The sequence below is a fragment of the Homo sapiens genome, chromosome 8 (genome assembly GCF_000001405.40).
Source record: "Homo sapiens chromosome 8, GRCh38.p14 Primary Assembly".
Lineage (NCBI taxonomy): Eukaryota > Metazoa > Chordata > Mammalia > Primates > Hominidae > Homo > Homo sapiens.
The window spans coordinates 29621679-29910036 of record NC_000008.11 but is presented as its reverse complement, the minus strand read 5'-3'; the positions used below and the strand labels follow the sequence as shown (position 1 = coordinate 29910036).

Genomic DNA, 288358 nt, shown 5'->3' with positions numbered 1-288358 from the left:
AAGCTCCCTTCAAGCAAGCAGCATGGGCAAGAAGCTGTGGGGAGTGCAATCCACTCACGTCTCAGTCTCAACAGCAGCCTGCAGCAGGGCAGTAGGGACCCTTCCAGGGGTGCATGGAAGTGCCTGGTCTCCCCTGTCTCTCCTTGGAGCAATGCAATGGCAGCAGCCATGTCTGTAGATCTCTGGTATCTAGGTCTCAAAATGGCACCAAGGTGAGGCTGTGTGGATGACTGTGAGATTCCATGTGGGTTCCCTTTATGGAGCAACATCTCTGTGCAATTGTTAGGCAGCTCTATATGTCAAACACAAGGGCTTAGTGGGTCAAGGGTTTTCTCCATAGCCAAGATTGTAAAAGCCAAGACCTGGGAGTTTCTCTTTTACTGTTTCCCTGAATCCAGGAGCCTCTCCTGACTCTCAATCAGTCCCCAGTTGGGAAAGCTGTCTCAAACCCTCTCCTTACTTACTTCTGGTGCTTCTTGTCTCTTCTCTGGTGAACCCTAGATGATCTCTTCGAAATGTCAGTATCTTCTGGTTCCTCTCCATGGAAGAGGCACATGCTACCTGTTAATAGTGAGCCATTTGGATATCTCTCTCTACTTCACCTTGCTGAGACTTGTAACAGGGAGAAAAATAATAAGGGCTACCTGAACAAAACATGTAAAACAAATAGCAAAGTAAATCCTCTCTGGGTTAATGTCATGGAAAACTGGGAAAATATTTCAGACTCTCTCCACTACATCTCAAAGCCTGTAGGCATTATTGGGCAGCACTGAAAAAACAGAATGAGAAATTTCATTTAGTAAGAAACCAGTGTGCCCTTCCTAGAGTGCTGGTGGGATGGTCTCCTATGGAGGCCACTGGCAGCTTTCCCTCAGCTTTAAGAACTGTGAGAAGCCAGGTAAATGAACACCTTGAATAGAAAGCAGGCAGGCATCTTGCATATTGTTTTAATTTGCCATTCAACAATGTTCCTGGACAGAATTGTTTGTTCCCTTCTGGATTCAGGGGTGGGTGTTTGATTTCACTGTGTCTGTGTTTCATGACAGATTCTGAGTCCCCAGAACCAGCATCTAAACTGGACTCTGGACTCTGCAGACTTTGGATCTGCTGGCCTCCACAACTGTGTGATCCAATTCCTTAAAATCAATCAATCTTTCTTTCTTTCTTTCTTTCTTTCTTTCTTTCTTTCTTTCTTTCTTTCTTTCTTTTCTTTCTTTCTCTTTCTCTTTTCTTTTCCTTCCTTCCTTCCTTCCTGTCTCTCTCTCTCCCTCCCTTCCTTCCTTCTCTCTCTTCCTTCCCTCTCTCTCTTTCTCTCTTTCCTTTCTTTCTTTCTTTCTTTCTTTCTTTCTTTCTTTTCTTTCTTTTCCTTCCTTCCTTCCTTCCTTCCTTCCTTCCTTCCTTCCTTCCTTCCCGAAGCAGGAGAATTGCTTGAACCCAGGAGGCAGAGGTTGCAGTGAGCTGAGGTTGCGTCACTGTACTCCAGCCTGGCAACAGAGCGAGACTCTGTCTCAAAAAAAAAAAAAAAAAAAAAATTCAGAATTAACTTTCCAGAGACAGGATTGTAGTAGAAAGAGGGCATATGTAAGTGGTAAAAATATTAATGGCTTTTATGATGGTGATAATAATTGTATTACTTAGGCAAAAAAAGTAAGAATTTTGGGATGTACCATGCTTTAATAAGAGTCTTTGAGACAGACCTACGTGAATCTTTCTGAGCAAAGAATTACAATAAAATAAAACAAACATCCCTATTTTCTGAGTGAAAGGAAAAGAGAAAAGGCTGAATTAGCTTCTCATTGCATCCAAGTACCCCTTAAGCAGTTTTTGTCAAGCATCTGCAAGTTGACATAAGGTTGATCCGTTCAATCTGGTTCTAAATTGTTCTGTTAAATGCTAGACAACTTTTGTCACAGAAGCTGCCCCCACCTCCTTCAGGATGATTGTCTATAATTAAGGAGGAAACCAGAAAATAATGATAGGGTTCTCTTTTGCCTTTCTAATGGCTTTCTTATTAAGCATGTCTGAAAAAGCTACTGAGATGTTGATTTCCTACATAACCAAAAGAAGTCAGCCATTATATAATTACTTCTTTTTAAAAACTACAAAGGGAAATGTGTCACAAATGCTTTCAATGGGCTAAAGACACCATGAAGCACAATGAAAAAAAAATTCTCCCCAAGAACAAAAAAGCAGCGAATAAATTAGTCATTAAAGAAATGTTTTTGGGAACTCTTCTGAGGTGCCACTTGCATATCACCCATGGGGTGATCTTTGAGATTTGATTGTGGCAGGAAAAGCAAAACAGGAAGCAGGGAATGTGGAAGAGGGCAGTGGGGCTGTGGGTGGTATAATGCTATTTGTGCCTTTTAATGGTAAAAATAGTCCTCACATTTTCTTTATTGGAGGAGATTAAGTTCCTCATAGACTGAGACTTGATGTGGATCCCTGGTGTCATTGCTTGGAAAGTGGCAAGGTCCATGTTCCCAGTGCCCCTTGACTACCAGCTTAATTCCTACACTGAGCACTCAAGGGACAGTGACAAATACCTGGTAGGAGGGATTCTCTTCTCCCTTTGCTGCCTTCTTTGCTCTCCCTTTTTCTTCCCCCCAGACAGAATAAAGAGAGAGACTGTTAGGATAATTAGCCATCAAAGTCGCTCAGTGAAAGCGGGCCAATATTAGAAGAACATGGTTTGTCTGTCTTATGGAAGTTTATTCTGTAGTGTGGAGAGGCCTATAGAATCCACAGGTTATTTTAGGCCAACGCCACACACTATAAATGGCTGGGGATTCATCTCCAAATTCTGCTGTAATTTCCTCTCTGGTGACCTGGGCTTCTCTTCAAGTCTTCTTCCTCTAGAATCCCACTGAGTGCTTTCAGGTTGGGGCTGACTCCATGCTAAGTAAAGGAGAGGTGATCAAGAACAGCTTTTGTGCTGACCCAATATACACATCACCCTTTTATATAGCAGCTCCATTTTGTTCTTGGAGTTCGTTTTATGCTTTACTTGTAATGAGCTGCTCCTCTTTGAAGGTGGGCTGATGAACAGGTGAAAATAAGCTTGGAATGGTATCAAGAAGTGAGAGTGTGTGGCTAGTGATTGTCTTGAAACATCTTGTTAGCATCTCAGATCACAATGTCATGGAAAGAGCCTGGACTGAGAGACCTGGATTTTAGTCCTAGGACAAGCCATTAAACCCCCTCGAATCTCAATTTCTTCATCCATGAAATGAGAGGGGGGAGGATTAAATTTTTTAATATTTTAAATTTCTTGCAATTAAAAGTAGTTTGCATGAATTACCTGTGTCAATTATATAATAATAGGATATTAGAATCAGAATAACATGTAGAGGTGACTAGAGATCCTAATGTCCTGTGCAATAAAGTTATTTTCTTTGCAATATCCCTAATAGGTGATCATCCAACATTAATTTGAATATTCCTGGTACAAAGAGCACATTGCCTCAGAAGTGAGCCATTTCAATTTTTTAAACAACCCAATTATATGGCAAAATATGCATCCTTGTCATATTTAGTCATTGGTCTAATTCTTGCTGTTCTAGGGGCCCTGTTTGTGATGGTTAATTTTATATATGAACTTGACTAGGCCAGGTACCCAGATATTTGGTCAAACACCACTCTAGATGTTGCTGTGAAGGTATTTTTAGAAGAGATCAACACTTACATCAGTAGATTTTGAGTAATGCAGGTTACCCCCTCATAATGTGGGTGGGCCTCATCCAAACAGTTGAAGGCCTTAGGAAAATACAGACAGATCCCTCAAGGAACAGGGAACTCTGCCTTAAGACAGTCCTCAGACTCTAGCTGTAAAGTTAACTCTTCCCTGGGTCTCCGGCTCACTGGCCTACCCTGAAAACTTTAGACTTTTGGCCTCTATAATTGTGTGATTCAATTCCTGAAAAATAAATCTGTATGTATGTATGTATCTATCTATCTCTCTATGACTATCATCTCCTACTGGCTGTGTTTCTCTGGAAAACCCTGATTAAAGCACCTACTATAATACTACAATACTACCTACTGCAATACAATACTACGATACATCAGGCCTTCAAATATTTGAAGAAAGTATTCATATCAGCCCATGTGAAGTTGGGTCCTGAGAATAGGTGGTTTAATGGAGCTTTTTCTAGGCAAAGAAAAGCAAAACTTACCTCTGGATTCGTGGGTCGTGGGGATACGGGCAACAACAAAATGCCAAGAGATAAATGAGAAAATAAAGAATGCAAAGTGCTGAAGGTGTTAGCAGAAAGCTTTGCACCTACCAGATCCTCCTTTAATGAGAGCTGTTACAATGAATAAAGACATGCCAAGGCCAGGACAGAAAAACAGTCATCCCCACCTGTGTCCTCTAACATTTGTAGAGTTTGTTGGGCTATCACAATATTTGCTTTCACGCTTGGGAGATAATTGGCACTTAGCTGTTACAGCAGCAGCAGTAAGGGGAAAAAACACACACACATGGGGAAGGGGGTAGGTCTGGTTTTCATCTGCTGGATCCGGCACATGCCTATGTGAATGAAAAATAACAGCTATGGATGGCTCAGTGCCTGGACATCTGTCGTCACCCTGTCTGTTAGCTGCGCTTTCTTCCTTAACCATGAATGAGGTGACTGTGGAGGGAATGGAAAATCTTTGCAATGTGGGAGCCAAGGACAGTGTTCCTGAGGCAGCGCTGAAATTTGCTGCAGTCTGATTCTTTGCGTGGGAGCTTACTGTTGAATGCTTGTACTAGGAAGGAGAGCTGTGGCTGCTTTTCCTCGGGCTCCCGTGATGGGCTTCTCTGGCCCCAGTTGAATCTGCGGTACCAACACTCTGAGAATCTTACAGAAACAGAATGGAAATAAACATCTTACGGGCCCACCAACCAAGCATAACTGTTTTTAGTTTTTTTTTTTTTCAGTTTTCACCCACCTGCCAACATCCTTCAGCGTAATTATAATCAGTGTGTGAATAGAATTTTTGTATAATATATATTGTTTTCACTTAAAATTTTATGATAAACATGTTCTTACATTGTTTCTCTTCATCAGCACTATTTTATAGTTGTGGTATTATTTCAGAGCGGATGTACCGTGGTTAAGTTCACCCTCCCTCATTGTTAAACATTTCCAATACTTGTTATAAAAAACCCAACAATGAATAACTTTTTGGGTATAGCTTCTTTCCTCTTTTGAATAACTTCCTTCAGCATTTCCAGAGAATGAGTCAAGGGATGTGAGTATTTTTATGTCTTGATATAGATCACTGTATTGTTTCCCAAAAGGGTTTGTATTGGTATAAATTACCAAAAACAAGGTGCAAATAAGTCACTCTGCCAGAATGTTCCCAGATTGGGTATTAATTATAGTGAATATAAAATGATATGATAGTGTAGTTTTATTTTCATTTTTTAAAAAATTAACAAAGGTAATCTTTTTTTGTGTATTATTTCCCAATTACATTTCTTCTTGTGTGTATTGTTTGTGCCTGCTATGGTCTATTGGGGTACTGATTTTTACAAATTAATTTGAATGAGCTTTTCCCATGTTAGAATCAATAGAAATATTTTTCAAATCTATTATTTTAATTTTTAGTTTTATTATTTCTTTTTGTGTAAAGGGTGAATTTTTTATCTTAATGGGCTTTCCAATTGTTTTCATTGTCTTACTAAGAAAAACCCTTTAATCAACCCTGTGTTATCTTGTTTTTTGTTTTCATCTGTGACTTGAACTTGGTAGAATATTGCCTAATTTCTGAGAACATTTTGATATTCAAGTTTAGTTCTGGTTCAAAATGGTTCTGGTTCCTCCAAACACAGTCAACCAACAACAAAAAATTCAAAAATAAGCTTTGGCTCATTTTATTATTCAGAATATGCAATTAATAGTTCCATTTCTGCATGGAAGTATGGTTCATTCCTATTTTTTTGTTAAAGTCCTTGAATAGCTTTAGTATCTTTCATATGTGCTCCATATGTATTCTCTACTGGGGGAAAAAGCCTTTGAAGGCAGGGTTTATGTACTCAATTTACTTGGTATGATGCCCTCTCCTCAGTCGGAGTAATTTTTAGCTTGTATGTCTTCCTGGCTGTGTTGCCTGGGATGCCCTTTACCCTGGTTACCATCTGGATCAAGGCCTGTCATGAGCAACCATTGGTGTAAGGCTTATATTCTGACCAGTTGGTTTGTGGCTTGCCTGCCTCCCTCCCACATAGCAGCTGTGAGGTTGGACAGGAACTCTGTCGTCATTTGGTGGGCTTGCATATGGCTCTCCTCTGCTCTCTCTTCTGGGTTAAGGCCAAGACCCTGCCATTCATAGGAGAGGCTGTGGTTAATTTGCAAGTGGGATCCAGAACGGGAGGCTGAGAAACTGTCCTATGGTGAACTGGCTCACCATAGCTCTTTAATAAGTGGTGTTTGATCATTTATTGACAATCTGGAGATTCTTTTATGGCTTAGCCTGGAGGCTGCCTGAGAATGGAAGCCATCCTCATGGGGTTAACAGGAATTCTGGACAGACACAGAATTATCATTAAGCATTAATTAGTCTGCACTTTGACCCACTTCCTTGTAACCAAAAGTCACTAGATACTGACTGTTTGCATCCCCATTGTTCCTATAGATAGGATCACTGATGTTAGCATCATAAGACTTTGGTTTAAGAATTGATTAAGATGTTTTTCAGTTCTTGAATTCCAGGGAGACAACTGATGTCAATCAATTTGAAGACCCCCACAGGGGAACGAATGGAATCAGCATGAGAATACAGTTTCTTCTTTTCTCTCTCTTGACTTCACCATGCACTCTTTGACCAATCAATGATCTCCAAGCTTCAGCCCATTCCAGACCCCTCACAAACCCTAGCCCAAAACTCCTCAGGGAGATGAATTTGAGGTTCCCTGCCATATCCTCATTTGGTGGTCCTGTGAGTAAACCTTTTCCTCTGCTGTCCCAGTGTCTCAACATATTGACTTGCTGCAGACATTGGGCAACAGACCTCTTATCGTAACAGAACCCAACAGTACAAGGATAGAGCAAGGCAGAAGGAGCTGTAGCTCAGACTGAGAACAGGTTCCCCAGATAGTTCAGCAGGTCAGGTTAAAGTGTCCAGAGACTGTAGCCAGCAAGGGCCCAGCCCAGGCTGGAGGTTGTACCCAACACCTGGTGGGTGAAGACAAAGTCTCTGGGTTCTTTGGTGTAAAATTACATCTTTGACAGACAAGTTACTGACTTATGGTTCTTGGCTCTGGGAAATGAGGACAAAGAACATCTAGATGAAGGATGATTCAAGGTACTGTAATCGTCTGACAGGGTTGATTTTCTCGTGGAGTATCTTAATGGTGTTCTCTGTATTTCCTGAATTTCCATGTTGGCCTGTCTTGCTAGGTTGGGGAAGTTCTCCTGGATAATATCCTGAAGTGTGTTTTCCATCTTATTTCCACTTTTCCCGTCGCCTTCTACTCCAATCAATCGTAGGTTCGGTCTTTTTATGAAGTCCTGTATTTCTTGGAGGCTTTGTTTATTCCTTTTCATTCTTTTTTCTCTATTCTTGTCTGCATGTCTTATTTCAGTAAGGTGGTCTTCAGACTCTGATATCCTTCTGCTTGGTCGATTTGGCTGTTGATACTTGTGTATGCAAGTTCTTGTGCTGTGTTTTTCAGCTCCATCAGGTCATTTATGTTCCTCTCTAAACTGGCTATTGTAGTTAGCAATTCCTCTGATCTTTTATCAAGGTTCGTAGCTTCTTTGCATTGGGTTAGAACATGCTCCTTTAGCTCATCGTAGTTTTTTTATTACCCATCTTCTGAAGCCTACCTCTGTCAGTTCATCCATCTGATCCTCTGTCCAGTCCTGCACCCTTGATGGAGAGACGTTGTGATCATTTGGAGGAGAAGAGGCACTCTAGCCTTTTGGGTTTTCAGCATTTTTTCATTGATTCTTTCTCATCTTCGTGAGTTGGTCTAGTTTCGGTCTTTGAGGCTGCTGACCTTTGGATGGGGTTTTTGTGGGGGCTTTGTTGTTGTTGTTGATGCTGTTGTTGTCACTTTCTGATTGTTTTTCTTTCAATAGTCAGGTCCCTCTTCTGTAGGGATGCTGCAGTTTGCTGGGGCTTTACTTCAGGCCCTATTCATTTGTTTTGCTCTCATGCCTTGAGATGTCATTTAAGGAGTCACCTCCCTTGGCTGTGGGGAGGGGCTTCCCCTTCCCTGCGTGGCTCTCAGGTGGGCCACCACACCACACTGTTCTTCCTTCTGGGTCATGCCAGCCTTCTAGTCAATTTTGATGACAGAACCTGGATAACTTGGTTGCTGGTGAATGATTTACACACTTATTGTGGTTTTTTTGATGGGAACCTCCAATCACTGCTGCTTCTTGTTGGCCATCTTGGTCTCGCCCCCTACAGTATTTGTTTTATAGTAGCAGGAACAGAATGAGATGGGGTCTTGCCCTGCTTCTCTGCCATGGAGTCTGTCTTGCTCATCTGCTCAGTAGAACTTTTTTTTTTTTTTTTTTTTTTTTTTTAGCAGAGACTGTGACTCACTCCTGGGGAAACATTTCAGCTCTGGGCTTCCTAGAGGAGGCTTCAAGACCTGCTCTTTTTCCTAGACTGGATTTTATGTACCTTCTATTACTCACACAATATTCTGCATATTTTTTGCTTTCTTTCTTTCTTTTTTTTTTTGTTTTTAGACAGAGTCCTGCTATGTCACTCATGCTGGGCTGCAGGGACACAGTCTTGGCTCACTGCAACCTTTGCCTCCTAGGCTCAAGCCATCCTCCCACCTCAACCTCTTGAGTAGCTGGGACCACAGATGTGTGCCACCATGCCTGGCTAATGTTTTTGTATTTTTGGTAGAGATGAGGTTTCACCATGTTGTCCAGGTTGGTCTCGAACTCCTGAGCACAAATGATCCACCTGCCTCGGCCTCCCAAAGTGCTGGGATTACAGGTGTGAGCCACTATGCCCAGCCCTTTGCAGATTTCTAACATCATTCTTAACACAGTTCTTATCATCATCATGATCATCATCATGATCTAGTTTTCAGAGCAATGTTTATATACTATTTCTAATATACAAGAAAAGCAGAAAAATAATATATCATATACCAATGTACTTGCCATTTAGATTTTCCAAATGTTAATATTCTTTTTATTAGGATTTATAAAGGAATAAAACATTACAAATACAGCTGAAGTCCCGCCTTTCCATCACATTCTCCTCCCTCTGTCTTTGGGCAGAAGTAAGCTAATAATAATTCAGGATGTTAATCTCTGGAGTGTGTGTTCTTGGAGTGCAGCACTATATCTTATTCATCTGGAATTTTTAGCTAATAGCAGTGCCTGACCCTAGAAGAGATAAATAAATATTCAGACAATTAAAGAATAAATGAATGAAAGGGATTGTTTTTATAATAATAATAAAAATTGTTATCCTTTGCCATATCTAATAGGGGCTCTGTAAATGTTTGATGAGTTTGGGAATTAATAAAAAAGTTTTGGTCTCTTACTGAGAATAATTTGCCCTTAGCTCTTAAAAAAAACTCATGTTTTGGCATCTTTAGACTTTGTGTACAATGTAATTTTTAGGCTTCATATGCAAAATATGCAATATAGAAACATGATCTACCTTAAGAAACTTACAAGGCATGTAGAATTAATTTCAGACGCAAGAAAGAAAAGATGTGTGATTGCATGAGATGTATTAAGAAAGAAGTCAACTAAATTAATGTCACTAGAAACTCTTCACATTTGATTTGAGTGGAAAATATTCTAGATCACCAGTTCACAGAAGCTGTTGTCAGGAAATGCCAGCCCCAATAACCTGATGCACATGGAGGTAACACACACACACACACACACACACACACACACACCCTCTGTTCATTTGTGTCTCTTCTTCACTGTGCAGGTCCATGAAATCTCCTGGGGACTGTGAAGAACTGGGATGGCTAGTGTGAAAAACAGCAGTCCCCAACAATTTTGGTACCAGGGACTGGTTTCATGGAAGACAATTTTTCCATGGACCTAGGCACGGGGTGGGGGTGTGGGGATGGATTGGGGATGATTCAAGTGCATTACATTTATTGTGCACTTTATTTCTATTATTGCATTGTAATATATGATGAAATAATTATACAACTCATCATAATGTAGAATCAGTGGAAGCCCTGAGCTTGTTTTCCTGCAACTAGATGGTCCCATCTGAGGGTGATGAGAGATAGTGATAGATTATCAGGCATTAGATTCTCATAAGGAGTGCACAATCTAGATCCCTCATATACACAGTTCACAATAGGGTTTGTGCTCCTATGAGAATTTAATGCAACCATTGATCTGACAGGAGGTAGAGCTCAGGTGATAAAGCAAGTGATGGGAGCAGCTGTAAATACAGATGAAGTTTTGCCCCCTTTCCTGCCATTCACCTCCTGCTGTGCTGCCTAGTTCCTAACAGGCCACAGACTGGTACTGGTTTGTGGCCTGGGGGTTGAAGACCCCTGGTGTAGAAGAACTAGAATTTTAGCTCTTGTTATAAGAAGCTTCTCATGGTAAGTTAATACAACCAACCACCCAGCAGGCACATTTTTTTTTTTTCCTGTGGGACACTAGCAATCTCTTCCATGTTTCCATGTCTTCTTAACCACCTGTTTCCTTGATGGAAGGATATTGATGTTTCCACACAGATTTGGAGTAAAAAGCTTGGTTTTATTCATTTTCCCCTCTGAATTAGGGAAGCTTTTCAAAATGAACATACTGAACAGCAAATTATCATCCCATTAAGCGCTTAAAATTATAGGCAGCTGAGCCAAACCTGCTACCAGCCCCCGCCACCCCTTCCCTGGATACAGTCTAACAAGCCAGCTACAAATTCCAGATGATCAATTTGCTTAGCTGTGATGGTAATTTAGAAACCCAGTGTTTTGCTTCAAAGTCATTGAGAGGCAATCTCGAATGATAGGCTGTGCTTCATGCACTCTTTGGCAAGAAATTTACTTGGGCTCTCGTGTGCTTCTTGGTTGGGTGTCCAGCAGTTCTGGGCATCAGAAAGGAGCCCTGCACCATTGGTTACTGCTGCACCATGGAATGACTTTCTGGTTCTCCTGCTGCTTGCACCACCACCACATTTTCCCTAGATATAGTTTCTCCATATGAACTGCAATTGTTTTCCAGTACTTTTTTGCACAAGTCAAGTGGCCATGACAAGTAGGGTGCGTGCTCATATCTGTTAACTCCTTAATTTAATTAATCCATTCAATGCTTGCTGAGCACCTTGTATGTTTTGGGCATTGTGCTGAGTGCTGAGGATTAAAAGTTGGGTCAGAAACAGTCACTGCCCGCAAGGAGCCCACAGTCTAGCAAGAAAGAGAGACATATAATGAAAGGATGGCAATGCACTGGCCTATCCTGGAAACAGAGACAAGGTGCCACCATGAGATCTGTATTGATCAAGTATGTTCTAAAGAACATAAGGCACTTTTCCAAGAGTCATATTTCTTCTATCCTCCCCAGTTGGTAGGGCTGTGTAATTGTTGTCTGCAAAGGTTAAATGAAAGCCCATTGATATAGTTTCGCTGTGTCCCCACCAAATCTCATCTTGAATTGTAGTTCCCACAATTCCCACATGCCATGGGAGGGACCTAGTGGGAGGTAATTGAATCATGGGAGCAGGTCTTTCCCATGCTGTTCTCATGATGGTGAATAAGTCTCATGAGATCTGATGGTTTTATAAAGAGGAGTTCCCCTGCACAAGCTGTCTCTTGCCTGCTGCCATGTAAGACATGCCTTTTGCCTTCCACCATGATTGTGAGACCTTCCCAGCCACGTGGAACTATGATTCCATTAAACCTTTTATTCTTTATAAATTACCCAGTCTCAGGTATGTCTTTATCAGCAGCGTGAGAATGGACTAATGCAGCCATACATGATAGAATGAGTCTCCAGAAATTCCAATTTCCCAGTATTCTCTGTATGCTCCCCTACATAGTAGACTCCAAATGAATTGGATTCACTCACCATCCCCCAAAGACACATTGCCCTGCCTTTCTTCTGTTCATGCTCTTGTCTCTGCCTGGAATGCCTCCTTCCTGTTGCTGTGTTTAGAAATCTTGGCAGTACTTCAAGGCCAGGCCCACTTTGCTCCAAGTTCCTGGAGTACTTGGTGCTATTTAGAGTAAGGAGCATGGAGCACGTGGCCGTGCCTGAGTGCTTTAGGTTCAGCTGAGTCCCCATTGTGGACTGTGAACATCACAGGGGCTCACAGTCCCTTGGAGAACATAAAGTGCCCCCATACAATTTTCAGTAACCACTTGTTCACTGAATAGGAACGTTTCAATATCAAGGATAGAAAACTCAGCTTTGATTTTCCTGGCTGAGCTGTTACCAGGAAATTCCCTAGACTCACAGTTTGAATCTCATCACCCCTAAAGTGAGGAGTATTTACAAGCCTAATGACAGAGTTTCATTATCTGGAGACAAGACCTGGAGGGAGATAAAAAAGCTTTGTTTCTATGTTCTGTTTTCTTAGGGTAGAAACATTCCAAATAATTTTATGCCAGGCCAGAAAAGAAAGCTTTGTATTAAATATGGAGGACCTGCCTCCAAACAGAGGTGTTGACTCTGATCTAAAGTCACAGACATTGCTGTGGAAATTTTCTTGTTACCAGCTTTGTGCAGCCGTGGTTGGAGGGTCATTCTATCAGCCCAAGGGGGTTCCAGTCCCGCAGCTTGTCAGGAGATGCTGGTGAGTGGAAACAGAATCCTTCATCCTACAAATCACAGATGTGATCTTGACGGTCACGTTGGTTGGAGTCTTGAGATGCAGGTCCTCAATACCTATTAACCTCACCAGGATATGGTAACCTTTGTCTTCTTTGTCATTTTCATAGTTAACGTGGTAACAATGTTTGATAAATGACAATGAGGAGTTAATTCCATTGTGGCATTGAAAGGGAATACACATGGTTTTTAGCTTGAGAGTCCTACAACTTAACAGAAAAAGACAAGAAAAGCGCACATTCCAAAGGCATGAAGACAAAGAACAGACACCCCTAATTCCATATGGTTTGGATGCTCTGCATTTTGCTCCTGGCTATGCCAGGTAGTCACTCAGGTTGGTGGGGTCTCGGTGCCTGGGACACCCACCAATAACCATTTCTGTCTGGTCCTATGATGGTGTTAGATTCTGCAGATAGTCCTGGTTCTGAGAATACCAAAGGGATCAAAACACAGTAAGTAGTCCAAGCCAGTATTGTTGATTCCAAGAAATCACTTGGTTAATTGTATTGGCATTTATAGGACATATCGAAGAGCTGGAAGTAATGTAAGTGACGTGGATATCTGGGTGATGGCAAGTATGATGGGTGGGGATATTGACTATGTTAGGTTGGATGATCTCATAGCCTGATTTTAGGATGATGGTCCTGGTTCATGTGGAAGATATATGAAAGGTTAGAGCAAAAGTCTACTGAAGGCCAGGGGCAGTAGCTCATGCCTGTAATCCCAGCACTTTGGGAGGCCGAGGTGGGTGGACCACCTGAGGTCAGGATTTCGAGACCAGCCTGGCCAACATGGTGAAACCCATCTCTACTAAAAATACAAAAATTGGCCAGGCATGGTGGTTGGCGCCTGTAATCCCAGCTACTCAGGAGGCTGAGGCAGGAGAATCGCTTGAACTCGGGAGGCAGAGGTTGCAGTGAGCAGAGATCATGCCATTGCACTCCACCCTGGGCAATAGAGCAAAACTCCATCTCAAAAAAAAAAAAGTCCTCTGATGTAAGGCTCAAAGCATGAGGTCCAGGATTCTAGGCAAGGAGGTTAGGAGTCAGCTTCTGGGTCGATGACTAGAGAGATTCTTCTCAGGTTTCACTGAGGCAGTGAACTTCAGCAGGGTTTTGGAAGAGAAAGGAGCACTTCTTTATTGAGAGGATGAATGTATGTGAAACAAGGGAAGATGGTGAATGATTTCTATCTGCTAACTGAGCAGACTGGTCCAGGACGCTACTCTGTCCTTCTGGGGAAAATCTGAAACATAACCCTTGGTGTCTTACAAACCCTGGAGAAGTCAATGTGTAGGGTGGCACTGTCAACCTAAGAAATGGGCAGTTGCCTCTCATTTTAAAACCACCATCAGGATTATTTATTTGGCTTCCTTGGCAGTCAGAGAGAGTTGGCAGCTAACTCCCTTGGCTTGGCAGAGTCATGAGGCAGTCTTGAAAATCTGTTGCATTTTAAAAATTGTATTGGAAATTCTGAGATATTTTAATCAGTTTAGAATCAATCCACCTCAGAAAAAGAGGATGCAAGTTTGAAAACCATGCCAGTGTAGCTTTTTAATAGCTAATTATGCTATAGGCAGGGAAATGGTCAGGCAGTGACTCTTAGAATGAATAATGACATTAGATGAAATACAAAACAAATCCATACAGGTTTTATTGGATTGGAAGTAAGAGACAGAGAGAGGCTGAAAATTTACCCAAATCTGATTAGGGAAATAAAACCTCAGACAGAAAAATGATGGATGGTGTGAGCTGTTTAATTTGGGTCCCTTAGAGAGGTAATGTCCTCAGAGAATACACCACAGAGTTTCAGAGCTGAAGGGAGTTCAGGCATTTAATCCAGATGCTCATTTTTACAGAAGAGAAAACTGAGGCTTAAAGGAACAAACAACGTGACCAAGGTCTTACCAGCTGATAAGGGACAGAGTTTAATTTTTTTTTTCTTTTTTTTTTTTGAGACAGGGTTACACTCTGTCACCCAGGCTGGAGTGCAGTGGTGCCATCTCGGCTCACTACAACCTCTGCCTCCTGGTTTCAAGTGATTCTCATGCCTCAGCCTCCCGAGCAGCTGGGATTACAGGTGCCTGCCACCAAACCCGGCTAATTTTTGTATTTTTAGTGGAGACAGCGTTTCACCGTGTTGGTCAGGCTGGTCTTGAATTCCTGACCTCAAATGATCCACCCACTTCAGCCTCCCAAAGTGCTGGGATTATGGGTGTGAGCCACCATGCTTGGCCAGAGTTTAAATTTGAATCCAGATCTTTTTTTTTTTGAGACAGGCTCTCACTCTGAGGCTCAGGCTAGAGTACAGTGGCATGATCATTGCTTACTGCAGCCTCGACCTCTTAGGCTCAAGTGATCCTCCCCCCTCAGCCTCCTGAATAGTTGGGAGAATAAGCATGCACCACCATGCCTGGATAATGTTTTTTATCTTTTATTTTTTTTTAGAGAGAGGGTCTCACTATGTTGCCCAGGCTGATCTTGAACTCCTGGGCTCAAGTGATCCTCCCACCTTGGTCTCCCAAAGTGCTAGGATTACAGGTGTGAGCCGCTGCTCCCGGCTGAATCTAGATCTTCTGACTATTGAAAAGTTTGAGGCCATTTGATGAATCACAGTGCTCAGCCCATTGACAGACCTACCGGTGAAACATGCTCAATAAATATTTATCAGGGTCCATGAGTCAGTTTTCTTTGTCATCCAAGCCCCTGTGTCACCTGTCAGGCACTCGGGGATCCCAGTAGCTGAGTAGCTAATACCATGCAATGTACCATCTTGTGTCTTTTAGTCTTTTCAGTGGACAGCAGGACACTGGTCTGGATCCTGGTTCCCTTGGTTCTCAGATGAGGCTCTCAATGTCTAGGCTGACTGATTTGACTCTGTTCCACGTGCGTCTCCCTTGCAGACCCCTTAGCACACCCGAAATGCTGTCAGCTCAGCTCCCCCGATCAGCGTCATCACTTTCCCACAGCCACAAGCCAGAGAGCCTGCAGAAATGTTTGTCTTCCTGTGCCCTTTATTTCAAACATGGAATCAGTCCTAAATTCAGGCTCGTCTTAAACTGTGCATTCAGCGTTGTCTTTACTATTTTTGAGGCCACGGTCATAGACCAGGAATTCATTGTTTTTCCAGCTACCTCTTTTGCACTCTTTTTTCTCTGCTATGGATCTGACCAGAGCATATTTTTTCATTAGGTCTGAATGTGAGTTTCCATTCCCTTTTGGATCAAGTCTAAGATTTCATTGTGCACCTTTTCTTATCTTTTCATCTTTTATATTGTATTTCAATATCTTTCCACCTCAAAGAATAATAAGTCTATGGAGGCATCTTGGAAACCCAGGGAGTAAAATGTGGTGTGTTTATGTACAAACTGGTCCTACCACAGTGACTGGAAGATTTCTTGTCTAGTTCAAGAGACAATCATGTATCTTTCCTGACATTTCTCAAAAGGGACCTTTAGAAAATGACAAGCAGTTAAGCTTCCATTTATGGTACTTTATCATCTTTGTTTTGATAAAAATGACTTATTTTAAAAAGGTTCAAAGTAGCATTCTATTTTCCATGCAGTCTGTTTTTGTGGTTGAAGATGGTTTTAGATTTTTGAAAGCTTTTAAGTCCTCATAAAGGTATGTTGGAATGTAACATGGCCATAGTTTTCCCAAGATGCCACTCCTTTAATCATAATGATCAAACAAGAATTCTGAGGTCTTGGCTTCTGGTTGAAGATCAAGGAATGGATGAAGATCTGTTAGAAGTTGGGCATGTAGAAGGTGGGCAGTGACTGGAGGTGAGGAAACCCACAATACTGTGTATGACATGCTCAGGGGAGATCTGGGATGCCACAAAGCCCTGACCTGAATTTTGCTTTCCCTTCTCAAATCTCTCAAATGCTTTCTCATTATTTAATTCGGACAATATTGATTAAGGATTAGCTGAATTTCAGGTGCTATATTAGGTGCTAGGGATTCAAACTTGAATAACATCCTATTTATATTGCAAGCACAAATCAATTCCAGATGGATTTCAACTTTAATTATAAAAGGTAAATGAATAAAACTTTTAGAATATAGGTGACCATTTTATGAACTTGGAATAGGCAAATATTTTTTATTTTAAAAAAGCAGGACCTGGCTGGGCATGGTGGCTCACCCTTGTAATCCCAGATTTTTGGGAAGCTGAGGTGGACAGATCACTTGAAGACAGGAGTTTGAGACCAGCCTGGCCAACTGAGCGAAACCTGTCTCTAATAAAAACACAAAAAATTAGCCAGGTGTGATGTCACGCACCTGTAATCCCAGCTACTTGGGAGGCTGAGGCAGGAGAAATGCGTGAACCCAGGAGGCAGAGGTTGCGGTGAGCTGAGATTGCCCACTGCACTCCAGCCTGGATGACAGAGAGACTCTGACTCAAAAAAAAAAAAAAAAAAAGAATTAAAATTTTTTTAAAAGAGCAGGATCTAAAAAGGAATGGATAAGGGAAAAAAATTGACTACATTAATTTTAAGTTTTTTGTTTATCAAAAGATATCATAGAGAGTGAAGATACAGGTGAAGAAAACAGGAAAAGATTTGCCATACGTATGAATCCTTTCCACAAAGCACTCATGTTCAGAACATATAAAGAACTCTTACAATCAATAAGAAAAAGAAACACAATAGAAAAATGGGCAAAATACTTGACTAGGCACTTCTCAAAAGCACTTATCTAAGTGGCCAATAAATGTGAAAATTTGCTCAACTTCGTACTCAGGGAAATGCCAATTAAAACCACAGTGAAATGCTAGTACCTATACACCAGAAGTGCTAAAAGGAAACAGACCAAAAATACCAAAGGTTGGTGAGGATGCAGAGCAACTAGTTCTCTCATGCAGTGTTTGTGGGATTATACATTTGTAATTTGGAAACCACTTTGGAAAACTGTTTGGCCTTATATACTAAAGTGGAAAAAATGCTGAATTCTGACCAATAAATGTCAGTCCTAGGCAGATATACATGCCCAAGTAAAAGTGTACATATGATCCATTGCAGTGGGTTGAATGGAGAGTAACTAGGGAGAAAAGAAATAGAGACACAAGGTATGCATTATTCTTTTGAGACATTTGGCTGTCCAGGGTGGGAGAGATGGGGATGCAAGAGGGAAACTCTAGGTTGAAGGAGGGCTTTTGTAAGAGAGATATGCTCAAAAGATAAAGGTTCAAAATATAGGAGAGGCCAGGTGTGGTGGCTCACACCTGTAATCCCAGCACTTTGGGAGGCTGAGGCTGGCAGATCACTTGAGCTCAGGAGTTCAAGACCAGCCTGGGTAACATGGTGAAACCCTGTCTCTACTAAAAATACAAAAATTAGCTGGTCGTGATGGTGCACACTTGTAATCCCAGATACTCAGGAGGCTGAGGTAGGAGGAAGCCCTGAGCCTGGGAGGTTGCAATGAGCCAAGATTGCGTCATTGTACTCCAGCCTGAGTGATGGGAGTGAAACCCTGTCTCAAAAAAAAAAAAAAAAGAGGGACTAGAATTGACTTATGGGATAAATTCCCAGATGAGAAGAGGTTCTAAGTTAAAAAACAAAGGTGTTTGAGTGAATTGATGGAAGAACATGTCACCCGGCAGATTAGGAAGAAAGGAGAATTAATATAGGTATGCAAACGTTCTATGTGTAGAGGGAATTTTCTGTGGATAGCATCTATTTTGGTGAAGTAAGATGTCAGCTGATTTGCAAAGTGAAATAGACAAATATTATGTTAGGGACTGAAAAAAGTTGTGATGTTTTGGAATAGCCATTATGTGAGAATGGGAGAGATAAGTGATCTAGGAAGGTAAGATATTTGAGTGTCCTACAGGATACAGTTGCGGTGGGAGAGCCTGTGTTTGCAGTGGCACCAACTTAGACTCTGACATGCTTTCCTTTAGGAAACATGCCAAGAACATGCTGAAGCACTGCACTGCCAACTGTGGGGGATCCACAGAAGGTGGAAAGTTGTGTCGGTCCAAGGTTAAGGGTTTGTAGTGAGGGTGCTACAGAAGGTCGGGAGGAGTTCATGTGAGTTGAATATTTTGGGAAAAGAAAGAGATGCTTTTGGTAATTGGGTTGGATAAGAAAGGATCCAGCGAACAGGCAACCTACAGAGTGGGAGAAAAGTTTTGCAATTTATCCATTTGACAAAGGTCTAATATCGAGGTCTATAAGGAACTTAAAACAAATTTACAAGAAAAAAAAACCATTAAAAAGTGGGCAAAGGGACATGAACAGACACTTCTCAAAAGAAGACATTTGTGCAGCAAACAAACATACAAAAAAAAAAAAAAGCTCAACATCACTGATCATTAGAGAAATGCAAATCAAAACCACAGTGAGATACCATCTCATACCAGTCAGAAAGGTGATTATTGAAAAGTAAAGAAAAAACAGATGCTGGTGAAGTTGCAGAGAAATAGGAATGTTTTACACTGTTGGTGGGAATGTAAATTAGTTCAATCATTGTGGAAGATGGTGGGGCAATTCCTCAAAGACCTAGAACCAGAAATACCATTTGACCTAGCAATCCCATTACTGGGTATATACCCAAAGGAATATAAATCATTTTATTACAAAGATACATGTATATGTATGTTCATTTCAGTGCTATTCACAATAGCAAAGACATGAAATCAACCCAAATGCCCATCAGTGATAGACTGGATAAAGAAAATGAAGTAAAATTCCACATTGGAAAAAAAAAATTCCACATACACCATGGAATACTATGCAGCCATAAAAAGGAACACAATCATGTCCTTTACAGTAACATGGATGGAGCTGGAAGCTATTATCCTCAGCAAACTAACACAGGAACAGAAAGCCAAACACCACATGTTCTCACTTATAAGTGGGAACTGAACAATGAGAACACATGGGCACAGGGAGGGGAACAACACACACTAGGGCCTGTTGGGGGATTGGGGACCTAATGTGGGGAGATCATTAGGAAGGATAGCTAATGCATGCTGGGCCTAGTACCTAGGTGATGGGTTGATAGGTGCAGCAAACCACCATGGCACATGTTTACCTATGTAACAAACCTGCACATCCTGCACATGTACCCTGGAACTTAAAATGAAAATAAAAATAAATAATAAAAAAAAGATTCATAGTAATGCAAAAGACGATGAATAAATGGCAAAGAGACTAGCTGAAAAACTGAAGGTTTGATGGGATGTCATGACAAGAAAGTAGACTGGACCTGAGGGAATGAGCTGGTCAGAAGGAATAGGGGCTTTGGTCAGAAGTGGGCATTTTGGCCTTTGCTTTCACATGATGATAAGGTCCAGGGTATGGCTGTGAGAATGGGTGAGAGTGGTGATTCTCCCTGAGCTCAAGAGGATAAGGAGCTTTGCAGCCACTGTTGGCCAGGTCATCTTTTGGACACGGAGGCTGGCAGGATGATGACGGGAGCAGGACAGGAGAGAAAGACCAGGAGAAAGAGACTGAACTTCTCAGTTGAGTTAGGGGCAGTGACCAGGTGCTCGGTTACAAGAGTGCAAGGAAAATCAAAGGTGACAGGACTGGGATGCGGGAGTTTCAGAGGAAGGAGTGTTTTCACCTGCAGGTACCAGGGGCGAGGGCTTGAAGAGCTGTAGGCAAGAGGAGTGATGTACGGCCTAATGCCAGATCATGTGGAATGAAGGGGTTCAGAAGAAAGGAGAGTTTCTGAACTTAAGAGGGTCCTTGTGCCCAGGATTTCTCCAAGGCTAGTCCATAATCATGCTGACATTCAGCACAAGAAGAAGGCATGTGACTTCTGAGAACAGGTGACTGCTCTGCAGTTCACACAGCAGTAGGCAAGAAAAAAAGTATTCCAGAGAAGAATCACACTTGGGGTAAGATCCTGGAACATCACCACTTTTTTCAATCCCCAACCTAATCTTTGTCCATTTCACTTTGCAAATCAACTCACATCTTACTTCACCAAAATAGATGCTATTTTCCACATATAGAATGTATGCATATCTGCATTAATTCTCATTTCTTCCTAAATCTGCCAGGGTGACATGTTCTTCCATCGATTCAGTCAAACATCTCTGTTTTTTTGTTTTGTTTTTTGTTTGTTTGTTTGTTTTTGATGGAATCTCACTGTGTCGCACAGGCTGGAGTGCAATGGTGTAACCCTGGCTCACTGCAACCTCCGCCTCCCAGGTTCAAGTGATTATCCTGCCTCAGCCTCCCGAGTAGCTGGGATTACAGGTGCCCGCCACCACGCCTGGCTGATTTTTATATTTTTAGTAGAGACGGAGTTACACCGTCTTGGCCAGGCTGGCCTTGAACTCCTGACCTCAAGCGATCTTCCTGCCTTGTCCTCCCAAAGTGGTGGGATTACAGGCATGAGCCACTGTGCCCGGCCCGTCTCTGTTTTTTAGCTTAGAATTTCTTCTCATCTTGTGCCTTAGCTGCTGTGCTCTACTGCAGCGCTTAGCACCGACCATTCTTCCAAAGGGCTTCTTCTCCTTCTTATTCTAATGAAATGTACTGTATATACAGTACAGTAATGTAATGTATGTACCGGGTGCACACCCACGTGTGTGTGTGCATCTGTGTATATGTATATACATATGTGCGTATACATGTATGTATTTTCACACATGTATTGGTATTATATATGTATGTATATATACACATATATATGATCTCATTGAGTTTCTTAACATTACATAAGTCAACCAAGTATTGTACCCACTTTAGAGGTATGGAAGATGAGGCTTAACTAGGTATCTTGTATGAGAGTGGAGTGGGTGATGGGGCCATGGTTTGCACCTGGGCCTTCTGGTTCATCCAGGCTAAGTCACTAAAAAACATTAAATGCATGTATGTTGCTTCAGTGGGTTATATTTTATGTGAAACAGAGCCTTGATTGTTATGACCATGCACTGCAATATATGTTAAAGTAGTCCTAAAATGAAAAGAACAAACCAACACAAAACCAAATCCATTGGCCCATGTCCTTTTCTCTTTCTGGTATCTCTGGATATCTGCACTTGACTGGGAGGAAGCGAGAGAAATCAGTTTTCCCTCTGATCAGCAATAATTTATTGACCTGAATATGCAGTGAACTGGTGTGAACACTTAATCCATACTATGCATCATTACACATTAATAGGACCACTTTGCCACTTTCTGACATGCAAAAGTGGCTCGATTTGAATGAATTACAGTGATTTTAAAAGCAAAGGTTCTGCAGGGTGGCCTCTTTTGAACGTATCCTACATAAATGGCTTCGGTTTTAAGGGAAATAAAATCCACTTTGAGAACCTGGAGTAGTATGGTCGTTCAGTTCTGAATATATTGTGAAATGGTTTACAAGCTGATGGAGCAGGGATACCTGGAGCTGTGTTCACTTACATTCCAATTCAATCCCTTTCCTGAATCTGCTGGAGATTTTATTACCACTTAGAAACCCTGACATTCTGCAAATTGCATGGTGAACCCTTAATGATTTCTCAAACAAGAGTGAGGTAATCTTCACAGTAATTTTAAATATTTCAGAGGTCAAGGGGGGCATTTATGGTTTCCTTTATCATGGAGCAAAATGACTTTTTCAGTCAATCATTTAAGCCACGAGTTATGTACACTATGCATATTATCACATAGGAATCTGCTCTTTGTGCTCCTTTTTGTAGGTGCGTTGGGTATTTGTCAGGAAGACAGGAAAGTCAGACCAGATGGCATGGGTTATTATTGGAAACAGATCTACTGATTCATGTGTGCCTTTCTTCTTTTTTCCTTCCTCCACTCTGTCTTTGGTTCTATCTGCGAAAACAGTAATTGGCTATCTGGAAAAAAAAAAAAAGGAGGAAATTGATTCTCTTGGAATGGCTGACTGAGTAAATGAAAAGGTGCTTCTCCTCTGTGAGATGACCAGATGTGCGCTTTGTTCTAGGTTCATATTGAACATATTAGCTTTTGTGCATATTGTGATGGGGTGCTGATACCGAGAAGGGAAATTTGAATGCACTTTGGTGACTTAGAATTTCCATGTAAGTGTCTCCAAGGGGGAGGCTTAGAGAGATTAGGTGTCTTCTTTTTTCCCTTTTTCCTTTTTTTGGAAAACCTCTTTATGAATAGAAAGTGTTCATTAGGTCATTTTGTAAAATTTTGGAAAGCACAAGTAAGGTACATGTTTGTACCTTACTCATCCAGTGCCTCCATGTGATAAGATGCTTTTGGATAATAATGATATTGATAAAACAATCATTTGTAGCACCTTTTGAGCACTAATATGATTGTGAGAGGAGCTTGGATTTTTCAGATTATTGTCAAGACAAGAAAGTGGCGTTGCTCCATGAGGCAGAATTCCATTGTCCACCTACGCCAGATGGTGGCTGAATTTGTAGCTTTAGGAGTTGCTCTCAGAATCCCATCTCCACACACTTCCAACATCTTTATTTACAATAGTCATAAGGGGAGGGTCAGAGCAAGGCCAGCAAAGCTGGGGACCTGAGCTTGCCTGCAGGTACAAAAGCTACTACCTTAGGGTACTTCTTGCCAAGGTTTTTTGGCCAGAGCCAGGAAGGAGGAGTGTGGTGGGATGGCTTCTTAACACCATCTAAACATTTCCTAAATACTTTCTCTGCCAGGAAACATTCAAGAAATCAAACCCCCATTTCCCTGGGGTCTGAATATAATTTGAATAAGAGGGGAGAGGGAATTGAGGTAGCGTAGTTGGGGGAGGACAATATTGTAGAAAAATACCTCTGCAATTGTTTTATCTCTGTCTATCTTAACAGAAAGCTGACCTGTGAGGGCTTCTTTAGGGTCCTCTCTGATTTGTATCCCATCTCACCTCCCCAGCCCCAGGTTCTTTTTGAACTTTGAACCATCTATGTGTATACAAGCTACTGTGTCATCTTGAGTCAGTGGTGGCAAACCAAGCTTTCCTGCCTTCAATCAGAAGACACTTCCTATTTGAACAACTCTGCAGGATCTCACGCTGTTTTCCTCCCTGGGTGGTACCATTTGCTATAATGGGGGCAGGCACACAATGGATCTTGGCCACTCTCAGTAGAATCGGGCAACTCCCCGTATTAGAATGAGGTTTTATCTCCCTGGAGAATCTGCCTATGTTGGGGCAGCCATATGTGTGTTTTTGAATCGAGGAGGCCTGAGCCACTCATTCACATTTGTTTAATCCAAATGCAGGCCTCTCTGAGTAGGCGGTGGCTGCGGGGGAGATATTTGCATTTCTGACCTGCTGCATGCCTTTGCTGAATGAAATTCATATAATTACTACACACCATGACTTCCTCTAGAGTTGTATCCGTTCTGGTTGGCTTTTTTTCTTCCTCCACTTCATCATCATCCAATTAATTAACAGTTGCCATGGTGACTGTTGCCATGGCAGCATACAATTCTCCCAAAGGGCTTCTCATTCATATTCTAATGAAATACATACACATGGCTGGGTGGCTGGAAAAAGTGGTCAGGAGAATTCAAGAAGAATGGAAGACGAAATAAAAGACGGTTGCTTTGTTCTTTTGCCCTGCCCTATCTAGCTTTGTCTTTAGCCTACTTTATCTTAGGAAGAGGATGCTTTTCTTTATTGTTTTTCTTATAGAAATGCCTGGCTGTTCTCAGGGTGTGTCATATTTTTAGTAAAGTAGTCTTTTTCTGCCTTAGGGCCGTGCTCTTCTCTCATTTTTTTTTCTTCCTTTATAAGGTGAGGGACACATTGATTTTCCTCTGCTGTTCAGTCTGACAGGCTTGCTGGTGAGATTTCTAATGGATTCTCTGTAGGCCAAGTAAAGGAACCAAAGCTTTGTCATTTACAACAATTGGCAGCTTCCACCTCTCAAAGGAAGATCATATCTGTCACCTGTCCACATGTGACTTCCCAGGAAGCAATGGTTCTAATAAGATTCTTAACTACCCTTACAAATCTCTTCATGGATTGTGTTATAGAGCCGAACCAGGTGTCCGCTCACCCGGTGCAGCAAGGCCAAACACTGACATCGGGATTGCAGCAAGAAAAAGTGAAGCATTTAGTTGCCAGTTGCCAAGCAAGGAGGACCAGGCAGCTAATGCCTAAGTCCTGACCTCGCTGATAGCTTGCAGATAAGGGATTTTAAAGGCAGGGCTAAATTTCAGAAAAGCAGAAGTTACAGGCAAAGTCATAAATCAATACACGGAGGTTATATATTGGTTTTGGCCTAAAAGGGCCGGTTATCTTGAGCAGGAGAGCTTATAGATCATAGATAGATTTCAAAGATTCTGATTTGGTTAAGGAAGAGAAGATTTGTTTAAAAATTTGGGGTCAACAGAAAAGAATGTTAGCTCTGGCTCCTGGGTGTGACTTTCTCCAGGCCCCTCAGGAAGAGATTTTGAACCAAGAACTGTGGTCAAAGTTTACTTTTTAGTTCCCCATTATCTGAGGTCTACTTGCCAGCAGATCTCCTTGCTGGGGGTCTGGGTTTCCGAAAAACAATTCGGGGATATATATTAAGATGTTATCTTTAGTTTCCATAGAGAATCAAACCTCCCGTGATTCTAGCTTCCTTGGGTATTGTTTTAAGCTACTGTTACCTTCTTGCTTATCCAGTTGCTTATTTAGTTCTCAAGGCCAGCTAGGTGCCTGGAATTTCCCTTGAAGGAACTCAAGATTTTCTTTTATTTTCATGCTTGGAGGCCCAGCAGGCCCCTAAGAAGGGGTACTGGTTTTGTCTCAATTACTTATGCATGTGAGACAGCCAAGTGGAAAGGGGTCCCCAGGGAAACTCCAGCCAGCCCGCGCACTGCGTTGCAGTCGCAGAAGTCTGCGCCATTTGCAGTGGGGAGGAGCTTGGCCCTTCCTCTTCCTGGGTGGAACCTGGAATTTAATCTGTGAGGCAGGAAGCACACTATCAGGACTCTGGCTTTGTGGAGAGTCCCTGTTTTCCCTTTTTTTTTTTTTCTCCTTTTTGTCCAATAAGTACCATTTTTATCATCCTTCAAAGTATCTGTGAGCCTAATATTTCATGGCCATGCGACAAGGACCTCATCCTTAGCTGAACTAAGGGAAAAGTCCTACGACACTTGTTTAATGTCTTGCCATACTCATTCGCTTTCTCAGTTCCTCCAGAAAGAATGAAAAATTTCCAGGACTCTTCTTCCATCCACATATCCCTGGCATGTTGACCTGACTAAGGTGACCTTAGCCCAGGACCGCTGTTAGATTGGAATGCCTTCATTTTGGCCTGCCTCCCCGCTCCGACTCTCTGCTGCAGTTCCGTTCTGGTCTGCTTCCCTCTGCTTCTCTTCCTGCCTCCAGGCCCTACCCCTGTGCAGGCATCTTCCACAAAGCTGACAGAAGTTGACAATTCAACATGAGATTTGGGTGGGGACAAACATCCAAACTATATCAGCTTCTTTCCAAAAGAAATGCAATTGTCTTAAATGCCCTCCTTAGATAGCTCATCAAGTAACCAGGAAAGATCAACCACCAGAAAAGAGAAGAGACTGGGAGTTGTCCTGTCCACGGACAGAATTTTTATCTATTCTTCTGAGGGCGACTCCAGGAGATTGTTTGGGGGACTTTATTTGCATCATAACACAACTTTTGTTCCTGTGTAGCTCTGCCCTTCCTCTGCTGGCTGCCTCTTGCCTCTTGGACCTATGCACCTCTCCCCTGTGAAGAGAGTTGTAAGCATCAACCATCTGGCCCCTCTCTGAGTTCATGTTTTCTATGACTCTCTATTTTTTCTCCTATTAATCTGCGTTTTGTCATTTGATTTTCAGTGAACCTTCAGAGGGCAAAAGGAAAGTTTTCTCCCTCAGCCCCTATGTAGATAATCCAGGGGCTCCGTTTTGGGAAATACTGGCCCAAAAGGAAGCCCAAATTCTTAGCATGGAATGCAAAGTCCATTGCAATCTGATTCCAATCTGTTTTTGCCTTTTTAACTTCTAGTAATGATTCCTCCTCAGATTTTTCACCTCAGTGCCTGCCTTGTGTTCTAATTCTACCAAATTTTTCATTATTCCTCTCACCATACTGCACACAACTCAAACTCCAAGCCTTTGCTCAAACTCTTCTTTTGTCTGAATGACCCCACTCTCTCTGATCCTGGTCAGACTTCTCAGTTCAATGCCACCTCCTTCCTGAAGCCTCCCAATCTTTCTCAGGTAGGACCATTCCTTCCCTGTGTCCCATAGCACTTTTAAGGCCGATGCTTGTCCTTACCACATTTTATTTTAATTCTCTCTTTTAGGATCTGTATTCCTTGCCCTTTGAAGATTCAGGGCTGGGGAAAGAAAAGTAGCAATTATTTAGCACCTACTAAGTATTGTTTATGGTGACAGTGAACTATTCTCCTCATCATAAACTTCTTTTTTATTAACAGCAACAACACTGACAACAAAATAACTGAAATGAGTCCTTCATTCCAGGTAGTGTGCCAAGAAATTTACATGCATATTCTCAATATTCATAGCAATCTTATAAAACTGCCATTATAATATACCTTTCCTTACAGAAAATGAAGGAGCTTAATGTACTTAAAGTTGATACTTAGTAAATGGTGCAGTTGGAATTTATCCAAAATTGTCTGACTCTAGAGCCTTCTTGGGTGATCCTGCCTCTCATTGTTACTGAATTTTAAGGTGGAGAAACTTGCTTGAGGGTACCCAGCAACAGACAGCCAGGGCTGCTGGATTCCCAGGCCTGGGGAAAGATACTCTTCAAACTTAGAACCTGCAGCTCCTCCTGTAATTCCTGACATATGGTTCATTGAATTGAAGTAGACCTGTTGAGTATTAACATGACTCTCATTTTGATTCAGAGAAGTGACTTATCCAAGGTAATGTAGTTAGAAAAGGTCTTGGCTGAGACTCCAACAGAGATGTTTTTACGATCAAGTAAAATTCTCACCTTGTCAAAGATGCCTCCTCAATGCTATGGACAATTGGATATGTATTTGAGATTCTGGCCACCATTTACAGCATTGTTTCAAGGGAAAAAATATATCCTGAGGTAGTTTTCAAGACTGTTAGAGTCAACTCTTAGAACTTGGGCTAAGTCAGAGACTGTGAAATAGGCATGCCATAGCTCTGTTCTCACCAGCAGTAGCATTTGTATCCAGATCCACGTAGGTATCTGCAAAATATTTATGGTCTTAGAATGGAGTTTCAGTTACATGTTTGGTACTTTGTCCAAAAGACAATATTTGGAAGTGGATTCTATAGCACCAGGCAGCTGATGAAGGAAGGAGATGTTTTCTCACCTAATTTTCACAGATGGTTTCTGGAACCTCACCTTCAAACCCCTTGACAAACACAGTTCTGCCTGCACTCTCAGAGGATCTGAAAAAAAAATCATGCAATTAACCCCATATGTTCAGCTTTGGAGAGCACCTGGGTAACAGCTCCTAGCCAGAGCTTAGTATGCCAGGCACTCTCTGATGAGGGGTCTGACCATTTTCTTTTCCTAGGAATTGAATAAGTCAGTGATCCATCTGTCTATCAAGTGTCTGAAGTCAGCAGAACCCCTGATAGTTAGTGCCCAAGCCTTCTTTTTACCCTCTGTCCCATTGCAAAGCAACTAACCCCATCCTGGGATAGCTGTGAGCTGTGGCTGCAGCTTTGCTGTGCCTGGTCTTCTGCGGGATGAATGGCTGGTGGCTCTGTCCCAGGGTGAAGCTTGTGCTGGGGGCGGGTCACAGGGTGCTGAGGAGAGAGAAACCCCCTGTGCGTATAGTGGAGTTCCATTGATTTCACCTCATTCATCACTCCAGTGAGCCTGCCACTGGCTGCAACGTGAAAGTGTACCCTGCTCAGGTGTGAGGGGACAGTGTTGTGAAAAATTCATCTCTCGGGTTATGCATTGGACCCCTGCTTGCTGATGCACTCCTGCACTCCTCACCCCACACGTTTATCGGCAGGAATATCAAGGTATCAGGTTTTAAAGAGGTGGAAGTCAGAGAGCAAAATTATTAACCTCCATGTCAATTCTAATTAATGCAGCAAGCCACCTGGATACTTAGGGACTGGAAATGAAATCAGTTTGAGTTTTCAAATTTAATTTACATACAGCTGGTATGATAAATCAGTAACACATTGCTAGGTAATTCACTTCTCTGTAGTTCAGGGGAAGGATTTCTGTCCTCATTGCTATCTGGGTATTTTACAAATCCTGACATTAATCCAGAGCTTTGGCCTTCCAAGGAAGGGCATGCTGGTTATAACAGCTTCGAAAAATTTAACTTCTGCTGCAGCTTGGCCACAAAGAGAAAATGTCATTTCTATATTTTTTTAATTGCCACTTTAGTTTAATTTATGATTTCCCATCCCCATCCCCACTCCCACCCCTACCACCAGTGAAAATAAAAAGCTAAATTTCTAGTTTGGTTTGAGTGAATGTCTGACCTGATCATTTAGACAGGGTCTTCGAGGGATGCTCAGTCTTTTTAGGAAAAAATGGTTTCACTCTTAGATTACCTCCACTCTGTGACTGCTTCTTTTCCTAAAATGGCATCTAGAGTATGGAGACAACTGGTTTGGAAGGGAGTGAGGGCTGTGGCTCCTGGACTTCATGTGGAGGGGAGGAGTGTCCTCTCGTGTGGGGACTGTGGCTTCAGGTCCATGTCTCTTTGTACTGGTTCCTGCCCCAAGACCATGGCTGGTGTCACTTGGGCCTGGTCAGGGGCTTCTCCTCTGGCTGACCTCCAGACCCTATGGCCACTGCCCATCCCAGCAGGCCCCTGGCTCTCACCATCAGTGCCCAGCAGTCAGAAGGTGGCTTTGGCAAAGTGAAACCTCAGAGCCTCCCTCTGTCCCTCCTGCTGCCTTGCCAACTCGATGCGGCCTGGCTCTAGGCTGGTGTAAGGCAGTCAGAGAGAGTTCTTTTTGCAGAAGTCCATGCAGGGAGCAGAGGCTGTGCCTCCTCCTACTCTCTTAGGTTCACTTATTCCATGCCAAACACAGACAGGGGACATGGGGACATGCCTCGAAGAGCCTTGCTCTCCTCTCTTCAGCTTTTCCACCATCCTTCAGGCTGGAAAAGGATGGGTCTTTCTTTTACCCTCCTGTGTAATAGTGTCCTTCTTCTACAGGAGTGGCAAACATTCTGGCCTTCCTGCCCTGGTGGAGAGTGCATATATTCTAAGTGGCAGTGGTATTTTTATGCATTAGTGTCATCTAGCCTTGGTCCTTAATGATTTAAAGCAGGGTGGGTGTGTCTTGAGGGAGTGAAGGTAGAAGTGGGAAAAACTGTTTTCAGGTCAATACCCTGGCTTCAGGGTGAATGCTTTGCTGTTTAAGCCAGTTTCTGAACGCAGTAAATTGAAAATTACTCTTGCTGTTCTTTCTGCATTCTTTTGGTAAAAATCCTCCTTTTCTAACAGATGGGAGTTTCTGGGTGCCTTTGGCAATGTGGGGTGATGGCGACATACTCAGAAATCCAGAAGAAAAACACATGAACAATTCTCAATACAATTTTACTTTCATTAAATCAATAATATGTGAGGCTTTGCCACACGTTCTCTGTCCAGACACACCTGGCTGTAGTTCACAGGATGTGATCCCTTAGTCAACAACTTATTTATTTATTTTTTTTAAGATGGAGTTTCACTCTTGTTGCCCAGGCTGGAGTGCAATGGCGCGATCTCGGCTTGCTGCAACCTCTGCCTCCTGGGTTCAAGCGATTCTCCTGCCTCAAGTAGCTGGGATTACAGGCATGCGCCACCACACCCGGCTAATTTTTGCATTTTTAGTAGAGATGGGGTTTCACCATGTTGGCCAGGCTGGATGGTCTAGAACTCCTGACCTCGAGTGATCCACCTACCTCGGCCTCCCAAAGTGCTGTGATTACAGGCATGAGCCACTGGGCCTGGCCTAGTCAACTTTTAAGAAGTGACAGTAGCAACTTGCGCGTGTGCATGCGTATTTGTGTGTGTGTGTGTGTCTGAGGGAGAGGGAGAAAGAGAGGGAATGCAGTGTGTTAGATTATGGGCTGAGTAGTGTGGAGAAGGATATCAAAGGTGTGAAAAATTTGGGATTAAACCTGTAGCTAGAACCCAAAAATTAGAATGTTTGAAGGCCACAAATAAGTGAGTGCAACTAATATAGCCCCAACTTACTACAGGATTTCTGAGGGACCACAGAACAAAGAAGTGATTATAATTAGACATTTTTAACCAGAAAAGACTTCCTAAAAGAGGTGATTTTGGGATTAGACTTGCAGGCAAGGTTATTTGTACCTATACAAATCAAAAGGAACAGGAGCAGATGGATTAGCTGACAGGAGCTGAGGCTGGCTGTGAAGGAAATAGGGTTGGCGAGATAGGAGGGGACCACTGTGAGTAACGGGCATGGTTTTGTGGGACTAGTTTTTGCTTAGAAATCAAGAGATGCTCTAAGCTGTTACTGGTGAGCTATGTGACCTGGTAAGCCCCCTGGCCTCAGTTCCTCATTGGTTAGAAGAGGGATGAGGAGGTCTCTCAGGCCCCTTCCAGTTGCAGCCGGCTCTGATTCAATGGCAAGAGGAATCCTGGTCGAGGTTTTGAGAGTGGAGGGGTGTGGTGAAAATGACGTGGACATGGGATTCTTCCAGCCGTGGTATAGTATAAATTGGAGCCCAGGAGAGCAGAGGCACAGGCATGAAATGATGTAGGGATAATGTCCTGGGGGTGAATAGTGGCCTCCAAAATGATATGTATAAGTTCTAATCCTTGGAACCGATGAATGGTACTTTAAATGGCAAAAGGGGACTTTGCAGATATGATTAAGTTAAGGGTTCTGAGATGAAGAGATTATCCTCGATTATCTGGGTTGGCCCTAAATGCCATCACAAGTATCCCTCTAAAAGAGAGACAGAAGGAGTTTTGAGACAGACAAGGGGGAGACAGTGTGGTCACAGAGATTGGAGTGAGGTGGCCACAAGCTAAGGGATGCTTGGAGCCCCCAGAAGCTGGAAGAGGCAAGGAAGGAGGCTAGCGCCTCCCGAGGGAGTGTGACCCTGCTGATACCTTGATTTTGAACTTTCCATCCCCAGAACTGTGAGGAAATAAATTTCTGTTGTCTGAAGTGCCCGGTTTGTGGTAATTTGTTACAGCAGTCACAAGAAATTAATACAAGAAATTTGTAGCTGAAATAGGGAAAGAAAGTGAAGGTTTGTGAGATACTGGGCTTTCTCTCAGTTACCTTCTCAGGGAGCAACTGTGGGAGAGAAGGAAAGCAATTAGAAATGGCTCTAACATGAGCCATGAGACTGTGGTGTTCCTAAGAATGCATATTTTTGACAGGGATTGCTTTGTAGACATATTCTCCTTTCATCACCTATGTGGCACATCTTTTTGTCTCCAATTTTAAAAGTAAATAATGTGTCTCAAAGTCACACACACATATGGAGGAAAACAGTCATAGAATTAAAAAGCTTAGGATGAAAAACTTCAGTTCCCTCCCTTCCCCTTCCAGCCTCCAGTTTCACTTCAGAGACAGTTGCTTTCATCTCTGGGGCTTGTTTTTCTTGGCATTCACCTTCATCTATGATGATTTCTTGATTTATCAATCTTAGACCATGTCTATTAATTTCCTCTTCTGACCATTATAGATTTCCTTCTCTTCTGACCTCTCCTCTGTTGGCTTCCCCTCCCTCCAGCCTTCAGTATAGTTTAGGTGATGGAATGTTAACTTCGATGTTTGGATCAAGTCACCATGATGTAGTAGCCTTTCAAAGGAAGTGACTGAACACTGGATAGTTGATTCTGAAGCCCATAAAAAGACAGAATAAAAAGGACAGAAAGTTGAGAGTGTGAAGATGATATGGTTTGTCTCTGTGTCCCCACCCAAATCTCATGTTGAATTGTGATCTTCAGTGTTGGAGGAGGGGCCTGGTGAGAGGTGATTTGATCATGGAGGTGAATTTCCCCCTTGCTGTTCTCATGGTAGTTGAGTTCTCATGAGATCTGGTTGTTTAAAGTATGTAGCACCTCCCCCTTCACTCTTTCTTTCCTGTCACCATGTGAATATGTGCCTGCTTCCCCTTTGCCTTCTGCCATAATTGTAAGTTTCCTAAGGCCTTCCCAGCCATGCTTCTGGGCAGCCTGCAGAATTGTGAGTTGATTAAACCTCTTTTCTTCATAAATTACCCAGTCTCACGTAGTTCTTTATAGCTGTGTGAGAATGGACTAATACAGAGAACATCTTGTGAGGAGATTTTCTTCAGGGAAAGCTGTGCTGAGTCCCTGTCAGGGCTGTCTACCCATCACTTCAAGCCTGTGAGGGTTTCTGCCAGGATTACAAGGAAGGCATACCCTTCAATGAGGACCTGTTGTGACTTCCCCAGGATATCGGAAGGGTGAGAAACAGGCTCACTGCTTTGGTGGTAGAGGCAGGAGGACTGCTTCTGTTTGGGAGGGGCCTGCCCCCTTGGAGTCTGCCAGGAACAAAGACAAACAGTGTCATCTCGCCGGTCATGGGAGCAGCTGTCTGAAGGGCCCAGTAGGGAGGTCTCCGAAGAACAGATGAAAACACCATTGAGAAAGAGGAGGAACCTTCAGAAAACCATCCCATCAAGTGTGAACTTTCTGCATTTTTTTTCCCCTGTCCTTTTTCCCATTTGCAAAGAGGAGGAGGTGAGTGAAAGGTGTGGCTGAACACACCTCCCACCTGAGTGTAAAGTGGCCATCGTCAACTGGCCCTACCTGAGGAAAGAGAGAATATTCAGCTCTAAATTAGTTTTGGAGACTTGATTGTTATTAATACATAGGAGTGGGCATTCTAATGATTAAATCGAGGCTCTGTCTCCTGAAATAATGACTCTAGGACTAAAGTGGGAAAATCTTGGGACCTACCAGCGTTTTAATCTAGCCAAAAGGTGAACATTTCCTCATTGAATACATTTTTCAAACTTAAAAAAAATCAAAACTTTTATTTCAAGATAATCATAGATTTCCATGCAATTGTAAGAAATCATATAGGGAGACCCTGTGTGTTTCCCCAAGAGTAATATCTTGCAAAATGATGGCATGTTATCACAACCAGGATGTCGACATCAATACAGTCAAGATGCAGAACACTCCATTAACACAAGGGTCCCTCCTGCTGACCTTTTTAACCACAGCCCCCTCCCTCCTTAACCATTGGCAACCACTAATCTCCTCTCCATTTCTATAATGTTGCCTTCTTAATAATTCTATATAAATGGAAGTATATGTATGGTATATAATTTTGGAGGATTAACCTTTTTCTTTCTACTCAGCCTAATTCTGGAGATTCATCCAAGTTGTTGTGTGTATTAATAGTTTTTTGTATGTTTGTTTGTTTGTTTGTTTGTTTGAGACAGAGTCTCCTTTTGTCACCCAGTGGCGTGCAGTGACATGATCATGGCTGACTGCAGCCTTGATCTCCTGGGCTCAAGCAATCCTCCAGCCTCAGCCTCCAGGTAGTTGGACTTACAGGCACATACCACCATGCCTGCTAAATTTTGTTTTTTGTAGTAGTCGGGGTTTCTTATGTTGCCCAGGCTGGTCTTGAACTCCTGGGCTCAAGCAATCCTCCTGCCTTGGCTTGCCAAAGTGCTGGGATTACAGGCATGAGCCACAGTAGCTGGTCCATTTTCTTTTTTATTATTCAGTAGTATTCCATGGTATGGATAAGCCAGTTTGTTTAACCATTCACCCATTTAAGGACTGGGCTATTTCCTTTTTTTTTTTTTTTTTTTTTTTTTTTTTTTTTTTGCTATTATGAGTAAAGCAGCTGTGAATGTTTGTGTTCATGTTTTTGTGTGAGCTCATCTACATTTCTCTGGGAATAAATGCCCAGGGGGCGTGTAATGGCTAAGAGGTATAATAGTTGTAAGTTTATTTTTTTAAGATGCTGCCAAGCTTTCCCCAGAGTGGCTGTACCATTTTACACTTGCATCAACAATATACCAGTGATCCAGTTTCTCTATGAATGTATTTTAAAGCCATCATCAGAGATAAAAATAAAGTTACAGATGACATCCCCTAGGTGGTACCACTCTGGCCTCTGTAAATAGCAAGTTTGATCTGCCTGACCCATTCAAAAGTGGCAGGGTCTGCAGAGCTGGGAGCGGGCCTGGCTTGGTCTCTGGGCAGTGGTGCAGTACCGGGAACTGTCCAGAGAGGCACCCTAAGGCTTGACAACCGCTTACTGAGAGGCCTTTTAGTTAGCCCTGTTCAGGGCTCTTCCACATTCATTGGTCAGGGCTATGGCAGCGTCCTTGGATTGGAGCTACTTTTCCCGTTACGGAAACAACAATCTTTTTCATCAGAGCGCAGTAGTTACTATTAAAAGCTGCAGTCGCATGGCAGGCTGGAAGTGGCGATTTAGAGAAACTTTTGTCTTCCCACTTCCCAGAGTGGTGCCAGATGGAGGGGTTTTGCTGGGACTGGAGAGGGAAGAGTGGGGCTAGGATCAAAGCCAGAAAGGGGAATGCTTCCTAAAGAAAGCCGCATGCAGAGGCCAGTGTAACTCCTCAGTTGCAGAGGGGGCTGTGGTGCCTTCTCTCAGAGCTCAGAGGCTACTAAAAGCTCAGCTCTGAGTCTGAAAGGCTTATATGATCCGGCTCTGGAGCTAAATGCCTCCAGAAATCCCAGCTCGATCACTTACTGCCTGTGTAGCGACAGTCAAGTTATTTTAACCTCTTTAAGTCTCAGACGTCTGATCCATAATATAAGGATATGAATAGCACCTCTTGGGTTTATTATGAGGACTATATGGGACAATATTTATATAAAGTCCATAGCACAGTCATTTCAACTTGACTGCACATTAGAATTACTCAGAGATCTTTAAGGAACACTGATGACTGGGTCCCATTGCCAGATTCTGGGATCATTACAACTGTCCTGGCGTGTGAGTTCTAAAAACTCCTTAAGTGGGCCAGGCGCGGTGGTTCACGCCTGTAATCCCAGCACTTTGGGAAGCTGAGGCGGGTGGATTACCTGAGGTTGGGAGTTTGAGACCAGCCTGACCAACATGGAGAAACCCCATCTCTACTAAAAATACAAAAATTAGCTGGGCGTGGTGGAGCATGCCTGTAATCCTAGCTACGCGGGAGGCTGAGACAGGAAAGTTGCTTGAACTCGGGAGGCAGAGGTTGTGGTGAGCCGAGATCATGCCATTGCACTTTAGCCTGGGCAACAAGAGCAAAACTCCGTCTAAATAAATAAATAAATAAAAACTCCTTAAGTGATGTGCTATGTTTAATTGCCCCCACTGTGATCTCCCCCACCAAGTTCATGTCCTTTCTGGAACTTCAGAATGTGGTTTTATTTGGAAATAGATTCATTGTGGGTGTAGTTAGTTAAGATGAGGTCATATTGGAATAGGGTGGGCCTTTAATCCAATAGGACTGGTGTCCCTATTAGGAGAGGAGAAGAGACACAAAACAGACAGGTACAGAGACAAAACAATGTGAAGAGACACAAGGAGAATGCTGTGCAACAGAGGAGGCAAAGATTGGAACGATGCATCTATAAGCCAAGGAATGCCAGAAATTACCAACAACTCCCAGGAGCTAGGAGAGAGGCAGGGAATGAGCTTTCCTGCAGAACCTTTCAGAAGGACACCTTGATTTTGGACTTCAGGCCTCCAGAGCTGTGAGAAAATACATTTCTCTTGTTTTTAGCCACCCAGTTCCTGGTATTTTGTGACAGCAGCCCTAGAAAGCTAATGTGGATTGTCATAATATACAGCCAACGTTGTCAGTCACAGCCATAGATGGTAGAATGTGGCAGAACATGGCTCAGAGAGCATCAGCTATTTTCATTATCTCAAAGCAGATAGCTTTAGCCATATTTAAGTGTCTACTGAGTCTCAGAAAAGCATATTGGATAGTAGTTGGTGCTGTTTGAGAGGAAAGAGTCCTAAGGAGCCCTGTTCTCTCAGGATGGGCCACCCTAGTCAATCACGGGGAAACAGTAGGTGTGATCACTGTCACGGGAATCCAGCCCATTCATAATAGTCTGAGAAAGCAGGTGCTCCATGTCAGTCTGGGTCTCAGAAGTTTGGGACACGCTGCATTCCATATTCCCTCTGTATTAGTCCGTTCTCATGCTGCTATGAAGAAATATCCAAGACTAGGTAATTTATAAGGAAAGAGGTTTAATTGACTCACAGTTCTGCATGGCTAGGAAGGCCTCAGGAAACTTACAATCATGGTGGAAGGCGCCTCTTCACAAGGTGGCAGGGAAGACAATGACTGCCGAGCAAAGAGGAAGCCCCTTATAAAACCATCAGATCTCATGAGAACTCACTCACTATCATGAGAACAGCATTGGGAAAACTGCCACCATGATTCAATTATCTCTACCTGGTCCCACCCTTGATACATGGGGATTATTACAATTCAAGGTGAGATTTGGGTGGGGTCACAGAGCCAAACCATATCACCCTTCTTTGAAGAAAACAGCATACGTTAGCATGTTCAAGGTTCTCCTGGAGTAAAGAAACCCCTTTGATTTTACTTATACCAGAATTTCCCAAGCCAGTCTGACTATGTCAAGCTCAACTTTTTCCATAACATGTATTATCCCAGCAGAACCAGTGCTCTGGAACCTGAATTAGGAAATCCTGACTAAAGTCACACCACCACAGGTGGGTACACACCTATCCAGAGGGAAAACTTAAAGGAAAAGGCTGGGCACGGTGGGTCACACCTGTAATCCCAGCACTTTGGGAGGCTGAGGCGGGTGGATCACTTGAGGTCAAGAGTTCAAGACCAGCCTGGCCAACATGGCGAAATCCTGTCTCTACTAAAGAATACAAAAATTAGCCGGGCGTGGTAGCATGCACCTGTAATCCCAGCTACTCAGGAGGCTGGGGCAGGAGAATTGCTTGAACCCAGGAGGCAGAGGTTGCAGTGAACTGAGATCATGCCACTGCCCTCCAGCCTGGGCAACAGAGATAGATGCTATCTAAATAACAACAACAACAACAACAATGAAAGACCAAAAAACCAAAAAACAAAACCTTAAAGGAAAGTGATTCCCTTGTTTTGTCATCAGGAGGAGCTCAGCATGGGCAGCACTGAGAGATTTGGAAACTCCAAGATGTTTTCCAGTTCAAGAGCACAGGAGCAGGTTGCACATGGAAGTTGGCTATGTACACTGCATAGATTCTCTAGAATAAAAAAAAATCTTCCTGGACATGAAAGTGTTCTGGGTCAAGTTTTAGAGCAGGGATGCCAGTGTCCATTGAGTTTGTCACCCTTGAATGCACTGGACAAATGCAAGCTTGGTGGTGAAGGGTGGTTTTTAAAGAGCAGCATTGTTTGGTCTTCAGAAGTTTGAGGGAAGATGTAACAGCTGTTGGAGGGTGTAGGGGGTCATAACAGCTGTTCTTCCTCTTCATGGAGAGTGGAATGAGAGAAAATGAAGCAGAGAAGTCTTCTGAGCTGTGAGAGAGCATTTCCCAATAATTCACAAAACTTTAGAGTGATAGAGTCAGAACTCAAAGCCAAGTCTCAGATTCTGAATCCTGTGTTTTTTTCACACCAAGGAATGCTGCGTAGAGGGTGAATCTGAGTTTATAGACTCAGTTATGCAAAGAATGAAACTGTCTTTCTCTATAACGTAACAACTGTTTCAGACCTCCATTGTGACAGAGTGGCAGAAATGTAATTTTAGTCAATTACTTTTGGGGTTGCTATTACCTTTGGGATGGTACCCAGTTCCAGGGGCTTACATGGGGACCATATGAGAGGGGGTGGGCAGCGCTGTGGTCCCTGATGTCTTGCCTCTGCAGGTGTCCTCTGGAGTATCCACTTCTTGTCTGGTTCTTGGTCATCTGTTCATGAAGACTGTCTCTGTCTCTGTCACCACAGCTACTTTGGTTCTGGTGGCTCTACTTGTGAGCCAGGTTAAAGCATGGAGGTCTCTGACAGGCTGTCTGTGCTCTTGTTGGTCTAGGTAACCTATATAGTCATTTTCTCTCTGGCATCTGGCTGCCCCCCTGAGACTCAGCTCGAGTCAGGGTACAGGGCTTTGCTTTCTTTTTCCTCTGAGGCATCAGCTTTTTGAAAAACAAACGAGGAAGATCACTTTACTTCCTTGTGTTCCATTCAATCATATCATCTCCTCTTCAAATGAAACAGAAGAACCAGGGGAGGATGATGATGAGAAAAAACCACAAGACCCTCAGAACTTCTGAACTACTGAAAAGAAAAAAAAACCCGTCACCTAATGTAATACTTCAGTAGTAGTAGTATTCCAGAAACTTCTCCCATTGCAGTGGGCCCTGGAGGAAGGGTGTAGTCTTTTCTTCCCCTGACTCATGTAGATGGATAAGTTCTGGGGCTCTGGGGCTCTACAGTATGTATGTACTGGGGCTGGCCTGTTGCCTAATATCTTGACCTCCAGCTCTTAGTGTGACAGAACCAGCCCAAGCTAGGAAGATCAATGTTCCGGGTTTGCCTGAGTCTAAGAGGTTTCACAGGACGTGTGACTTTCATTGCTAAAATTGGTACAGCCCAAGGCAAACTGGATGGATTGGTCAGTTGGTGAAGATCCTTTGATTGTTTTCCTCTGGGGCTAACTTTCTGAGCCTCTGTGTAGACTCACCCCCAGACTTCTCCAGTCCTGCATGTGTCTTCTCTTCACTGGGTTAAAGGAGTAGAGACTCATGCATGAATCAAGAGCCTGCTAACAGTCAGGCATTTTATTTTCCAGATGAATCTCCAAGGATTATTCACCTTGGAGGGTGAGTATCATGGTTCTCGAGCCTGTCTGCTGAGAGCCTTGGAGGTCCCCGCTTTATCATGGCTCCATCTGACCAGCTTGCTATCAGCACCTCATTTGCTTTTTCTCAGATAATTATGAATTTCTGCATCTTATACTCATGCTAGTGGATGCCTTTTCAATTAACCACTGACGATGGGAAAGAGACAGATTTCTGTATCCATGAATTAACTGTCAGTACTGACAGGTAGCGGGGAACTTGTGAAGAGTACAGTGTGAGTGTGTGTGCGCGCTCACAAGCAAGTGCACAATTGGATAGGTGGGCGGTGAGTGTAGGAAAGAGAGAAAGGAAGGTGGGAGTGCAGCAGAGAAGACCATCTGTTCTTTGCAGCCAATTTTAACTCTTTCCCCCCTTCTCCTAGTGTTTCGCTACTTCCCTAGTTACCATTATCTGAAGACAAACTTTCAGCGCTAGATATTTTTGATTTACTGAGCTATCAGAAGTGAAAGGTGACTTCTGTTCCCAGTCCTTCACCCTTCAAGATACCCAAACAACAGCTGGAACAGTAGAAGCCCCATCATTGAAGGAAATCTGGATTCTGTTTCATCTTTACACTAACTTCCTATTCTCCATTCCCATTGATTTTCTCCCTAGCTTTGAGAAAATCAGTTAACTTCTCTGGTCATCTCTTGCTTTGTAATAAAATGAAAGTGAAGGCTCAGAGTCCCAGATATAGTGACATATTTTTAAAATGTGATGTTGGTGATGCTGACTGTGGAATCTTTTTATTATACCATTTCTCTGCTCAAAGGCCTAAAACATGGGCTAAGAAAGCCCCACAGCCTATGGAATAAAATCTAAACTCCTAAATAGGCCAGTCCTTGACCTCCACAATCTGGATTCCAAAAGCTTGAGCTGTTAATCATCTGTTGCTTCATTTGGCCCTCAAGCATATATTAAAGTGTACTTTAGTTACTTTTAATAATTATCTGTCTTATTTTTAAATTTATTTAAAAGTTCCTTGACAAGCAGACTGCTTTTTATCCTTTAAAAAAAATCCCCAACACCTCACAGCTGTTTTGCACCTAGTAAGTGCACAATAAATGTTATTCAATTCAATTAATAAATTAATAAATTAATGAAACTTTTTTGGGTGGGATACACAGATCCTTTTTAAAACACAAGCAGCTTATGAATCTTTAAATTTATTCTGTACTTATTCCCAACCGTAAAAGAAACATTCAATATTTAATCAGTAACTATGATTTTGGCTGTGAGTTTTTCATAGATGCCCTTGATCAGAATAAGAAATTTCCTCCTGCTCTCAGTTTGCTGACAGTTTTTATTAGGAATGAATGTTGGATTTTGTCAAGTGCTTTTTCTGGACTGATTGAGATAATCATATAATTTCCTCCTTTATTCTGTTAATGTAGTGAATAACTACATTGATTTTCGATTGTTGAACCAGTCTTGCATTTCTGGGATTGTATTTTATCATTTTTCTATTATCCTTAGATATATACATTTCTATGGATAATGAATGGGATTCGCCTGTAAATTTTCTTTTCTGTAATGTCCTTTTCAGGTTTTGGGATTAGGCTTATCCTAGCTTCATACAATGAATTGGAAAGGATAGCTTTAGATTTATATGAAAGTTGCAAGGATGTAACAGAGAATACCCATATACTCTTGTACCCAGTTTCCTCTATTGTAAAGAACTTACTTTCCTATGGTACCTTTGTCACAACTAATGAATCAATATATGTACATTATTATTTATTTGTTTATTTTTGAGACATAGTTTCACTCTTGTTACCCAGGCTGGAGTGCAGTGGCGCGATCTCAGCTCACAGCAACCTCCGCCTCCCAGGTTCAAGAAATTCTCCTGCCTCAGCCTCCCAAGTAGCTGGGATTATAGGCATATGCCACCACACCCAGCTAATTTTGTATTTTTAGTATAGACGAGGGTTCTTCATGTTGGTCAGGCTGGTCTCGATCTCCTGACCTCAGGTGATCCACCTGCCTTGGCCTCCTAAAGTGCTGGGATTACAGGCATGAGCCACTGCGACCGGCTGTGTATGTTATTATTTTTAACTAATGTCCATACTTTATTCACATTTGCTAGTATATAAGAAAGCAATAGACTTTTGCATATTAACTTTGTATCTTGCAACTTTGCTGTAATCACTTATTAGTTCCATGAGTTTTTTTGGTTTGGAGATTTTCTATATAGATGATCATGTCATCTGTGAACAAAGATGGTTTTATTTCTTACTTACCAATATGTCATATATTGGGAAGTAAATGTCTTTTATTTATTTTCCTAGTCTTCTTGAATTAGCTAGGATTTTTATTTTTTTATTTATTTTTTATTTATTTATTTTTTTTTGCGTGGAAGATAGGCTCTTGATCTATCACCCAGGCCGGAGTGCAGTGGCATGATCATAGTTCACTGTAACCTCAGCATCCCGGGTTCAGGTGATCCTCTTGCCTCAGCCTCCTAAGTAGCTAAGATTGCAGGCATGCACCACCATGCCTGGCTAATTTTAAAAATTTTTTGTGGAGATGAGGTCTTGCTATGTTGCCCAGGCTGGTCTTGAAGTCCTGGCCTCAAGCAATCCTCCTGCTTCAGCCTTCCAAAGTGCTGGGATTACAGGTGTGAGCCACTGCACCCAGTCTTTATTTTGATATTGACTAGGTGAGAGTGGACATTCTTGCCTTGTTCTTGATCTTAGAAAAGCATCTATTTCTCACCATTAAGTATGATGTTATTTGTAGTTTTCTTATGGATGTTCTTTATCAAGTTGAGGGAGTTTTTATCTACTTCTAGTTTGTTGAGAGTTTTTATGATGAATGGGAGTTGGATATTGTCAAATGCTTTTTCTGCATGTATTTATATGATTATGTGATTATTGTTCTTCAGACTAATGATGTGACAGATCGCATCAACTGACCTTGGAATGAGGAGCCAGCCTTGCATATCTGAAATAAATCCCACTTGGTCATTGTATATAATTATTTGTATACATTGTTGGATTCAATATGCTAAAATTTTGTTGAGGATTTTTGCATTTATGCTCATAAGAGATATTGGTTTATAGTTTTTCTTTCTTGTAATGTCTTCAGTTTTGGTATTAGGCGTAGTACTAACCTCATAGAATGAATTAGCAAGTATTTCCTCTGCTTCTATGTTCTGGAGGTGATTGTAGAGAATTGATGTAATTTCTTCCTTAATTATTATCATTAAATGTTTGATAAAATTCACCAGGGTACTCATCTGGGTCTGGTAATTTCTGTTTTGAAGGATTATTAGTTATTAATTCTACTTTTTAATAGATATGTGCCTATTCAGATTATCTACTTATCATTGTGTGAGTTTTGGTAGATTTGGCTTTCAAGGTTCACCTCACTGAGGTTACTAAATCTGTCAGCATAGAGTTGTTAAAAATATTTATTATCTTAATGTCCAGAAGATCTGTAGTGATGGCTCCTCTTTCAACTTTGAAATTAGTTATTTGTGCCTGCTCTTTTTTTTCTTAGCAAACCTGGCTAGAAGCTTATCAATATAATTGATACATTCAAGGAAAGTGTTTTGGTTTTGGTGATTTTTTCTAACGACTTCTTGTTTTCAATTTCATAGACTTCTGCTCTAATTTTTATTTTTTTCTTGCTTACTTTGAATTTAATAGGCTCTTTTTTCTAGTCTCTTTTTTCTAGTTTCTTTTTTGCATTTATATTCTTTATTATTTTATGAAGTACATTTACTTGCTTTTCCAGTTTTGTAAGGTGGAAGTTTAGATGATTGATTTTAGATGTTTTAAATCTTTCTTTTTTAATATATGCATTTGATGCTATACATTTCTCTAAGCCATGCTTTCACTGCATTTGCCCTAATTTTGATAAGTTGTATTTTCATTTTTATTTACTTCAAACTATTTTCAAATTTATTTTGATACTCTCCTTTGGTGCATGTGTTATTTGGAAGTATATTGTTTCATTACAAAGTGCTTTGGGATTTTCCAAAGTTTGTGGTCTGAGGGCATTCTTTGCGTAATTTTTATTCTTTTAAATTTGTGAGAGTGTGTTTTATGGCTCAGAATGTGGCTTTCCTTGATGACTGTTTTTTGTGAGCTTCAGAAGAAGGTGTATTCTGTTGTTAGATGAAGTTTTGTGTAGGTGTCAATCATATTTAGTTGATTGATGATGCTACTGAGTTCAGTTATGTCCTTACTGATTTTCTGCCTGCTGAATCTATAAATTTCCAATAATGGGGTGTTGAAGTCCAACTAGAATAATGGTTTCATCTATTTCTCCTTGCAGTTCTATGGGTTTTTGCCTCACACATTTTGATTCTCTGTTCTTAGGTGCATGCATTGAAGATTATTATGTTTTCTTGGATAATTGACCATTTAATCATTAATATAATGCCTCTCTTTATCTCTGATAATTTCCCTTGCTCTGAAGTCTTCTCTATCTGAAATTAATATAGTAAGTACTCCATCCTTCTTTTGAATACTATTAGCATGCTATGCCTTTCTCCGTTTCTTTACCTTTGATCGGTGTCTTTACATTTAAAGTGAGTTTCTCATAGACCACATAAATATTTGGGTCTTGTTTTGTGTTTCACTCTGGCAACTTCTGTCTTTTAATTGGTTTATCCAGATCATTGACGTTTAAAGTGATTATTGATATAGTTTGATTAATATATATCATGTCTGTTGTTGTTTTCTAGTTATTTCTCTTGACATTTTTGTTAAATCTTCTCCTTTTCTGTCTTCCCTCATTTTTATTAAACATTTCATGTGATTCTATTTCTCTTCTCTTCCAATTATATTTAAAAAAATGTTTTTTAGTGAATGCTCTTGAGTTTGCAATATACATTTACAATTAATCAAAGTCCTCTTTCATATAACAATGCCATGTCAAGTGTAGTGCAAGTACCTCATAACAGAGCATTCTCACATCCTCCTTTTCATCTCATATTGACATTGCTCTCATTCATTTCACTTATCCGTAAGCTATCATCACTGAATATATTTGTTGCTATTATTATTTTCAATGAATTTTATCTGCTAGATCAACTAAGAATAACAAAGAAAAAGATTTTTATCTTACCTTTATTTGTTTATTCTCTTCCACTTTTCCATTATTTATGTAGATTTAAGTTTATGACCTATATTAATTTTCTTCTCTCTGTAGAATTTTTTTAAACATTTCGTGCAAAGCAGGTTTACTGGTGAGAAATTTTCTGAATTTTTTTTGTCTGGGAAAGTCTTTATTTCTCTTTCACTTTTGAAGGATAATTTTGCTGGACATAGAATTTTAGGTTGGTGGTTTTCTTTTTTTTTCTTACTACTTCAAATATTTTACCCCACTGTCTTCCTGCTTGCAAGGTGTCCACCTCCTCCTCCTCAGCTTCTTTCAAGGTTTTCTCTTTGTCTTTGTTTTGAATATGAAAAAAATCTAGGGGTAGTTTTCCATATTCCTATGATTAGGTTTTAATTTTTCAGTGAGCATGTGCCCCTGAGCTGTAACCTTCACAGGTGCTTCTTAGTTTTGTGGCCCTTCCTTTAGGTGAGGCAGGAAGGCTAAAGTGAGCTACAGTTGGGTATTTCTCTTCTACCTCATGTAAGTCTAGAGCTGGCTGAAGTTGGGTATTTTTCCCCCCATTGGTTGGTTAGGTTTCAGTGGAACTTCTGTTGGCTAGGCTCTGGTAAAATAATTTTTGTTGAGGGCAGGCCTTATTAAGAATAACAGAGTGCCCTGAGCATATTTCAATAAAAGGGGGCTACTTTCCCCCCTACCCTCTGCCAAAAACATGAGGGGATTGAATTTTTCTCTAATGTTCATTGTGAGATCCTAGTAGGGCTCCAGGAGATAAAATGCACACAACTGCAGTGACCCCCACTAAGACTGTCTGCACTTACCTCCCAGAGTTTTTAACTCTCAGATTTGTCCACACTGAGCCTCCAGCAATTTGTCAATTACATTTTAGAATTTCTTTCTTCAGTACTGGTTCCCATGGAGACTTCTGTTTCCTGGCTTCTGCTTCATTGAGTTCTGATTCTATGTATCTACCTGTCTGTCTTTTCAATTTTGCGGGGAATCAGTGACTTCAATTTCCTGGTGGATATGGAAAGAGTTGTTGATTTACAGTTTGGTCAGACTTTTTCTTGTGTGAGAATGGGAGTGATAACTTCTGAGCTCCTTACATGCTGGACAAGACTTCAAACAGCAATCTTTTGAAACAACATTTTGCCTCAGAGTTTCTAATTGTTTTTGGTACAATGATTAGTTGATTCAAGGTATTACATCATTACCAGTAACAAATTGCTTTCAGTATTATTTTTTAATGATAGAATTTCATCATAATGTTCCATTAGTTATTTTAATCAGTGTCTTGTTATTGAACATTCTGGTTGGCTCCATTTTTACTGTTATAAATACTGCTTAATATCTTTATATATAATGTTTAATTTAAAAAATCGTTTCTTAGGATAAATTCCTGAAAGAGGAATTGCTAGGCCAAATAATAGATATATTTTAAGGCTTCTGGAATGTTGCAAATGAGACGGAGCATGGACCCCTCCTAGGGATCTGTTGGACAACCCCCACAAACATGGAAATAAAGGAAAATCTTGAGTTCCTTAAAGGGAAATTACAGCTAGCCCTGAGAAGTAAAGGAACAACTTGATAAGCAAGAAGGTAATAGTAGCTTAAAGCAATAGCCAAGGAAGTTAGAGTCACAAGATGTTTGGTTTTCTATGGAAACTAAAGACAACATCTTAACATATATCCCTGAATTGTTTTTTAAAAAACCCAGACCCCCATCAAATGGGTTTGCTGGCACATAGACCATAGATAAGGGGGAACCAGGAGTGATCTCTGACTGCCCACTATTCTTTGTCTAAATTTGTTCATAAGGGGTCTGGAGGAGGTCATGCCCATGAGAGCCAGAGCTAACATTCTTTTTTTTTTTTTTTTTTTTTTTTAATAAACAGAGTCTCACTCTGTTGCCCAGGCTGGAGTGCAGTGATGTGATCTTGGCTCACTGCAACCTCCGTCTCCCAGATTCAAGTGATTCCTGTGCCTCAGCCACTGGAGTAGCAAGGATTACAGGCACATGCCACCATGCCTGGCTAATTTTTTTTGTATTAATATTTTGTAGTAGAGATGGGATTTCAGCATGTTAGCTAGGTTGGTCTCAAACGCCTGTCCTCAAGTGATCTGCCCGCTTCAGCCTCCCAAAGTGCTGGGATTACAGGCGTGAGTTGCTGTGCCTGGCTGAGCTAACATTCTTTTCTGCTGATCTCAAATTTTTAGACAAAGCTTTGCTTTCTTAACCAGTTGCAAATCAGAAAATCTTTAAATTCACCTATGACCTGTAAGCCCCCATTTCAAGATGTCCCAGCTTTTTAGATCAAACCAATGTATAGCCTCCATGAATTGATTTATGATTTATAACTTCTGCCTTTAAAAACCCTTACCTATAAGCCATGGGGACTCAGGTGTTAAGCACGAGCTACCTGATTCTCCTTGCTGGTGCCCGGCAATAAGTGCCTCACTTTCTCTCACTGCAATCCCAATATCAGTGCTTGCTTTGCTGCACTGGGTGGGTGGACCCAAATTCAGTTTGGTAACACTAATTCTCTTCCCAAAAGCTTATACCAACTTACATTCCCAAAAGCAGTAAATGAAAATGCCTACTTTCCCATACTTTGGCCAATAGTAGATTTTTTTTTTTATATTTGATAGTTAAGAAAATACCATATCATATGTGCATTCCTTGATTACTATTGAGGGTAAATATATGTATCTATATTTGGTGTGTGTAACTTTTCCTTTTTTTAATTTAAGATCATTTGTTGAAATGTACACTTTGCTTGTTTCTTCACTAAGTTGTTCAATTGAAATTATTTTAACTAAAAATTCAAATCTAATTAATTGAGTTTTATATGAAGACTTCTTACTTAGGCTAGGGAGAAAAAGATATGCAACAATGCAGTTTGGATGCAGACCTGTAGGCTGCTTCGCCTGGTGGGTAGTTAATTAATCTCTGCTGGATCTCATGCAGTTTGACTTTGGAAACTCATGCTCCATGAAGAGTAGCGATGGAATATAAAATTTTGGCTGAAGTGTTGCTTCTCCTGAGCCAAATAATCAGGCTATGAAGTTCCTTCAAGTTCTCTGCATCCTTCCTGTGATAAGATTAACACTTCAGATCTTCTGCGAAGGAAGAATCTGGAATATTCACTTCCAAACAACCCCTTTTGTTGTGTCAGCCTGAGGCCCATCACTTGCCCTTTTCAGCAAAGCGTTTAAATATTTTAATGAATTCCAGGGCGGTTAACTTTGTAAGACTGTGGCAGGAAACCTACCTATGGGGTGAGCATAATTTTGGGGATAGTCCTGGCAACATAAGGATTGTTACCCCTCAGATTTATTTTCTGTGCACTACAAGGAACAAATTCACCTGGCTCAGTCAATCTTAGATGTCGACACTGATAAATGACAGTGAGAAATGTCTCATCCTCAAAGATGAATTTAAAAGATGCTTCTTCCAGAAAATGCACTGAAGCTTGCTTCCTCGTTTGAGTGACTGTGAACGAGGAAGGACTCATCACTCCCTCTAGGGTAGAAGGAGGTATAATCCTGAGAAACAAGCAAACAGGAAGAAGTTACAGATTAAAGCTTCTACGGGCAGGGAAAGCTTAAGAACAAAAAATATGAGTGACGCTGGCATATGCATGGGGATCTCCAGAGAAATCTTCCTTTTTGGTTGAACTTCCCACATTGGTACAAATATGTAACTCAAGAGTTGTGATCAATGTAGGGAGACTTCGTACGCCCACATGTTCTTCAGATCAGTCCTCCCTCCCAACTTCCCCTTCCGCATCCCAGGCCCCATGCCCAAATGATTCCCCCAAAAACCTTTCTGTGGAGTTCCTGGGTCAGGCCTCATTGTCAGGGAGAAGGCTGTGACCCACCCTAGGTTTCGAAGTTCTTCTTACCCTAATAGGTTACTGAGAACTCTTAAGACCAGTTCCCATCTCAGGTTAATAAATGTAATCTCAGACTCCCAGGAGGTCAAAGGCAAGCCAGCTGAGGTGGCCTGAATTAACAGTATTCTAAGGTGGATATAAATCATTTTGGCATCATGATTCATTTGACATTTTAAGGCTGAGTCAATTCTGTTTGGCTTTGCCCTGAAGCTACTATGATGGAGAGGGAGGCTGCTGGTTGATCAGTCATTTACCTTCAAAGATGGTAAAGGATGTGCAGGGAACTCTAGACTTGATGAGTTATAAATGAAGGTGAAGACATGATACCTTCCCCTTAGTCGTTTATAATCCACTGGATGAGTAGGACAAAGATAAATAATAACAGCAAAAATAAAACCAACAACAGTATTAGCTGACCTTTACTGTATGTATACTTGCTATGAAGCAGTCATTCTATTTAGGTGTCTTTTCTTTATTATGGTAGATGCCTTGCCATAGATTAAACCATGGGTCCCACTTCTTTAGTGAAAGAGATGCCAAAGAGTCACCTTTGTCACCCAAAGTTCTGGGCCTGAGACAGAAGGCAGAGAAAGAACACACACAGAGTCTGGTCTATAGGTTGCTAGTGTTCAAAGCATCCTCATCCCATGGGCCTAGCAGTCTGTGGTCTGAAGCAGTGCTGCCCAATAGAAATAGAATGCACAGAACTAGAACATGAGCTGCAAATATAAGCCAAGTATATGCTTTAAAATATTCTAGTAGCCACATCAAGTAAAGGAAAAATAAGCGGGTACAATTAATTTTAATAAAATATTTTATTTAACCCATGTATCTAAAATATTATTTCAAAACATAATATAAAAATTATTTATGAGATATTTTACATTCCTTTCTTTCAGCTAAGACTAAATCTGGTGTATATATGTATTTTTTAATTTTTTTATTTTTTTGTATTTTTAGTAGAGACAGGGTTTCACCGTGTTAGCCAGGATGGTCTTGATCTCCTGACCTCGTGATCCACCTGCCTCGGCCTCCCAAAGTGCTGGGATTACAGGCAATCTGGTGTATATTTTACACTTACAGCACAATCCAATTTGGACTGGCACCATTTTATTTTTTTCTTTTTTTCTTTTCTAAGTTCTGCCTCAGGATCTAAAGGACTGGCACCATTTTAAGTGCTTGAGAGCCACATGTGACCACTGGCTACCAAATTGGACGGCAGACCTAGAAAGTGTTTGTGCCTATTCATTTGCATATCTATGCATATTCATTTGACATCCATTTCACAGATGTTTATTGGGCGACTACTCTGCCAACTACTGTTCTAGGTATTTGGATACATTGGTTCAGTCCCAGAATTTATATTTTACTGGGGGAGAGAGAGAGACAAAAATCATAAACAAATAAGATATCAAAGAGTGATAATGATACAAAGAGAATAAAGCAGGGTAAGAGGAAGTCAGTGATGGGATGGGAAGCCTGCTATTCCAGATGGAGTGGTCATAAGGGACTTCTTGGAAGAGGTGACATTTGGGGTGAGAACTGAATATCATGAAGAAGTGTGTCATGCAGCAACGGAGGGCAATACACTCTAAGCTGATGGGAGAGTATATGGACATATACTATAGTATATATGTGTGTATATATGTACATTTATACACATGCATACATCCAGGGGATGGAGATGAGCTCAGCATTTCAAGGACAAGAACGAAGACCAGTGAGATGGGAGAGGAGAAAAGTGCAGGGCCTGACTTGGGTAAGGTCTTCTAGGCCACAATACAGAGCTTGGATTTTATTCTAAGAGCCTCCAGTGGACCGGCAAAGATTTCTTCTTTTTTTTCTTGTTGTGCAATGGCCTGATCTCGGCTCACCACAATCTCTGCCTCCCAGGTTCAAGCGATTCTCCTGCCTCAGCCTCCCGAGTAGCTGGGATTACAGGCATGCGCCATCAGGCAAAGATTTTAAGCAGGCAAAGACATGACTTGATGAGTCAGTTCCCCCAGAACTGGGAGAATGGTCAGGAGGTGACTGCTGCAGTGCAAAGAGATTCCTTGCAGGGACAGGGCAGCAGAGGTGGAAGTGGTGAGAATCTGTTAGTCCTGCAGGGACAACAGAACCAGGACTGTAAATGGGCTGTGGGGGAAAGGGAAGAATCAGGGACGGCTCCAGTGCTGGGAACTGAGCATCTGGATGAATGAAGCCGTCACCTGAGACAGGGAAGAAAGTGTATCCTGGTTTTAGGGGGAACATCAGAAGTGGGAGTGATCAGGGTGAGAATTGCTGAGAAAGACACCAACCAGGGGTTAAATGAAAAAGAGAATAGAAACCAGCACAGAAGTTCAGGCCAGGACTTGTTTTTGGCCAGGCCTCTCCCAGGTAGAGTTGCCACATGAAATACAGGATGCTCAGTTACATTTGAATGTCAGATAAACAGTGAATCATTTTTTAGTATATATCCCATGCAATATTTGGGGCATACTTCACACTAAAAATTACTTATCTGAAATTTAGATGTAACTAGGCATCCTGTATTTCTACTTGCTAAATCTGGTAACTCTACTCCCAGGCCTGTTTTGCTAAATGCTTTGGAGTCTGGGGTGTGGTGAGAGTAGGCACCTTTTGTACTGGGGCATATCTGTGCACCATGAGCTGAGGACAGTGGGAGAGACCAATCCTGTGTGTCTCTTTTGTACAGAACTTACAGTTTAAAAAGTGCTTTTATTTTCACCACCTCTTTTGATCCTTCTGTGGGCAGACATCACTCTACTTTTTAAATTTCAATGCAAAAGTCAAAGGGGTCAAATGACTTGCTCAAGATCATGTAACTAGCAAGGTACAGAGCCAGGACTAGCACACTGGAAACTTTATGTACCCAGTGTTCATGATACAATTTCTCTTTCCTATCAGAACCTTAGCTTAGCGAGCTCTACTCATGAACTACTCTCAGCTCAAAAGGAGAAAAGTGAGAAGTCTAAGCCAATCTCATAGGGTATTGCCCTGGTGACTGTTACTGGTCAAGGTGGACTCATGACCTAAATCAGCTCAGTCAGCCTGAAAGGAAGGATGTAGCCCATCGTCAGTGGAGACATTTCCCTGTTGTACTCTCCATCCAGACCTAAGTGAGGACATATGTAAATCTCATTTGGACTGGTAACTATCACAATCAATCAAGAAACCAGCCTAGGGTGAAGTTGACTCTGAGGAAAGCTCAGCAGAGAAATGAAAAGAATTTGGGTCCATGATAATCTCTTTGTTTTTGTTTTTTTTTTTTTTTTTTTTTGAGACAGAGTCTCGCTCTGTCACCCAGGCTGGAGTGCAGTGGGGCGATCTTGGATCGCTGCAACCTCCGCCTCCTGGGTTAAAGTGATTCGCCTGCCTCAGCCTCCTGCCTGAGTGGCTTGGATTATAGGTGCACATGGCACCATCACGCATGGCTAAATTTTTGCATTTTTAGTGAAGATGGGGTTTCAACATGTTGACCAGGCTGGTCTTGAACTCCTGACCTTAGGTGATCAGCCAGCCACCTCTGCCTCTCAAAGTGCTGGGATTACAGGCATGAGCCACTGAGCCTAGCCCATGATAATATCTTAAAATTTTTATTTTATTTTATTTTATTTTTTAAAGGTAACAGAGTCTTACTCTGTTACCTAGGCTGGAATGTAGTGGGGCAGTCATAGCTCACTGCAGCCTTGAACTCCTGGGCTCAAACAATCCTCTTGCCTCAGCCTCCCAAGTAGCTAGGACTACAGACACATACCACCATACCCAGTTAATTATTATATTTTGTTTTTGTAGAGACAGGGTCTTGCCATATTGCCCAGGCTGGTCTTGAACCCCTGACCTCAAGTGAGGCTCCTGCTTCGGCCTCCCAAGGAACTGGGATTACAGGCATGGGTCACTGTGCCTGGCTTCCACGATGACATCTTGAGCAGCTGATTTTTACCTGGCTTGCCGCCACTCACTTCTGAGCTCCCGGTTGTGTGAGCTAATACATTGCTTAGTGGTTAAGCCATTTTGACCCAGAATTTTCTGTTCTTTGCCACCCAAATCATCTTGACTGCTGCAATGAACACCTAGCTCTCTTGCCTCCAGGATTTTCCCCATTGTAGTCCATGGCCACTATACCCAGAGACAAAGGCTGAGGTTTTGCCACAGAGCTATTCAGAACAGGTTTCAAATACCAGCACCCTTTAAAGAAGAGTTTTTGAGGTAGGAGGAGACAGTGGCAATACGTGGGCTGATGAGCCTTTGTAGCTGCTCACAGGCAACAGCCAGGAGTGGCAGGAGGGTGATGTTCATGTGATTGCAGAGCCTCCTGCTTAGGAGTTGAAATTGACTTGAGGCCACCAGGGAACCTGGAGAAAAGATGTGATAGGATAGAAAAAAGGTGCAGGAAATGATCCTGGCTCATATATTTTAGGAAGAGCAAACTTGCTTTATCCTTTCAGATGTGTATGAATGAAGCTTTTGAAAAGCAAATAGAGAGTGGGTGTTCTTGAGATCATTCCTTTTTTTTTTTTTTTTTTTTTTTTTTTTTTTTTTTTATTGAGACAGAGTCTCACTCTGTCACCCAGGCTGGAGAGCAGCGGTGTGATCATAGCTCATTGTGGCCTCAACCTCCTGGGCTCAAGCTCTCCTCCCACCTCAGCCTCCCAAGTATCTAGGACTATAGGCACACGCCACCACGCCCAGCTAATTACTGTTTTTTGTTTTCTGTTGAAATGGAGTCTTGCTGTGTTGCTCAGGTCGGTTTCGAACTCTTGGCCTCAAGTGACCCTCCCACCTTGGTCTCCCAAAGTGTTGGGATTGCAGGTATGAGCCACCGTACCCAACCTTGAGATAATTACTTAATAGTTGGTGTTTGCTCAAGTAATTGCCTGGAAGGAATCAGTCCTCTCTCAATTTGCAGTGAGCTATGCTCTGCGGCTCTCCCCGTTTATGCAGAGGAATGGTTTGATTATGTCAAACATCCATGCAGACTCTTTGTCTCCTTCAGGGGCCCTTGAACTTTTGCTCAGCCTACAATTTGGGCTGATCTCTCTCAGAAAAGCCAATGGTTTTTGTTTGTTGGGTTTCACTTGCTCATGGGGAAGGCAAGGCAGATGAGGCTGAGGTCTAAGGGCTTGACCCTATTCCTTTCTAAAGCTACTGTGGTCCTGATGTCATGGTATGGGATGGTATAGTTTATCATTATAAGCAACAGAGCTGGATTTCAAGGCTCTCATATTGATTGTCTAGGGCTACTGTAACAAATTACCATAAAGTTGGTGGCTTGAAATTACAGAAAAGCATTCTCTCACAGTCCTGGAGGCCAGAAGTGTGAAATCAAGGTGTTGGCAGGGCCGTGCTCCCTCTGGAGGCTCTGGGAGATTCTGTCTGTCTTGCCTCTTCCAGCTTCTGGTGGCTCCAGGTGTCCCTTGACTTATGGCCACATCACTCTAGTCTCTGCCTCCTTCTTCACACAGCCTTTTCTTTTGTCTGCATAATCTCCCTCTGCCTCACTCTTATAAGGGCCTCATCACTGGATTTAGGGCCCACCTGCATAACTCAGAATGCTCTCACCGTGAGATCCTTAATTTAATTACATCTGCAAAGACACGTCTTCCAAAAAAGCCACATTCACAGGTTCTGAGACAGGGACGTATGTATTTTGGGAGACCACCATTTACTCACTACACAGCTCTCTTTTGCAACTATCAAGTTATGCCATTGAAACTCTTTGAGTCTCACTGCTGTCATCTACATTTTCATGGGTATATAGCAACTGACTTTCTCATTTCACAGCTTGTGGAGATCCACACCTTCCCCTAAGTGGCTGAAGAGGCATGGGAGGGTGGGGAGGGCTGGAGCTGGGGAGTGGTCTCTGTTATTTGGGTAGGCATGTGGGGAGGCAAGAGGCGTGGGGGAAGGGAGAATGTGCTGTGTACTCTGCCCCACTGAGGGAAGGGAAACCATGGAAGAAGTAGCTGAAGCAGGAACTGTGGGCGGATGTGAGCAGCCCCCACATAGACACACACTACATGTGCTTGCCTGGGTCCTCAACTGGGAACACCAGCCCTGTTCATTTAAAAGCAGATGAAAAATCAAGAAAAACCGATGAGTCAGGGAGGAGGGCAAGGAGGATGAGAAAGGGAAAACAAGAAATAAAATACTGTTAGGTTCTGTCTTAGTCCATTTGTGTTGCTATAAAGGAATACCTAAGGCTGGGTAATTTATAAAGAAAAGAGGTTTATTTGGTTCACAGTTCTGCAGGCTATAGGAAGCATGGTGCTGACATCTGTATCTGGTTAAGGCTTCAGCCTGCTTCCACTCATGGTGGAAGGTTGAGGGAGCTGGCATATGCAGAGATCACATAGAGAGAGTAAGCAAGAGAGAGATGGTGGGGAGGGGCCAGGCTCTTTTTAACAACCAGCTCTCACCGGAACTAATTGAGCGAGAACTCACTTATGACCATAGGACATCACCAAGCTATTCATGAGGAATCTGCTTCCATGACCCAAACACCCCCATCAGGCCTTACCTCCAACATTGGGGATCAGATTTCACTATGAGGTTTGGAGGCATCAAATACTCAAACCATAGCAAGTCTTTCTCTGGTTATGTGTGAAGATAAAACAGAAAACCTCTGTTCTTCTTTAGAATTGTTTTTTTTAAACCCACAAGAAGAAAAAGAGGAGCCAGGACCCTGAGAGCTGCAGTGATCTGAGAGGAGAGTGTTCAGGGACACTCAGATGTCCTGGGCAGGAGGAGCCTCAGAAAGGAGTCCTTGGATAGGATGCTCTGCAGTTTAAAGTGTAGAAGGATTGCACCAGGGACAAAGTCCAGGGGAGCCCAAATTCTGGGTTCTTCTGAGATTTCCCTTCTGGTGTGGTTTGGCTGTGTTTCCACCCAAATTTCATCTTGAATTGTACTTCCCATAATCCCCATGTGTCGTGGGAGGGTCCTGGTGGGAGGTCATTGAACCATGGGGGCAGTTACCCTCATGCTGTTCTCGTGATAGTGAGTGAGTTCTCACAAGATCTGATGGTTTTATAAAGGGCTTTTCCCCCTTTTGCTTGGCACTTCTTCCTGCCGTCAAAGGATATGTTTGCTTCCCCTTCTGCCATGATTGTAAGTTTCCTGAGGCCTCCTGAGCCATGCGGAACTGTGAGTCAATTAAACCTCTTTCCTTTATAAATCATCCAGTCTTGGGCAGTCCTTTATAGCAGCATGAGAACAGGCTAATACACCTTCCCTCAGTGGGGCAGAGCACACTGCACATTCTCCCTTTCCCCCAAGCTTCTTGCCTCCCCCCATGCCTATGCAAATAACAGTGACCACTCCCTCACCCTAGTCCATTTGAATTCCAAGAAAGAAGGGAAAGCACTGTTGATGAATTGTTCACCCTGTGTGAGGACATGTGATCTTGCCTTGTGATGACCCCAGAAAAGGATTATTTAAATAGATGAGGAAACTTCAGCTCAGAGAAATCCAGTGATTTGCCTGAGGTCGCGCGGAGAAATTGATCTGCTTCAGGATTGAAACTCTAGTCTGTCTGGCTTCAAAGTTTCTGTTCTGTCTGCTCTCACTGGCTGCCCTTGAGGCTTCAAAGGAAGTAGCCCCTAACTGGTGCTTACATACGGCAGTTCTTTACTTCTGGTCTCAACTTTTGTTATTTCTCATTTAAAAAGCAAGTGGTGATCATTTGTGTTTCATAAAAGTATGTTATTTAATTGTAATCCTGTATTTCATTGCAAAAGGGTGACTGGTGCACGGTGTGTGCTCACATTCATATTACGACAAGTGTGTAAAATCACTGTGGGTGGCTTCCCAGACATGGTGCCTTTGGGGTTATGTAGCTTGATGGAAGAGCACGCCTTGAAGATTCAACTCCATTACACATTTGCAAATCTCGTAACTAGGGAAACTCTAGCCTAGTTTTCTATCTCTTCGAAATTTTGTCATTGAGGGTAGGGCCAAGATCAAAACACACAATTTTGCATCAAGGATGAATAGTAGCACTGTAGAAACACTGCTGCCAAATAGAGATGTCAAGAATGATTTTCTTCAAACCCACTTTTCCACAACAGTGACGTGTTTCAAGGAAGTGAGTTATCTACCTGAGGGAAGGACAAAAATGTCTTTTCCTTCAGGCCCAGGAAGATCAGATGGCTGAGTCACACCGACAGACAGTCTGTCAAAGTGCAGGCCCTTAAGTGGTTTCACATTTTAATCTTCTCATTGGAATTTCAAAGGTTTAGTTCTTTCAGAACCTCAGCCTCCCTGCTCTTTAAGTTTGCGTCAGAGCAAAGGGAGGAGTTCTGCAATTAGGCGCAAGTAACACATCTGGAATTTGAATGGATAGGTCCTGATTCCAGCCTCCGAAAGGTTTGAGATGAGAACAAAGTAAGCCAATGAGGAGAGATCCCCCAGGGATGAGGTTATGCCCCTGCCATTAACATTTACCGAACTGGAGAAGAAAAAAAGCAATAGCAGCAGTAATGGTGACAGATTCCATGTTTGTTGAGGTGCCAGGCTGTGGCATATCCTGTATGTGAGTCACCTCAGTCCTTTCCTAAAACTCAACATTCAGGTGATATGGGACCTGAAGGGGTTAGGAGCAGCCCCCGGAGACAGACTGCTGGGCTCAAACCCAAGCTTGGAAGAAGAGGGTACGTAGGGTCACGTATGTGAAGCACTTATAGGGCGTCTGGTACATTCTAAGTCCTGTACAAGTATTGGTGCTTATTATCCTCCTTCCTGTTTCTGAGGCTGGTGGAGCCTTAATGACCTCTCCAGGTTGAGAACTGACAGGAACTTTCCCACAGGGTTCCATCTCTCCACCTACAGTTTCTCCTGGCCACAGGCAATTCTTCATTTTGAGGAAGTGACCAGAGAAGGAAGGTTCTGGGAAAATGACTTGATTTTTATTCAGTGGTCTCGGAGGAGGACATTTATTCTGCCTACTAAATATGACACGATTCTGAGCTAGTCTCTCCCAGGCCCTCAGGCTTTTCTGGCCTGAACAGCCCTTGCAGTTGCCCAGCAAGAGTTGAGCTGCCCACCTGAGCTCAGGCCCTTCTCTGGCTCACAGAAGCCAAAGTCTCTTAATTAATTCACTCATTTTCCCTGAGTCTCTTCAGGAACTCTGTGATGTTTAACTACATCATCAATAAGCTCCCTTGTAGCTCTAAAATGCTGTAATTCTAATACCAATTAATATTTGGATGAACTCTGGGACTCCATATAAATCACCAGCATTTTACTTCTGCTGGGACTCTGTCAAGCTCAGCAAAGTACTTGTCTCTGAGGTTCCTGCCTTATTGGTTAAGTGTGGGTGAGGCCTGGGGCTTGTGTGTTTGTCTGGTGGGGGCACCATTCTGATGAGTCCAGAGCAGAAGGATCCGTCTCTAGTGGATGCTGTTAATGGTCACAGACTTAACTTTTAACACTGCAGAGAAAGTGTTACAAACAGAACAGGGAGAGAGTGTGGACAGATTAGAGAGAACCCCGTCCAATTGATTCATGAATCACTCAGAGAGTTGTGGGCAGTCAGGCCATTTCCTATTTTAAGCATGAATTAATTTACACTTCTGACTAGTAATGAGAATGTTGAAGGCAAAAAAAGCCATAGCCTTTTACATCTGGATGTGAACTCGACTAAAAACAAACATGGTCTTACTGAAGAACCCCAGGATTTTTTGGATTGCATTTTGTTTAAGGGATAAGTAAAGATGAAACAGGCCTGGATGTTAGTGTAGCAGTGACAGTGACCTAGAGGCAGACATCAATGTGGTCACGGACTCCCTGCAACATCATGAAGGAAGTCTCTAGAAGAAATATTATCCAGAACTTGCCCTGTTCCTTTGAAATGCATACCTACCAAGACACAGGGTTAACCATGGGCTGTTGCTTTGTCAGATGTTATTTCCAAACTCTATGCCAAAATCCTTCTTGATAAATTGGATAGGACAAAATGTTATGGTTATTTATATGTTGTCTTGGCTTTTTTTTTCATTCCCAGCTAATTTTTAAATTATTTTAAAAGAGATAAGGTCTTGCTGTACTGCCAAGGCTGGTCTCAAACTCCTGGCCTCAAATAATCCTCCTGTCTCAGCCTCCTGAGTAGCTGATATTATAGGCATTATAGGCATGAGGCACTGTACTTAGCAAGTTTCTGCTTCTCAAAATGAGCAGATCCTGCAACTGGGATCTTTGTTATGTGAGTCTGGACAAGGAGTTATGTGAGTTTGTAGGATGCAATTGAAAAAAAGCGTGAGATAGGAGGCCCAGAGGAGGATTTTTGGAGCTGAAACACTGGAATCTTGAGGATGAGAGCTGCAAGAGAAAATGAGAGACCCCTTGATGAAAGGCTGGGGAGAAATCAAATATTACATGAAGATTCAGAGCATTCACTGTGGTATATGTGATGAAAAAAAAAAGTTTCTCTAACTTTCTTATGAAATTTTCATCGATGTAAGTTGGACTATTGTTCAGATGGGAATAGATTCTTTCCAGAAAGTGGGAAGTTTTGCTGAGCCTTGCATTAAGGCAGGCAGAGAAAGCCAACGTGGGAATTATGGGTAGATCCCTGTGGGTCACAATTGCTACTCAACCTGGTGGATCTTCTTCAGTGTGCATGCACACACACACACATATACACACACACACAGAGCTACATACTACAGGGTGTAGTGCGAGTGCATTTGGGATACTAACCTCAGTTAATGCACACACACAATTGCATGGGCCCCTACGGTCATGTGTTTGCTGTGCTCACTTTGCTCTCTGGCTTTGTCCCATAGTGTTTACCTTTATTGTGCTCTCTTCCCTGTTTTATTATTTATCTGGAATAAATAATATTATTTATCTGGAAGTTCTTATTATTTATCTGGAAGTTCACAGTGCATTTTAGAACCTGTCTCTAATCTTATTTGGATGGAGCTTGTATAACTAAGTGCATACTATTCAATTTCAATCATATTCTGCAGATGCAAGAACCAATGTCATCGTGGACGATTACCCTGTCAACATGGTTACTCAGACTGCTAAAATCACTTTCCTTTCAGCTTTATTGTAATTGGGAAAAGAGGGGGATTAAAAATACACATTAGCCAAAGGACTGTGATAATGACCATGTCCTGATGTCCTGGCTGCATGATGCTGGATGCCCCTTTATGTCTATGTTCCACTGTCATGAGGGGTGTTCCCCATGGGCAATGCTGTCTGTGGTCTTAAGCATCCTGAAGCCAGGGCCTCCCTAATTTCCTTTAACTGGAACTCAGGCACCTTGATCAGAGAAAAGCTATTTTTTGCCCCAGCTCTGCTGAGCTAGATTCCATCTCAGATTATATTAAGGGAACTGCCTTTATCTGTGGTTGCTAAGGAATAGCTTTTCCTCTCCAATTAATTGTTTTTCCTTCAAGAAGCCCCAACCTACACAACACTTGGTAGTAATTTAAAATGAGCCAAAGAGCTGCAGCTTCTATTAGAGGCATAAAGGAACCCGCTAAGAGTTATTAGGGGTCACCAGGGCCTGTCTTTAACTAAACACCGAATTGCTATTTTAGAACAAAGGAGACTTCTCTTTGGAAAACACTGATCTACTGCTTGATTTTTCCAATTATAGGCTGAACTCCCCCCTGCCCACGAGCCTGCTAGTCAGACTTTCATTAATCTTGCTATCTCATGCGCAGGGCTCCTGGCTGAATGCAGGCGTCACAGAGAGAGGGGGGCATGCTTTCAGTGGAAGTCCGCTTCCCACCCTGATCTATGAGTCAAGAATTAGATTGCGCTGCTCACCTGCTGTGGAACAAAATGCGTTAAGCACCTGCCCCTCCAGATCTGGGGTGTGTGTGTGTGTGTGTGCGCGCGCGGCGTTCCCAGACCTGGATGGGCAGGTCTGTGGCAGGAAGCTGGGTTGCAGAACCAGTGTGGAGCAGGTAACCCGGGCTGCAAATGCTGCTCTCACACTGGCTGTCAGTGGGTTGTTCCTGCCCTACTTCTCCCAGGAAGGCTGGATTCCACACCTACGGCTGTCATCATCTTGTGTGGTTCTGGGGATCAGAGTGGGGCTAGTTTTGGTACAAATCTAATTCACAAAATTCTAGTGTCACTAAAAGAGCTTGTTAAATGTGAGCTGGGCTTTAGGAAGTGGCATGTTGGTAGACATGCATCTCTTTTTGGTAGGGCACATTGCCTGGTACTTACTCAATGATCAGGCACTAAGGAAACTTTTTCTGATCTCTCCATTTTGTATAGGCTCCTCCTGTCCTGTCTGTTGTCTTAGCAAGCTCTGCTTCCCTTGTTCACAGCATCCCCATCACAATGGTGGTCACTGGACCCCTATGGTCTGGGTAAGTTTTCAGGAGCAAAGGTCAGATCTCAATCATCTCCACATCCCCTGGCTCTCAGGAAGGAGTTACCCAAGCTTTGCTGGATGTTTGGTGAAGACGGGGAGAGAATGAAAGATGTCAAAACTAATTTTCCAATTAAGCTATTGAGACAAGTTTATTCAAATATTTACGTACTTTCTGATGTTTTATTTCTCCCATAAATAACCTAGTTCTTTCTTCACGGACTCCAGGACTTTCTTCTTCTTTGTCCAGAACCCTGGGGGGAGCCCTGGGGTTCCCTACCCTGTCCCCTCCAAAGCTCACTCTTGCTCCCAGGGCTCTGGGCACTTGTAGGGAAAGTCCAGCTTCCATAGATGGGGCATCAGGACCCTGGTGGGGGGGAGGGGCTGGGAGATGTGCTAAGGTATCTCAAACTGGAAATGGGATTCCAACTGGAGGGAGCTCTTCCGTGGAGCTACCTACAAATGGTGCCTAGCAGGTTGCATGACTAAGTTACATATATATATTTTTAACTGAGTCAGTTTTGATTCAAAACACATATTTTTAATCAATTCTTTTCTCCTATATCGTATAAGAAACTGGCATTTGCCAAAGAATTAAAACATAGGAAACATCTCGAGAGTGCTTCAACTTGCAGAAAATACTAGATCCTTCCAGTTATTTTCCAAAGACCAGCTAAGCTGGAGTTTTTACAAAAATAAAAATAAAAATAAGAGATTTTCTTTACAGTATCCTGAACATTATAGTGGCACATTATATCGACTAACTTCAGCTGACGCAAGGAAAGAAAGAAAAAAAGAAGTGGTGATGGGTGACTCATCGGCTCTCAGCAGAGCAATTACGCAGGGCACAAAGCGTGCGAGAACAGCCCTGCCACAGAGGAGGGAGTGAAAGGATGGAAACAAAGAACAGGACGCTTCAGTGCAGAGGGTTTGTGTCTATGTGGCCAAATGGCCCTGCGTAGGACACTCATCGTGAAAGCTCGGCTGATGGAAACCTGAGTCCTTTGCAGTTTCTTTTTTTTAGAAGTGATTTCAGTGATAGAGCAGCTCCTATTTTAACAGTGTCCTTGGTGCAACCAGCTCTAAGATTTTGAAATCCTGATAAGTAGGAACTAGAAAAATGGTTTAAAAGCTGCTAGCCATTTTTGTGAAGGCATCAATTTACTTTTGGGGGAGACATCATTGTTTTCTAAAAGCCTCTGCATGGGCTCTTGGATTAAACCTGTGTGGAGGCAGGTAGCCCGGGTCTGAGGGTCGAACTGGGAGGCAATTTAACTGGGAGGCATATGTCTTAGACTGAGATATGGTGATCTGCTGGGTGATGTTTATTTTGGGATAGGATTGAGGGACATCTGGGTCTCTGAGTGTGGCTTTTTGGTAGGGGATGAAGGGAGAGGAAGCATAGCTCACCCTCTGTCTTTGGGGGACCATAGAAGACTGGAAACTGAGCAGGAAGGCTGGTCTGACCCCCTCTCGTTGCAGTTGTATTCCAAGTGTCTATGTTATATTTCTCTCCTGTTAGCCCCAATACCATCAGTTAAGTCTTGTCCACAATTTCAAAATCTGGTCTCAGCAATTGCTGCAGGGAATTAAGGGAAGGGTCTTGGTCCATTTACAAGACAGTGAGTGAAGGGAGGAGCTTAGCTGCTGTAGGATGAGGTGACCTGCAGCAGAAGACTGGTGTCCCAGGGCCAGAGAGGAGGTGGCTTCTGAAGCTGGGCAGCCCACCTTGGGGACCAGCCACACCAAGACTCATTGGCAGGCTATCTGAGAACTCTTGCTGGGGATGGAGGGTGTTCCAGAAACATGTGGGAAGGGAAGCCTGAGTGGATTTTGGGAGCCAGTGAAGGGTGTGGTATCCACAGCTCAATTGACCATGACCGTCCCAAGGATTCTGGGGCCCAAGATTGGTTAACTAAGACCATCACAGTCACAGAGCGAGGTAACTCCATTCTTTTCTCACCTTTTGAACTTGCTCTGAGTCTGCTAGCCATGGGCTTTGCATCAGGACTTGGTCTGGCTGTCTTGATGTATTGAAGCATTTCTCCTAGGTCTATTCAAACCAGTGACTGACAGAATAGAGTGTGACCACTGCATGGCATGGCAATTCTTTAGCTCGGTGGCACATGATGTATTCTATGCCTCCTACCCCTAAGAAGCTCCGCATAGGCTTAGCATTACAACGTGACTGTTTCGGTCCCTGAGTCATCCTGGAGAGCAAAGTTCCTAACCATGGAGACTCATTCCCAGCCATTGCCTCTGCCAAAATCACCACATCAGAGTGGGAAGGTGGACTGTTACAGATGCTATATAACCACCTAATGTAAAATCATCCTGTGAAAAACAGCACATGTATATTGAACTACTTCAGGGTGGGATTTGGGCCAAGCAACTTAAAAAGCTTGCTCTCGCTTAGTCCTTACAAAACTATTGGATTGAGACTATGTTATCATGGAAAAACAATGAGGCTAAGGAGATTTGGGTACTTTTGCTCAAGATCACATAGGTCATAGGTGGCAGAGCTGGGACTCAAGCCTGGGGTTGCTGAAAGCTGGACTTGAGAATAATGGGAGGTCCTTGTGTCTGGCCAGTGGCAAGTGGGAAGGACGTAGCATTGGCTCAGCATCTGGGAAGTCAGCAGAGGATGTTAGAAATCACACAGCCACCCTGGAAGCTGGAGAGGCGGCCAACGGCAGCAGCACAATTAGAAAGACTACAAAGGAAGAGACACAGAACTTGCTAAAATACAGGTCTGAGTCAGCCACTCATTTCTGCCATGTTCAGATGGAATTACAGTCTGATCCACACCTCGCAAGCACAGGATGTGACAAAGTTGGAACATGACACAAGTTCACAAATTTCACTGTTTTTGGCTGGTTGCTTCCTTTCAATGAGCCCCTCACCTTTTTCAAATCCAACAGTTCAGGGTCTCCATGTCCCCATGGTGAATCCCAGGAGTCTCTTTTCCATTCTACCTTGGCCTCTGCCCCATTTTCCAGTAGAAGGTACCTACCTGCAGCACTTCTCAGGAACGAGGTGCACCCCCAAGGGACTTGGTGAGGAGGAGGGATTCAGAAGTTCAGGACCACTATCCAGGTTCTTAGAGTGAGGGGGAGAGGAACGTTCCAGGATGAGCAAAACATTCTCCATCCAAGGCCAAGGCCCCCCGTCATGTACTGGCAAGTTCAGGGACCTGAGACTGAAGCATCTCACGTCATTGCTTTGTATTTTCCCAGAAAGGGGTAGAAGATGAATATTATATATCTACCATATGGGAAGGTACAAATGACTCTGCAACATGTTGTTTGTTAAAAAATATTAATGTTTAGCACCCAAATACTTACTGCAGGAGTCCCAGAGAAGAAAGTGACAGAGAAGTGTGATATAAGTGTAAACAACAAAAGCATTAGCTTCTTAGCATTCTGTTGGGTTATGGGGCACTAGATTTTTTAGGGCTCTCAGGGACTGGAAAAATGAAGTGTAAAAACCAGACCCAGGATGGAAATTACTCATATTGATTACACGTACACACTTGTGTGCACACGCATATGCACACTTATACATCTCAATTTAATTCTTGGGGAGTATATTGATAATGAATGATACCTGTAACTGTAACTGCAATGTTTGGGACTCATGGGCTGATTTAATTTTACCCGTCATCATTGGTCCTGTAGAGTCCTCTTGGGATGTTCTCTCAAAAGCCACAGGAACTGGAGGGTTGAAAATTTCTTACCTTCAGAGACCAGGGCCCTACAGGGTCTGATAGGAAGTCAGTTTTAAAAGTCTGTGGTTTCAGAGATGTCTAGTGACATTCATATTTACCTTCCAGGGCTGCAGTGGCACCTGCTATATGAGGCTGAGAGGAGAGGCTGCTCAGACGCAGAGAGCCCAGTTGAAATCTACCCACACTTGCTATTAAATCACAAGCCGTCCACACAAAGAACAAAATCCAACCAACAGCTACGGGGTAAGTAGAAAAGTTAAATGATCAGTACTTTGATCAATTCAAAGTAGCAGGAGATTCACACATCCCAATGTGGCCTGATCAAAAGGATCAACGAGTGATTCTTGTTTCCTCACCTGCTTTTGAAAATATTTTCAATTTTTTAAAAGTATTTTCAGCCTACATCGTGTTTCGATCCTCTCCTGCTTTCGCGGTTGTCGTTGGCCCTAGCCAGCTTTGTGTCACTCTCAGCTTGTGCTGGACCTCATGGTTGACAGGTTTTGTTCTGTTTTGTTTTGTTTTGTTTTGTTTTTAGGTCTATTCTCATTTCAGAAAGAAAAATGCCCTCTGTGATTAGCTCCACCCCCACGTTCACTAGGAAACCTTTTTGGCCTTTTGGGCAATCAGTGCTGTCCTCTCAGAAGTCTCCCTTATGGGGAGTTTTCATTATTTAGCTCTGAGTCTCCCTCAATCTCTCCTGGACTGTGGGCTCCTCAAGGGCAAGGCTAAGTTTCACCTTTGAATCCCTAGCACACAGCACTTGATCTGGAACATAAGAGCCTTTTAGGAAACATTTCTGGAAAAAATAATGGGTAATAATGAATAATGAATATCTCTGCCTCTGTTAAAATTATACAAAACTAACAGGCTTTTGAAAGGGTTCTATTTTGGGCCAGGTGTGATGGCTCACACCAGTAATCCCAGCACTTTCAGAGGCCAAGGCGGGAAGACTGCTTCAGCCCAGGAGTTCAAGACCAGCCTTGGCAACATAGTGAGACCCTGACTCTACAAAATAAAAATTTTTAAAAATGTAAAAAAAATTTTGAAAGAAAGTGCTATATTTCTTTTATTCTGAACCTGCTACATTCTATCTGTCTAAAGACACCACAAATATTTAGCAGGTATGTTCTGCTACAGAGTCATTTCCAGAATCAGCCTTAGGCCCTGTTCAGTTAGAATGGATGTGACCTTCCTCTGAGACAGAAACAACTGAATTTATTTCAACTGGTGTGGGAGTAGGAAGAGGAGAATGAATCTATGCAGTGTAAACCAATGAATTAAAATAAAAGATGGATTTACACCTACTCTTACGGCCCTTTAGAAGAAAGTTTCAATGCTGATTCAAGTTGCTTTTGGCATTAACTAAAAAGCACTGAAATTGACCTTTGTAAGCTTGAGTTGTCACTTTGTTCTCTGTCAGCAGCATCCTTTGGAACATCCTTCGATTATAGATTCACTTTACAGACCTCAGTTTAACGAACCACCTGAGATAATTGGTCTGAAACCAAATCTTTAGACTCCTTCCTTAAATTTTACTTAGTGGGAAACAAAACCCAAGACAAAAAAAGAAGAAACACTTAGGGATTCTCAGTGAGAGAAAAACATCGAGTCAGAATTTACAATGACAGAGGTTAGAAATACCTCACGTCTAAACTGTCAGGATCTAGCTAACAAGTTTAGAAATAATCCCTGCTTCGTGCTTCACTTTTTCATATTCACAGAGGAGGGAAAGGAGACATAGATGTACCCGGATGGTTTATGTTTGTTTTCAACCTCTGCCTGCTCACACCCTACATGGAGACTCTTCACTCCTTGAGCTGCATATTTGCAGATCTCATCGCTTCACGTGGGCAGAGCTAGAAGCAGTATGCAACCCCTCAGCTTGATGTCTGGAGGAAGCTATGGGTGTCTGCCCCTATCCTCCTATTGGATTCCTGCCCTGGTTCCTGGCATCTCAGTCTTGCCTTAATTGTGGAGTCACGCCGGGCACAGTGGCTCACGCCTGTAATCCCAGCACTTTGGGAGGCTAAGGCAGGTGGATCACCTGAGGTCAGGAGTTCAAGACAAGCCTGACCAACGTGGAGAAACCCCATCTCTACTAAAAACACAAAAAATTAGCCGGGCGTGGTGGTGCATGCCTGTAATCCCAGCTACTCAGGAGGCTGAGGCAGGAGAATCACTTGAACCCAGGAGACGGAGGTTGTGGTGAGCCAAGGTCGTGCCATTGCACTCCAGCCTGTGCAACAAGAGCAAAACTCTGTCTCAAAAAAAAAAAAAAATTGTGGAGTCAAGTGTAATGCACTTGCCAAGACCTTGCCATTCTGCTCATCCTAGAGGTCTAGACCTGACTCTGTACCTCTTTCCACTGCTTGGGGAGTCCTGCCTCAAAAGGGATGGACCCCCAACTTGGTACCCAGAACTTGCTGTCAATTTGGCAGCAAGATCTTTTTCTTTTTTTTTTGAGGGGGGACAGAGCTTGCTCTGTCACCCAGGCTACAGTGTAGTGGTGCTATCTTGGCTTACTGCAACCTCTACCTCCCAGGTTCAAGCGGTTCTCATGCCTCAGCCTCCCAAGTAGCTGGGATTACAGGTGTGAGCCACCACGCCTGGCTAATTTTGGTAGTTTTAGTAGAGACAGGGTTTCACCATGTTGGCCAGGCTGGTCTCGAACTCCTTACCTCAAGTGATCCGCCCACCTTGGCCTCCCAAAGTGCTGGAATTATAGGTGTGAGCCACCACACCCAACCAATTTGGCAGCAAGTTCTGTGTACCAAGCTTAGACACCAAGCTCTGGGTACCCAAGAAGAGATTTTGGGTAGTAGCACTGCCCAGAATCTCCAATCACAGGGAGAATTTCTATTTGCCTGGATGATATCCAAGTTGTCCCATTACCTTGAATGTTGTAACTAGGTTTGAGGGGGAGGATCACCCTTCTCAGGGGTCAGCCATAACTTTGGGTCAGACCCTTATGCAAGCCCACACAATTGTGTTTCTTCTGGGTCGGTTTTCCCAGTGGGCCCTGAAGTCATGTCAGTGTGTGTCATGATAATTGTTCTCTGAGTTGGGAGAAACCAGCGATTAAATGAGATATTTTGATTATGTACTTATCTCAGTGAGCTATACCCTTTACATCTCATTTTTCTTGTCAGTATGGAGAACTTTTGTGGTTGTTGTTAATTGTTTTGCTCAAGATGCTGCAAAGAAGGGCAAAGGAATCTGTTGTTCTGCTCTCAAATTGCCTGGAACGTGAAATCAAAGTCAAGTTTGCTGGTCTTTTCTTGGTAAAGTTTAATTCTTGTGCTTTTGTCATGGCCCCAAACAAAGGATCCACCTGAAACAAAGAACGGCTGGAAGTCCAGGACGCAGGAGGGGAGTGGGGGATGGAGGTCAAACGTGTTGCCAATACTAGACTTAATTTGCCCCACAGGAGAGCTGTGGCTGTGGGTGATGTGGGTTGGATGATTTTTTAAAAGGAAGCAAACAATTGGAGCCACACAATTTGGGAGATTGAATTGTGTTTTGTTTGTTTTGTGTGCAAAATGAGATTGTGGGGGAAACAGAGACATTATCCATGAAGAATTCTCAGGCAATTTCTGCTGCTTCCTTCCATCAATTACCTTCTGTGAACTCGGGATGGAATTGAATTCCATTGAGTTACAGTCTATGCACTGCCAGTCTCCGCAGGGATAACTCTCTGGAGTAATTTCATAACCTGCACTGATGAAGATATAATTCATACTGTGCTGCCTTTTATAGGGGCCTTAAAAAAATCATGTACCATTTCACAGTTGTGGTTGTATTTTTTTAAAGTTTGACCAAAAAAAAAAAAAAAAAAAGGAAACATACTTTTTTTCTTCTTACTAAATCGTAAAACCAATAGACTTAAGGGGAAAAGGCAAAATCAGGCATCCTAGTCTTGCAGAAAAAGTCTTGAACCATGGATATCATAGTTTTCTCATCTGGAAAATGGCAGGACTGAACTCAATCATTTCCAAGTTCCATTTCCACATCCGGAAAGTCTCAGAATCTCTGGCTCTAGGTTTTTGTTTTTTTTTTTCCTAGAAATGTGACTGTTGAAGGAAAATAAAGTTCCTCCAGAGGCTTTTCTTTAGATGAGAATTCCTCCATTGAGGATGGCTTCCATTGTGCCTGGCTAGCTGACTTCCTCTGTGTGGCTGGCAGGAGAGAGGGAGGTGAGGTTGAAGGAAAGGTACCACTGAAGGAAGGCTTGGGCTTAGCAAAGGACTCCCCTGGCAGCAGGGAGGAGGCGAGAAGGTCAAGAATCAGAGAAGAGCTAACAGTTTTACGTGACTGACAGCTGAGGCCAGAGTGCGGGCATCAGTGAGATCAAACAACGGGAAAACATCCCCAAATAATAGAGAGGTGGAAGGGTCAGCCTAGCTGGCAGAAACCAGATCCTATGGGCAAGGAGGCCGACAGGGCAGGCCGGGCCCAGACACTGAACTGCCTGGAAATAACGTTGATAAGGGAGGCAGCATGCTGGTCGGCCTTGGCTGCACCAAGTCTGCATGACACAACCAACGGCCAACCAGGAGGTTGTGCATGAAATTGGTTACTTGTTTAGTTTACAATTGGCCGTGATTTCTCGGTAATCAGCTGGCAGACTTGGGAATTCTTATGCAGTGAGATAATTAAATCTAACACACAAATTATTTTCAGAGGTCATAACACGTTATGGATTATAAATGTAATAATAAAGGAAATTGAGATAGTGTTATTTTACTTAATATTTACCAATTTGTTTTCTAAAGAAATAGTATTTCTTTAGTATTCTGGGGTCAATTTTTTTTTGCAGGCTGCAGAGCTTATCAATGTTCTTTACCCAAAGCCCTCCAGGAACACACCTGTATTTAAAGTAGTTGGATTTATTACTTGTTTCAGCAAGGGATAATATATACCATGGAAACCATGGGGCATCTCAATAAGAGGGTGTGATAGAAGACCTGTCATGGCGTTTGGGCTTGTGTTGGGTGTCAGGTGATTTGAGAGAGAGTTTGGAGAAGTGAGGCTTTGCTCTGGATTGGATGCTGTCAGGAAGTGATTGGGTATCTCCACAAACCTTATCTGGAAAGAGAGTATACTAATGGAGGCTAAACCTGTGATTGATAAAGCAGCCCTGTTCACTGACTTTAGTGAGAATAGGGGGTGGTGGGCGTGTTTGGTATGTTTCAGCTTGGACAAGTTCATGCTTTGTTTGTGTTTTGCCATGATTACCAAGGGGTCTTGTCTTGATCCAATGTTGTTACGCAATGGACAATATCTGAAGTTGGTTTTCTGTGAAATTGTGTTCAGCAAGAGAACACCAAGGCTTAGCTGATAGCACCAGGCCGGCTCCTGGATGTCAAGGGTGCATTTTTCTTTTTCAAGTGAAAAACCTTTTGCAGATCTCAAGTGTTTCTGTGGGTCTCTGGAAAGTTTCTAGGCTATAGGAATTGAGCTCTTCATGTCTATGGAATAAAACAACTTTGTCTCCAGCACAGGCTTTAAGAAGGCCCTTCGTGTTGAAGCCATCCGTCACTCATGCCTCCCGTCACCCTTTGTGCGGGTGAGGAGGATACGGATCCAGTGGGGAGAAGTGGGAGGCCCAGGGATGCCCTGCTTTGGCTCACCCAGAAGCGGGCAGGAAGAAGTAAGAGTTGGTGGTATTTTGCGTGCAGAGGGAGAGGTGTAGGCCTGGTACATCCGGTGGCAGTAGGAGGTAGTTTAATGAAAGCTAGGATACGGCTAAGCTCTTTATAACACCAGGACAAACTTTTTCCTGTGTAACTCTCTTTTATTTTTAAAGAGCGCAAGGTGCACCACAAAGTAAGGCAAGAACAGCATTAAAAGCCTGATCTCCAGTTCTCAGTTTTCATTCATTTCTCCCCCACTTAAGAACTCCTACAAACTTTATTGTTTGCACTTTTTCTCATTTTTTTCTCCTCTCCTTTGCTGTTTATTTGGAAACTTTTTAAGCCTCCAGAATGGTTGAAAGAATGAACCCAGCATACCCTTCACCCAGATTTCATCAAATGCTAATGTTTTGCTACCTTCTCTCTCTCTCTCTGTCAAATCATTTGAAGTAAATTTTTGCCCCTAAATACTTCACCATGTAATCTCCCAAGAGCACAGTTATATTTTCCTACATAATCATAATACTATGTATGTAGGGGTGTGTGTGTGTGTGTGTGTGTGTGTGTGTATACAGTACAAAGACATTTCTTCTGAGCCACTTGAAAATAAGTTGTCAACATGATGCCCTTCACACCTGTAATCCTTGCACTTTGGGAGGCCGAGGCGGGTGGATTGCCTGAAGTCAGGAGTTGGAGACCAGCCTGGGCAACATGGTGAAACCCCATCTCTACTAAAATAGAAAAAAACTAGCCGAGCATGGTGGTGTGTGCATGTAGTCCCAGCTACTCAGGAGGCTGAGGCAGGGGAATTGCTTGAATCTAGGAGGTGGAGGTTACAATGAACCAAGATCACACCACTGCACTCCAGCCTGGGTGACAGAGCAAGATTCTGTCTTAAAAACAAACAAACAAACAAAAAACATGATGTCCTATACTCCTGGATATTTTAGTGTGAATTTCCTACAGATAAGTGTCCACTACAGAACCACAATTCAATCAAGATGAGGAAATTAACAGTGATGTATTGCTACCATCTGATATTCAGATTTCCTTCAAATTTTGCTAGTTGTCCCAAGTATGTGCTTATAGTAAAATGACCTAGTCTAGAACTACCTTTACATTCAGTTTTCACATATTTTCAGTTTCTTTCAATGTGCAACAGTTCCTTGTGCTTTCCTTCACTTTCATAACTTTGACACATTGAAGATTACAGGCAGGTAATTTCATAGAATGTCCCTCAATGGGATTGTCTGCTGTTCCCTCACAATAAGATTTGGGCTATGTCTTTGGCAGTAACATCACAGAGGTGATGTAGGACTTGTCTCATTGGATGCTGTGAGATGGGGCATCATTTCAATTTATTTCATTACTGATGACATTTACTTTGATCATTTGATTAGATGAGTGTTTGCCAGGCTTCTCAAATTAGGTGTACTATTTTCTTCTTTGTAATATTTCTCTCTCTATATATATTTGTAGGGAGATACGAGATACTTTGAGGCCATTTAAATATCCTATTCTTTATCAAAATTTCCATTTCTTCACTTCTTTATTTGTTCATTTTTATCAGTATGAACTTATGGATTCTTATTTTGTTCAATAGGATATAATCCGTTGCTATTCTCACTTATTTGATGCACAAATTGCCCAATATGTGGCCAGTGGAAGCCCCTTAAAGCTGTTTTCTGGACCTTTTTGAAGTGTCCCAATCATTCTTTTAGCCCTTCTTGTCACTCTGGCACAGCAAGCTGTCCATGTGCTACATTACCTGCCCCAGCCCTGGAATCAGACATTTTTTCCCAGAGCCCTTGCTGCTTTTTGGCAAATAACGGCATTTAGAAATCACAATCTGGGTGCTCTGTGTGCTAAATGCTCTTGGTAAGTCCCTGCTTCTAGGCCCTCTCAGTGGGCAGAGCTGGGATACAACTATGCATGTATAATATATAAAAATACATACATTCATATTACTGTATTTCTATATCTACATGTATATATATGTGTGTGTGTGTATATATGTGTATATACAGTGTGTGTATGTATACAGAAATATATACATACACACATATATGTTTAAATCATACATACACATTTAATACATAAATATATATATATTTATATATAAATACATATATGTATGTATATATGTGTGCATATGTATATACACACATATCTACACATACACACACACATATATTTAAAAAACACAAATTCACACAGTTATCTCACTCAACCCAAAACCACATGATTCATTCTTGTTTTCTTTTTTACCATAATTGTAAGTCTCTTTACTGACCATGAGAAACTTGCTCTAATTAAAAAACAAAAGTTTCCTATTTTATGCAGCCACATTGTAACTAATCTGCTACACTGCTATTGCCATTTGCCCCTTTTGGGATGCCCTCTTCACCCAGATTAGGCTCTGGCACCTCGTGTTGAGCTGCTCTACCACTGGGATGCCTCTTCCCTTTGCTTGTGGACCATGCAGAAGCCATGATGTGCCCGTTCCTATGTGGATGACCTCACCCTGCCCAGACCGTCTCCCTGCACTGGGCTGTCCGTAGCCTCAGATGCCCTTCTCACCTTGCTTGGGTGCAGATACCTTGTGCCAGAATATCCTCCCCACCTTCCTTGGGCTCCTGCATCAAGTCTTACCCACACCTCTTGGATGCCTTCCTCATTCTGCTTGGCTTCTGAACCCTGCACCAGGCTTCCCTCTGCAAAAATGCCTTCCTCCTCATACTTAGACTCCAGCACCTCCTGCCTGACTCCCTGTTCACTCTGATTAGGCTCCAACACCCTGCTCTGTGCCGCCCTCCCACTGGTAATCTCTCCTTACCCTTTTTGGTCTCCCATACCCTGGCCTGGGATACTCCCTTCACCCTACTTGGGGTCTGCCCATGCTGGGCAGCTGGAGGTATATTCTCTTGATAGTTTCTTCCTGCACAGACAAAGTCAATCCACCAAGACCATAGCCTTGTAGTAAAGTAAATTGACATGAGGTTGGCCACGCAGGACACAGAATTATTACTCAGATCAGTCTCCCAAGGCTTGGAGATAAGGATTTTTATGGAAACTTGGTGGGCAGGGGCCTAGGGAATGAGTGCTGCTGACTGATTGAGGATGAAATCGTAGGGTGTGGAAACCGGTCCTTGTAGGCTGAATCCACCTCTGGGTGGGGCCACAGAACCAGTTGAATCAGGAGTCAGGAGACTGGGTCGGGTCAGTTGGAAAAAACCTCAAAAAACCAATCTTAGGTTCTACAGTAGTGCTGTTATCTATAGGAGCAATTGGGAAAGTCACAGATCTTGTGACCTCTGGCCACATAACTGCTGAGTAATAAGGGGTTATAGAAGGCATGCTTATGTTGTAGCAGAACTCAAGCCACTCCCCATAATCCTAATCTTGTGGCCTTTCATTCATCTTACAAAGGCAGTTTCAGCCCCCAAACAAGGAGGGAGCAGTTTTAAGGAGGGACTATTATTATCCTTGCTTCGAAGTTAAACTATAAACTAAATTCTTCCCATGTTTAGCTTGACCTATGGTGAGGAATGATCAGAGAGAGCCAGCCTGTGAGGCTAGAGGCAGGATGGAGTCAGCCATGCAAGACTTCTCTCACTGTCATAATCTTTGCAAAGGCAGCTTCAGAGGGAGTAGAGGGGAGACACACTATGGCACAGCATATTAATGGGCCGAAGTCAATGCGATTAAAAAAAAAATCAGTGACTGGATACTGTCCAACACACTAATGGTACAGCCCAGAATTTGTAGTGAAAACTGAACAGGACAGCAGTAATGGGGCGCAGTGACACTCTGCATCTTCTGATATGATGCCATGGGAAGTGCCCAGCATCACCTGGTGGTACTCATGCCAAAAAAGAGCTAACCCAGACTGAATCATGAGGAAACAATCAGAAAAACCCAGGTTATGGACTTTATACCTGACTACTGGTTTCTACTTTTAAAAAATGTTAAGGTCATGAATGACAAAGGCAGGGAAGGGGACTGTCCTAGTCTAAAGGAGGCTGAAGAGCTATGACTACCAACTCAATGTGGGGTTCTTGATTGGATCTTGGATTGGAAAAACAAAAACAAAACAGCTAAGCAAGACATTTTTAGGATAATTGGGGAATTTCAAATATGAGTGGAATATTTAGGTAATATTATGGTATCGTAAGCTATAATTGCTTTCTTGGTGTGAAAATTGTATTGCGTTATGTTTTCTCATTTCCTTCTTGAACAGCTCAGTCAAAAAGCCACTGGGTGGGGCCTGGGAGGTTAGCATCCCAGATAGGGGAGCCATGTGACTCAGAGTGAGGTGATGGGCCCTGGGCTAAGTGAAGAGGACACACGGGTAGCGGAACAGCCCAGCCCAGCACAGGGGATGGTGTGGGGAGGAGGGCAGGTAGGTCTGGGTTATTAGGGCCTGAGAAGAGTGAGGATAATGTCTATGTGGGGGGCAAGCTGACATGGGTTGTGCTCTTCCAGGTTTGAGAAATAAGGGTCATTGCCTGGCCCTGGGGTGTTGGGGAGCCTGGTTGTGCCGTCTTGGCTGGAGTGGGAGAGGGTGGCTAAAGTGCATTCCATTGAAAGTCAAAAGACCTTCCAAATCTGGCCCCCATCTCCCTCTACTGTAACATGGCTCTCTCCCCTCTTTTCACCCAACTCCTGCCCAGTTTACATCTCATGTTCTTGAACAATCTACTGGCTGCCTAGATTAGGGATCATCCAACTGTAGCCTAGATTGCAGTGTTGTCCCCTGGTTTTGTAAATAAAGGTTCATTGGAACATAGCCATGCCTATTGTTAATTGTCTATGGCTGTTTCTGCATTGCAACAGCAGAATTGAGCGGTTGCAACAGAGATGAAGTGGTCTGCAAAGCCTGAAATATTTATTTGTTGGCCCTTTATAGAAAAAGTTTATGTGCATCTGGCATAGATTAAAAGTTATGCCTTCTTAATCTGTGCTGTTCTCATTGTAGCCTGTCGCCTATTGTAACAATGCATCTGCCCTCATTACAATATAGGCTCCGTGAGGCAGTGGACACCAGTGCTGCAACCCTCATGCCCCGAAATGCACCTGACATATGGTAGGTACTCAAAAAATATTTATTTAATGAATGGGACTTCTGCCTTATGCCCACTAGGGGATTTTGGTGAGGAACTCATGACAGTGACCTCCGGAAGGTATTCCAAGGAGGCCACTAAGCACAGGGGTCAGGGGTATGTCACCTCCTCATGTTGAGGCCTTGGGAAGCTAGCTGTTCCCTTGGTTTTACTTAAATCCTCTTTTCAGAAATGAGTCATCAATCATCTGCTGCTCAGTCAGCTATTAAGAGTAGAAGATTTTTTTTTAAACTATAAGATAAGAATAATTCCAGATCATAGAATTATTCCAGCACTATTCACAATAGCAAAGACCTGAAACCAACCCAAATGCCCATCAATGATAGATTGGATAAAGAAAATGTGGTACATATATACCGTGGAATACTATGCAGCCATAAAAATGAATATCATGTCCTTTGCAGGGACATGGATGGAGCTGGAAGCCACGATCCTCAGCAAACTAACACAGGAATACAAAACAAAACACCACATGTCTCATAAGTGGGAGCTGAATAATAAGAACACATGGACACAGGTAGGGGAACAACACACAGGGGAACAGGGCCTGTTGAGGGGGTGGGAAGAGGGAGAGCATCAGGACAAATAGCTAATGCGCACAGGGCTTAATACCTAGGTGATGGATTGATAGGTGCAGCAAACCACCATGGCACACGTTTACCTATGTACAAACCTGCACGTTCTGTACACGTATTCCAGAACCTAAAACAAAATTAAATTAAAAAAAAAGAATTAGAATTGGAAGGAAACAAAGTTCATCTAAAACAACCTCTTAGTTTATCAACTAAGAAATTGAAGCTTGGAATAGCGGAAAGCAATTGTGTGCTGGTAAATGTATAGCAATTAGCTCTTCAGGAAAAACATAAATTTTATTGATGTAACGGCTATATAGCACACAACTTAACAAATCAAAATAAAATATGTAATACACTTTATTTGAAATTCCTTACAGCTATTGATTTTCATAGAATGCTTTTGTTGATTTTTACCAAATTCCTGTGTTCATACCTAACTTCTGGTTGCAAATGATGAACTAGTAGAGTTCCAACATGAAGATATTTTTGTTTACATTAGGAGTAAACAAAAGTGAAACAAGCAAGACCTCTATGGGACCTTGTTCATTAATGATGCAAGTGACTTATTGGCTGTATCAGATAATAGTTTTTAAATACTAGAAGAATGCTTTGTCATTTTTTGGTGCTGTTCATGATGTAATGGTTATAGATCTTTTTGTACAAGCTTTTAAGTTTTATCTGCAGTATTAATATTTTTTTCCATCTTATCTTGATTTATGGTGTTTGCTGATTTCCATGGTCTAAATATATTCACTTCAAGTCACCAGTATGACTTGCGAACATGTCATTAGAAAGGGATGCCTGGTAGTTAGATGCCTAAATACACTATATAAGTGTTTCCATCATCCAGACACGATAGATGTAAATAGCTTCAAGAGTGTAGGCAGTGGTAAGATGTAGTAAAATAATTTAATTATAATAAAATAATAAAATAAGTTGGCAGTACCAAGTTTTGAGCACTTACTAAATTTGTTTGAATATAACTAATTTAATTGCTAGTTTATATGATTCAATTTTTCAAAATGGCTATGTTTAACATCCAGCTCATGACATTCCTGGAAATTTAACAACAGGCTCTCACAAGCCAAGTCTAGCCCACCACTGGTACAAAATTAACCAACCATCAAATCATGGGAAATGGCTGAGGCAGAGTGCCTAGAGCAGAGTTATTTCATGGGAGGTTTCAGTACAAAGTGATCCCAGGGCAAATTGAGAAAGCAGACAGACAAAGGGAGCAGGGAGGAAACACCCAAGAGTTAGGAGTTGTGGGATCCATCCAGTTCCCCACTTTGTGCCCAAGGACGCTGACCTCATTGTTTACTGTAAGGGCTGCAGTAGTGTGTGCTTGAATTAGGCTGAAGTTCCTTGAAGTCTTGCTAGCATCTTAATGCATAAATAAATATCACAGCCCCCTAAATATGTAATATTATAGAACAGCGAAGAGGCTCCTTTGATGAAATTTTGTTCTTCAGAGGCTTATGGACTGGAGAGTAAAAACACACATGTATTAGCCATGTGTTTTTAATGCTCTGGCATCTGCTGACCCTGGAGAAACTGCCCCTGCTTGCTGGTCAATTCCTAGAGGTAGTGAAGGACTGGCCTGTGGCATGCATTTCATATGCAAACCAGCCAACCCAAAGACCACACCCCACCACCTCCTCTACAGGGCTTTCACACTTAGGGCAAAGATTCCCTTGCTTTAATCACCCAGGACCAGGTAACAGGCAACCAGAGACAGTTTGTATTCCCTAAAACCTGCTAAAGTTACTCAAATTAGCCGATTCTAAGCCTGCTTGCCTTGCCTTTCCCATTCCTTCCAGTGGAAACCACAATAAAGGGTGTTGCCTGCATTTTCCTCATCATTCCCTCTGCCTCCTGACTGACCCTGGTGCGTGACCAGTGGAAACCCCCACTCCTGGCACTTTATGCCGTCCCAGTCTTGGGAACTGTGAGTAACAAACTCTCATCAATGGCATTGCCTTCTCATCTGTTGACCTCACCATACCTGAATAATAAAACCTACATTTTAAAACAACATGCCCTCCATCAAACCCATGAAGGAAATGATATGAAAAAGAAATACATCTATAAACAGATATTCATTTAAATTGGGTATTTCAGCAATTTCAGAAAACTGTCCTAACTGGTTGCTATACAACAATTTTGTTTTTAGTTTTGTTTTGTTTTAAATGAGAATATTCATCAACTTTGACAAGCATGCATGCAAATAAATGAACATTTATATCTTGCCTGACTCACTTGTTGATGGGACTGTTGAGCTCACATACTACTGTGGTGGGCTGACTCCTATGACACTTTCTCTGAAACAGGTATCATCTGTCATGGTGTTATTTCATTAATAAGCAATGAAACACATAAATGTCTCTCTTGTTTGACATGGTACCACGACTGACCTACATTTATCACTCTGTGAAACTTATACCAAGATTGGAAATTCAGATAAAAGGGGAATATAGAAAAGTAGACATATAGAAGAGAGATTTTACAATGAATTTAGCTAAGCAATTGCTAAAATTCTGTGTATAGCCTGTGATTCCTTGTCTAAGCCAGCCTGGGATAAGCCCAAGATTACAATAATCACCAGCAAACAGGCTTTCTTTGACTTTGCTCACTCCTATTCTACCTGAAAGATTCCCTCAAGGTCCTACTCCATTTTTCTGGCATTTCATGAGGCTTGGAGGACCTAGTTACCCGTAGCATCTGCCATCTTCTCTGTCTTTGCTCTGCTTGGAGATTTCTCCTGCATCTGCTGTGAACTGCAAGGGTCCTACCTCTGGGGATCCTGACACCTGAGGATTTCATCCCATGTCAGTGTTAAAGTTGCTGCGAAAGTTGTTGGCAATAGTGATGCTGTTCCCTTGTACTCTTGAAGTCTGAGAGAGATGGTAGCATGAGAAAGATTTCACTTTGCTCATCCTCTTTTACTGTAGTTCCCTTCTCTTGAGGGCTGCCCAGGAAGACAATCTGTGGGACAGACACTGGGAATGCTGGATCATCTTTTCCTTCTGAGGCTGCTCCACTGTCCTTGAATCAAACTCTGGGGTCAAACTCTTTATTCCCTTGGATGAGTTGTTTCCAAGAGCTCATTTTTAGGTAATGTGGAAGTAAATGAAGATCAATCAAATGAAAACAAGCACAGACTATTTATTTAGAGCTTACTATATCAAGAGAAACAACCATCATCATTTGCTTTTGACAGAGACTCAAAGGCAGGCCACGGAGTGGGAAATCATTTATAGTGGATAAAAGGCAAGGCTTCAGGTGTGCCCTGATTGGAGGCTGTTAGCATGGAAAAGCTGTGGACAGGCCATCTCATAGTGTGACAATCTATATAATTGGTTAGGGGAGCATACTGGGCTCTCTGGTTGGTCCTGAGTTGGAAGTGGGGACAATTATTAGGGAAGCTGTCAGATATAAACCAAGTCTTGGCTGTTTGGGGCCAATTGTTACAGGGATTATTGTCTGGCTTCCTGGGATGGTTTCTAGAGATAGTGGTCTAATCTGTTACAATCTGACTTATAGATAGCAAGCTGTCTTCCTGGGCTGGTTATTGTAGATAATGGATTAGGTTTCTGGAATAGTTGCTGTAGACTGGGTTAGGGTTCTATTTTGATATATAGTCTGGCTGTTGTCTATTTGTATATTCAGTTTCTCAGCAAATTGACAGCCAGTGAGTCTATCATTCACTCTCCCTCTGCCTCCATATTAGGGCTCTCCAAGAAACAGAACCAATAGGAAATTGGTTCTGTTATATGTGTAGAAAGAGATTTATTATAAGGAATTGGATAACATGATTATGGAGGCTGGCAAGTCCAAATTCTGCTGGGTGCAGATATGGGAGAGCCAACATTCCAGTTCCAGTCTGAAAGCAGTCTACTATAGAATCAGGAAGAACTCATATTGCAGATGGAGTCTGAAGGCAGTCCGCTGGAAAATTCCCTCTTGCTTGGGGACACTAGTGTTTTTGTTCTATTCAGGCATTCAGCTGATTGGATGAGGACCACCCACAACTGCTTTACTCAAAGTCCACCAATTTAGATGGGAATCTCATCTAAAACACCCTCACAGAAACACCCACTGTAATGTTTGACCTGACATCTGGGCACCACGTGGCCCAGCAAGTTGATCCATAAAATTAACTATCACATCCCCAAACCCTCACTCATGAATCTCAAGGTGAGCCAGTGACTTTTACTTCCTCTCAAGTTGGACCCTTGCTCCATGGTTACACATCAAGGTGGTAGAAAGTCTCTATTCTCCTTAGCATCTCTAGAAGCTAATGCAGAGCCATCTCTGTGTTTATGGCAGGACTTGTGAGTAGAAATGCCTTCTGGAGCACCCTCATTCCAATTGGATGTGAGAAGAGGAAAACTCATTCAGGCATACAGAAGGACAAAGCTCTCAAATTGGAGGGGCTGTGGCATTCCACATGCCACCCCTTGAAAAGAGTTTTAGTATGGTCTTCCAAACCACTCTATTGCCTCATTTCATCTCTCCAGGAGGGTCTGGGCCCATCTTGACAGTAGCAAGGTAGGTGTTTGGAAACCTGTCAGGATCCCTCAGATTCCTTCAATAGGGGAGTCTCCCAGCACCCCGAGGGATCAAAGTGGTGAGCAAAATTGCACAGTTCTTTTCTATCCTGCTTCACTGGAACGGACAAGCAAAGGACTGAGAATCTTCAAGCAGGCAGGCAGCTAAGGTTGCAGGGTAGCATATTATCTACAACAAGATCATCTCATTTTAAATTCGTTCTTTGACTCTTTTACCAGGTTTTTTTTAATTTTTCTTGTCAGTAAAGCCCATAAAATGTAGAGTCTTATCAATAGTATTCAAAGCAGATTTAAAATGTAATTACCCTTTTCTCCCTGCTAGTACAACCCAGCCTGAATCATCTCATCTGATTTAAGAAATAATCTTGTTAAGCTGAAAAATGAAACTCTCCCAGTTTTTTCCTCCTCCCTTTGTCCCTTTTTTCATTTTTCCTTCCCTTTTCTATTTATTCACTCTGAGCTCTCTATCCAAAAGGCATTTGTTAAGCACTATGCCAATAATTGGTGGTATAAAGATGAATGAGAACCATCCTTGCTTTTGAGATGATCACTGTCTAGTGGGGGAGGTAGAAATAAAAACAAATCTTTATAAAGCATCATGGTAAAAATGGATTCAAACTAAATAGTTCTGGGGAAATTGAGGCAGGGATCTCAAGAAAGGTCACATTCTGCAGGTTCTTGAAAGATGAGTTGGAGTCTTCTAAGCATACACAGGGCTCTAGGTGGGGAAAGTGTCCAGGGAGTGAGACAATATGAGGATGATAAGAATAGGACTTCGAGGTGAATCCAAGACAATGTCTACCCGGGTCCATGCTGTTGGACTCCTTTATTGCATCCATTTCCTACACAATCAAGCGAGAATTTTTATTCTCTTTTTCTATATTCTCAGAAATCCACCCCCACTGCCTTCCATTGCTTGCCCAACACTTGGGCTGATGTCTTTGTCCTCTGAAGCATCTTTCCGATGCATGGCAGCCTCTCTCCTTGGGCATGGCTGACCTTGGCCTCATCCAGCTCTCCATCCTAGCTCGGGGCTGAGGGCCATGAGCAATTCTCTGATGAATTCGTATGACCCAGAAAGAGCTGCAGCAGGAGCCAGCTCCGTGTCTGAGGTTTAAGTGAAATATCGAGCTGTGATTCACCATTACTCAGAACCTCGTCAGTTCATAAATTTAAAGCAACTCCATTTCCTTTGCTTTTGAACAATCCAAACTAGATGGTGGATATACATTGGAACAATCAGGTAGGATAACAAGCTTAGACCTGGGCAGGTTTGTTTCCCATTAGGCTGATAAAGGAAAGCTTATGCTTTTGTATACCTATGTAAAATAGGCATGCTGACGTCCTTTGGGAGAAGTAGGAGTGAAAATGTGGCTGCACTGCCGATAATATGGGAGGAGGATGAAAATAGCAGATGTGAATTGTGATTATGGCCAACAGAAATAGGAAACTGCAGCCAGGTCATCTGCCTGTTAACCAGGACTGGCCTATTAGCTGTCATTAGCCCTTCTCCAGGAAACAATTTGCATCCTTTGAAATCCTTTTAAAATTGGATTTCTGCCCACAGCCCTATCACGCTGCTTTTTGTCATCGATTAAAGAGAAAGTGGCCTGTGAACTAGTTCTCTTTGTGGGCAGAGAGTGCTATGGCCTGGGTGACAATGGGCAGGGTCACTTGTCCTAGCAACAGTATGGCAATGGGCTCATATTATCACAGGGTTGAAGTCTCAAGAGGGCATCCTGTCCTGTATGCCCCGCAGCAGATTTCACCATCCCTCAAAGCTGTAGACTTTCTGCCAGAATTAGACAATCTCCCAAAGAATTCCTTTCCAGGGACGGAGTAATCTTCAAGTGTAGAATTTCTTTGTATGATTCCTTTGGTTGTTTTCAGTCTTGAAGATGGCTCTGAGGAATATATAATTGGACATTCTGAGGATTAAGCTTCAAGACTTGAGCCTCCTAGCCAAGGAGTATTAGCCATTAGAGGCAGGTCACCATGCTGGGTGTCCCTGTCCTAAAGCCCCTGGCTTCTGTCTGCTGGGTCACTCCGAATCCACTTCCTTCTGCTCAGATTGTGTGAATTTATTTATTTATTTATTTTAGAGACATGTTCTTACTCTGTCACCCAGGTTAGATTGCAGTGGCGCAATCATAGCTCCCTGCAGCCTTGAATTCCTAGGCTCGAGTGATCCTCCTGCCTCAGCCTCCTGAATAGCTGGGGCTACAGGTGTGCACCACCTTGCCCAGCTAATTCTTATTTTTATTTTTTGTAGGGACAGGGGTCTTGCTTTATTTCCTAGGCTGGTCTCAAGCTTTTGGCCTCAAGCGATCTTCCTGCCTTGGCCTCTCAAAGTGTGGGATTACAAGTGTGAGCTACCAAGCCCAGCTTGAATTTTGATTTTTCCTTTTTCAAGAGTAGTCAGGCCCATTGCAAGAAACACAAGATCTGAGGCCAGAATGCCTGAGTCAGGGCTGTGCTCTTATGGAAGGTGTACCCAGGCCAGCTTCCCTAACATCTCTGAGCTCCAGGTTCTCTCTCGTTTCTTCCCTTCTTTATGGAGTTATTATGAACCTATAAAAACCTATAAGGAATGCTGAGAACTTTTACAAGTGGACCATGAAAGACATTTAAAGAGCTTTTCTTGACCTTCTGCAGTAAGGGTTAAAACTCAAGAAGGTGTCTCTTTTCTTCAACTCTGTCTGACACAGGAATCTCTAGATGCCTTCATTTAAACATTTCAGACAAAATCTTTATGATGTTTTACCACCTTCCCCTTCCACCACTGCATTTCTGCTCAGCTTTTAAGATCGACTCCCTCAAATAAGGCCTGCCTTTCATGTTGAACCTGCAGAAATCTATATCCTTCCTGATCAACACTACTAGAATGCCATCGTCCTTAGCACATATTTTAGGACCTGGTTGTTTCTGCTTGTGTTACTCAATAGTTCTCTCAGATTTTTAGTTTTCTCTCCTCTATCAGAGAGTGCATCACCAGAGTTCACCTTTACAAAAGCACTTATGGTGTGATGGGGAACTTTCATATTTGGGCTCTATTTCCTCACTAGCATACAGGTGCCTTGAGGGAAGGCATGGATGGGTCATATTCATTTTTGTGTTTCTGGTGCCTGGTACACAGTAGGTGCCAACAAATATTTGTTGAAATTAACTTGTAAACTTCATTTTGATCTTGCAAATTACTTTACAACCCTGAAGACAGATGTGAGAACGATTTCATTGCAAGATATCCTGTTGCCTTTGCATTGTGTAAATGAGCTGGGGTGGGCAGTTTGGATGAAAATTCAGGAACTAGCACAGCCATAGAAAACACTGCCCCAAATGCCATATATTTTGATAGCATCCAGATTAAGAGTCAGCCAGCTGGGAGTGCAGGAATGCATTACCCAGGAAGACAATCTATATACAGGTGGTAGAAGCTAAATGTGTATGTTGATTTAAATAAAATTATGCACAAGCCTGATAAGGTGGCCCATGCCTGTTATCCAACCACTTTGGGAGGCTGAGGTAGGAGGACCACTTGAGCCCAGGAGTTTGAGGCTGCAGGGAGCTATGATCACACCACTGCATTTCAGCCTGAGTAACAGAGTGAGACCCTGTCTCTGAAAAAACATTAGGCACATTCTCTTTTGAACTTTGAATTATCTTGCACATGCAAGTGTGGCAGTTGCAGTCACTGTCCCTGGAGACTCCTACAGTGTCTGCTTCTGCTGTGATTCTCATGTCCCCTGCCCCACCCTCACCCATGATCTCATAGACTCAGAATGGTACAACTGAGAAGGTCTGTGGCCAACAATCCTAGGTGGCCCCAGTATTCAATCTCTTCTTCTTATTTGGTAATAGAGTTTTTATCTGGTCACATAGTCTCCCAGACACCTGGGAGGCAATTGTAGCCATGTGTCCAAGTTCCGAGGCACTAGTATAATTTCCCTAAAAAGACAGAGTGTGGCTTCTGCTTCCTTTTTCCCCATTCCAGAGGACAAGACCAAACCTCTTGGTCTCAGATGACAATTCCCCACTCCAGAGGACAAGACCAAACCTCTAGGATGACAGAGCAAAATAACAGGTGCCTGATACCTGAGCCCCACCGAGACATCATGGAGCAGAGCCATTAAACCCAGCTTCAGCTTTTGTGTGTGAGACAATGGTCAAGCATTGTCGTCTTGGGTCTATTTCAGCAGCCAGACTTATTTTTAACCTAATGCAGGGGCCATGGAGATGGTTTAGGCTTATCTGTTGCTTTAAAGATGAAGAACTGAGATCCTAAGTGGCCAGCCTGTTTTCACAGTGCGGTGGGGGGGTACCTGAGACTAAAAGTCCAGGTCCAGGGTCCAATCATAGCTGTGAGCAGCTCACACTCAGGTGTGAACCACACGGTTTCTCCACCAGTGAGGATAAGGGAAGAAGGGGCTCTAAAAGATTTTGCAAAGTACTTTACAACCCCAAAGACAGATGTGAGAATGATTTCATTGCGAAATATCCTGTTGCCTTTGCATTGTGTAAATGAGCTGGGGTAGGCATTTTGGATGGAAATCCAGGAACTCGTATAGCCATAGAAAACACAGCCCCAAATGCTATATATTTTGATAGGGTCCAGATTAAAAGCCAGCCAGCTGGGAGTGCAGGAATGCATTACCCAGGAAGACAATCTGTATACAGGCCAGACGTTCTTAGAGAGAAGGGAAATAGATAATACGTCTTCTCCTAAGAGGAAAATAGGATTTTGAATGGCATTTAAGTTTGGGAGGTAATTTAGCACAGAGGCTACATGGGGCAGAGTTTTTGCTATTAAAGAGAGGATGGTGGAGAGGGTAAGAGAGAAGGAATCTACTTAGGATGAGGTCTAGCACCCGGGTGAGGCCAGGCCCACCAGTAGCTCCATCCTACAAAGACTCTTCTCCTGTTATACAATTGTTGTACAATTAGGCCAGAGGTGAGTGTTTTCACCAGAGTATGTTTCTATGGAGGATCTTGTAATTAGGCTGTTTTGTAAATTACAGATTCTGTATACGAGCTAGAGAGATGTCCCATCACAAAATTATGTAATGATAGCAGGCTACGTGTTAATAAGACTGAAAATACTTGAGGTGAGCCAACCAGGTGGGCAGAAAAAAGGCAATGTGGTCTATGGGAGAAGCTGTGACATCTGAATCAGTTTGAGGACTCAGCTGAGGTCACATGACCTCTCTGTGCCTGGAACCTTCTCTGTGGCTCTTGTCTTGCCCTGACACTGTTTGTTGTGCCTGCTGTGCACCTGAAACAGAGGGGCTTCCGCAACAGGGAAAATCTAGGATTTGCTTTGACCATATAAAAAGCTCCTAGAACTGCAAAGAACCTAATAACTCACCAGTTCAAATCCCACTTCCTTCTTCTTCTTTTTTTTTTTTTTTTAACACAGAAGAATCTCAGGCTTAGAGAAATAATACATTCAATTCCCAAAGCAGGTCAGTAGAAAATCAAGAAAGTCAAGGGCTCCTGATGCCAAGGTGGTTTTCATATAACCCTAAATTCAAATAAGGACTTAGCCATCACCAACACAGTTTAGAGTTTAATTCTCTTTAAAAGAAGCAAACATATATGGTAATCTAGATTGGGACTGAAACAAAGGGGGTAAGATTCACTTACACACATGGAGAATACTCCCTTAAAGGGTTATGAAAATACACTGGCTGGATGTAAACCTTGTAGAATTGAAACCAGGTTGTCTTGGGCCATGGTCCTGAGCAAAGTGATGTAGTGAAGAGCAGCTATACAAAAGTATATGTCAAAGTATAGTAGCTTTGCTTTATTGGGATAATGAACTATGTGGGCTGGGGTGAGCGCTCTCTCTCTCTCTGTCTCTCTCTCTCACACACACACACACACACACACATACTCTGTGACTTGGCTCATTAATAAACTATGGCAGTTCCTCTATGTGTAGGCCAATGGCTTTGGAAATGAGAACATAGTAGTCTAAAGAGGAAGGTAAATGTCTATATGGGAGGCTGAATATTAGTCAAAAAAAAAAAAAAACACAAGGGTTTCAGTCTTAGAAACCCAGGGATCGAAAGGTTCTTGGGAAACCACTCATGCTGGACTAGGGATTGAGGCAGGTTAGAGACAGGTAAACGGTGTGGGGGCTAAGATAGGGTGTACTAAAGAGAAAAGGAGGCTCAGTTATCTAGAAAAGAAATTTTGAATCAGGGAAGGAAAGCTTACTCTGGGCGTTGGTTAGATTTGAGGACTAGGATGGAAGAATAAACACCATCATCTCAGTAGGATTTTTCCCTACAGCTGGTTGAGATGGGACTCTGTCTCTCTCTCTGGAGACATGTGCTTGGTAACCTGTATGTACTGTGTGTCCTCAGTCTATACACATTGGCTACTTATAATAAAATGGGCTGAATATACCCAGGTGACGTCTAGAATTCTGCTGCCGCCGCAATGGATTTTTTAAACATGCATTTTTTATTGTGGTAAAATAAACATAACATAAAATTTACCACTTCAACCTGTTTTAAGTGCACAATTCAGTGGCATTAAGTACATTCACAATGTTGTACAACCCTTAGCACTATCTTTCTCCAAAACTTTTTCATCATCTCAAATAGAAACTCTGTCCCCAGTAAAAACACTCTATTCTCCCCTCCCCCAGACCCTAGTACCCTTTAATCTACTTCTTGTCTCTATGAATTTGCCTGTTCTGGATATTTCATGTAAGTGGAATCATATAATATTTTCCCCTTTGTGTCTGGCTTCTCTCACTCAACATAATGTCTTCAAGGTTCACCCATGTTGCAGCATGTGTCAGAATTCCATTCCTTTTAATGGCTGAATAAAGTCATCTGTATGTACGTGCAACATTTTATTTATCTATTTATCTGTGGAAGGACACTTGGGTTGTTTCCACCTATTGTGAACGGTGCTGCTATGAACATTGGCATACAAGTATTCGTTTGAGTTCCTGCTTTTAATTCTTTGGGGCATATACCTATAAGTGGAATGTTGGATCATATGGTAAATCTATGTTTAACTTTTTCAGGAATCATCAAAGTGTTTTTCACAGTGGCTGTGCCATTTGACATTCCCACCATCAGTGTACAAGGGTATGGTAGCTTATTTTTATGACTTACGTAGGTATCAGACAGGATTTGGTGAGGAACACAGAAGCCACTGTATGTTCTGCACATAAAGGGTTTAAAAGTCAAGCAGGAGCTTATACACAAGTTAGAAGACTTAGGAGACTGCAGATGAGAGAAGCTGCTGCCAGCATTTGGGGAATTGTCCCTGAAAGTCAAAGGAGTTACCCTGAAATCTCAGCCTGCAGCCCCAAAGCAGCTGGTTTTTAAAAGCTTGCCTAGAATTCTTGAGATTCCCGAGGAGCCCCCAACACCAACCGTCTCAGCCTGCAATGATGAGGGGCTTGCCAGGAATCCGCAGGGAATCTCTCATCTGTCCACACATCCAGCTGCAACCATCTCTGAAGACTGATGGCTTCCACTTCCTTTCAGCCTTCCAAATATCATACAAGTTCCTCTCATTAAAAAAAAGCAAACATATACAGAAGGGGGTCTTGGGAAGCACAGTTCCCATTCTTAGAAGGGAGAGGTAGTGGTGCCTGCTGACAACAGCACACATTATACTCTTCTTTATTCTAGAAGGCATTCCAGGGATCTTATAACGATGCATCAAATTTGACCAACAGAAATTTGACAGCATACATTATACTCTTCTTTATTCCAGAAAGCATTCCCAGACAGCTTATTACGATGCATAACATTTGACTAACATAAATTCAAAGTCGAGCAAATGAAGGCAAAAAGGCAGAAGGGAAGAGTGAAAATGGACCCAGAAATAGGGCGAAGCATGTCTGCCACACTCGTCTACCTGCTGACCATGGGTGAACCTCATGGTGAGCTGTTGACCACAGGATTCACCACAGAATTCACTCTCCAGAAGACAAAAACTGCTGTGGAGATTGGAAAATTTATCTTAAAATATTAAGGTCAGACAAGAACCTCTGTCAAGGAACAGGAAGTCGTGCCCTGAGGAGACAAGTAGAGGCTGTAGCCATGGGTGGCTTTGGGGTAGTAGCTGTTGGCTGTGCCTAGAAGGACATCATGAAAGTTGTAAGTGCTGCTAATTGACGTCCCCCAATTCATATGCGGAAGTCCTGGCCCCTAGTACCTCAAGATGTGCTTGGTTTTGGAGCTGGGGTCTTTAAAGAGGTAATTCAGTTAAAATGAGGTTGTTATTATGGGCCCCAATCCAATATGACTGTTGTTTTTATAAGAAGAGCTGATTAGGACACAGACATGTAGAGGAAAGACCATGGGAAGATTCAGGGAGAAGGTGGCCATCTTCCAACCAAGGAGAGATGGGCCTGAAGAGCCCAGCCCTGCTGACACCTCGATCTTGGACTTCCCGGCCTTCAGAACTGTGAGGAAATAAATTTCTGTTGTTTAAGCCACCCAGCCTGTAGTACTATGTCATGGCAGCCCTAGCAAACTAATGTCCCCCCCACATCTAAAATTGGCATCATTTATGGAGATGGAGTTGAGCCCAGATTTCTCTTGGGGGAACATTGTCTTTGGTTTCTAATTTGACAAATGTTTACTGAGTGTAGAACTATGCAGGCCTCTGTAAGGCTCACAAGGAATACAAACAGGAGAAAGTCCAGGTCCCAGCCCTCAGGGAGCTTATAGCCATCTCAGATATTCTCGGGAGAGTAGCAAGCTTAGGTATAAAGGAAGTGTTATAGGAGCGAAGGTGAGGAAGAGACTTAAGGCACTGAGAGGGACAGGCAAGGCTGCAGAGGAGCGGCAAGCATCTGACTCGGGTCTTGAAGGAGAATGAAAAGAAGGCCTTTCTTGTGTGAGTGTGTGTGTGCATGTGTGTGGAGTGTGATGTGAGTGGTGTGTGGTGTGTGTATCTCTGTGTATGAAGTGTGTGTGTGGGGATGTGGTATGTAGTATTGTGGCATGTGTATTGTGTGTGTGTGGAATGTGTGGTGTGTATGGTACATGTGGTGTGTTGTGCATAATGTGTGTGTGGTGTGTGTATGGTGTGTTTTGTGTGTGTGGTACGTGGTGTTGTGTATAATATGTGTGTGGTATGTGTATGGTGTGTTTTGTGTGTGTGGTATGTGCTGTGTGTGGTGTATGTGTGGTATGTGTTTGATGTGTATGTGGTGTGTGTGTGTGTGTTGTGTGTGGTGTGTGTGTTGTGTGTGGTGAGTGGTGCAGTGTGTGTGTAGTTGTGATGTAGGTGTTGGTGTGTGGTTGTGTGTGATGTAGGTGTTGGTATGTGGTTGTGTGTGATGTAGGTGTGTGGTGTGTGGTTGTGTGCTGTGTGTGGTGTGTGGTACAATTAGTGTATGTAGTGTATGTGTGTGTTGTGTGTGGTGCAGTGTCTATATGTGGTGTAAGTGTGTGATGTGGTGTGTAGTGTGTTGTGTGGGTGGTGTGGGTAGTGTGTGTTGTGTGTGCATGGTGTGCGGTATATGTGGTGTGTGTGGTGCATGTGGTGTGTTGTGGGGTATGTGTATGTGGTGTATATGTGTGATATGGGTGTGTGGTGTGTTGTGTGGGTGGTGTGGATGGTATGCGTTGTGTGTGCATGGTGTGTGTGCAGTGTGTGTGTTTGTGTGGTGTGGGTGTGTGGAGTGTGTAAGTGGTGGTGAGGTGGGAGGATTTCCAGGACCTTATTCTCTGTGGTTGCACTCCCAGAGCCAACTGGCAGGACCTGAGGCTGCAGTCCTGGCACAGCAGGAGAGAGCGGAGCACAGCCCGGGTGTGGGTGGAGGGCTGCCCAACCCAGATCAGCTCAGCATGCCATGCTCTGATGAGCGCTTTCAGCCCTGGCATTTACAGTGCCGAGTTTCTCAGGAGCTACCAACAGCCTTTGGACATGCACAGCCCCTTGCCCACCATCCTGGCATGGTATGAGGAGAAGAACATAGGCCACTGGAAGAGGGGGAGGGCAGAGAGGGCACAGGGTGAAAGAGGGACCTCTATGGGGCCCACAGGGGCTGGGGGAGCTGCTCACGGCCCTGCACCCAGGACGAGTCAAAAGATGTTGGTTTAGGCCATCACTGCTGGTCAGGCAGACTAGCCTTGGCTCTGATGACCTTTTAGGGACCTCATGCTTCTTTTGGGATGGTGCATAGGTGTCCCTGCCTGATGGAACCCTCCAGCACCACAGGCATGTGTGAGAGTTGTCAGAGGGGGCAGCAGGCTGATGGATGGCCACACCAGCTGCTCACACAGCGGTAGCGCTGACTTCCTGCCCCTGGGGTAGGCCAGAATTCAATGAGGCTTGGAGAGAAAATCTGCCAGAATGGCTTCCCTTGCCCTTTTATGGGATGATGAGGCCAGGTAAGATTCAGCCATCTCTCCAGGTGTCTGGGGAAGGGTCTGCTCGGTCTCTTGATTTTAGTAGAAATAGCTGCTGTGTTTCTTACTCTGGGCACAAAGACATGATGACCAGCCTTTGGCTGGGCTGACAAAGGATTTTGTGTGTGCGTGTGCACACATGTTGGGGTACAGTGAGTGTCTGTGTGGGGTTAAACCTCTTAATTTCTAGAGGATCCCTCTCCAAACAGATGCTGCAGGCAGGTAGTGTGGAGGGTTTGGCTGGAGTGTAAATGCTCTGGCTGGGTGAGAGTGAGTTGAAGATCAGAAATATATACTTGTTTCAAGTTTAATTTTAAAATGCGGTCTTGCTTTGGGTGACAGGATGATGTCCTCTATGTCTTGAAACAGGGGTGGTAGAGGAGACAGAGAAACTGGCAGGAGAAATTTCCAAAATATTTAGTCATGTACCTCCTTCTGGAAGCCTCCCTCTGCTCCTCAGTGACTGTTGGAATTCCACTTGGCCTCTCTTGCCAAGACCAAGTGATGAACAGAGGCGTCTGGTTGGGAGTTTATGGGCAAAGCTGGGATAGTCAGATGCACAAGCATGGTGATTGAGAGCTTCTTTGAGCATTTCAAAAGGCTGTTGGGTAATTTGAGCCCCAGCACACAGCTGTGTGGGCCCTGAGCTGGGGCTGGCCCCCCGACCAGGCTAGCCACTTTGCTTGCAGGTCAGACCAAGGCAGTGAGCAGGCACAGGGATCTGGAGGCCAGGTGTCCAGCCCTCCCGTCAGTCTCCTGAACAGGGCCTCCTGGAAGTCCCCACCTCCCTGCATCTCACCACAGGGATGGGCACCAATTCACCCCATGACTAGGTGACTCTCGTGAACCAACAACATTTTAGAAACTAGTGAAAGAGAGATGGCTGAAGACACAATGGATTTGGGTGTTGACTATAGTGCCTTTGGGGGCAAAAGAAAGCACAGATAAGTTCAAATGCATCCCCAAGTATTTTTTTGTTTGTTTGTTTTTGAGATGGACTCTTGCTGTCACCCAGGCTGGAGTGCAGTGACACGATCTCGGCTCACTGCAACCTCCACCTTGTCGGTTCAAGCGATTCTCCTGCCTCAGCCTCTCAAGTAGCTGGGACTACAAGCATGTGCTACCATGCCTGGCTAATTTTTGTATTTTTAGTAGAGATGGAGTTTCATCATGTTGGCCAGGCTGGTCTTAAACTCTGACCTCAGGTAATCCACCTGCTTCGGCCTCCCAAAGTGCTGGGATTACAGGCATGAGCCACTGCGCCTGACCATTTACAGGGGGAAAAAGCATCTCAAGCAAAGCATCTCAAGCCCTAGGAAAAGCAGCAGTTAAGGACTGACAGGTGCAGCAGTGACCCAGGGGTGGGTTGTCACCATTGAGCTGCAGGACGGCCGGAGAGTCTGGCCTCAGGAGGAGGCTGGACTTGTAACTCACCTCCACCCCCCACACCTGTGCAGCTTTGGGCAGGTTTCTCCACCTCTCCAGATTAATCTGAGAAAGGAAATGAGACCTTTCCCTCCTGAGGACAAAGGGCTGGGTAGTGTCTCTGATGCACCTCCCAGCTCTGAGGAATTTGTGTTGGTGAATTGTACTCACTTTCCTTCTGAGCAACTGACTCTTGTTTCACTCCTGTTTGGCTCCTGAGGGTTGGGGATTGTTCAGAACCATGAGAGGTGCCATGCTTTCCTTATGGAAAATGGAAACAAATTTGTTTCAGTCTGTTTGGACTGCTATAACAGAATGCCACAGACGGGGTACCTTATAAACAGCAGAAATGGATTTCTCACAGCTCTGGAGGCTGGGAAGTCCAAGACCGAGGCAGATTCAGTGTCTGGGGAAAGCCCACTTTTTGGTTCATGGATGGCACCTTTTTGCTGTGTCCTCAACATGGTAGAAGGGCAAGAGCTCTCTTTCAGGCTTCTTTTATAAGGGCACTAATCCTATTTATGAGGGCTCCATCCATGACCTGATCATTCCCCCGGAAGACTCCGCCTCCCAGTGTCATCACATTGGGGATTAGGCTTTTAACCTATGCATTTTGGTGGGATGCAAATATTCAGACTATAGCAGAATCTAAGGTTATGCCACATGACCAGGCAGTGGGGAGGAGAGAGGAGGGGGTGAGGAGAATTTAGGTGATAGGTGAGAATGAGAAGGGAGAGGAGAGGAAAGAAAGAAGAGGGAAAGAGGAGTGGGAGGAGGAAAGAGAGAGGAAGCATCCGGCATCCCTAACAGGGTTTGTTTGGATTGGGTAGTTTGATTGATGGAGTCCTGGGCTGATCAGTATTGGCATCTTATTCAATCTCTACCAATTGCTGATTTTTCTCTGATCAGAGAAAACGATTTGCAGATATGCACAATAGATCCCAAGGAGACGTCAAGGAGAAAGCTCAGATGACTCTATATGAATTCATATCTAGCACCAGAGAAGCAGCTCAAAGTGTGTCTCTGCATAGTCCTGAATCAGCAGCATGATCTTAATACTAGTGATAGCTTCTATTTAATTGAACACACATAATGCGTGATATTCTCTGCAGCCCCTTAGCTAGCATTACCTCATTTAATCCTCACAACAACCCTATGAGGTAGGTATACTTATTGTCCTCATTTGAGATCTGGCTTGTGTGAGTAACATATCCAAAGTCACTTAGCCAATAAGTAGCGACACCTGGATACACGTTTGTCTAACTCCAGAGCCCAAACTATTATTTATGAGACACTATGGGCTCCCTAAGCAAGGATCGTTGTCTCCCCAAGGCCAAGCCCAGGCCTGACATAGCGTAAATGCTTATTGAATGAATGAATGAATTATGAAAGGGCAATGAGGTCAACGATTGTAAGGCTGGTAAGAAAATTTATATCCTGTCCCAGGAATCAAATTGCTTCAATAGATTTCCAAAGCAAGCCCTGAAAACAGAGGGGATTTGTTTTTCAGCAATGTCCATGCATAAATGCAATTTTTTATTTTTAGTTTTGCAACTACAAAGGGCCCAGAGTTTCCCTTGTGAATGAGCTCAGCATCCTCACGTTTCCAAGAGGAATCAACACTGCAATTCCTCGGACCACGGTGGCTCTCTTCCCAGCACACCTTTGCTGTGACCTGCACCCCTGCATTGTCCTCAAAGACACACTAAGAAAACACATTTCAGAAGGAAGGACGTAACGGAGCTCATGATCCAGTTCTGCATTTGGCGTGGCCCCAAAGACACTGTGTGCAGAGTCAGAAATATGCTCCCCAGTTGGACTCCATGGGATACTGTTTCAAAAGAGCTATCATTCTTGTCTGTTTACCACATATCTTGTTCTAATAGGCTCTTCTTTTCCAGAGTTTTTTATTTTCCCTGGCATTTTGTGTTTTGGTAATTGCCTACAAGAATAGTTCTATAACAGAAATCAACAATGAAAACCAAATTACCCCTGCCCACATCCTTTCATTCCTTTTTCATCTCTAATGATATTTTCTGTATGATGACTAACCCAGACTGACGTAATTTATCAATTGATCTTGACGATGTACATTAGAAAATGCATTCTGCAGGCCCCAGCAGGCCATCTTCCATGTGCGCCACGTAGCTTTAGAAAACCTATTAGTGCAACAGAAATATCTAAAGCCCAGCCTTTTTGCTAAGAATATTAGAACTGGTGCTAATTACTTTATTAATCATAAAGTGAAACAGCCGTGCTATGTCACCACAGCCGTAAAATAAGTGGTTTTATGGCAAAAGTAGTTAAAGAGAAAGGACAGATTGGATTTATATACTCAGCTGGTTAAAAAAAAGAAATTATGCATACCAGCAATTTTCTTTCTTTGGTTAAATGTTCATTAAATGTGTACCACTAAAAACCATTTGTAACTAATTCCCTAGTGGGTCCATGCCTTAAAATAATTTATTTTAAAATACAAATTAAGGCTTAAATTTGCCTTTTTATTAAAAATAGGTATAATGAGTCAACATATCTCCTAAGAGAAAGGAGCGTTGCAGACATGCTGATGAGAGGAATCTTGTCGCCAAAACCTGGAGGCCATGCTGGTGTTGGGGACTTAGGCTATCCTGCAGGTGCCTGTCACCATTAAGGGCGGCAGAATTCAGAGGCTTTGGTCCAGGTTAAAGCACAGAGGTGGCCACTGTCTGAAGACAGGGACACCACAATGACCATCATTGAGGGCGATGTTTATGCTTCCATTGTTAGTTTAGATATTTTGTTTTCTTTAAAGTCAGTATTGTCTCTGAGTAAATAAAAACAATCTCCAGTTTCTGCAAGTATGCTTGGCTTTCACACACTTTGCAATTAAAAAAAACTAGGATTCATCAACATTTCACTTTCTGTTACTGATTAAAGCCACTTGTGTGTGTGTGTATGTGTGTGTGTGTGTGCGTGGGCATGTGTGCATGTGATTAGATGGAAGAGAGAGCATTAATGTTTGTTAAGTGCTAATACATTTCAGACACTTTATACATTAATCTATTAATGGCTATCTCATTTAATATTCAAAACAGATGTGTTATAGGTGGCCTATCTCCTGTTTACAGAAAACCAAGGTGCAATAATCTCTCTCTGAAGGTAACTCTGTTGTGGCAGATATGGAATCCTGACTCAAGACTGCCAGATTCCAAAATCCATGCTCTTTATCCTGTACCAGGGCATTTCCAATTAAAATGCAAGACAAAATTACTAAATGCTGAGTGCAGGCTGATTTCACAAATCAAAATGATGAAGTAGATAATATTGTCTCCATTTTAGCACTGGACACTAAAAAGAGGGTAAGTTGTCAGGGTCACATAGTTAGTGAGTGAATTCCAACCCAAATCCATTATGGGAGTCTAGGCCCCCTTGTCTATGGTCTCAGTATCCTCTTCCATCAGATAATTTCCAGCCCTAGGAATTTTCTTCTTGTATTAAATATCTCCTGGCTCAAAGTTAAATTCATTTTCTTTTGCTTTGCCTTTTATTTATTTATTTATTTATTTATTTATTTGAGACAAAAATCTCTGTTGCCCAGGCTGGAGTGCAGTGGCACAATCTCAGCTCACTGAAACCCCCACCTTCTGGGTTCAAGTGATTCCCCTACCTCAGTCTCCCAAGTAGCTGGGATTATAGGCATGTGCCATCATACCCAGCTAATTTTTGTATTTTTAGTAAAGACAGGGTTTCACCATACTGGCCATGCTGGTCTTGAACTCCTGACCTCAGATGATCCACCCACCTCAGCCTCCCAAAGTGCTGGGATTACAGGCATGAGCCGCCATGCTCAGCCTGCTTTGCCTTTTGTGATCAAAAGAAAAAATACCACCATCCTTCAGGTAATCCTATCAACATAGTGTAAACTCTTCAAATTACCCTTCAATGGGTTAAACAATCCCAAATTACTAAGTTGTCTCTTGGTGAAGACAGTATTCCTAGTTACTTCTGACCACACAGAATCAATACAAAGAAACCAGACCAAAGAAACTGCCTCTTAAAATAGAACATGCCATCTTTTTATGTCACAGCTGGGACTAGTATTGTTTCCAACGAACAGAGTGTGGAATTGAGGACTCAACTTAGGTGAAGCTCTGCTACGGAGTAGGCAACTATCAGACGTTGGCTCTTTCCTCTCTCCTTGATGGGCCCACTGGCCCAGGATATGAGGCCTGAGAGATTCCTATAGGAGGAGAGGATGAATATTTTGACAAGCAGGTAACTTTAGAAAGATGTAGGTAGCAGATCTTAGGGATTGGTGTTCTAGAACAGGGGTCCCCAGCCTTTTTGGCACTAGGGACCCATTTCGTGGAAGACAATTTTTCCATGGATGGGAGCAGGGATGGTTTCGGGATGAAACTGTTCCACCTCGGGTCATAAGGCATTAGTTAGATTCTCACAAGGAGTGCTCAACCTAGATCCCTCGCAGGCACAGTTCACAATAGGGTTCATGCTCCTGTGAGAATCTATAGCTGATGCTGATCTGACAGGAGGCGGAGCTCAGGTGGTAATGCTCACTTGCCCGCTACTCACCTCCTGCTCTGTGACCTGGTTCCTAGCAGACCACGGACCAGCATGGTTCCATGGCCCAGAGGATGGGGACCCCTGTTCTAGAGCAAAACTCCAATTGGAAAGTAAGGCAAAGAGACCAAGACAGGAATGTAGCAATAACTCTGGAGTACAAGGTAGGGCAGAAATTAAAGTACACATTCAAGCAAGGATTACTTTCTTATTCCATGCATTACCAAGTCATTTGGATCCTTAACGTCCTATATGGATGTGATAGGTCCCAGGGCCTGGGTTAAGCTTGAGGCAGGACCAGCTGCTTAATTTGTGGGCTGTAGTGCAAAATGAAATTGCAGGCACCTTATTCAAAAGCTAGACAAAAGTGCTGTTAAAGGTTCCAAAATATTAAACTCTTTCTTTTCTTTCTGGTTTCTTTCCCTATTATGCTTTAAAAATTTTTGCTATTTGATATTGCACTCCCTCAGGCATGGGGATATTTGCAAGGGTCAGTATGGACTCTCACAAGTGCCTGGGGACCCCTATTTGTGACTTTGCAGTGTTACCCACTAGCTTCCAGGACAGGACATTCTCTGTCAGCCCCCAGATTGATGTTCTCTGCCCAGCCAGGTTATGGGAGTCAGCCCTAACTCACAGAGGACTGGAGACTCTCAAGGGATCGCAATCTCAACACTGAGAAGTGGTTGGGACCTGGGTTGGGTAGGCAGAGGCTCACACCTGCCTGGATGTGTACTGAACAGCCATGGTACTGCCAGCCGGAGATGAGGACAGCTGCCAGCCAGGGATGGGGACAGCGACCACCATGCCCTGCCCTGAGACACCCCTGAACCTTCCAGCATCCTTGTCTGTGCACAGGTTCTCACTGGAGGCAGAGAGTGATGAGAGAATGACAGCTTGCACCCCGCCCCATCCCCAGCCTAAGTGAGCTCACTGATGCCCCAGGCAGTGGGCAGGATCCCTTGTGGGGTGGGGTGGGGGAGGTGGGGCAAGGGCAGGGCACCAGGACCGGGAGGCAGTGAAGAACCCTTCCCAGGGAACAGGGAGATTGTGGTGGTGGGGCCTGAGTGTGAAACAAGGCTCCCACATCCTAGTGCATTCTTCACTTTCCCGTCAGAAATAGGAATTCCAAGATAAAATTAAGAATTTCAGGATGGTGATCTTAGGAGCTTCCCTTGCCAAGCCGGGAGTTCTGGACACCTGCACTGATTTGTGACCTCAGCCAGCCTTGATTTGAGGTGCAGCCTCAGTGGCTCTGGCATAGATATCGGAAAACCACTGAGCTGGAACACCAGGCAGGTCACAGGGGTTTGAATTTGTAATTCAACATTTCTATTGATACGTGCCTTTTATAAATGCTCCGTGGCCTTTTAATAACTTGGTGTGTTATCTTGCCCAGAGTTTTCGTTCACTATTAATACTGATTCTGTCACTGTTGAGATATCTGACTCTGGACAGACTCTGCTCCTTGGCTTCCTCTTCTCTTTTAGTTCTTATTCTTTGTGATTCTGCAAACTTAGTTTTAAAGCCTCATATTGGATATTAAGACAAACGACATCATACAACGTAGTTCACCCTATCCATTGATCTGTCTGGCTTCTGTGTTTAAACAAAAGGGACTGGCAGTCTTGCCAAATCCCTCACTCACCCTATGTTGTATTTTAGATCATGTTTCAAGAAAGGGAGGCCCCTGTGTCCAGTTATTGATTAGCTGGGGAGGAAAAAAATGGCTTTGCCTCATTTCTTGTTAGGTAGCAATCCACGTATCTTTCCAGTAAGCAGCATGACACTTCAGGGGGCTCTGGAAGACATTTGACACTCTGGCGTCAGAGAGCCAAGGCCTGGGAGGTGTGTCCAGCAGTGTGTGTATCCAGGAAGCAGCAGAGGAACACAGCATCTGACAGTTCTGTCACTCCTGGCTGTGTGACTGCAGGCTAGTCACTTTCTGTCTCTGGGCTTCAGTTTTTCCATCTTAAAATAAAGAGATTGGACTAGGTCATCTCCAGGGTTTCATCTGGCTCCAAAATCTAAGATTTTATGACTGTGAATCAACAACTTCCATCTTCTCAGGGGCCTCCAGTCAAGTCATTCTGGGGATCACAGTCTTTCATAATCTCTGAAGCTTCATTTCTCAAAACAGCTCAGAGCGGGCCTGTCATGGTGGCTCACGCCTATAATCCCAGCACTTTGGAAGGGTGAGGTGGGTGGATCACCTGAGGTCAGGAGTTCGAGACCAGCCTGGCCACCGTGGTGAAACCCCATCTCTACTACAAATACAAAAAATTATCTGGGTGTGGTGGCGGGCGCCTGTAATCCCAGCTACTTTGGAGGCTGAGGCAGGAGAATCACTTGAACCCTGGGAGGCAGAGGTTGCAGTGAACTGAGATGGCGCCGTTGCACTCCAGCCTGGAAAACAAGAGCAAAACTCTGTCTCAAAACAAACAACAAAACAGCTTACAGCACAGTTCCCAGCCTGTTAGAAAGAGGAGAGGCATTGAGGTACATGTCAGGCTCCATCGTAAATGCATGTGAATGGGAAATGGACCCAGTGACTCAGAGCTCGCCAAAGACCCCAGCCCATAAGCAGTCTTCCGACAAGACTGGCATTGCTATTCTTGCCCCTTCAGGCAAGGGTGTTCTGCAGCTCATTGCTGAGTTCATTACTGGAACAATACAAAGAAGCCAACAGTTAATTATACACTGAAGAAGCTCCTTCACATCAGCCTCTACTCAGCTCTCTTTTTCATGCCCTCTGAAAAGACGTAATCATCCATTATAGTCATCACCAGCTTTGTTACTTTGTGTGCCTCTAATTGGCACTTTTCTTTTAGACAGTGAGGTATAGTGGAAAATATGCTCATCGAAGAGACAGCAGCCTGGGGTTGTGATTCTGGGCCTATTAATACTCCATTGTGTAACCCTGAGTGAGTTCCCTTCACCTTTTTGGGTCTTGGCCGTCCAATCAAAAGGAGGGGGTTGGAGCAGATCTAGCTAAGCTTTGCTTCTGCCAGACATTCTGTTACTGTCTCCCCAGATGTGCTCAGTAGCATGCCAGTTATCATGGGAGACATGGAAAAGTAAACATGTGCTCTAGTTCTGGCCCTCAGAAAGTGCTCAGCACTGGGGACCAGGTGGAAACAGAGAAGTGTATCATTGTGCAACTCTTCAAGGGCTACAGGAGTTTCCAGCAGGAAAATTTAATTTGCTAGCTGGAACAAGAGGGAAGAGGCCATCCTGGCTCCACTGGAGAGTCTCATGTTGGGAACAGGGGTGGTAATGCTGAAAGGAAGGGAGAAGTCAGACTAACAATAAAGGCAAACAAGTTTGGACTTCATCAGCAATAAGGCACCAGTGTCAACATTTGACTAGTGGAGTTACAGCATGAGATAGACTCCTTAGAAAATGTGTCAGTTAGGAATGCATTTGGCTGCACCAACCACTGTGGTCTAAACACACCTGGGTAGATTTTTTTCTTGTCTATAACAAGACATCAGTAGGTGGCAGGTACTGGTGTTGGCTTAGCAGTCGGGGTTACTGTGACATTAGAATGCAGACATACTGGTGCCAGGGTTATTTCTGCAATTTCCTTAGCCTTTTACTCATGGTTGCAAGACAGCTGCTATGGTGCCTGCTCACATCTCTACGTAAGCCAAAAAGAGAAAAGATAGAAAAAAAAAAAAAAGAGTGACTGCGGGGGGGTTTTGCAGCAGTTAAGTCATTCCTTTTAAATCACAAAAAACTTTCAAAGAAGCCCCCAATCCCAGACCCCCTAAAACAAAACTAAATTTCTGACTTTGTCTTAAGGGCCATAGCTTGGCTACATGGCTATCTTTGATGCAAAGAGGATTTCCAGCCTCTTACAGAAGTCATTCCCAAGCCTGCTTTCCCTCACAGCCTCCTATTACACATCATGCATTGATTGAAAAAAAATTTTTTTTTGTGCTAGTTAACTGTGAGCATCTTAAGAAACTTCCCACCTTTGTGTCTGGAGCATTAGATGCAATGCTGGGTTCACAGTGATCCTTCATTCACGACTGTGGGTGTGAATGCAGTGAAGACAGCTCGGATGGGGAACTCCCTGCCTCTATTACTTCTCTTAAATAACCAAACGTCTGAAGTGTTGGCCAGAATGTGTGTTAATATTCTGGCCCTATTCCAGCATATTTCATAGCAGCCATTAAAGAATATATTCTTAGGTTTGCACTTATAAAACTTTATTGGCTTAATCCATTTATTATCATACATTTGCAGTTGAAGTCTTGAAGTGTAGCTTAGCTACATAGCTGCACCTACCCATTGGTACAAGCCACAGCATGCAAGTTGGTGAGCTTCTGGCAACAGTTTTTGTTTGTTTGTTTGTTTGTTTGTTGAGATGGAGTCTCGCTCTATCGCCCAGGCTGATACAATCAAGGCGAAACTGTAACTTTCGCCTCCTGGGTTCAAATGATTCTTATGCCTCAGCCTCCAGAGTAGCTGGGACTATAGGCATGCACCAATAAGCTCAGCTAATTTTTGTATTTTCGTAGAGGTGGAGTTTCACCATGCTGGCGAGGCTGGTCTCAAACTCCTGACCTCGGGTGATCTGCCCACCTCAGCCTCCTAAAATGCTGGCATTACAGACATGAGCCACCGTGCCTGGTGACTGGTGACAGATTTAATTACTTTACCAGCTCTGAACAACCTCTATCCATGGTAGATAACTGTAGTGGTTTTTGCTCTTTCCTGAATGACTATTAAAAAAAAATTTCTTAGTTTGATCAAATAATTTGCCTTGCTTCATCCATAATTCTGCTTCATCTCAATTGAGCTTATTTTATTAAAGGGCAGGAAGTCCTCTGAATTTCTATTTCTGGACAGGTTTCTGTGGGAGTCTTTTTAATGTTTTTCCTGCTGCCTTTTCTCCTTTATCTTTACAAGTTCCGGTTCTATAAAACCGGTCATTTTTACTGACCATTACTGCAGGCTGAATTTTTCCCTATAAACCCTAATTTTGTAATCTGGGAGCAATATACATTGCTAATGTGATTTTTGTTCCCTTCTCTCCTTCTGAGTCTGGAAGAGTAGCCTTTCTTTTGTAGATTTATGGTGAGGTCTTGTACTCAGCGCTCTCACAATGCAGATGAGTTTTCTGACTATAATGGACCATTTTACAGCCTTATGGTTTGCCTATTTCTCAATGAATTTAATATTTTCTTCAATTTGTGAGCTAAATGTTAACTCCTGGGTTTTTTTTATTGATCCAGTACTATTATAAAATGCATGTTTCTTTATGTCTAGAGCCTATGACTGCAATTACTGCGTGTGAAGATTATGTACAGATTCTAATATGCATATTAATCTCACTATGCTATGGAACTGGTCCTTGCAGAGTTGTGCCTCATGAAGGGACACTGTAACCTCAAATGCTTTCTAAATGGATGGCCCCAAAACAGCAATGTCTCCCCTACACATACCCTCCCCTACTGGTGGCTGTCTTTATGGTAGAAGGGGAAGACAGCAAACATCCTACAGTTGTAGATTTTGGAAGTGGAGCATGAAAAAAATAAAACTGACCCTTGTGAGATTCATTTGTTTACAGAACAGGATTTTGTGGTCCAAACCATGCCTCTGGATGCCCTGGGGGCGGCAGTAAATGGAAGCCTCTGGCTGGAGGGAGAAGCGTAGCTGCCCAGCTACTCACATATTCATATATTCTCTCTCGCTTGAGGCTGAATATATTTCTACCTAGCAAGGAAGCCGTGCTGACACACAGCCCCAGCACAGAATTCCACATTCCTTTGTGTTCAGGGAACAATGATTTAGGTTAGCTGGGATTAACCCACAGTTGAACCTCGGCGAGATGGGTTCCGAGTCTCTCAATGAATTCAGCAGTCACTGACAGCTTCGTGAATGGGATTCGCTGCCTGATGCATGAGCTGAGTTGTCACAGGCAGGGCGGGGAAGGCAGGCTGGAAAATCCCCATGCCTGGCTGCCTCCCGATGTGTCCCCCAAGATTGCGCTCTGGGGGTTTCTGTGAAGGGGAGCCCTCCTATTGCCAGCCTGCTCAGACCACACAGGCACGCACAGCCCTGCCTCACGGAAGCATCTGACAATTTTTAAAAAGTCCTTTCTGCAGAGAGCCCAGAGCCTGCATGTTTTAACCCCCAAGTGGTAGCAGGCTTGTTTTGATAGTTGGAGCCAGACATTTATATCTGTATAAAATAATACTGGACGATGAGGAATATGCATGAGATCATGAAAATAAGCAGTAAAGGCAGATTTTGATAGCCTCTCTCTAGAATTGTTAAGCCTTTCTTTTTTTTTCTTTTGAAAAGGGGATAGAAGAGCTGCACATCTAATATAATCAGTCCTTTTTGGAGAAATGTGTGAATGGGCTACTGTCAGTCCAAACAGGCGTCATTTAGTGTCCATCCATCTTATTTCTCTCACTAACATGTCAGTCTCCCTTGTCTTCCACTCACATCATTCAAGGTGAAAAACACTGAATAGGTTCTTGTTGTTCTTTGTATTTTTTTCATTGTTCTAGGGCTGTGCTGATGCCGACACATCAAGTCTATGATTTGGAGGAGAAAGGAGGTAAGGAGGAGAGAACCAACATGCATTGAGCACCTGTGATGTGCTAGGCTTCATACCCATCATCTTATTTAATCTGCCCACATTTAAGATGTGGTGATGTCATCCCCACTTCCTGACTGAAGACACCACAGTTGAGACAGCTCCAGAAAGGGTTCCCACGTCTTGCAGAGGTTAGAGACAGAGGTTAGAGTCTGCCTCAACACACCCCTGAAAACCCCATGTGGCCTAAAAAGCAAAGCATTTAAAGTAGTATTCATAGTGATCTATTTCATTTGTATATGCTGACTTACATATGTCAATTGCTGTATCTTAGACAATGACATTTTATTTCAGTAGTTTATAAGCCTCATCCTTCAAATACTGAAAAAGAAAAAAAGAAATGCTCAAACAAGCTTTGAAAGTGTATTCATGGTCTTTAGCTTCCTAGATCTTTCTGTGATTTCTAGCTCACTCCATTTCTTAATGTGGCAGGGGGCTTCCACAGTTGGGTGGAAACAGGGTCACCATGGGCCCTATTGATTTCAGGTCACACAAACGTGTCCCTACTTCCTCAGAGGATAGGCTTAAGAACAAAACACTTCCCTGGGTTTACCTAGATGGTGGCATTCAGGGAAGGGGAGAGGGGATGGCAGTAGAATGCCCAGGCTCTTTTGGGACAAAACTACCGTGCTAGATGGATGGATAAGGTGGCACATGTGCTCGTCTTCAGGTTCCCTCCCCAAACTTATGACTGTCTCAGATGCTTGGGCTCCATCTGCCTCTCTATCTGGTGCATGTGCCCATTCACTCGGGCTTACCCCTACCCACTCTCCAGCGCATAAGTAGATTATCTCTAGATCAAGTGACATCCTTGACTCTCAGCTGCCATCAGTTGATGCAATCGGCGACTAATTAGGCATCAACAGTCTGGTGAATGACAACAGTGGGTTAACATTTAGAATGGACCTTTCTTCTGTCCTGTTTTGGTCCTTAATTGCCTGTTTTGGTTCATCTTAGCAAGCACCAAGCTGAAGCTGGGCATGGTGGCTCAGGCCTGTAATCTCAGCACTTTGGGAGGCTGAGGCAGGTAGATCACCTGAGGTCAGGGGTTCAAGACCAGCCTGGCCAACATGGTGAAACCCCGTCTCTACTAAAATCCAAAAATTAGCCGGGCATGGTGGCACGTGCCTGTAATCCCAGCTACTTGGGAGGCTGAGGCAGGAGAATCGCTTGAACCTGGGAGGCGGAGGCTGCAGTGAGCTGATACCATGCCACTGCACTCCAGCCTGGGCAACAGACAGAGACTGTCTCAAAACAAACGAACAAACACCAATTAAAAAATAAAAAGCACCCAGCCCAGACGAAGCTGTAACACATCTAGCTTCATCCATACACACGTGTAAGTATTCTCAATGGAGTACAGTGGATGGGCACACCCATAGGACAGCTCTGGGTGCAGCTGAGTTTGACTGCCAGAGAAGTGTGGGGTAAATACTATTAAGATGAGCTTGATGCTGCTTGATGGAGCTGAGTGAGTGGTGCCATATGGCAAGGCTGTCATCACGAATAGCAGCAGCTGGGCTAGGAATAAAAAGGTGTCTCTGTGTGCAGCAGCACAGGGGAGGGGAATTCGAAAGACATCACAAAATCCTCTGGGGAAAAGAAACAGAAATGGAGTCAAAATGTGGCTGACCCTTTTCTTTCTCACCCTTGGCCCTGCTGGGAGCAGAAACAGAGTCCTTGAGGTCAAAACACAGCTGGCTTTGTCTTTCCCTTACGATTGTGGCCACACTGCTCTTCCAAAAACAGGTGTAGACTCCAACACCTGTGGTTTGCATGTCAGCTTTGGTGGGTGACATAGATTGGAGGGCAGGTTGCCATGAGGAGGTCCTCAGGCTGTAATATGGTCGATGAATCGGGAAGGTCTGAACACGTGGCTATGAAGGAAGGCAGGGGAGCAGAGGGGAGGCTGCAATCCAAGAGTTGAAGTGCTGGGTATCTCTGAGTTTCGAAGAACAGGGGCTTGAGGTGGGCTTATCTCTAAGGGAGAGGTCAAAGCTCAGAGAAAATCACACTGTGGGCTCTTCCATGCTCTCGGAATATTGCAACCTAGCTGGCATCTGGATAAAATAAGCCGCCTTCTGCAGGAGGAGTAGCTGAAGCAAAGCTGTCATAAAAAGCCACATGTAGCCAGGGCAAATGTGTGTAGAGGGAGGAGGTGGGGATTTTCCTGCCTGAGAGCTGGCTCCGGGCCCACCTGCATTGCCTTGGCAACGGTGATGGGGGAGGAATTTATAGGCTCATTCCTACGTGAGTACCTTAGGTCTTTTTAAATTCCTGCTGGCTTCTCTAGCCACCCACCGCTTCTGTGAATCACTGCATGGGGCTCTGGGAGATGCTCTGTCACAGTCTGAGGCTTGACACAGCTCAGGGGATGTGGAGAGGTTCCCAGGGACTCGGGGAGCAGCTTTTCAACATTTTGCTTTGGTCTCTGGAATGTCAGTTCAAGGGCCTAGATGGAAAAAGCAACTTTGAAGTGTGATTGCTCAAATCCGTTCATTCACCCAAAATGTGAAGGGCCTTCTAAACAGCTCAGTGATGTGTAAAGCAATCAGAAGGTCGGAGTTTCCGCTCTGAACTGTTGATCGGTGCCACCTTGGGTGAGCTGCAGGTCAGATTCCTATCCCTAGTCTGGTCTCCTCTTTAAACATGAGCACTGGACGACCTGGCCACAGTGGGCCTATATACTCCAGCATTTTGTGCACCCTGATTGGACTTCTCTTTGATTAACCACAGCTGGCTTAAGAGCACAGCACCTGTCCTGATTACCGTCGCCAAGAACTTACGAAACCAAGCCAAGCTAGTTGCCTTGTCAGCACCAGCCAACAGGAGTTGAGAGTCAGGGCTCAAAAACCGAATTTGGTGCCAAAAATCCAAATACACCGAACCAAGTGCTCACCTCCCAAATTGCATTAAAAAAAAAAACCCAACACCCCCAGTGCTTGTCCTAAATGCAGGTGATGCTTGTGTCATCCCCACTAGAATGAACCCGGGGACAGGCAAAGCTGGGTCTGAATGTTCACTGCTGCATCTCAGGGCCTAGCATGGAGTGTGGCAGACAGGAGGTGCTCTCTGAGGATCTGGGCTCTAGAAAGCTCCGTCATGAGGTTGTCATATGGAGAGGCATGGAGTCTGTTGTCACTGGCCCATTTTAAAGATGGTAACATTCCATGGTTAATAAGAATAGCTCATGTTTATTGACCTCTAAATTGTGTATAGCATCATCATAGGTGCATCATTTTAAAAAAGATTTTTCTTCTATCAAAGTTACACATGCACATAATTTAAAAAATCAGATTGTAAAAACTCCAGTCCCTACTCTCCTCAAATTTTCTGTTCCCCAGAGGCAGCCATTTTTAACTCTTTTAGTGCATTTTTTTGGCATTAACCTTCATATCTTTATATAATGTGCTTGTCTTGCTATTAGGATTTCTTGCTCTGTAAAGTGAGGATCTAGTTCCCTTTTACTTCTTGCCACCAAGACACAGACATACACACACACAACACACTCCTCACAAACTCCACAAACACACCCCATGAACACACCCCCCAGCACACACCATGAAAACACACACAGCCCCCCCCCCCCACACCCCAAACACACTACACACACACCAAACATACATACACACCCACACACTTTCTGGACCTCCCATTATTGCAATATGGTTATATTGTAATTTTGGATACAATAGTCATTGTTTGCATTTTACAGATATGTAGATGTTCTATACAAATGACATGTAGTAAACTATGATTACTTTCTTTTGCTGCATAATTTCTCTGTTTCTCTTGAGTTAATTATTACCTTGGGTGTTTCATCTGTGCTTGTGTGTTTATGCTTCCTACTCTCTGATTTATCACTAAGTTCACTTCAGACTCTCCTCCAGTTGCAAATCTCTCAATATTTTTCAAGCAATTAGGTATTCCGGTAAATTTCACCATTAAAAAGTATTCAATCTCCTTTCTTGGTTTCATTTTGTAAGGTGGGGAATAAGAACAATTTTAGCTTTTATCTAAGCATCCCACGAGGACAAATCAATTTGTAAGGTCCCCAGACCTGTAATTCTGAATGAGAGTTGGTCTACGTTCACATATTCTGTTTAATGTTGAAATTTTTTTTGTCCACCTGCCTCTAACACCTCCTAGAACTTTCTACTGTAAGACCTAGCTGCAAAAATACTTATGTCTTACAAGCTATAAGTATAAAAGCATATGTATCCTGCCCACTTCATCCTCCTATCAGCCCACATATACTGTGTCTTTTCAGTCTAAATAAGTCGGAGCTAAATTGAAAATTCAAATCTGGCTGGGCATAGTGGCTCATGCCTGGAATCCTAGCATTTTGGGAGGCCAAGGTGGGAAGATCACTTGAGCCCAGGAGGTTGAGACCAGACTGGGGAACATAATAAGGACCCTGTCTCAATAAAAATGAAATAATTTTTTAAAAGAAAATAAAATCTTTAATATACATATCACATTTGAGGTACTTGCTACCACTGTCAAGGACTGACATTCTGGCATGGGGTTTGATTCTAGAATGTAAAATGGCTTGTGCTCTACCTTAAATGCTATTTGCTATCTAAAATGTATAAGATCACCCTTGGAACCATAGGATTTAGTACCTTTCCCACAATCCTCTCAAAGGTAAGAATTAAATGCACTTTGGATTAGGACATCAGAAGGCAGGGCAGCATTCTGGGTGAGACTTAACCCAGTGGCATCCTAAAGGCTAGAACCCTGGCTGGAGAGAATACAAGAAGGAATACAAGACAACTGTATTCCTTCAAATACAAGTTTTGACAGCCTCCAGTCAAAGCCTGTCTGTCTTTGACATTCAGGTCCTTCTCTTTATTCTCAAACCACCCATGCCGATAGGGGGCCAGATATGTACTTCTTACTTTCAAATTAGCCAGATCATTGCCTCACTAAGACAAGCAATTTAGATTTCAAGACGGGATTCTGGCTTTATTTTCACCCTACCCCAATTTTTCCCTCCCTATTTCCTTTCCTTTTCTTCTTCCTTTCTCTTTCCCCATTTCTGCCTCCTCTGCCTCCTCTGCCTCCTCTGCCTCCTCTGCCTCCCCTGCCTCCCTTCCTCCCTCCCTCCCTCCTTTTTTCTTCTTCTTCTTCTTCCTCTCCTCTACCTCCTCCTCCTCCTCCTCCTCTTCCTTTCTCTCTTTCACCTACAAGGGCATGGATGTGAGAGTAAGATCATACTCTTGGGCTAAAATCTGTGTTTGGTTGGCTGTATGACCTTGAGAAGTCTACACAGGCTTGCTAAGCATTTCTTCATCTATAATATGGGGCTAATAAGACAAACTGTCAACTATGAGAATTCAACAAAGTTATGCATGATAAGTACCGGGTACTGGGCTTGCTATATACTAATTGCAGAATAAATGGCTTCATAATAATATCTTAAAACATTCACCTCCAAATTCAATGCTGCTTGAAAGCAATATCCCCATTCTAGGAAATTTTGGCAGTGTTTACCATATGACTCCATCTTTCAGCTCTTTGGAATATTTGAATAGAACAAAATGTTGGTTTGGTTCAGAGAATATATTTTGGTCCATTTTATTCTGGCTTAATTATTTTAATAAATCTATAGATGTTGCTTGGGTTCATATTATGAAAATGTAAAATTGGGGCTGGGTTTGAGGCTTTTTCTTCTGGTGTTTTAGATATTAAAATCTTGGATTCATAGGATGTCATGGGACTCCTACCCTTCTACTGAAGCCCAGAAAAAAACATCCAGGGACTTGTGAAATAACAGACCTCTCACTGCTGGAACAAGATACTGCCCAGGCTAAGTGGCATAGAAAGGATTTGATGAGTCTGTTACCTAATCGCACAATGTCATAGTTATCTGGAACAAACAATTCATGGGCCCATTGCCAAAGAGCCTCTTAATGTGGCTTCTCTTTGGCAGAATTGCATCTAGTGCTCACCTGTCAGTGGGAATGGCTGCGGTAGCTGACAGGAAAGGTGATGGAAAGGAAGCGTTTCGGGACTTTTATCTACAGCAGCACATCCCAGGTTAGACTCTCAGCTGCTGTGCGTCATGAGAGGTCCTGAGTCTGGGTGCTCTGCGGGCTTTTATCTCAATGAAGCACTTGAGGCTGTTCAGGGTGCTTGACGAGAGAGAGGTGAATGGTTGTCAAGGCAACCTTCTTTGGATTCATTCACAGAATGGAAGTTGGAGTATGTAAGAAAGCCCCAGGAATAACGGTCGCATTGGAACTACCCACATCTAGCCAGTTCAGGAAATCTGGGCATTTAAAAGGAGAAAATAATATGAGAATATACACAACCAGGCTTACCTGGTATCTGCATTTTTCTTCTGTGGGTTTGATTTGAAGAAATTGTTTGGCTCAGAGAATAATGTCCCACTTCACTCCATGATGTCACAAATGGCTGCTGTTGTTATGACAGTTTGCAGAAAACACTTTGTGTAAGTCTCTTTTCTGAGTAAAATCCTAAAGATGTGATAGCTGACTTTCCCCGGAATATTTTAATGGCCTCTGCTGGGTGCAGTACCCAGTGTGTTCTGTGCCTGCATTTTGGTTACTTATTCATCCAGCCATTTATTCGACAAATACTGGCTGAGTATCTACTATGTGCCAAACTTTGTGCCCACATGAAGCTTATGTTGAACAAATATTTGTTGTTGAATATGGTGCTGGTATCATGTGCTGTGAACACAGGCAGGAAGGATGCCTGGGTACTTGGGGAGCCCTAGAGAATGCATGTCAGGGAGGCAGCTTCCCAGGCACCTTCATTCCGATAGCCCAACAGAAATGAAGCCCTGTTATTCTTCCATGAAACACTCTCACGCCACCCATTCTCTCAATCCAGGGCTTCCGTCCTGGGCAGAGTTGTTATCAATTTATGGGCAGATTGTTGAAAGAAGTTCCGAATGGTTCTTCCTGACTCCCATCACTAACCCATCTAATTCATCCTCTGCTGTCCTGACCAACACATTTTCCTTAGACACATTTTCCCTGAGAACCATCTTGATGGACCATCAAGGCTCATTATCTGTCTGACTCCAGTGAACATCTCTGGTTTTATTCCTTACTTCAGCTTCCATTTCTGATATGTTCATTTCTTCACTGTGCGTAGGATGGACCTCCCAGTTCTTTATCATGTAGTCCAGCCTGCTTGGGATGCCCTCTGTTCCCCTCCTGACCCCCAAATCACTGGCCCTGTGCCACTACCCCTACTCCCACCCATTGCTCAAGGCTCAGCTGAGCCTCACGTATATGGCCAAGATTGCTGGTTATTCTCCAATATTCATTCTGTCTTCTTCCACGGTGATAGAATTTTAGCTGGGAATATGATTGGCCAGAACAAAGACCACAAGTCCCAGTTTCTCTAGTAACAAAACAAGATCATTCATGAGCAAGTTTGTGCAACTTCTGGATCATATTCTTAAAGGGAGGGGCATCCTCTTTCCTTGCCGCTTTCTGGGATGGGAATGTGGACAGGGTGTGGACTCACTGAACTATGTGGATGCACATCTGTACACTAGGAAGGCAGAGAACCACAGGAAGGGATGGAGTCTCCAACAGCATGGAGCTGCCCTAGAAGGTCCACACTGTATCATCCCTAGATGCTTACTCTTAGACACATGGGACTAATCACTTCTGTTGTGTTTAAGCTTTTTAGAATTTGGGTTTCTGCTACAGCAGCAGAATTTCACGTCTCCTCCAGGAAGACTTCCTGGCTCTTCCCTTCTTGAAACTCTCTACCATGACCATAAAATCTGGTGTGTATTCATTTTCACTTTATTGCTTCCTTATTCGTCTTAAAATCTTTTCACTTTATTGCTTCCTAATTCATCTTCTTTTACCAGCTAGGCTTTAGGAGATGGACCGAAAATTATACCATGTAATTTATAAGTGCCAATAAATACACTTTGGTGATGATCTGACAGGAGGGGTAGCTCAGTCTGTAATGTGAGCAATGGGAAGCGACTGTAAATACAGATGAAGCTTTGCTTGCTTGCCCTCTGCTCAACTCCTGCTGTGTGGCCTGGTTCCTAATAGGTCATGGACCCATAACGCTCTATGGCCTGGGGGCTGGGGACCCCTCTTGTGGAGCACCCTACATAGCTACACAGATATATGCAGGGACGAAGAGTGGGTTTACAGAGAACACACACGTGTGCATGTTTATCTACCATTTATTAAGTATCTTAATCATATCTCCTCCACAGAGAAGCAAACATCCCCCTATTCAAGGTTAAAAGAAGCGTTTGTCTTTGAAGCCCCACTAGAGCAGTTATCTCTAGTGAACTAGGGTTTTTAATGGCCTTTCACAATAATTACAAATTTAATTAACCTCTCTGCTTTGATCAGTCACGGCTGTTTCTCATTACCTTCCCCAATGCCTGTTTCTGAGTCAAGAGCTATTCCTGGGCCTTCCCTTTCCAGCTATAAAGTACTGTTTAGGTTTAATTTAGTCTGGCACAGCTGTAAAGAAAGCAACTCTCCTGCTCAACAGCCTCCAATGACTCCCCGTTGACCACTGAATTAAGTACAAACTCCTTAGCCCGGCATTTGGGCCTTCCACAGTCTGGCCCCAGACCCCCTTCTAATCTCATCCCAACTCTTCCTGCACTTGCACTTTGTAGCTCGTGTTTCTCAGCAGGCCCTTGTCTTCCTGATTTGGGGTCTTACTTCTGCAGCTCCTTCTGCCCAGTCACTTGGCCACCCACATCCTACACCTGCCCCTTGTTGAACTCTCATCCTCCAGGAAGCCTTCCCTGCCAGCTCCCTCTCCAGTTGAATCCAGACCCCCACCCCCTGCCAATCACCTGGGATCATATTACTCCCTGTTCTGATTTTTCACAGAAATTCACACCTTCTCATAATCCTGTTCTGAATGACAGTTATTGTGCATTCATCTTGTTCTCTCTCATTAGACTGTAGATTTTAACAGAAGGAATATCTTACCCATCTTTGTGCTCATCAGCACTTAAAACATCACCTTAACAGCACTACCATAACCATTTCAGAGGTCCTATTTTGGTCCAAGCACTTTGCTAGACACTTTAAATAAACTGTTTTTCTTATCTTCGCCAGGCCAGATTAGGAAGTGGAACCTCAGACAGGTCAAGTGACTTTCCCAAGTTTGCAGCCAGGAAGCACCTACTGGGTTGTGTTGGGGGAAGGGCTGGGGACAGTGACATTGTGCTTGGCAAGCACAATTGCTTTCTGTTGCTACTACTGACCACACTTTTCAGAATGTGGGCCAACATCTCCAGGGAGAACAATGATAAGTTTGCTTCTGAACCTCTGGCAGGGTGTAAGCACTGATCTTCAGTAATAAACCATAGCCTGTGATGTTAGTATCAGGTCTTCTGCTTTGATGATGGTTTGCCAGGCAGTCCTCTATCACCCTGGAGTTGGAACTTTCTCAGCTACTAGAGTGTCCCAGAGTATTTGAGCTCTGTCCCTATAATTGGTCATTTCCCAGGTTCTCCAGCAGCTCATGAAGCTTCTTTAGCAGTTAATGCTGGAAGTTTGAGACCTCTCTCTGGAGCTCCCTTCAACCTCTGAGATGAGGTCTTCATCCTCTACTCTGGGTAGGAGAGAAGATGCTTACCATCCTGAGTGAGTCACACCTGGAAATGGCCAGGAACCAAAACTGCCTGGAGGCAAAGGAGATGTGAAAGGGATCCCAGCAGAGCAGAAGGCAGACTTCACACCTCTTCTTCTTCTTCCCTGATGCTTCCTGTGGGAGCAGCTGGGCATTCTCCAGATTCTGTTTCCTGAAGCTTACCATCCTGGTCCAGCATCCCATGGTCATGACCGCCTAAAACTTACCGGAAATGGGGAGGAAGAGGGCTGGGCTCAGCTCAGCGCTACTTGCTCAGGGAGTGTCCATGTGAAAGCTAGTGTGTGGGGGGAGCTAATGAAGGGAACTGTGGCACACACAGTCCAGGTGGGGTGCTCCAGTGGGCAGAGGAAGGTCAGGGATTGTGTTGGGGCATGGAGGTGTGGAAGCGGGGAATGATGCATCAAGCTTGCTTGACTGACAGTCACATTCGCTTGCTCCATACCACCTTCCTTTATTAGGTAAAAATGTGCTTTTTTGGCATGGAGGGAAACAGAAAAAATGAGATGGCTATTTGGGGGTGTCCTATGTTTCCCCACTCTTATGCCCCAGCTTTATCATTTACACTCCCCACCCACCCATTTATCTACTCCCCCCACCTCTGTTAACAGGAGTGGATCACAATGGGCTTTGGTGCTGCAAAGTGACCTCATGTAAGCCTCTGGCATCTCTGCATTTTTGTTCTCGTTTTTATAAAACTTCTATTTTAAATTCAGTGGTGCACGTGCAATGTATTGTATATTTCAAAATAGAAGAGAGGACTTGAAATGTTCCCACATAGAAGTGATAAATACTGAAGATGATGGACACGCAGATACCCTGACTTGATCATGACACATTCTATGCATAATTGATACATAATACTTTTACATATTGATGGGGTACATGTGATACTTTGTACCTCATAAATATGTAAAAGCATTATGTATCGATCAAAAAAGTAAAAAACATAAGAAATTTCTAAAAATACACCATGATTCATGTCATGATCCTTCTATTATTGACTGATAAGATTTTTTTCTAAATTTGTGTTATTATGAATAACATTGTAAGAAACTTTTTGATATGTAATTTCTTGCCTCCAACACTGATTTCTTCTTTGGGAAGGATTTCTAGAAGGGAAATTAGTGGACCGATGATGTAAAGGTATAAAGATGTAAAGGCATTTGATTGCTTTCCCAAGAGGATGAATCTCTACATATCTCCACCCACAGTCTGTGAGATTACCCATGCCAGACAAAGAGAATTACTGCCATCATGAGTATTATAATTCTTTAAAACATTTGCCAATTTGAAAGGAGATGGAATACCTCTCTGTAACATTAATTCCTGATTCTTTGATTACAAACAAGAGCACCTATATTTCTTTTTCTAACCATTGATTTTTTATGAAATGTCATTTGTGTATTGTTTTTATTTATTAAAGAAAAATGTAATATTTTATTAAATAATTTAGGAATTATTTATAAATTTTTATGTTGAGATTTTTAATTTGTTCCTTTATCCCTTTGTTCATTTATGAATAATCAACAGGTGCCTACCATGTGCCAGACACTGCTCTGACTAGACCCTGGGAATACTGCTGTGAATAAAATAAAGTCCCTGTCCTGTAGTGGGGTGGTGGGAAGAGAATGGATAAATGATGATTGGTGCTAAATAGAAAAGTAAATCAAAGAAGGGGCTACTGAGTACTGGGAAATGCAGTTTACAGTCAGATGGTTAGATAACTTCTCACTGAGATGACTTTCTTAAAGAAAGGGAAATCACAGGAAAATTAACAAATAAGCCATGCAGGAATTTGGAGGAAGTGTTCTATGCAGGAGAAACAGCAAGTGCAAAGTCCCAAGGCAGAAACACATCTGGCATGTTAGAGGAGGAAGAAGGAGGATGGTGTATTTGGAGCAGAGTAAGAAGGGAAAAAAGTAGTTGAAGATGAAGTCAGAGAGGTAAATGGAGCCAGAATATGAGGATTCTTTTGAATCACTCTGTAAACTTTGACTTTCTCCTCAGAATGAGCTGAAAGACATTGGAAGTGTATTAGTCAACTATTATTGCCTAATGCTGCATAACAAGCAATCCCAATTTTCAATGGTTTACAAGAACCAACTTTATTTTTCGCTTATGGTTCTGTGGGTCAATTGTGGAGGCTCTGCTTCAAGCTGAAGATTGGGTTCCTGATGGCTTCAACTGCCTCTGCATTCTGAGATGGAAGCTGCCAGAGCATGCTCTGCTAATGGCAGATAGCAGAAAGACAAGAGGGAAAGCCGCCAAACCAGCAAGCACGCTGAAAACCTCTGCTCACATCCGTTGGTCTAAGCAAGTCATTTGACCAAGCCCAATATCCATGGGGCAAAGATGTAATACAATCTTCCACAGAAGGTAGAGGAGTAGAGAGGTGAACTGATTTTTATGTTAAAAAATTACTTCTAGACCCACAAACCATCACTAGTCTAAACCATGTTTAGTCGATAGTCTTTTTCAGATGCAATATCCCACATTCTTAAATATTTTAAAAATTGTTAATGAGGTAGAAATAGCATAAGTCCTATCACAATTAATATCCTCTCCCACTACTCCCTATCTATAAAAGCAGAACCCTGGAAGCAGGAAGAGAGAATCATTGCAAGTACAAGTTTTCACCTAGCAGGAAGTGCTGTGCTGTGGAGATAAATAATGCTTTCCCACTAAAAACCACATTAAAAAATTAGGGATCCCAGCATCCCACTTGGATATTTATGCAGTAGGTTTGCTGATTTGCCCCTTCTGCTAATTTGGGGAGTAGAAAAATATAACAATTGGCATTATGTTTGGCCGAAAGTAACAAAATCTCAACTATAAAGGGCTTAAACAATAAAGTATCCATTCGTCTCAGGCAAAACATATCTAAATAGGCAGTCCAGAGTTCACAATGTCATCCATATCCCAGCCTCTTTCTCTCTTTGTACTCTGCTATCCTTGGCTTGTGGCTTTCATCCTCAGAGTCACAAGACGGACATTACATCCACATTCTAGGCAAGATGAATGGAGAAAGGGCAACAGGCTAAAGGGGGTCTACTGGTTCAGTCTGTGGCCTTTAAAAACATTCCCCAAATCCCTTCCCGATAACCCTTATTAAAGCAAGCGGGAAGGGGTTATGAGTAGCTCTTGGGTAGCCAATCCGAAGTGTTTTCAACAGAACAGAGGATAAGTGGAGAGAGATGATAGAACAGGGAGCCATGCATGAAAGAACCAGCACTCCTACTATTGGGCATGGCAAAGATTATCAAATCTCTAGGGATCGATTGGCACCAGAGCTAGTGATCTGGCTTGAAACTTCCTGTCTAGGGAAGGGCATAGGGCTGGTCTTGCTACCTGTGCCATAGTCAGGAATGATCCAATTTCATTTCCTTTTTTAAACCAATTTAATTTAAAAATATTTTAATGGACTTTAATTTTTAGAGAAGTTTTAGATCCATAGCAGAATTGAGCAGAAAATACAGAGTTCTGTTCTGTTATCCTGACCGCACACCTGCAGAGTCTCCTTCACTATTGACATTCTGCACCAGAGTGGGACATTTGTTACAATTGATGACCCTACATTGACATGTCATTCTCACCCAAAATCCATAGTTTACATTACAGCTCACTCTGGGTGTTACACTGACAAAGACTCCTGATCCTTGACCAAGCTGTTGTTATGCTCCTCTGAGTCCTCTTCTTGACTAGGCCTCGACCTGGGCCTCCGGCCTGTCCTTGCTGGGCTTGCATCACTCAGTAAGTATCTTGTGGCTGGGCGCGGTGGCTCACGCCTGTAATCCCAGCATTTTGGGAGGCCAAGGCAGGAGGATTGCCTGAGCTCAGGAGTTTGCAACCACCCTGGGCCACATGATGAAACCCCGTCTCTACTAAAATACGAAAAAATTAGCCAGGCATGGTGGTGCATACCTGTAATCCCACCTATCTGAAGGCTGAGGAAGGACAGTCGCTTGAACCCGGAAGGCAGAGGTTGCAGTGAGCTGAGATCACACCACTGCACTTCCACCTGGGTGACAGAGGGAGACTCTGTCTAAAAAAAATCTTGCTCGGTCAGTTTAGTGAGAAACGCTACATCTTTGAAATCTGATCACTCTGGATGTATGATCAATTTCTGCTTCCCCCACTCTTGATATCTGGTCACCCTGGCTTGCCTTTAGCAAGAACCCTAAGTTGGTTTAACAAGAATCTCTCTGCTCTTGATTTCTCCTCTTAGGAATTTTCCACCCACTGATTCCCTCATTCTATTCATGGGCTATGAGTCCTCAGCTGTCTTTGTTATATTGGAATTGAGCCTGAATTCTCTAGCCTGTTGTAGTAAGTTTCAACACCCATCGTAATAGTCCTGAATAAAATCTTCATTATTGTTTTAACAAGTGGCAGAATAATTTCTTCTTTAACAATATAATCTATGGGTTTGGACTATATAAAATGTCATATAGTCACCGTTATAGTATCATACAGGGTAGTTTCAACTGCCCTAAAATTCCTCTATGCTCTGCTTATTCATCCCTCCCTCCCCACTAACCTCTGGCAACCACTGACTATAATAAAGACATCCCAGATACTTGCAGATTTCCTGATCTCGGGTGTTCTATGGGAGTTATGGAGGCCTGTGACCACACTTTGTCGTAAGAAGCTCATGGGAGGGTGGAGTTTTCCTTGCCCAAGAGTGATGCTGGCAGTAGAGGGTAATGGTGCCCATGGGAGCTGTGATCTCAGGAAGATTGGGGGCTGCAGAGAAAATGGTGGGAGACCAGGATGGAGAGGACCAGAGTTTCCTGAGCTCTGATGTCATATAGCTGGGAAGCTCAGAGAGCTGGGGGACACTTGGGGTGGGTGAGTGTCTCAGAGCAATATCTAGTAAGAGCTGACCCAGTTTATGAAAAGTTAATCAATTGCACCAAAACCATTTTTTAAGCAATCCTATCTTTCCTTACCATCTTTCAAATTTATTAAATTCTTACATACATCAAGACTTACTTCTAACTTGTCTATTCTCTTCAGTTGAACTGTCAGTTTCAGTGCCAGTCCCATGCTGTTTTACATATTATAACTTTATAATATATTTTAATGCCTGATGAGGCTAATGCTAGTATCTCCTCATTACTTTTATTTTGCCAAAATATTTGTCAGTATACTTACCCATTTATTTTTTTCAGATGAACTTCAGATCTCCTTTGTTACATTTCAAAAGAATATCTCTTGATATCTTAGTTATGATTGGGGAAGAACTGGCATCTTCCTTTGTACAAACCCCTGGACTATATGAATGAAATGAAGATGAGTAATCTGCCAGGAAGATTTGGAGATCAAATCCTAGACTTCTAACTCTTGGAAGTCTATGTGACAAGGAAGGTAAACAAATGGAAAACTTTAGTAGGAATATTTTTCTCCTCACTCTTTTTCTTACATGTCACTGATCTCTAAGACTTCATGACTTGCCTTTTCTTGATGCTTCCCGCACAGCTGTTTTCTTTTTCCTCACCACCAGCCCCCGAGCACGCACAGTGGAGGAATGAGAGAAGCTTACATAAAAATAACTCTTGTTAATTAAAAAATATCACTGAGTTCCATTATGCAAGTGAGGGATGCCACACTTAATTTGTCATGGTTTGCAGCACTAGGTCCCCCAGACTGATACCTTTCTTTGAAAGAAGAAGCTTGTCATCAAGCTGGTGGGTCTCTCAGGTCTGTTGTGGTTGTGATTCCAGATGTCAAGTCTCATCCCATTGTTGGTGGAAGTCTGGGATGCGGCCCTGCCTTCCAGCTGCTCTGGCTGTTGTTCTGTTATGGAAAATGGAAGCTGTGCTCCTGTGTTGGAAGATGGGAATTATCACTGGCGCATCTGTCAGCCTCCAGCTCTTTGATGGGGATTTTGCACCTTTCGCTTTTGCATTGTTTCACATTATGCATTTTGTAGGTCACTCCCCTGCAAGGCAGAGGGAAAAGGCCATTATTGGAGTACTTTTTTTTTTTTTTTTTAAGATTTACACTTTTTGCTTTTATTACAAAGTATTGTGAAATTTTCTGCTCCAACAGTCGTGAGAGTAGGAAATTTAAGTCTATCACTTCAGTAATATTTTGGCTCTTAGTTTAGGGTTCATCCTTTCCCTAGGGACTGCACTGAGATAAGTTAGATTGAGTGAAAGGTAAAGACTAACACTTTGAACTGATGTCATTTCCATTGTGAAGAACTAACTGCTAAGAGCAAGTTAACAGGCAGCAGTTTTGAGAGACAGAAAAGTCATCCAGACAGGAAGATTGGGAACTTCCTCAATGAGTTTGTCTTCCTCATTTATTACACTCAGTTTGTCAACAATCTTGTTAATTATACGTTTTAAAGGCAATTTTTTCACAAGCTCTAGGACACATTCAAAATATTACATACAAGTGTATGTTATAAATAATCCTCAAGTAAACATACATGTAACTACCACCATCTGGACATTTCACATCAAGTTATAAAACGCTTTCATCATCTGGACGACTTCTTGCTTCCCCTCCCGCCCCCCTCTCTCGGCTGTTTCCCCTCCTCCAGCCCCTAAGGACTGGTGTCTTTTATTTCCCCAGACTTACTCAAAGCCTTGACTTGGTTTTATGCTTTGCTCTTTATTGCACAGATCTGAACAAGGACGGCAGCTGGGGTGACATTTCATTTATCCAGAGATGCAAGGGTGCTGAAGCTTGACATCCTTATTTGCCATCATGAAAAGCATTTGAAAGGGGGAAAGAAGAAAATTGATTGCAGAAAACCTTAGATTGATGAGCATGAGTAAGGGCTGCAGGGGGCACTGGAAAATTCAGGTGCTGTCTCTTTTCTATGAATTCTGTCTTTCCTCCCTGATCTCGAAGACTCTTCAGTAAATAGAACACATCCACTTTACATACTAAGTGACAGAAAAACAATTTTCCATGACATGAGGACCTCCAGTCTATATTTTATTTCTTGTGGTAAAATATACATAACATTTACCATTTTAAACACTTTTAAGTGTACAATTCAATGACATTGAGTACATTTACATTTTTGTGCAAACGTCATAGTCATCTATCTCCAGAACTTTTAATCATCCCAAACAGAAACTCTGCACCTATTGAACATTAACCCCCATTCCTTCCTCCCTCCAGCCCCTGGTAATCTCTATTCGACCCTCTGTCTATATGGATTCGCCCGTTCTAGGTACCTCATGTAAGTAGATTCATATAATATTTGTCCTTTTATATCTGGCTTATTTCACTTAGCATAATGTTTGTGGTTCATTCATGTAGTAGCATGTGTCAGAACTTTATTCCTTTTTAGGCTTGAATAATATTCCATTCTATGTATATACCATATTCTGTTTATTCAGTCATCTGTTGGTGGACATCTGAGTTGTTTCCACATTTTGGCTATGGTGAATAATACTGCTGTGAATATTGGCGTCTGTTTGATTCTCTCTCTTCATTTCTTTTGGATATATACCTACGAGTGAAACTGCTGGATCATATAGTAATTCTGTTTAATTTTTTGGGGAACTACCAAAGTGTTTTCACAGTGACTGCACCATTTTACCTTCCCATCAGAAATGTACAAAGCTTCCAATGTCTTTACATCCTTACCAATATGTTTTTTTTTTAAATTTTTTGTTTTTTGGTAATGGCAATCCTATAAGTGTGAAATCGTATCTTGTTGTGGTTTTGATTTGCATGTCCCTAGTGGCTAGTGACATTGCACATCTTTTGGTACTTATTAGCCATTTGTATATCTTCTTTGGAGGAATATCTATTCAGAGCCTTTGACCAGGTTTGAACTGGGCTGCTCATTTGTTTTAATTATAGGACCTCTTTATATATTCTAGATATTAATTCCTTACCAGATAAAGTTATTTGCAAATACTTTCTCCCATTCTTTGGGTTGCCTTTTCACTCTCTTGCAAGGGTCCTTTAGGGCACAAAGTCTTCAATTTCAGTGAAGTTCAGTTTATCTATTTTTTCTTTTGTTGCTTGTGCTTTTGGTGTCATATCCAAGAAATCATTGACAAATGCAATGTTATAAAGCTCTTGCCCTATGTTTTCTTCTAGGAGCTTTATAGTTTTATGTCTTTATTCCATTTGAATTGATTTGTACATATAGTATAAGGTAAGGTAAGATAAGGTAAGGACCCAGTTGGTTCTTTAGCAGGTAGATATCCAGTTTTCTCAGCACCATTCATTGAAGATGCTGTCCATTCCCCATTGATGGTCTTGGCACCATTACTGAAAATCAATCAACATTATACGTAAGGATTTTCATTCTACTGACCACAAGCTGGTTCAGAGAAATTGGTCTCAGATAGTGCTAAAAAAAAGTTATTACTGAACCACAGCAACAAGTACATTTTCTTGGGTAAATACTATTGTTTTTCAGTCTACATAATACTTTGAATTAGAATATCTTGAACATGCTTTTATCCATTTGTTATTGATGTCTACTTGTTTATGATGCTATCATTTTTCTAAATATGACAGTCTCAATCGTTTCTCGTCCTGCAAGGTGAACAGTGATTTCTTCACTAAATAGTCCTGAAATTCTCAGAGGATCACTTAGAGGGGGATACGGTTTTTGGAATGCTGTGACCTTGGTCTGTGGAGAAGGAGGCGCCTAGGAGTTGGCACCAAATGACTGCTGGAAGTGTAATTTACATGATATTGGCATTATTGTGACTCTATATGCCTTTTTTCCTTGAGACATCTTTCGGGCATTTGAAAGCCCATGTTTACTGCATCCTAATGTTTTCAGATTGTTTTCTTAAATGCTGTCCTATATGGTTCTCATGACCTCTCTGTGAAGTAACCCAGTTAGATATATATTTTATTAGTTAAAGACCTGAGACTCACAGAAGTTGAGTGGCCATGTCCAAAGCTCATAGCCAGGAAGTGGAGGACCTGGGACACGCGTCCTGGCTCCTGACCCTGAGGCTCTCCTTTTACAGTGCACACCAGAATACAGCACCTGCTATTCTGACTTACATCATTTCTAGAAATGGGTTATTGGCAGATGAGACACCGTCTTCTCCCTCCTCATCATGGAAGGCTGAGTATTAGGCAGAATGATAAAGGTGAACTCTACAGAGACTAAGTGCAATTTTTCTTGGTACATTCCCATTGTAAGTAGCAGATTAAGAACTACCAGAAAAAAATATAGCCATGGAGAAGGAAAAGCTTTGCTCTGAAAGACCTTCTCCCCACAGTGAGAATTCTGGTTTCACATGGAAATGGCAGGCAGTAGGATGGCCATTCTCATAAATCATGTCATGTGGTGAAGGCAGAGGCCTCCTTATTTAGAACAATGTTTTAATTTCCCAGATGAACACACCAAGGACCAGGGAAGGAAGTGATTTCCTCATGGTCAAGCTGCTGAATAAAGACAGATCAGGCTCTGGCACCCTACCCTCCTACTTTCAGCTAACAAACCTTGCTAGGGAGCATTCCTATTTCACAGCTACCTTCTCTAGCATCCTCATTTTTGCACATGTGCTGTCATTTTTTTAGATATCAGGATGAATCCTCAATCATCTTGAATAAAAAATACGAACATAGACTTGTTCACCAAATTGTCCTGAAATTCTTTTCATAAAAGGAAACAATTTGAATCTTGGATGGAGTAAACTGAGTGCAAAAAGAAGGAAAAACTGCTTCAGACAACAGGTCACTGTATTAGGCCATTCCTGCATCGCTGTAAAGAAACACCTGAGACTGGGTCATTTATTAAAAAAGAAGAGGTTTAATTGGCTCACGGTTCTGCAGGCTTTATTGGAAGTATGATGCCAGCATCTGTTCAGCTTCTAGTGAAGCCTCAGGGAGTTTTTAATCATGGTGGAAGGCAAAACAGGAATAGGCACATCACATAACAAAAGCAAGAACCAGCGAGAGAGAGTTGGGAGGGAGGTATCCCACATCTTTAAACAACCAGTTCTCGCAATAACCCACTAACAGAAAGACAGCACCAAGCCATGAGGGATCTGTGCCTATGATCCGAACACCTCCCACCAAGCCCCACCTCCAGCACTGGGGATTATGATTCAACATGAGATTTGGCAGGGACAAATATCTAAACTATATCAGTCATTTAATATGCTATATATATATATGAATATTAAAACAGGAAGAAATCTAAGAAAACATAATTTATTGATTGCCTAATTGATACAATTACAATGAATGATAATTCATTGGACACATTTTTATTGCATATTAGTATGTGCTAGGCACAGTGATTAGTACTATGAATATAATGGTGAGCAAAAATGAGCATGGTCCCATCTTCATGAAGCATATAGTCTGGTGGCAAAGATAGGCATCAAACAGATAAACATATAAATACATGTAACATTAATGCTTTAATATGTTTTATGATGAAGAAGTATGTGGTGCTGTGAGGGAATTTAACAGAAGAGAGATCCCTGGATTTGTAATTCAGTCTTTCCTGTAGTTGGATGGAACTTGGAATAGCCAAGGAGTTGAAAGAAGACCAGTGCAGTTGGAATTCAGAGAACAGTAGGAGCATGACGTGAATAGAGGATGTAGGATGGGTAGGAGCTGCAGGGCGCAGGATATCTTATGGAGGATAAGGATTTGATCTTTCTCCAAAGAGCACTGAGAAACCATTAAATGACTTGGATGGGGCACAGAGAAGATGTGGTGGGAGCAGTTATCATATTAATCCTTTGAAAATATATATATTTTTTGACTGCAGGATAATAGGCTGGAAGATGGCAAGAACAGGTGCAGGGAGATCTGTTAAGTGCTTGTTGAAGTAGCCTACGCAGGACACAATGGTGGTTTGACTTTGTGATATGGGAATAGGGAAGAAGAGAAATGGATATATTTGAGAGGTATTTAGAGGTTAAGTGGACTGGATTCGGTAATGCATAAAATCTGGAGAGGGAGGGAGAGGAAAGCACCAAGAATGACTCCAGGTCTCTTAAATTGCACTACTGAATTGACGGCAGTGCCATTCATTGGGATAGACATTGGAAGGGGAGTGGCTCTAATGCAGGGAGAGAATGCTTGGGCTTAGACTGCAAGGTAAATTTGAGGCATCTGTAAGTAGAAATGGAGATACAGTACAGGACCGGAACTCAGAAGATGGTGTTAGCTGGAGATATAAATTTGGGATTTATGAATGACTGGCTATTGAAGCCATAAACATGGACAAGATGGACAGAAAGTACAGAGAGAGAAGATAAGAGGGCCCAGTGTGGAGTCTTTGGTATTATAAGTCTTGATGGCCTAAACTGAGAGGATGAGTAGGTGAAGGACACAGAGAAGGCGCAGCCAGAGAGTAGAAACCATGAGGTGTGATGTGATGGTGACCAAGGGAAAAAGATTGTGTTGAAGAAGAAAGCAGTGGTCTTCTAAGTCAAATCCTGCTTAGAGATTCTGTAAGGTGAGGACTAGAAAAGATACATTGGACTTAATGGTGTGAAGATCATTGAAGAGGCTTAGCTACATCAGTGGATAGCTGTGAGGGGAAGTCTATTGGGAGTGAGATGAAGAATGAACAGGAGGAAAGCAAATGGAACTAAAGTGGTACTTATGGTCTTCCTTTGTGCATCTGCTCATGAAATGTGCCCCAGGCTGGGTGCAAGAACAGGTCCCAGAAAAACCTGTGATTTGCAGTATGACCACTGCTAAATCACCTAACCCTTCCCTGCCTCAGTTTCCTTAATCAATTCTATGGACTATAACCCGGGCTCATGAGGGATAGAAGAGCTTTGGAAATCCAAGCTTAAATTATTCCTTAAATTCACTAAGCGCCAAATGGCAATTATTTTAAAAACTATTTTCCTGTTAAAGATGTGTCCTCCCTCACACCTCAAGAAGATTTTTGGTTTATTTTTGTTTGTATTAGAAGGGATATTCCCCTTTTCCAAATCTGGTCAACAATAGAAAGTCCTTATCTATGTTCTCTTGTGATCTTGGTTTAGGAGATAATATCAAATCTCCCATGTATGTATTGGCTAGTAACGTATTTATTTACCCTTAAGACCTATATTGTTTTTATAATCCTAAGGCTGATGTGAAAGAGGAGAAAAACCTGTTTTTTGTTTGTTTTCTAAATGATCACTAGGTACACTAGAGAGGATTATCCTTCAACAAATATGCCACAGAGTTGAAGGAGGTGATCAGGAATCCCTTAGAGTCTTAGAAGCTCTCACAATGTGACTGATTCCATATGTTTAATGGTAAATATGATAAGCCCTTTAGATTTCTCTGTTAACTTAATTTCCCAGACTGCCACAATGGTGAGTAATTGAATATTAACAGATGAAAATGGAAGCTGTGGACACATGTCAGTTGTCTCATACCAATGGCTCCCTAACGTGAAAAGCCCTGCTGATACCCAAAACCTTACTATGGCCTTTCTTGAAGGAGCAGGTCTGTTGGAAAATAAAGTTATCGTTGGCTAGATAATTGCTATTTGTTTTTTGTTCTCTTGAAGATATTTATAGGGCCCAAATCAGTGGTATGGTAGACTGAGAGTCCTGTGAGAAGTACAGTCAGGGGATATGAGTGAAGATTTGTTGTCTTAGAGCAATGGCTGGAGATTGGGCCAGGCCTGGACCCTTAAAATCTGCTCTATCCTCCGTATTCTTTTTTTGCTGTTTATGTGTTTGGGAGTAAAGGACTCCAGGGTCTTAAGATATAACAGAGTGATAAGATGGAATCAGCCTGGATCCCTGAGTCAACACTTGGTGGTGAGCCTCCAGGAGGAACTTTCCCATTAGACTGCTGCCTGAGCAAGAAATAGACCTTTGTGGTGTCAAGCCATGAAAATTTTTGAGTTGTTTGACATAGCAGTTGGTTTACCCTGAGTAACACATCACAGATCTATAATGCAATGTGAGCTGTGCTATAAGCGAAGCTTATATAAAGTGTTATAAGAAGAGACAAAGGCCTGAGAAGGATAGAAAGATGAGATGATATTTAAGCTTGATAAACAGAGAAGAGTTTGCCAAATGAGACAGGTGTGGAGACAATTTAAACAAGTGGTCTAGTGTGGGCAAAGCCCATGGTGCATGGAAATATATTCTGAGTAAGAGTGAGTGACAAAGTTCCTTTATGGGACCTTTGTAGGGGGCAATTGGAGAAGATGCTGAGGCCAGAGCAAGCACTGAGGGCTATATCTCTTCAGTTTTATCCAGAAGACAGTAAGGAACTGTCAGTATTTCCAAGAGAAAAGCATATGTTAGAAGGATCCTCTGGCATCTGTGTGGGGTATGGATGAAGAAGGTTGCACGTGGAGGCTGGAAGTACATTTAGAAAGTTGTTTCAGACCTGTGATCCCAGCACTTTGGGAGGCCGAGGTGGGCAGATCACTTGAGGTGAGGAGTTTGAGGCCAGCCTGGCCAATATGGTGAAACCCTGCCTCTACTAAAAATACAACAGTTAATTGGCTGTGGTGGCAGGTGCCTGTAATCCCAGCTACTTGGGAGGCTGAGGCAGGAGAGTCGCTTGAATCCAGGGGGTGGAGGTTGCAGTGAGCTGAGATCACACCACTGCACTCTAGCCTGGGCGACAGAGTGAGAGAGAAAAACAAAAGAAAGTTGCTTCAGAAATCTAGCAGGAACTTACAAGAAAATATACATGCAGCACACAAAACACAGGGCCGAACACTAAGAAATATTAGGGCCATTTTGTTTCTTTTCCCTGAATGAGGGAAATGACTGTGGGAATAAAGAGAAAGTGAGTGGATAAAAGAGGCTTTTGGAAGCTATAAATCCTTGATGAACAAGTATTGAATAAATGATGCAGTATCTTTTGGGGATGCTGAGTGGTCTGACTGTTAAGCACCCCATGGTGGGGATGAGGGTTACTAAATAACTGTGTCCCATGTCCTCTCCTCTCACTAGAAGCTCTTAAAAATCCAGACATCCAACAAGAGACCAATAGGATACACTGATGTTTTATGAATGGGGCCAGGACCAGCCTGAGTGTGGAGCCTCGTGGGCTGAGTTTCCCCGGGATTCAGAGCCCTGAGGTTGAGTTTTCTACTGGTCAGCTGGATCAGGTAATCAGTACCTGTGGGTTGGTGGCGGCAGGGAGTTGGGGTCATGCGAGAGGGATTGCGTCTCTGGAAGCCTTTTGTGCTGTCCCATGAAGGGCCCCTTTAGGGAGGGTGGGTGATATGGACAACATGAATGAGGGACAGAGGGCCATATATTCTCAGTTATGCACAAGGCAGCCAGCTCAGCTGCAGGAGGAGATTGCCCACTTGTTCATCATATCCAGATTCTTGCCGTTAGGTCTCCCCTCCTACATGAGGCGTGGATTGGTGGTGAAGTAGGTTGGTGGTGAGCACTAAACGGGAAAGAGTAAAGGTATAGTTGCCTAAAGTACGGACCGTTTCAGGCAATTATAGGAGAGTGGACAGTAATGATGAAATTGATGGAAATTTGGTGCAAGGGGGGAAGAGGGATCCTCTGACAGAGACCCTGCCATCATCAGTCTAGGCAGGGAAGGGACACTGAGATGTCAAGATGTCATCACATCTATTCCTGGAAATGCAGGGCTGCACTTCCAGCCATACCCGGGGGAAGCTGTCTGCTCTTTCTGAAAATATCTTGAGATTTCGTTAACACATTGTCCCTTTTAATATACACCACTGTCTTACCACCCTAGGGAACTTTTTTTCTCTCTCTCTCTCTCTTTTTTCTTTCTTTCTTTTTCTTTTTCTGTGTGTGTGTGTGTCTAATCTAATTCCTTACAGCTGCAATATATTCTGTTTTTCCTTGCAGTTCAGCTGCTATAAAGAGACAGTGCCCGGCCACCCATACAGCATTCCATTGTGGCAGACAATGGACTGGTGAAATGCAACGTAGACAGTCTGAGGACCCTGTGCAATGGAAACTCCAATTGAAATTGTACATAGTCACTAACATTCTACCTATTCAAGGGGGCTGAAGACAGAGTCTAAGAAAAAGCTCTGAAGCCAGAGCACTGTTGCAGCCTCGGCCTCATTTTCCAACAGGTACACTAGAGTTATAAATACACGCATGGGCCACAGGGATGGCAGAGGTAGACAGGAGCTGCGTGGGTGTGGGCCAGCTCCCGGGCTCATCTTTGGCACTATGGAGTGCTGGCATGTTGTACTTGTTCCGTGAGAATCTGGGTCCACACTTCTATTCTGCATCCCTGGTTTCTCAAAGGGACAGTGACCTCTACCAAGAAAACAGCTAGTGGGGCTGTTTACATGGAACAATGAGGCTTGGTGTTGGTCTGGATCTGGTTAACTGGGGGAAAGGAAGGGAGTCGCTATGACTTTATCCCACTTTGCTTTGCAGAAGTCTTTCATATAATCAGAGGGCTAGAAAAGAAACAGAAATACATATGCCGGCTGCTACATTTTACAGAAGAGGAAATGGAGGCACCCAGAGATAAAGCCACTTATACAAAATCATGGTGAGATAAGGGTTCTCAGAGATTGGTTGTGTGTAAGAGAAACCCAGTTGAACAAGGTGAGGGTCAAGGTAAGCCCAAGACCTCGGGGCAAGAAGTGCCAAAAGGAATGGAACCAGGAGCTTAAAACCTTTGGAAACTAAGGTTTCTTATTCTCCTTCTCTCTCTTTTCCATATGGTCTCTCGTATTTGTTTCTCTGCTCATCTCTTTACATCTCGTTTTTCTCAATAGCCCAACCTCTTCATGAGCCAAATCTGTTCCCCGTGTTCTCTCCCAGATGATGCCCCAGCAGAGATGAATGGTGGCCCTAGGCTGGAGCACCCCTGACCACGTTCCAGTGACAGCTTTGGGGAAGTGTAGATCTGACTGGCCCATCCTGGTTCAGGGCTTCCTCTCCACCTCTGCTTCCCAAACCCCTCACCCTCTCACAGGGACTACAGAGCAGGGGTTCTGAAAAGAACAGGGAAATTGGCTACCCTGTCTACTAAGTGATAGAACTATAACGAGCTCTTGGACTCCTTTTCCTGTGCTTTTCCATTACACTGGGCTGTGTCCACATGAACACTCAGAAGTCAAGTACAAGTTGAAATGGGAATTTGGAATGGGGTTTAGGACGAGAGAGAATTATCTGTTTCTTAGATCTAAAACCTCATGCTTTGTTCTGGGCCTTCCATCTGCCTCTGTTTTGTTTTGTTTCTCAGACTCTTTAGATGGATGAGGGTGGCCTGTTTATTGACTTCACCTGAGCTTCCAATGGCTAGCTTGGCATTATTCTAGAAACCTGGCTTCACTAAAATAAATAATAATGAAAAGAGTTTTTCGGCAATTCAGCAATCTTCTCAAATCGACTGTAGAATTTAGAGCTGAAATTGAAAAGACACATTTGGTCGGACCTTCCCCACCTTCATTTTACAGATGGGGAAACTGAGACTCTGCGAGATCAAAAGGACTAACGCAAGTGATCCTAAAATCTAGTGGCAGACATGAGGCTAATGAAGACTCTGTTCCTGATCTGCTGCTGCCTGAAACAGCTGCTTACAACAGCTCCTTCCTCGGGCCTGGAAACCAGATGTGAGGACATTTGGGAAATGATAATCCACTTGAAAAGCTGACCAGTGGCCAGGCCTTCTTTGCATGTTTCTGAAGAGCCCAGATAGTCATTGCCTTCCTCAAGGACAGACAACATAGTCTGCCTAGCCCACCGAGCTGCCAGGAGAAGCCAAGTGTCAGAGGCTTTAGTCCCTGGCGTGGCTCCTCCACTCCAGAGAGGAGCTGAAGGCAATTCTCTCGGTGCCCCGTAGCAGCAGAGAAATCTTTCTCCAGCCCTCGTGTACATCCTTGGGACAGAAACACACAGCCATTCTCCCTGCTCACAGCCAGGCCCCGTCAGCATAGAGAAGCACTTAGGGTTCCTTTGTGGGGTGCAAATCCAAACATGCAGTGATTTAATTTTTCTAACAACAGCATTTCTAGTCTTCCCACAGCACTAATCAGTTGCCACTAGAGCATCTCTTGCTTCCAAACATTTCCCTTTTTTTTTGCTTCTGGGAAAGCCCACAGTTCAGGACCCTTATCCACTTGGATGGCAATTCCATTCTTTGGCTTCTCTGGGGTAGATCAGACTTAAAAAAAAAACGAAAGCAAAAAAATCAAGCTTCCTTACCTATACCTATCTCTTCACAAATTCCTGTATCATGTTTGATTTATTTATCAGCCATGAGTGGATCCCACACTGCAGGACCCTAGGCAGTAATGGATCACCAGAGGGAAGAGATACCCTTTGCAGGCCACTCCTGACTTTTCTCTGCAGCTAGTGGCCTTGGGTCAGAGTCATTTTCCTCTCAGCAGGGCAGGTATCTCACTTGTAAAAGCTGAAGAATAGAAATGTTGGGGCCATAGTGATAGTCATCAGTTGGTCTACTGTGCAGTTTCAGGGTGAGGGTGGCAGCCACATTAACTACGAAGTCAGTGGCCTCTGGAACTGTGTAATACACACCTGCACACCCATGCAAAATGGCCCACTTGGTACCAGAACTCTAAATGCGAAGTTTTCCCAAGAGTTTGCACTGTGGCCAAGGAAACCCAGGATCCTGACTGGCCTGGCTTTTGGAATAATCGTCAAGAACCAGGGCTATGGGTCAGAGACTTTGAGTTTGAATTGCAGCTCTGCCACTTCCCAGCAGTGAGGCCGTGAACAAGTTAAATTTAGTAAGTGCTCAATAAATCTTTGCTAATTCATCATTATTATTCCTACTGCTACAGTGATCCTGTCTTAACCAGAGGCTGGCCCACCTGTGTGGCTCTGGTTCTCCCTCTGGCTGAATTGCACACTTCTGCACTTGGTCTTAGCCAAGAGGCCAAGAAGCAACTACCATTGCACACTTCTGGCCCTGAGGTGCATCTCTAGGTTTTAGGGCCCTTTCCAACTCACCTTGTCCTTGGTTATCTGACACAGGAAATCTGAATTCCTCCTCCTAAGCCTCATCACCCACCTTTTCCATAGCTGCCTAATGTCTTTTCATGGAAAAGTGTTTTGGCAGCAATTTGAATGATGAACTAGCCATTGAGTATTCACGAATAAATGAAGCAAATCCAAAATATCTTGCAATGAACACATTCATTGCAGCAATTGACCAAGCTGTCTGAGTCTTAAAATGAATCCAAGGTCTCCTGGAGATATTTTTTGCTTGTCTTTTGGTGAGATTTGCAGACAGAGCCTACTCCAAATATTTCTGAGTCTGTTGTTTAGTGCTATTTTGAGTGCTTTCACATGTGGAATTTATTCCTATACTTAGCTCTTACCCAGCACCCTGGGGTACTTGAAAATGTTTTCAATTGACCAACTGTAGTGTATTAACAAAACCTTGCATGTGCTTTGCAAAGCACTTAAATCCAGCTGACTTCCTATCTCAGCCTCCTTTTCCGGCATAATCTCCAGCCCAAGCTGTGCTGACCACACCTTTTGCAAAACTTTGACCAAAGAATGTGCCCAGCTGAGGATTGCCAGATCCCACAGACAGCATCAGGTCCCTATTATTGAGTGAGCCACAGAAATAAAATGCCATTGATGCCAGAAAGTGGGCTCTCAGAAAAATTTCAATTGGAGAAATACAACAGAAACATACACAATTAGGAGCATTGCCCAGTGTCTGGGCAATGTAGAATTTTTTACCCAAAGCTCTGTCCTTCTGTGTAGATAAAGGATATCGCTTGTCAAACAACACAGTGGCAATGTTCTGACTTTCTTATGCTTAAGCATGAACAAAAAACCTGGAGCTCATACCTCCACTCACCTTTCTTTTCTAATTGATCAAACTAAGCATTCTGACTCAGCGTTGTCCCGTGTCTAGGAAAAGAGAAACAGTTACCCACCCGGGAAACAGCGAAAGAGTGGTGCCTTGTAGTAAGGCTCTTTATATAACAAGAACGCAATCTGAAACTCCTAAGCCCTAGAAGATTTAGCCCAAATTAAGGACCTTGTTAGCAGCTGATTCCCAAGCCCTTCCTCTCCTTTCATTTCTTTTGTCGACTTGCAGCAAGCCACACAAAAGGAATCTCTTTCTTCTTCTGCCCACAGATTCCTTTCTCAAAAGCCATTCTAAGAAATAATCCAATTCTGTCTCAAATATAAGGGCTTTCATTCTCAGTCCATTATACTGTTTATCTTGGGAATTTCTTTCCAGTTTTAGGTTTTTGTTTTTTTTTTTCTACCCAAAGTTAAGCACATGGCTTGCACTGTGAGGAAGATTGTACTAGTGGTAGGAAATAGACCACCATCTTGGTATTGTGATCAAGCCACATGGGTTCTGGGCCCCGCGCTTTGTAAGCATACTTGGCAGAGGAAAATATATTTGTACTAAGAGGCAAATTATCCACAGTCAAAATGACTAATCATTGTTTAACTTAAATGTGAAAGATAATGGAGAGAGGAATGTAGCATTTGTAAGGAACTGAAAGACTGAATAATGTATTAGCAGGTGAGGTGTGGGCCTGTGAGTATGGACATATACCCATGGTATGTTTGTGTGTGGGGTTTATGTAAAACATAGAAAGACATATCTACTTCTGCAAAAATAAATCAAGAAAATATGCTATCTACTGCTACACTAGCATCACTACAGCACCACTATTAGCTGCTTTAACAAACAACCCAGGCAAGCTCAGTTTTTCTTAATTCCTTTAAAAATGTTTTATATATTTGAAATATCATATAATGGTATTTTGCTGACAAATCATAGAATCAAATGGCAAAATTTTTAAACACAGATAAAAAATTAAAACCATGGTGCAACACATAACACTATAAAATCTCTACTTCTGACTACTTCACAATTTAAAGTGGTGGTTTGTTATGCGAATAAAACCTATTTTGAATTTGCCCTATGAAAAATGACACAGAGATCAATAGTAAACTTTTTGGTGCTTCAAATGGGCTCAAATACATCTTGTTAGAATGGAGAATATCTTAGCATGGCTGATAACACAAAGGCAAATGATCCAGTAGTGTAGAGAAGGAAAATTGAAAGAGATTTTAAATTTGCTCATTCTGGTCTAGGGGAGGAATATTTGCCTGCTAATTTGCTCAAGGGCTGACATTCATGGAGCAAATTTTTCATCTTCGTGTTTCCATCTTAGGGAATTATTCTGGAGACTTCATATGCCTCCACCTCCACATCGAATTGGCCATCATATCCTGCAGAATTCACCTCTGAGGAGCTCTGGGACTCTCTCCTTTCCCCTTTGACTGCCATTGCCTTAAAACCAGCCTGTGGCATCTGCTTCTTAGGTTGCTATATTCTGTGCCTCTAACATCGTTCTCAACCCATTCTCCCTGCTCCAGCCAAAGAGAGCCTTCTGGAATAGAGAGCTACATGCCTTTTAACTGTTTAAAAACGCTCGGTGGGTTCTGGTTCTGGTCAAAATGCATGAAGCACATACCACTTTGTCTCTCCCACTGAATGCAGTGAAAATCCCTGGAGAAAATGCAGGGAGCAGCTACCGGCAGACACAGAAAAGTAAAACAATAACAGACAGATTGGGGAAGAACTCCAAGTACTGCAGAATGGGTAGCAGATGTAGTTGCAGGAAGAGCACAACAGAACAGAGAAATTAAAGCCCTGTATTTCTAGCCTGTGTACCCGGAAGGGGACCACCTACAAGCTGCAAAGTGTTAGGGAGATGCCAGAGAAGAGGGAGCTCAAGGAAGGGATCCTAGAAAGATGTAGATGAACTCCTGGGCTGCACATACCCCTGACTACTTAGTAAAAATCTCTGCTAAGGTGCCGGAACACCTGTGCACGTGGCTCCCACCTCAGGGGCGGCCTGCAAATGATTAGGCAGTTTCCAGAGCCCTTGGCATTGGTGCCAGATGAACCAGGGTTCAAATCTCTGTTCTGTGGGTCATCCTCCTCACCAGCTGTGTAAACCAGACAGCCAACACCCTCATCACCCTCTCTAGGCACAAAAAGAATTAACAAGAATTTGGGGGCTGAGTGAGTAGTGACAGAAGAGATTAGAAAAGTGTTCTACGAAAGGTGCCTGCTTTGGTTGGGATATGGTTTGTTTCCCCCACCAAATCTCATGTTGCGTTTGATCCCTAGTGTGGCTGTGTTGGAAGGTGGGACCTAATGGGAGATGTTTGGATCATGGGGGTGGATCCCTCATGGGTGAGTTGATGTCCTCCATTGGGAGTGAGTGGGTTCCAGGGGTTTGTAGAGGAAGTGGCTGGCACATTCCCTGGGGCTGGAGGACAAAGGAAGGGAGCAGAGGGAGGCTGAGACCCTGGCTTGCCCACAGGCCACCTACATGTTCAGGACACAACTGGGCTGGCTGGGAATGGGGATGAATGACCCGTGATGGCGGCAGCAGTACTCTACGGGTTCTTCCTGCACATGCACTCTGATCAGGGACACATGATGGCAGAACATACAGAGGGCCATATGGAGTTTTGTGTTCTCTTTCCAATTTCTGCATGTATCCTCAGTCTTAACAGTAGAGTCTCTGTTTCCTTAGCTGACATTCTAACTGCCCCCTAGACAGCCCCACCTGAGTCATCCTTCACATCTGTGCACCCAACAACCCATCTTCCCCTTTTTCCAAAGAGGCCCATTAAAGGTTAGTGAAAGTCCAAGAGCAGCATTTCTTCCCATGTAGTGTGGCAGGAAATTCTTCTTTACATTCATGCACTCTTTTTCTCTCTCTCCTGTGAAACTTCATAAAAGTCTACCCCTCTGGCCCCTCATTTTCCTTCCCCTTTGACTTTCCCATCTTGAGTGTCTCTGCCAGTGCCATCTGGCTGCCTCAGGTTCTGTTGTCCTTTTTGTTCACTCTGGACCCTGCTCTCCTGTTCACCTCATTTCAACATGTGCTTCTAATTTTTTAATCATTCTTAGGTTGATGATCGTGCCATGTATCCCCTGAATGAAGATGACAGCATTGATGAGCACAGCTTATTGTTGAAGTCAACACATGTCTATTTTTAATGATAGAAACTAATGAATTTGCAGAATTGTGTTTTTGGTGCACAGGACGTTTCATTATAAGTGGCTCAGAAATAGTGAATAAGTTTCAGTTTCATAGTCAGCTGTATACTTGCGGCGTCAGTAGGTCCTGGTGGTTGGAAGGACATAGAATGTGGAAGATGAAGTCATGTTTCTTCTCCCATTGGAAGGGACTCACCTCTGCTCTCATTTTCACTTGCTTCCTGCCCACAGCTCTGGCCCCAGCCCTCTGATCTGACTTAGGAATGGTTTCTTCAAGTTCCCTTTATGCCAAGCTAATCCCAGGGCCCTCGGGCACTGATCCCACACAGTCCCAATGCCAGGAGAGCAAAAATCTCTGCCAAGATACTGGAACACCTGTGCACATGGCCCCCACCTCAGGGGCATCCTGCGAACGAATAAGCAGCTTCCAGAGCCCCTGGCATTGGTGTCAGATGAACCAGAGTTCAAATCTCTGTTCTGTGGCTCAACCTCCTCAGCAACTGTGTAACCCGGAGAGCCATCATCCTCATCACACTCTCTGGGCTCAGTTTCTTCATCTGTTAAATGGGGATAATCTAGGCTCAGTTTCTTCATCTGTTGAATGGGGCTAATCTGCCCAAACCATCCACCACAGAGCTTTGTGCATTACCGATGGATAAGAAAGGTTTTTAAATTTTTTGTCTATGCTTCCAGCTGTAACCGTGGCCCCTCCTCCTGCCCAGCTAACCCAATCCTGACAGTGCAGCCTGAGCCACTCACATTCCTTTCCCTCTCCTCTCGGGCGGGAGTGGGTTGGCAGTTAAGACTGTACAGTTCATTAGCGGGCAATTGGACAGGTGACCCTGCCTGCTGGCAAAATAAACAGCTCAAGAGAAAGCAAATGTCTGGGCTTAGCACCAGGGTGAGGCAGCTGAGTGGGACCTGTGGGCATTGGGGGAGGGAGGGGATCTTCAGTTTCAATATAACAAAAAACCAGGGGGTGCAGTTAACATCACCACCATCTGGCAGCTTCCTGAACACTGAGACCAAGGGAAGTTTCATGGGGATGAGGCCAGACCAGAAGGTATTTCTCAACCTTCTAGATAGTGCACGGTTTGGTTGGGGAGGGAACTTTAGAGATCAAGTGTAGATAGGTAGATGGTGGCATAAAAAGTGAGCAGAGATCACAGAAAACGAATTTAAGAGACGGATGTTGCAGGACCTTCTTTGTGGCTTTTTGACTGCCCACTCACTCTCCTTCCTCTCAAGCAACAGTCACTGAACTCCACCCCCTGAAACTCCTGAAGGCCCAGGGGTGATGTGAGGAGTGAGCCAGGGTGCAGCTCTACCCACTGTGATATGGGTGGGCTGGGTTCAGCTGGGAGCCCCTCTCCTCTAGTGCTGAGACCCTGGCTCCCACTCCCTCTCTCTGCCCCGGATCCCATCTTCCCGGGGCCACATGGCTGGCCCCATGTATCTGACCACCTGCCCTGCGGCTGCCCGCCGTGGAGAGGCCCACAGAAGCCTCTCTTCCATTTCGCAAGACAAACAGAGGAACAGATGGACGGGGCTGGCTGAGTGCCCAGAGCACAGCTGTCCCAGCTGCCTGCTCTCGTGCACTTTGCACCACCTGACATTGGCCTCTGTGAGCATTCGGCGGGGTGGGTGGTGGGGGGCTGGCCGGAGGACCCTGCAGTAACAGTAATCAGACTTCACGTCTCGTCAACTGTCTCTCCTCTTTTCAGTTGAAGAAATGGACTTCCCTGTCTGCTGAAGCAGGAAATAGGGGTGCAAGAAACAGGACAAGGAATGGGATAAGGAAAAATCTCAAACAGGAAGCCTAGTGCCCAGCCCGGCAATGGCGTGGGTGTTTATTTTTCTCACCACAATCCTATCAGGAATTTCCCAGGTTTTGTGGATATGTTGATCCTGCACACAATACTCAAGGCCCCCAGAGTTCAGCATCTTCAACTTTTCCTTAAAGGGGCAGTCACCTGGAACAGGGGAGTGTTCAGATGAAACATTTGCTCTGCCCAACACTCTGTCGCCTGAAATCCTCCCAAAGTCTGGGCTTCTTGCTGGTCATGGTCTCCTTGGTCTACGAGTGCTTTCTTAAGTTCCATTGCCCTGGGGTAGCAGGCAAGGAATCTGAGTCAAAGGAGGGGAAACTCAACATCAGTGTCGGGCTTTGCTCCCAACAGCAAAATCTTGGCATTCCAGCCTCAGGCACACGCATCCCTCCTTTCTCCTTGGAGATGTCTCCGTGGTGTTCTCTGTCTCTCATGGGCCCCAGCGGCAGTTCTCCTGGAGGTTTCTTTGGGTCACCAGCTCTTCATCACTTCCTGCAACCCCTTTTTCTGCCATGGGGCTGTAGGTGGGTTGGTCCCACTCCCCTGGCTCTCCTGGCTGGGAGCGGCCTTCCTGTTGCTTTCTGTTGGCAAGGTTGTAGCTGCCTTTGTGGCTTCTTCAATAGACGCAGTGCTGAGCGGAGGAGGGAGAAATGCCCTCTCCTTCCCTGATTACGCTCCAGCTCTAAGCCATAGAACTTAATGACCATGGAGGAAGTGCTCTTTCCTCAGGGCTGTTTCTGTCCACTTTCCCCAGTCTTCCTCTCCTCCTCCCTTCCCTCTGCTGAGGTTTGTGGCAGAACGTCTGGGTGGATGGCCCAACGAGGACGTGGCAGACACTAGATTCTGCTCCCTCTTCATTGCTCCTTCCTCAGACCCACAGCCAGTGCCCTAGGACTGAGCTTACACTCACTGACTCGGTGCCTGCAAGTGAAGTGTCCTCCTATTTCGTCCCTTGCCCCAGGGCTTAAGGGACAGTGGTAGCTGACCAGCCTCGGTGGCTCTTTAGACTGTGGAAATAAAACCACGGCTGACCTATCCCTGTGGACCAAGTTCTCAGTCAAACTACAGAAAAACTCTTGAGAATATATGAAATGAAAAACTACAGAGGAGACGATGAGTAGATTCTTCTTGTTTGGGGAGGTTTCGTGACTCCTTTAGAACTTGGAAAATGCTTCCTTTATGAGTAAAAGAAAAATAATCACCAAATTTAGGGTTATGTTGTTGTATAGCTTTATCTTTATTATCTCTGCTTCTATTATGTGATGAAGAGGGATACAGACCCAGAAGGTTAAACAGAATAAGACTCTCTTTTAATTAGCTCTATCAACTGATAGGACATAGAGCCATCAAAGCGTACATGAGCCACATTTTCAAGAGGTGGGGACAGCTGGCCTGAAATCCCAGAGTCATCCTTGGAAGCCTTGGATACCAGAAGTATTCGGGTGAGTTAGAAAGGGCATTCTAATTAGGTCTGGGGAAAAATTAAGGTTAAAGAGGTTTAACTAAGTGCAAGGGTTGTTAAGTGTCTTCGTCATTTTCTGTTTGTATAACAGACTACCATAGACTAGGTAATTTCTAAAGAAAAGAAATTTATTTTTTACAGTTCTGGAGGCTGAAGTCCAAGGTCAAGGTCAAAGAGCCACATCTGGTGAGGGCCTTCCTGCTGGTGGGGACTCTGCAGAACCCTGAAGCATTGCAGGGCATCACATGGTGGGGGAGCTTGAGCACACCAAACTGGCTTTTACTAGAGACCCACTCTCATGATAACTAACCCACTCCTGTGATAACCCATTAATTAATTAACCCACTAATCCATTAGTCAATTAATAGATTAATCCATTGATGAGGGAAGAGCCTTCATGACCAAATCACCTCTTAAAGGCCCTACTTCTTAATACTATTATAATTGGGATTAAATTTCAACATGAGTTTCAGAGGGGACAAACATTCAAGCCATAGCAATAAGAAAGCTATACAATTGTTCCTGTGTGCATATTTCTTTTCTTTTCTTTTCTTTTCTCTTTTCTTTTCTTTTCTCCCTTCCTTCCTTCCTTCCTTCCTTTCTTTCTTTCTTTCTTTCTTTCTTTCTTTCTTTCTTTCTTTCTTTCTTTCTTTCTTCCTTTCTTTCTTTCTTTCTTTCTGAGATGGAGTTTTGCTCTGTCACCAGGCTGGAGTGCTGTGGCGCGATCTCGGCTTACTGCAACCTCCACCTCCTGGGTTCAAGCGATTCTCCTGCCTCAGCCTCCTGAGTAGCTGGGATTATAGGCGTGTGCCACCACGCCCGGCAATTTTTTTTGTATTTTTAGTAGAGACGAGGTTTCACCATGTTGGTCAGGCTGGTCTCAAACTCCTGACCTCGTGATCCACCCCGTCCACCTCCCGAAGTGCTGGGATTACAGGCGTGAGCCACTGCGTCCAGCCTGTGCATATTTCTTTAAACCTTATTCTACTTGTATTGTTTCAATGTATTATTTGGTGAAACTATTAATCCCACCATTTTTAAGATCTCATGTTTAAATATCTCAATTTTGTTTGTAAAAGGATAATAGGATAGAAAAGCATGTGATTATTTTCTACTCTTAACCATACCAAAATGATTAGGAAAGCCACACAGACATCAGCAAGGTACTGTTGCTTGCATAATGCTGGCATGTCCCAACATGTCCCAAATGCAGGCAAAGTTCCAGAGAAGGCATTACCACTTGCTAACAGATTCTGGCTATATGACTCATCTCCAGTGAACAGGATCAGTGTTATTTGATTTTGCACTATCAGAGTGGTGGGTAAATGAACATGATTTTCCTCTCCTGCTTGTCAATGTGTCCAAATGATTAATATCTTATGAGAACAAAATGAATCCAATGATAGCTAGCATTTATCAAATACTCATTATGTATCTGGAACCGTTAGTCATTTCCATAAAGTAGATCATTTAATTCTTCACAAACCCTGTGAAGTAGGCATTATGGTCTCCATTTTGCTGAAGAGGAAAATGAGATGAAGAAAATGCTAAATCACTGCTCAAGGTCACAGAGCAGGTGAGTAGTGGGGAGGGGATTCTGCATCACATCTGGCCAGATTCCAGAACCTGGGCAGAATAACTCCTGGAAGTGAGGGAGAAATTTTAGGTTGTGCCTAAATTAAAAGTTGTCCTTTGCCTGCCAGAGTTTCTAATAGCCCCTTCTTTAATCAATGTACCATTTTTTACCCTTTGATAAAGTAATAATTTTCACCCCCTGCAAATTTAAAAGTATATTGAATCAGGTTAGAACCATTTCTGTCCCAGGAATATCCAATAAAAGGCTTGGTTGTTTCCCCAAGGATTTAGTGTTCCTGTAAGAAGTGTTTTTCCTGATATTATCAAAGTGTATGTCTTATTTTTGCATTGCCTTGACTTCTTTAAGTCAAGATTTTGTAGTGTGGGAGATTGATGGATTGATTGTTGTAAACAAACTTGTGTATGTGAAAATATATGTACATCCACTTTCGTAGGGAACACAACATTTTTTATGGTTGTCAGATTATTTCAACCAAAAACTGAATGCTTTTTATTTAAAAAAATTTCAGCCACAAAATATGTACATTGTATAGGAAATGTATTGGTTACAATATATCTTATATTTTACACCAATTTTGCAGCTTTTGTCAATTTTACTATTTAAAAAATTTATTTGCTTCTGTGATGGTGAATTTTATGTGCCAACTTGGCTAGACCATGGCTTCAAGCTTTTGGTTAAACACTAGTCTACATATTGCTGTAAAGGTACTTTTTAGACATGATGAACTTTTGAATCAGCAGACTTTGAGAAAGCAGATTATTTTTCATTACATGAGTGGGCCTCATCCAGTCAATTGAAGATTTTAAGAAGTAAAAGACTGAGGTACCCCTAGGATGAAGAAATTCTGATCCAGTCTGCCTTCAGACTTGAGCTGCAACATCAACTCTTTCCTGGGTCTTCAGCCTGGCTGTTTGCTCTGTAGACTTTGGACTTGCCAGCCCGTATAACTATGTGAGCCAATTCCTTAAATCCCTCTCTCTCTCTCTCTCTCTCTCTCTACGTGTGTGTGTGTGTATGTATATATATATATATATATACATACACACACATAGACACATGCACACACACATTCTGTTGGTTCTATGAGTATTATTCCTTGCAATATGCATACCATGTTGTGTCCAATAGTCCATATATTATTGATGACACTGAAAGTTATTTTCACACTGGTAGTTGCCAAAGGAAATGAATAAAATTCAAATCATTTCAGCAAATTTGGAGTAGCACATTCTTTGTGAAAAATGTATTTTCACTTTTCAAGAAATGTGTTCCTTCAAAAATCGGGCATAATATTTAAGGGAAAATTTGCAAGCAGCCCTGTTCTCCATGGTGACAACATGCAGAGTAGAGCTACTTCATTGAAACAAGATTTCTAGTGATTAGCTAAAACCCAAAGCTCCAAATCACAGTGAAGTGGATTTTTAAAAGGAAACCCTGTCTCCCAGTGTTTGAGGACTATGTATATATACAGGGTCTCAGAGTCAATGTGTTGAGTATATGAACTCTTAAATAGTCCTTCCACAATAGAAAGAGAAAGAAGTAGTGATGGAGCATCTGCAGGTGAGAGGATTCTAGGATGGGGATTCCAGGAGGGGAAGGGGAAGAGCCCAGAGTTGGTGATGTGGTATGGGTGTGTGGTCTATCACGGCTTCCATAAATGCTCAGGCTGTCTATCCCTTTGGAGCAAGATTACTGTTAAGCCCTATACCACCAACTTGGAGCATAAACAATGTCATTCCAAAGTAGCATCTCAAAGCAAAACAATGAGAGGTCTAGACCTCACAGATTAGCAGGAGACACATCTTACTCCACCCCATCCTTCAAACTTCCTCCAATGGCATATTCTACAATTTTTGGGATGTGTGCCATGTCAAAAGATTAGTTCTAATTATTCTCATTTCTTGGTTGGTGCCAGAACTCTGTTTCACCTTTGAAGGTGCTGCTGTCCTGCTCCTGGAGGCGATATGGCTTGTTTTGCTCTCTCCCTCTGGCAGCCATCCTGACTGGTCTCAGTGCTGCCTGCAGATATATAATGTCCTGTGTAATGCTCGGTCAAGGGGAGCCTCATGAGGGTGTGGATTTGCAGCGTTACAACTCTTTAGGGTTGTGGTTCTTCTTTCCTTTCACTCACTCAGCCATTTCCTTAGGGTGCAAGTCTGTTTCCATGATGGATCACCACTGGGGACAGAATCAGGTGCTGAGGGGGCCTTAAATCCTGGAACCACCATTCCCTCTTAATGCTTGGCCCTTATTGTACTGTCTGTTTCTCCATATGGTGAATTATTTATTTTTCAGAAACACATTGATGTGTAGTCAACAACCAGAAAATCTTGGTGACATATAATCCTGATGTTTATTTATTGCTCATAAGTCTACAAGCCAACTGTGGTTTGATTGATCTAGGTGTGGCTCAGCGGGGCCTGGGTGCAGGTTGCTTTTAGGTCTGCTCCACATGTCTCTCATCCCTTTGGAGTTGGCAAACCACCTGGAGCACAGTCTTCTCATGCAGAAGTGCAGGTGGGAGAACACGTTCCAGCTTTTGCTAACATTGCATCAACACTGCAAATCACATGGCCAAGCCCAAGAGCAATGGCAAGGGGAAGCATCTTACGAAATTTCACCCGAGAGGCAGTGAGGAGTGAATCTCCAAAATTCCAACCAGCACACCATCTAAGCAACTTTACACAGCCTTTCCCTAATTTCTACCTTGCCGACAGTTACCCCACTATGTCTAACAGCCTTAGTAATTTTGAATCCTAAAAGAAAGCATTTGGGTTCTCAGGCTTCTTCTCCCAAGTGTCCACTCTGCTCCCCCAAACAACTGTCTAATCACTTCTCAGCATATTCTAAGCTGCTTATACCAACGCCCCTGTGGGTTACAAGCTATGAATCACCAACTCCCTACCAAGCTGAAGCTCAGGCCTGGTTCAGGCAAAATGTTGTAATAAAGGAATATAGCTCAAAAGAGGTATTATATTGAGTCTCAGCTCTTCATTCCTTTTTATTTGTGCACAGACAAAATATCCACGTCATTCTGCTACTTTGCTGTTCACTTACTCAAATATCTTTGCTTGTTTGCCATTAATTAATATGGAGTTTATTAATGATAGAGAAATAAAAATTATGACAACCTAAGCATGTTCATTATCTGAATATTTGCCAGCCATTATGTACAGAGAGCAGACCAATGTAAAAGATTGTTTTTATATTGCATAATGTTATTTTCTTTAATTGTCTGTGATCAAGTTAGAAATTAATAAATGCATATTTATTCCCTGTGGTCAACCAAGAATCTCTCACTGGTTTAATTTAAATTTGGAAAGGCTGAGTAGAGTAGGACACTACCTAGATGTATGACTGCAACAATTCATTTGGTTTAGTTAGTTTTGAAGGCTGATAGTTGCTAGCAAATAATTACACCATTTATATAAGTCTTTTTGCCCCTTATGGCAAGTTTGATAAGTGATCAGCCAGTAGGTTAATCATGTGTGATATATTTTCAATTTTAATCCCTTATCATTTGGAGTGAGTCTCCCCCATCATTGAGGATGGTTCTACTGAGAAAGGCTGAGGAGGATTGGATGGTAGGAAGTGGGGATTTGGGGGCAGTTCCACCTTAGTTCTCTCCTAACTGACAAAATAAACTTCAACGAGAGCTCAGGCTTTTACTCCCAGACAGGGGAGCGTGTGATGCAGTGTTCAAATCATAGCTCTGGTGTCAGAGACTGGGACGTTTATTTTCACAACACCAATTTTTATTTCTGTGCTTTAAGTGAGTTACACAACCTGGCCAGTCCTTGATTTTGCCTCGTAATATATTTGAAATAAAGTCATATATTTGAAAGAATTTTAGAAAAGTAAGGTACTACACAAATATTTATTTTGTCATTCTCCATATTGTTAACATCCACAGGAAGTTTTCCTTCAATTACGGTTTTCAAAGCAATAAATGCATTTACCTCTCTTTTGTTTCTTTTGTATTTAATGGCAATGTTACAATGGAAAACTTAGGAAATTTGTAGTAGTTTGTTAATATCAAAGCTTTTTTATTTTTCAACACTCCCTGCCTGTTTGTGTTAAAGATATTTTGGTCATGATTGACTTTTACTTTAGTCTTGGATTATATAGTTTCATTTCTTTGATAATAGGAACATAAACAATTTCATGTATTAATGGAAGAGTACTGTGGGTTAGCCCTAAGTTTACTTTTTCCATCTTGGCTTCTCCAGCTCCCACAATGGGTGGCCCATTGTCAGGCTCAAGTTCTCAGCCCTCTCTTGCCTTCAACTCCTGGAGCAGGGGCTGTCTCGAGTGCCAAATTCCCCTAGGTTTATCTGACCTGAACAAAGCTCTGATGTTGAAGGCTGGCTTGACAGTTGCACCTTCCACTCCCCCTCAGCAATACTTTCCTCAAACTGGCCCTTTCTTGTGCCTTGGTTTTCAAACCAAAGCCTGTGATTTGGTTTCTGCTTTGGTCTGAGACCTAAGTGAAGAGCTCCTCTCAGCGCTCCTCCCTGGGGCCTGAAGCCCTGCCCCTGGGCCGGTCTAGGTCACCTGTGAGTCAACCTGCTAAGAAGTATTGTGTCTATGTTTCCACACTGCTAAGGGTGTTATTATTTTAAGAGTTGGTACTGGGTTTTCTCTTAGGGAGAGAAATGTCTTTGTTGAGGAAAATTCCTTGATAAATCACTTGAAGCAGAAGGCAGAAGGTGACAGAGGGAGACGAAAATGTCACCAGTATCTCAAGACACTTGAAATAAAGTAGGCAAACCGGTCTGTACAGGGAACAGGTGCAGGGGGAGGGAGAAGAAAGGAGCCCCTGCCAAGAAGAGGTATATGTGGATCAGGAGCCCCACAGGCAGGTGGTTTTGTGTTCTTTCTGTGCAATGTGTGAGGTCCCTTCTCAAGTCCACAACATTTATTACATGGGTAACTGCCTTGTGTGAGTGCATTTTTTTAAAACAAAAATCAAGAAAGGACTGAGTTACACAAAGGAGACAACACTGCTTGTATTCTTTAGGAGAAAACAGAGAGGCTTCCTCTCAGATGACCCACTGGAACTAGGAAATGGAAGAAAGTGTAACAAAGGGAATATTTTCATGGAGTGGACAGAGTTAGGGGGAACAAATGCAGGAAGGCAAAGTACTTGGAGCCAGCAAAGGGGAGTTGTTTCCCCAGTGGGTGTGAAGGGGAAAGGGGAGGGAACAGTTCCTAAAACCAGAAGGTTGTTGCTGGAGCTGTCAGCTGGCAGCCATTGAGAGAGGGCTCCTAGGGGTGGAAGGAGGATGGCTGACTTGACCTCATCCTCTCTCCCTCTCTGATCTCCTGCTAGTCCCTCTCATTGGTTAAACCCAAAGGGATGCCAAAAGGCAAGCGGGCTTGTGCCTGTTAACCACCTAGGACATGCACCAGGGTGGGGAAGGATGGGACACAAATCTGGAAGGCCAATAAAAAAATAGTATGCCCTGGAGGTAAGGACCCTAGGCAGTGGTTATCTGAGAGCATGACCCTTCCAGGAATGCTCTAAAATACTTGAGATGGCTTTGATGGTCCACAGAATAGTGTTCAAACTAAACATGTCTAGTTTTTGTGGGGTTGGAGCACCCCATGTGCGATGGAGTTATGAAAATGTTACTACCTCAATTGCCCATCTATTGGCTTTGCTTAATAAAACTCACGATTTCCTCTGGAAACACTTGGTTCTGGGAGTTCTTTTGAGCTGTGGCTAAGTTTTTTTTTTTTTTTTTAATACTTTAAGTTTCAGGGTACATGTGCACAACGTGCAGGTTAGTTACATATGTATACATGTGCCATGCTGGTGTGCTGCACCCATTAACTCGTCATTTAGCATTAGGTATACCTCCTAGTGCTAACCCTCCCCCCTCCCCCCCACCCCACAACAGTCCCCAGAGTGTGATGTTCCCCTTCCTGTGTCCATGTGTTCTCATTGTTCAGCTCCCATCTATGAGTGAGAACATGTGGTGTTTGGTTTTTTGTCCTTGTGATAGTTTACGGAGAATGATGATTTCCAATTTCATCCATGTCCCTACAAAGGACATGAACTCATCATTTTTTATGGCTGCATAGTATTCCATGGTGTATATGTGCCACATTTTCTTAATCCAGTCTATCATTGTTGGACATTTGGGTTGGTTCCAAGTCTTTGCTATTGTGAATAATGCCGCAATAAACATACGTGTGCATGTGTCTTTATAGCAGCATGATTTATAATCCTTTGGGTATATACCCAGTAATGGGATGGCTGGGTCAAATGGTATTTCTAGTTCTAGATCCCTGAGGAATTGCCACACTGACTTCCACAATGGTTGAACTAGTTTACAGTCCTGCCAACAGTGTAGAAGTGTTCCTATTTCTCCGCATCCTCTCTAGCACCTGTTGTTTCCTGACTTTAATGATTGCTATTCTAACTGGTGTGAGATGGTATCTCATTGTGGTTTTGATTTGCATTTCTCTGATGGCCAGTGATGATGAGCATTTTTTCATGTGTCTTTCAGCTGCATAAATGTCTTCTTTTGAGAAGTGTCTGTTCCTATCCTTTGCCCACTTTTTGGTGGGGTTGCTTGTTTTTTTCTTGTAAATTTGTTTGAGTTCATTGTAGATTCTGGATATTAGCCCTTTGTCAGATGAGTAGGTTGCAAAAATTTTCTCCCATTTTGTAGGTTGCCTGTTCACTCTGATGGTAGTTTCTTTTGCTGTGCGGAAGCTCTTTAGTTTAATTAGATCCCATTTGTCAATTTTGTCTTTTGCTGCCATTGCTTTTGGTGTTTTAGACATGAAGTCCTTGCCCGTGTCTATGTGCTGAATGCTAATGCCTAGGTTTTCTTCTAGGGTTTTTATGGTTTTAGGTCTAACGTTTAAGTCTTTAATCCATCTTGAATTAATTTTTGTATAAGGTGTAAGGAAGGGATCCAGTTTCAGCTTTCTACATATAGCTAGCCAGTTTTCCCAGCACCATTTATTAAATAGGGAATCCTTTCCCCGTTGCTTATTTTTCTCAGCTTTGTCAAAGATTACATAGTTGTAGATATGTGGCATTATTTCTGAGGGCTCTGTTCTGTTCCATTGATCTACATCTCTGTTTTGGTACCAGTACCATGCTGTTTTGGTTACTGTAGCCTTGTAGTATAGTTTGAAGTCAGGTAGTGTGATGCCTCCAGCTTTGTTCTTTTGGCTTAGGATTGACTTGGCGATGTGGGCTCTTTTTTGGTTCCATATGAACTTTAAAGTAGTTTTTTCCAATTCTGTGAAGAAAGTCATTGGTAGCTTGATGGGGATGGCATTGAATCTATAAATTACCTTGGGCAGTATGGCCATTTTCACAATATTGATTCTTCCTACCCATGAGCATGGAATGTTCTTCCATTTGTTTGTATCCTCTTTTATTTCATTGAGCAGTGGTTTGTAGTTCTCCTTGAAGAGGTCCTTCATGTCCCTTGTAAGTTGGATTCCTAGGTATTTTATTCTCTTTGAAGCAGTTGTGAATGGGAGTTCACTCATGATTTGGCTCTCTGTTTGTCTGTTGTTGGTGTATAAGAATGCTTGTGATTTTTGTACATTGATTTTGTATCCTGAGACTTTGCTGAAGTTGCTTATCAGCTTAAGGAGATTTTGGGCTGAGACAATGGGGTTTTCTAGATATACAATCATGTCATCTGCAAACAGGGACAATTTGACTTCCTCCTTTCCTAATTGAATACCCTTTATTTCCTTCTCCTGCCTAATTGCCCTGGCCAGAACTTCCAGCACTATGTTGAATAGGATTGGTGAGAGAGGGCATCCCTGTCTTGTGAGCTGTGGCTAAGTTTTATCTGCCCCTTGGTAGCCATGCCTTGTTGGATCTTCATGGTCAGTTGGGCCCATTTCCCAGTACTGGGCCTTGCATGGTGGTGTACCCAGTGCCCTGTCTTGGCTATTAGCCTCTGTACCTTGTTATGACTGAAGAGTCAAATGTTCCAGACAAGTCCTGAGGTACTACCTTCTGGGTCTCAAATTTTCAACATTCTTGGCCATCCATGGAGCAGACAGTCACTCATCATCCATTTAGAGGCCTCAGGATTTCTTTTTAGTTCTATAGCCTGTATTTGTTTCCTGAATAAATATGCCTGCACCTGTTCCATCCATGTCGATGAGAGGTACAGGTAAAATGTCTATCTTGCTGGGCACAACGGTGCATTCATATAATCCCAGCTACTCAAGTGGCTGAGGCTGAAGGATTGCTTGAGCCCAGGAGCTTGAATCCATCCTAGGCAACATAATTATGTTTCCATATCTAAATAAATAAATAATAAAATACCTATCTGACATCAACCTTTTCAGGCAAGTGAATATTTTGAAGTTGACTTTGTTAATTTCAGAGTTGCCATTGATATTTTCAAGGAACTCGAATATTCTCATCGCATAGCTGGTTTGCTCTGCAGGAAACCAAAGAGGAGATGCTTTTCTATTATCATGGGAAATATGTTATTTTGAATGGGAATTTAATCGTCGGCCAAAATTTGCTCATTGGGGTTCATTATTGAAGTTGCACATTTTCCCCTCTGCATACAAAAATCCTGTTCTAATCTTTTTTGCTTCTGTCTGAGCAAACTGAATGCTGTTTAATTCACCTTGGCCTTGTTGAGAAGAACCACAGTGGTATTTTGCTTGAAGCTGTGTGTTCTGGCATCAGCTTACATAAGCAGAAAAACCTACATTTCAAAGACAGTACAAACACAAATGCATGCACCTGCTTCCAAAGGAGAGGCTATGAAAGAACTATCTGGGTGACAGGGGGAAAGTCAGCTGTAAAATGTGTGTATTGGTGGAGGCAGAGTAAGAACTAGTTTGCAGGTTTGTGGTGGGACCTAACTGGTCCCGTATATGTGCATGTGCATGGCACATTGTAAGTGGATATTATGTGGTGGCTGCACAACCTTTAATTGTATATTATTCTATAAATATATGGTGCACTTTAGCCATTGTTGATTAATGAGCATCTTTAGAGCAAGTAAGTGAATAAATGCATCAACAATTCTTCCCCCAAGATTAACATAGAATGAAATCTGATTTCAACGAGGAAAGAAAAATGCATAGTTGAGGAAAATCCATATGGATTTCTGGGACCCATGAGTCTAAATAAAATAATGCGTATGAAAATGCATAAAATAATACCAGCAACCAAACACGTACAAGGCAATCAGTTCATTTGCTTCCTATTATTACACCCCAGGAGACAAAAGATGTTTCAGTTAAATTTGGGAGCAGTTCAGACGGCCAGAAAACTAAATTTTCCCAGGTTCAAAGCCTATGTTTCCTAAAGAGAAATTATTTTAAAAAAATAGGAATATACTGTGGGTCTCTAGGATCTTAGACATCTGTCCCCACTCTGGAGGGAAAATGGAGTGCTTACTATGTGGTAGGCAGTGTAAATGTTATCTCATGTATACAGCAGCCCTCTGAGATAGATGTTACAGTGCCTACTTTACTTCAGTCACAGAGCTGGGTCTGTTAAACTACTAAGCCCAAGGTCTCTGCAGGCCACCATGCTGCCTCCAGGACATGTGTGGGCCCCCAGGTATGTGCTGGGAGAGATGGGGTTGGCTCTCATCAGATGGATCCTTTTATAGTATTGACATCGCTACAAATCGGTGTAGACACAGTCTTCCTCTTTTAGTGACTTAGAATGGCATGCTGCCTCTTATCTCTGTAATTAGTCCCTGCCACTCAATGAAAAGATGGTTCTGGGTAGTGAGGAAGCCCAAGGTTGGGAGGTTACCTGGTTCTAGCAGCTGTTAGGAGAGCAGCACAGATTACAGTAAATGGCTTGGCATATTCTTTTAGAAACTCCTAAACCCTCTTGATCTCTGCCGAAGGCCTTTTCGTATACACATGCACCCATGCGTGCACACGCACACAGGCACACACACACACACACACACACACACAGAGCTCCTGTGTCTGGCTGCTATCTGTCTGTGAATGCTCCTGCCTCCTATTTAAAATGAATCTGGGTTTATCTCTGCTGTTCATCTGGGCCTGAAGCAGATCATTCACATAGTACTTTTTCCCCTTGATATGGAGGAGAGGGTTAGCAGTCTGTGAGCTGGTTGAGAAGCATTTGGATCATTCAGGAATTGGTTGATGGAATTTTTTGATAGGTCTGTGCAGAGAGAATAGGTGTCTTTAGAAGTTAACTGATAGCATTACAGTGTGAGAACTGAGCAATTAATTTTCTTCCCACCTGGATTCCCAGCCTATATGCTCTCCTCCAGCTCATCTAGAAATTTTTCCTTCAGCCAGCACTAATCCACTACTATGTTTATAAGACTTCAGTCCCCCTTGTGAATCCCAAAGCCTGCCTGGCACAGAATACAGGAGCTAATCTTAAAGTCCCTTAGCAAAAATTGGTTTAATTTCTATATCCTATCAATGAACTATCTGAAGAAGAAATCAGGAAAACAATTCCTTTTACAATAGCACCAAAAAAATATTTAGGAGTAAATTTAACCAAGGAGTTGAAAGATCTGTATATTGAAAATGGTAAAACATTGATGAAAGAAGTTGAAGACACAAATAAGTGGAAAGATATCCTGGGTTCACAGACTGCAATAATTAATATTGTCAAAATGTCCACACTACCCAAAGCAATTTACAGATTTAATGCAATCCCTTTTAAAATTCCAATGACATTTCTCACAGAACAACAACAAAACATCTTAAAATTAGTATGGAACCACAAAAGACTGAATAGCCAAAGACATTCTGAGCTAAAAGAACAAAGCTGGAGGAATCACATTACCTGATCTTAAAATATATTACAAAGTTACAGTAATCAAAATGGCATGATACTGATTTAAGCACAGACACATAGGCCTATGTAACAAAATAGAGAGCCCAGAAATAAACTCATGCATTTATGGCCAATTGATTTGTGACAAAGATGCCAGGAACACACAATAGGGAAAGGATAGTCTCTTCAGTAAGTGCTGTTGGGTCAACTGAATGTCCACATGCAGAAGAACAAAATTGGACTTTCACATCATAGCATATACAACAATCAACTCAAAATTGATGGAAAATGTAAACGTAAGACCTGAAACTGTAAAACTACAAGAAGAAAACATAGGGGAAACGGTCCATGACATTGATCTGTGCATTGACTCCTTGGCTATGACTCAAAAAACACAGGCAACATAAGTAAAAATAGACACATGGGATTGCATCAAACTAAAAAGCTTCTACACAGCAAAGAAAATAGAATGAAGAGACAACCCGTAAATTGGGAGAAGTATTTGCAAACCATCCATAGATGAGGAGCATCTACCCAAAACATGTGAGAAATTCAATAGCAAGAAAATAAATAACCTGATTAAAAAATGAGCCAAGGACCTGAGCAGACATTTCTCAAATGAAGACATACAAATAGCCAACAGACATATAAAAAATGTTTAGTATCACAAATCATCAGGCAAAGGCAAGTTAATACCACAAAGAGATGTAACTTTACACCTGTTAGAGTGGCCATTTTCAAAAATATGAAAGATAACAAATGTTGGTGAGGGTGTGGAGAAAAGAGAACCTTTGTATACTGCTGGTGAGAATGTAGATTAGTACAGCTAGTACGGAAAAGAGTATGGAGGTTCCTCAAAAAACTAAAAATAGAACCGTTATATAATCCAACTATCCCAATTCTAGGTGTATATCCAAAGGAACTGAAATCAGTGTGTTGAAGAGATATTTGCCCTCTCAGGCTCATTGTGGCACTATTCACAAGAACTAAAATATGAAATCAACCTAAGTGTCCATCTACAGATGAATGGATAAAGAAAGTATGGTACATATTCAAAATGGAACAACTATTCAGCCTTAACAAAGAAGGAACTTCTATCATTTGTGAGAACCTGGATGAACATGGAAGGCATTATGCTAAGACAGTAGACAATCTCTTCATTCTAAATTCTGTAAGTCTGTAAATAGAGCTTAGGACCGAATTTTTGGTTGGCACCCATGGTGGTACCTGAACTCCCTCAGAACTTTTCACAAGAACCACCATTTAGCCAGGTCCACCTCCTGCTGTGTTTGCGCAATTGCTCTTTGGGCCCAAGGGCAAGGTCTAACATGTATTCCTATTAAATATCTTCTTGTTACATTCATCTTTTCTCTTCAACCTGTCAAGAGGAGTTTAAAACATGATTCTGTCATCAAAATAGTAGCTATAATTTGCTCATAGATTGGATGACCTTGCCTTCTCTGTTTTTGTCAATGTCAGCAATCCTTAACCTTTTTCTTCCCTAGCAACTGAGAGATATGATACACTTCCTTCAATAACACTGGCTGATTACTCAAGGCATTGGGGTGAGGGGATTGAGAAGCAAGACTACCTAAATATTAGGTTGCAAGGCATGCATAAAGTGAAGCTCATCCCCTTCCTCCCCGGATTCGTGCTCATAGTTTTCTGATTAGCTGCTTAGAATGGCTGATTCATGCTATACTAATAATTATATTGAAAATACAATGGTACATTATGAATCACTTCACTCCAGGTTGGCCTCCACCTGATCATTTGAAAAATGATCTACTCACCATTTGAAAAATATGTGCGTGTGTGTGCATGTATAATATATATTATATATATATATGTATGTATGTGTATATATATATGTATGTATGTGTGTATATGTATATATATATGTCTCTTTGTGTATGTATAATCATTCATAATTAATCTTCTTGGCTAGTAGGTTATCATGAGACAACTTGTTAAATGCCTTGTTAAGATCTACATACACACCCGGCTCCTGATCCAAAGTTCTTTCATGTACAAGTCGGAATTCGGAGCATTTGAAATTCGGTGCTTTTGAAATTTAGAATTCAAATACAGAGGATATTCAGACTTGGAAAGAGGCTAGACCTTAACATAGCACTTTGTCACAGCACTGCTCTGAGCTCTCTCACAACCAAAGCAGCATGTGTAGGCAATTTTGTAACTTCAACATCATGGCACAGATTTTCATATTGGAGGTATTTTACCTTAGATACACATTTCCTCAAGTCTTTTTCTGGCTTGGTTTATTACCTCTATTTCTTTTAGCCAATTATATGTTAGCCTTTTTCATTTCCTCTGAAAAGTCAATAAAAATGTAATTAGAGAAAAGTTCGGGTAGAAAACGCTATCATCCATTTCATTGTGTGGGTTGCTTAAGAAATGTTTATTTGTGGACCAGGAATTTCTTATTTGCATTGGCCCTGCCTTTGTGTATATATCCACTGCTTAGCAAAATCCTCTTCCTGAGCTGGTGAGCCTGGAAGCCTGGAAATGAAGGCCCATGGCAGACTTGGAACAGGTGTCCTTAACTGCCCCAAATTAACCCTTTCGGGCAGTGGGTTTCTTCTCTGCTCTCACCAGGGCAGGCAGCAGTATTTATCAGATGTCCACATGAAAAACAGGTGTTAGATGATGATTCAATATCTTAAAATATTTCACATATGCTTTTGGAAAAACAGCAACAATAATTAAGAAAACCCAAGAAGGAAGTTTGTTAATCAGATAAATATTTCTGTATTATCTACTGCATTTAAAAAAAACTACATTTAAAACAGGCTGGGCCCAAACCCTGGAAGGGAGTTGCAAAGCTGTGGATGATGTGTTCAGTTGTATAAAATGCCCTTCAGGAACTTAAAATCTAGTCGAGAAAATCATATTTTTTAAAAAAATGTGTTTTCTGTTTATAAAGATGACTTATGTTTGTTGTGAGAAATTTGGAAAATATATAAAAATGTAAGAAAGAAAATTCAAATCTCCCATATCCCACCACCAATAATCACCATTAACATTTGGTGTAGCTTTTAAAAGAAATGTGTATGTGTTTAAATTTCTTTTTGCAAAGCTGAGATTATATTATACACATTTAAATGTGCCTTTTCACCTACTATAGTTGTAACATTTCCCAAAGTCACTAAATATTATTTAAATCTATCTTATGGGTAGGAAGTATTCCATCATTTGGATGCACAATAATTAATTTAACAAATCTTTTTTAGGAATTATGTTGATTGAAACCATTGGCTATTACAAATAATACTGAAGTATATATCTTTGTAAATACATTTTTATGTACATCAATAAGTATTTCTCTAGGAGAATTTCCTAGATGTTGATTTAATGGTCTGAAAAATATAAATGTAATATAGGGTTTTAAAAAACAGTTGGATGCAGTGGCTCATGCCTATAATCCCAGCACTTTGGGAGGTGGAGGTGGGAAAATAGATTGAGCCTAGGAGTTCCAGGCTTCAGAGGGCTGTGATGGTGCCACTGCACTCCAGCCTGTGCAACAGAGTGAGACATCATCTCAAAAAATAATAATAGCAATAATAATAATAATACACATGGCCAAATTCTGTTCAAAATGCTGTAGTAATTTACACACACACCAGTGATGAATGAGAACACCCACTTGCTTTAACCTTGGACATTTTCATTTGTCAATTTGGTAGCTAAAAATAATATCTCATTTTAATTTTTGTCTCTTTGCTTCCTAGAGAAGTTGAACATGTTTTCTTGTTTATGGATCATCTCTGTTTCTTCTTTTGTAAATTGTGTTTTCATGTGTTTAGCCCCTTGTTCTTCTGGAGTTTCACAGTTTTCTTAATGATTTTAAAAGGTCTGTATATACTAATACTATTGTCCTTTGTGTGTCATGTATATTGCAAATATTTTACCTGATTTGTCTATATCTTTAAAATTTTTTAAGCTTACAGAATTTTGAATTTTTTGTAATTTGAATTTTTATGTAATCAGTACTATCAAGTTTTTTTCTATGGGATTCCTCTCCCCTTTTATGTTAGCAAAAACTTTGTCACAGCAAGATTAGCTGTTTGAATTTACATTTATATCTTGTTCTGTTATTGTTTCTCATTCTCTCTCAAACATGTAACTCTTTAGTCTATTTGCAATTTAGAGTATGATACATAGAGTAAAATTTGGCTTTGTCTTCATTCCAAGTGATTCACCCAGTTTGCCGTCATCATTCTTAATTTTCCCTCCAGCCAGTTTGAAATAGCATCTTAATCACATGTTAAATTATTGCATAGACTTAGGCATGTGTTTTTGTTTTCCTTTTCTGTTCCACTCATCTGCCAGTTTGCTAAAATCATTCTGTTTTATTTTTTGCAGCCAAATAACATATTCTAATATCTGACCTTAGGAGCCCATTCTCTCACAATTCTTGCCTTTCAGAATTTCTTGTTTGGTCTTCTGTATGGTCTTCTAAATACACTTTTAAATCATTTTGTTAAAATATCCACCCCTCTTTTTTGAGACATTTTGCTCTCCTGCCCAGGCTGGAGTGCAGTAGTGTAATCATGGGCCACTTGCAGCCTCAACCTCCCAGGTTCAAGCAATTTTCCTGCCTCAGCCTCCCGAGTAGCTTGGACCACAGGTGCATGCCACCACGGCTGGCTAAATTTTTTGGATTTTTTGTAGAGACAGGGTTTTGCCATGTTGCCCAGGCTAATCTCAAACTCCTGGGCTCAAGTGATCTACCATCCTTTGCTTCCCAAAGTGCCGGTATGACAGGTATGTGCTACCGCACCCAGCCAAAATACCTCATTTGTAATGGCATTGAAACATCATTAATTACATCTTAAATTAACTTGGAAAAAATTGATCTCTTTAAAACTTTGAGAGCCTTCCAGAAGAAACTGACAGACAGAAGACACACATCTATTTTCATTTGTGATGCTCCCTTCACTGGGGCATTGCTGATGGTAAAGCACTAGAAAAGTTAGAGGCCACAGCAATTCAGATAACAGAAAGGGAATTCAAAGAATATGAAATTGCAACAAATCCCTGGAGGATGGACAAGAGGAGGAAGCTGCAGCCTGCACTTTGTGTCAGGGACGGCCCAGAGAACCCCTAGACTAGGAGAAGGCAGATGTCTCAGAGGGTGGAGTAACAGTGGGGCTGAAAACAGGGCATTCATTGAAATTCTGTATATGGAACAGATAACTCCTCTGTCCTTTCCAAAAGCCCACAGGGAGAAAAGCCCAAGGCCAGACATCCATGCCCAAGAAAAATGGGAGGTTCCTTCTTATATAATTGCATCAATTGTCTGGGAAAACCAGTGTGGTCATATGGGTTCTAGAAACGTCTTTTTAAAATTTAAGTTCTGTTTTCCTGCAGTCAATCTTTTCCACAGGTTATCATCTTGATGTCTCTTTTGAGGGTTATATTCTACTTCTTAGTTGCAGAATCCTTTCCTTGGCTAAATATGTTTGGTTTTCCCCATGAACAGGGTGGGTGAATTCCCTCCATCGGCTTACTCTCAGAATTCCCCTCTCATATCTTCCTTATAAGAGATGGTTGATATAAATTTATATGATTATCAACTCTTACTTTTTCTAGTAAGAGTTTCTGTTAATGTCTCCTCCAAGGCTGCTCTCTGACTAATGTGGGGGAAGGTGGGAAGCAGTTTTTCTTCAGATTGGCTCTGTTGTCTACCAAATGTCTGGTACAGATGCCAATAACACAGTCCCTGTGGTTCAGTCATGTAGATAACATCTATGCCCAGATTACAGTCCTGATTTTGTCATGTTGTGGGGGGGCATAGAAAGCAGACTGTGAGACATGTGGGTTTATCTCTTCTTACCTGGCAGTGTGAGTGAGATCATCACTTTTTTATTTTTGGATATATGCAAATTATGTGAGAATTTCCGCCTGAGTGGGAAAGGTCACCATGAGTTGGAATGGTCACAGGAAATCACAGAATAAATTATATCTGAGTGAGGACTTGAAGGATCAATGGGATTCAAATTTTGGAGGAGGTTCCAGTCTGGCACAAGCACAGAGATACAATGCATAAGGTGTATTTGTCATGAAGAGAAGTGCCTTGCTCATATGGAGTATTCATGGTAGATTTGTTTTGAAAGATAGGTAGGGACCAGAGAGTCATGGGTCTTGGGCACCAAAAAAGGTGAGTTTGTGTTCTGTAAATCATAACAGGCAGGCCAGGCATGGTGGCTCATGCCTATAATCCCAGCACTTTGGGAGGCCGAGGTGGGCGGATCACCTGAGGTCAGGAGTTCAAGACCAGCCTGGCCAACGTGGTGAAACCCCGTCTCTACTAAAAATACAAAAATTAGCTGGGCGTGGTGGCACACACCTGTAGTCCCAGCTACTTAGGAGTTTGAGGCAGGAGAATTGCTTGAATCTGGAAGGCGGAGGTTGCAGTGAGCAGATATCGTGCCACTGCATTCGAGCCCAGGCAACAGAGTGAGACTCCGTCTTAAAAAAAAAAAAATTATAACAAGCAGAAATTTCATATGCTGAAAGATGTGTTCCACAAGGATTGAGGCAACCCCCAAAAAGAAGAATCTGTCTTCCCAGTGCTAAGGACAGTCAGCTCAGGGCACCAGGGAGGCACCCACCTGTCAAAGAGCTGGTCCCTGCACATTATGGTCTCCACGGTCAACTCCATCAGTAATCATCTAAGCCAGTGCCGCAAACACAGAGAGCAAGGCAAAGAAAAGCAAAGACCTTTTAGACAAAAGACAACACTAAAGAGTATACAATGGATGAAGGAGACTGCTGTGCCCTGGCACACAAGAACTCAATCACTGGTTTGCAGAAGCGGATGTGGCTTAAAGAGCATCCTGTGGCATGTTAGAAGAAGGAGCAGGAAGAAAGGCAGATGCAAACATAGATATCTGCTCCAGAGGAGGAAGGAGAGGAAGCCATGGAAGAAAACGTGGCTGTGCCCAGGCACGTGATCCAATGTCACAAGATTTCTAAGATTCCACAGCTAGTTTTGAAGCCAGGAACAATTTCTCAAGGAAGTGATGCAGCAACCTGGTATCATGAGTCAATCAGGCCCACTTTAGCCCTCAGGCCTTGGCTTATGTTCAGTGTAAGTGGAAACATGAGAGCCTCATACTACGATTTCAGTTTGCCTTTTTTTAGTTTATTGAGTCCAACGTAAAAGCTGAAATCACAAAGTAAAAATAATAGTCACATTCAAAAGGATCATTTTCTTGTTTCCCTATATTAGAAAGCTGACCTTTAGTATGTGCCCAATTAAAACAAGGGCTTTTTCTTTTTTCTTTTTATTTATTTATTTATTTATTTATTTATTTATTTATTTATTGAGACAGAGTTTCGCTGTTGTTGCCCAGGCTGGAGTGCAATGGCGCAATCTCAGCTCACGACAATCTCTGCCTCCCGGGTTCAAGCGATTCTCCTGCCTCAACCTCCCAAGTAGCTGGGATTAGGCACATGCGCCACCACACCCGGCTAATTTTGCATTTTTAGTAGAGACGGGGTTTCTCCATGTTGGTCAGGCTGGTCTCGAACTCCCGACCTCAGGTGATCCACCCGCCTTGGCCTCCCAAAGTGCTAGGATTACAGGCGTGAGCCACTGCACCCAGCCTTTCTTTTTTTTTAAAAAAAGAAGAATGATTGGTGTTCTTCATATCATATACATAATATACACTTATTATGGAAAAAACAGTTGAATAAAAATTATATTATTTTCATCATACCCAAATATTAGCCTATTGTTGTATTCTTTAATCTTTATACATATATACACATGTACATTTATACATATAAACACTGTAAACATAGGATTCTACTGCCCATTCTGTTTGGTAACCTTAAGCAGTGTAAATTCAAAGATGCCAAGATTTTATCTCTTTTTGCAACAATAATAAAAACAAACAGAATGTAATTTTCTAAAAACCCTTTTCTGCAGAGGTAATCATAGCTATTTGTTAAACTATATCAGTAACTGGGGGTGAGAGAGGTGAGTGAATACTAGTCGTTTGTAGGGAGTGGGCTTTACATTTCACCTTCACTGACTTGCCCAGCCTTACAGAAAGCCATGCAAGTGTTTCGTAGGTCCACAGCTATGAGTTGGAAACCACTTGCCATCAGAACCGAGGAAGAAGAATGAGGTGAACAGGGTGGGCCTGATACAGGTACTGTAGGAATTATCCATTTCCGGAAGTGGGAGGGCAACAAACTCATTTTCAGCTTCGGATACAGTCATGCATTGCCTCAGAGAAAATGCATCATTAGGTGATGTTGTGCAAACGTCATGGAGTGCACTTACACAAACCTAGATGGTATGACCTACGACACACGTAGGCTCTATGGTATAGCTTACTGCTCCTAGACTACAAACCCATACAGCCTGTGACTGTACTGAATACTGTAGGCAATTGTAACACAATGGTAAGCATTTGTGAATCTAAACATAGAAAAAATACAGTAAAAATATCACATTATACTCTTATGGAACCACCATCATATCTGCAGTCTGTTATTGACCAAAATGTCATTATGCAGCACATGACTGTTTTTAAAGAACAAATGAGTCACTTAGGAAAGAACACATGAATCTTTTTTCGTAATTACTCCCCATCACGGGTTCATTTTCCAATTCACTAGCTGTACTTTGAGCATATTCATTCAACAAATGGCAGACATGATGCTATGGGTGCTGTTCTGGGTGCTGGTGACAGTGCAACAAAGCAGAAAAACTCCCACCTTCTTGGAGCTTACCTTCTAGTAAGCTAGAAGGGGGAGGCAAAGAAGAAATAAATACGTGGTATGTCAGATGGTAAGGAGAATAATGGGGAAAATAAAGTAGGGAAGGGGATTGGGGTTGTCTGTGATAAGGGGTGAGATTTTAAACACTGGAGGTCAGAAAAGGCCTCACTGAGAATGTGAGCTTGAGCAAAGACCCAAAGGAAGTGAGGGACTGGGTCATGTGGCTGACTGGCCAACGACATTGCAGGCAGCCAATAGCAAGTGCAGAAGGCCCAAGGCAGGGCGTGCTTGGAGTATCCAAGGGATGTAAGGGAGCATCCAGCTCAGAAAGGCTGCCAGTGTGTTAGTACCCGAGATAGAAGAGAGAGAATCAGAGAAGATGAGACTAGCGGAGAACAGGGGAGCCAGTCTTGGTAGGGTCTTGTAAGCTCCTGAGTGATTTGGGAAAACACTGAAAAGATTTTGGACAAGAGGGCACCATGATCTGATTAGGGTCACTCTGGGAGCTGTTTTCAGACTGCAGCGCCTGTAAACATAAATGTAAGGACCCCAGAAATAGGGGCGTCAAGGCTGGAGATGGCAATCATAATCAGGGAGAGGAGCCATTGGGGAAGCTGAATCTCCAGAGGCAAGAGCAGGACCCACGGAGTCCAGTCTCCTTTACCCACACAGTAATTCTCCTACACCACCAACCTTGGAGGATGGGGTTTGGACTCTTGGCAGCTGCGCATAAGGTGGGCTCTCAGTAAGGCTTGTGGATAAATGGAAGAAGAAAGAGAAAACAAAAAGGATCCTACTGATGGAGGCTGCTGGTCAGGACAGCGATGGGCAGGCCCAGGAGGGAGACAGGTTGCAAACACAGGTTCCCTGTGCAGAGGGGAGAGCAGCCTGCAGAGCTCCCATGTAGGGGAGAGCAGAGCCCTTGACCCCACAGGGGTCCAGGTGCCTGTTCTGATCATCTCCCCAACATGCATGCTTCATTCTGTCATCTGGACCCCTGGGGACTTCCTCTTGGCTGCTCATTATGGTTTTACTTCTCTTTAATTCAGCTTTAGAGCTGTAAGGAGAGACATGGCATAATTAATGAGTTGAGCTTTTAGTTTTTGTCCCAGCTGCCAAGGCTACCGAGGTAAAGATGCTTTTGCAGTTTTTTTCTATTGTTAAATATTGGTTTACTCTTCAAATTTTCCCCCACTTTCCAATATCTATAGAATGTACTTATGTATGTCCTTTAGGGTTTGCCATCTGTCAAAAAGCAAGTACAGATGAGGAAGGAGAGGAAGCAAAGATCAGCTAGGGCACATTGTGGTTGGAAAATATGCCAGCTGTGATTCAATTCTAAATTTACTACAGATTCATTGCAGAATCCAAATCACCTTTTCATAAAATGGAGAAATATTATCTTCTAATCTAACACAGAGAGATCCCGTAAACACCCAGAGAGCAGTCGCTGCCTTCCTGTTATGAAGGCTTATGTTTTCTACACTATTGGTCATCTATCTCCAAGGGCTTCTGGCTGTCCAAGAAACTGTGATGGAGCCAAAAACACTTTCCACCAGAGTCCCCACTATGATGGTCACAACATTTACTTACTGGTTAAGACTGCAACTTCCAGATTGCAACTGACTGCTGGTCTGTGGAATGATTTATATATATATATATATATATATATATATATATATATATATATTTTTTTTTTTTTTTTTTTTGAGATGGGGTCTCACCCTGTCACCCAGGCTGGAGTGTGCAGTGGTGCAATCTTGGCTCACTGCAACCTCCACCTCCCAGATTCAAGTGATTCTCCTGCCTCAGCCTCCCAAGTAGCTGGAATTACAGGCATCTGCCACCAGGCCCAGCTAACTTTTTGTATTTTTAGTAGAGATGGGGCTCCACCATGTTGTCCAGGCTGGTCTCTAACTCCTGACCTCAGGTGATCCACCCACCTCAGCCTCCCAAAGTGCTGGGATTACAAGCATGAGCCACTGTGCCCAGCTGATGATTAGTATTTTTATGTGTTCTTAAACAGATCTGTATTAATTTGCTATGGCTGGCACAAAAAAATTCCACAGACTGGGTGGCTTCAACAACAGAAAATATATTTACTCACAATTGCAGTGGCTGGAAGTCCAAGATCAAGGAGTCTGCAGGACTGGTTTCTGCTGAGGACTCTTTCCTTGTTTTGCAGATGGCTGCCTTCTCAGTGTGTCCTCGAAAAGTCTTTATTCTGCATGCAACCATGTCTGTGACCAAATCTCCTCTTCTTATAAGAACACCAGTCATACTGGATTAGGGCCCACTTTAAAGAGCTTATTTTAACTTAACTCTTTAAAGACTGATATGGTTTGGTTTTGTGTCATCTCCCAAATCTCATGTCGAATTATAATTCGCAGTGATGGAGGTGGGGCCTGGTGGGAGGTGATTGGATCATGGGGGTGGTTTCTAATGGTTTAGCACCATCCCCCTAGTGCTGTCTTGTGATAGAATTCTCATGAGATATGATTGTTTGAAAGTGTATAGCACCTCCCCTCTTCTCTCTCTCTCTCTGTCTCTCTCTCTTTCTCTCTCTCCTGCTCTGCCATGGGAAGATGTGCCTACTTCCCCTTTGCCTTCCACCGTGACTGTACATTTCCTGAGGACTCCCTAGCCATGCTTTCTGTACAGCCTGCTGAACTGTGAGTCAATTAAATCTCTTTGTTTCATAAGTACCCAGTCTCAGGTAGTTCTTTATAGCAATGTGAGAACAGACTAATACCAAGACCTTATCTCCAAACACAACTATATTCTGAGGTACTGGAGGTTAGGACTTCAACATATGAATTTTGGGAGGACATAACTCAGCCCATGATGAGATCTAATTGTTTATTTGACAAGCACCTGCTGAGTACTTGATATGAGCTAGGCAGTTAGCCTAGCTGGTCAGGGCACAGTCAAAACTATACTGATTATGTTAATGAGCCAGTTGGCATAACCCTCCCCAAGGACAGACAAGAGAGTATAGCAGAAGTGGGGTGATGCTTCCATCATTCTTGCTGAAGCAGCCCCAAGCACTTGTGGTAGGTGCACCAGAAGATCATCTTCAGGAAGAAGAAAGACATGCTCAGGTTGGGAGACTGCTGTTAGACACAGTGGGCAAACCCAGGACTATGGTGTCCAGAGATGAAGGCTTCCTCTCTGAGCCACTGTAGGGGGCACACTCCACTGGTGTTGGACTCTGAATAGACTTGGGGAATATGGGCTTAAAGGTCTTAAAGTGAAAGGGCCATATGAATACTTTGAAGATGCTAAGTGATGACATGATTCAGTGCTTGGAATGGCTCAGCCATGGCCATATGAGTAGCAGCTTTTGATCAAGTGTCATGGGAAGGTGAATGCGGGCAGGGGGACCAATGCCTGACAGTTGAGGGTAAAAGACAGGACAGCCCAGACATTCAGTGGTGGATAAGAGCAATACCTAACTCCAAAGCAGAAGCACATGAACACATTGAAAGAACACTGGACACAGTCATGGGCTTTATTTTTATATGCCTTAAACCTTTCATATTTATTATGTGATCTTATCCTCCCAACAAACTTGTTGAGTAAGTAGGGCAGGTATTATTAATCCTATAAGTTAAATGAGGCAATAAGGCCCAAGTCAGTCAAATGAGTGGCTAAGACCACACACTACATTAAATCAAAAGCTGTTTCCTGACTCCCATTCCTGAGTTCACTCACCTTTCAGCACTGAGACTGGTTGTGGGATTTGTCAGTAGTGATTTTTTAAAAAGCTCATGCAGTTCTTTTTGGCTTTGTGACAGAAGATGTTTTGGCTGGGTCTGAGCCTTGCCCAGCTGCTTGTCATATGTCAAGAGTCATAATGCAGGAGTGAACCAAAGGCACCCCTTGTCCTTGAATATGCTGAGTGGTCATGAACTAGAATGGTTTTTGAAGGGAGACTTATGGTTGAGTCACGGCAAGGCAAAAGGAAGCCTTCTTCCCTCCCTCCCTTCCTTTCTTGTCTAGAGCTTAAAGGCAATGTCAAGCAGCCTACTGTCCATTCTATTTCCCCTGGGCCACCCCCTTGGCCTTCCTTGGCTCCTAGACTCAAAGTCTCTCCCAAGCAAAAGATGCACCAGCATTTCCAATCTAACTCCAAAGTCCTGAGGCTACTTCCTCTGGGAAGCCCTTCTTGAGCCCCCAGACCTGAGGCAGGGATCTATCCCTTCTACTCCACAAACCCTAGCACTGTCATAGCACCAGAAGCTTTGACTAGCAATTGCCCATTGGCCTTTCTGGGTTCCCTATGAGATTGCGCTTCTCATGGACAGAGGCTAGTCCTTTTGGACTACAAATTTATTCCCAGGGTGACTACAGTGACCCAGGATACTCCCTTGAAGGAATGGAAAGAGGAAACAGGGAGGCCGAGGCGGGCGGATCACGAGGTCAGGAGATCGAGACCATCCTGGCTAACACGGTGAAACCCCGTCTCTACTAAAAATACAAAAAATTAGCCGGGCGTGGTAGCGGGCGCCTGTAGTCCCAGCTACTCGGGAGGCTGAGGCAGGAGAATGGCGTGAACCCGGGAGGCGGAGCTTGCAGTGAGCCGAGATCGCGCCGCTGCACTCCAGCCTGGGCGACAGAGCGAGACTCCGTCTCAAAAAAAAAAAAAAAAAAAGAGGAAACAAAAGAGTGAGGTTTTACAAGAGCTTCACTCCTGCCTCCCCCAAATTCCACTTCAGCTGTAGGTTGTCAGAAGAAAGAAGTAAGGAAGTGTTGATCATTCTTTGCTGAAGCTGGTCTATGGTGGTTCCATTATGGCCACAATTCCCAAGAAACTTGGACAGAAATGGTGGGTGGAGAGAGGAAAATAAGGGCCACCACAAAGATCACTTTCTTGGAAGGAAACGCGGGTTGAAACCAGAGGGATCCTTTCTCTGACCTTGGAGGATAAATGGGGAAATGGAATTCCAGTGGAATGGTGGTAACAGCTATTGATCATGACAGAGACTAAAAGGGTTGGGTCATGTCTGCCATGGCTCATCTTGGCAGTTGCACTCAGATATGGCTTGCACTATTCAGAATCTGAGTTTGGACTCTGAACCATTATAAAAAGACTGGATAAACTAAATATAAACATGCAGAATGCAAATTCTAAGAAATAAAAAAAAATGTGATGATCTTTATTAAAACCCCAAGGCAAATAGTATTTAAAGAGGACACTGATATACATAGGACTGCTGTCACTTCCTCACTCTAAAATAGAGCCTGTTCCAGCCCATCTCACACATGACTATTATGTAGAACAAGCTGTAAAATATGACCGTAAAGCACTTTGCAGACATAAAATGCTACATGACAAATCCTTACTACTACTTCCCATCACTTAATGTCTGAAAATAAATGTCTACCAATTACAATAATTTTATGTGACTTCGATGGCTGCTGGCTCTTACCAAACATGGAAGTAGAAACTGGGCTATCTGTGGAAGGCACAGAGTGCCTTGTACGTAAAACTGCCTTGCTATAATACATTTGTTTGAGTCCTTCATATTGAAAAAAAATTGTTTGCCTGTCTGGAAGATTCTGAAGGTAGATAAAATGTTTTACTTGCCATTTCGCTCCCAGACCGTATCACACGTAGGTAATTATTATAATATGTTCATTGAATGAATTAAAGATTGCATGAATTAATGATCCAAGATAAACTAAGGGTACAAGCTTCTAGGTAGAATGGGAGCCATCAAATACTTTCCCTAACCCGGACACACACATTGCTTTATGACTGGAGTAGGATCATTGGCATTGTCAGGGAACTGGTCCAAGTTATTTCTATATCATGCATTTCCTCAGAGGTTAGGACTGTCAGGTTTAAATCTTTTCCCATAAAAACTGTTTTTATTTTGCATTCATGATTCAGTTAGCCATTTTCTTGGAAAGTGTTAGCACTATTTCATTGTCCACATTAGGATTGTCTTCACTTCGTTCCCCACCCCCAAACAAAAACAAAAAACACTGCAGTTCATACTCTGGACATCAAACTCCTCACTCTAAAGAGTAGGGGCTGGTCCAAATGCTTCCTTTCAACTTAAGACTCCATGATTTTGTGAGGACACCTCAGTCTAGTGCCTGCCAGTGGAATAGAATCATTTTAACAAGAAAACAGGTTAGGGAAGGAGCTGCTGGGCAGCTTCAGCCATTTAATACCATGCTTGACAATACAATTCACCTTGTACTCCTTCCTGAATCACAGCCTCCAATATGCTGCGTGCCCCCGACAGCTGGGGCACCATTTGCTGAGTTGAGGCAAGATACGCATTTTGCAACCACTCTATCTCACCCACGCAGGAAACCATTCACCTTCTGGCTGACCTAGCAACCAAATCATAAGCTCAACAGAGAAGCTGGGGGTGATGTGGAAGCTTAAAGGGGGAAAGAATAAGATTGCTTTATGCAGGGTTATTGTCCAGATTTATTTATGGCCCCTAAGTTAGACCCCCTCCACATGCTGTTGGCTGAGAACAAGAGGGCTGCTATTTAGCAGTAGGATGATTTTTTTAAAAAATATAAAATCCTTGAAATGATTACATATTCCCAAAATTCAACTTGTAACTGTTTTACAAAACCAGAAGACTGTTCCACAATGCCTGTATGTGTGGTCATTAACTACAGTGGTCTGGGGCATGGAGCAGGATGTGGACACACCACACACTCCTACTGAGATTACAGTCAGGAGCTAGGCATTGCTCTTCATTTTGAGTTTAAAATAAAAAAGAAGACAAGACTGACAAATGAAATATTAATATGGAGCACCCGCCAACAGGTTCATAAAAATTAAGTACTCCTTTTGCCTCTTGCCTCCTCTGCATAGTTTCTCTTTTTGGAATCGAACCAGCTCTCCTTGTCATTATCCAATCGATATGGCCAATGGCAATCCTGGGCACTTGGAAATGACATTTATGTGCTCTCCAGCAGCTGCCATCCATCTCTCGCTTTTCCTGGGAGAGCACAGTCCCTGAGATGACCGAGACTCAGGGCGTTTATCTCCACTTTGATACTATTTCTACTTCATCCTGTGCCTCTGTTGACAAAACAGTCAAGTAGACAGAGTCCTACTTGATCCAGCCTCATGAGAAAAAGACTTCATTCTGCTTCAAATGTCTTCAGGACACATGTGTCAACTATCTGAGGTCCTTGGAAGAGAATCTAAATTCAGGCATGGGATATATCATGGTGATCAAGTTAATCTGCCTAATTTCTCTTCTCCACATGTCAGCAGATAGTAACAGGATATAAGTAAGGAAGACACTTGAAGGTTTTTAAGAGGACAGCATGTGTTTCAGACATGATCTCTCAGCTGTGGCAGGGGAGAGGTGTTAGGTGGAGGATAAAGGACAAGGCTTGGGAAGGTACAGATGGAGATAGAGGGTCCTGAAACACACAATGTGAAGCCGGGCTGTTCCATTGCCCTTTTTACCCCTTCCCCGCTGGGGCACAGCTTCACAGGACAGGGCTTCCCATTTCCTGCTACAGTGCAATTCTGACACCAACTACCAGAGTTGGTGCAGACTTTCCTGGTTGGAAGCACAGACCCCCAAAAAACTCCCCACCCTTTAGACCCCAGCCACAAGCCCTGGGGTTTCCAGGCCACCCACACATGATTGAAATACAAGCCACATTATTGATCTCATCTGCAGCCTTCCCCACTCCCCCAACCCCTCTAAGCATATGATTGGCGTTTCTGGCCTGGATAGTCCCTATGCTGAAACTGTCAAGGGCATAGTCACCTCACCTCACCAGCATGAACTCAGGCCTGGCCTTAGGGGCCCAGCATGAGTACCAAAGACACTCCTATCGCTCAGAACACTCCAAGGGTTTAGAAATTCCCACCCAGGAGCCTAGTCAAAGACCAGCCACATTCTTTGTTGTAGAACGTCTGCCTTTCTCCTCTGGAACTGAGACTTAAAAACAGAGGCCAAGTCACATTTTGTTTTACAAACTTGCTTTACCATGGGATTTCTTTTAGCTCAAACTCCCCAAAGCATTTAAAATCTAATAATAACTTCACTGCATTCGTGTGCTTGCCGAGAGACCGTTCTGCACATGGAGAGCACGGTTCCAGTCCCGGCTTATGGTTTCTTGGCAGGGGGACATTGTGTGGGCTGCCTTAGGGTGTGTGGCCCTGGGAAAATATTTTTACAGGGTCTCATCTCTATACAGAAATTTGAGTTACCTTAAAATCTTGGTGTCAGCACCATTCTAGTGCCTCACACAATCTCATGAAAGGATACTCTGCCGACCGGCAGGCATAATCTCTTGATGGGACACCCTCTTGGGTCTGGGCCCAACTGAGGACCCTGGGACAACCCCATAGGTGCAGGTCTTTAAGCTCCTTGGGTAGCTGGTCACCCCAGGGAAATGGGGTAAATTGAGTATTGGAGACACATGAAGGCCAAGGCCCCTAGGGGTCCCACTGCCCTTTAGGGATGGGAGGGCCTAAGGCATGGAGCAGAGCAGCCCCACCCCCACAAGTCCCTTGAGTTTGCCAGGTTCTCAGGATGTTTCTGGATGTTGGACGAATGCCTTAATCTCTGTGTGTCTCTTTCCTCATCTGTAGAATGGAGGTTATAATAGCAATGACTCCTTAGGGTTAATGGAAAGATAGAACCGAAGTAGAGCCTGGCATAAAATAAGTGCTTTTTTAAGGTATTAATTCCGTTTCATGGTTTTTTTTTTTTTTTTTTTTTTTTTTTTTTTTTTTTTTTAAGTCTTGCTCTGTCACCAGGCTGGAGTGCAGTGGCACGATCTCGGCTCACTGCAACCTCCGCCTCCCGGGTTCAGTGATTCCTCTGCCTCAGCCTCCCGAGTAGCTGGGACTACAGGTGCACGCCACCATGTTTTATGGGGTTTTATAAAAAATTAAATGTTAACCTTTAATCCACCCAACTCTTTAAATAACTTCCTATTTGAATTCACATTTCACTGATGAGGAAATTGGGATTTTTAGAAAATTAAAGTAATTTGTCCAAGGTCACATATATATCTGGTAAGTGTCTGAGTCAGAGTTTGAGCCCAGTTAAGTCTGACTCTACTGCCTGATTATTTTACTATATGCTCCACTATCCCTCAATTGCTCGAAACTCAAATTTATGTTATCTTTAAAAAAACCATGGCTAATGCATACAAAGGCACGTTTGTGTGGCCTGATATCAGCATGGGGGCATTCTTTCTGGGGTGCAAGCTGCAGATAACTTTGGCTGCTAGAGGACCTTCTAGAAGCAGGAGCTGCATGGCAGAGTGGAGCCTATAATGCAAGCTTGCCAGCTTATTAGCAAGCATGTAAACACCAAGAAAGTGACACTACAATTATTTCTCAACCCAGCACCAAGTGCCACAACCTGTCTTCCTTTAGGGACTAACAGAACTTTATTCAACCTTCCCTGTAGGCTCCACCAAGCACTGGAGGTTCCTCTGTTCCTGCAATCCCTTGGGGGATATTTGAACATTATATTCTTCAGCCTTGGCTTTGGGAGGGTGGAATTTACAAAGGAGCTCCCAGCCAAGCTTAGGTATGGGGAGGAATCACTTAGCAGCCTGCCTATGAACAGAGTTGAAAAGGGAATAGATAATTCCAGGAGCAGCCTGAAGGCAGTTTCAGCAGAAGAAGGGCACATTAAGATATAGAAGAGAACAACAATTAGAAGTTAGAGGAATCCACAAAAGTGAAAGAAGTCATTGAAGTTGGGAAGAACCCATTAGGCTTGGGCCCTTGGGCACAGCTAAGAATATCTGTGCCAGGTACAAATTCCAAGCCTCATACTTAGAGATTTGGAGCAGAAAAGCTAAGAGGAAACGCAGGGAAAAGAAGTCACTCCTACAGCAAGCAGAAGCGAGTTACCCAACCAGGGAACCTCCCTGTTAGAACTATTCCAGTTATACCAATGTCAAGGACATCACCAGTGAGTTCAGATATTTAGTAGCCAAGGAAATATGCCTCTAGAAAACTGAGGTTCTAGATCAGTGAAGCTGGAAGCACCTCAGTTATGATTCTGACATAGGTAGGAAGGGATGACAAAGACATATTTTTGTGACTTTGTGGGTCTGTGCAGAGCAAAACAGTTTCAAATGATTCCACAAAGCAAAATGATTCGTCTTCTGAAAACTGAATGTGAGAAAAACCACCAAAATCCACCTATTCAAACTTTCAGGTGATTGAGTCACGTCAGGATAAGTATAAGTTGGCATTTTTATATTTGATTCAGAGGTGGTCATAAAGACCTTTTCAAAGAGGTAGGAAATGAGGCCAGTGAGAGCAACTGTGAATGGGAAATGTCAGGACACCAGAGATAGTGCAAATGAAACAGAATTGAGCCAAGAGCTGCAGCAGGTAATTTCAAAAGGCTAAGGTCATCCAATCTCCCTCCGTGGGGGTGTGAGCTTTTCAGCAACCAGAGAGTTTGCAGCTAACACTTCCTGGGGAATTAGTCAAGGTCATATGGGCTGACTGGAGGTAAAAAGGAGGCTGATCACTAAATCTCCTTGCTGATGAGGAGCTGGATCTGAGAATGCAATCTAGCCATGAGTTCTGGAAGGTTTCCATGACTCTCTCCACTCAAAATCGGGTGCTGGCTATGGTGTCACTGACATTTGTCTTCATGGTTCTTTGCCCTTTCTCTTTCAGCTCCTAACAGGACCCACTTCTACCCCCAAACACTGGCCTCTCTCGCCATGCAAGGCCTCCATTCATGGAGTTGACTGAGAAGGCAAATAATTTATGCTCAAGGTTTGGTCATTTAAAGCATTGCTTTCCTATCCCCAGAACTATCTTTGTTGCTGCTGTTGTTTTTGTTAATAATAGTAATTAGATACAAAAGACAATGAATGTATCAGGAGGGGATGTAAAGGAGCCTTCCCTCTTCCTTCAACCCCCACTGCATTCTAGTGCTAATCACTCTGGGTTTAAAGCCAGGAAGCTCAACTTCTAGCCTCTGCCACTTAGGACACTGTGTGATCTTCAACAAGTCATGACACCTCTCGGGAGGCTTATTTTTCTCATCTAGAATGAGGAGGAAAGGATGATTTCTAATAATCTGCTTCAAAAATCTTCTAAATTCTATGAGCTCCGTGTGAGTGAAAGCCAAGCCTGTTAGCATGTCTTGGATCTAACTCCACAGAACACCGCAGGGGGTGTGCAGTGCCTTTGCCAATGTCTATTATGTCTACAACACATTCTCCCTGAGAGTGAGACAGGAAAGCCAATGGAAAACGTTACAGAGCCCACCACACTGGCCTGGATTGCATGAGACTGTGGCCAGAAGCGAGGATTTCAGACATCATGGTCATTGATGTGAGCAAACTTTTGCCTTCTCTACTAATTGAGATGAAGGCAACAGGAAAAGAATGGCCATGCACCCTGGGAGGCAGCCCAGCTCCACATGGGCCCAGTGGAATATTTGCTGGCCTATTTGGAAGTTAGAGAGAAAAGATTATGAAAGTAAATACTATTTAAAAATTTTTCTTTTTTTTTTTTTGAGACGGAGTCTTGTTCTGTCACCCAGGCTGGAATACAGTGGCATGATCTCTGCTCACGGCAAGCTCCGCCTCCTGGGTTCACGCCATTCTCCTACCTCAGCCTTCCGAGTAGCTGGGACTACAGGCGCCCGCCACCACGCCCAGCTAATTTTTTGTATTTTTAATAGAGATGGGGTTTCACCGTGTTAGCTAAGATGGTCTCGATCTCCTGACCTTGTGATCTGCCCACCTCGGCCTCCCAAAGTGCTGGGATTACAGGCATGAACTACCGTGCCCAGCCTAAAAATTTTTCTTTCATACAAAGCCTAGTTCTCTCCCCAGCACTTATTTTTTATTATTATTATTTTTTAACAGCTCTAGTGACCACAGATTCCATACCAGGAGTCATTTTGCTCAAGAAGTACTTTTCCTGGTCTATGTTAGGCTTTTCATAACAGTCGATGATGAAAAGTCTTGACAGCTGCTGTTTGCATTGTAGGTGGGGACAGGTGAGTTGACATGGAATTGTTTGTGCTTCTTTTGTGCAAACATTGAATAACAGTTACCTTCAGTTGAACTTTACCAGGTCAAGAAATTCCACTTTAATAAAACCTAACTCAGGCTTCCTATTAAAACAGAGGTGAAGAACCAGGGGCGCCTTGAGCTAAGGAGGAGAGAGGCCTAAAGTTGGTTTTACTGGCACCCAAGAAACCATCATTCTTTGTTTCTTGAGCTCAAAGCACTTGTTTTTGCCTACGAATTAATTATTAGGAGGTGATTTGAACCCGTGGTCATGCCTACTAGGTATAAGGCTTCTGATAGAAGACAGATTCAGTAATCACTGCCTGGCATTTCCAGTTGAAAAGGGTCCACCCCAAAATTAGTTATGGGATGCCTCTCAAGGCTTCCATGAGAGATCCAGGCAGCATCTCCGAGGAGAGTGTTCAATCTAATCTCAGGACAGGGGAATGGCCTTATTTTGTGATATTGTGCTTTGTCCCCATGACGGGTCATCCCTTTTTCTCTGCTGATTTCTTTCTGCTCTAGGTGAAATCCTCCAGTACGTGGCCCTGGCCCTTCCGGGAGGACCTTCCTGTTTGGCATGCACAGCCAATGAGCTGTGAAGCACTTGCAGAGCTCAAAATAGAAAGTCTGCAAGCACACTGCTCCCCAGGGCCTAGTCTGTGCCTGCTTGCTCAGATGCTAGGGGAGTGGGGCTAGGAGGGCCGGCTTCTCTGAGAAGGCCAGGCACCTTTCAGGGGTGGGCCTCAGTGCAGAGGGAATATGATTGCTAAGTCACCACCCTCATAGTTTTAGAAATCATTTCAGATCTCTGCCAATTGCAACATTATAACTAAGCCCTGGATTCCCTCCCCAACCTAATATCAAGAAAAAGTTGATTGCTTTCTAAGATTAAACCAGCTAAACACACAAATTTTAGGATTTCTGAGGGTATGAAAGGTACTTGGCTATTATCAACATCAGAGAGAGCTATTAAGAGGAAAGAAGGGGAAGAGCTTTGAACAAACAAAAGCCTTTCTCCTGCTCTGCTAATCCACCTTGAGATATGATGACTCATGTCGAGTTGCCTTGGTAACCATGACGTCAGAAGAGGGAGTGTGTGTGTATGTGTGTGTTGGTGGGGAATCCTTTCACACGTCCATCCTGTGCCTCATCCTGTGAGTGCCATGAGCTGACCCTGCATGCACAGACATCGCCCTTTTGCACCTGGAATCATTTTGCTATTGCAGGGTCTGACCACGGGCTGCTTGTCATTGATCATTTTCTTGGGGTGAGCAGTTTTGATGGACAGGGTGTCTGTCAGTGGCCCAAGGGCACCCAGAGTATGATCAGAGACTCTGCTAGCCTCCTTCTCCATCCCCTCCCCAGCTTTCCTGCTGGGGTCTGTGGTTTGTCTTCATCAAACGAAGACCTGCAGCCCCAGGGTGGTTTTAGTTTTTGGGAAGTCTGGTCTGTCCTCCCAGGCTGTAAGTCTGGCCCTGTATAATGACAACCAGGTGGGCACATTGAATCAGAATTAGAAAAGGCATCACCAGCTGGGGAAGGGGGTGTAGACTGTGTGGGTCCCTAGCTTGCCTTTTTTATCTCTAAGTCCAAAGAGAAACTCCTCTAATCCCTGGTTTGCTCTGGAATGCCAGCTGCAGAGAAACAGCCACAACAGTCACTTGTAAAGAGAGGCCCTTTCTTTGAAGCAGAATTTGCAGCCATGGCTAAACATTCAGGTGAAATCATATTACAGCAAATCCTTTCAGGCCGAAGTGGCTCAGCAGAGCTATTCTATATCCTGGGAAGACTTCGGGATTCAGCGAATCCTCTGCGATGAATGATCCTGTGCAGTGACTATTTTATGTGGTTCTAGTCCAGTAACTGTTACCCATACTGTGAAAAGCTCTGTAAAATGAGATCTGTCTGAGAATAACTTGTATCCAAGAAGCAGTGGTGTTATTAAGAGGCAACATGGGGGCCGGGCGCGGTGGCTCATGCCTGTAATCTCAGCACTTTGGAAGGCCGAGGCAGGCAGATCACAAGGTCAGGAGATCCAGACCATACTGGCTAACATGGTGAAACCCCGTCTCTACTAAAAGTACACAAAATTAGCCGGGCGTGGTGGCGGGTGCCTATAGTCCCAGCTACGCAGGAGGCTGAGGCAGGAGAATGGTGTGAACCAAGGCAGCTGAGCTTGCAGTGAGCTGAGATTGCGCCACTGCACTCCAGCCTGGGCGACAGAGTGAGACTCCGTCTCAAAAAAAAAAAAAAAAAAAAAGCAACATGGAGCAGTTAAAAAATTGACCAGTTACAAGTAATGTGACCTTAGACAAGTCTCTTTAATTCTGTGACCTCAGTTTATTTATTTTTAATAAGTTTATTTATTTTTAATGATGAGGCTAGTAGCACTTTTCAGGGTCTTGGTGAGAATTCAGGGAGAGAGTGTGGGAAAGTGCTTCGTGGTCTGGGATGGAACATTCCAACAGAGGCTATTACCATTGCTTCAGATGAGACTTGAATCCCAGCCAATACAAGTACATCAAAATGCTGGACGTTGACATTGTCTTGTCATGAGAATTGTAATGTCTTCCATTATTCCATGAATGCTATCAGTAGAAAATTTGGAATTTTTTTCTAGCTTTATTGAGGTATAACTGACAAATAAAAATAGTATGTGTCTAACATGTATACTGTAATGATTATATATATATATATGTATAGAATTCTTACCATAATCAAGTTAATTAGCATTAATCTCACAGTTACCCTTTAATTTTTTTTTTTGCAGTGAGAACACTTAAGATCTACTCTCTTAGCAAATTTCAAGCATACAATGCATTGTTATTAACTATAGTCATCATACTGTACATTAGATTTCCAGAACATATTCATCTTATAACTGAAAGTTTGTACCTGTTGATCAACATCTCCTCATTTCTCCCACTTAAAATTTGTAATTTTATTTTATTTATTTAGTTTTTTTGAGATGGACTCTCGCTCTGTTGCCCAGGTTGGAGTGCAGTGGCGTGATCTCAGCTCACTGCAATCTCTGCCTCCCTGGTTCAAGCAATTCCCCTGCCTCGGCCTCCCAAGTAGCTGGGAGTACAGGCATGTACCACCATGCCCGGCTAATTTTTGTATTGTTTTAGTAGAGATGGGGTTTCACCATATTGGTCAGGCTGGCCTCAAACTCCTGACCTCAGGTGAGCCACCTGCCTCGGCCTCTCAAAGTACTGGGTGTGAGCCACCGTGCCTGGCCCAAAATGTGGAATTTTAAATAAGAATCTCACACATTATACTTAAGGTATGTGCTTTCTAGATCCCTTGCTGTCGTGCAACCAGGAGCATGAAGTCATAAATGGGGTGGGGTTGGGGAGGGAGAGGGAGGGAGGCACTCCCTGACACTTCCTGCAAGCTGTTGTTACTAAGGCAGCAGAGTAGAAAGATGAAGTGCAAGGACCTGGAAATCAGACACACCTGGGTTCCTGGTGAGCTTCACTGCTTCCTGGTCTCTGATATCAGGCAAGTCACTTAACCTCTTCAATCTTCAGTTTTGTCTTTTATAAATGAGCCATAATAATGATTTATGAGTTTCTTGTGACATTTAAATAAACCAATGTATGTAAATGCTTAATCCACTGACTGGTACACAGTAAGTGCTCAAAAATGTTGGTTATTAATAATTCCCATAATCAATTGATGTTTCCTCATCATTGAATGTTTCTTTTAAATATGGAACTTAGAAAACATCACTCAGCTCTGAGTTCATTTTGCTGAAGGTTGAAAATATTAGAGGACACCTATATCTGTCACCATTTCCACTGATGACTTCAAAGTTGCAGTGCTTAGCGCACATGTCATAATGCAAAAGCATCTAGCACAGTACCCAGCATGGCACGTGGTGAGTGTTCTGGAAACTTACAAGAATGGGATGAGAACATGTAAGCATCTGCAATGCCAGGCTCAGGAATTTGGAATGACTTTGATAACCAACATGGTGCCATCAATGGTTACTGAGCCATAGAGGTGCAAGATCATATCCAGGCTTTAGGAAGACAACTCTGAGAAGAGGTTGCAGAATGAGTTGAGGGGGAAAATGTCTGGATGCTGGGAGATTATGGCTGTGCTGCCAGAGATAAGATTATGGCAGTATAAGAACAGAGAGAATGGGATACACTGAGAAGCATGGCAAGTGTAGGACCTACAGGAGGAACTTGGAGCTGGGGGTCAGGGTAGAGAAAGGAGTGATGGTGAGTGGAAGGTTTCTAGGTCAGGCAGGGTGAAGATGGGCAGTTAAGGAAGGACTGTCGGGGTGGGGAGGCCCCTGTTCATCTGCACTGTTGGGTTTGAGGAGGGGCTGGTGAAGGGGCATGAATGTAGAAATACAGTTTAGAGCAAAGAAGAGAGGGCGGGGCTTGAGCTAAAGTAGAGGGGTCTTCTACCTAAGGATTACTGCTGAGGCCATGGGATTCTCTGCCCATATCCAGGTTAGGAGGGAGGAGCAACCCCAGGGGAAGAGTGGTCAGAGAGACCACTTTCTGTGAAAAGGGGACAGTGGAGTATCACAGACATCAAAGGGATAGAGCATTAAGACTTGTCCAACCAGACTTGTTGCAAGAGTCAAGGGAGGCTCCAGAGTCAAGGAGGCTGGATTTGTAATGAGGATGCCCCTCAGAACCCTAAGCCATCCCCTTTAAAGAAATGGAAGGAATGAAATCATGTCCTTTGCAGCAACATGGATGCAGCTAGGGCCATAATCCTAAGCAAATTAATGCAGGAACAGAAAACCGAACACCACATGTTCTCACTTATAAGTGGGAGTTAAGCATTGAGTATACATGGACATAACTGTGGGAACGATAGATGGGACCATCAGAGGGTGAAGGGAGAGGGAAGTGGGTTACAAAACTACCTCACGGGTACTGTGCTCACTACCAGGGTGACGGGATCCATACTCCAAACTGCAGCATCACACAATATTCCAAGGTAACAAATCTGTGCATCTACGCACTGAATCTAAAATAAATGTTGAAATGTAAAAACAAAACGAACAAAAAACAGCAATTAATGGGTTCACAAAAATATAAGAAAACACAAGATAGAGGGGGTGGCGAATACAGTAGCACAGTTTTACATGTATGAAATACTTAGGATATGCATGAATATGATGATAAATATGGTACTTTTTTTAATACACGGATGTGCAGTTAAGTAGTCGGGGAGGGGGCTGAGTCCAGAAGTCAGTCAGCTGCCCAGATACGACCAAGCATACCTTGGCTATAGATACCAACTGCTTTAGTTTCAAGCCTTGCCAAGAATGATACCCTCCCTTCTGGAAGCTGCGTGTAAAGGCTCATGTTTCAGGAGAGGAGCAGGAGTCGGGAGACTTGGTGGGAACCAGCTGTGCGACCTGGGGCAGGTTTCCTTTTCCTTTCAGGTCCTTATCTCTAAAATGAAGTGATTGATCCAGGTTATCTCCAGAGTGTCTCAATACACTCACTTCTTCTCCCTGTGATAGGAGAAATAAACAAAATATAGTTAATTTGGTAAAAAAGATACCAAAGACAAAACCCCATCAAATCTCAATTGTTTTCCTCTCTGCTTTCCCACCTACATCTAAGGGAATGTCCTCTCCTGCTTCAGTGTCTGGTCTTGGCTAGGACATCACGATGCTTTGCTTCCAAATCTAGAAGACAGAGGAGAGGGGAAAAGAGGAAAGATAACATGTCACTTTTCTTGCCTGCCAGTGATTATATTTGGAGGGAAGGTGAGGAGCAGACGATAAATCTTATTGGATCCTCATCTCACAATAATTCTGTAGAACATATAGAGCAGGGACGATTTTCCATATTTTGTGGTCGATAGAACTGAAACCAGAGAGGTTCAGTAGCCTCCTGAAACTCCTGCAGATAACTAATTAAACATTTACTGGATACCTCCTATGCTTGACTTCAGGGAAACAAAGATGAATAAGGCACTAGCTGTGTGATCTGAAGCAAATGACTTAACATTTCTGGCTTTAGTGTTATCCCCTATAAAAAAGAGGGGACTCCATTCTATGATTTGCTAGGTCCTTATGTTTCACATATTATGGTTTGGTCTCTGCATCCTCCTGTTCCATCACAGGAAAAGGCTGAAGCCTTTGCCTGGGCTCTAACTGGGTCTAGGTTGTGTGAACCTCTAGATGCAGACATCGGGGGCAAGAGGTGAGTCGCTGGTTGCCTTCCAGGCAGATGTAGTTAGAGAGTTGGCTGCAGAAAATGATTTCGCTCTGTGTCTCCAAGATCATAGGCAGGTGGGAGCCCAGAGGGAGGCTATCAGGATTCACATCAGATTGTTAGTTGAGGGGAGTTATTATTTTTAAGCCAGCACCAACTTAAGCACTGCCTTGCTTGCTTGCTGTCTGGGACATTCTTTAGTGTTTTTTCAGCCCGCAGCTCCCATGGGCAATACAGGTCACTCTTCAGTCAGTTCCCCTGATCTGTCCTTGCTATTTCAATCCTTATACTTGCGAAGGATCAGTAGCAAAGGAGAAACCAGACTAAAGAAAGATAAAATTATCAATGTCAATATGAACATAACTATTTGTATGCAAGTTCATGAACACACTTCGCTGTGAGCCCACGAGAATGTTCAGCATAACCACCTGCCAGGGTTGTGGTGGGGTGAGGAGCAGGGCTGACTGTCTGGCTCTCACTTTCTTTTCTTTTTGATATGGTTTGGATCTCTGTCCCCACCAAATCTCATATTGAACAAAATCGCCAGTGTTGGAGGTGGCACCTGGTGGGAGGTGATCAGAACATGGGGGTGGAGTTCTCATGAATGGGTTAGCACCATCCCATTGTTCTCATAATGGTCAGTGACTGAGTTATTGTGAGATCTGGTTGTTTAAAAGTGTGTGGCACCTTCCCACTCTCTCTCTTCCTCCTGCTTCAACCTTATGTAGTGCTGGCTCTTCACTGTAAGTTTCCTGAGGCCTCCCCAGAAGCAGATGCTGCCACGCTTCCTGTACAGCCTGCAGAATCATGAGCCAATTAAACCTCATTTCTTAATAAATTACTCAGTCTCAGGTATTTCTTTATAGCAATGTGAAAATGGACTAATACATTTTATTTTATTTTATTTTTTTATTTTATTTGGAGACAGGGTCTTGCTGTCACCCAGACTGGAGTACAGTGGTGTGATCATAGCTCAATGCAGCTGGGCCCAAGGGATCCTCCTGCCTCAGCCTCCTGAGTAGCTGGGACTACAGGCTCATGCCACCACACCCGTTTATTTTTTTTGTTTTGGAGACAGGATCTTGCTGTGTTGCCCAGGCTGGTCTTGAACTCCTGCCTCAGCCTCCCAAAGTGTTGGGATTACAAGTGTGAGCCACCACCTCTGGCCAGGCTCTCACTTTCTAGGTGGCATTGTGGGTGAAGTATCAACCTCTGTGCTTTGGTTTCCTTGCTGTAGAGTAGAGATAATAATAGTACCTACCTGAAAGAGTAGTTTTGAAGACACAGTGTCCTAATTCATGTGAGGTGCTTAGAGCAGTGCCTGGCACACAGTAAAAACTTAAACTATGAACTGCTCATCAGTTCTTATTATCTATAGGCCGTTAGTTCACAGGCTCACACAATGTCTCTTCACAGCTCTTTGAGGATCCACAATTCTAATCATAATTCAGCCTTTCTTCTTAGAGTAGCTTCAGATCCTGACATTAATTTCCTCAGACATTTAAGGAATCACGAGGTAATGGGTTATTATCTCATTTTTTTTCAAAGTGAAAGCAAGTTTATTAAGAAAGTAAAGGAATAAAAGAATGGCTACTCCATAGACAGAGCAGCCTATTATCTCATTTTATCAATGAAAAGATTTGAATAAAAAATTAAGTATCAGTTTGTGCCCAGTCTCCTTGGGCATCCATAACAGATATGGTAGAAGTATATAGACTCTTGCCTGTCCTGGCTCATCTTACTGTCACCCCTGCCAGCTGTAAGGGTGCACAGTATTCTCATCATGCTGGAAGGATCCTGTCCTACCCCTGGAAACATGGCTGGCCTTTTCAGCCAAAGCACCATCCCCAGAGACTCCAGTCCTGGAGCCCTCATGACACCCATGTCCTGAGGGACCCTTACCCTCAGTCCCCAAGTTGAAAGTTTGCTAGGTTACAGCTGACCCTCAGGAGGCCTAGAGCAAAGGAAGGGAACATGTCCTTCCTCTCTGTGGCCAGGAAGGGTCCCTGCACATCCAATCAGCCAAAGTGCTGCTGTCCTTGGAAGGCTAGGGTGCGAGTGGCGAGAGGGGTTTGTTAGGACCTGTATTATTTTTTTCTTCAATCAAAATAAATGTTCATTAAAAGGAAATAAGTTTAGATTATTCAAATAAACAAAAATAAACCAAATATAACCTATATGTCCTATAATATAAAATATTCACCTATAACTTTACTTATTTCTCATAAATACCCAAAGGAGTAGAGTAGCACCAATGGAAGTATGCTATACAAATAGATTTCAGCATTTTTAAAGTAGAAATTTTTAGTGGCATAAAATCTGGAAGAATGGATGGGCTGCCTTTAGAGGAAACAAGGTCCTAGTTTCTGGGGAGGCTTCACAACATGCAGGGTAACCATTTCACATGGAAGCGGGTTCCATTTTAATGGCCATCCAAGAATTAAAATGAGAATTTTGCAGTAATGAAATAGGCTCCTTCCAAAATAGCACCGAACACTCTCTCTGCAGTGTGTTCAATCAAAATAGCTGTCATAATTTTTTTTAATTGCCCAAACACCTGGTTCATGATAAAACTCCTTGGGAATCTTTAAGATGAAGGAAGGGTCTATGTTAGCTGGGAGTGAATCCTGTGTGAGCAGATCACATCAAAAGGTCATGCTCAAGTATGTTGTATGTTCCAAGCACAGCTCTGGATGCTTAGGGAAATAAAGTGTCATAAGACAGGGGTCCTTATCCCCTGGGCCATGGACCAAGACTAAGCCACGCAGGAGGTGAACGGCAGGCAAGCCAGGAAAGCTTGTCTGTATTTTCGGCTCCTCCCTATCACTCGCATTACTGCTTGAGCTCTGCCTCCTGTCAGATCAGCAGTGGCATTAGATTCTCATAGGAGCACGAACCCTATTGTGAATTGCGCATGTGAGGGAACTGGGTTGCATGCTTCTTATGAGAATCTAAGGCCTGATGATCTGTCACTGTCTCCCATCACCCCCAGAGGGGACCAGCTAGTTTCAGGAAAACAAGCTCAGGGTTCTCATTGATTCTACATTATGGTGAGTTGCATAATTATTTCATTATGTATTACAATGTGATAATAATAGAAATACAGTGCACAATAAATGTAATGGGCTTGAATCACCCCGAAACCATCCCCCCACCCACCAGTCCATAGAAAAGTTGTCTTCCATGAAACTTGTCCCTGGTGCCAAAAAGGTTGGGGACCACTCATATAAGACACAGCCAGCACCCCAAAGGAGCTTATAGCTATTTGGGATATAGGGAATTGAGAGGTCAAACCCATTCTCCTTTTCTCTAATATGGTAATACTGAAAAATTACTTGCCCAGGTCGCAGGGAGTTAGAGGAAGAGCTGGGAGGAGAATCTGGAATTGAACATGAGGAGACAGAAAAGGGAGAGTCCCAGGGAGCACAGGGGGTGCTGGGAGTGAAAACTGACACTGGTGGCTCTGGTTCATAGAAAGAGATGCCCTCCGGATCATTTAAGGTCAGGAGTTTGAAACCAGCCTGGCCAACATGGCGAAACTCCATCTCTACTAAAAATACAAAAATTAGCCTGGCTTGGTAGTGGGCACCTGTAGTCCCAGCTATTCAGGAGGCTGAGGCAGGAGAATCTCTTGAACCCGGGAGGCAGAGGTTGCAGTGAGCCAAGATTATGCAACTGCATTCCACTCCAGCCTAGGCAACAAAGTGAGACTCTTTCTTAAAAAAAAAAAAAAAAAAAAAAAGCCGTCTTCTGCACCCTCTACTACCCCTGGTTCTAGTTCTAACTTTGAGTGGAAAACATCTCATGTTCACTGTCTTTCCTGCTGGCACCAAGACCTTGGCTCTTTTGGGCAGTGGTAGACATGGGATTTCTCTCTCTCCTCCCACACTCCCACCCTCCCTTCCAGAAAGCTGAGGCCCCAAGGAGGGAGGGCCTCTGTCTGCAGCCTGACTGGTACCCCAGTCCTTGCCTTTTCTGTGCTGGAGCTGCACAAGGCCATTTCGTGTCCCATTTAGCAAGTGTGGAGAGCTCTTTGATTTGGTAGATGATAGCACAAGTCATCCTGTCTCCGATGGTGGGTGAAATACCATCTGATTCAGAGCTTCTTTCGTGACTTCCTCCAGAACCGACTGCCTCATTTGTGTCTCCAAAAATAAAAATAGCAAGGGTTAGATCCTATGCCTCTCCTATTCCCTGGGGATGCTGTGATTGAGTGATGACTTTACCAGCAAAATATCGAGGCTGTCGGTCTGTTCCCTTTTGATCAGAATCTAGAAAAAGCAAGTGGAGCAAGTGATGTTATTCTCTGAACTTCGCTGCAGTCCTCCCCAGGGGTTAAGGGCTCAGGACCCTGTTTGGCCCAGCGTTTTCAGCTTGTTCATTTCATGTTGAGCTTTGCTTTCTACAAATCAGTGTGTGGACAAGATCAGTCTTTTAGCAAAGCAGTAGTTAAGGCAGTGCTATGGGGGAAGTGTCAGGGGGGACTACAGTGCCTGGATTTCACCATCAAAGATCCCTTCCATTGGTTACTTCTCACTAAGATCCTTTCAAAAGGTCCTTTGAAAAGAATACAAAGCTTTGGAAAGAGCCACACGAATGTAAACTAAGGTGTGGCAAGGTTATGTTACTCTAGGTCAGAGGTATGGGTGTCAGGAGGCTCAGGGAAGCCATTAGGTCCTAGAGACATTAGGTCTGAGACAAGAAGCTTCCAGAGTCTAGGAACTCAGTGGATAACAGCAAAGACATCAACCCCAGGACAAGGCAATGCCTGTAACCCTGCTGTTATTGCCCATTTGCTCCAGGACACCATCCTCCCTCACCGAGGCTTAGTATTAGGGTTAGAATGGGTGCTCATGATAGAGTATGTATTAAGTTCCTGTCCAGGCTCAGTGGCTCACACCTGTAATCCTAGCACTTTGGGAGGCCAAGGTGGGCAGATCATTTGAGGTCAGGAATTTGAGATCAGCCTGGCCAACATGGTGAAACCCTGTCTCCACTGAAAACAAAAAAAAATTAGCTGGGCGTGGTGGTGCATGCCTGTAATCCTGGCTACTTAGGATGCTGAGGCAGGAGAATCACTTGAACCTGGGAGGTGGAGGTTGTAGTGAGCTGAGATCATGCCACTGCACTCCAGCCTGAATGACAGAGCGAGACTCCATCACAAAAAAAAAAGTTCCTTTCTTTTCCATTAAAAAGAACTCATCTCATCTATGTGTCCAACTATATATAGATCCCAGATCACATTTGAAGATAAAATATCAGGGATCTCCCAGGCCCCTGGCAATGTGGAAAGGAACCAGATTACATACAGGGGCAGTGTGAGTCTCCTTCTTAAGCTCCCCTCCCACCCCCAGAGCAGCAGCCACCTGTCTTTGGAAGAAATGGATCATGGCCGGCACTCCACGCTTGGACCCGTCTCTGAAAGCACAGCTTGGCTTCCATCATTCTTATGATCCCTTTTAATAACAAACAGCAGCCTTCCAGAGCAATAAGCTCAGCCTCTTCCATTGTTCCCACAGCCACAGACACAGGCATGCCTGTGCCCTCTCCTTGGTTCTTGCCATGGACAATCCTAGGGACAAAAAAAGTAGTGTTTCATGGCAACCTTGAGATGGCATGCACCTAGAGGTAAGTCTACAGACAGGGTCAGTATTAGATATAAATTGCAGTGAGACTTGTCTATGGCACCCTCCATTGGCACCTTTCTGCCTTTTACACCTTTCCTGTCCTTTCTCTCCTGCACTTAGTGCTTTGATACACATAGTCCAGGGATGGCAAATACATTCCATTTTCAGTGCCAACTGTGATTAATCAGTAGGGATCACTGTATTGAGAAAGAAAAAACAGCGGTATGTGAATTCTGGAATCAATTGCTAATGTCTGCCATGGAGATATTATTTGCATCTTCTCATTCATCCATGACCCTTAGAAGGCAAGACTGTGGGTTATTCAACTTCAGATCTCTAATTATTGGTGCCCAATTATGTATTATATTTGAACAGTATCTGTAACAACTGTGGAATCTTTTATGTCTAATTTGCTTGTTTTCAGCTCTGCCCAAATTTCAGCTGTCACAGAATGAGTGATCCTCATAGTATAATGGAAATGCATCATCTCAGTTTCCCCATGGCCTGAATGTCCATACAAAATGAGAGCCAGTAGAGAAAAACAGAGGACGTGAGGAGTTTTTAAAAATTGAGGAAAAGTGGAAGGAAAAGTAAGGATGAAGGTGAAGATGAAGGAATATGTCAGAGATGCTAGCACTGGCATCCCCCACCACACAGTACCATGTACTGCTAAAGAACTCTAGAACATACAGGTAAGTGCTATGCTGCAGCAAACTTAAACAAACTTGCAAGAGCTGCTTGTTAAATTTTCAGGAATTTTGTGAGTCAGTTGACATCATGTTCGTAGATTGAAATTAGCTATGATGACAGTATTTATACCATAGGAATTGGCAAAGGCTAAAACATTTACTAGTACCACTTTGCATATATGCCCCCAAACTCTGCGTGTAGATAGGAATGAAATCATTAGTACCAGTCGATAGCATCCAAAATAGGCTAAGCTGTCTTCAGTTTTGAGTCTTGGTGGGGAAGTAGGACTGGCACTCTGGCTACCCTTCATGCCCAGTGGGGATCAGTGGTTGCTGTTCTTTTCAGTGTTCTAGGATTTGATTGGCCCTCTCATATGATTTGGATGTTTCGTCCCCTCCAAATCTTACATTGAAATGTGACATCCAATGTTGGAGATGGTCTTACTGGGAAGTCATGGAGGTGCATCCCTCATGAATGACTTGGTGCCTTGTCCTCATCGTAATGAATGAGTTCTCACTCTATGAGTTCACTAGAGAGCTGTTGTTTAAAAAAAGCCCGGCACCTCCCTCCTCTCTGTCTTGCTCCTACTCTTGCTATGTGACTGCTGGCTCCCGCTATGCCATGATTGGAAGCGTCCTGAGGCCCTCCCCAGAAGCAGATACTGACACTATGCTTCCTATACATCCTGTAGAACTGTGAGCCAAATAAGCCTCTTTTCTGTATAATTACCCAGTCTGAGGTATTCCTTTATAGCAACACAAACAGAGTAACACACTCTCTTATCAGAGGCTCACCTTGACATCAGAGTGGAAGAGTGGTGGCATGTCAAACATGGACGATGGGAAGGGCAGCTGCACAGAGGGGGCTCTTGGTGATTATATGATACTGTAAATTAGTTATCACGTTGCATTCCTGCAATGGCAATTTGAAGAGAAAACAACACAAGAACTCCTAGGTCATGTCATTGACTGAGGAATGCTTTTTCACTCCATTAAAATGAGCCCTGGAGGACAGGTCCAAGCCTACACGGGCAGGGTCCTTTTGGGAAAGCTCACCTGAGGTCTCTGGGAAGAAAGGAGTTTCTCATAGAGGCTCAGAGAATTTCTTAATGTAACTATTTCCTTCTCTGACTAACAAGGGTGTAGACGGCAGTCTTCTTGGGGAAAAAGAGGCTTCAGGATTGCAAGATTTCAGCTACTGTCTCTCCTCGGAGCAGGATTCCATCTTTTCCATGGCTGGGGCCCTTGACACATGTCACTGTGCACTGCTCTTCTCGCTGGGGTAAGAAGGAGTGGGGAGTGCTGGTGGAGAGGGTGGGAAGGTCCTGGGAAAATGGCTGATTTGGAGGCCATTCCTTCATCATACAATGCTGGGGGCAATCTAGAGACCCCTCCTTTGCTAGATCGCGAATTTGGAGCCATGGCTGAATGGGACCACAGAAGGACTGTCCTGCCCATTGACATTGTCATTGATTCAGAGCAGTAGGAATGTGTTCGGTGAAGACAGGACCACAGGGCAAACTAGAGAAGCACAATAGATAAAATGAATGCAAGAAGGACCAGTCTCGAGAGAGGGGAGAGAATGATAGAAAGATAACCCTTGAATAACCTCTGCTCACTTCCTGAAGTGTTTTCTGAGCTTCGGTGATATTCAGCACTCTCTCATAATTTCCGCCACCTCTCCTTCCTTTCCACGTACTTTACTATTTATTTAATATTGTCTTTAAAATCGCTCACTTAAAGAAAAACCTACTCAGCCTCATGTTAAAAATAGAACTCTTAAAATCATAGGTTTGATAGGTGAGTTTTAGTTTCTCTAACACATATGACTATAAAGGCATAACTGTTAAAATGGAAAACTCTTTATGCATCCACCCCCAAAGTCATGGCGGGTCCCCGTGCTGCACCTGGATGGGAGGAATGGTCTCCGTGGACACAGACAGATGTCACTTAGAACAAAACTGCAGAAAGCACCTGAATTTGTCTGTCTGTAATTCATCAATACCTCCCCATCTCCTGCCCAACTCACACGTCAATTTAACAGTAGCGGCCATAGTTGTTGTGGCATTCATTCATTGAAGCTCTCATTTGGCATCAGACACATTTTTTTTTTCCCTTCTGAAAGGCCTCAAGCAGGTGAACAAGAGTGAGAGGTGCTTGCTCTCTGTCCAATCAGGTGTTGAGTTGTGGTGGTTTGTTTCATTGTCAAGAATGGAGTCGTTGCCTGTCTAATGTACTACAAGGTGTTCCACTTAAAAACAGAGTCTCTGGAGGGAATTATTCTAGAATAAGCTATTTCCCTCCATCTAAAATGAAGGAAGAAAAATACCAAGAAGAAATCCATATTTTCATGTCATTCTTCTTCCTGTGTCTGCTCTGTCCTGTCTCCTCCTTTTCATGCCACTTCTCTTGTCTGTTCCTAATTTTCTTAATCCTTTTCTCGCTCTGTCTGTTGTCTCTTTATCATAACCCAAAACTACCAATGTAGGCCGGGTGCGGTGACTCACATCTGTAATCCCAGCATTTTGGGAGGCCGAGGTGGGCGGATAACGAGGTCAGGAGATCGAGACCATCATGGTCAACATGGTGAAACCCCGTCTCTACTAAAAATACAAAAATTAGCTGGATGTGGTAGTGCATGCTTGTAATCCCAGCTACTCGGGAGGCTGAGGCAGGAGAATCGCTTGAACCGGGGAGTCGGAGGTTGCAGTGAGCCGAGATCGCACCACTGCACTCCAGCCTGGTGACAGAGCGAGACTCCTTCTCAAAAAAAAAGAAAGAAAAAAAGAATCTAACTTATTTTTGTTTATAACAGGGTATATTTTCTTGGTAGATGCTTAAGCCTGATGTGTACTTTCTTGGTGGCATAAATCACTTCTGGAAGGGGACTGTAAGACAGGTCTCCCAAACATGAACGGTACCCATCAGCTTTTAATGGTGGTCTTGGCTGTCGGCTTGGATTATACTTCCACTAGGGGGCGCTCTTCCCTTTAAATGTCAAAAACTATCTTCACTGGAAGTCAATATTGCAACAGGAACAATGGAAACGTTTATTTCCTTTCGGAAATAGCTGCTACTGAGCACAGCTCTGGAAGGAGATTATTAAGGATATGCGAGTTGCAAAGAAAATACTTGGTTGTAGCAGCAAATTCACCTACTATTGAAGACATAATGTCAATGAACAGTGGTGGCTGTAGTTGCTGTGGGATTCCTGATGTAGTGACTTCTAGGAGATCCTTTCCTACTCCACGTGGCAGCTAGCAAATTTCTCTCTCTAAATTCAACCTGGAGTCAAGGGATCCTTCTCAATAATTTCACAAACTTTTGGGCCTGTAATCTTTCTAGGTTGAATTCTAGGTTTGATTTGGTGACTTTAAATCTTGTGAGATCTCAGCCATTTCCAAGTCCTAACCCTTCACTGCACAAATAAGGAAACAGGCACAAAGAGGTAGAACAGTGTGTCTAGACCATACAGCACAAAGGGGCAGATCTTCTGATGCCGTGTTTCAAATTACTTCAGTCCTTAGATGTCTGTGTCTTCATTACGAATGCCTTCTTCCAGCTTTCCACAGTGTCTTTTGTCGATAAGATTTATTTAAAGTCTTTTCAGACTTGACAGGGTTCACTGTAGCTCTGACCTTGTAATATTTTACTATAGACATTAGGTTATGGTAGTTTTTATATACTCGGGGCTACTGCAGTTTTTTCAAATAATTCACACGTATTGAATTCTAAGTGAATGACGTTCATTGGGCCCTCAACACATGAACCATCGTGTCCAGGATATAATAAAAGAGAACAAAAGAGCACTGACTTTCTCAGCACCCACGGACTGATTTTTGAGTTCCGGCCACATCTTAAAGAACAAGTTACTTTGGACAAAATTACTTAATCTTCTTTGGGCTTTCATCTTCTTTTCTGAAGAGAGACTTTCTGTGCATTCTTTTGTTTACTCCTCGAAACAGCCCTCAGAGGTCAATATAATTCTCATTGTCCCCATTTTACAGAAAAGGAAACTGAGGCCCAGAGAGGGCAAGTGAATTTCCCAAGAGTGTCCAGATGATACGGAGCTGAGCTGGAAAGTGAGCCTGGATCTCTCTGGTTCTGAAAGCTTTGCTCGAAAGCACAGGATGACACCTCCATTCAATCAATAAGCACTGAGACCCTTCCATGGACTCAGCAGGTCCTGCTGTCCCTGAAGGTTGACACTCTCATTTCAAACCACAGCGAGAACCCCAAAAGGAAACAGTGCAAGGAAAATAATGTGATATTTGAGAGGCAGCATGGATTATTGGGGACAGGGTTCATGTCCCTTCTCTCCCACACACGTGGCATGATGTTAAGCGGGTCACCTCACCTCTCCAGGGTTGTTTCCTCAACTGAGAAAATGAGGGGGTTGAGATGAACGCCAGCCCTGGGGTGCTCAATGCTGCAGTCTAGGGTGGTGTGGACTGGAATCAGAATTCTTTCTCCTCCGCTCTGGGTGCTGACACATGATCTCTGGCTCTCACTCCCCACCCCTAATCTTGCCCATCTGAGTTTCAGGTTATTTTTTCCTTCCTCCTGCTCTTCAATTTCCTTATTGAGGAAGCTCTTTCCTGCTGCCTCTGTCCCCGCTGGAGCTGTTTGATCCAGTAGAGCCAGTCGAAGCCAAGGGGACCCTGACTTGAATCTTGCTTTCTGACATGCTGGCTGTGGCTTGCTTGGGACCTGAATAAGAGCTTGCTTACTCCCGGTGTTCACCACAGCGGAACCATGGGTGCAGAAATGTAATTCTCAACCAGCCCAGTTTAATCAGCGAAAGACAATAGAGCTTGCAGGCGGTGTCATGCTGAGTATCTGAACACACCATGGCTGCTGTCGCCCTTTTCATTAAAATGATTGAAAATGTATTTCTAAACAGAAGTGAGGGTCCCTGTCTAAATCAAGCCGCTGTATTGGGCTTATTGTCCCGATCTGAAGTGCTTCAGCTTCTAGTGCTTCTCAATAGAAGTTCATTATTACAACGATAATAACAACTGTATAGATACACAGAAAAGAAGTTCCCATTTCATAAGGAAAAAAGAAACTCATTCAAACCAAGAGAGAATGAAAATTGCTCTTGTTCAGCAGCTCTACAATTCCTGCTTTCCCTTTCTGCTGGAAAGGAAGTTGAATTTAAAAGCTTATCTTGGTTCGATTTTCTTTTTCCCTAAACCAAAATAGAATAGCTATTTAGCTTGAAAATTTGTAAGAGCTCAAGTCAATTGGTTAACCAAACACACACACACACACACACACACACTTACATGCGCATCTTAATATCCTCATTATATAAAATCTCAATCACCAAAAATGACCCCCAAAATTATAAGACTCCAATATATGATTGAGCAAAGGACATAAACAGATGGTTCATAAGGAGGAAAGACACATGATAAAAAATATGAAAAAATTTTCAACACACAGATAATAAAAGAAATTCAGATGATAACGAGATATTGTAGGTGCTAATCAAAGTATCAAAGATTTTAAAAATTATAGCAAAAGAGTTCCTTGCTTTTGTGTAATGAGTTCCCAGATAATATGTGAAATTCACTCATCCTCTTCCAAATCAACATTACTGTCTGTGAAATGAACAATACAACCAAGCACACAGATCCTAGCCTCTGCTGGGAAAATCCCGTGTAAATCCACCATCCTTTTTGTTTCTTAAGTTCCTCCTTGGTAAAAAGTTGTTTGGCTCATGCCTGTAATCCCAGCACTTTGGGAGGCCGAGGCAGGCAGATCACCTGAAGTCAGGAGCTCGAGACCAGCCTGGCCAACAGGGTGAAACCCCATCTTTACTAAAAATACAAAAATTAGCTGGGCGTGGTGGCGAATGCTTGTGATCCCAGCTACTTGGGAGGCTGAAGCAGGAGAATCACTTGAACCCGGGAGGCAGAGGTTGCAGTGAGCCGAGATCGCGCCACTGCACTCCAGCCTGGGCAGAAGAGTGACACTCCATCTCAAAAAAAAAAAAAAAATGTTGTTTGTGTTCAGATTCTGAAATTTCACAATTCTCCCCAGGTACTGTTTTTCTTTGCCCCAAAGCCTTTAAGTCTTCGTTGATGGATATGTAGACACCTAATAAGTATTTGACCTGAAAGTGTCTTTCAAAGCATAGAATTCAGATGGTGATTTTACAAATGAAGAGAGTGAGGCTCACACATTCTGAAGGGGGGAGTCAGGCTTTTTACCATAAAAGTTTTTCCTTGGGGTAATGGTCAATATCCACCAAAATCCAGGTGGCACATGCTTGATACCCTTCTGAAAAGACTTAGTCTACTTCACTACTGGTTTTAGCAGGGTAGAGCCAGGGTCTCAGAACACAATGAGCTGCTCAGGTGAAAGAAGATCACACTAGGATTTCTGCTTTCTAATGCACCATCCTTTTTAAATTTTCATTTTTCTTACTGTTATAATGTATAGGTTAGTAGAGCACTTTACTTCTTGGGGATACATAATTAAAGTTGTTTTGCTGGTAGGATAGTGTTATCAAAAATTTGCAGGCAGCTGGAATAGTGAGATGTGAATGTGTCTGATCTCGTGCAATTCAGGAAGCAGGGCCTTCAGAGTGAAGGGAGGAAGGAAAGCTGGCTGTGGTCAGAGGAGATGACCAGCAGAGCTCCTAATAGAGGGCAAGAGTCACCTCCTCACCCCACAGGCTGCATTGAGACTAAGGCAACTGGAAAGTTCAACTGAATCACAAGGGCGTGCTGACATGCTGGGGAAAAGCCAAAATTTTTAAAGGTCATCTTGCCAGAAAAGTGGCTGCTGCTTAGGTCCTGTCCTGGCACCCTGGGCCCAGGATCCCAGGACTCAGCTCATGGGGAGCAGAGGGCTGTGGCATGCCAAGTCAAAGGTCTCATGGAGATGGTTCCAATTGGGAATCAATGGCAGAGATGCCAAGACAAGCTAAGGGGCATGGCAATCTGAGGATCCAAGCCACCTAGCACAGACACAGGGACAGGCAAGGGAACTAGAGACCTTAGCAGCTTGTCAGAGGGGAAGCGGAAGGCAGCAGGGGCCCAGAAGCAAACTCCCTATGTCAGATAGAGGTGTGTGCAGTGAAAATGAAGGGGGAACCAGAACCCCTTGCAGGAAATGTCCAGTGGAACTCCATGAAGTCCCTCGAGTCGTCTTTGAACCGCTGAGCCAGGTATTAGAGGACCCACAGCACACTTCTGAGCCTCGTTTCTGTCTCTCTTACCTACCACAAACTCTGGACAATCAGCTCGCACATTTGTTCCTTTATTCCCAAGGAGAACATGAGGAAAGGACGTAGATATCACCCAAATGTATAATTTACCAGGTAAGAAAAGCCCAATGGCTTTCTAATTATTTCTGGATGTCCCAGCAGCCTCTGTCAGGAGTGCAGGTGTAAGTAGCCTCATGTGCCTTTGCTCCGGCCTCCTTGTGGGAGTCCAGTACCCCAACCCCATCTTGGGAGATGCCGCTGGTCCAACCTCAGGATCTCCTAATGGAGTCAAGAGGTAAGGCTGATTTGAATTCACCCTTCTTCTCCTTAAAGCTAGTGCAACTCACAGAAAATTGAGAGCCAAATGGGAAACAAACTGTCAGTTTTCCTAACGGGTAGGCAGGTGTGTCTTAACCCCCAAGGCTTTCTGGGGGAGCCAGAGAGGAGAAAGTGACTTAGACCTGAGGACAAAGGAGATCCACCTGCTTCTCTAATTGTAGACCTTAAGCCTGCCTGTCACATGGACTGTAGCGTACTGAGCACAGGGGTGGTGCCGGGCAGGTACAGCTCCCAGCACTCTGCTGTGGACATCCTAACTCGCTAGAAGTTGACTCAGTCACAAACTATCTAAGTTTATAGCTGAAGCTCTAGCACCTGTTCTAGAACAGGAGAATCTGAAGGAGGAGATGAACTGAATTTAGCACTGATTTTCTTTAAAAATATTTATAGAAACTATAACATTTCTGAGTTATCTAGAAATGTTATTTTTGTTTAGTTTGGCTTTCTTTTTTTTTGCTTTCATCTGAAAATTAAACATTTTGAGGTAATTGTAGATTCACATGCACTTGTAAGAAATAATACAGGGAGATCCCTCTATCTTTCACCCAGTTCCTCCAACTTGGTAGTATCTTGCCAAACCATTGTACTATTTCATACCAGGACATTGACATTGATACCATCAAAATACAGACAATTTCCTTGGCTACAAGAGTCCTCCACATCCACTTCCCTCCTGCACCCACCCCTTCCTTAATCCTTGGCAACCACTGTTCTCCATATCTATAATTTTGTCTTTGCAGGAATGTTATATAAATGGGATTATACAGTATGTAATCTTTTGGGATTGCACTGTTTTTTTATTTGCAGCATAATCCTCTGAAAGTTGTTGCATGTATCAATAGCTTTTTAATCTTTATTGCTGAATGGTATTCCAGGGTATGGCGTACTACAGTTTGTTTAACCATCCACCTGTTGAAGGATATCTGGGCCGCTTCCAGTTTGGGCAATTGCAAGATGCTACAGACATTGATATACAGGTATTTTTGAGAACATAAGATTTTACTTTATTTCTCTGAGATAAATGCCCAGAAGAGCATTTGCTGGGTCTTATGATAAACGCATATTGAATTTTTTTGCTTTTGAGATGGAGTCTCATTCTGTCACCCAGGCTGGAGTGCAGTGGTGTGATCTTGGCTCACTGGAATCTTCGCCTCCAGGGTTCAAGTGATTCTCCTGCCTCAGTCTCCTGAGTAGTTGGGATTACAGGCACGTGCCACCATGCCCGGCTAATTTCTTATATTTTTAGTAGAGACGGGTTTTCACCATGTTGCCCAGGCTGGTCTCAAAATCCTGAACTCAGGTGATCTGCCTGCTTCGGTCTCCCAGCTTTGGGATTACAGGCATGAGCCACCATGCCCGGCCAGTTTGGTTTTTTTAAAGGTTGAGTTTTGAGAGTTCTTTATGTATATTCTAGATGCTAGTTCTTTGTCAAATACGTGATTTGAAAATATTTTCTCTCAGTCTATAGCTTGTCTTTTCATCCTCTTCACAGTGTCTTTCACAGAGCAAAAATTTTTAATTGTGATTTATCAAGATTTTCTTTTAAGGATCACACTTTTGGTGTCAACTCTATGAATATTTTGTCTAGCCCTAGATCCCCAGGATTTTTTACTATGTTTTCTTGTAAATGTTTTAGTTTTATATTTTACATTTAAGTCTCTTTACATTTTGAGTTAATTTTTAAAAAATTAGGTGTAAGAATTAGGTTGAGCTGAGTTTTTGTTTGTTTGTTTGTTTTGTTTTGTTTTGTTTTGTTTTTTGCCTGTGAATGTCCAATTTCTCCAGCACAATTTGCTGGAAAGGCTATTTTTCTTCCATTGAATTGCTTTTGTAACTTCATTGAAAATCACTTGGGCATACTTGTGTGGGTCTATTTTTGGGTTCGTTCCTCTGTTCTATTGATCGTTGTGTGTATTCTTCCACCAGCATCAAACAGTCCCAATTACTGTAGCTATATAATAAGTCGAAAATCAGGTAGACCGATTCCTCTCATTTTGTTCTTCCCTTTCAAAATGGTTTCAGCTATTCTAGTTCATTGCCTGTCCATATAAATTTTAGAGTAGTCTTGTCTATATCTACAAAGAAATCTTGCTAGGATTTTAATAGGAATTTCATTAAAGCTGTGTATCAATTTGGCAATGAATTAACCCTTTGCTGTGCTGAGTCTTATGACATGGTTTGTCTCTCCATTTACTTAGATCTTTGATTTCTTGCAATATTTTGTGTTTTCAGCATGCAAGTCCTGCTTATATATTAGATTTGCATCTGTATTAGTTTGTGATGGCTTCTGTAACAAAATACTACAAACCGAATAGCTTAAACAACAGAAATTTACTTTCTCACAGTTCCAGATGCTAGAAATCTGAAATCAAGATATCAGCAGAGTTGGTTCCTTCCTAGAGCTGTGAGGGAGGATCTGTTCCAGGGCCCTCTCCTTGGCTTGTAGATGGCTGTCTTCTCCCCGTGTCTCCTCACATCACCTTCCCTCTGTGCTCGTCTGTCTCCATGTCCAAATTTCTCCGTTTTATAATGGTGTTGTCAGATTGGATTAGAGCCTACCCTAATAACCACATTTTAACTTTACCCCGGTAAAGAGTCTATCTCTAAATAAGACCATATTTTGAGGTATGAGGTTTAAGATTCCAGCATATCTTTTTGGGATGAGAGGGGCAAAGCATAATTCAACCTGTAGCAATACCTAAGTGATTTGTTTATTTATTATAGTACAATTTTGAGTGGTATTGAATTTTCAATCATGGCGTCCGTATATTGAATATGAAAGATACTCAACAATATTAGTCATCAGGGAAATGCAAATTAAAATCATGATATGATATAATTTAACACCTCATATGTTAGCTAACGTTTTTTAAAATGATAATAGCAATTATTGGTGAGAATGTGGAGCAACTGGATTGCTCACATATTGCTGAAAAGAATTTAAAATCTTACAACCACTTTGAAACAGATTGGAAACTTCTTATACATTTTAACACATACACTTACTACACGACCCAGCAATTCCGTTCTTAGATATTTACCTAAGAGTAGTAAAGACATGTGTTCACATCCAAAGACCTTTAAACATATGTTCACAGCAACTTTATTAATAATAGCCAAGGACTGGAAACAACTCAAATATCCATCTTCTAATGAATGGATTAACAAACTGTGGTCTGTCCATATAATGGAATCCTATTCAACAGTAAAGCGTGGTGAACTACTGATACATGAAACAAATGGATGGAAATCAAAATTATTATGGTAAGTGAAAGAAGCCAGACACAACTGCCTGTATGACTATGATTCAATTTATATGACATCCTAGAAAAGGCAAAACTAGGGAGAGAAATGTTCAGTGTTTGCCAGGGATTCAGGGTAGAGACAGGGCATCAGCTACAAAGGTCCATGCCTGAACATTTTGGGAGTGATACATATGTTCTATATCTTGACTGTAGCGGTGGTTGCATAGCTATATGCATTTGTCAAGACTCATCTAATATAGTACCCTTTGAACAGGTGAATGTTTTTGTAGGCATATTTTAAAAGCATTTTAAAAAATCACATCAGAAAATTTTGTTAAACATGGTGGATTGAATAGATGTGTTATATTTGCTTCTTTCTGAAATCCTGTGGAAATGATTGCAGATGAGGGATGGGAGAACATTTTGGATGACTGAAAGTGGATGGACCATTGGTAACTCAGCAAAGTAGAGAAAGCTAATGTTTAATTGCCAGTCAATAAGAATGTCGATAAAAACCAAGATGATATTCTCATTAGAACCCAAGAGAGCCTAAGGACTAGAGGTGCTGGTGAGCTTTGAAAGGCAAGACAAGAGGTGGGGTGGATATGAAGATGATGAACTTAGATTTAGACTTCCAGATTCCCTCACTCACCTGCATACTCAGGTAGCATCTCCTCCCCGAACCTAGCAGGCAATAGAGGTTTATCTTCCTGAGCAACGAATCCGGAGAGACTCTGGACTTTGGGTTATCAGAGACAGTTGAGTAGGGAAGTGAGGAAAGAGGCAAAACAAAGGGTGAGCTAAAAGTCTCTCTACTGAATGGTGAGACACTCAGCCCGAATCTCCTGGCTCAAGTGATCCTCCCACCTCAGTCTCCCAAGTAGCTAGGACCACAGGCACACACCACCACTATCCACATCCCTTAATCAGTTCCCAGATTTTAGCAGCCAGGTCTATATTTATACCAGGCAGCAGATTAGGTATTTCTTTTCTGGGCCAACAGAAAGAAAGTACACAGAGATACTGACATGTCTACATCCCCCTAAGAAATGGGTAGGGATGCCCTACAGTGAGGCCTGCTAGTCAGCAAGCCCCACCCATGTGGTGTTTTTATGCCTTATTCCAATCACAGATGAATTGCTAGGAATAAACCAGACATCGGAGGAAATCCTCTGTGTGAAAGAAGGAGACCAAACTATTTTAACCGGAAAAACAGGACTTAGAATAAATAGTGGTAATTTTAAAAGACAAAAAAAAAAAAAAAAAAAAAAAAAGCAGAGTAAAAAGGAATTTTTAAAGACTCTAAAATATTATCAGAGAAATGAAAGAAAATTTCACACTCATTAAACAAGAAAATATTATTTAAAAGATCATTTCTTTTTATATTAAAAATGACAGCAGGCCAGGCACAGTGGCTCACATCTGTAATTCCAGCACTTCAGGAGGCCGAGGCGGGTGGATCACGAGGTCAAGAGATTGAGACCATCTTTGGCCAACATGGTGACACTCCGTCTTTACTAAAAATACAAAAAAAAAAATTAGCTGGGCGTGGTGGCGCGTGCCTATAGTCCCAGCTACTGAGGAGGCTGAGGCAGGAGAATCGCTTGAACCCCAGAGGTGGAGGTTGCAGTGAGCTAAGATCACGGCACTGCACTCCAGCCTGGAGACAGAGTGTGACAGACAATTCAAGATTTCGCTTTTAGGTTTTCACTAGAATTTAAGGTTACTAAGAGTTAAAAATTATAATATATGTAATTCTTTATACAAACTGTACAAAAATGATGTGTTTTTAATTTAAAAATTATAAGAAAGGCAAAATAAATAAAACAATAACACTGACAGAAAACTAGGAAAGGAGGTGGACTTCCTCAATACATTCAAGGGACTCTACAAAGCCCTACAATTAACATTATGCTTCATAATGGAAGAACAAATGCTTTACTTCTAAGATCAAGAATAAGGCAAAGTCCTTTCAACTTCTTACAGGAAATCCTAGCCAGTTGAAATAAGCCACAAATAAGAGATTAAAGGTGTAAAGATTGTAAAGAAAGAAGTAAATCCGCCTTTATTTGCAATTCAAGAATTAATATATAAAATGAAAAAAATTAAAACACTGTAGGTATACTACTTAGAAATACAGTTAGAAATTCAAAAAGAAAAAAATAAGACATTAAATGATTCAGGAGTAGGGAGTAGTGGCATAATAAACTGCTTTTTGCTTTATAAGCTTTGTAGTGGCTTTTGATTTTTTTTTAAAAAAAACTCCATTTTACTTTGATAAAAACATAAATTAAAAAGAAAAAGAGAAAAAGTCCTCAGCAGGCATTTAATATATTATTGAACTCCAACTATTTCTTCAAAGACAGTTTCTTTATTTAATAAAGCCTTTCCCTTGACTATTCGCTGAGTAAATTAAAATGTTGTTGAAGTTTTGCTGTCTTTGAAAACAAAACTTGGGAAATTCAGAAGTACTTAAAAATGCAAGCACATTTTCATTTATTAATAGACTGTAATCAAGGCTTGGAATAAAAATAAAAATGTAAATTTTTGGCATAATTAATGAGTTTTAAAATTGTTTTTCCCATGGCAAGAATTAATAGTTTTTGGCTGTTAGCCCCAAGGGCAAGCTACTGTGCTAACACAAATGGTTTGTCAATAAATAGTTCCTATGTACACGCAGACATATCTTTTTATGGTTCTTTGCGTAAATATCTATATATATGCATATGTTTATGTCCTTTGCCTAAATATTTAGCAAAAGATGATTTTATAGGTATTTTTAGTTTTGTGGTTTGTTTTAAAAACTTTAACCAGAAAAATTCTACATTGGCTTTAGATTTATGTGACTTACCTTCACTTTTAGTATCAGTTATACATGTTATATAGGCGGGCATAGTTCAAGCATCTTTCTGAGTATGGGCATTCAGTTCATTCAATCTCAGGCCAAAAGAAAAATCAAGGAAAGGAAAGGAATAGCATGTTTTGATTGGGGACCCAATACCCCTTAGATCTGCTTCCTTACTTCTTTTGACTTGCCACAGTGCTTATATTATGAATAAATATATTGCTGCACTTAGTGGATATAGTCCATGGTCTGTGCATTCTTCTTTGTATTTTCATAGATTAAACGGTTGTCCCCAAATTAACTTATAATTAACATTTTATATAAAGTCAATAGATGGCAGTTACTCAATAACTACCAAGCAAAGCTGCTCATTAATGGGGACAGAATCATCCCTCCAAGGGAGTGCGTGTAAAACTCATGAACTGCTTATCAAGGGAAAGGGGCAGAAATGCTGTCATGAAGAGTAGATCTCTTTTGGAAGGGCAACACCCTCTGCAGAGTCTTAACTATTGTCCAGGGGGACCATTGTGAGTGGAAGACCTATAACGTTAAGTTCAGCAAGTGACACTGAAGCAGAACTTTGAAAGGCGAAACAGGATGTCCCCTTTGACCCATCTAATAATGGAGCTTTTCAGCTTAAATGTCTTCTCCTCAGAGGCCAGTCAATTGTAGTCTCTTATTATCTTGGATTCCAGTACTGTGTTTGCTTCTTTCCCAGCATTCATCACAATGTGCTATTATTGTATTTCCTTTCTTTGGGTTTGTCTCTCTGGCTAGAATATAAGTTCCCTGAGGGCAGAGCATTGTTGATCTTTCCCATCACTCCATGTGCAGTGCCTGGTACAGGGCCTGCCGCATACCTGGCTTGGCCTCATCCAGAATATGTGATTTATAAACTATGGCTCAAAATTGATATTTAGAATTTATTATTATTGTTGTTGTTGTTTTATGTTCAGGATATAGCCCTATTCTTTTGTTTGTTTGTTTGAGATAGAGTCTCAGTCTGTCACCCAGGCTGGAGTGCAATGGTGCAATCTCGGCTCACTGCAACCTCTGCCTCCTGGGTTCAAGTGATCCTCCTGCCTCAGCCTCCTCGAGTAGCTGGGACTACAGGTGGGCACCACCACACCCGGCTAATTTTTGTATTTTTAGTATTTGTAGGAGAGTCGGAGGTTTTGCCATATTGGCCAGGCTGGTCTTGAACTCCTGACCTCAGGTAATCCGCCTGCCTTGGCCTCCCAAAGTGCTGGGATCACAGGCATGAGCCACCGCACCCGGCATAGACCTATTCTTTAGAGGAAACTGTCAGTGATAGTTTCACAAAGAAGCCAATTGTCTATAAAAATGCAGTGCACACTGCCTGGCAGGGAATAGATGCCCAGTTATCACTTGCTTGTTTAGTAATCTCCTCTTAATCCAACAAGTACCCTCTGAACCTGAAATGATTTGTCTTTAAACACAGAAATCAAAAGATATGATAGGCAGATACACACAACATGTGATTCATTTTCTTAGCCATTGCTTCATTTATATATTTATTTGTTCATTTATTGATTCATATATTCATGTTATTTATTTCTTCATTTTACATTTACCAAATATTTACAAGTGCTTAGTGCTATGCTGCAGTTCAGACAGAAATTTCTCAAGAGAAAGATTTGATGGAAATCAGCGTGATTGATTAGAATAGTTCAATAGTCCCCAAAAAACTTTTTGGAGATACATGCTCTCTAAATTATCTTTTCCATAAGTTAGAATTTTAAAGCATTGGATTTCCCTAAAATAAAACTAGCTTTAAAAGAAATACTTTATTAGCTATCAGGATTTTTCAGGCTTACAGCATATTATTGATTCCACCTGGGCTGCCTCTCCAATCCTCCAATGAAAAATGAAGAGTGCCCTGGTTTGGAGCAGATTGAGGCCTTGGGTGCCTTAAATGCACCCTGACTGGCTGAGAGTCAGTAACACACTCTGCTGAAATGTTATTTTAAAATCTATGCTCTAATATACGATAGGGATCTAATTGGAAGAAGGCGATGCCGATCAGTAAATCATTATGACATTTGCAGAAACGTGGGGCATCCACAAATGATGGGAGAGTACTATCACACGTAAGCTTCAAGGGGCAACTAACAGCTGAAAATACCCACTTAGAGGGAGACTATTCACTCTGTAAGAAGAGAAAAATGAATGTTCTCTCCAACTGGGAGAAGCCAGGGAGATGCACATTCAGCCTGAGAGGCCTGAAGCCTGAAAGCCACAGCCATCCATGCTGCCTCCTGAGACCACATAATTAGAAGATCCATGAAAGTAGGAGGAAGAGAAAAAAGACTGGGAGTGGGAGCTAAGGCTCCTTCTCGAATCTAGAGTTCCATTCTTAGGCTGTTGAACTCAGAAGAACTTTTGAGTTGGAGGAGATGGTCTAGAGCCATGAAGGAAATTAACAGCTTTGAGTTCTGAATGAAGCTGAAGATAGCTGTGTACAAGCCTAGAGTGAGTTGGATAAGAAATTGGTGTTTTTTGTCTTTGAGACTGTGAAGAGAAAGTGTAGAAAACATCAAGAATCTTTATAAGAATGATAATTACTAAAGAATAGTATATTAAAATATTTATTTAAAACCATGCACCCATTATTTAAAAGCATGCAACCATATTGCATGCATTATGCAGACATTTCTATACCCAAAAGAATATAAATCATTCTGCCATAAAGACACATGCACATATATGTTCATCACAGCACTACTCACAATACCAAAGTTATGGAATCATCCTAAATGCCCATCAGTGGTAGACTGGATAAAGAAAATGTGGTACATATACACTATGGAATACTATGCAGCCATAACAAAGAATGAGATCACGTCCTTTGCGGCAACATGGATAAAGGTGGAGGCCATTATCCCAAGCAAACTAATGCAGGGACAGAAAACCAAATACTGCACGTTGTCACTTGTAAGTAGGAGCTAAACATTGAAAACACAACACGTGGACACAAAGAAGGGAACCACAGCCATCAGGGCATACTTAAGAGTGCAGAATGGGAGGAGAGAGAGGACTGAAAAACTATCTTTTGTGTACTATGCTTATTACCTGAGTGATAAAATAATCTGTACACCAAACCCCCGTGACATGCAATTTACCTACATAACAAGCCTGCATATGTACCCTTGAACCTAAAATAAAAGTTAAAAAATATAAAAGAATGCACTACAAGATTGTACACTCTTCAAATGAATTTCAATTCAACGCAGACATAGGCACAGAGAGAACCTACAATAGCTCACCTACAATGGCTAATCTGACAGACATTGTTCCTGCCCTCATGGACTTTTCAGTTCACTGGGAGAAGGATATTAAACAATCTGTGAAGAGGAAGGCAAATCTCATCAATGAAATATGTCAGGTAAAGAACTGCACCAGCCATTAGATTTTCTGTGTTGCCATAGGTGGTAAGTGGTTACTGGTGCCTTTAGGTGGGCTATGTTCTTGTGAACTTGTCCTGATCCCCACCAGGAGATCAAAACCTAGCAGGTTGCTTGTACCTCATGGGAAATCATTGGGATAATCTTTGGGAGGCCGTTCACATATCTCTCATTTTTGCTTTGCTCTACATCCAAGCCCCACCAACCTCTTTATTTTGTTTTTTCATTGAAATAAATTATTTTAAAATTATTTTAAATTTAATACTTTCTAAATTGTTTCCAGGGGCCGGGTGCAGTGGCCCATGCCTGTAATCCCAGCACTTTGGGAGGCCGAGGTGGGTGGATCTCCTGAGGTCAGAAGTTCAAGTCCAGCCTGGTCAACATGGTGAAACCCTGTCTCTACTAAAAATACAAAAATCATCTGGGCGTGGTGGCGCATGCCTGTAATCCCAGCTATTAGGGAGGCTGAGGCAGGCGAATCGCTTGAACCCGGGAGGCGGAGGTTGCAGTGAGCTGAGATTGCGCCAATGCGCTCCAGCCTGGGCAACAGAGGGAGATTCTGTCTCAAAAAAAAAAAAGAAAAAAAAAATGTTTCCTGGGTCTTCCGTTTGTGAGAAAATAAAGTAGACACACATTTCCTCATTCTTCCCACTAAGTGCAACTATAAAGCCTGGATCTTGTATATAAACATACAAATATAAGAAGACTAAAAGGTATAGAGAAGAAGGCAGACCAGCTAAGAACTTGAGACCCTAGGTATGCTAAGGTGGTAGGTTCTCAGTTTGCTTTTGGTTTTGTTGTTGCTGTTATTTATTTGTTTGCCTCACATCTCCCAAACTTGGAGCTGAAGATACTATCAATTCAGAAACAATAACAGGTTCAGACCAAAAGCCCCCAACAAAAACCTGCTCTCTCTGGCCAAAGGACCAGGATAGAGGGGCAGCCTAGCAGGACAGAAAAGTTCTAGATAATAACCACTCTAATCCAGCCATTCACCACAGAAAGGACTGTGGCCCTTCCAACATCCATGTCAGCAAAGGTCAGGTGCAGAGCCTGGAGTTCCACCCTGGCAAGGGTGTAATGAGACCTCTCAAACCCACAGCAGGTAGTATTACAAAAGGCCAAGTAGGAAGCTGGGACTTTCATCTCTGCCACAAACAGATAACCTCCCTCCCCCAGCTGTATCAAGGGAGACCACATGGGGAGTGCAGCCTGGACTGTCATCCCTACCTGGCAGTAATGAGGCAACTCCCAACTTGCTGGAGTGGTGTCAGAGGAGGCCTGGACGAGGGTCAGAACTTTTACCACTACCCAGCAGAAAAGAGGCCATCCTGCTCTGGTGGTGTCAATAGAGGCCACATGGGGAAGAGTTACCATGCACTGCCGCTCCTTCCAGCCAGAGAAGGCTCAGTGGAGGCCTAGTAGGGAGCTGGAAATCCCGCCCCTGCCCAGCAGTACAGAGGGAGCTCCCCATCTCCATGGGTGTTGACAAAGTGGAGAATTCGACTTCTTGGCCCACCTGGCAGTAATAAGGCAGTACCCCTTGTTCTGCTGATGGAGCAGTGTCAGCAAAAGGTGGCTAAAACAGAAAGTTTAAATAAGATCTAGGGTCTCATGACATAACGCCCCAACTTTGTGGGGCATTTTCAATAGAAAAGTCACACGTCATACCAAGAACCAGGATGATCTCAAACTAAGTGACAAAAGATAATGAACAGATGTCAACACTGAGATGACAGAAATGTTAGAGTTACCTGATAGAGACTGATTTTCTTTTCCATATAGTCTCTCATTTTGTCTGAAATGGAAAATGTTTTGTTTTCTAAACACTTGCCACTAATTCACCCCATCTTAACCTCAGTTGTGTAAATCTCCGAATTGTATGTTTAGAACATTCGACATCTTATCGCTTTTCATTTTGGGGAGAAAACACCTCTCTGGAGCCATTTGATCTGCCTCAATCTCAACTGGTTGCTCTCTGAGCTTACTGCATAACTGCTGCTTGAAATCTTTTCACCACTATCTTAGAAATTTTCTCCAGGTTTTTTGTGCTGCCTCCCCTTTTACCTGGATTCCATTGCTTCTGCCTCACTGTTTTATTCCTTTATTTTGGTGGAGTACTACTTTCTAGGAGGTTTTTGTTTTCATTTTTATCTTCCAAACTTTTTATTAGGTTAGACTTTTTTCTATTTTTAACTTACAAGAGTTCTTTTTCAATCCTTTGATATATCTTTTTGTTAAAGAAAAACAATTCCAGCCTGATTGTTTAAAAGATGCTTTTCTCTGTGAAGACATTAATGATAGTTTTTGAGATTTTCTCCTGTCTGCATTTTCCATTTATTTGGGTCTTCAAATTCCTATTAGAGCCAAACTATATCATTCTGCCTCTGGCCCCTCCCAAATCTCACATCCTTCTCACATTTCAAAACACAATCATACCTTCCCAACAGTCCCCCCAAAGTCTTAACTCATTCCAGCATTAACTTAAAAGTCCAAATCTAAAGTCTCACCTGAGACAAGGCAAGTCCCTTCCATCTATGAGTCTGTAAATTCAAAGACAAGTTAGTTACTGCCAAGATACAAGGGGGGTACAGGTATTGGGTAAATGCTCTGGTTCCAAAAGGAAGAAATTGGCCAAAACAAAGGGACTTTTCTTTAAGTGCTTGGGATTTTCTTTAAGTGCTTGGGAAATTGTTATCTGCTCACTCAACACTGAAAGCTGACTGGAAACTCCATGAGTGTGGATGGGCTTGTCAAACTGTACTATTCCTTTTAGGATCTGCTGGTCCATTGCATTGGTGCTATGGTGTGAATTTTTGTGCCTCTCCAACATTCATATGTTGAAACCTAGTCACCAAGGTGATGGTATTAGAAGGTGTGGTCTTTGGGAGGTGATTAGGTCATGGGCGCTCAGCTCTTGTGAATGAAATTCATGCCCTTATAAAAGAGGCTCAAGTAAACAGACAACCCACAGAGTGGGAGAAAATATTCACAAACTATGCATCTGACAAAGGACAAAGAATCTACAAGGAACTCAAACAAAAAAAAACAAATAATCCCATCAAAAACAAATAATCCAATCAAAAAGTCAGCAAAGGACATAAATAGACATTTCTCAAAAGAAGATACACAAACAGCCAACACATATATGAAAAAATGCTCATCACTAATTATCAGGGAAATGCAAATTAAAACCACAATGAGACTGGGCACAGTGGCTCATGCCTGTAATACCAGCACTTTCTCGGAGACTGAGACAGGCAGATTGCCTGAGATCAGGAGTTTGAGACCAGCCTGGCCAACATGGTGAAACTCTATCTCTACTAAAAATACAAAAATTAGTTGGTATGGTGGCGGGTGCCTGTAATCTCAGCTACTTGGGAGGCTGAGGCTGGAGAATCACTTGAACTCGGGAGGCAGAGGTTGCAGTGAGCCAAGATCGTGCCACTGTATCCTAGCCTAGGTGACCAAGACTCCATCTCCAAAAAAAAAAAAAAAAAAGCCACAATGAGATACCTACCAACTTTTTTTTTTTTTTTTTTTTTTGAGACAGAGTCTCACTCAGTCACACAGGCTGGAGGGCAGTGGCTCAATCTCCGCTCACTGCAAGATCTGCCTCCTGGGTTCATGCCATTCTCCTGCCTCAGCTTCCCAAGTAGCTGGGACTACAGGCGCCTGCCACCACGCCTGGCTAATTTTTTTGTATTTTTTTAGTAGAGATGGGGTTTCACCATGTTAGCCAGGATGGTCTCGATCTCCTGACCTCGTGATCCACCCACCTTGGCCTCCTAAAGTGCTGGGATTACAGGCGTGAGCCACTGCGCCTGGCCCCTACCATCTTATTCCTGCAAAAATGGTCACAATTTAAAAATTAAAAAATGATAGCTATTGATGTGGATGTGATGAAAAGAGAACACTTTTACACTGCTGGTGGGAATGTAAACTAGTACAACCACTAAGGAAAACAATACGGAGAATCCTTAAATCCTACTACTAGGTATCTACCCAGAGGAAAATAAGTCATTATACGAAAAAGACAGCTGCACATGCATGTCTATAGCGCACGATTACCAATTGCAAAAATATGGAACCAACCAATGCACATCAACTAATAAGTGGATAAAGAAAATGTGGTATATGTACACCATGAAGTACTACTCAGCCATAAAACGGAATGAAATAATGGCCTTTGCAGCAACTTGGATGGAGCTAGAGGCCATTATTCTAAGTGAAGTAACTCAGGAATGGAAACCCAAATATTACATTTTCTTACTTACAAGTAGGAGCTAAGCCATGAGGATGCAAAGGCATAAGAATGTTGTAATGGACTTTGGGAACTCAGGGAGAAAAGTGGGAGGGGGGTGGGGGATAAAAGACTACACATTGGATATGGTGTACACTGCTCAGGTGATGGGTGCCCCCTTATCTTAGAAATCACTACTGAAGAACTTATCCATGTAACCAAAAACTACCTGCACCCTGAAAACTATTGAAATAAAAATGAATAAATAAAAATAAAAGAGGCCTGAGAGAGCTGCCTTGCCCTTTTGCCATGTGAGGACACATACAAGGCACCATCTGTGAGGAGTGGGTCCTCACCAGACACTGAATCTGCTAGTGCCTTGATCTTGGACTTCTCAGCCTCCAGAACTGTAAGCAATACATTTCTGTTCTTTATAAATTACCCAGTTTAAGGTATTTTGATATAGCAGCCTGAATAAACTAAGACAATTGGAGAATCTCAAATGTCAGAGTCTTTCAGTCTCTTTTTATGGGGTTAGTCAGCTTCCTTAGAGAAGCTCTTACAACTTGATATGGTTTGGGTCTGTGTCCCTGCCCAAATCTTATGTCAAACTGTAATCCCCCGTGTTGGAGGAGGGGCCTGGTGAGAGGTGACTTGATCATGGGAGCAGATTTCCCCCTTGCTTTTCTCATGATAGTGACTAAGTTCTCATGAGATCTGGTTGTTTAAAAGTGTGTAGCACCTCTCCCCTCTCTGTCTTCCACCTTCTCAAGCCATATGAAGTGTCAGCTTCCCCTTCACCTTCCACAATGAGTGAAGCTGAGCAGATGCTGCTATGCTTCCTTTACAGCCTGCAGAACCATGAGCCAATTAAGTGTCTTTTCTTTATAAACTACCCAGCATCAGTGTTTCTTTATAGTAATGCAAGAACAGATTAACACACAGCCTCATCCCTGGAGGTTAAGAGTCTCGGCAGGGGCTGTCAATTTTAGTATTTAAGCTTTGATTAATCTCCCTATTTTATTAAGTTACCCATGCCTTCACCTGTAGCTGATAACCCTAGTTCATAGGCTTCTTGTGACCTACCTCTTCACAGAATAAACAGCTGGTCTTCTGCCAGAGGTAGAGGACTTTTATTCACCTTTAGAGAATGAGAAATGATCTAAACGTCTAAGTGCCATATAAGTCCATTCTCGCACTGCTATAAAGAACTACGTGAGACTGGGTAATTTATGAAGAAAAGAGGTTTAATTGACTCATAGTTCCACAGGCTGTACAGGAGGCATGGCTGGGGAGACCTCAGGAAACTTAAAATCATGGTGGAAGGTGAAGGGGAAGCAAGCACATCTTCACATGGCCAGTGATTGAGAGAGAGAGAGAGAGCAAAGAGGGAAGTACTACACACTTTCAAACAACCAGACCTCATGAGAACTCACTCGCTATTACAAGAACAGCAAGGGGAAAGTCTGCCCCCATGATTCAATCACTTCCTACCAGGCTCCTCCTCCAACACATGGAGATTATGATTCAACATGAGATTTGGTTTTAGAAACAGAGCCAAACTATACCATTCTGCCTCTGGCCCCTCCCAAATCTCACATCCTTTTCACATTTCAAAACAAAATCATACCTTCCCAACAGTCCCCCAAAGTCTTAACTCATTCCAGCATTAACTCAAAAGTCCAAGTCTAAAGTCTCACCAGAGACAAGGCAAGTCCCTTCCATCTATGGGTCTGTAAAATCAAAGACAAGTTAGTTATTGCCAAGATACAAGGGGGGTACAGGTATTGGGTAAATGCTCTGGTTCCAAAAGGAAGAAATTGGCCAAAACAAAGGGACTACAGCCCTATGCAAGTCCAAAATACAGCAGGGCAGTCGTTAAACCTTAAAGCTTCAAAACCTCCTTTGACTCCATGTCTCACATCTGGGCCATGCTGATGCAAAGACTGAACCCTCAAGGCTTTGGGCAGCTCTTCCCCTGTGGCTTTGCAGGGTACATCCCCTGTGGCTGCTTTCATAAGCTGGCGGTGAGTGCATGCAACTTTTCCAGGTGCATGGTGCAAGGTGTTGGGTGGATCTACAATTCTGGGGTCTGGAGGACAGTGGCCCTCTTCTCAGAGCTCCAATAGGCACTGCCCCAGTGGGGACTCTGTGTGGGGGCTGCAGCCCCACATTTTCCCTCTGCACATTTTCCCTCTGTGCTGCCTTAGTAGAGGTTCTCCATGAGGGCTCTGCTCCTGCAGCAGACTTCTGCCTGGATATCAGGCATTTCGATACATCCTCTGAAATCTAGGTGGAGGCTCCCAAACCTCAACTCTCACACTCTGTGCACCTGTAGGCTTAACACCACATGGAAACTGCCAAGGCTTGGGTCTTGCACGCTCTGAAGCACCCTCTGAAGAAATGGCTTGAGCTGTACCTTGGCCACTTTTAGCCACTGCTGGAGCTAGAGTGACAGGGATGTAGCGTGCCATGTTCTGAAGCTGCACAGAACTGTGAGGCCCTAGGCCTAGACCATGAAACCATTTTTTTTTCCTTCTAGGTCTCCAGGTCTATGATGTGAGGGGCTGCTGCAAAGGTCTCTGAAATGCCTCTGAGGCATTTTTGCCATTGTCTTGGCTATTAACATTTGGTCCCTGTTTGCTTATGCAAATTTCTGCAGCTGGCTTGAGCTTGAATTCTTCCCCAGAAAATGGATTTTTCTTTTCTACCACATGGTCAGGCTGCAAATTTTCCAAACTTTTATGTTCTTCTTCTCTTTTAAATGTAAGTTCCAGTTTTAGATTATCTCTTTGCTTATGCAGATGAGCATAGGCTTTTAGAAGCAGCCAGATCACACCTTGAACACTTTGCTGCTTAGAAATTTCTTTTGCCAGATACCCTAAATCATCTTTCTCAAGTTCAAAGTTCAATAGATCCCTAAAGCAGGGGCACAATGCTGCCAGTCTCTTTGCTAAAGCATGGCAAGTGATTTTTACTCCACCACAGCCTGGACATCATTGTCCATATCACTATCAGCATTTTGGTCACAACAATTTAGCCAGTCTTTAGGAAGTTCCAAACTTTCCCTCATCTTCCTGTCTTCTTCTGAGTCCTCCAAACTGTTTAAACCTCTGCCCATTACCCAGTTCCAAAGTCACTTCCACATTTTCAGGTATCTTTAAAGCAATGCCCCACTTCTCTGGTGCCAATTTTCTGTATTAGTCCATTCTCACATTGCTCTAAAGAACTTTCTGAGACTGGGTAATTTATGAGGAAAGGAGGTTTAATAGACTCACAGTTCTGCAGACTGTACAGGAGGCATGGCTGGGGATGCCTCAGGAAACTTAAAATCATAGCAGAAGGTGAAGGGCAAGCAAGCAAATCTTCACATGGCCAGCGAGAGAGAGAGAGAGTGAAAGGGGAAGTGCTACACACTTTCAAATAACCAGGTCTCATGAGAACTCACTCACTATCATGAGAACAGCAAGGGGGAAGTCTGCCCCCATGATTCAATCACCTCCCACCAGGCTCCTTCTCCAATAGGTGGGGATTACATTTTGACATGAGATTTGGGTGGGGACACAGAACCAAACTATATCAGTGCTTCTTAAAGATAATTTTGAATTAATTCTTCTATTATTTTGCCCCATTGTCACCCCAACTATCACTGCCAATTCTTGAGCCTTTACAGGTAAAGGTTCAGTGTCCTTAGTGTAAATTCAGTGTAAATTAAGTTGCTTCTCAGCTTTTCCCATCATCTGCTTAGGTTCAGGTTTTTTGTTTGTTTGTTTGGTTGGTTGGTTTTGTTTGTTTTGTTTTGTTTCTTGGTTTCCTGAGCTACTAGCTCTTATACTTTTTTTTTTCTGTGCTTATAGGCTTATTATGTTTTAAATATATTTTTAACTGCTGCTTTAATGGGACTTTGACAGGAAATGGATGTAATAGAATATAAAATTTTTAAAACTACAATTATATGTTGTTATAACTAAAATTCAACAACTGGATAAAAGTTCATGTAAGTGAAAACACCCCAAAATAATAGTAGCTTATCTAGTGCCTATTATGCTCTAGGCACTGTGGTAAAAAATTTAGTATTCAGTTAGCTTATTTGATTCTCAAAATAGTCCTGTGAGCGAGGTACTGAAGTAGTCAGATTGTCATTAGCATGACTTTGGCATCATAACTGAAGGACCAGATGAAGGTATGGGAGATATGCAGCATCTGACCAAAGGAGTTGTGCCCTGTCAGATAAGACAGATAAAATAAAATTTAAACAATAAAAATCAAAGCAGGATTCAAAGAGACAGTAAAGAGATTATTGAAAGAAATTGTACTCAAAGAGTGTAGATAAATGTAGATGAAATAATTAGGTAATAGTGTACCTTGCCTCAGAAGACATCAGTAAAACCAACTTCACTTGAATAGTAATGACTTTCAATCCTCTATTACTGCAACAACACAAAAATTAATCCATGTATCTATCAGTGGGTGGAGAGAACTTTCCTAGGTATACAAAGCCCCCAGGTTTCTTTTACTGGTCTTGAATCTGTAGTCATTACGTTTCTTTTACTTGCTTCATTTCTCTTGGGACAATTGCTACAATTCACTGGGAACATGAAGCTAAGAGTCTTTTAACTCCAGGAAGGTTTAAAATTGAAGTTAGAGGAGATAAAGTAAATGAAATCCACAGTATTATTACCTTCATGTTAGGTTTAAGAAAATTGAAATAATCTTTGTGTGTTTATTGTTTAAGATAATTTAAAATGTATTATATTTATAAACTTCACTCATTAAATTTATAATAATTGAGTTTATGGAAACTCAATTCTTTCAATTTTGGCTAAAAGGTAGATATTTGAAGAGCCTATAAAGGAGATTGAATATATTAAATTTATATAGAGTTTAGGTACCAATTATTTGAATAAGTTTTACCTGTTCAACTTGAGTTGATCAAACATTAATCAAAGGCCATATTGAAAGTGACTGTTGAAATTTGCTATATTTAGATATAGAATTGTAATAATTTTAAATTAAATTCAAGGACTAAAGAAGACTAGGGTTGTGAATATATATCTTAAATAAATTAAATGTTAAGTTAAAATCTCATGTAGCAAAAGTAGTCTTTTCTGAACTTGGGAAGTTGACTTTATATGAAAAACAAACAAACAAACAACAACAATAAAAAAAAACAAAAACAAAACCCTCACTTTGACCCAGAGAAGAAAATCCAGACACAAAGAAGTTAATAGACACTTTAACCAATGAAATTATATCACATCTAAATATACTTCTTGGACATATATACTTTAAAAAATACCTCTTGAGATGGGAACAATTTAGTGTATCAGTGCAATTTGGTAAATCTCAATTGTGAAAAGAACAGTACAAGCAGTCCCAGGGTGACTTTGTGTTTATCTTAAATTGAACTTTAGATGCTCTTTAGGGGTGGCATTTAACCATGGGTAGTTATTGTTGGAAATTAGCTTATTATTGAAATAAGAAGCAACATCTGTAAAGTGTAAGGATAGCACTTGGGGGAACATGGCTCAACTAAAAATTCAGTGCAGGTTAATGCAAGTGGGGACAGAAGGACAATTAGAATATTTATTAATTGTTTCTATTTATGCTACTATCCCCAAATCTCAATATTTAAGTAAAAGCCTCCTCTTTGATTACAGCAGCAATAAATGAAAGTGCGTTTGCAATTCCCAACTAGGTTTAAATTTATAAGTCTTGAATCTTACACCAGGGAGCCTGAGTCAACAGCCCTGTTTATGAATTAAAAATACTTAGGAGAGAGCCTGGTTAGGAAAAGAAAATGGGCTTCCAGTTCCTGCAGATCTAGGTTCCAGAACTGCCTTTTTTTTTTTTTCTTAAAGCTGTGTGACCCTGAGTGAGATATGAACCTCTCTGGCACTCAGGATTTGTGAAATGAGGATAATGGTGTCTATCCCTTAGAACCACAAGGCTGGAGATGATCCACTAAATCATCTAACCCAGGGCCTGGAAGGGACACTGAAAATGATAGCTATTGTTAGGCTGGTGTAAAAGTAATTGCGGTTTTTGCTATTGTCTTCAAGAATAAGGACTTCAGCTAAGGTAATTAGACAACCAGAAGAAAATACAAAACTAAAACAATGCATTTATTGTATAATTTTCTTTCCAGTATTGGATATTTGTTTGTTGCAAAATGCCTTATTAATGTGGAAAATAACTGTCTTTTATTTGAGATGCATATTTGGCGGGAAGGTCAGTTACCAAGAAATTAAATAAAATGGAAAAACTTCAGATTGGCATTTTGCATAATGGGAGTCAGATTCTGACAGACACAGGAAAAGATTTTCTCCCATGATAATTTCTTTAGTACAAAATGTTTTTATTTGAATAACATCCTTGATAAAAATCCCTGAAGGCTTCATCTCTGTCTCAGATGGGTGACCAAGCTTTTGTTGTTGTTGTTGTTGAGAGTAATTGGTTTTGGGTTTCTTTGTTTTCTTTTGTTTTGGTTTGGTCTTTCTTTGAGGATATCTGTCCACTCTTGCATTTCAGCCCTTACAGCCAGGTTATCGTTGAAAAATAAGGTAGGTCCTCCAGGTCCTCACTTAAAATCATGGATAGGATCTTGGAAACTGTGACTTTAAGTGAAATGACGTATGCTGAAACCAATTTTCCCATGGACTGATATAAACATGAGTGAAGTTCCTATGGTATATTTCTGGTCACAAAAACATCACCAAAATTCTAAATAAAGATGAAAACACTGCTAATATTAAACATTTAAATAAATGTGAGCTATACATACATTTCAGAAAGATTAATAAAACAAGTAAAATCACTACTTACTCCAATATTCTAGTTTACTGTTGTGAGTGGTTGGAGCCTGTTGCAGAAGCTTAGAATGCAAGGCAGGAACCACCCCTGGCCAGGATGCCTTTCCATCTTAATCATACCCATCCACACTCACTCATACTGGGACTGAACAGGCACACCAATTCACCTAATGTGCACAGCTTTGGGATGAGGGAGCAGGCCACAGTACAAAGAGAAAACCCAAGCAGACATGGGGAGAATGTGCAAACTCCACAGAGACTTTGGCTACAGCTGGAAATTTATTTATGTTTTCTCATCAATGTTACAAATAAACAACATTGAGCAAACGACCTTATTCAAGGATCTGCTGTAATGTGTTGGCTTTATGGTATTACTTTGAAAGGTTTTGCAATAGTGCAACATGTGGATAATATCATTGAGAAGTATAATTATAAGGGAAATGCCTTACTGTGTTGCTGCAGAGGCTAGCAAGTCATGTTAGGGCAGGAAAGAAGCAGAGACATGTGTGTAAGCATGTGGCACCTCTCTTGATCTCACTGTTAGCTCACCAGTTATTTCCTCTGCCTACCCCACACTTCCTTGACTTTAGGATGGGCATGATATTATTTCTCCAGCAACCTCTAAAGACAAAATAACTAAAGAGAGTCAACTGATTAATGAGACAATATTTTCTTAAAAGCCTTTGAAATCTTTAAATAAATGATACTATTAGGTTGGTGCAAAAGCAATTGCATTTTTGGCCATTACTTTCAATGGCAAAGACCGGAATTATTTTTGCACCAATCTAATATATAGCTGTCTATATACTATGGCATGTGTGTGTGTAAGTGTGTGTGTGTATTTATAGTATTGTTATCACTGATTAGTGAAAAAGAAATCTACTCAGCCCATTAACTTTCAAAAGGAACAAATATACATGTGGGTGAGGGTGTAGGATCCAATAAGTCAGTCTGTGAGTGTAGACCTGCATTCATTCCATTGTAACTGACCACATGCTATGTTTCAGACACTTTCCTTCATTCATTCAATTGTAACTGACCACATGCTGTTTCAGACACATTTCTTCATTCATTCCATTGTAACTGACCACATGCTACATTTCAGACATGTTCCTTCATTCATTCAAGTGTAACTGACCACATGCTATGTTTCAGACACATTCCTTCATTCATTCAAGTGTAACTGACCACATGCTATGTTTCAGACACTTTGCTAACCATTTTGGTTACAAAAACAATAAGACACAAGTACTAGCCTTGGTTCCTGGAGGAATTTACAATCTAGGGGAGAAAACAGGTATATAACTAAAGCAATTGTATACAATGTGGCGTATGCAATGATAAAAGTGGTGTGAAACAGTTGCCAGGAGGATTTGACACCTGAACTGAGTAATAAAGAATGAATAGAGGTTGACTGAGCAGAGAGGGGTGAAGAGGCCATTCAGGTCCAACAAGAACAAAGAGAGGCACAGAGTAAGGGAAGGCATGGTATAGATGCAGGAAGCATCAAGCAATTTGTGTCACTGGAGAGTAGGGCAGAAAGCCAGGAGTGGTCAAAAATGGGGATGGTGGTATTGTCTCCCCTTTTAAGAAATATGAATTTTATCTTGGAAATACTAGGGAGTTTTTTTTTTTGTATGAAGATGCCTGTTATAGCATTCTTTGTAAGAACAAAATATGAAGAATAATCTGCCTATTGGTAAGAAATATGTAATCCGTGTAAAATTCAGAGTATTAAATATCAGGCAACCACGGAAAAAACAAAGTACCTTCATAAGGAAGGAAATGAAAAGATCTCTAAGAATACATTGTTAAGTGGGAACAAAAATGAAAGAGCAATGCTATGGTTTGAATATGTCCCCAAAATGCTTATGTGTTGGAAACAGTCCCCAGTGCAACATTGTTGGGAGGTAGGGCCTAAAAAGAGATGATTGTTTCATGAGGGCAGAGCCCTCACAATTTGATTGATGTCATTATCACCACAGCAGGTGAGTCATGTTTGGAGTGGATTGTAATAAAATGGGTGCAGCCTCTGGTGCTTTTCTCTTGTGCTCTCTCACCATGTTATGCCTTCTGCAAGGGGTGATCCTCACCAGGTGCTGCTGCCGTGCTCTTGAAATTGCCAGCCTCTAGGACTGTAAAAAATAAGTTTATTTTCTTTAGTAGTTTTTTTTTTTCTTGAGACTGTAACAGTGTATGGTATTCTATTATACCAACAGGAAATGAACTAGGACAACCAACTTGTATGATATGATCTTATTTGTGTAGGAAAACAACAACATAGGGTTCTTTCTCTCTACTTTGTTTATCTCTGTTTCTCTGTGCATGTCAACTTTATTCTTTCTTCCTTTTATGCTGACTGGCTGCCTCAGCTTCTCCACTCATCAGGGTAAGAAGTCTGGCCACCAAGCTTATGAAATTTTGTGTCTGACATATCTATCCATGGAGAGAAGTCAACTGGATTCTTTAAGCTCAAGTTCCAACACCACAGGAAAGAAGTCTCAATATAAACCACGTAACTGTGGCCCAAAAAGAGACCAGAGAAGAAAATGACAGCTTCTAGGGGGCACTTTATGGAGTTTAAAGAGGTCCAATTCTTAGAAGGAAGGAAAAGGGAGGAGGTATTGGATAGAAAGGGGACAAAATGACAGAGGCTTCTTTTTATTACTGTATATGCCCTTGTATTATTTGACTTTCTATGGACAGCATGTATTATTGTGTAATATTTTTAATGGAAAAGTTAAGGACAAAAAGAACTATTGTTGGCTCTGTATTTCAAGTGCATCACTCTCAAGTCTATATAGAGAAAGCATTTGGAGAAAACAAAAGTGGTAGAAGGCAGACAAATGAAGCATTTTCCTCCAGCCTAAGAGAGCGATGAAGGAGGCTGATATTACCACCACACTGGCAAAGATAGAGAGGAAGGGGAATTCTGAGAAACACTCAGAGGTAAAACTGATAGATCATGGAGCTTGATGTAGACAGGAGGTAAGAGAGAGAGAAGCCAAGGATGATACCAAAGTGACATCAAGGTTCTGGCTGGGATGGTTGTGTCAGTGATGATGGAGAAAGGAGAAGAAGGAAAGGTACATGTTTATTTTTTGGACATATTGAGGTTGAGACATCTGCGACTTCTAAGTAGAGTGTAAACTGGTGTCCCAGACGACAATTTAAGGGTGAGGAATGGGTTAGAGAATAACATATGTTTAATGGAATCGGAGCATCCTCATGTACCCAAACTGAATGTGCATGCCTCCCAGAAACACTCAGGCACTTGGCTGCTGAAAAGGGAAGTCATCTTCCTTTTTATTTCATATCTAGTAGGCTTGTCTAGGAGAAGGGTAAAACCCTAATAGTCCTTCCTTTTGGTTATTACAGTTAGTACCTAAAACTAATCAGCTCAGGGCCATCCTAGGTCCAAGAGCTGGTTTGAGTGTGAAGCAGCCCCAAGCTGGAACACTGTCATTGTGCTGCCAAGGATCATGCATGGTGAGCCCTCACATAGGCACTAGTCCAGGCTTTGTGGGCAGCGCCCAACCCAGGGAGGCCTGAGCCCTTGAGTTCCTCTTCTCTCCGTGGAACACAGCACATTAGGAACTGAATGAGTACTTACCTTTCCTAGAACCACCCCTGGAAACAACTATCTGGGGTCACGTTTCCTGGAAACAGACAGAGATTTCTGTGCAGGAATTTTATTAGGGCATCGTTGCATAATAATAAAGAATTTTTCTGGTTTTTGTTCAGGATTCCTCACATAGAGCTTCAAAAACGTGCAATATCCTGAGTGATAGAAGTGTCTTTGTTTAGCTAATGAGATGACTCAAGATGGACACCTAATAGCTTTAGAATGGGAGCCTTATAGCTTCAGGATGAGGGCTGGTCATCAGAAAGGCTAACCACCTGATTCGATGATTGGAATTTTGCACTAGCTCAAACTTCAGGGAGAAGAAGGGGACTAGAAATTGAGTTTAATCACGTGCTCAACCGATCATGCCTACATAACGAAACTCCCACCAAAAACTCTGGTCTCAAAGCTCTCAGTGGAGCTTTTGGTTGTTGGTTATACATCCATGTGCTTGGAGGATGGGGCACCCTGATTTCATGCAAAGAGGGCACAGGAGCTCTGTGTTCCCTCTCATACCTCACTCAATGCATCTCTTCATTTGACTGGTCATCCCTGTGTATCCTTTATGATAAAACTATAATAATAAGTACAGTGAGTCTCTGAGTTCTGTGAGTCATCCTAGTATACTATATATCAAGCCTGAGGGGGGTTGCGGGAACCCGCAAATTTGTAACGAGTTGGTCAGAAGTGCAGGTGGTGTGAAAACTTGCAGCTGGCATCTGAGGAGAGTCTTAGGAGGACTTTGCCTTTAACTTGTTGGGGTCTGAGCTCACTCCAGGTGGTTAGTGCCAGAATTAAATTGTATACCATCCAGTTGGTGTTAGGGAGTTGGAGTCTTAAGAGAGTAGCCATACTCTACACCATACTTGTAAGAGAATGAGAGAAGCAGCATTTGGTATACAGGGAAGTTGAATTGCAGTGCTATAGCAAGAGGGACCTCAGCTGATCCCATAAGGAGCTTTGAAACTTGAATGGTCCTTTAGAGACATCCTGAAGTGAGGCAAGAGGACTGGCCTTTTGTACTCCCACATTGACTTCCCAGAGAGAGGACATAACTTTGGCACAGGACATTTCCTCAGGAGGAACTCAGCTATAAGTCATTAGCATTCCATATTCCTGGCAGCTGAGGAAATAAGTGACTTGACCCTGAAGGAGGTTTTGGGGAGGTACACTACAGCATCCACTACAGTGGCCTATGTAGTGTATATGCAGCATCATATATAAGTGTCCTATGTATGGTGAATTCATGCTTGGATTATTAAGCATCTAGGCACATATAGCTGATTCCCAAGGTCTGAAATAAGCCAGCACTTAAACTTGCTCTCCTTATTAAAGGAGAAATTATCTCCAGAAACAATGTGTATGATTGTTGTGATTTTTTTTTCATTTGCAAGCCAGCCACAATTGTGTGTCATTAAGACTCATCAAGTTATTATTGTTGGGGCACAGGAGAAGGTTGTAATAGCAGGTAGAAGTATGTGCAGGGACTTTATGTAAGGTGGGACTTTTCAAAATGAAGTCTAGAGGTAAAATGCATTGCCATTTTCAGTTTCCATCCTCATTATTTTATACATAGATCATATCTTTCTGTTCCAATCTCATTTATTTTCCACAGTGTTTAAATTCTGAGTAATTATTTTATTTTATCCACTCTGATAATCTTTGTCTTATAACTGGAGTGTTTATTCATTTACACCTATTGATCTACTTAGGTTTATATCTGTGTTTGATATAATATTCTTCCTTCTTGTTATATTTTATTTTTCATCCTTTCTTGTTTGATTCTCTTTTCATCATACTAATTCCCCCCTCCCCCCACCCAGCTGGGAAGGTATATACTCTGGTTCTGTCCTTACAGAACTCTAACTTTGCTGACTCCAGGGGTCCACTCTTGGACCCTTAGCCTGTGTTTTAATTTAATTTTTCTTTCGTGGACCTTAGCTATACAAAATTGGATTAAACCATAATCTCTGGTTCATGGCATACTCTCAATATTGCTCTGTTCATTACCCTCTTATTTGGTTAGTTGGTTTTAATAATCTAAAAAGCCCCTGCAAACTCATTTCCTAAGACACACACCAGGATCTTAACCATAATTTCATTTAAGCCCATTAGTTTTCCCCATCCCATCTTCCTGTCTCCCCCACCCAGGTAGCCATCATCCTGAATCCCAGGTTTATCATTCCAAAACTTTTCTTTTTATGTAGTTGTAGTGCTTCTATTTGTATTCCTAAGATATATATATATATATAAAATTCCAGTTGCTTTTAGCTGCATATGATGTCATTCTGCATATAACCTTTTGAGACAACTTTCCAATTGGCTGCATATGATCATTTTTTTAACTGCTGCATAGTATACCTGCATAAACCACAGTTTAGTAATCTGTTCTCCTATTGATAGCATTTGGAATTATTTCCATGTTTTTGCTAAATCATACTGTTACGAACATTGTTTATATATGTCTCCTGTACATGTGCAAGAATTTGTCTTCAGTACAAACCTAGGATGAATTGTTGGACTATAAACAGGTTAACATTCAACTTAGAAGACAATGCCAACCCACCTTCCAGTTTATAGACCCATAAGCACCATAAAAGAAAGCCTCTGGATTCACATACCTTCCAACACTTGGTATTGTTCATTTTCTAATTTTTGATGATTGAATGGGGAGAAAATATAATCTCACTGTGGTCTTGAGTCTCATTTCCCTGATCTCTAATGATGTTGAATAGCTTCTTATATCTTTATTGGCTACAGTTCTTCTGAGAAATGTATTTATGTCTCTTGTTTACATTTCATTCCTTCCTATATCTTAGATCTTCCAATTATGATCACTTTCTGTCTGAACTTCCTCTTTTAGTATTTCCTTTAGAGAGATACTGCTGGTAGCAAACTGTTTCCACTATGTTTTTAGAAATGTCTTCATTTTGCTCTCATCCTTAAAAGATAATTCTACCATGTATACAATTCTAGGTTGGCAGTTACTGTCTTTTAGTGCACTGAAGATATTATTCCATTGTTTACTGACTTCATTTATTGCAGTTAACAAGTTTGCTGTTAGTTTAATTATTGCTCCTTCAAGAACAATAAATTTTATTTCATTTGATATTTTTTCTTCACCTTTGCTCTTGTGCACTTTTACTATGACATTTCTAAGTGTGATTGGTTTTATTTTGTTTTTCGTTTTTATCTAACTTGCTTGGAGAGTCTTTGGAATTCTTGATTCTGTAGTTTGTTCTCTTGCATTGGTCATGGAAATGCATGAAAATTTACCACCACCTCTTCAAATATGGTCTTGACCTTCATTCTTTCTCTTGTTCTGGAACTCTGATCGTATATAGATGAAGCTCTTTCATTCTATCCTTCATACCCACTCTTCTATCCTTCACTCTTCCATATATTTTTACATCTTTTTGTCTTTCTGGCCTGCATTCTGGATAATTTTCTTCTCCTCTGTCTTCCAGTTTGGTAATTTTCTCTTCAGCTGAATCTAATCTGCTCTTAATTCTATCCATTAAACTTTCTATCTCAATTATTACATTTTCATGTCTAAGAGTTCTATTTGGTTAATTTTTAAGGCTTCTTGGCTAGTATTTATAGTTTTTGTTACCTGCAGATATGTATAAGTTTGTCTTTTACTTTCTAAATATACCAAGCATAATTTTTCTCTATAGTGTCTAATAGTTAAAACATCTAAAGACCTTGATAGTCTATTAGTGTAATTAGTTATATGTATAATTTCTTGACTCCTGGTATACATGGTAATCTTTCTCTTTGAAATGCTCATTTTCCTTGGAAAATTATAAGAATTATTTGAAGCCTAAGATGAAGGTGAATTTTTTCAGAAACAAAATAGGTAAAGTTAATATTTGAAAATCAATAGCCTTTATAAACAAACAAAGCAGTGTGAAGATAGGGCTATCAGATTGCCAATAGGTGATAATGGGAGAGAAGTTAATCATTTATGATAGTAACAAGAACCAAAAAAGGAAAAAATACTTAAGGGGTAAACTTAATAAGAATTATGTAGGCACTATAGGAAGAAACATTTTTAAATGCTTTTGAGAGGAAATAAAGAAGACTGGAACAACAAAAACACATGTGTGTTGAGTAGGAAGATTTAGTGTCATAGAGGTAGCACCCAAAGTCAGTAGGGAAGAGATGAATTATTCAATACATGGTGTTGAGACAATTAGATAGGCATTTGGGGAAAAAAATAAGTTGACTACATGCCTCACACTTTGGACTAAAATAAATTCTATATAAATGAAAGCCTTAAAGTAACAAATGAAATCATAAAATACTGTAAAATACTAATTGATTTTTTTCTTCAGAGTGGAGAATTTATTATAAAAATGATATGAAAACCTGACACTGGTGAATTTGAGTACATAAAAACAAAGAGTTTTCTGCCTGGAAAAATTATTTTAAATAAAGTAGGAAGACAAATGATTAAGTGGCAAAAAATATTTGCAACTCATACGAGTCAGAGGAATAATTTCTTGCATACAGAAAAGCTCTCATATATCAATATAGGAGCTAAATTAAAAAGAAAATGAACAGAAGGATTTAAATACATAGTTCTCAGAAAAGGAAATACAGATGACACCTGAACATAAGAATGAGTGATCAGTTTCATTCATAAAAAAGACAATAAAAATAAAACCACACTGAAAAAACACTTTTACCTTACTAGGTGGAAAAAAATTAAAAATTGGAAGGGTTAGTAAGAGTAGAATAAATAGGCAAACCATGGATTGCTGGTGGGAGTGCAAATTAGTACATCTTTGTGTGGCAGTTTAGCAATATCAATCAAAATATAAACAACCTCACTTTTTGATCTAGAGATTCTGACACTAGGAATTTATCCCATAGATAAACTCACACATATATGAAATTATGTATATACAGTTTTATTCATTGTACCCTTGTTAATTACAGAAAAATATTGGAAGGAACCTAAGTGCCCATCAATAGGGAACTCTTTAAATACATGACAGTACATGCATGCAACAGAATACTTGCTGCTAGAAAAAAGTAAAGAATAAGAAAAATATGCCAGGCATGGTGGCTCAAGCCTGTAATCCTAGCACTTTGGGAGGCCGAGGCAGGAGGATCACCTGAGGTCAGGAGTTCAAGACAAGCCTGGCAAACATGGTGAAACCCCATCTCTACTAAAAATACAAAATTAGCCAGGCATGGTGATGCAAGCCTGTAATTCCAGCTATTCAGGAGGCTGAGGCAAGAGAATCGTTTGAATCTGGAAGGTGGAGGTTGCAGTGAGCCGAGACTGCACCATTGCACTCCAGCTTGGGTGACAGAGAAATACTCAATCTCAAAAAAAGAAAAAATTATGTATTGATGTATAAAAATGTTTAAGATTATTACATAAGAAAAACAAGATGCAGAGTAGGATGTAGAGTGTGAATACATTTGTGTCAAAAACTGGAAACAGAATATGTATGCATATTTGCTTATATGTACACATATTTCTGGAAGAAGAAATATGGAATGTCTCTGGAAGAAAACAAGAAACTGATGTTGGAGGGAATCTGCATATGTGAGGGACAGGGTTATGGAGGGGAGATTTGTTACTCTCTCTTTTTTGAATATATTAAATTTTGACCATGACTATGTGACTATTTTACTTCTAAAAATATGTTAACTTAAAACAAAAATCCTTCCTATGGCTTTGAGAGAGTTAAAAATATTTCCTAAGGTGACAGAAAAGATTTCTGGCCACCATTACTGTGTTGTGATTTTTCAAGTGGGAGAAGGTAGGGTAAAATGTGGCCTATCTCAAAATCTAAAATTAAACATCAGCTGATTGAAATCCAATTCGGAGAAATGTTCTGATATTTCTATGGCTACCATCTGTTGGCATGGGCCTCCAAGCCTAGGAGAAAACTAACCCTTCAGGAAGCTTTTAGAGAGAGAGTTCCTGTAGCGGGGATGGTAACAAGTTGAGCAGGTAGGACTAGGGAGAGAATATTTTGTTGAGAATCTTGGTTTCCCAAGCTGACTCAGTCCTTGACTGTGGTGATACCATATTGCCAATTTGGTTTCTTACCTGCCTTGCCATAGAATGTTGCTTAAAAGCCTCTCAAGTATATTAGGAGAGCATTAACTCATCAAAGAGAATCTTCATAGGAAGAAAGTTTAGAGGATGAGATGAAGTCCTGTCTTCAGTTTTCCTATTGTGGTAGCTAGCTTTCAAACAATGGCCCCCACAAACTGCACTTCCCAGTATTCACACCTCACTGCAGTTCCTCCCACATGGGATCTGAGCTGAGCCTGTGACTCACTCGAAACTATAGAACTTGGCAGAAGTGACAATGTGCTGGGCCTTAACGATGCCTGGCAGCTTCCTTCCTTGCATTTTTGGAGTTATGCTGTCAAGCAAGATGTTTGGCTATCCTGCTGGAGAGACCACACAAACAGACCACCTGGAGAGGCCTTGTGGAAAGGAGAAGCCCTGAAGCTATGTGGAGAGTGAGAGAACCAACCAGCTGCAGCTGCCATCTGCCTGAAACTGCATGAGAGACCTCGAGAGAGACCAGAAGAACCGCCCAGCTCAACAGTCCACCCGCAGAACATGAAAAACCATCAAATTAAAGCCCCTAAGGTTTGAGGTGGTTGTCATGACATGATAGATAGTAAAACACCCACTTTTTTTTTTTTTTTTTTTGAGAGAGAGTCTCACTCTGTTGCCAGGCTGGAGTGCAGTGCCACGATCTCTGCTCACTGCAACCTCCACCTCCTGGGCTCAAACTATTCTCTTGCCTCAGCTTCCCAAGTAGCTGGGACTACAGGTGCCCACCACCATGCCCAGCTAATTTTTGTATTTTTGGTAGAGATGGGGTTTCACCATGTTGGCCAGGATGGTCTTAATCTCTTTACCTCATGACCCGCCTGCCTCAGCCTCCCAAAGTGCTGGGATTACAGGCGTGAACCACTGCGCCCGGCCATAAAACACCCACTTTTACAGAAGCATAACCAGAAATGAGAAAACACTCTTTCTGATGTAGGCATTTGCTGATAGGGTCACAGAAGCCTTCAGAAGCCCCCTTCTATCTGTCCTGCAACTTGCCCAACCAATCCTAAACACAGGGCAGGCTAGCAAACAGCTTGGGAAGAAAAAATGCAGACAAATCTGATATGATTTTTAAAGGGAAGGCAAATGAAATGCCAAGTAGGAAATTGAATCTACATGTCAAAAAAAAAAAAAAAAAAGAAAGAAATGAGAAAAACATAAAAGCCCTGTGATTGGGAGAACAGATTGAGGGAGGAAGTTGAATTGTGTCTCATCTCTGTCAGTTACTGGCTGTGTGACCTTAGGAAAGTGATTTAATGTCTCTGAACTTTAATTTTCCTTTTGGTAAAATGAGGCAAGTGTACATACCTGCAAGTTTACTATCAGGGCTGAATGAGATAATATATATATGTAAGTTGTAAGCAAGGACCCTAGTATATAGTAGAAACTTAATTATTATAAAAACAATAACCACTGTTTTATACTTGAGAGAAAACAGCAAGTCATTGAAAGGTGGGCGTAGTATAGTACCATTTATGTAAAAGCAGTAAATGCATATAACAACATCATTAATTTTAATTTTTTAGGCATACATAAGTACGTAGTAAAAGTATAAAAGCATTCATGGGAATGTTACATGCTGACCAGTTATTGATGGAGTGGAAAGGAGAATGGTATATTATTAATAACTGCACCTGTGATTCTACAGTGTTTTATTTCTGAAAATAAAACAACAAAAATGATATTTGCAGTGAACAAGACAAAATGTTAACATCTGTTAAATATGGATATGTGGGTGTCATACAGTATTCTGTACTTTTATTTGTTTGAAGTATCTTACAATTTAAAAATCTTAAAAAGTAAAATAATTTTGCAGTCATCTTGAATGGCTGCACAATATCCCATTTTACATGTATTTATGTGTGCATATAACTATATATTGCATAGGATTTATATTATACTTTATTTGATATATTTTCTATATTTCCTATCTGCAATCTGCATAGTAGATAGATCATTTTATAGTAGAAGAAATAGAAGCTCAGAATGGTCTGGTGTCTTGTCCCAAATTTCAGCTAACATAGCCTCTCTACTATCGTAGTGCTGTAAAAATTGCTCTCCCATGAGGGGTAGATAAGAGACTGTTACTGAAAGGAGGAGAGTCCATGAGGGCAGGAGCCTGACCTTGGAGTCAAGAGGCCTGGGTTCCTCTCTCAGTTTTGCCAAACACTAGCTGTGTGACGGTAGGGAGGCTACTTGATCTCTCTGAGCTTCCATTTCCTTATCTGCCCTCTAGGTGTTCTTATATCTGCTCTCTATGTCTCTTAACATTTTGAAGATTAAATGAGATCATGTAAGTAGAGTGCCTGACACTTCTTATACACTCAGTAATTGACAACTGGTGTGTACTTTCTAAGGTAAGACACTTTGTGTGCAAATAACACAGTAATTATAATGCAAAAGACACATATCACCTCCAAGATTTTGTCTTGAGAAGATGTCTAAACCTTTGAAGGGTAAGAGAATTGGCCCTGAGGTAGGCCAACCACCCCCTACGTGGTTATATACATGCATTTATTTTCTTCTTCAGAGCTAACCTCACCTCTAAACTCAGACACGCTTATCCAGCTGTCTATCTGACATCTCAGTTTATGACTCACAGCCATCTAACATCAATATGAGTTCCTGATTTTCCCTGTATACCAATTTTCAAAGCCGGTGTTTCTGCACATCTTCCCCACCTTGGAAAATTGCACCAGCTGGCTGTGCATCTAGAAGCCCAGAAGTCATTCTTAATTTTTTCTTTCCTTTAAGCTCACATCTAACCCAAAGCAGACTTTGTCAATTCTATTTCCAAAATATATCTCACATCCATCCACTTCACTCCATCTTTATCCAGAACACTATTATTGCTTGTTAGACAACTGGTACAGCATGTACATGGTTTACCCATTTCCAACTTGACTCAGCAGCCATCAAGAGTCTCTTTGTTAAATATAAATTGAATCAGAGCACTCATTTGCTTTGAACTCTTCAGTGGCTCCCCATTTCCTTTAGAATGAACTCCAAGGTCCTGCATGATCTTCTTCCGGCCTGTCAATTCAACCACATGTCATGACACCCTCTCTAAGTTCTAGGAACACTCTCTTCTGTTTCCTTTCATCCTTTAAACTGGCCAAGTCTCCCTTCTACCCAAGGCCGTGTGCATGATATTCACGCTGCCTGGAATTCTCCTGTGCATCATCTGGCTCTTTAACAGTGAGCTTGTTTCAACTCAAAGCTACCTCTGAGAGAGGCCTTCCCAGCCTCTCCATCTAAAGCAGTACCTCCCAACTTCTCTCCCCACTCTGTTCTCTCAACACACAATCTGAGCTACTTGGCTGCTGCCTTCACAGCACATATCATAATTTGCAACTTTAAAAATTTCTTGTCTATTTGTACATTGTCTATCTTCTTTACTAGAATAACATTTGATAGCAGTAAAGATTATTTTCACCTAGTTCCCAGTTATAGCGTCAGGATCAAGCTAAGTAGTGGATGCTCAGTAAATACTGAATTAATGAAAAAAATGAGGATTTACAAAAATGTTCAAATTGTACTTGTGAATCACAAGCTTGGAGTCAATGTTTTTCCAACCCTGTGAGCTTCAGTTGTTGAACTGTGTGATTTCGTGAGAGTGGCTCATCTGTCCCGGACATGTGGGATGGTGGAATTGACTTCTATAGATGTGCTCCTAGTCATTCGTGTACTTGTTAGAATTTTCCTACCTCCCAACTCTTTTTAAATACATGTGGGCAGCTTGCTTTATAAAAGAATATTCTATTATGAATTTTTTTTCTAAATGGGATGATTCATTCCCTAATTTCTTTTGGACTAGTCTAAAGACAGATATATTGCATAATTTTTATTAGAAAAACTTTAAAATTAGTTTAACTTGGAATATTTGGAGATTCCCCAGGGGTTGAGACTTGATGCCTTGGGCAATATATTTTTGCCTTGTTTAGCAGGGCCCAACAGGGTTTGGCAGGGCTTTACCATCCAGTTCCAAGCACACATGACTATACTAGTCCAAGAATAACATTAGGTTCTCCCCTATAGATGTATCTCTCTGATACCTGGAATACCACAAAAGGCAGAAAGGCCATAGCACAAATGAAAAATAAGTATTTGTGATAATATAAGAAGTGCTACTGATCACTCATGGTTCAGTGCCACGACTCACTCTGGACCCTCTGAAGGAATCCACTAACTCACCCTTGCACCCCCTGCACCCCTGCTAGCTCTCAAATGAAATGTCAGGGCCATATGATAGCAGCATCTGAGGCTAACCCTTCATGATACCACCTCCCTCTGCCCTAATGATGCTCAGCCTCATCTCCCTCTCTCCCTCCAATCTCTAGGCGCCTACTGGACTCTGATGCCTGACTCTGGCTTCCACCAGGTTTCATGCAGGACCTGGTTCTCCAATTAGCATTTTGGGCTTTGCCCTCCTAAGCAGCTTCTACCTTTGCTCATTCCGAGTCCTGGCATCCCCCACTGATAGAGATAAATAGTGACCACTCCAGCTTGTACCATCCATTCCACTCTTCCACACTCTGGAAGCCCACCTGGGACTCCAGTAAAACAGCCTCCCCCATTCTATAGAGAGTGAGGAATTAGAAAGATTTATCAGAATCTTTCTTAATATGGGGAAAAGATAAAAAGGGCATGCAATTTCTAAGTGCTTCAGGACTGACCAGAAAAGAAAGGAAAGCATACCTTAGTATTGGTGGGCAAAACTTCTTATTTAACTATAACTATGCATGTCTCAGACTCATCAAGTTTTCCTCCAGCTACTGAAGGGCCTTTCTAATCCAGCAGGAGAGAGGAATGGCAACATCAATGCCACCAAAAGCCAAACAGCGTGGCACAGCCAAATCATCATTTCAGTCATTCAACAGGCATTTATTGAATAACAGCGTGGTGCCAGGCACTGTGTTGGTTTCAACCATGTTAGAACACAGTCTCTGCCCTTAAAGAGCTCAAAATCTGGAGAGGGTCAACTGCAAGAAAGCAAACAATGGCATTACAATGATAGCTATTAGGAGAGAGATTTCTACGAAGAGTTACTGTAACATGAAAAAAGGAGTTGTTCGCTTTGCCTGGGGTAGGGCAGTGGGGATCAGGGAGGACTTCAGAGAGCAAATGATATCTGAGCTGAATCTGAAAGAATGAGCAGGAGTCTTTCAGGAAGAAGAAAGCTGAGCAAATAGCATTACTGAGGCATGGAAGCTGGAAGGTACCAGTGGGCTTATGGGAAAGCGAGTGGTTCAGTGTTGCCCTAGCCACCAGGAAAGGAGGTTGTAGAAATAGAAGCTAAAGGATTTATGGCTAGACCACAAAAGCACAGGCAACAAAACCAAAACAAAATAAGGACTATGTTAAAATAAAAGGCTTCTGCACAGCAAATGAAACAATCAACAGAGTGGAATCTGCAGAATGTGAGAAAATGCTGGCAAACTATTCATCTGACAAGGGACTAATATCCAGAATATGCAAGGAATTCAAACAACTCAACAGTTAAAAAAAATCCCATTAAAAAGTGGGCAAAAGATATGAATAGATAGTTCTCAAAAGAAGACATACAAATGGCCAATAGGTATATGAAAACATGCTCAGCTGGGCACGATGGCTCATGCCTGTGCTCAGCTGGGCACTTTGGGAGGCCGAGGCAGGCAGATCACAAGGTCAGGAGATCGAGACCATCTTGGCTAACACGGTGAAACCCCGTTTCTACTAAAAATGCAAAAAATTTACCGGGCGTGGCGGCGGGCGCCTATAGTCCCAGCTACTCAGGAGGCTGAGGCAGGAGAATGGTGTGAACCCAGGCGGCGGAGTTTGCAGTGAGCCGAGATCGTGCCACTGCACTCCAGCCTGGGCAACAGAGCGAGACTCCATCTCAAAAAAAAAAAAAAAAAAGAAAAGAAAAGAAAAAATGCTCAACATCACTAATCACCAGGAAAATGAAATCAAAAACACAGTGACATATTGTCTTATCCCAGTTAGAAGGGCTATAAATAAAAAGACAGAAAATAACAGATGTTAGCAAGGATGTAGAGAAAACTTTTATACACTATTAATGGGAATGTAAATTAGTATAGCCATCATGGAAGAAAGTATGGAGACTTCTCAAAATACTTCAAATAGAACCACCATTTGATCCTGCAATCCACTAGAGTATTTAGCCAAAGGAAAATAAATCATGGATACCTGTACTTCCATATTCATTGCAGCATTATTCTCAGTAGCCAAGATATGGATTCAACCTGAGAGTCCTTCAGTGGATGAAAAGATAAGGAAAATGTGGTATATATACACAATGGAATACTATTCAACCATGAAAAAGAATGAAATCCTGTCATTTGCAAAAACATTAATGGAAATTGAGGAAATTATGTTAAGTGAAATAAGCCAGACACAGAAAGACAAATTTTGTGTGTTCTCACTCATATGCGAGGGAGCTAAAAAAAGTTGATCTCATTGAAGTGGAGAGTGAAATGATAGATACTTGACACTGGGAATAGTGTGTGGATGGGTGAGGAATGAAGATAAAATGGTTAATGGGTACATACAGTTATATAAAAGGAAAAAGTTCTAATGTTCAATACTAGAGTAGGGTGACTACAGTTAACAACAATGAATTGTATATTTCAAATAGCTAGAAGAGAGGATTTTTAGTGGCCCCAACACATGCAAAAAAAGATAAGTTCTCAAGGTGATGGACATCCTAGATACCATGACTTGGAGATTGCAAACACTATGCATCTCACAAAATACATATGTACCCTCATAAATGTGTACACATATTTGTATCAATAAAAAAAGATAAACAACAAAAAAGAAGTAGCTGAAGGACAGGCTACTACCAGAATATGAGATGTTTAAGGAGCTGGGACTTCATTATGGGCATTGGGGAGACTAGGCTTAAGGACTTTAAGCAGGACAGTGACATGACCAGATGTGGGTTTTGGAAAAGTCACTTGGCCAACAGTATGGGGAGAAGGCCAGGTGGTTGGGGGCAGGGTGGAAGAGACAGAAGGAGAAGATGACACTAAAGGCAGGAGGAAGAGCTTGGAGGCTGTTGTCTTGGCTTTGTTGAGTGACTGTGAGAACCTAAACCAAGGGATGATATTGAAAGGGATAAAGGAGTCAGAGCACAGACACAATCTGAAAGTAGAAGTGGAAGGGTGTGGTGATGGCTTCACACAGAGCAAACAGCAGATGGAAGAGCAGGGGATGACGTCATCCCATCTGTCCTTTGTAAATTGTTTTCTATCTCTTAGGATACCTAGATGTGCATCATTGTTTGGGTTTTTTTCTTTTTTTGGAAGCATCTCAAACTTACAGATAAATTACAAATACAGAACAAGGAATCTTTTTCCCCAGACCACTTATGAGTAAGTTGTCAACATGATTTCTCATCAACCCTGAGCACTAGTATTTCCTACAAACAAGGATATTCTCCTACATAACCACAATATAACCACCAAAGTCTAGAAATTAACATTGATACATTACCACCATCTAATCCTCAGACCTCGTTCAAGGTTTTCCAATCTTCCCATAATGTCATTTACAGTGAAAAGATACAGTAGTCCAGGATCACACATGGCAGTTAATTATCATGTCTCCTGAATCTTCTTCAGTCTGGAAGAGCTCCTTGGACTTTCCTTCATGACCTTGACACTTCTGGAGATTTCAGATCAGTTATTTTGCAGAATGTTCTTTCACAAGCTCTCACTGTTGGAGAAGAGGGTTATTTCTTTGTGGTTAGATTCACATGATGCATCTTTGAGTAGGATATCCCAGCAGTGATGCTGTGATCTTCTCAGTGCACACTATTTGATGGCACGTCATTTCAATTTACTCCATTACGGATGCTGTTCATTAGGATAAGTTGATTAGGGTGGTGTCTGCCAGGCTTCTCCAGTGTAGTCTTACTCTTTTTCTCCTTATAATTCTTAAATATTTTGTAGAGGGGACATTTGAGACAATGTAACTACCCATTTCTCATCAAACCAGTATTCATGGATTCATATCTTTCTGGACTCATGGTTTCTTCTTTTAGTCAATAGGTTATAATTTGCTACTACCATTATTCATGGTCAAATTGCCTCAAATATGGTCAGTGTGGAGTTTCTTCAAGCTGGTGCCAGTATTGTCATCATTCTTAGAACACACCCTTAATTTCTGGTACAGCAGGGCACATCTTGTACTCTCTCTGCCCCAGCTATGGAATCATCTATTTATCCAAGGAGCACTGAATTCCTTTAATGAAACATGGTATTTGGGCATCAACATGGGGTGTTAAGTGTTCTCAGTGCTACTGGGGGGTTGCTGATCCTAGGATCTCTCAGTGGACAGAGGTGGAGAGCACACACACACACACACACACTCTTGCATTTACATCTATATTTGTTTCTACGTCTATCTAAAAACAACTCTAATTTAACATTACTGGATCTATTCTAATTTTCTCTCTTTCCATGTTGGTAATTCCCTTCTTCAACAGTGAAGGCCTGGCTCCCATTGTCTTTAATATATTTATTTGACCCATCTCCCTCTATGTAGCCAATTTCCTGTGGTTGGGACCACAGCCAACCTACATTGTATGTGGGTTTCCTCCTCACCTTTCTCAGGCTTTTTCAGACACTCTGATCCAGACCACCCCACTGCTAGGAGAGTCTCCTGGTGGGGGACTCTATTACTTTGCATGAGGCTACCTTCTCACATGGCTGCCCTGCTGACACCCCATTGACTCCAGGGAAGGAAATGGAAGGCTGAGACAGGAGAAGACAAAGGAAAGAGAGAGGGAAGGATGGCGGTGGAGAGAAGAGAAAGGGAAAAGACATTCTTGCTTGGATCCCTACAGCATTCCTGTCTGATGGTTGAAGCTGGTACTATTCTCCTTGTCCAGGTGAGAAAATTGGTGTTGAAGGGTTAATGTCTTAACCGGAGCCTCACATGCAGAGGAGTGTAGAGCTGAGGACCACTCCTTGGTCTTTTGAGTCTAAGTCCAATTCTCTGACCTCAACACCATATTACCTATGTCCTGAAGGTCTCCCAGGGACATGTAGATATGCCAAGAAATGAAAATTACTATTTGAGTTAAAATGTGTCTGCAAGAAATGTAGTTGTAACAGTAAAAATGTGTTTTGGCTGCTGATGGTTTCGCTGTGTCCCCACCCAAATCTCATCTTGAATTATAGCTCCCATAATCTCCACATGTCATGGGAGAGACCCAGTGGGAGGTAATAGAATCATGAGGGCAGGCTTTTTCCATGCTGTTCTCATGATAGTGAATAAGTCTCACGAGACCTGATGGTTTTATAAAGGGCGGTTCCCCTACACATACTGTCTTGCCTGCCACCATGTAAGAGGCCTTTCCTACTCCTTTGCCTTCCACCATGATTGTGAGGCCTCCCCAGACATGTGGAACTGTGAGTCCATTAAAGCTCTTTTTCTTTATAAATTACCCAGTTTTGGGTATGTCTTTATTAGCAGTGTAAGAACCCACTAATGCAGCTTCTAATTCACAGAGATTCCTAATAGTCCCTGGAAGACCCCTGAAAAAAAAAAAAAGCACTAACTGTGTATCCTTGGGCGGTCAGCAGGGTGTAGACTCTCTCTCTCCAGCTCTTCCTTACTCTCTCCTTCAGAGAAAACAAGTTGAGCGCATCTTTTTTCCTCCCAGCAGAGGATCTTTCCTTAACATTTACCCCAGTCGGGACAACCTTTCAAGGTCTTTTCTGGAATATTCTGAGTTTGATCTCTGGGGACATAGAATGGCATTACTCAAAGGATGGTGGCAGCAGAAACATCTCCTGGGAACTTGTTAGAAATGCAAATTTTTTAGCTCAACCCAAGGCAACTGAAGCAGCATCTTTTGGGATGGAGCCCAGATCTTCCAGGTGATTCAAGTGCTCACCTGTTCTAGAGCTCTGGGCTGGGCTCTGAGATTCTACATTTCTACCAAGCTTCCAGTTGATGCTGATGCATAAGTCTGAGATCTACCAAATCAGAACCTGCATTTTAAGTACATCTAACAGTATTCAAATGTCCACTAAAGCACTGCTGTAAAATTCTCTCTTTTTAGTTGCATACATAGCCCTTGAGGCAAGTCAGAGACAAAATGCCTTCTGAGTTGTATTGCTTATTGACTGAAGTGAAATTAATAGGTATCTAAAGTAAATATCTTTTCCAAGTTGGTCCAATGTCATAAATTACTTTGGGATTAAAACTTTTTAAATGTCATACCCAATTGGGACCTTTGCATATGCTATTATCTCAACCTGGAATGATTTTTCTCTCCCTTCTTTTCCTAGATTTCCAAAAGACCTTGGCTCAGGTGTCACTTTTGCAGAAAAGCATTTACTGACTGTTGACTTGGCCAAATCCCTGTGCTGTGTTTCCTAGTACGGTGAGTTGCATTTTCACATGAACTCATGCCTACCTTCTCTTGTTTTATAAGCTTCATGAGGCAGGTACCATGTCTCATTTTTAAAAACTTTTATTTGGTGAACCACTTAGCACAATGCCTGGAAAGCAGTAGACTACTGATAAGCATCTGTTGAATGCAGGAGTGTGGTAGGCAGCTTCTAAGATAGCCCCTAGGGATCCCTTTCTCTTGGTATTCATGCCCTTGTATAAATCCCCTCATCTTGAATGTGGGTTGAATACTGTGACATTCATCTAATGAATAGAGTATGACAAAAGTAATGAACTACACTTTCAAGGCTAGGTTACAAAAAGTCTGTGCCTTCATTGTGCGTGCCTTCTCTTTCTCCCTTATTCAGCATTCTGAAGGAAGCCAGCTTCCATGTTGTGAACTTCCCTATAGAGAGGCCCACATGACAAGGAACTAATTGAGCTCATCAATAGACAGTGAGGAAATGAGGCCATCTAGCAATCATGTGAGTGAGCTTAAAAGGAGATCCTCCTTCAGTTGAGCCTTCAGATGAGACTCCAGCCTTGGCCAATACCTTCATTGCAGTCTTGGGAAAGACCCTGAGCTGTCTTTAGTGAGGGTCTTTTTGCTGATAGAGGTTGTCTGCAGAGTCCCAAGACCCAGCTACATTGTACCCAGGTTCCTGACCCAAAGATAATAAACGTTTGTTGTTGGAAGCCACTATGTCTTAAGGGTACACGGAAATAGATAACTAATGAAAAGTAAATGCTGTGGTTTGAATGTGTCCTCCAAAGCTTATGTACTGGAAACTTAATTACCAATGCAGCAGTGTTGAGAGATGAGAACTTCAAGAGGTGATTAGGTCATGAATGGATTAATGTTGTATCATGGAAGTGGGTTATGCAACATTTCCTACCTGTGGCCCACTGGCCACATGCAGCCCAACACAAATTCATATGCTTTCTAAAAACATGAGTTTTTTTGTGATTTATTTTTTTTAGCTCACCAGCTGTCGTTAGTGTTAGTGTATTTTTTGTGTGGCCCAAAACAATTCTTCTTCTAATATGACTCAAGGAAGCCAAAAGATTGGACACCCCTGGTTAGTTATTGAAGGAGTGGGCTCCTAACAAAAGGATGAGTTCCCCAGTTTCCTAACTCTGTCTCGTGTGCTTATTTGCCTTTCTGTCATGAGATGACCTTTGCCAGATTTGGCACCATGCTTTTGGATTTCCCAGTCTTTAGAACTGGGAGCCAAATAAATCTCTGTTCTTTACAAATTACCCAGACTGTGGGATTCTGTTACAGCACAAGAAAATGGGCTAAAACAGTAAATTAATGAATATTATAGGTGTGATGGTTCATCAGTCCTGGCTTTAACCCCTCACCTAAAGATAGTATGTTATCCTTGCCTTGCAAACGAGCATATGGATGATCAGAGAGATTAAGTAATTTTCCCTGGTTATAGCTAGCAAGTGACAGGAGCAGGATTTAAACTCAAGACATATTTTTCACTTTCCACATTCATTAGTCTCTTAGTCCATTTTCTATTGATTACCACCGAATGGCTGAAACTGGATAATTTATAAAGAAAAGAATTTATTTCTTACAGTTATGGAGACAGAAAAGACCAAGGTGCTAGGGGCCACTCGAGTGAGGGCCTTCTTGCTGGTAGGACCCTCTGCAGAGTCCCAAGGCAGCCCAGGGCATCACATGGTGAGGGGCTGAGCATGCTAGCTCAGGTCTCTCTTCCTTTTCTTATAACGCTACCAGTCCCACTTCTATGATAACCTGTTAATCCATTAACCTCATAAATGGATTAACCCATTCATGACGGCAGACCCCTCATGATCCAATCACCTCTTAAATGCCCCACCTCTCAATACTACCACATTAGGAATTAAATTTCAACCTGAATTTTGGAGTGTACAAATATTCAAACCATACCAGTTATCAAGGCTAAAGAGGGGAAGAAAACTTTCCAGTTTTTTACCTTAGGCAATGTAAATCATATCCAACTTTTCCAAGTACTTTTAGTTCAACCTTTTTATGATTCATTCACAAAGATCCTACAAATTGAATTTTGATCTTTTCCCAATTCTCACCACCACCAGCTTAGGATCTATTCTCCAGATTTCTCCAGTCTCATCTTGGGCTGGGTCATCATCATTTCTCAGACCCACCACCCATGACTCACTCCAGAGGATGCAGTCCTTTGGGGAGTGGCATAAAATGTGGGAGAATGGGAGAAGGAATGAGTCATGTACCACACGTTTGATTTTATTGCTTGTTTGATTAACTTTCTCTGAAGACCAGCAGAGTCACAGGCTTGGAAAATTAGCCAGAAAAAAGAAACAGTGAAAAAAAAAAAAAAGTAAGGCAGGACTCAAGTAATGATGCCTTTGAAATTCCACAGTAGAACTTGTAATTACAGAGAGTGAGGATTTCAAAGTCAGTCTCTCGACCATGTACAAATGCATATGCAGAGGCTTCTTTTCTCTCTCTGTCAAAAACAGAGGGGACCCTCAAGATGGAGGAAAAAAAGGGATCTGCTGATAGGAAGCAGCTGCCACCTAGTGTGACAATTTTGTGACATCTCATGTTTATCTTTGAAATTCATGCCAAAAATGCCCATTATATTACATGATGAATCGATGTTGGTTTAATTTTAAAATTATGTCTTCTCCAGATTTTCAAGGAAATCTGTGTTTGAAGAAATTTCCTGGCCGGGTGCGTGGCTCACATCTGTAATCCCAACACTTTGGGAGGCCGAGGCGGGTGGATTACCTGAGGTCAGGAGTTCGAGACCAGCCTGACCAACATGGTGAAACACTGTCTCTACTAAAAATACAAAAATTTGCTAGGTGTAGTGGCATGAGCCTGTAATCCCAGCTACTGGGGAGGCTGAGGAAGGAGAATTGCTTGAAACCAGAAGGAGGTTGCAGTGAGCTGAGATGGCACCATTGCACTCCAGCCTGGGCAATGAAAGCAAAACTGTCTCAAAAAAAAAAAAAAAGGAAAGAAAAAAAATTCCCATGTTCTGTAGCTTTATATGCACCTTCACCTTCAACACTCCACTGCACCCGTACTCTGTATACAATCGTATGAGAGGAATTAAGAAGATGAGTTTTCTATAGCTTCCAAAGTCAGAAAGAATGACTTTGCCAATAGAAACAGCCTTTCAGGGATGCCCTGAACAAATTATAAACAAAACCCATTAAACTTCGTCTACCTATTAAATTACCTAAAATAGAAAATCAATTGCCAAGCTTCTGATAAAATTCCAGATTTATGAAGCATAGCAATCGTCCCTGAAAGAGTTTTTTGTTGTTGTTGTTGTTTTTTCCTCTCTCTGCTTATCCTGCTTCTGCAGATAGCTCTACTATTTAATACCCTCTTGGCACTTGGTCTATTTTCCTCCCTTGGTTGCCTCTGAATGTACTGTAATCCTCTTTTCTGGTCACTGTCCCTTTTACTACAGGTAAATCAACTGTATCCAGTAGTGGGACAGATGCAGCATGAAAGAAGAAAGTTACAATTGCTTTATCTGATGCTGTCACTCATGCCTGGTGTTGAGAGGCGCACATTTTAAAAAGTCTAATAGCTCCGACATATCTAGGAAACAGATGGGAAACAAATGAAGCATTGATGGATTCGCAAATTCCAGTTCTTTGATATTTGTCTGCCCAGGAATGGGTGGGACAGAGAAATGTAAGGGAATAATGAGGATACGGGTGGGGAAAGGCTTGCAATTTTTCCCGTTCTTCTTTGGATATGGACTGAAGGAAGGATGTGGGGAGGAGGTGTTTATCTTTTGCTTGTACTCTGAACTTTTCCAAAGTTACTGCATTCCTTGGGATATAAAACTGTAATCAAGAGTCTCTAATGGATAACTGCAATTATGCATTGAGTCATTCAACAAATACACATTAATACTGACTAAATTAAGCTCGAATGGAACTTCAGGGCAAAAGAACAGAGAAAATAAAATACCACTAGAGAAGGGATCTGTGCTCTTTCCTGGACTTAAATCTCCCACAGCCAGCACGTTTGACAGTTAAACTAGTCAAGCAAATTAGCACAGGCCCAGAGGATGAAATCAAGGTGGGGGCAGGTAAGGTTCACATAATAAACACTCTCCCTAGACCCTGGACCTAGGGACAATACTTCAGGAAGAATTTTTTTTATTAATCTCATTTATTCATTCATGTATTCACCAAGTAGTTATTGAATACCTCCATGTGCCAGTCACCTTCATAGGCTCTGGGAACACAGAGACAAATGGGGTGCAGCTTTTGCCTTCGAGGACCGCCTGATAATGGAGGAGCATGCTTGTTGTACTGTCCCCACACTTCTTTTTTTTTTAATTTTACTTTATGTTCCCGGATACATGTGCAGAACTTGCAGGTTTGTTACACGGTATACGTGTGCCATGGTGGTTTGCTGCACCTTTTAACCTGTCATCTAAGTTCTCTCCCCTCGCCTCCCGCCCCCCAACAGGCCCCGGTGTGTTTTTGTTCTTCTCCCTGTGTCCATGTGTTCTCATTGTTCAAGCCCCAACTTATGAGTGAGAACATGTGGTGTTTGGTTTTCTGTTCCTGTATTAGTTTGCTGAGGATGACGACTTTCAGCTCCATCCATGTGCCTGCAAAGGACATGATCTTGTCCCTTTTTATGGCTGCATAGTACGCCCCCTGCACTTCTAATAAAGATGGCGCCAGGAAGGAAAGCCCAGTTTGCCTCATTCCAGAATGCCCCAACTTCTGCCAAAGAGGAGGTTTCCTCCATTCACCTGTCCATTTGGAACACAATGAAAATACAGAATATGCAGAATATGCAGAAAATACAGAATATACAGAAATAGATGTATATGAATATACATCTATTTAAGAAAAATTCACAAGGCCCCAAACTACTCTAGCTTTCCTAGGAAGTAGAGAAGACCCCCTCAAAAAAAAACACTGGCAAACTGAGCCTGCTATTGGGGAAGGAAATTCAAGACCAGGAAGGTCAGGACATGTATTCATTAAATGGCTATAACACCTCAATCCAAATGCAGAGAAATCTGATGTACACGCTCCAAGATAAGCATCTCTAAGGTACAGTCAGTGGTCAATTTTTCAACATTTATTTAATATCTTGCTATATTTATGGCATCGTGAAATAGATGCTGTATTCCTTCTCTGAAAATTTTCAATTGAGGTGGGGACATGAATAAATGTATTAACCCATTTATGCCGGAGGTTGCAATTTTTGTTTTCTGAAAAATCAGACCTTGGTGATGACCTTGAGCGGTAGGATATAAAAACTCCCAAAAGCCTAGCGTTTTAATAATGGAACACTAGGCATAAGTAGCTTAAAACAGCATAGAAAAGTCATGTAAACTATACAACAGTCATGTAGATATGGTGCATATGGAGACACAGGGTTCCTGGGAAGGGCAAACCATGGTACAGAGTTTACCAGGGAAGAGTTCCTAGGAGAAATGAGCTTGGAACTGGATGTTGGAAGATCATCACCATGTGTGGTGGGGCAAGTCTTCAGCCAAACTTCCCTGGGGCTTTTTTTACTCATCAAAAAATGAGTACAATGCACACAGATTACATGAATTTTGTAAGGATAAAATATGACAACATTAGTATGGCATCCATGCACATAGGAGGCACTAATGAATATCACATTCCTTTCCCTTTTCTATTTTATGCTTTCCATACTTGATATTATTTAATGATAGAAATGTTGATGAAAATAAGGAATAGTACACCTCTCACACTTTCTATATTGAGCATGCATTACTCTTAACACAGAAAAAATAAAGCACAAGATTAAAATAGTGTTTTATTTGTAGAGTTTTGGTCTGAAAGAAGTTAACAGGTCCTTAGTAGTCACTTCACAGCAGAAAATCAAATGAGGGCTTCCCAGCCACACAGAAATGTTATTTTAATCTGATGTTCAGTGCCCTTCAGTTGCTAGTTAGACCCGCTTAGACTGAAACAGATGCCACAAATGCAATGCTATGTTCACCACCCAGTCGCTTTCCAAACACAGGGTAAGGATTCAGGTCACTGTCCCCCATCGACAAAAGAGCTTGAGCATCACTGTCATTGCTTCATGCAGTCACAGCCCCGCTGGGAGGGACAGCCATGACCCAGGCAGGTCTTGCCGGTATCGGTGGTCAGAGACCAGGGACAGAAGATGCACTGCCTGGAGTTGTCTTCTCCCAGGCAGCGTGCATGGCTGCCTTGCAAGCACAGGCTTGCCCCATCCGAAGCTCCATCTTTGCTCAGGCTCAGAGAGGAAAAATTTGCCAGCTGCGAGTGAAAAATGTTCAGACCTCGAAATCTTTCTGCAGCCCATACTGGGTCACACTTGCAATGCCCAATACAATTTTTGGCTAAGAAATGCTTGTAATTCAGAGATAAACCTACGATTGCAGGTTATATCACGGCGAGGAAAAATTTGCTTTCCAGAGAAATATCACTTATCTCAGACTTTTTAATTCCTCTGAAAAAAATAGGGGTTTAAGAAATGGTGGCTCAGCTATGAGTTCCATCTCCGGTTACTAAGGCTTATGTTCTGTTACAGGCTCAATTTTCCTCCCTAAAAATGACATTGAAGTCCTAACCCGCAGTACTTCAGAATGATTACATTCTGGTGACATCTCTTCAGAAACAGGGTCTTCTTAGAGGTAATCAATCTGAAATGAGGTGACTAGGGTGGACCTTAATCTAAAATGACCAGTGTCCTTTTAAAGAGGGGAATTTTGGACACAGAGGCAGACATGCCGAGGAGGAAGACAACATGAAGAAGCACAGGAAGAAGACGGCCATCCACAAGCCAAGGAATGCTTTGGCCAGCAGTGCCCAACCTTTTTGGCACCAGGGACCAGTTTCACGGAAGACAATTTTTCCATGACTGTGGGTGGGGGAGGGGGAGTGAATAGTTTCAGGATGATTCAAGCACATTACATTTATTGTGCACTTTATTTCTATTACTACTACATTGTAATATGTAATGAAATAATTATATAACTCACCATAATGTAGAATCAGTGGGAGACCTGAGCTTGTTTTCCTGCAACTAGGCAGTCCCATCTGGGGGTGATGGGAGAAAGTGACAGATCATCCGGCCTTAGATTCTCATAAGGAGCATGCAACCTAGATCCCTAGAATGCGCGGTTCACAATAAAGTTGGCACTCCCGAGAGAACTGAATGCTGCCACTGATCTGACAGGAGGCAGAGCGGTGATGCGAGCGATGGAGAGTGGATGTAAATACAGATGAAGCTTTGCTTGCTCGCCCACTGCTGTGTGGCCTGGTACTGGTCTGTGGCCCAGGGTTTGGGGACCCCTGCTTTAGGCTACCAGAAGCCAGGAGTAAGGCCTGAAAAAGATGCTTCCCCAGTGCCTTCAGAGGAAGAATGGCTTTGCGAACACCTTGATTTCAGACTTCTGGCTTCTGTAGCTGTGAGACAATCCATTTCTGTCATTCTTTTTTTTTTGAAATGGAGTCTCACTCTATCGCCAAGGCTGGATTGCAGTGGCACGATCTCGGCTCACTGCAAGCTCTGCCTCCCGGATTCATGCCATTCTCCTGCCTCAGCCTCCCAAGTACCTGGGACTACAGGCGCCGGCCACCACGCCTGGCTAATTTTTTTTTTTTGTTTTGTATTTTTAGTAGAGATGGGGTTTCACCATGTTAGCCAGGATGGTCTCGATCTCCTGACCTCGTGATCCGCCCACCTCGGCCTCCCAAAATGCTGGGATTACAGGTGTGAACCACTGCACCCTGCCACATTTCTGTTCTTCTAAGCCACCCAGTTCATGGTACTTTGTTATGGCATCCCTAGGAAATGAACATGTGTGCAGTAGAGCATTTTCCCACTAAAAGGTAAAGACATCCAAGTTCCACCTAGACAATTACAGGGTTGCAAGACTCCTGGACAGGGGAAACAAACCAAAGAAATCGCTCATTGGAAATAGGTGTGACCAGATTTGGTGCTCTTCCCATAATGTGGGCTGGGGCACTTGGTTCTGTCCTCACCTTCATGTACCTTCTGTTTTCTATTTTAACAAATAAATCTCAATTGCTTAGGGTACTCAGTTCCATGATGTGTTTGTTTTTCTGCAACTCAGCTCACCCTCTCCTCCTCAGAGAGGCAGACCTAAAGTTCCTGAGAACAGGGCACCCATGTCAGAGACTTGTGGAAGAGGGACCAGGTCTCTGGGCTTCTCTGCTTCCTGCTGGATTTTGCTGTTTTCTCTAGGGCTCTGTTTAATGGTGCTGTGCCGGGAGAGTGATTTCTGCACTATCTTTCTGGAATTGGGAGGGGCACAGAAGCAGGAAAAGTGAATTCCAGGAAAGTTGTTGCATGTTGGAAGCTGTGTTGTGGGGAAGTGACAAGTTGCTTGCTATCTGAATGGGGATGGGATCCTTTGTGAAGGCAGCATGAATCACCAACAGGTAGGATTAGATGGATGATGGTTGTATTTGGAATTGTAGCCACACCCTTGGGACTGCAGCCCTGTGAAGACTGAGGTTCTGACGAAAGTCAAGAAAAATCTGCATTGCAACTCTTCGAAGAGAAGAATGTGACATCTTGGTAAGTACAGTCAATAGCTCTGTCATTTTTTAAAAAGTGTGTTCTTAAAATGATTTTTAATAAGAGTAACATTGAACCACACTGGAGAAAATAGGACAACGAAAACGAAATGGAAACAAAATCATTCATAATTCTAGAACCCTAATACAACTTCTCAAATACAAAAAAAAGGAATCATTAAATTGAATATTTTCATACAGTTGAATTTTATGCATTTAAATGGAAATTGTAAAGAATTTTCCATTTAGTTGTGATGAATTTCTGATGATATAATACATATTTATAATCTTTAAGCTGTACAACTTAAATACATAAAATTTTTAACTGTCAACTATAAAGCTGGGGGGACTCTTTATGTAAATATTTAGTAAACATGTTTTCCTAAAGAATCAGAATATTAGATTCTGTGTACTGTGTGACCTGGGAAAGTATGCTCAGAAGGAAATACACCAAAATACAGTGGGTGAATTTTACTTTCTTCTTGATAGTGTTTTAAAATTTTTAGAAATGTTTTGCAATGTCTTAAAAGTGACCTTCTACCCAGAATTTGGTTAATGTTCAGTTTTATTTCCTTCTTATTTTTCTGAGTATTTACTTTTTCAATTCAGCTGAAACTTTTCAAGAATACCATGACCTTTCTCTCCTTTTAAAAAAAAAGTTTCAAACAGACAATGTTAAAACAGAAGAAGTTTTGGAAATCAACTACTTAATCTATTATGATATGGAAACTGTAAACTAAAACTGTTCATATCCACTCCCCAAGATTACATCAAGAGTGGCAGGGCTGGGACACCAGAGTTTCCGGAATGGCTCCTCAGGGCTCCAGCTGCAACAAACTCGCTGTGCCAATGTGCATGCAGTTCCTGATTCTAATCAAATAAGTATCATAACCGAGTTCACCCGAAATAGAGTATACTGCACAGAAACTTAATAATGGGTGAGAAAGACACATTCGTGACATTAGCAATTATTACCATACGTGGTCAAATCCATTTTTATTTTCTGTTTTCTCATTTTGTGAGTCCTCTGGGATCTACACACAGGTACCAATTTTTTGCCTATTCCTGGCACCGCGCACTGCTTAATCATCCTCCCCACACTGACTTTGTTGACCATGCTCGATTGTCAATACCAATAGTTCTCCAGGGGTGGCTCAGATACCCACAGGGGTCCCTGAGATCCTTTAAGGGGTCTGCGAGATCAAAACAATTTTCATAATACTAAGATACTGTGTGCCTTTTTTATTCTCATTCTGTCATCAATTTACAGTGTCGTTTTCCAGAGGCAGCTGCATAAATCACAGGAGACTGAATACAGGAGAAGATGTAAGAATCCAGTCAGCTTCTATCAAACCAGACATAAAAGACATTTGCAGATATGTAAAACAATGCCACTCTTCACATTGCATTTTTAAAAAATATTATTTCCCAGAAAATATATCATCTATGTTAATATGGAATGGGGTTTGTTATTCTTATTTTAAGTAAGGTATTATATAAATATTTTTAATGTCTCAGTTTTAATTTCTAATGAAGTCAATATCAATAGATGTAATCTATATAAACCAAAGTTCTCCGGGGTCTTCAAGAGTGTAAAGGAGTCCTGAGATCAAAAGGGATGAAAACCTCTGCCCTACCCTGGCCACCTAAGGGGCTGAAGCCCTCCAGGAGCAGTGCTCCCGGCTCTTGCTGCTGCCCCAGAGCTGAGGGTTTTGGAGCACTGGTGCCCTACAAAACGGAGAGACTGGAAGGAGTTTTCTGGGTCATGAGGTTGGAACTGCTGGCAGAAGATCACAGCATAACTTTCTTCTGGGTTATAGGAAGAAATATATAAGTAGAAAAATATTTTAAAAATATATAAATATGTACAAAATATATGATATATAAATATATTATACGATATATAAAATATCTATTTTTATATATTATATAAATATTTAATATTTATATAATATAAAATATGTATAAAATTTGATAATATATAAAATAAATATAATACATAAAATATATTATATTTAAAATATATTATATATTTTATATATTATAATTTATGATACATAAAATATATTATATTTTATATATAATAGAAATTTATATATAATATATAATATTTTTATATAATATATAATATAATATATTTTATATATTATATTATATAATATAATATATTTTATATATTATATTATATATTACATTTTATATATAATATATAATATTATATATAATATATTATATATTAAATTATATATTATATTATATATTATATATATTATATATATATTAATTATATATTATTATATTAATTATATATAATATATATAATATATATAATAATTATATATTATATATTATATTATATTATATATTAATATATATATAATATATATATTAATTATATATTATTATATATATTATATTATATATTATTATATTATATATTATTATATTATATTATATATAAGATATAATATATTATATAATAATATATAATATAATATATAATATATAACATATAATATAATATATAATAGTTAATATATTATCTTATATATTATATATTATATTATATAATAATATGTAATATAAAATATATTATATATTTTTAAATCATATATAATATTAATATACTTTAATATATGCCATATATTTTATAAGTATATAAGGTATATAATACATTAAAATATAGAAAATATACATCAATATGTTATATATAATTATTTCCTATAAATTAGTATGTCTATATATAAATATATTTCCTATATTTTAATATTTAATATATGATACATATTATATATGATATATTATCTATGACATAAGTATATTGCATATAATTTATATCATATATGATATATGTATATTATATATAAATGTGTTTCCTATATTTAATCTACCATATATAATAACTTTAATATTTAGTATATTAAATATTTAATATGTAATATTAAATATATTAAATATTACATATTAAATATTTAATATATTAAATATTACATATTACATATGATAGTTTACATATTACAGATATGTAATATCTGTAAGGTAGATAATGTGATAGATTAAATATTACATATTATATATGATAGATTACATACTACAGAAGTAATTATTAAATATTACATATTATATGTGATAGATTAAATGTAGGAAAAACCTAGGAAGAAATATATAAGTAGGGAAACATTGAGGGAGTGAGAAGGTATTTGAGAGCCTTAGGGAAGAAGAATGGAAAGGGAAAACTGAAGAGAAAAAAAGCTAGAATAAAATTAGGCTGTTGTCTTCCCTTTACTCTGTTTTCAGGCCTAAAATAGACAAAATAGGCGATCACTGGTTTATCTTTAGCACTGATATCTGATGCAGTATGACTTTGGGGTATAGAAAAAGGCTTCACAACCCATGGAAATATCTTCCCAAAGCATGTAATTCTTTAATCTAGGACAGAGCATGTCATCAGACAATGAGAGATAAGCAACTATAACAAAAATAATTTCTATGGAGAGTTTACGTGTTGCAGAGGAGTTATGATCACAAGCTTGGTTGCATGTGAGAATCACCAGGGAGCTTGTAAAGATCTAGAAGCCTAGGCCCCGGAGGCAGAACCAGGCATGAGTATGTCTTAAATCTCCCCAGATGATTCCAATGTGTGGCCAAGATTTAGAACCACAAAACAAGGAGACAGGACTCAAGATCGGAAGTCACACCTGGAAACAGCCAGGGACCGTTATTGCCTGGAGACAAAGGAGATGTGAAAGGGATCCCAGCAGAGCAGAAGGCAGAATTCACACCTTGCCTTCTTCCCTGATGCTTCCCGTGGGAGCAGCTGGGCGTTCTCCAGATTCTGTTTCCTCCCAGCTGAGCCTTTACTTAGCAAGCCCACAGAGGGCACAGCCCCAGACGATGAAAGGAGAGAGAACTTCACGGTTTCCTTCCCAGCTCTTCAAATCAACAGTTTTGGTCACAGATCAGACTGCTAAGTCTTTACACATCCGAAAGTTAGACTTTGACGTGCTTGTTTTTCTTCCCCTGTCTGACTCACAGAATGAGTCATAAGGAACCTTGTTAATCTCCCCTGGACTCAGGAAAGCAAGGGCACAGGCAGAGGGCTTCCTTTCTTGGCAAGGGTTGGGTTGAGGCTGGATTCAGAGCTGCCTCCACCCTGGCACTGTGAGCTGCCTCCATAACTTATTTTTTATTTTTGTGGAGACAGCGTCTCTTATTCTATCACCCAGGCTGGAGCTGGAGTGCAGTGGCATGATCTTAGCTCACTGCAAACTCCACCTCCCAGGTTCAAGTGGTCTTCACACCTCAGCCTTCCAAGTAGCTGAGACTACAGGTGCATTCCACCAAACCCCAGTAATTTTTGTATTTTTTTTTGTAGAGACAGGGTTTCATCATGTTACCCAGGCTGGTCTCAAACTCCTGAGCTCAAGGGATCCCCCTGCCTTGGCCTCCCAAAGTGCTAGGATTACAAGCATGAGCCACTGCGCCTGGACAACATAACTTATCCTTAAACTTCTGCCCCACTCTCTGGCGGAAATGATGGCCGTGGATCTGTGGACACAAGACACCAGGGATCTGTGGCCGGGGGTATCCACTGATTTCTCTCTGGCATCTCTGTCTCCCAAGGGATCTGAGAACACTCAAAACTCTTAGGCTCCAGCAAGCTTTTGGCTGAAGGATCATGCCCGCTGGACCAGTATGATCCAATGAGCTAAGGGTCTTAGCAACACATAATTCTGGAGCAGGGATGCATCTTGAAGTCTTACAGAGAAATGCATCCTCTAGGCTGTTTCCCTAGGCAGAGCAACAGTGCAACATCTGGCAGTTATATTTATTTCTGCCCCCTGCATTTAAAGGAGAGAATGTGAAATTTCTGCTTGCCTCTCTTGGCGCAGCTATCAGAGGTTGCTTACGTCCTAATGACGTCCTCCAGGGACAAGTGTAGAATGGAGTCCAGAGGGGCCAGGTGACAAAGTCAAGGTCTCCAGCACCCCTTGCCATATGCCCAGACCTGACAAAGGGAAGGAGGAATTCACAAACCATCCACTCATTTTTTCCGTAACCATATACTGGATACGAAGACTCAGGATGGGATGTGCTTTTGTTCCAAGGAGCTCGGAGCCTATGGAGGAGCAAAACCTTCACGGTGCAGGGCAGAGAGGGCAAAGCTAGGGATGCCCCCAGGTGCTGTGGGCACAAAAAGGAGGGAGTTAACGTGATGCTGGGGAAGACTGAGCTCATAGACTGTGAGTCAAATAAAATAGCTTCAGGGAAGGTCAAATAGTTAAAAATGTCAATGATGTTGACCCTCTCAACCCAAGAAGAGGAAAAGCAGGGCAAAAATCTAAATGAGTGGTCCTGTCACCGTTTAACATTAAAGCTAAAATTGGTTGTTCCCAAGGGGCTGAGACAATTCTAGTGCCTTTTCTCATGCCCGCCCCTCCTGGCACCAGGGTGCCCACCATGGGAAGGCTGGACTCCTCCTCTCTGGGACTGGCTGCAGCTGCTTCTTTCCTGGGGCTGTTCTGTCTCCTCAGTCCAATCAGGATCGCCCATCCCGGCCAGCTCTATCCATTGGCTCCGAGGCCACTTAGCTCTCTGACAATCACTAAGAAACAAGACTACATCTTTTTTCACTTTTTGCTTAGCATTGAATGAGGAGCTCTTTGTGCATCCAGTAAATGCGTAGTAAGAAGATACTATGTACCAGGCACCGTGTCGTGCTGTTGGAGATACAAGGGTGAATTAGCCATGGCCCCTCTTGAGCTTAAAGGCAGGCACACCTACTACAGACTGCAGCACAATGACAGAAATGCTGTGAGGACACAGAGTGGGGAGCAACTGACTCAGTCCTGAGAGAACCAAGGAAGACTTCCTGGAGGAAGTGATTTACACCCCTGGGTTGAGAGAACAATAGAAGCTAGCCAAGTAGAAAGGGGAGAAGGGGCAACACTGGGCGGAGGGAATAGTGTGTGCAGAAGACATTGCATGCATGTTTGAAGAACATCTTGTTTGCAGAAAGTGCGTACAGCATGTGAAATAGCAAGAATTTTGATATACTCTGAAAGGAAGTGAGTTAGCATTTGGGCGTATTGTATAGGGCCTTGAGGAGATGTCATTGAGTTTTATTTCATTCTATTTTAGAATATTTCTATTTTACATCCAAGCAGTTCATGCCCATAGTTTAAAAAGTTTAAAAAGGTACTTTCCCTGCCCTTCCCACCTGACTAGCAACCAGGGCTCCCACCTGACTAGCAACCAGGGCACCCACCTGGATGAAAGGCAGCCACTTCAACTCTTCCCTGCCTCCCCATGGCATTCTCACATTGCTGTTCTTGACTTTTCACTTTTAGATAGTGCTACAGTCTGAGTGGTTATGTTCTCCTAAAATTCATATGTCAGAACTCTAATCCTTAAGAGATGGTATTAGGAGGTGGGGCCTTTGAGAGGTGGTTAGGTCATGGGTTTGGAGCCCTCACGAGTGGGATCAGCACCTTTAAAGAAAGCATCTTTGGGAGGCCAAGGTGGGCAGATCATTTGAGGTCAGGAGTTTGAGGCCAGCCTGGCCAACATGGTGAAACCCCATCTCTACTAAAAAAATACAAAAATTAGCTGGGTGTGGTGGCACATGCTTGTAATCCCAGCTACTCGGGAGGCTGAGGTAGGAGAATTGCTTGAACCTGGGAGGTGGAGGCTGCAGTGAGCCGAGATCGCACCATCCCACTCCAGCCTAGGCGACAGAGTGAGACTCTGTCTCAAAACAAACAAACAAACAAAAAAAAACCCAAGGGAGACCCCTCACTCCTTCTACCATGTGAGGTCACAGCAAGAAGGCGCCATCTACAAATCAGAAGGCAGGCTCTCACCAGACAACAAATCTGCCAGTGCTTTGATCTTACACTCCCCCCTCCAAGAACTGGGAGAAGGAGATTTCTGTTGCCTATAAGCCACACTGTGTACAGGATTTTGCTACAGTAGCCCAGGTGAACTAAGACAGATAGTATCTATTAACTCTATCCTATAGAAATTGAGGATTTCACTTCCTCATATACCTCCATACTGCCTGGCACAGACATACACATGGACACACACATGCACACACACGTGTGCACACATATGTGGACACACACATTCACGCGCTCTCATTTTCTCTAATGATGTGATAAACTAGGGCTGTATCAGCATCTAGAGGTTGCCTTACTATGCCTGTGTGACCATATTAACATTCTCAGCTGATTTATATAACATTTGTTTTCTTACTCAACTGTTTTTATTTGTCCTAGAGTTAATAATTATCTATATCTTTTTCTTGTTCACTTTCCTATGTACTTATCACAATTGTATCCTAAAACTCTGCCAGAAGTAGAAATCTCCTTTCGAGGCATTCAAACGTATCTACTATCAGTTTTATTTTTATCTTGGAGACATCGTTCTAGAACCCTAGCCTCGCTGCTGGCCTTGTTGCCTTCTAGAGTCGCTGCTTCCTTTTTGTCAATCTCAGGATGAGAACATGTTTGGGGGCCATTATTCTGCCTACCATGATGAAATTTATTCTGCTTTTAGCTAGACTGAAATGTTCAAATCAACCAACGACATTTTTCTCCCAGTTCCCCCTCTCTTTGCCAACCAGTAACTCTTTGGATATGTAGCTACAAGAATGCAGCCTTGTTTTCTGGGTCAGAAAGCACTTCCTCTCTCTTTTTAGGAGTCAGAAATTCATGTTCTCATTTTACAGACAGAAAAATAGAGGCCCAGAGAATATGAATATTTTGCTGAAAATCCTAGAGAGCAAAGTTCAGTCTCATTTCCAAGACTGATCTTTGTCTTCCACATGTGGCATCCATGACGTTGTTTTCCAGTTGTTCCTGGATAATGTGATAGGCGAGTTACTACATCAGCATAAAGCATTTCCACATGATTCCTTGTAGAAGTGCCACCAAAGCATGTTTCCAGTGCAGATGGTTATTCTTCATTTACCACTTTTACTTTCACAATTTACTTTGTAAAATGGGCATTTTACTCCTAAATAAGAGAGAATCATGTGGTCCTATTACTTTTATAGCCATAAATATTGGAAGCCTGAAACAAAATTTCCATGTCTTCCACCCACCGCCTCCCTGCCTAGCTTTAGGCTGTGTCGGTGACAGCCATGACATCTCAGAATGGAGCCTGTAGGGGCTGGGTCAGAGCCATTTATGGAACAATGCTCTTCCCTTTGTTTTCAGCGAGCTAGTTGTAAACACATTTCAGACCTCTTGCTTTCTCTCAATTCTTCTGCAGTTCACGTTTGAGATTGCGAGATGCTATTTCTTTTGACAACAATAAAAGCTTCTCCGTTCATGGTTGGGCCCCAGCTTTGACAGACTAGAAATGCCACCCATGTGGGCTCCACAGCTTCCTTACAAGGTACAGAATAAAACATAAGCATCGATGACCTCAAAGCCTATGTGTTGACGAGTAAAAGCACCAAGGGTGAGGGAGGTAGAAAGCTTGGCATGAAACTGCTTGGAAGGAGAAGACAGAGGTAACTGGGGGCATAATGGATACCAAAGAGGCAAGAAATTGACGTTGCTGTGGTATATCTCTGCATGGAACGTTCAGCCATATGTAGAACTTTGAACATGGAAACATCCAATAAATAGCTGTAAAGTAGATAGGAACACCTACTGCTCTGGGCTGTATATGTATGCATGTATGTGTGTGTGTGTATGTATGTATGTGTGTATGTGTATGTATGCATATATGTGTGTGCATGTGTATGTATGCATGTGTGTATGTGTATGTATGTGTGTGTATGGGTGTGTATGGGTGTGTGTGTATATGTGTGTATGTGTATGTATGTGTGTGAATAGGTGTGTATATGTGTGTGTATGTGTGTATGTATGTGTTTGTGTATGTATGTGTGTACATGTGTGTATGTGTGTGAGTGTGTGCACACGTGTGTATGGGTGTGTGTATGTGTATGGGGGTGTGTGTGTGTATGTGTATGTATGTGTGTATATGTATTTATGTGTATGTATTTGTATAAGTGTGTGCGTGTGTGTATGGGTGTGTGTTCGTGTGTGTGTGTGTGTGTGCGTGCACGTGCGTGTGCATGTTCTACTCAGCCTAACTCTAGGATACAAAGCAACAACATCAGATGGGGGCATGTGAGACCCTGAGTCCAGGCTCTGGTGGTTGTTCCGAGTAAAGTTTACTGTGATGATGTTTGTATATCTCGCATCAGGAGCAGCTGCTGTGGTCAGTATATTATCTTCTTTTTTTTTTTTGCCTGAGACGGAGTCTCACTCTGTCACCCAGGCTGGAGTGCAGTGGCATGATCTCGGCTCACCGCAAGCTCTGCCTCCCGGGTTCATGCCATTCTCCTGCCTCAGCCTCCCAAGTAGCTGGGACTGCAGGCCTCTGCCACCACGCCCAGCTAATTTTTTGTATTTTTAGTAGAGATGGGGTTTCACCATGTTAGCCACGATGGTCTTGGTCTCCTGATCTCGTGACCTGCCTGCCTTGGCCAGCATATTATCTTCTTAACCAAACTCTCAAGGGTCAAAAATAGCCAAAAGAGTTTACTGCAGGGAACTGTAACTTACTAAAGGATGCACTTCCAAGCATGGGGAAACTGGGTATCTTAGAAAAGATGGATCATCATCACTTAATGCTTTGCCTGACTTTCTTGTCCTTCTAAACATCAAGTTCTTAAGGAAATATTCTTCCCTGCCCTGGACAAGGTCAGATCCCCCATTGTAATTAGAGAAGTAAGTATAATTAGTTATTGAATGCTGCCTCCCTCCTCTCACCCCTTTGTGACTCTTGCATTAATATTATATTTATTTGTCAAATGAATGAGTGGTCACTTCACATCTAAACATCTCTATAATGCACAATAGCAAAAATCCAATGCAGAGAGTAAAATTTCCTTTTATTCTTAGGCCAGATTTCTTCCTTTGTATCTCTGTTTCTACATCCGAAAGCCCAGATGATGAGAGCAAGTGAGAGGCTATACACTTGACAGGGCAGCTGAGAGGTTTCTGGACACATAGGGGCACTTAATGTATGTGACGACATTTGGTGGCCATGATGACTAAGCCTGTCTTTAGGGCTCATTGAGATAGTTATAGATTTCTATTTAGAGTAAATTTCGCCATAATGACAGCAGCAGTCATCATCGTAATAGCTAACTCCAAGAGGCAGCAGCTTTCATCAGAGGACTGAGTGGTTCCCATTTAGCCTGCTATTCCTGCTGCCCTCAGACTGCCCAGGGAGATCCTAACACACCTTCCAGCACATTCCTGTCCTGCCTTCTATTGGAACTCTCCCTTATTTCTCCAGCAGACACTGTCATACCTTACTTGAACTGCCATAGCCTCTACATGCTTAACAACACGATCAAGCATTCATCCATGTATCCAACAGATATGCATTGTTCAGCACGTGAAAGGTGACAGCCACTGGGATGAGTACTTGCAAATATTCCAGAATCTGTCTTTCCCTATGATTTCATGGAAGCAAGTCATTTTGCCCTTCAGGTTCATGGAGGGGGTGAGGATGGAAGGGAGGGCTGAATCTTATGCACTTTAACCTCCAATGCACTCAGAAGAATGTTCAATAACAGAGTTATCAGATGATGCTACCTCCATTCCATGACCCCTCAATTCAGCACATAGAAAGTGGGACTGATTAAACCAAATTTAAAGGGAACTGGTATGAAATAAACCAAGGCAGGGAGCAATGACAAGGATGAGAGACTAGGCAGGAAATAATAAACAGAAATAGGCAGGGCTAAGACTAGAAAATACTCTTTGGGGTCCACACAGCACTTTTCCCAAAAACACCTCAAAGGGGAAGTTTTGGCTGTGGCTTTTGTGTGACAACACTCTGTGATGTGGTGACGTGCAAAGGAGGATGCATTCCAGAGAAAGCACCATGGATAGGAAGACAAAGGAAAAAGGGTAACTGTGAGGGAATAAAGAAGGAAGGTGCCACACATCCAGAGCAAGACTATAGAACGCAGATGGAACTAAGGCACCAGGAGCGCCTGTCACAACACTGCCCCTTCTAAGGGGTTGTTTCACATGGGTCACCTTGCTGTGTGCCACTTAACCAATTCCCAGCTGTTTGCACTGGGAAGGGCAAGGCTGGAAGGCTGCTGAGTGGCCTAATTGGCCTAAGTGACCTCTGCCCAAAAGGGACACTCATCCCAGATGCTGATAGGCCAAACTAATCAGACAGTCTCTGTGGGCTGACCTATACTCCAGTCATGCTGAGGAACAATTAACAGATGACACCTTCACCACCTGCAAAAGCAGAGATGTGCAGTAGTACTTAACGCCATTGCGACTTTCTAGCAGCAATCAGCAGCAGCTCCTGGGTGGATAGAGGAACTCAAAGTTGCTAGAAATGCATTGTATTTTCAACGAATGTTCAGTTTTCCATAAGGCCTGCTGAAATTGATCCTGTTCTCTCTCACTTCTCCATGTGAGAATGTATCCATTTCCTGCATCCCAGAAACAATCCCAGTGAACACAGACAGGTCCAAACTGGGACTGATCTCCCAGACAGAGCAACCTATCACCTCCGCTCAGGCTTCCAGCCCAAGAGTCCTCAGAGGGCAACCAGCTTACCCCACAAAGATGACACCATGATAACAGCGAGAATTTTAGTTCTTCCTACTGTTAGGCAGTTGAATTTATCATTGTTGTGCAGAGAGGACAGAGCATTTGAGGTTGACCCCTGAAAATATCATTGAATCTATCAGTTTTAGAGCCTTTCCTGGTTCCTATTCCACTTAAAATATGTTCTCTCTCAACCAGTGAAACCCTCTCTCTAGCCACAGCACAAGCCAGGTAGCACAGTGACCAAAACAGAGGAACAGAAAGGTCACGATGTACAAGACAGATGGATTCCCAAGATTTGCGGGGGGGTATAGGAGGATGGGAGAGTTTTGTTTTGTTTTTGTTTTTGTTTTTTGAGTTTCGCAGGCAGCAGAAACCTCTTTAAATTTCAAGTAATTAACAATTTAAAAGGCAGATATCTAGAGCTATAGGAGTACAATTAATGAGGACTCAGTCTTCAAAGTCCAAAGCGAGAGCAGATGGAGAAACAGTTCTCAGCATTTGGTGTTCTGCGAGCCCTCATGGGAGGAAGAATTTGTTCCAGCATAAAGAGACGTAAGAACGAGTACTAGGAGGCAAAGGAGACAGCATTGATAAACCAAGATAAAGACATCTAAATAGGGCTGAGCATGGAGACTCATGCTCGTAATGCTAGTGCTTTGGGATGCCAAGGCAGGAGAATCACTTGAGGCTGGGAGTTTGAGACTGACCTGGGCAACATAGTGAGACGCTGTCTCTACAAAAAATAAATATAATTAGCCAGGGATGATGGTATGTGTCTACAGTCCCAGCTACTTGGGAGGCCAAGGTGGGAGGATCACTTAAGCCCAGAAGAGTCCAAGGCTGCAGGGAGCTATGATTACATCACTGCACTCCAGCCTGGGTGACAGAGTGAGACCCTGTCTCTTAAAAAGAAAAAAATAATAAATCTAAATAGGACACACACAAAATTGGCCAGATTTACTGTAGTCCTGAAGAGCTAAGAATTTGCCACATTCTTAGTAAGGAGGAAATGGAGGTTAGTGTTAGGATCCTGTAAGAGTCATCTGTAACTTGCTGCGTGTGCAGTTATAACCGTGTAGCAAATTGTATGGCATCTCCACTTCCTTCTCTACTCCCCTTCTTGTCATTGTCAGGAAGTCCCAACTAAATCATTTTAGTCTCCACTACAATGACTTCATTTTCAAGCTACAATGACTTCATTTTCAACAGAATCCACCGATATGTTGATGTGGCAGCAAGTCCCCAGAATTATGTAATAACTTACTCTCTAGTTTGGTTTATCACTGAAATAATCATAGTTTCATAGGATTTTCCTCCATCATAGACAATAATCCTATCGGTGGAACATCATGCCTTGCCCTCTGGTTTCAAGGAGGAGGATGAGGCAGGCAGTGGCTGGAAAGATATTGTCCAGGGAGGGTCTAAAAGTGGCACACATGCTATTTGGTCCCCTCCTTGCCCAGAGCAGGCATTGCTCATCCACTAGGCACTTCTTCCTGCCAAGGCACCTCTTCCTGCCAAGTCAGTGTCTCACGATCCCTTTCAACACAGCCACGAGGAAGCCATGATACATCAACTGGCACTGGCAAATAAAATCAAACCTATTTGCCTATCCAGTCTTATCCCACTTTGTTGTTTTCTCTAAGTAGTTGGAAAACAACATGTCCAGAGAAAAATACCAGAACTTATTCTGAGTATGTTCTTCAGAGCAAACCTTTAGAATCTTAATGATGTTTAGACACTCAGGAATGAGTGAACCAGTTGCACTGATAGAATCAAAACAATACTGCAAATATTAGTCATGTTGCCTATTATGAAATATATCTGTGTGTGTGTATAGATATGAAAAAAAAACTCTAAAGTCTGAGTTAAAGAGCCCTGCCAGGTATAGTTAAATGCTCTCTAACCTATAAAGAATTCAATTCCATTTGGCACCTCCAAATCTGGTATCCAGAAGGAAGACCAGAGAAGCAGCCCCCGATGCAATTTGCAAGATGTGTTCCTGTCTGGGGGTGCCACACGTTACACAGCAGCTATGAGTCACAAGCCTTCAAGGAAAGAAGAAGGTGCTGGCAGGCTAGTGCGGAGGCCTCCCCCAGGGAGTCATGAGTTGGCAACCCCAGCAGAGGGGAAGCTGGCATGAAGCTCCTGTGTGGGGAGATGCCCCAGGGTAGGAAGGGAAAGGCCTTTGAGTACAGGTCAGAAGTACAGGACTAAAGTGCAGCGACGTCTTTCCACATTCCTCCACTACCTTGGCAAACCAGAATGGTAACTCCAACATGAATCTGAGCTCCCACTGCCATCATCAAAGTCTTTTAGAAAACAAAGACAGAAAAGCGTTCGAGAAACTCTCAAGAATAACTTAAAACCCTGATAGTCACCCCAAGGGGCATCATGAAATTCTGATGAATTTCATGAATGGCATCATGAAACTGTCTCCATTGATCATTCTTCCCTTGGGGACCACCACCCTGTTCTCACTGTTCTCCTGCCTCTTTTCAGCAGAAGAATGAGCTGGGGTGACCAGAGGTAGTGAAACCAGCACGTGGTCCTGATCTTCCAAGCTCATTCTTCCTGTCTCCAGCTCTGCGAATGTTTTGTCTTGTTTGTTTTTCAAGAGAGTAAGAGAAGACAGAATTTTGTGTTAGAGCATCTATCTTCCTTAACACCTGAAACATGTACGGCTGTTTGATTGCCAAAGCGTGACAACCATTTTGCCTCTGTTCTCAGCCAGTCTTCTCTTTGTACAGATGAGGAAATTAAAGCCCAGGGAAGTCAAGAAGTTTGGCAAAATTAGACCACAGAGCTGGGATGAGGACCCAAGAGACCTGAGCCCTGGTCTTAGGATTTTTCCTCTATTCCACCCTGCCTTTCCCTAGACAATAGCCTTGAAAATATAAGAGCAGAGGACCCCACAGCTCAAGAGACTTATGACCGAGTCACTGGGTCATTGAGTTGTCACCAACTTGAGAAATATCCTTTGTGCGTCGGTCATTCCAGGCAATGCCCTTTTAGAATTTCAGTTGACGTCCACCCTGAATCACCAAGGTCCGACAGCCTGGTGGCAGATTCCGCCAGAGTTTATGAAGAAACAAATGGGACAACGTGGAGAAAATGAATAACACGCTGACACTTCTGCTTCCTTCAGTGAGGCATTAGGCTTGAATTATTATAACAGGAAATGCTAAACTACTACGGAAAGAAAAGGTGTGATTACTCATGTCAACGTTAAAAATGCTGTTTTTCATGAAGGGATTAATCACGTTAATCAGCAGCCACAACACTTGCTGTGCCTGATACAAAATACTTTCCTCTTCCCCATGAATTTTCCTCCCGAAGCAGTAGGATTTCTTATATATAACCATGTGGTCCCTTCCAGTAATTAAAAACAGAAATTAAAAATATTTTTCTCTAGAGAGTGCATAAGTCTATTCCAGGTTGAGGAGGTCTCCTCACCAGGAGAGGATCAATGGAGGTGAGAGAGGGGGATGAACACTAAGCATGAGTGTCTCTAAGTTTCAGGCTCCAAATGCCTCACGTGTCTCACTCTAGCCCTGTTCTAGCTCTTCAGCTCCTGTTTGACTCCCAAGTATCCTGGCTGGGGGGCGATGCAGGATGGATTAGAGATGGCATGACAGAAGGGGACATTCCCGACAGGGGGCATAGTGGGGACCAAACTCTCAAATAGCTAGGGCCCTGCTGCCTTGGCTATTGGCTGTTAGGGGTGTAGGAATTTCTGTTGGTCTGAAACAGAGAAGCCAAACCCTAAGGAAATGCTCAGGCCAGGCTGTATGTGCCTTTAGCAGAATTCTGAAGTGTGAGATCTTGATGGAAGCTCTGACAAAACGAGGGGCAAAACAGGGCTGGGTGGGAAAACACCCAGTGCTCTGAAGGTTAGTCCAGAGTGAGAAGCAAAACCTGAATCCCCAAGGCAGGACTCCAGGCACTAGGAACTGAGCTGTGCAAGTCAGAGAAGGCTGGTCAGCCAGACTAACTCCCTGTTAAGCCAGGTAAGCTACAGACATAGGGCTTCTTGAATCCCCCTTAGCAAGGCAGGGCTGAGTGTGGGAGTGGATGTGGAAGGTGGTGAGCTGGCAGATCAGGGCACTCCGTATTCCTCCTACCCACTTTCTTCCCCACCAGTTGGTTTCCTTGCGTTGCTTTGAAACAAGATGCTGTCTTGTGCCTGCCTCCGTCAAAGACTGAAACCTTTGTTTAATGTTAGAAAATACCATGTTTAAAGGAGTCTCTGTTAGAGCAGCTGTACTATAGAATCAAGGAATGAATTTTGGGTAGGAAGACAGAGAACCACATTCTTGCCCAAGAATTTTTGACCTGGTATTCGTGAAATGACCTTCAGTGTGTTTACAAGTCTCCCAAACAAATCTGCAAAATTGTGTGGGTTTGCTTTAAATTCATGGAGAGAAGAATTCATTTAACTATGAATTGCCGTCATGCAGAACTATGCCCTCGAAAGTATTCATGCTTCTCATTTATAGATGAGAACTTGGCACACAGAGATGGCAGGACTTGGAGCTCCTCATCAGTAAGGCTTTTGTTTTACATCAATGTATCTCCAACATATATTAGTCAATCAAGGAACATATGTAGAGTGAATGGATGATGAGTAAATGGATGGATGATGGATGAATGAATGAATGAAGGCTTCCTGCTGTCAGTCCACTCATACTCTCACTGCATCCCCACCATGCCCCATTGACTGCTCCAACTCCAGCTTCATGTTGGGATGGTGAATGCCAAGCAGGGCAACTTCGGGATCCGGGGTAGATGCAGTGGTGCAGAAGAGCTGGGGCCTCAGGGTACAGAGGCCTCCACTGCACGAAAGCCCCACCTGGTACATTCTTCCCTTGGGGACCATCACCCTGTCCCCACTGTTCCACCACCTCTTCTCAGGAAAAGAGTGAGCTGGGGTGACCTGCGCTAGTGAAACCGGCCCTTGGTCCTGATATCCAAAGCTCACCTGTCCTGCCTCCGGCTCTGGAAATGTTTTGTCTTGTGTATTTTTCAAGACAGTGAAAGAAGACACAGTTTCATGTTCGAGGTGAGCATTTATCTTCTAGAACACCTGAAACATGGCTGTTTGATTGCCGAGTTAGACAAACATTTTGCATCTGGCATTTGGACCTCCATATCTCCACTTTCTACCTTGCAGAGCGGTGAGGGTGGGTAACAGTGACCAGCAGTGACAAGCTGCTTTGATGTGATCATTGGCTGATTAACCAATGAAGTCTTCCTCCTTTCCTCCTTCCTTCCTCTTTCTTCTCTTCCTCCCTCTTTCTTTTCCTTTTTTCGTTTCTTTCCTCCATTTCTTCCTTCCTTTCCTCTCACTCTTTCTTCCTAACTATGGGCCACTGGACCAGGTGCTAGAGATACCATAGAGTAAGATACAACCTCTGTAAGAGATTGTATCTCTGGGCCACGGGCAGGGTATAGAGGATTGTATCTCTGGACCACGGCAGGGTATAGAGGTCCCCCCAGGAGGGAGTCATCTATGCAAGCCAGAAGGTCAGGAAAGATCTCACAGGCCAAGATAAAGTGACAATTGAGATGAGGCTTAGAAGACTTTGCCAGGCAAACTCATGACTAAGGGCAGCTTGGGCAAAGAGGAGAAGCATAGCCTTTGGGAAGCATAAGTAACTTAGGGTGACAGGCATGGGCCCAGTGTATGTCTGCTATTAAAAAAAAGGTGGGGGGAGGTGTCAAGAAAACACATCAAGAGTTGATGCTAGACATTGAAATTATCCATATTATTAATCATCACAATATTCGGTACTTATGACCCATGTGGGTAATAATCTGAACTAACTAAGTAAACCACTAACTGGGAGTCTAGAAAAACTTCTAGTTTCATGCTTGAGAGGCAGGGTGAATGGTTTTCATTGAAGACAAGGTGTTTCTATTTCCAAAGACCTTCTGATATAGCCCATTGCTCCATGAAACCCCTCTCACTGTCAGTGCAGTCATCTTCACGGGGAAAATAGAAGGGGTTTAAGTTAATGGTTGTTAAGCTTTTAGAACAGAGCCTATTACAGAGTGTCATGGATGTGTCTATTAAGTAAATAAGAATGAAATTTGTTGAATACCATGTGCCATGTATGATCTTAGGTATTTATTTCATTTCCAACAACCCTGAAAGTTAGATCCAAATTCTTATTTTATATTTACAGAAACTGAAGTTCTCAGAGATTCAGTAACTTGCCTGAAGTTACTAATAAGTGGTCAAGCTGCAGTTTAAACCTAAACCCATCGAAGTGCATGTTGCTTCCAGCTGGGACACCCAGCCCACTTAGGGATGGCTGGAATCCTAAGTCCTTCTGTGTCATATCTGAGTGTCGACGGAAGTAGCAGATGCCCATCCTCATGGTGAGAACCTTTTCAGACACGGGGTTGGTGACCTGTCCCCAAAGGTCAGTGCAGTGGTCCTGTGTGGGGTGCAGTGTAGGGTAGGGCTCAGCAGGCAAGGTCTTCAAGCCTGCACAGCCAGCCCCAAGCTCTGGATCTCTGATTATTATGGAATTGGATGGGAACATGATTCTAACATAACCCAAGTGCCGAAAGAGAGCAAATACTCAAATGGGAAAGCACTGATGAATGAAGGTGGAGCTTACCCAAGTTCAAATAGCTTAACATTTGCAGGATTCTCATAGGATCTTTACCCTATGGCTTTTTCCCCCCAGAAATTTCAAGAAAGGACCATTATTAGTGATGGGAGGAAGGCACCTTGATACTACTTTCTAACATCCTTAAAGAAAAACCCCTGGATGTTCTGATATATTTAAGAAGAAATAAGAGATAGGAAGATAAATCAGAAGTCCAAAACCCTAGAGTTCTAAGGCCTGCTCTTTCATTAACTAACTATATGACTGGTGGCAACTCATGCTCCATGCCTCAGTTTACCCATATTTAAAATAAAAGATTTGGGCTGGATCATTTTTGGTAAATGCTCAAACTTTAAAATATTATAAGCCAATAATGGAACAAAACTAAGTTTCTTCTGATAAATGTGTTTCTTTCTCCTGGGCTCCTTCTTCTGTCCTGTAAAAACTGCCCTGACCACCTCCTTTCAAAAGAGTATTTCCTGTGCTGTGGTGAAACCTCTGTCTTCTTTTCCAAGGCCACATGCTTCTGCCCACACTAACTTCCCAAGCACTTTCAGGCATCAGTTCATTTTCCTCATATCACCTACCACAACTTGTCATTATATATTTATAGATTTGTTTGTTTTATAGAGACTGTTTCTCCTATGAGATTGCAAGTTCCATGAGAACAGCTACTATGCCTGCTTTGTTTACCAACGCATATTCACTGTCCAGCATTGTGTGTGGAACATAAAAGGCTCTTGGTTAATGCCTGCTGAATAAATGAATCTGTCATCTTCCCTTTTTTGATCATTATCATAGGTATCATTTGTTAAGGGCTTACTAGGGATCAGACATTGAGCTGATGCTTTGCATGTATTACCTCATGAACACATCACAACAACCTCACCTGGCAGGTTGCATCTGTTTTGCAGATGAAGTCACTGAGGATCCAAGAGGTCATGGAGCAAATGCACTCTAGAACCTGGATCCAAACCACAGCTGACTCACTCAGAGTCTAAGTACTGAGCCCTTGCAAAGTACTACCTTGGGTCCTCAGTGACTCTGAGCATTAGGTCGGACATGTAGTAGGTTCTCAGGATATGTGTACTGAATTGAGTCTCTGTGTGATGGAGCTAACAGATGGTAAATGGAGGTCAGTATTTATGACCCATGGGGCTGATAATCTGAAGCTTCAATGCCTGAGGTGGATTCTGAAATCTGGAGCAAGGATTGGTAGAGTAGAAAATCTCTTTCTAACAATGAGATTCATTCTTGTGTGCGTGGAGAGTTTAACAGAGCTCCTTTCTTCCACCGTATGAGGGTGTGACTTCAAATTTTTCTTGAAATGCACATTTTTAATTAGAAGATTTTATGTGGGTTGCCAAGCTTCTGAGAACTAAAAGGACACTTGTGCCTCGGGGACACTTACAGAGACTGGTCCCTCGGTAAGTGCATAATAAAAAATACACAGAGAGCAACTGAAATTAAACCCACAGGGAACCCATTGCACTTGGTTTCAAATACCTAAAGACTTGACAGCTACAGAATAAAGAGAAAGAACAGAAACAAAAGTCAATGCCAATTTGCTTAATTTGGGGTTCTTTTTCCTGAGAGTATCTTTCTGAGAATCTAGAGTTGGCAGAAATGTTGGAGACTGTCAGGTCTAAGACCCCCTCCTGCAGATGGGAGACTGAGGCCCGAAGAAGTTGTGGCAAGGTCAAAGCAAGGTCAAACCAAGTGAGCTATGGGTCAGAAAGAAGAGAAGGCATCACTGTGTGCTACAGCAGGGCCCTAGGAGAAATTTGCTGGTGGTGAGGAAGATGGGGATTGGTGGGGATTGCAAGAGTAGGGGGTGGGGCGGACAGCTCTCTAGCAATATGGCTTCTGCTCTGTTCAAAGCGAAATTAGAAATTGTTCAAACAGAAAATGAGTATGTCAAGAAAATCACATGTCAAGGAATATAGAGTCACTTATTAGTGTTTGTCTCCAGAACATAATCTAACGGACTGTAGGAGAAATCCCAGATTCTCTTGGGCTCCTTTGCTGCCTCAAGCTCTCTTATACTTGAATCCCCCACCCTTAGACACATTGCTGTCCCTTAAACTTGAGAGTAGCGCCAATAAATCTCCAAATAGCCTGGACTGAACTGGAATCAGAATAATATTAATGCACTTAAGGAAAGAATGGGTCATTGAAAAGGTGAGGGGTAGTATCTTAGAATATATAATTCAAAGGGGAGAATAGCCTGGTACATTCAGCACTGCCCAGGTGAAAGGAATACAGTATGTGAAGGACGCTAGTAGCTCTAATCACCAGAGGTATAGGGTAGGATGTAGAAGTATTTCACAGGGAATTTTAATAAAATGTTTCTCCAAGCTGGATCTGATTCCATGGTTGCAAGTAATCTTCATAAACTTCAATGACCAGGCCAGGTGTGGTGGCTCACACTGGTAATCCTAGTATTTTGGAAGGCCAAAGTGGGAGGATCACTTGAGGTAAGGAGTTGAAGACCAGCCTCGGCAACATAGAGAGAGCTCATCTCTACAAAAATTTTTTTTTAATTAGCCAGGTGTGATGGTACGTGCCCATAGTCCTAGCTACTAAAGAGACTGAGGCAGGAGGACCCCCTCAAGCCCAGAAGTGAGCTACAGTGAGTTATGATCGTGCCACTGCACTCCAGCCTGGGTGACAGAGCGAGACCTTGTCACTAAAACATTTAAAAAACAAAACACAACAAAACTTCAACAATTGATGACCTGGTGTGTGTTATTTTTAAAATCTTGATTTTAAAGCTTGATTCTAGGAATGGGGTATGAGCATGTACACAGGACTGCTGAGAGCTGGTTTGAGCACAGTGAAGAAATGAGACTTGGAGCCCCATCAAAGGCAGACAGCTAGAAATCTTCACAGGGGATTTATGCTCAAGTCCAAGTCTCCTTTCCACCCTGGCAGCTCCAGCAGCCTGTCCTTAGCTTCCACTTCCTGTGTAGTTCATCAGCTCTGGATGGACATGAGTGGTCCTGTCACTGGGGAAAGAGATCATTCTTGCTATAAATACATGGATGGTGTGGCTTCAGTGTCCACCTCTGTGAAGTGAGTTGTTGAAACGATATCTTAGGAAGTCTATGAACCTGTGATATGGTTTGGCTGTGCCCCCACCCAAACCCCATCTTGAATTCCCACGTGTGGTGGGAGGGACTCAGTGGGAGGTAATTGAATCATGGGGGCAAGTCTTTCCTGTGCCGTTTTCATGACAGCGAATAAGTCTCACAAGATCTGATGGTTTTAAAAAGAAGAATTCCCCTGCACAAGCTCCCTCTCGTTGCCTGCTGCCATCCATGTAAGATGTGACTTGCTCTTCCTTGCATCCACCATGATTGTGAGGCTTTCCCAGTCACGTGGAACTGTAAGTCCAGTTAAACCTCTTTCTTTTGTAAATTGCCCAGTCTCGGGTATGTCAGCAGTGTGAAAACAACGGACTAATACAACCCAATAGGGGAGGATCTGATCCCAAAGCCTGATCATGCTCTGAGGCAACAAGCCCCACTTTGGAGACACCTTAGCAGGCAGCCATTCTTCACCAGGTGGCCCCATTCTCCATCGCCCAAGCACCGTCTTCTCAATGCTGCCCCCTGCTGATAGGCGTCTCTCACTCTGCAGTGCTGGGGTCCATGGCTGGCCATGACAGCAGGGTTTACCTGCCCTTGCCACTTGTTTTCACCTGACTGTGGTTAAGCCTCTTTACGTCCCTGAGTTTCTGTTGTTTCATATACACAGGAAAAATGCTGCTTCAGAACCTTTCTCACAGCCCAAATGAGAGCATGTCTAGGAAAAGGTTTTAAAAGCATCCATCGTTTTACAGATGTGATAGGCTGGTAACAACTCCATCAACACACATTTCTAAAGATGCTCCATGTACACTCATCAGTGTAATGCAAATCCCATGAAGATCCCCCTCTCCAGCCATTTCCCTTGAAACAGACACCTTGGACACCTGTCCAAGACAGGTGGCCAGATGCCAAGAGATCTGAGGGTGACCTTATTTTGTCCACCTTAGTGTTTTATTACAAAAAAAGAAAAGTCTTGATTTACTTCCATTAAGAAACCAAGTCTTATCTCCTAAACATAAGTCCATTTCTTCCTTGTTCTTTTTGGAATACCGAAAATGACCATGAAGAATCTAATTCACAAAACATCATGCACTTGAAGACGATCCTAATGGTACCTTTCAGTTTGCTCATCAGTAGACAAATTAAAATTATCTCGATTCCTATATATCATTCCCTACATTTTACTGTGTCCCATGTATCATTGTTTTTACTTCATTAGCTAAAAATTCAAAGCATTAGAAACCATTTTTACCTTTCTTTCTCCCTTCCTTCCTTCCTTCCTTTCTTTCTTTCTTTTCTTCCTTTCTTCCTTTCTTTTTCTTTTTTTGAAGACGGGGTCTCACTATGTTGCCCAGACTAGTTTAGAACTCCACATCTCAAGTCATCCCTCCACCTCTATCTCCCAAGTCGTTGGGATTACAGGTGTGAACCACCATGCCCATGTCTGGACCAATTTTTCTTTAATACCAAACAGCACAATTTGGGAATCTCTGTTTTCTTACAACTCGTCTACTACCAGACCATTTAACAGCTGTTCTGAACTAAAGGTGGGTATATTCACTTGCTTAGAACTTCTGCTTAAAATTTATTTATAATGCAGTTGTCCTAATAATAGTGTAGCTGTCCCAGTTGTCATAGTAGTACGGTATTTATAACATGACTAAATAAATCCCAAATATGGCTAAGATTCTGGAGGAGGAAATGAAGAACACTGAACTCTCTCATCCTTCCCACTGACTTCTTTAGAAGGTTCTGATGATTAATCTCCATGCTGGATACCTTGTGGCCCCAGCCTCTAAGAGCCTTTGGTCTATGTCCTTAAGGCAGATGCACATACAGTGAAATAGTGTTCACAATAAAGCTGGTGCTGCAAAGGATAAAACATGCTTATGTGATAAATCTTGGCAGGAAAGCAACATAATTCCCACTCATAAAACATTTTTCTCAGTCCACTCTCTGTGCCATTCTGAAAAAATCCGGAAATCACACCAGCATTCTTTATTTTTAGCCCATCCAAAATTTCACTCACTTTAGGCGTGTGGGCAAGGAGCTATCTTTAGAATCATCAACCAAATGCATTGGAATCACAGATTATTAGGGCCTGGGTAACTCTCTATTTGATTTGTTTTTTCTTAGCCTGGGAACCCCAATATAGAAAACTCAGCTGGAATGGGGACCCAAAGAGAAGTCAAGTGAGTGAGTCACTTGACTTCTCTGGGACCCAAAGTCTTGTCAAGTTGGTTTCTCCCATTGTCTGCTGCTCAGACACTGTCATGTAATCTGAGGTTTTTAAGGAGCAACTGGACAACCACAGATCCTGCACAACCACGGATCCAGGCCAACCCTATCATTTTGCAGATGAAGCAACAGAAGCCCACAGGGACGAAGTGACCAGCTCAGAACCTCCAGCAGTCACTGGCCAGGCCAGGAAAAGAATTCAGGTCTCCTGACTTCCAAATAAGTGTCCTTTCCATGGCATATGCATAAGATATGGTTACAATGGAAACTACTTTTTTTCTTATCCCATTAGCCAGAAAAGTTCATCTAAGAAACAGGTGACTGATGGGAAAGTTTGCCTACTGGAGGCATGAGGAAATCAAGTTACTTTATTGTAATTAGACAGTAGTTCTTTTCTTTGACTGAGAGGAGAGTGAAAAGTGCAAGGAGAAACAAGACAAAGAACGACTGCCTAGAAGTTACTCCATTATGGTTTGCTGCACTGTCCTATCCACAAAGATACTTGCCTGCCATTCCTTGCCTGTGTGACTTCCAGTGAGTCACTTGACTTCTCTGGACCTTGGAAGCTCTTGTGCTCTCTGAGAGCACAGCAGAGGCCCTGTTCTGGCCATTGGACATCATGAAGATCTGTTGTCCTCCCCAGATGGACACACCCTAGATCAGCACCTTCTTTTCTTCCTTGTCTCAGTACTTCTTATAGAGCCAGGATATCCTTAATGTTTTGTGGGTTTTTTTTGGGGGGGGGGTGCGGGGGCGGGTGGGGAGGGTAGGTATTTTGTGCATTGAATAATTGTCTTCCCAGTTGGATATTTTTTGGGGGCTTTGACTGTGTCTTTTTGCTTCTTTTAACATGTTTCTTGCTGGGTCTTGTCTCGCTTATAAGGCAGGAACCCAGACCCCTGCAACGAGTCGCACTCTGGTATTTCCAGAAGCCCTGGATGGCTTTATATGTGCTCCCATACAATTAGTTCAGCCATCTTTGTCTCTTAACACTGTTCCAGAACTCTCTGCGCAGACCATGACATCTTCCTGGCATCACTGATACTTCCACTGGGCACTGCTATGCCCTCTTGTCACTGCCTTACCAGCTGCAGAAAATGACTATAGTTGCTCCCTTTATTTTCTTTCTTTTTCTGATGTGTGTGTATTTCCAATTTCCCCCCTCCCTTTCTGCTACTATTTATTTAGTCCCCAGGTGACTGGATAGCTAGATAGGATTTTGACTGCACTGGAAAAGGAATAAACACCACCCAGAGCTGGAAACACTGACCATGAGACATGGAGTCTTTCCTCCTGCGGGGAAGGGATGGACATTTTCATTTGTAGAAGGGCTAGTTGTATAAGGTAAGAGCATGCTGCTGCTGTTATCATTTAAAAGTTTAATTATGGAAAGAAGCATATATGTGGATGTTAAATAATAAAAAAGGTGGAATATTGCTCACTCAACACCTATCTCAAGCCTCTGAGCTTGCCTTTCTGAGCTACAGGATAGAAAACTAAAATTAGATTTCCTAATTCTTCTTCCAGCTAGGGAGCTTCCTTGAGAAATGGTGTAGTACAAGTCCTGAAATTAAGATTAAATAGCATGGGGAGGCCTCAAATGGCCTAATCTCAAGTCCCTTGCCCACTCTGCTGTGGCAGATAAGGTCCCCTAACCAAACAAGCCCTCCTTGTCAGGGAGACCAGGCCCAGTGTCTGCTTATCCCTGAGTGGTGGGCTTCAGGCCCCTGCCAGCACACAGAAATATTCAGACAAGCCACATGCATCCTCTCGTGGGAAGCAGGCCTCACCTCACCCTCTGTTATTGGAAAGACTGCCTCCCACAGACCCTGTTTGTTCATTGTGCTCCCAAATAGAATCCCCATATGGCCCTGTACAGTATGCACTGTCCTCCTCCCCTGGACAGTGAGTGTATATGACTAATAAACTGATGTTTATTTCATCTATCCGGTGCTGGGTGTCATATGTTTGACCATTCCTATAACCCTAGAGGGCTAGGGAAACCCTCCCTCAACAATTACCTGAAGAGGAAGTGATTGAAATACATGGCTCTAGCAAATAGGTGGTCTTGCATGAGATTTTGGGGCAGAAGTAAGAAACATGGGAGTAGCAATGTGGAGAGTACAGAGACAGAGGCATCTGTTCTTCCAGGGGAGCCGTGGAGAAAATGGTAGTTTTCACCATGGAATACTATGCAGCCATAAAAAGGAATGAGATTGTGTCCTCAGCAGGGACATGGATAAAGCTGGAAGCCATTATCCTCAGCAAACTAACACAGGAACAGAAAACCAAACACTGCATGTTCCTGCTTACAAGTGGGAGCTGAATGAAGAGAACACATGGACACAGGGAGGGGAAAAACACATAGTGGGGCCTGTTGAGGGGTGGGAGGGAGAGCATCAGGAAGAATAGCTAATGGATGCTGGGCTTGATACCTAGGTGATGGGTTGATCTGTGTAGCAAACCACCGTGGCACACATTTACCTGTGTAACAAACCTGCACATCCTGCACATGTACCCAGGAACTTAAAATAAAAGTTGAGGATAAAAAAGAAAATTTTGCTGTTCATTCCCTTAATAATATAATAATAATAATTTGGTTGCAATGGTAGGTGGCAACACTTCTATTTCTAGCACAACAGTCCTGCACTATGGTGGGGCTTTGCTCTTGGCTCTGCTATGTCTGGCTTCCCTTTCTCCTGGCTACGTAGAATCAAACAATCCACATGCATCCTCTCGTGGGAAGCAGGCCTCACCTCACCCTCTTTTATTGCAAAGACTACACTGGTTCTCTGGATCTTTAGAGGTTCCATAAGCTAAGTGACATATTTTCATAAACTGCTTTTTACTTAAACTACCTGAAGTGGATTCAGATGTCTGTAATTAAAAACTGGATGATACAAGTGGCTTAACAGCACAAGGTTTTATTTTTCTCACAAACCATAAAGTCTGGAGGCAGACACTTGTGGGATTGTGCAGCTATTGAGTCCATGGTAGCATCACTTTGCCAGGCCTCTTCCATCTTTCTGTAAAGCATTTGTCCTCATGGTTGCAAAGGTGGTTGTCCCACCTTCAGTATCACATCTGCATTCCAAGCAGGAAGAAGAAAGTGGCGTGGGAAAAAAGTATAGATCTGTTTGCTTTTGCTGGGTAACAAACAATCCCCCAAACCTGGTGGCATAAAACAACAATCATTGTGTCAGATGAGTGGTCTTCAGTTCTGCTTAGTTCAGCTGGTCTCTGTGGGTCTCACTCACACATCTGCAGACATCTGGTGGGTTGGCTGTAGGTTGGAAGATCTAGTATGAATCATTCATGTGTCTGGTTATTGACATGCTGTTGGCCAGAGAGACAGGAGTTCCCAGGCCACATGTCCCTTATCTTACAGTAGGCCAGCCCTGGTGTCTTCACGTGGCAGTTTCAGGTTTCCAAGAACAGCAAGAGAAGGGAATCTCCATCATGCAATCTGTTTTTGTTTGCATCTTGTTTGCTATTGTACCATTGGCCAAAGCAATTCACAAGACCAAGCCCAGAGTCAAAGGGTGAAAAAATAAACTGCTTTTCGATGAGAGAAGTTGCAAAGTCAATTCCAAAAGTGTGACAAGGGGAAGAACTTGTGGCCATTCTTGCAATCTAACACAGAGAGGCACCAAATTAGGAGAGCAAAACTTTCCCGGAAATCCCCGCCAGACCTCTCACTGTTTCTCTTTGATCAGAACTGCAGTTGGGCCTATGATCACCCTTGTCAGCAAGAGAGGCTGTGAATGCAGTGTTTATTTTTTTGTTTGTTTGTTTTTTAAATCTGGGCTGTTTCTCCTTTTGGAACAGAGTTGTAGTTCTGTGAGTAATCGGGGTGAGAGAATGGGAACTGGAATGAATATTTTTTTTTTTTTTTTGAGAGGAAGTTTCAGGTTTCACTCTTGTTGCCCCAGGTTGGAGTGCAGTGGCGCAATCTCAGCTCACTGAAGCCTCCACCTCCCGGGTTCAAGCGATTCTCCTGCCTCAGCCTCCCAAGTACCTGAGATTACAGGCTTCTGCCACCACGCCTGACTAATTTTTTGTGTTTTTAGTATAGACGAGGTTTCATCATGTTGGCCAGGCTGGTCTCGAACTCCTGACCTCAGGTGATCCACATGCCTCGGCCCCCCAAAGTGCTGGGAATACAGGTGTGAGCCACCATGCCTGACCGGGAACTGGAATGAATATTAGCAATGTCTGCCATGCATAACATGAGGAGCTACAGTGGAGCCACCTCTGTGCAACTGCACTCTCATTCTGTTTTCTACAGAAGATAGGGTGGGGGACTGATGCCACAGTCTCCACCATTCAATGGCAAAGGCTTTGTAACTGTGCAACTCTCTTTTGAGCATTTCATGATTGGTTCACCAGACTGACTCAGACATCATAGTGGGTCAAGCTTAGTGTCTCTGTCCCCTTAACACACAAAACACGTGTCTCACTGTTACCTCCTCCTCCCCTAAATAACACCCACCACACACACAGCACGCATGCTAGACCGTGGTAGAAGAATGAGCTGTCATTGCTGTGCAGTCCTTTTTGTGGCACAGGCCCTGGGGCTGATCATGGTTAGTCCAGCATGTCATTGTCAATCCTGCTGTTTCATAGTCATGAGACACAAAGCACAGACAACTAACAGCACACTGGCTCAGGCGCTTCTTATGGTCTAGAGAATCTGTGTGCTTTTGTACAGGAGTCCAGCCTCTTTCTTTGTGTGCCCTTTTGAAAAACTGAAATGTTCTTGAAGTCTGGAGACAAACTTCTGGGTGAACCGCATCTGAACTTTTAAAATTCTTTTTTTTCCCCTCTTGGTTAAATCTCAGTGGAGCCAGAGACGATCATCATTTTCATGAACACAAGCTAAAGGTTTTTGTTGCCTGTTGAGCAAAGTAGCTGCTTCCTATTGCAAAAGAGCTGATTCCTATTCGCACTGCGTTGGCGTTTTCATTAAAATTCCCATTATCCTCTTCCTTACAATGCAGTTATAGATGGAAATTGTCCTGACTGTGTTTCTCAAGCAAAATCGCTCCTGATTCAAAATATGAGAATGGAATAGAAGGGGGAGAGCCATACTTCTCCCAGTATAAATCATCTTGATAAGGAAAAGATATATTTTTTTGGTCCTGGTGTTCATAACCATTTTACATCAGTATTGTTAGCTTCATCAGCCACGCAGGAAAATAATGGATTAAAATAGAGTCATGGTGGTGGACATAGAGGTGGTAGTCCCTAAAGATGCTCTGATAATAATGGCAACCTGTTTGTTAAGGGTCTCCTCTAAGCCAGACCCCACCGCAGAGCCCATAACTTATCCATACAGCCTGGGGAAACTCCATACACTACCAACTGGCCTTTGATTGGTCTCATCGGGAAAGTGGGAGGACAGCCTTGTCACAGCATAGAGGTGCCAGTTCTGGCTCTGCCACGTGTTAGGTGACCTTGGCCAAGGAATTTATGCTCTCTGAGCCTCAGTTTTCTCACCTGGAAACCAAAGCTAATCCATTGCTAATGATGCCTTCCCTATCCTCCTTCTTCAGAAGAGTAGCAATGGAGTGAATGCGTTTGAAAGTGCTTTGTTGACTAGAAAGCTCTATCCCAACAAAGAAAGATGGATTGCCAAAGGTCGTAGAAAAAAAAAAGGTGGGTGAATCAGCTATCTCCAGTACAACCAAGTCAAATCATTCTCCTCAGAGAAGGGTGCCAAGCCTGTGCTCCCAGCCTCTACTGGGGAAGCATTAAGCCCTGTCTGAGTCCATTTTTTTGCATTGCTAGAAAGGATTGACTGAGGCTGGATAATTTGTAAAGAAAAGACATTTATTGGGCTCATTGTTCTGCAGGCTGTACAAGAAGCATGGTACTAGTATCTGCCTCTAGTGATGACCTCAGGCTGCTTCCATTCATGGCAGAAGGTGAAGTGGGAGCAGGGATCACATAATGAGAGAGGGAGAAAGAGAGGAAAAGGAAGTGGTGCCAGGCCTTTTACAACAGCGAGTTCTCAAGGGAACGAACAGAGCGAGAACTCACTCATTAAAGAGAGGAGGGGACCAAGCCATTCACGAAGGCTCCATCCCCATGAGCCAAACACCTCCCACCAGGCCCTACCTCCAATAGGGGGGATCACATTTCAACATGAGATTTGGAGGAGACAACATACAAACCACATCAAAGCCCTTTGCTTTATGCAATGGTGGCTACCATCGCCACCATTTTTTTAGTGCTGACTGAGCCAAGAAAAGTCAATCATGCATTATTTCATATAATCCTTGAAACAAAACTGCTGTGATTATACAGGTAAAGATATTGAGGCTCAGAAAAGTTACGTAATACAACATCACATATCACAACACTAGTAAGCAGGGAGGCTGGGTTTCTAGTGCATGCATGTCTGACCCCATAGACTATGTTCTTAACCATCATCAGTTACTTTTACTGGGGAAGAATAAGAAATTCAACCCCTTGAAAGGTAAATATCTGTGGAGAAAGAAACTCAGAATTGCCAAGAGTCCAACTCAGCCTGACCCAACAAACTAACCTCCTCTCTATCTCTCTTTGGAAACAAAGTCTTTAAAATTTTTTTTCTTTCAAAATCACCTTCAATTAAGTTCTATTTTTGCAAACATTCATTGAGTGCTTGTTAGGTATTAGGCATACAAACATTCTGTGTGTGTATGTGTATAAATCTATTTAATCCTTATGACAATCTATGAGGGAGATACTTTTTTTTTACTTTACTTTAAGTTCTGGGATACATGTGCAGAACGTGCAGGTTTGTTACACAGGTATACATGTACCATAGTGGTTTGCTGCACCTATCAACCCATCATCTAGGTTTTAAGCCCCGCATGCATTAGGTATTTGTCCTAATGCTCTCTCTCCCCTTGCCCCCGACCCCCCAATAGGCCCCAGTGTGTGATGTTCCCCTCCCTGTGTCCATTTGTTCTCATTGTTCAGCTCCCTCTTATGAGTGAGACCATGTGGAGATACTATTATTGTTGCCATTCTAAGGATGATAAAACTGATGCTGAGGAAGGGTATGACACTTGTCTAAGGTGACAAGGCTATTAAGTGACAGAGACAGATTCCAACCCGGGCAGTCTGATTTCAGAGCCTGTGCTGCTACATTCTATGCACAGTAAAAATGTTTGAAAGAATACACATCAAATTACTAGCAGTTATCTCTGCAGATCTGGATTTGGGTGGGAAACGCAGAAATGGAAGTTTTTACTTTATTTTTGTCTTTACTTAAATATCTGGACTTTTTTTTTTTCTTCTTTGAGACCGGGTCTTACTCTGTCATCCAGGCTGGAGTGCAATGGCATGATCATAGCTCACTGCGGCCTCAACCTCCCGGGCTTAGATCCTCCCACCTCAGTCTCCTGAGTAGCTGGGACTATAGACACGTGCCACCATGCCCAGCTAATTTATTTTTGTATTTTTTGTAGAGACTAGGTTTCGTCATGTTGCCCAGGCTGGTGTCTAACTCCTGCACTCAAGCAATCTGCCCATCTCAGACTCCCAAAGTGCTGGGAATACAGGTATGAACCACTGCACCTGGCCACTCTGGACATTTTTACAATGTGCAAATATTATTTGTATAATTAAAAAGTACCTATATATTTAAATATCTTTTGCAATCTAATTTATAAATGAATTTAAAATTATTTATAGTGATGGGACTGAGATTTTCTAGGGGATTCTGGAAATGTGGAAAAGATGTCAAGGGTGACATGGTTGTGATGAAGCTGGACTCAGTACTTACCAGGTACGTCTAGTGCCTCCAGGGCCAAGGCTTTCCTCCCCCAGCCTTGATCCGGGTGCGCGGCCAGTAGACAGGCAGAGCAGGGGGCTCTATGGCTGCATTATGTGGATTTATATCCACTGTGAACCAGAGGGCAAATGGGAAAATGTAAATTTTGGCAGCTGCTTTTGTGGGTACTGACCTCGAGGGAGTCATTCAGCTCCAGACCTCACCCTGGGAGTGATTTCCCACATCCGCTGTAATTTATTGACAAGAGTTGTTTCTCTTCCTGATACTGAAGGAATTGCCCAGCACAGTTTTGAACAAAGCACCACATGGGTCAAAGCGACGCACTGAATCATCATTTCCTCACACCACCAGCCCTGCCCAGGGTCATGTTTTTCCCTCCATCCTTTCTCATTCTCGAAGACACTGGCAGCACAAATCATCTGCAGTCATTTTCCATTGTCCTTCTGCCAGACTGAAAGGCAAATCCCCATCTCCCAGTCTTGACCCAGCCTGGCAGCTGTGACTTCGGGGCATTATTCCTTGCTGCCTCGTTGCAGGCAAATCTTTTTAAGATAAGCATTTCCCATATTACGTGATGTTAACTTAGAAATATGGAGATTTCAAATTGTCCTGTCCCAGATGTCATAAAATTAAACAGACTCTACCTTTCCATGTTTTGGACAGACTAATGAAACCATGGTATGTGTGTGTGTATGTATACATATATATATATATATATATATATATATATATATATATATATATTTTTTTTTTTTTTTTTTTTTTTTTTTTTTTTTGAGACGGAGTCTTGCTCTGTCCCCCAGGCTGGAGTGCAGTGGCGTGCTCTCGGCTCACTGCAAGCTCCGCCTCCCGGGTTCACGCCATTCTCCTGCCTTAGCCTCCCAAGTAGCTGAGACTACAGGCGCCCACCACCACGCCCAGCTAATTTTTTTGCATTTTTTAGTAGAGACGGGGTTTCACCATGTTAGCCATAATGGTCTCGATCTCCTGACCTCATGATCCGCCTGCCTCAGCCTCCCAAAATGCTGGGATTACAGGCATGAGCCACTGCGCCTGGTCCAGACTTTCTTGTTCATTGGTCATGAATAATAATGTAAGTCCCGTTTATTGCTGCTGGTTTCACACAGCTCAAATCCATACAAGAAAATGCTCTTTCTTCTGAGTCACATTTAAATTTTATTCATATTGAACTTTAAGACTTCTCCTTTCTTTGGACAAGATCTATGCTAAATCAATCTGTAGAGCCAATGGTTCTTTTCCCTAATTCTATCAAGTGGTCCCTTTAAAATGAATTTGTTGAGCATCACATTGTAACTGAGCTTGTGAAAGTTTAACCGCTCCTCATAACAAGATCTGCTGGTTCACTAACTGCAAAAACAAACAGAAAAAAAGAGTAAGAGAAAACTGAAAAGTCTCCATTTGATCTTGTATATTGAATTTACTTCCCATCTTCTAACAATGGAATGATATTCAATCTCCACTAGAACACCACTTTGACATCTATGACTTGGAGGATGTGTAATGCTAGGAAAATAGCCTTATAGGGCCGTAGGGACTGCTGATGTATCTGTGATCCTATAAAGCTGCTTGTGGGCAATGCATAACAGAGTCAGGGTTCAGTTTTATATAAGTTGGTGAAAATAAATAGGATATGCTATTACTTGGGACTTTTTATCCTCAGATCTCCATGGATCTGGAATACTAAGACTATACAAAGTTTCCATTTGGTCTCATGGTTGTCTATTTACAACACAACTAAAATGCCTGCAGCTGGGAAGAAGCGCCTGCACACTGGCGCTCCTTGTGGTCAGCTGTTGTTGTAATGGGATGCCCCAGGGAGCTGGCTCCCCCACAGGCCAGAAGAAGGTTTGAAATAAAGGGAGTGGCGCTTCCACTCACCCTGCACCAGAGCCTGAGCTCTCACTTGCTTGTGCTCACCAGGAGTGACCGAAGATCCGACGCTCTGGCTTCCCAAGATGGAACCCAGTACTTGACTCCAAGCATCACAGGTACCTTTGTATGAAAATGGAAGTGGTGACTACCTGGTGACCTCCCTACCCTGCCAACTCCCCTCCCCAGAATGTGTCCGATCACACCTCCCAAGCTTGAATTATCTTCAAGGAGTCCTTCACTCTAACAAATCAGTCTTAAAATTGAAATATGCCGGTAGAGGCAGCTCCTCACCTTTCCATCGCATTAAGATGCAAATGACTGACATCAAATGCTTTCCTGACAGCTGGTTTGCTGGGGCACACTCTGGGCTATGGGAGGGAAGGAAAACACAGAAATGGAAGCAGAGGTCTTGGTTTTAAACTTGAATCTTGTTCTCTTTGTTCAGAAATTCTTTGGGCTGTGAGGGCAGTGCTGGGAGAACAAGGAGTCCACTGGTTACATGTTCTTCCCTCTGTCAAGTGCTTTGCTTAGGCTCTCAATTTTATAGCCTCCTTTTCAATCTCTGCTATCCTTTGCCTTCCCAGAGAGGTCACTTGCGAATGACCAGATCTAATGTGCACAACCTGACATGTTTTCCCCTTGGATGGCATCTTCCTCCCTCACTGTTTTCTTTCTTCCTCTGGGATATCACTTGTTTGGGTGATTTACAGTAGAAATTTTTCCTTTGTTTATACAGAGGATGCCACGACTTCTCGGGAAGTGAGTTAGGCCCCTGTCATCCCTGTTCTAACAGTGTAGTGACGGAAATAAATGAGGGAGGGTGACTCCCCCACCTGCTGTTCCAAACAGGGAAGAGGGCTCTGTGGTATTCTCTGAGCTGAGCCTGTAGTTGCACTTCTCAAGTGCAGGAAAGGTCACGGAAGTGGACACCAGCTCTCTGCCAGTTTGTTCTGAGAACTGAGAACGGTGGTTTCATAACCGATTGCATGAAGCTGAAGAAATCAGCCTCTGCTAGGGCTGGCACCAGAAGCATCGGTTCCCCAGATCTTCATGTATTTTTCCCTACTTTGTGCCATTCTCTCTCTCCTTCTGGACCATTTCTTCCTCCCCCTTCTCACATACGCATTGCCCTACCCTCTCTTGTCAAATCATCCTCACAGAATATGACCTTAAACGTGCTCTTGGTAAATTATAAATCACTGGAAAGAGCTTTGGCTCTCCCCTTTCCCGGGGTATTACACTTTAACAAGGATCAAAGGCTTAAATTAAAAGAATTAGTCTCTCATTGGGGGTTCTAAGCCACCAATATAGGAGAATAATTATTAAAGGAGAGGTACCATGAGGCATCCCAATATCCTTGAAATTATATACTTAGAAGGTGACTTGAAAAGGTAGAATTGAAGTCGTGGATGATTCTTCATCATGCCCTGTCTCTGCTGCGATGTTTCTAACACAGAACAACTTATATCCCTCAGTCTTCTAAAGAATTCATTTAATCCAATCTCCAAGATAGTGTCTGAGGCCCTACTGGGACATTCCTGATTTGTGTTCAATCAATAGTTCAAAAATCAGAGAATTCACTGTCTTCCTAGGCAAGGCAACTCATTGACAGACATTCCCAAATATTAGTAAGTTCGCCTGTTCCATTTACTCACTGGTCTTTAGCTCATTCTTAAAGCCTTGTGGGTTACATCTACTCTCTCTTGCATATGATAGTCTTCCAAAGAGCTGAAGACAATGGTCACATCCTCAATGCCTGGTTTATTCTTCTGCAAATTGAGAGTTACTCTGGCAGAGTGAATTGAGCAAAAAATCCACAGGAGGGATATACCCCTGTGGATGTGATGGCTTTAAAATGTGGCCATAAATTAGGTGTATTCTGAGATAGTGATATAGTTAGGCTCTGTGTACAAATCTCATGCTGAATTATGATCTTCAGTGTTGGAGCAGGGGCTTGGTGGGAGGTGATTGGATCATGGGGGCAGATTTCCCCCTTGCTGTTCTCCTGATAGTGAGTGAGTTCTCACGAGATCTAGTTGTTCAAAGTGTGTAGCACTTGCCCCTTCTCTCTCTCTCTCTCTCTCTCTCTCCTGATCTGCCATGGTAGGAAATGCTTGCTTCCCCTTTGCTTTCTGCCATGATTGTAAGTTTCCTGAGGCCTCCCAGCCATACTTCCTGTACAGCCTGCAGAACTATGAGTCAATTAAGTCTCTTTTATCCATAAATTACCCAGTCTTAGGTAGTTCTTTATAGCAGTGTGAGAATGGACTAATATAGATAGACTCTGTTGTTTTCCCCCTTTGAAGCTGAATGGCTTGTGAGTGCTTTAGCCAACAGAATATGGTGAAGTGAAGCCATATATCTGTCACCTTGTTTGCTAGAACACTTGCTCTCAGAGCTGCAAGCTGACATTTGAGAAATCCAACTATCCTGGTCTGCCATTATGTAAGGAAGCCCAAGCCACAGAAAGAGGCTCCAGTAGGCAGTACCAGCTGAGCCTAGTCTTTGGTCATCCCAGCCAAGGCACTTGACATGTGAGTAAGGAAGTCCCCAGATGATTCCAGCCCTTAGATATCTGAGTCATCTCCAGCCATTCTAGTCCACCATATGAAACTCCAGATATTATAAAGACAAATCATCCCTGTTGTGCCTTGCCCAAATTCCTGAGTCACAGAATCCATGAATGTAACAAAATGATTGTCATTTTACACCGTTAAGTTTGGGGTTGGTTTATTACACAGCAAGAGATTACTGGAACAGAGATCAACCACTAAATCACCTTGACCTTGACCACTTCCGCCCAAGAGTGACATTAACACTGAATTCCCTTATTCCTTCAACTTGGTTATTAAATTTATTAATCTTACATTTAAATGGCAACTTCCTCCAGAGTACCAAAGAAAGGCGGAGATGTCATAAACTGCAGGAAGTAATCACAGGAACAGATAATGCATCAAAAACAGCACCAAGAGAATTCAAGTCTCTAAATGTTGTATCTAACTCCTTGCTGCTTTATGTTACACTCCTGATGCAAAGTCTTCATTTGAGCTCATTTATTTGGATAATAAAGACTTCCGAATCCTCAGTCCATCATCCAGTATTAATTATGCCACTTTTTTTTTTTGAAACGGAGTCTCACTCTGTCATCCAAGCTAGAGTGCAGTGGTGTGATCTTGGCTCACTGAAACTTCCACCTCCTGGGTTCAAGCAATTCTCCTGCCTCAGCCTCCTGAGTAGCTGGGATTACAGGTGCATGCCACCATGTCCGGCTCATTTTTATATTTTTACTACAGACAGGGTTTCACCATGTTGGTCAGGCTGGTCTCAAATTCCTAACTTCATAATCCACTCTCCTTGGCCTCCCAAAGTGCTCGGATTACAGGCATGAGCCACCACACTTGGCCTTTTTAAACTTCTAATTGCATTTATTTTAATGCTGAATTTACTCCCCTGCCATAAGTTTTTGTTTCTTCAATTTCTTCTGGGATATCTTTTTCCTCTGGGCAACTTCCTTTTCTGGTTTAGGAACAATCCGTTCCTTTTCAGTAAGGATCATCTCAATGTGGCAGGGAGAGCTCATGTATGGATTAATCCGACCATGAGCTCTGTAGGTCCAACGGTGCATCTTAGGTGCTTTGTTCACTAGGATATGCTCAATGACCAGAGAATCTACATCTAAACCCTTAAGTTCAGCATTACTCTCTGCATTTTTAAGAATGTGCAGCAAAAATTCAGCACTTTTTTGGGCCACCGACCTTGTGTCCAGCCCCACTGCTTGGCCTAGGCACATCTGCCAGCTCCACCATTGTAACGTCGAAATGGTACACACTGCTTCTGTAAAGTGACATTTTTCAGATACTTTGTGGCTTTTCGTATATGCATACCCTTGATGGCCTGGGCAGTTTCACGAGTGTTCTTAAAGAGAACACGAAGATTTGAACCTCTTGATTTGCATGATTTTGTGCGGTTGTCAGGGTCAAGTGAATAGTGAACCATTTTCACAGATTGCCTCAGGCTGCTTAGGGAAACAGCTAATTATGCCATCTTTAGCCTTGCATCTTCAGAGAGAGAGAATCCAACTTGGATGCAAAACCTGGGTACGTCCTTCAGTCTCCTGAGCTCTCAAACATAAGTGATGATAATATCTGCCTTGCAAGACTGTGGTAAGGATGAGAAATCAAGTAAGAAAACTGCACCAGGTACGCACTACTGCTTTCTGCAACTTTAATCAACAAATCCCCAAACAACAGTCAGTCTTCTTCTGAGTTGTTCAAAGAAGCACTGGATGGGTCAGGGCACAGGACAGGCCCATTAGTGGTGACCGCCCCTGAGCCAGTTATCAACTCATCAAATTTAATAACTGAACTGCCGTCAAATATAAGCTACGCAGAAGCAGAGATCTTAGTCTGTTTTGTTTACTGAAATCTCACATACATAGACCAGTGCTTGGCACATAGTAAGTACTCAACAAAGATTTGTTAAGTTAATGAGTGTGATTCTGTGAGTGGCTCTGTCCTCACCCACATGTTCTGGAGCCTTCATCATATACCTGAGAAATCCATGCTGTCCATGCCGTGCTGTCTTCTGGCCCAAAGCTGGTCCTGCCTCCCTCGGCCTCTCAGCTCCCAGAGGTATAGAGTGCAGGTGGCCACACCAGCAGGAAACTGACAACTCCCTCTACGCTACCCATTTTCCACTTCCTAATTACCAAGATGTTTAAACTATAACATGAATAGCCACATTAAGGCCACTTGTTATATGTAAAGCAGGGGCATAGCACATTGATAATTAAGGCCTCCCTCTGTGACAACCTACATGCTGGAGGTGTAATTACGTGTAAATAGCCCTTCGTTTGGTAGCCTTTATTACTGGGCTTAAACATACATTCAGCTAGTTATTAGTGAAATTCTATAGTGTCCTAACGAACTGTTGTTTCAATAAATGGAGTAGGAGTTTTCCAGCCTGTATTATGTTTTCTCTGCTGATCCAGGGCAGTGATTCCGTGGTGTAATTTTTTTGGTGTCTGCATATTCTCCATTTTCATTATGGAAAACTTAAATCTCAGACACTCTTAGGGCTGGAAAAACAGCCTCTTGACATTCTTTTCTGGTTCACATTGGCCATAGAAGAGATTTTTCCTTCTTTTAAGATTTGCTGCTCAGAGGGTCTCTACTCCATGCAAAAATAAGAAAACCCCACAGATTCCAGTTCTCTTCACATTTGGTTTCAAGGAAGCAAGAACTCACAATCAAGCCAACAACACGCATTTATTATGGCCTTGCTGTCCATAGCCCTGAACTAGGACTATATTGAAATAGTATGTTTTTGAGTTGGACTAGCATTATATACAAGCCTATTTAAACATGTAGATCTCCATCTTATTCAAATGAGACAGAAAAGCAAAGATGGTGGTAGAATGGGGTGTTTAATCCCTTCATGCCTTATTCTGGCTTCTGATGGTGTATAAAAGAGTGAGTCCCAGAAAGGAGTAGAGACCTCCTCAGTCCTCTTCTGAGACTGGCTTTACTTGCTTTCTCTTCCCAGATCCTAAAGCAGCAGCTCCAGAGTGTCCCTGTAGGAGGGACTTCACAGTGGCTGTCAGGAGGCTGAAGTGCTTCAAGCTGCTGTTGCAAAGCTAGTACATGGGGTGTACTTGACTCATCTGTTTGGGATGAATTGGGGCAGAGAATCAAAAGAGAATATGAAGGAATTAAAGGGGATAAGACCACCTCTTAGAACAGCTACTTCAGATCTCCTGCTGGCTGAGGGGTAAAGGGTCAAGTCACCCATCCTCAGAGACCTCTATTCTCAGTGCATTGCACTCCGTGGGGCTCAATCCACATGTGGGGAAGAAACGACAGTTCCTATGGTTAAAGAGGTACCATTTCTCCTGTCCACCATGTAGCAATTTCAGAGATGTGGGTGCAGATGACCTCTGTGCTTCCCAAAACTCTGTTGCTTTTAGAACCACAGGGGAGAGAAGATGATTTTAGACACAATATACCATGTTATTGGCCAAAAGGAAGGCCCGGAGAGACGTGGTTTAGAGAATTGCATTCAACAGGCACTGGAGCAGAGAAATATCTTAGTTTTGGAACCACAAGATGAAAAAGATGCACAGAGGAACTCATGGCCTCCAGGAAATGCCCATCAGACATTTCTCCAATGCTGAACCCGAAGTTTAATGTGTTTGTTGAATAAGTGGGTATTCCTGAATATTGTACACATTTAGCCAAACTTCCAGGAGGCTGAGAAGTCCTCTAATGGCTGCCTCATGAAAATCAGAGTAGTGGCCTGGAAAGATGGAGTTGGGGGCTGCTTGCTGGCCCCAGGACTGGTCTCTTCCCACCAGCTCACCTTCCATCATCCCTCTCCAAGGCTATTTTCCAAACTCTTAATTCCTTTAAATGTTTCCACTGCACTCCACCTCTGCAAGAAGCCCTCCTTAATCACTGTACTTGCTATGCCTCTGGCTTTCCCTATATTTGTATCTTTTCTTCCTAGAGACAAACTGTGCACTGATTCTAAGAGGAATTTTCTTGAGAGTGAATTATGTGCTCAGAAATTAATCACTTGCAAGGAGTGGGGTTGAAGGGACGCCTTAATATATGGCAGGCTCTATACTAGGAACTTTATATGAATCATTCCCTTTGAGCCTCCCAACAATCCTGCATAATAACTAGTGTCTTTTAGACATATCAGAAAACCGAGGATCCTAAAAATAACTTCTCTCATACAGATAACAAAAGTTTGTTGCGTGTCTTATATGTGCCAGGCAAACTGCTAGGTCCTAAAGAGGTGACTTTGAAGAAGACGGATATAGACTCAATCCTCCAAAGTGTAGGAACTAGCAGGGATACAGACAAGTAAACAAAATAGTCCATTCTACAGGAAATAAGAGTGTGTAGTCAGGAGAGAGATCTATGGTAAAGGGACACGTGAAGGAGCCTCTAATTCACTAGAGAAAGGGATTGCTAAACTGAGAAAGAAGGGAAAGAGTGGAAAAGTCAAAAGGGGAAAGGGGAAAGGAAAGAAAGTGCTTTCCAGGCAAAAGAAGCCTCATGTGCAAAGATCTGCAGGCTTGAAGGCAATGAAAGGACAAGGTGGCTCAGCTACATCTGCTTCCAGACAAGTCCAGTATTAGCTTACAAGGATACGAAAGCTGGGACAAGAAGGCACAAATCAAAGAGAGGAGCTTAAGACAAAATAAAAACAGAGATCGAGGTTTCAAATGGGCCAGGAATGAGACTTCAAAACTGTGTACCATCATGGTATGTATGCTTGTTAGCAGAGAGCCACCAATTTGACTCTGAGCTTTCTAGAAACCAGTCCTGGGGGGAAAAGCTGGTGGTTTCTCCAGATGAGACTTCCTTAGGAAAATAGCAACCATTGGTCCAGAGAGGCCTAGAGGACCTTACTAAGCAGGCTGGGATACTCTCCCCCGGGAAAGCATCCTGATGGCGTCCACATGATGGGATGTCCTGGCTGTCATCCCAAAGCACCTTTCATAACAACAGTTGAACTAGGGGCCCTGAAACATGATGCAGGGGTCTCACTCTGGATCCACAAAGGTCGATTCCAGGGAAGACCTTAAAACAGCAAAAGAACAGAAGAATAATTTATCCTTCAAATAAGTGTCCCTAGGACAGCCTCTTTCTGCCAAGTTTAGAGCACATTAATTAGAAGTAAGTTACAAACTATTTCCTTACAAATACTTGGAATTCAGCTCTTCTATGCTGCCAGTTCACTGTAGACCTTAACATACTATCAAGACTGTATACTGACAGTAGAGTATGCCTCAGTGAAAAAGCATCTCCTTTCTCTCCTCTCCCTCTCCTCTCTCTCCTCTCCCTCTCCTCTCTTCCTTCAAGACCTACCCCAATGCCATCCTCTCTACAGAAGCTTTGTACTTTTCCAAAACCAGAATTACTTCTCCATGCTTCAATCTCTCAGCATGTGTTACCCTTTTAAAGACACGTAGCACATTCAGTTTGGTGCCGGGCATCTGCAGATCTTACCTCCCCTAACGTGCCCATCACAATGCCATCCTCATAACCAAACTCAATAAAACCTGATCCAATGAAAGCAACATTCTCCAAATACAACACTGAAAAGTCCTCATTCTTCAAATCACTACTTTTTTTGGAGGGGGGAGGGGGTCACTCTGTCATCCAGGCTGGAGTTCAGTGTTGCAATCATGGCTACTGTAACCTCAAACTCCTGGGTTCAAGTGATCCTCTTGCCTCAGCCTCCCAAAATGCTGGGATGACAGGCATGAGCCACTGCACCCAGCCAATCACTACGCTTTTAGCAAGCATGTGGATTCATTCATTCATTCATTCATTCAGAAGATGTACTCAGTGGTCTGTGATTTTTTTGTGTGCAATGGTTTGTCTGGCACATTGAGCTTCCTTAGTCTGCATGAGACCTTTTGTGACCTCCCCATCTACAATGGGAGGTCATGGGTAAGGGTCATATCCTTTGAGGAAATGTAAGAGCAGATGGGATGAGGAACTGGAAAAAAATGTAATGCAGGAAACAGCCTTGACCTCTGACCCTGACACACAGACTGAGTGGATTAGAGATCCTTATAGGCAACTGGGCCTTATGTTGTCATAAAATACAAAGGCTAACATTCACTGGACCCTTGATAGGTAATAGAAATTGTGCTAGGCTTCTTAAAACATTTTAGTAGTCAATGTGACAATAATTTATTCAACCGTGACAATAACTTATGCATTATTGTGAGAATTTACAGATATAGGGCACTAAGTAGTTAGTAAAATACTAGAGGTATCAGCGTTAGTAATTTTCAGAACAAGAATTTGACCTCAAATGCATTTGACTTCAAAGCCCAGTTGGGAGACTCAAGATATGTCACTTAACTCCTTAGTCACATAAGCCTCGGTTTCGTCATCTAAAAAGACAGGCAAAAAATAGTATTTGAAGGATTCTTTTGAAGGCAAAATGAGGAAATACACATAAAGCATTCAGTACAGTACAAGGCAAAAAGTAGGTACACAATGAAATTTTGTTATGGATATTAGGAAGCTCTGCTGTTTAATTTCAAAAAGGAAATTTGTATGCATTAAAAGTGAGCTGTTTTAGCCAAAAATGGATCCAGATTCACCAATATTTTAGAGGGTATATTAGTTTGCTAGAGGGTACATTAGAGGGTGTATTAGTTTGCTAGGGCTGTCATAACAAAGTACCACAGACTCAGTGGCTTAAACAAAAGACATTTATTGTCTCACAATTCTGCAGGCTTGAAGTCCAAGATCAAGGTGTTGGCAGGGCCAGTTTCTTCTGAGGCCTCTCTCGTTGGCTTGTAGACAGCCACCTTCTCCTTGTGTCTTCACGTGGCCTTCCCTTTGTGCTGTGTCTGTGTCCAAATTTCCTCTTATAAAAACATCAGTCGTACTGGACTGCAATCTACCTAATAACCTCATTTAACTTGATTACCTCTTAAAAGACCTTATCTCAAAATACCGTCACATTCTGAGGTACTAGAAGTTAGGATTAAACATATGAATTTTAGGGGGATGCAACTCCCATCAGACATTTCTCCAGTGCTGAACCCCAAGTTCAATGTGTTCATCGAATAACTGGGTATTCCAGTTTTGGGGGGATACAACTCATTCCGTAACAGAGGGTCTCAATCAAACCTTTCTAGAAATATTTTAGTGCTTTAAATTTTTTTTTGGTAGAAGGCATGTTAGAGCATCCTCACTTGGCTTTGAGAGGAAAGCCCATTTTAGAGCCTTCAGTAGACAAATTATTCAAATTATTGCTTATTTAAAAATGACATTAGTCAATAGGAACTACGGTGGCTTTGGTGCGTTTATTTTTATTTTGGAATCTCCGAAGTTCCACACTTCCCTAGGGCTGCAGGCTATTCACTTTATGCACATCATGACTGAAAAGCATCTTGGCCAGGATCCTTCTTTGCCAAAGTCTAGGACTAGAATGGAGAAAAGTATAAGCAACAGAGAGAGGCTCAATGGAGGTGAGTATATTTTTTCCTCAGGACACTTCCTCCTTTTAATTTTGAAAATAAGAGCAAGGTCACAGGTACACTGGTAGACACATAGTAGGTGTATTAAATTACAAACTATGCCGGAGCTGGGTGCAGTGGTCATGCCTGTAATCCCAGTACTTTGGGAGACCAAGGCAGGTGGATCACCTGAGGTCAGGAGTTCAAGGCCAGTCTGGCCAACATAGTGAAACCCTGTCTCTATTAAAAATGCAAAAAAAGAAAAAAAAAGCCAGGTGTGGTGGTGCATGCCTGTAATCACAGCTACTCAGGAGGCTGAGGCAGGAGAATCGTTTGAACCCGGGAGGCCGAGGTTGCAGTGAGCCTCGATTTCGCCACTGCACTCCAGCCTGGGAGACAGAGCAAGACTCCATCTCAAAAAAATAAAATAAAATAAAGTAAATTACAAACTATGCTCCTGTAACAAAGCACAATGGTAAAATAGATTCTTTTTCTGGGTTTGAGTGACTACATTGATGACCCCAATTAATAGCACCCTGTATCTGTCCCCTTGCCTTGTAACTATAGTTTTACCCACTCTGAACAGGTCAGCCTGTGACTTGTCCTATTCAGTATAACATGGCAGAAGTGGTAGAATTCCTGTTGCGAGCCCAGGAATTCCTGTTTCAAGCACAAGGGCCCTTAGAGACAGACCACTTGGGCCACTTCTGGTTCTATCAGTTTCTAATTTCATGGCCTTAGGCAAGTGTGTAACCTCTCTGCATCTTAGTTTCTTCTTTGCCAGGAAAATGGGCGATAGTAATTCCAAGCCCAAAATCATTGTGAAAATTAAATAAAATCATACTAGCAAAGTTTCTTGTAGGTTGTAGGGACACAGTAAGGATTGTGTCTCTCAGCCTGGGCAACAGAGCAAGACCCTGTCTCTCTCTATATATATATTTTTTAATTAGCTGGACATGGTGGTGCACTCCTGTACTCAGGGGGCTGAGGCAGGAAGATCTTTTCAGCCCAGGAGTTTGAGGCTATAGTGAGCTATGATTGCACCACTGCACTCCGGCCTGGGCAAGAGAGCAAGATCCTGTCTCTTAAAAAAAAGAGCTGTCTCCTCCTTCTTTGTTCCTCAGTTGCCACTGACTTTGGTTGTCCTGTGAATGCTATTTCTAAGGAGAAGGGTGAACCAGCTGAGATGAATTAATTAGTTAAGTGGCTTGCCTTCAGGTGTGCAGTGCAGAGGACAGTCACCCCCTTGGAGATGAGATACTGCCACTGCCACAGTTATGTACCCAGGCTACCATCTTGACATATGCTGCCTGTCTCTCTTCCAAGGGTGGAGGCTCTCCCATGATCACATTTAGGTTTGCCCTGGGAAGCTCCTTGTTGCTTAAACAATCCAATCTTCTGACCCCCAACACCCCGGAGCAGAACCTCCCTATGAAATGCCATGAGGCCTGCAGATTCCATGGATCCTGGGCTGAAGTCATGTGGGAGGGCAACCCCTCAAGCCCCAATGTGCATGAATGATTTTCATGGGAGGGGATGAAACTTTCAAGAAAGTGTTTCTTACATAAATGTCCAGAGCCCAGAAAGAGGAAGAAAGGGAATATGTGGTCCCTGGTCCTCTTCCCAGCCCCACAGACAAGGTATGGGGACTCATTTCTGGTTTGAACACATGTGGCCTATTAAGAAGCAGCCTCTGATTGATGGAAAAGTGGAGAGGGAAAACAAGAGGGCCAAAGAATAAGCCCCAGAGCACTCCCATAGAGAAGGCAGAAAGAGGAGGATTCCCCGTGGGCACTGAAGAGGCATAGCCAGAGAGTTGGCAGGAAAGCCAGGAGGGCCTGGTACCCCCAGAGTCCAATCTATCAGAAGAGATGCCCCTGAGCCATCCTTGGGAGTGGTATCTACCCACTGGCAAGTCAGTGGCCAGGCAGGATTGTCTGGACTAGAGAGTGGCAGTGTCCCAGGGGCCTGGCTTTATTCATAGGTTCATATGACACTCCCTGGGGATGCCCAGATGTACTTCCTGGTACAGGGCAAAGGGGAGCATGAGTGTCGTTAAAGGGCAAGAAATGGCAGAATGAAGACACTAATGCTAATGGCAGCTGATTTGTCCGGTGAGGCCAAGAGAGGTGATTGTTTGCACAGTCACTCTGGCAGTCTGGTGTGTTTCCACCTTAGCTTTGGCCTGCAGGAGGCTTTGGGCCAAATTAACAGCCTACCTTTAGCAGCTGCAGAGGACTGCATAATACACATTGCCAGATGTAATCTCACCCCTGGATTTATTGTTACATTTTCCTAATTTTTCCTTCAACGAAATTTCTTCAATGAATTTTATTCTTTTGTAGTGTGTCTGTGTTTTATAAACTGCTTCAAATCCTTTTTCATATGGGAAAGATATTAGATAGATAGATAGATAGATAGATAGATAGATAGATAGATCTTTTATATATGTATACACACACATACATACATACATATACATGGGGGTCTCCAACCCCCGGGCCACAGACCAGTACCAGTCCGTGGCCTGTTAGGAACCAGGCTGAACAGCAGGAGGTGAGCGGTGGGCTAGTGGGTGAAGCTTCATCTGTATTTACAGCATTTCCCCATTGCTCACAATACCGCCTAAGCTCTACCTCCTGTCAGATCAGCAGAGGCATTATTAATAGATTCTTATAGGAGTGTGAACCCTATTGTGAACTGCACATTCAAGGGATCTAGGTTGCATGCTCCTTATGTGAATCTAATGCCTGATGATCTGTTACTGTCTCCCATCACCCCCAGATAGAACCATCTGGTTACAGGAAAACAAACTCAGGGCTCCCAGTGATTCTACATTATGGTGAGTTTTGTCATTATTTCATGATATATTACAATGTAATAATAATAGAAATAAAGGGCACTATAAATGTAATGCACTTGAATTGCCCCAAAACCATCCTCCCCCTGCCCCATTCCCTGGAAAAATTGCCTTCCACGAAACTGTTCCCTGGTGCCAAAAAGGTTGGGGACCATTGGACGGGTGCAGTGGCTCACGCATGTAATCCCAGCACTTTGGGAGGCCGAGGCGGGCAGATCACAAGGTCAGGAAATTGAGAACATCCTAGCGAACACTGTGAAACCCTGTCTCTACTAAAAAATACAAAAAACTAGCTGGGTGTGGTGGCAGGCGCCTGTAGGCCCAGCTACTTCGGAGGCTGATGCAGGAGAATGGTGTGAACCCGGGAGGGGGAGCTCGCAGTGAGCTGAGATAGTGCCACTGTGCTCCAGCCCGGGCAACAGAGTGAGACTCCGTCTCAAAAAAAAAAAAAAAAAAGGTGGGGGACCACTACATATAAGTACACATATAATTACACAACAGATATATGTACATATATATATATACACACACACACACACACACACACACACAGTATATACATACACACATACAGGTAATAATTATTTGCAAGCTCCCATCATCCCAAGCTACTTCTGTGGTTTTCCTGATCTTAGTTCATAAATCACTGCTTAGCCAGCCTCCCAAGCTAGATTTTTCAAACTCATATTTGACTCCCCTCTCCCCATACCTACCACATTAACTCAGTCATCAACCCTATCATTTCTACCCAGAAATGGCTCTCCTTTCCCATTTGTCTCCTTCACCCTATTCCTATCTCACACCATCCTCATGACTAATGCTATTATCTATTTTTCTTTATAAAATATACGTAGTACATTTAAGCTCCTAAAAATAAATGAAAAAAATGATCAAGAACTAAATAGAAAAATGGGCAGATAATTTTTTAAATCATAAGATGGATACAAAATAATAAACTTAAGAGACACACAATTTCGCTTCATAAAGTAATTGAAAGTAAAACCTCACTGTGGGCCGGGTGCAGTGGCTCATGCCTGTAATCCCAGCACTTTGGGAGGCTGAAGCGGGTGGATCACCTGAGGTCACGAGTTCAAAAGCAGCCTGGCCAACATGGTGAAACCTCATCTCTACGAAAAATATAAAAGTGAGCCAGGCGTGGTGGCACACGCCTGTAATCCCAGCTACTCAGGAGGCTGAGACAGGAGAATCGCTTGAACCGGGGAGGCGGAGGTTGCAGTGAGCCGAGATGGCGCCATGGCACGCACTCCAGCCTGGGAGACAAAATGAGACTCCGCCTCAAAAAAATAAATAAATAAAAATTAAAACTTCACTGAAATAGCATTTGTCACCCAAACATTGGCAAAAATCCGAAGTTTTCTAGCCCACTGTGTGAGCAACGATGTTGACTGAGAAAGAGGCGCCTTCAGACACTAGCGGTAGTAGAAATTGCAACCTCCGTGGAGGGCAGTTTGGCAAATTACAAATGCTGCCTCTGCCCAGTGCCCCAGCATTTCCACTTCTGGGAATGTCCCTTATGGATATGAGTGAAATGAC

General features: G+C 42.4%; 6 long non-coding RNA genes and 1 pseudogene across 9 annotated transcripts, besides 9 other annotated features; 4 read left to right on the top strand and 3 right to left on the bottom strand.

Annotated features, from left to right (window-relative positions):
* Positions 4408-4577: an enhancer, noted in NCBI's record as "experimental_103076 CRE fragment used in MPRA reporter constructs". NCBI's record gives its function as "activates a minimal promoter by MPRAs in K562 erythroleukemia cells, with activity observed for the non-introgressed 8:29763061 variant allele {active_cell/tissue: K562}" and the evidence as "EXISTENCE:reporter gene assay evidence [ECO:0000049][PMID:34662402]".
* Positions 23413-24383: an enhancer, noted in NCBI's record as "NANOG hESC enhancer chr8:29743170-29744140 (GRCh37/hg19 assembly coordinates)". NCBI's record gives its function as "activates a minimal SCP1, AML or CMV promoter by ChIP-STARR-seq in primed H9 embryonic stem cells {active_cell/tissue: H9 hESC(primed)}" and the evidence as "EXISTENCE:reporter gene assay evidence [ECO:0000049][PMID:30033119]".
* Positions 27650-47670, bottom strand: LOC105379354 (uncharacterized). 2 transcript variants are annotated; one of them, XR_949629.1, is made up of 4 exons: positions 47430-47670; positions 28315-28434; positions 27993-28071; positions 27650-27865 (listed from the first exon to the last, which is right to left on the bottom strand). It is a non-coding gene; the product is annotated as an uncharacterized LOC105379354 (long non-coding RNA). The 2 variants fall into 2 exon arrangements; XR_949630.2 differs by lacking the exon at positions 47430-47670 and adding an exon at positions 45339-45664.
* Positions 56590-56884: a silencer, noted in NCBI's record as "tiled region #8795; HepG2 Repressive non-DNase unmatched - State 22:ReprW". NCBI's record gives its function as "represses a minimal TATA promoter and a strong SV40 promoter by Sharpr-MPRA in HepG2 cells {active_cell/tissue: HepG2}" and the evidence as "EXISTENCE:reporter gene assay evidence [ECO:0000049][PMID:27701403]".
* LOC107986884 (uncharacterized) lies at positions 64531-75753 on the top strand. The gene is made up of 3 exons (XR_001745703.2): positions 64531-64723; positions 75137-75199; positions 75641-75753. It is a non-coding gene; the product is annotated as an uncharacterized LOC107986884 (long non-coding RNA).
* Positions 75754-81532: 5779 nt separating this feature from the next.
* Positions 81533-95033, top strand: LOC101929470 (uncharacterized). Its single transcript, NR_125817.1, has 3 exons — positions 81533-81625; positions 88123-88607; positions 93745-95033. It is a non-coding gene; the product is annotated as an uncharacterized LOC101929470 (long non-coding RNA).
* Positions 95034-111544: 16511 nt separating this feature from the next.
* On the bottom strand, positions 111545-161728 carry LINC02099 (long intergenic non-protein coding RNA 2099). Of its 3 annotated transcripts, none has more exons than NR_125815.1 (4): positions 161458-161728; positions 119590-119705; positions 118156-118942; positions 111545-113202 (listed from the first exon to the last, which is right to left on the bottom strand). It is a non-coding gene; the product is annotated as a long intergenic non-protein coding RNA 2099 (long non-coding RNA). The 3 variants fall into 3 exon arrangements; NR_125814.1 differs by having other exon boundaries at positions 118655-118942; NR_125816.1 differs by lacking the exons at positions 111545-113202; positions 118156-118942; positions 119590-119705 and adding exons at positions 157740-160407; positions 160944-160984.
* Positions 138796-139995: an enhancer, noted in NCBI's record as "MED14-independent group 3 enhancer chr8:29627558-29628757 (GRCh37/hg19 assembly coordinates)". NCBI's record gives its function as "activates an origin of replication core promoter dependent on BRD2, BRD4, P300/CBP and CDK7 cofactors, and independent of MED14, by STARR-seq in HCT116 cells {active_cell/tissue: HCT116}" and the evidence as "EXISTENCE:reporter gene assay evidence [ECO:0000049][PMID:35650434]".
* Positions 160173-160262: an enhancer, noted in NCBI's record as "active region_27205". NCBI's record gives its function as "activates an Ori minimal core promoter by ATAC-STARR-seq in GM12878 lymphoblastoid cells {active_cell/tissue: GM12878}" and the evidence as "EXISTENCE:reporter gene assay evidence [ECO:0000049][PMID:35858748]".
* Positions 161729-161927: 199 nt separating the features above from the next.
* LINC00589 (long intergenic non-protein coding RNA 589) lies at positions 161928-188778 on the top strand. The gene is made up of 4 exons (NR_026765.2): positions 161928-162022; positions 183614-183881; positions 185018-185160; positions 187886-188778. It is a non-coding gene; the product is annotated as a long intergenic non-protein coding RNA 589 (long non-coding RNA).
* Positions 172367-173225: an enhancer, noted in NCBI's record as "H3K27ac hESC enhancer chr8:29594328-29595186 (GRCh37/hg19 assembly coordinates)". NCBI's record gives its function as "activates a minimal SCP1, AML or CMV promoter by ChIP-STARR-seq in naive H9 embryonic stem cells {active_cell/tissue: H9 hESC(naive)}" and the evidence as "EXISTENCE:reporter gene assay evidence [ECO:0000049][PMID:30033119]".
* Positions 228713-228762: an enhancer, noted in NCBI's record as "active region_27204". NCBI's record gives its function as "activates an Ori minimal core promoter by ATAC-STARR-seq in GM12878 lymphoblastoid cells {active_cell/tissue: GM12878}" and the evidence as "EXISTENCE:reporter gene assay evidence [ECO:0000049][PMID:35858748]".
* Positions 240368-241567: an enhancer, noted in NCBI's record as "MED14-independent group 3 enhancer chr8:29525986-29527185 (GRCh37/hg19 assembly coordinates)". NCBI's record gives its function as "activates an origin of replication core promoter dependent on BRD2, BRD4, P300/CBP and CDK7 cofactors, and independent of MED14, by STARR-seq in HCT116 cells {active_cell/tissue: HCT116}" and the evidence as "EXISTENCE:reporter gene assay evidence [ECO:0000049][PMID:35650434]".
* LOC124901926 (uncharacterized) lies at positions 240676-242172 on the top strand. The gene is made up of 2 exons (XR_007060879.1): positions 240676-240713; positions 241983-242172. It is a non-coding gene; the product is annotated as an uncharacterized LOC124901926 (long non-coding RNA).
* Positions 267695-267764: an enhancer, noted in NCBI's record as "active region_27203". NCBI's record gives its function as "activates an Ori minimal core promoter by ATAC-STARR-seq in GM12878 lymphoblastoid cells {active_cell/tissue: GM12878}" and the evidence as "EXISTENCE:reporter gene assay evidence [ECO:0000049][PMID:35858748]".
* On the bottom strand, positions 277354-277967 carry RPL17P33 (ribosomal protein L17 pseudogene 33; annotated as a pseudogene).